General features: G+C 43.1%; 5 protein-coding genes across 8 annotated transcripts in view; 1 reads left to right on the forward strand and 4 right to left on the reverse strand.

The window, feature by feature from the left end:
• The window catches only part of LOC105704495, a 54,552-nt gene extending 42,329 nt beyond the window's left edge, over window positions 1-12,223 (reverse strand). Inside the window, exon 1 of one of the 3 annotated variants that reach the window (XM_012433767.1) lies at window positions 12,031-12,223. The gene's annotated coding sequence lies outside the window, so the exon portion shown is untranslated. The other 2 variants (XM_012433768.1, XM_012433769.2) reach the window with 2 other exon arrangements.
• A 10,022-nt stretch (window positions 12,224-22,245) lies between these two features.
• Window positions 22,246-24,784, forward strand: LOC105694231 (Golgi phosphoprotein 3 homolog sauron). Its single transcript, XM_012414703.2, has 4 exons — window positions 22,246-22,745; window positions 23,098-23,344; window positions 23,437-23,612; window positions 23,928-24,784. The coding sequence occupies exons 1-4, from the start codon at window positions 22,494-22,496 to the stop codon at window positions 24,174-24,176; spliced, it is 924 nt and encodes a 307-aa protein (XP_012270126.1). The 5' UTR covers window positions 22,246-22,493; the 3' UTR covers window positions 24,177-24,784.
• A 2,387-nt stretch (window positions 24,785-27,171) lies between these two features.
• LOC105703303 (putative protein-glutamate O-methyltransferase) lies at window positions 27,172-34,990 on the reverse strand. Of its 2 annotated transcripts, none has more exons than XM_023434883.1 (6): window positions 34,765-34,990; window positions 34,413-34,518; window positions 29,048-29,295; window positions 28,743-28,928; window positions 28,270-28,672; window positions 27,172-28,103 (listed from the first exon to the last, which is right to left on the reverse strand). In XM_023434883.1, exons 1-6 carry the CDS (start codon window positions 34,854-34,856, stop codon window positions 27,753-27,755), a joined length of 1,386 nt encoding a protein of 461 aa, XP_023290651.1. In that variant the 5' UTR covers window positions 34,857-34,990; the 3' UTR covers window positions 27,172-27,752. The 2 variants fall into 2 exon arrangements, with proteins under 2 accessions (XP_023290651.1, XP_023290650.1); XM_023434882.1 differs by lacking the exons at window positions 34,413-34,518; window positions 34,765-34,990 and adding exons at window positions 29,564-29,669; window positions 29,916-30,273.
• A 4,761-nt stretch (window positions 34,991-39,751) lies between these two features.
• Window positions 39,752-41,113, reverse strand: LOC105694230 (protein-glutamate O-methyltransferase). The gene is made up of 3 exons (XM_012414702.2): window positions 40,646-41,113; window positions 40,293-40,398; window positions 39,752-40,022 (listed from the first exon to the last, which is right to left on the reverse strand). The coding sequence occupies exons 1-3, from the start codon at window positions 40,735-40,737 to the stop codon at window positions 39,771-39,773; spliced, it is 450 nt and encodes a 149-aa protein (XP_012270125.2). The 5' UTR covers window positions 40,738-41,113; the 3' UTR covers window positions 39,752-39,770.
• Window positions 41,114-69,446: 28,333 nt separating this feature from the next.
• LOC105704426 (lachesin) lies at window positions 69,447-195,237 on the reverse strand. Its single transcript, XM_023434939.1, has 11 exons — window positions 195,146-195,237; window positions 194,880-195,055; window positions 190,286-190,516; window positions 173,782-173,940; window positions 172,642-172,770; window positions 130,987-131,204; window positions 128,057-128,132; window positions 97,506-97,562; window positions 94,817-94,903; window positions 75,346-75,447; window positions 69,447-69,527 (listed from the first exon to the last, which is right to left on the reverse strand). The coding sequence occupies exons 1-11, from the start codon at window positions 195,235-195,237 to the stop codon at window positions 69,454-69,456; spliced, it is 1,401 nt and encodes a 466-aa protein (XP_023290707.1). The 3' UTR covers window positions 69,447-69,453.
• Between the last annotated feature and the right edge of the window lie 93,121 nt (window positions 195,238-288,358).

Consider the following 288,358-nt stretch of genomic DNA (forward strand, 5'->3'; position numbering starts at 1 on the left):
GGCTCCGCGAGACGGGTGCACTTACGGATGCACGTCGCGAGAAAACGGAACGAAGTCTCCCAGGAGTCGCCGACAATGCACCGAGCCGATGCGCAAGGAGAGGGAGCACCTCTTACGTTTACGTAACCCGATGATTCAATGGCGAAGCGAGTGTGCGAACTAGGGAAAATCTCTCACCGACCGATTCGTTCCGTACCGGTTTCGGCTCATTTGAGAGCGTGGACACTTCTGCGCGACATTTCGCAAATTGCAGCTTTCCATTCCATCGCGCAGTCGCTGCATCGGGCGCCAGTAAATGCATATGTACGCAGACTAAGAAAAAAATGGTATTAAACATTACCTCCACGAGACGTGAAATAGACGTCAGTTCCTAAAAGGGGTATGACACGCAACTGCAGTTTGTACATTTACGATTTGAAAAGTTATCCATTCTATTTGTAGGTGTACATCATATTCCTGTTAGCGACTGACGTCCATTGCGCAACGACTTATTTTCAGTACATATGAAAACATTAAAGGAACGCTTATATGCATTCGAGTACATGTGAATTGATTTGGAAAATTGTTCATTATCGACGTAGAAATTGACGGTGATCCAAAAAATTGGGCGACATCTAATCGGACCCTTTTTTATCGATATAAATTATCTCCCGAGGTTGATGGTATAGACATTTCCTTTTTGGCCTAAATTTTCGTGTAAGTACTGATTCCGGTTAAACGATAATGTAACATCCGGAGCCGCAAAGTAAAGTGAGACGTCCATATCACCAATATCGATCCAGGGTACATGATTTCATGAAAATTTAGACCAGAAAAGAAATACCTATACCATCAACCTCGGAAGATAATAGGGCTTATATGAATTGCTTCGGAAAATTCGTCGTTATCGATGTGACAATTGACAGCGATCAAAAAAATCTGTCGACCGCCTATCAAACCCTTTTTATCAATTGATGGTACAGATATGTCCTTTTTGGCGTAAATTTGAGTATAAGTACTGATTATGGTTAAGTGACAATGTATGTTCGGGGCCTCAAAATAAATTCACAGACCCGTATCGTCAATATCGATCTAGGTCGTATTTTACGGGGCCATGAAAGTTGCGGGCTATCAGCTGGTTCGTTTTTACCTGTCCAAACTGTCGGAGCCAAACACCTGCGTAAAGAGATAAAGAGGATATTGCCGAAGGTATTGCGGGAAAATGTGGCGATAGAGCTCGATCGCGGTTCGGAAAGACGATTGCGATAGGGTTTGTGATAAATAGACGGTGGAATGAACGCATTTATCAGGTCACGCTGAACATGGGATTACGCGGCATTTGTCCTGTTGTAATTGCATGGCTGCAGTAGCGGTTTTTGCGACTCCTTCGACGCGAGGGTAGGAAAAGAGAGCAAAGGCGCGATATAAATGTACTTCTTTCGTATCCTGGAAATGATTCATCAGGAAAGACCGTCACGTTATGTGGCAAGTATGAAACTATCAATCAAGCTATTCATGTCAAAGGCCGAATAGCGAATGCACTTCTTCGACCCCTGCCTCTGACTTATGGGCCTTGTCGAGCGGGCTCGTGTGCGCGAAATGTACCGCTTCTATGGTTCATGGTCTAATTAGAAACGAAACACGAGACAAGGCGAATCCTTCGAGGACAAGGACGGAATGCGAAACTCTGGTTCGAAAAGGTTCTGGACGACGGGATCCCGATTCTCCCATACATACGGATTCTCTCTGCATACGAATAGATTCGCCTGAAAAGTTTTGCATTGTTGCGAAACCGCGTGGTCAACATTTGAAAGTCGTATACAAAACTATCGATTTCGCATGCGAAAGTTGTCGTATGAACTCGAGAATCGGGCCCCGGAAATCATGTTTGAAGTTTATTCCCTTGTTTTTACGTCACGTGCTTCGGATAAACTTGCAACGAAATACGAGCAATGAATGACAAACTCGATTTTAACCCTTTCGTTACCTTGGACGAGATGTCTCGCGACCCAATACTGGCCGATTAACGCTTTTGACGAGATATCTCGCGACCCGATACTGACCGATCAACGCTTTTGACGAGATATCTCGCGACCCGGTAGTTGCCGATCAACGCTTTTGACGAGATATCTCGCGATCCGGTAGTAGCTGTATTTATTTCTTCCTTTTAGCTATACGAATAGAATTAGTTATAAAATATATTCATCTAGAATGTCAAAATATTGGTGCTAGAAAGCTAGATTATCGTCAAAAGCGTTAATCGGCTACTACCGGATCGCGAGATATCTCGTCAAAAGCGTTAATCGGCCAGTATCGGGTCGCGAGATATCTCGTCAAAAGCGTTAATCGGCCAGTATTGGGTCGCGAGATATCTCGTCCAAGGTAACGAAAGGGTTAAATGCCTGTCATTAAGGATTTATTTATTTTTTAAAAAGACATAACCGTCACCAGTCGAATTTTTCTAACTCGATGGGGTCACGTAAAAGCTCACCGATGATCCTGATTCTGCCCGCATGATTACTCGCGCATGCAAATGTAATTGTCCCCCGACTTTCGCGTAATTTTGCGTAATCGGGCTTATCACACCTTGGCGTTGCAGGTACGAAATTCATGAATAAATATGTGACCGTGGTGAACGTAGACGGCCTTTCAGATTATCGACTCGAGGCTGGTGCCGTGTAAGAGCTCTTTCGCGTCGTTATCTCGATATTATATGCGTATACGATATATTTTTGCATTTTCCATCTCGTGCTGTCTGATATTTATATATATATATTTTTTTCCATATCAATTGACATTCTCGCGTGGATGTAATTGCGCTGAACAAACGAGGAGCATACTACTTATGAATGCCCTTATTAATTTACTTTCCACGAGTCAGAGCTCGGTGAAACGTCTCCGACTTGATATCAGCTGATCGGCACGTGAGACGTTATAAAAATCGGAGAACGAAAGCGATCCAGTGGAGCTGAAACGGATCACGGAACGAGATCGTGATTCTCGATACATACGAGCTCAAGATCATCCAGAGTCAATTTAAAAAGTAGTCTCACGACGATTCACAGTATTTAGACGTCCTAATTGAGCCGCTCAGTGCACACATTGATTAACTCCATAAAACAAAAAGTTGAGAAATGCGATGAAGTAATGTAGATTCTTTTTTAAAATTCCTATTGTAATATAACTTCAAATATATATTGTAGAATACAAAAATACAGTTATAGTTTTCATCTAACGGTATATAAAATTAATAAGAAAGAATAGCCAAAAAATAATCGTCTGCATTTTATATCGACAAATGTTTTTGCAGGTATTAAATTTCCTCCCCTATTCCTGTATGCCAAACCTTTTGTTCCGTTATGCTTTTGTAAATTTCGTGCCCATTTATCAGGATTACGATTTCTTTTCCTCCCAATCGATGTGTTTGTTGGGGAATTTGTACCGTTGCAATCAGATGAATCCGAGAAACACGATAAACGTCTTCTTGCACCAGACTTTCTGCTGATAAATCGTATTGAAGAATCATCACTGCTTTTCACATCCACATCGTTATTAGTTTCACTCATCTTGATTATAACGGTATAATATTTAGTTCTTTAAAAACAATCAGGGAGTAATGTTGAAAAGACCAAAAAATATGTATTCCGTGTAATATTGGTGAATTATACAGTAACATTCAGCGTGAGAGATCACCGTTATACTAACTACTGTCTGCATTGCGCTTCTGTCTATCTGTTTGCTGATGCGATTTTATTACTCATATTGTTGAAAGGGGGAAAGCATCTTCGGCTGATTAAAAAAAAAAGCGTCGATGTACGGCCGCAACAGATAATCCAATAATACTATACTGCCAGGCATTCGTCTACGATTTACATTAGAGTATGGAGTTAATCAAAATGGCTTCTGAAATAAATTACTTATTATTCAATGCCCAAAAAAATGTTGCCGTTTAATGGTGTTAATCTCTATTAATCAGGAAAGATATTATAAATATAAAAAGTTATGACTATACCAAGTGCTTTGACACCTAAATTTAAGATTTTTCAAAAAGTGGAGTTAGTCGATGTGTGCACTGAGCGGCTCAATTGACATATTTTTCTTTCCTAGCGGTGAACTCGCTAGTTTTAGGTCACGCTTAAATGGACCTCGTTGAACGATCCACTCTACTATTGTAGCCCGTTGGAAAAATCATACGTCGCAATGATCTCACTTTCACATGCCGGCAGTAATTATTATTCCAGACAAGGTTGATGTCGGTAGTGGTCCGCGTCACTTAAAAGGGAACTTTCACTAAGCCGCGACGGTTAAATGGTGTCATTTTCATGATGTGCAAACACCATGACCGTCCGTGCTCATACTGACAATTTGCTATTCATAAATAGCCGCTTCTACGGCCGAGTGCGTAATTGAGTCTTAGTTAAGCCCGAGTTAAGCAATCGACCCGGTGACTTTTTACCATTAGGTTTTCAAATTCCATAGACAGCCTTTCGGTGAGCCTCCGATGAACTCACGTGGATGGATCCGCAGAAATCGGAATTTGACCGTGGGGTTTTTCGATCGAGCGCGTGTGCACCCGAGGTATGCACTTTCACTCCGAATTCCTTACCGATCGATGTCGCGATTCATTTAATTCCGATCGAACGGCCCGCGGGATTGCAGGGAGAATCGATCGTCGCCGCTTAAAACGAGCAAATGACCTAATTTTAATTTATAAAAATATCATCGGTGCACTTTTCAATACTCTACCAATGTCTACATACAATTCCATCGAGCACCCTTCGATTTCCCAATTCTCGCATTCCTGTATCCTAAATTTAACATACTTTATAATTAATAAACAATTACCGTAGACCACCACGTCATCCGCAAATCCGGCATCTGCCATTGATTTCATTATTTCTTCTTCCTTCATTGTCAAATTACCCTGAACAAAGGCAGTTGTACCCTTACCAATGGACGCAATTATTACATTTTTGCTCCCACCCAGTAATAACTGTACTAGCAGCATCTAGAAAGGTACTCTTGCTGCTCCTCGATCAAACGAGCGACATACGGTTTTTTATCGCTGAATAGAGTTTGAGTTGCCCCGGTGGAGTAATGGTTTTTGTTCTCCACCCAGCAAAGACGTTTCCAAAAAAAAAGTTTTGCAGGCCCATCCTCCAGTTATTCTCACAACCAAAAATGAATTTTCACGACCGAATTATTTCTCTGCTTATCCTAATAATATGCGTATCCTAGTGATAATCGGAGAGCGATAAACTGTCTTTCGAAAGGTCCCTGTGACATCGGAGCTACCGGAATCCAAAGTGACAGATCCCTCGGCGAAGCTCTCGCAGCCCGTGGCCGATCTCCGAGGTCGGCCCGTTTGGAGCAGCCTTGAAGAAGGTCGTCTAGGGCCGGCTCGAATCGGAGAGTGCCATATCACAGCCGGCAGCGAAGCGGCTATCGACCGTAGGCCGCTCCACGAGGAAGGGAGGAAGGGAGTCCCGGGGAGAAAAGGAGGAGGAGGCGAGCCTGGACAAACCTGAATCATCGTAGGAATGTAACACCGCGTTTGCTGGTTCTGGATCTCACAATGGCCGGTATAGACGAGGGTCGAGTCGCTCCGAGGAAGAGAGAGAGTCCCTCCGACCAGGGGACGATCGATCGCACTTGCCGGTAGCCATTGCGGCGAGCTTCGAATAATTTCACCTGGACGAATCAATTTATGGCGTCGTCGGCCGCTCGTACTTTACCGCAAAGAGTCGCCATCGTAAAGCTCCACCTCGCGGCGCTTATCTTCAACGCTGATAGGAGATGGGATGTTTGCGAAGATCCTTGCCGAGCTTTATTCAAGTTTCCTCGCGATTATCAACCCTGGGAGATGAGGGGCGTCTTCGCTTGGACATCGGTGAGAACGATTTCGTTCTTTGAGATCCGATTGTCTTTGATTTCATATGATTAAAAACAATTCGGTAACGAGGGATGTTAGGCTTTAACATGTTGACAGTATTTCGATGATTTCCAACGATTTCGTTCTTTGAAATCCGATTGTCTTTGATTTCATGTGATTAAAAACAATTCGGTAACGAGGGACGTTAGGCTTTAACATGTTGACAGCATTTCGATGATTTCCAACGATTTCGTTCTTTGAAATCCGATTGTCTTTGATTTCATGTGATTAAAAACAATTCGGTAACGAGGGACGTTAGGCTTTAACATGTTGACAGTATTTCGATGATTTCCAACGATTTCCACGTGATTTCGAGCATTCAAATCCACGATTTCCTGAGTGAATATCTTCTCGCTGGGAGATAGCGATCGGAGTTCTCGAAGGCTGCTGCCAAGTCTGACCGAGATGAGACTTTGTCACGAGTCCTTGTGAGGTCATACTTTGCGACAAGTTTGACAAGTGACACCTGGGAGTCATTTTGCGAAGACCGTCAAGGTCTGACGTTACGTTAACTTTTTATTATCGAATTTTCCTTCGGGTATAATAGTTTCGCCCTTGGTAGATACGTGATAGTACCTCGAAGAAATGGAAAGACTCCAATGAGTGAAAAATTGTTTTTTTTTTCTTTTTTTTTCTTTACGATGTAGGGGAGATCAGGTACAATTGTAACGTTGGTTACAAGTATGTCGGATATATGTGTAAAAAGCTGGCAATACTATTTACAAGTGTGCATGTGTACATGGTTACAGTACCGTGGCTGCGAACGGTTGGCGCATGAAACGTGTACCCATAAATTAGGGAATTTATATTTTTACTGCATAAATTACGAAGACTCGTAATAGATAAGTTATGGTTAGCGTTTCCTTTCCTATAAATTTCTTCGTATTGGTTTGCTTGCGAGCTATTATTGGAATAAAAATTCATGTAATATTTTGTATTAAAGAAATTTTCATTCTTTTGATCTATATTACAAACGTCTCCCTTTATCCGTTATAATTCTAACTTTATTAATTTTATCAATATACCTGTAAGAAAGATGATCGTAGGTAACATCTTGTTGCTAAAGTTACAATCACAGCACAATATTATCTTTCTTCAAATATTTTTGAGCAGGGTAAAAAAAGAAATCTATTGAAAAAGTTACAATTGTACCCGATCCTCCCTGTACATAGGGTCGTTTGAAAAGGAATTGTGAGATTATTTATAGTTAGTTTTTTAAACGTTTCGCGGTAAAAATTATGAGCGGCCAGTGATGTTATACCAAGCAATCGTGTAGGTATTTCTGGGCAGATGTTTAATCGATGTAAAATTATTCGTGGAACAAAAATATGCCCATTCTTAATCGTGCTCGAGTGCGCCGAGTCGTGCTCCAGGGAACTTCGTGCAGAAAAGAGGCTCGTGGGAAACGGAATTAAGTTACGTAAAAAAAAAAAAAAAAAAGACCCGAGGATGAAAGTATCGACGGAGGCAAGAGAAAGTGGATAAAATCAACCGATGTTTATACGCTCTCGAATTCACGATTCGAAGATTCAAATTTCCACGAGTAATTTAAGCCCATCAATTTTTCGTTCGTACGCGCGTTCCTTCTCAGGTTTCCGAAGATTCGAATAATCGCTCCTAATCATTAATTTTACCGACCGTTTAATTTGAAAATGACCGATGATAAATCGCCTTCGGCCTCTTAATGATCGTTAGTTTTAACGATTTGGATACGGATTAGGACTAGAAGGAATGTCGATGAAACAGGTTTTTAATTACCGGCCCAAAGAGTAAAGCAAGCTCCGATGACAAGGTATTTTGGTAATGGTATTTGAACGCTCGTTACCAAATTCTCCGCCAGGAAGATAAGTTTCAAAGTACCCCCGCAGCTTATGACATATCGTAATAAATAACCCCGGAACCCTCCCGCCGTGATAATCTCGTCGACAATTCCCTAGTCAATTAGCTCCTAATTACCTCCCTGTTCCACGAAAAAAAAAAAACCCAGAAAAAATCCGACTTTACATCAGCCTCTAATCATCACCTATATCTCCAGATCTTAGCCCACGATCGAGAGCTTCTCAAAGTGAAGTCTCAATTACAGCTGCACATTTCTCCCTCTTTCTTTATCTCCAAACGCACATTTTTTTTTCCCTACAATATTCCTCGCGGTGCGCTTACGTCACACGGGACGAACGTCGCGCATTGGCCTCGAATTTTCCTGCCACCGCTTCTCGCGGCGGGGCCCATAAAATCCCATGGCGTGTACAATTTTGCATCAACATCCAGCCCGCTCTCATTTTATTACTTTCTCCCCAGCTTTCCCCTTTACAACATTTCCGCGAAACAGGTGCGAGGTGTTCCCCTCGGCCGCGAGTCGGCGCAGGTCCCGAGCCGTACCGAGCGGTCGTAACACCGAGTCCCACCTTTTCGGAGCGGGAGCGGCGATAGCGATAAAATCCCATCCGGGAACCCTGGAAGGGAATTCCTCGGAAGTCCGTATCTCCAGGCGAGAGCGGAGTCTACCGGAGGGTGGTTGGAGCGATCTCCCCGAGATGGATCGGGCGTAATTTCACCCGGTAGCCGGGCACTACCTCGCGTTTCGCTTAGATTTCCCCAACTTAGTCACGCGGAGATGAGATCACGGGATAAATAATTCATCGGCGAGATCCGCGCCGGTGCGGAAACCTTCGCCGAATATGTACGCCCGAGGCGTGCATCGCGCTCTCCCCGTTTATACGCACTTTTTCTTATACCCCGTCTCGTTACGCCGCTCTCTTGTCCCCGGCGTTTACCGCCGGCCGAAACGGAACGCGCCCAACTCGGGGCCTTATCAAACGAGCGTTTTACGAGACGTCGTTAAAATCGGTGGGACCCTGCCGGTCGCGAGCCGATGTCCGGTAACGACCTCAGGGAGCGATCGCGGATTCGACTTCTTTTTCGCGATCCTCGTTGCGACCGTCAAATCGCTGATGCAAAGGCGACAAGGTACGCCACCGCGTGGCCTTTTTGACAGATCAAGGTACGCTCCCAAAATCATGTAGCTATGTTTGCTGACCAACCAATGAAGATACAGAGCCCGGTACAAAGTAAGTTTCAAAGAGACGAAATAAAACTATGGAAAAATAGTCATATTTTTCATATTTCCAAGTGAGTTGCAACATCGTTTTACCGAGCGATAAGAAATTCTTCGATTTCGGATACACAATTAATTCGTTCCGATACTTGTAAACCCCAGCCATATTGCAGTACGGTGGCGATTCGGAAGGTGTAGATCGGGCCAAGAATAAGTCTTCCGTGGGAGTATATCTTGTTTTCTTTGAATCATACCGAGACGGCCGTGATAAGGGATTCGTTTCAACGAGAGAGGTTGTCATTTATTGCTGGATACTCGTGGTCTCCTTTTGTAACTGGACACCGGGTTTAATCGATCACGAAGTGTTATAATTTGTGCGTATATTTCTTTTTGCAGGGAAAACTGACCCTCTCATTTTATCGTACTCAGCATCGATAAGCAGCCGTTCCCTAAATGTATATGATATGCAACTATAGTTTGTACAGTTACGATTGGTTAAGTTATTCCTTCTTTTTGTAATTGTATATCGTATCCCTTTAGGGACTGGTGCCTATTTCCCGGCTACTTTTTCTCCGAGTAGCAAGAGCTTTTCTTAGGATGTAGGAAATAGACGCGAAGGTTGTGTTCCCTTCACAAAATAAGATACCATATTTTGTCTCACAGACTCGTCCCAGCTGTTAAAACGAGTTCAACGACCTATGGCACAAGGCCGTTCAAGGTCTTCTTCAAAGTCGAATCGCTTAACACTGAAGTTCTAAATTGATAAGTACAATCATCCAGTTTACGATATTTATATTTTTACTGCTTCAAATCTGATTTTTCTTTTAAATTGAAGATTAGTTCAGTAATCAGTGACTTGGGAGTGGCTCAGAAAATGGTACATTCTGACTAAATCGATTCGATTTATCGTCTCGACTTTCATCGCGCGATAGGCAAAAAAAGAGTGGGAAAAGGAAGAGAGTTCGGTGGAAAATTGGAAATATTGGAAATTGATCCGTAAAATAAAACTTTCACGTCACATTAGACAGGGTAAATTCAGATCCAATCGTGCGTTTCGGAGCGGAGAAAGCATGAATCGTCGCATTTGATCGGCAGATTATTCGAATCAAAGACACTTTTCCTTCGAGGTGCCGTATCTCTAACCATGTACCACTACGTATTAGTTCCCTTCCACAATGGGGGGTCTAATTAGTCGTCCCTAGGCGCCATTGAGGGAGTGTAATTATGATTGCGCCTCCTGTTCCCAGAGTTTCCCTTTTGTGAATCCACGATGACGTGGAGCAGAATTTGTCCGTCTCACAGACGTTTAACAGGTACACGAGAGTACAATGCAACGAATGGTCGGGTTTTTCTTTAGATCCATTTTAACCTTTGACGAATGTCCTGCGTGTAATTTTAGCGTACTTTTTCGTCATAGCCCCTAAATTAATTTTTAATCTTGCGCAGTGAATTGAAGCGATCAGATTCCCTGGTAAATATTGGACACACAATTAGAAAATTGGAATGGAGAACCGAGTATAAAATTCCCAGTAAATTAAAAAACACCGTCAAACAGGAATAGCCTATTATTCTCTTTTTCATTTACAAAGTTGTACCTTTTAATAGCACAAGGAGACGCGAATCGTTTAAGGCTCGGGTACATATCGAAAGTGCAAGGTAGAGAAAATTATGCACATAATGATAAGTGAAGTTATACCCATTCGTTAGCGTTATTTGCCGCCCTGTTAATTCCTCCTCTCGATGATTAGAAATGAATTCTAGAGTAATTTCTCCATTTGCTTCGGTTGTACGTTTCCACGATAAGATAATAAGTCAGCAAGCACTGCGCCAGTAGACGGAAAAATTACAGATAACAATCTTGTCTGAATAAATTTAGTCTCGTTTGTTCGATCGGTCATGACGATTTCACGCGAAGGTAATCGCATCTGTAATTTGTTAAAGATCGAGCAATGTCTTATTTTGTCCTTATGACTAATATTACAATGTCCGCTGCTAAAAGTAGCACTCGATCACGATTAAAAGATCACGTGACCACGAGTAATTATAAAATCTTTCGGAGCCTTTAAAAATCCTCGCAATTTCGTAAAATCTCTGGAATCCGTCCAAATCTTATGTAATCTTAAAATCTAGGGGGAACGCTGAAATTAATGGCTGTCAGCTCCTCCAACACGCGTCAAGAAAACAAGTTCCGAGGAAGAAAGAAACACAGGTTCAAACAGTGACATCATACTTCTTCGGCAATACATCTCCAGCAATTTAATTAAACCAGCTGTATACAAGCATTTAGAGAGGAACCCCATAAACGCTGCAAGAGCGACCATTTCGAACGCTAAAATAAATATTACAAATGATTTTATCCCCTTCGAATACATTAACATATTCTCTCCCCGTTACTCCCATACGACACGTCTTGCCCATTTCTTTATTACATCCGCTTAGCAGCTCATCCTTTCCATCCTCAATTTCAGTCTTATACGGAGGCTACCATATCCTAATATTATGACCGAGCGTCAACGAAAAATCTCATCTTACGACCTTTACGAAAGGACCTCCGGGAGAAACCCGGAAATCCAAGTTATCCCGTTCCATCCTTTTACAGTGCATATATAAATCACCGTTCATCACCGAAAGGAACATCGAAGGTCACGTAAACAAGGAGCCAAAAGAATTCACGCGATTTAAACGAAATTTGAGCAATCACTCGTTTTATTTCATTTCCCGGGAAATTCTTAGGTTCAACTAAATCTAATAGTTACCTCTGATATGCCGTATTCCGGACAGATCGCAAGAGCTAACCCCTCCACCATTTTTGCAAAGATATACCCTACTCACGTGGCTCGAACATCGGCCTCGAGAGTCGCAACGGGCTAGCGCGAGAACCTCCTCGTCCGTCTACGGCCGATCTAAGGTCGCGGCGGAATACCGACCTCGGTCAACGTTGCCGGTGTTGTCCCTTGACGCGAAAAATCCGATTCGATGACGCGGCCGAAACGCGGCGGAGCGGACGGCCGCGGACGCATCGTCGGGCCATCGTCGACGCGCGCTTAGCACTACGCGTACTCACCTGACGGACGTCCTTCGTCTGGCCTAGGAGGAGCGCCGCATCTCCGCGGGCTCTCAGGCGATGCGCGCGCAGCGACCTCGCGGCGCTCGGCGGGCGGCGATCGGCGATTGGTCGGCGATCGGAGAGATCGAGGGGTCGCCACAGTCGCGCGGACGGGCTCGGCGCGAGGACGTCGCGTGCTGCGGGCGCGAGCGGGCCTCGACGACTGAATGTCTCCTTCGGGGTTTGCGGCGTGGCGCGGCCGCCGCGAGCCCTCTCTCGCTCCCACTACGCCGCGGTACACGCGCCGCTAAATATCTCGGGGTACTAACTCACCGCGCGACCGAACGCCTGCCGATACCCGATAGCCGATATATCACTCCCTTTCTCCCGAGCCGTTGCAGCTTCCTTCGCTTTTCCCCGCTTTTTTTACATTTTCTTTCATTTTCTTTCTGCCCTCGACGTTTACTGTGCTCGACGTGCGATCCTAGGGAGGAAGACTTTTTTCGCGAAGGAAAGAAGGAACACCGTGACGGCCGAAAAATAACTCTTTCTTTGAGAATTCTTTATGCCTCCCGTAAACCAGGCAGATGAATAATTGTTTTCGGCGTGGAATTAGTCACTTTTTGAATTGTTGAAAATTCATTTTTTTTCCTTCGATTACATACGTTGGTATCTTGGTATAAAATTTGTTCCTGCAAGCTCCGCAAGGCCCACCGGTCATCGGAAATGAAAGAGCCCAAATGTTTCTTCAAGTATACGAATGAGATATCAGAGCGTACGCATATTTTTATGATTGAAATCTCGCCCAAAAGTACCAAGAAGAAGATATCATTTGGCGGCAATTGTTGAACTTTCCTGAAAATCGAGCGTCAGTTTGTGAATAATAAAAATATTAGAGTTTCCGTAACTGAAGTTGCATTTGTATATTTTAAAAAAAGCTTGGGCTTTCTTATTTCACATGACTTTTGAGGACTTCGGATGCTGGAGCTTCGGCAGCTCGCAAAGCCTAATGTACACATTTTATATCAAAATGAAAAAATCCTTTTCAACCATTCAAAACACGACCTAATTCCATGCAGACACAGTTATCTATTTGTTTTACAGGTGTCACCAAAAATGGTAAAGAAGGAGCTACTTTTTCGTCCATCCCAGGGTTTATCCCCTTAAACTGATTCCGAATGAGGGGTGCATGCCATTACCGATCGGACAACATCGGTAGGCCAATTAAACCTGAAATGAAGAAACGTAAACGAAATTGATTCTTTGCAAACATTCCTTATTGACGATAGATACCGTTTATGATGGAGAAATTGTAATTGGGTAATTGGAATTTAGTAATGACTGGAAGGTGAGGATTTAACGATCACGGAACGCTAAGTTTTTCAATTTTATCACCGGATCTGGAGCTGACAAGTTTGAAAACCGTCGCACATGTATCCGTTTTCAGGTCTGCGGCTTTCAAATTCGGTCTACTTTCAAACGAGGAGCTCCACCGTGTTCCATGGTGCAAATAATTCCAGTCACTGATCCCTTGGCTGTGCGACCTAAAGTCAGCGACCGCTGCATGCATCGCGCTCGAACGAGCTTTCGGCACACCATTAAAGCCTCTCTAGTATAGAATCGTCGACGGGGAGCCGAGAACTCCCGATCGCTCTGACATTTCGAGACTGCCACACAATTATTTCCCTTTGACTGAATAGGATGATAGATAGATCATACGGCGCGATCGTGCGTACGGAAGCGAGAAGATACGGCGAGATACAACGTCCGATATGCGCAGATGAGATGAAAAAAATTAAATCGAGCGGTTTCTCGTCCTCCCTTTCTTTTTATTTTGGACGTCTTGCGAGGTTGAGATGTCTTTGACGTCGAAAAAATTCGGACAGATTCGTAGCAGCTTCGTCTGTGTGCCTGTGTACTGATCGTGATTCCGTGTAATTATATCGGCGTTTGGACTAATGAAGTCGTAGAATTCCATGACGCGTAGTGAATAAATCGACGATGTTTCTCATTCACTTCGCAAGAAATTGTTGGAGTATCCTACGTGTACAAATAAATCATTTGCTGGGGTTATAGTCACTCTTTTAGGGTATTATTTTTCAGAATGTGCACTGCCTACTTGGTGTTTGCAATAGGTTTCGTATATTGCGAGCACGTGCCGTTCTTCATCTTCTAGCTACGGATGTAGCTCGATATTCATCTAATCTAGTTTATCCATACAGTAATACTACCGCAACCGTTATTGAAAATAGTTCCTACACGATTACCCTACTTACGGTAGGCTATGCGAAGGAGCGTTGCTGCTTTTAGAAGAGTTGCAATATCAATCCGAGTGCATGAATCATTGCTTTCTTAGGCATGTCCCGTGAATAAATCAAAAAGGGCGCAACCCACGTCCCTACGTGACACTTGCGTCTCTTTTACTCCACACCCACGGTATGTCGTTTTATCGAAATATAATGGAACTTGCATCCTGCTTAGAGATGACGATCTACATGTATGATTCTTCGTGCCACGTGTGTATAGTAACACATAAACTGTTTCTAATAAACAGGACTTCAAGTAGCAATAAGTAGGAAAAGGATACATTTTTTTAATTAGAATAATTTGAAATTGAATAGCTTTTTTTCCTAAAGCGAAGCATTCCGTTCATTGATTAAAAATTGATAAGCATCTTCAACTCTCATATTATGACGGAGATATTAATTTCGCTCTGAATTAAGGTGAAGTGAAACACGTCGAGGAACTTGATCGACGTCGATAAAGGAGATTTTTCTAAATGCCTACATTGCCGACGTTCGTTTTTATATCGACAGCTGTGTCGAATTATATTGGGTATTGTACCAAATGGCATACTCCACTTGTCGTTTTCGTACAGTAATTATAAAGAAATCGAAGTAAAACTCCAGAAATCCTCTAGATTCGTGCTTTCTGGGGCCCTAATTGACTGCAGAGGGACCCCCTGCGCCATCTGTGATTTCCAGGTCAATTAAATTTTCACTCCGACATCTTGTATTATCATCGTTTTGGCATAGAAGCGCATACAACACTTTTTTTGCCTTTATCCCGTTCAAATGCGAATTTATCGATTACCAGAGTGTTCTAAATTGTCGTAAAATTGTCCTGACCTTTTCGATTTTCAAATCAGAGCCTTCGATAATAGTATATCAATCGAAATATGAGAGCTCGACGCCATTTTGGTTCTGGTCTGGACTGAGTTAACAAATTTTTTTGAGAAATCCAAATTTTGAATGTGTTAGGACAATTCTTAGATGATCAGGAGTGATGTGTCAAAGTTTCGGACAGTTTGGTCTAATACCCTTAAAAAAAAGTGTTGCATTCGAATCGACTGATTTGAAGGGGGTTTCACTTCACCTTAATAGGACTACCTGGTCATTTAACGTAATATTACGGAGTGAGGCAAACACCGTGACACAAGTTGGATCTCCAAACTATTCGAATCATTGACAAATCGTTTGAAGGACCTAGGGTAGGCGTTGTGTGGGTGACGGAACTTCTTAAATGGACGCATCTCAAAGGCCACCCTGCTTTCGCTTTCTTTTTTTACTAGAACCGCAATATTTTGTTTTTACATCGATTTAAGCGTTCTAAGTATTCTAAGAAAAATGTACTTTCCCGTTTCCTTCTTTGCTCTTTTTTCGAAATGTGTAAGTCGGACAATCTATCGGGAATGTCGTGTCCTAAGTAGGCTAAGTTTATTCGAAACACGAATAAACTCCGCTCGTGACGGTGATATGAAAAATGTCGAGAAATTTAGTCGACACCGGTAAAAAAGATTGTTCTAACGGATATACTATCTGAAACAGTTACCGACGTTTATGTTTATATTTCCAGTTGTGTCGTACTACACTGAGTATCATACGAATTTGTAAACTGCATATATCGTTTCAGTAGAATATATTCAGTAGAATAGATAAAGAGATCGAAGTAAAACTCAATTAATCCCCATGATTCTTGATACTTTAATCGGTCAACGGCGCCATCTGTTGTATTTTTAGACAATTATATATAATTGCCTAAAAATAAAAATAAATAAAAAAAAAACAAATATAATAATAAAGTTGGATCTAAGAGTACGCGTTGCTGAGAAGACATCCGACAGTCTCACTACACTCATTTACAACCCTTCTTGACATTTCCCACGTGAATGTGTAATATCTGATTCCTACAATATCCTAAATTGTTATATCAAGTTCCTGAAAGTCTTTTTCAATCATAAATTCTCCCAGAAAGCATAAAAATTAAAAATATCTATTGACGACGCCATTTTTGTTCTAGTACGGGATAAATAAATACATTTCTTGTTCATCAAATTCCTTATTTACCTTTCTTATTCCTCCATATTCCTGTGGTAGTTTCAAACAATTAAGTACGTCCAATTTGAAGAAAAATGGATAAATAATTAGGTACTTTCATAACGCCTTAAGGTGATATGAGAGAGTCAGCCTATACCCACCATGTTGGTTCCACGCCATGTTGGTTCTAGTCCACGATAAGTAAATAAACCACGCCATGTTGGTTCTAGTCCATGATAACTAAATAAATTTCGGATGAAAAATGAAATTTCGTGAGCTTCAACCACCGAAAAGGGTACAGATGAATTTTACTTTATCGAAGTCAATTAAATTTCTTAGCGCCTTTCATATCCTCTTAAGGTGAAGTGAAACCCCTCTCAAATCAGTCGATTCGAATACAACACTTTTTTTAAAAGGTATTTGACCAAATTGTCCGAAACTTTGACACATGACTCGTGATCATCTAAGAATTGTCCTGACACATACAAAATTTGGATTTTTCAAAAAAATGTTTTAACTTAGTCCAGACCAGAACCAAAATGGCGTCGGGCTCTCACATTTCGATCAATATACAATAATTGAAGACTCCAATATGAGAAACGAAAAGATCAGGACAATTTTACTACAATTTAGAATACTCTGGTAATCGATAAACTCGCGTTTAAACGGGATAAAGGCAAAAAAAAAGTGTCTTATGCGCTTCTATGCTAAAACGATGAGAATCCGAGGTCTCGGAGTGAAAATTTAATTGACCTGGAAATCACAGATGGCGCAGGGGGTCCGTCTGCAGTCAATTAGGGCCCCAGAAAGCATGAATCCAGAGAATGTCTGGAGTTTTACTTCGATTTCTTTATAATTATTGTGCGAGAACGACAGGTGGAGTATGCATTTGGTACAATACCCAATATAATTCGCCACAGCTGTCAATATAAAAACGAACGTAGGTACTTCGTAAAATTTTCTTTATCGACGTCTATCAAGTTCCTCGACGTGTTTCGCTTCACCTTAAGAGTGACAGTCGATTAGGAAGAGCGATCTTTGACGGGGCCCAGAAATTCTCCGTATTACGTAAAGCGTGCAAGTACGAGTACCGCATCATTGGCATTGGACACGTGGCGGATAACTGTAACTATGGTGGCCAGAATGTACTGTACAGCCTGCTCGGCTTTCTCCGGTACCGCCTCGCGCTTCTAGGTGAGAATAACTTATCGTAAGAATGTCGCCGGATAATTTAGCCCCGACCGCGGACTCGGAAATCGCAATGAATGAAGACCGCTCGCGAGCTCGTTTCGTGCGATCGCATATGCAACGTGCATCGATAGAGGTATGCGACCTTGGTAAGGGAGACAACCTAGGCTAGATAGGCTTAAATAAGGCGCACGGAGGAATGACTTCCTCGATTCGAGGTACAGCCGTGTAAGTTACTTGCAGCTGAGTGTATTCAATTTTAACGAAAATCATATATGATATACGCTGAGCAAAAATGTCATTTAACTAGAAAAAAATTAATTCGCTCGTCGAATAGATCGTCCATCGACAAAATAAATGGAATGAAATTAAGGCAAAATTACAAATAATACTTAATTTTCTTAAGGTGAAGTGAAACTTAGAAGATATAAAAACGAACGTCGGCAACGTAGGCATTTAGAAAGATCTTCTTTATCGACGTTGATCAAGTTCCTCGACGTGTTTCACTTCACCTTAACGGCGTTTACTACCAAAGTGGGGACGATGACTTCCACTGCTAGATGGCATTAGAATCGAATTCGGTGGGAGGTAACCAAAACGTACTTTCTCGCTCGGATGAGGGAGACGCGACGCATAATGGGCAGTGTTTACCAACGGGCGAAAAATGTGTGCGTATTTTGCACGTATAGGACTCACACAACGGTTAGACGCCTCTGAACTAGGTGCCGAAACGTGGGTGACACCCGGCCGCCCGCACACGCCAGTTGGACGCTTCGCCTAGAGTCGGCAACGGTTGCCAAGAAATGCCCAAATTCCTCGCGGGAAACTCGAAAATCCTGAAAAAGGTGCTCCACGGGGACAACGATTTTGAGCGTATTTCTCAACCGATCGAGCTCAACGAGTGCTCGCTTTAAAGATAAAATGTTGACGTGTGTTTATATGGAAGCGATTTTCGATCAAGCACCTCCTTCCTAGGTAAAAGGGCATTGAAATTACGTCGTTGTATTTTTTTATATGAAAATGACCACTTATCGAAAATCGCTCCCATATAAACACAGGTCAACATTTCATCTTCGATATGAGCACTCGTCCAGCTCGATCGGTTTAGAAATACGTTCGGAATCGTTGTCCTCGTGAGGCCCTGCAAAATCGCTGGAGTGGTGAGCGCCCTTAAGCTCAGCTGCACCGAGTCTGTTTGATTCGTTATCGTGACATGTTCTGTGCATAAACGTTTTAGAGTGAAATGTAGATTCATATCAAGGGGTGAAAGACTGAAAGAAATAATTTTTTTCTATCAGGAATTTAATAGAATCATCAATATGTCTGGTGCTGTTTCTCAAACTTTTGGCGGTGACCGTTGAAATCGTTCTTGTACCAACGGCAATCAATGTTTATTTGCTATTAATAATTTTTTGTGTGAAGTATCAAGTCGTTTGAACGCAATATTACATTGTATCCAAAATATTATATAATTTACATTCATATTTTCAATGCCTAAGGCCACTTTTGTACGAGAAATTCCTTTTCTCAAATTGTTTCCACTTGGTATTAATTTGGACTGTAACGCATGATTCTTACAAAATGAATTTTACTGCGTTTGAGAAATTATTGTAGAAAGAAACCCTTATATTGCGATAAGTAATTAATTTCACTGAGACAATAAATTTTTCACTTAGTGTGACCTCTTGCAAGCGTGTTTGTCTGTGCTCTACAATTCGTTGTCCGAATAGTGCATTTGGATTTTTGTACCCTAGTAGTTAACATTCAAGTTATTTAAGCAACGAATTGGAATTCCAAAGAACAATAGGCAAAATCCCCATTCCAATGACAACTAAAGTTACTTCTCTTCTGCAGTAAGTTTTCCGATCCTCATAGGGATCGAGCTAGCATTGAAGTCACCAACTTTCGGGTCATCATCCAAAATTGGGAGCAATTTCATCCAAAAGTCCCTTTGACGTTTGTAAACACCATGTCGCGTTTCCAAAAAACCGTGATACATCCTGGATACATTTAATGTAGGTAACAAAGAGACGGAGTAGTTTTTAGATTTTAAAAATTAAATCGTCTCGATATTATCGTTGCAGCTGGGAACAAGGGCAGGTTAAGGTGAAGTGAAACCCCTCTCAAATCAGTCGACTGGAGATCATACACTTTTTTTAAAGGTTTGGATCGAACTGTCCGAAACTTTGACACATGACTCGTGAACAGCTAGGAATTATCTTGACACGGTAAAAATTTGGATTTTTTAAAACAATTTTTTAACCTAGCCCAGACCAAAACCAAAATGACGTTAGCTCCCATATTTCGATCAATATCCAATTATCGAAGGCTTTAATATGAGAAACGAAAGGGTCAGGACAATTGTACAACAATTTGGGACATTCTGATAATCAAGAAACTCGCATTTAAACGGGATAAAGGCAACAAAGTGTCTTATGCGCTTCTATGTTAAAACGATGGGAATACGAGATCTCGGAGTAAAGATTTAATTGACCTGAAAATCACAGATGGCGCAGGGGGTCCGTCTGCAGTCAATTAGGGCCCCAGAAAGCATGAATCCGGGGATTTCTGGAGTTTTACTTCGATTTCTTTATAATTATTGTACAAAACCGACAGGTAGAGTTTGCCATTTAGTACGATACCCGATGTAATTCGACACAGCTGTCAATATAAAAGCAAACGTCGGCAACGTAGGTATTTAGAAAAACCTGTTTTACCGACGTCGATCAAGTTCCTCGACGTGTTTCATTTCACCTTAAGGAGACACTGGAGCAACACGTGGTGATAATATTTATGCAATAAGGCGATATCGTGGCTGGCTGATATAAATAATAGAAGTACCTAGTCGAGACGCTTTATTGTAGCCACCTGTACGTACGTATGCACGCTATGCACTCATCGAGGTGTTTCCTACCCGGTAAGGAAGTCAGTGGTATCGCGCAAGTATGTAAATTCAAGGGTAAGATAATGACACTTTTTTAACTGCGAGTTGCGGCATGCACATCTCATAACGCGGAAGCGGTCTCGAGATTCTATGCACAAGGGTCGTTGATTCTATTATTTCCGCCGATATGAGTAGGGCCGCTTGGAAAAATACTCGCGATATTATTAGGATCGCGCGGAAATTCTCGATCCGCGAGCAGCATCCGTGGTTTAGAGGAGGCTTAAATCGACTTCGTAAGAGATGGTCTGGATGCCCGTTATTGTAGGCAGTGACGCGGGACCGGACAGTTAACTTGTGGATAGCATGCCTGCATGAACTATTATATGTACAATGTGAAGTGGCAGGGAAAAAGTTCTTTCTTCAAAGATTTATTCGCACCTGGTGCATCAGGTTGAGGCATAAGTTCGTGCAGATTTTTCTTTTAATTACCTATTTGTACGAAAAATCTCACGACTTATATCGCATCCCAACCTGAGAAAAAAAATGTCAGAACCAATGAAATATCTCTTAGAATAGTACCAAAGAAATATTTTGTTAATTCAAAGAATAATTATTTTACTTAAATAGACTGGAATATATTGGATGCAACATTTCTTCGGAATTATGACGATTTATTTGAGGTTATTTGAGGCAAATTATTATTTTTTCAATTAACAAAATATTTCATTGGTGCTATTCAAAGAAATATTTCTTCGGTGCAATGATTTTTTTTTATTTCATTGCAATGGAACCCTGTAGATTTTAGGAACGTTATAAGCTTTTGAATAGATGTACTCGTAATGGGATTAGGAATAAGTACGTGAGGTTTTTTTTTAACGATTTAAACCAAGTTTTGACTTATGCCTTAACCCAATAGTTTCGAAGCACATAGCTTCAATTTCTCCGCAACGCATGATTTGAATGGCAATTTTTATCTGAAAACATTTTGCATTACGCTTATCCGATTATTACGCAACACTTGTGTTCGTACACGATAATCGAGTTGATTTATTATCTCGAATTCCTTCTCCTTGATTGTCCGCGAACCTAACATTCCATTTATTTAATTTATTTCCTGGGTCCTGCAGTCTCTACGCCCCTTTTGTCCTCGCATAGTCCTTTTTGCTTTCGAAGTTCATTTATTGGACCGTAAATGGATATAGCATATACCGCGGAATTTCAAGCGTGCTAGCGTTTAAAGTGCGGAATCCGCACCAGGTGTGCTCACAACGGACTAACTCGACTGTTACTTGCGTCGGCCATAGTGTTAGTTTAATGCACACGGGCTCGGATAAAATACACGGCCACTGATTGTTTGCCTCTGGTATTTGCTTCCTCCTATTACGTTAATGCAAGAGTTTAATTCTTCCTTTCTTTAAAATTTGCATGGAATGGAGAACCGTAACTAAGCGAAATCTTTCCCTCGAGGCAAGTGGGCGCGGGAATTATCGAAGATAACGCGAGAGATCGTCAAGACGCTACCAAACGTGGAAACGATAATGGATTGCCACGTATTGAGTTCTCGTAACAAGCGGAAGGCTGGGAACCTTAGCAATTCTTAAACGTGTGAGCGGATTGTAAAATTCTGTAAGTAGTTGTGCAATGTAAATAATTTATGATAATCTTCTATTCCTTAAACTTGCATTAGATTTTTTCGTAGAGGTGTCTAGTTCCATTGGTTAAATATGTTTGGTAGAAACACGCTAGGTGGAGCGTCAGTCTGAAGCGCCGAGGGCGCCATCTCTCGGTAAACCGAGGAAGCTTGTCGCGGTGCGTCATACCAGAAACCAGTCGGACTAGGAGAGACAGTCGCATGTGGATCGAGGTAGGTAGTCGCGGATCTCGTAGGAGCAAAAAACCAATCGCTGGGAGGGTTCTGGCCATCTTGGAAAGATATGTCGTGTCTGGGAAAACGTCAACAGAGTCGTGTTTATCGCCCGATACATGCCGCGGTGCGAGCCCGCTAATTTTTGGACGGCGCGCATAATCCAGGTGTGACACGGTGGCGTTCCTTTGCGCGTAGGACTCCGATCCGGCTGCAGGCAGACCTAACTATGAATCGGGGTGACGGTTTGGTACAGCGGCGTAGAGTGGTTAACAGCAGCAGTGCCAGTGGATTGGGACAGGATGGCTCGAACGAGCAGGCCGGCGCCAACTCCGACAAGTTATCTGGCCACGAGTTTGATTCCGATATTTCCTCCCAAAAAGACTATAATTCGAACCCTACAATCGACGAAGACTCTGATAAAGAGACACGATTGACACTTATGGAAGAAGTTCTGCTACTCGGGCTCAAAGATAAAGAGGTTTGTAGAATCTGTATTAGCCGATGGACTGGCCGATAAAAAATATATAGTTGTCACTAGGTATTTTGAAAGCGACGAGCATTTAAAAATCCAACAACCAGCGGTCACTATATTAGACAGATCACAGAGCGTGATACATGGTTCTATTTGTATCATACCGCATCATGCAGCTTTTTAGTTGTAACTCTTAGCTCGCAAGGGAGTTTTGTTATTCGGTGTATTGTATTAAATAGGAAAAATGTTACCACAAGAATGTCTATGTTTGTGGCAATAATTGTACCAGATTAGGGAAATATAGAATACTTGAAAAATATACTTTTTATTATGTAAGCCTTGTACTTCTTATTCGCAGGGATACACGTCGTTCTGGAACGACTGCATAAGTTCTGGGTTACGAGGGTGTATCTTAGCCGAGTTAGGACTTCGAGGGCGAGTAGAGTTGGAGAAGGCAGGAATGCGCAAAAGGGGTCTTCTGGCGAGAAAACTGCTTCTTAAGAATAATGCACCTACAGGAGATGTGCTTTTAGACGAAGCGCTAAAACATCTTAAAGAGACGGATCCTCCAGAGACTGTTCAAAGTTGGATCGAATATCTTAGTGGTTGGTTATCGTATGAGTACATCAAAATAGATATTACATGTAAAGTTTAATTTAATAGAGTATACATTGAAAAATGTGTTTTCTTGTTATAGGAGAAACATGGAATCCATTGAAATTACGATATCAACTAAAGAATGTTAGAGAAAGATTAGCAAAAAATCTAGTTGAAAAGGGAGTTTTGACCACGGAAAAGCAGAACTTTCTTTTGTTTGACATGACTACCCATCCGCTTACCGACAACCTTGCTAAAACTCGCCTTGTGAAAAAGGTTTGACTTTTATATTTATACAATTAAATATAAGTATTAATTGTTCTCTCAAAATTCCCTTGAAAATTGCAGTATTTTTCTTTACAAGGAGTAGTATTTGATTTAATGGCCCCAAGCTGTGCTTTCGTAGAGGAGGAAATGATGTTAGGATGTGCGTGGGTGTACCCATATTGATTAGATACAATAGTAATTTGATTTCGTATGATTGTTTAGGAAGAGACACTTATATGTCGCTTTCACTTAGTATGGCATAATTATCTTAATATTTAAAGAATTAATTAAACTCGGTGTAATTTAATAGAACATTTTTTTTAGATTCAGGAGGCTGTGTTAGGTCGTTGGGTTAACGATGCCGGTCGCATGGACAGGAGGACTTTGGCCTTAGTTATTCTAGCTCATGCTGCCGATGTGCTGGAAAATGCTTTTGCACCTTTATCCGATGATGATTACGAAGTAGCAATGCGAAGAGTACGGACACTTTTGGACCTTGATTTTGAAGCAGAAGCAGCAAAACCGAATGCAAATCCTGTTCTTTGGGCGGTATTTGCAGCGTTTACGAAGTAACGCATTTTCCCCTCATTTAGGCGTGTAAAGGATAAGCATTCAATATTAGCGCAAAAGTGGGATTACGGTTTATGCATGTCCTTTAGTTGCAAGCGTCGGTATATTTACGCACTCAGACCAAATAACTTGTACACTGCAACGTATTAAGAAACTTTGGTATAACGAGTGTTTTCACTATTTGTTATTTAACAACGATGAATAACGTGTCAGATATGTTCGTATGTAGTGTGGATGCGAGATGAAAAAATTAGAGAGCGAATGAAAACTTAGTATGCTTGTACATCAGTGTAGAGAAAGAACAGTGAGAATAAGTGAGATTGATCTTCTTCCATAGTTTCTTAATATACGTCGCCTAGATTGGTTTTATAGTCATAGAGGAAGAGCTTTTTTGTTATTAAATCAATAGCAGAATATATTGGGTTCATAAGAATCATTTTTATTCATTTTATTGAAAAATACAATTCACTAGTTGGCAGTAGAGTATAGTTCATTTTTCTGTAACATCTTCGTTCATTGGGTATAATACTAGGAAATATAATAGTTACGATAAAGGCATTACTATTTTAAACAAAGTTCTATTGCTTGAAATAAATGCAAACCTACTACTAGTTTGGTGTTTTCGTTCATTTAAATATTTACAATGTACTTCATATATGTTGGCCTACATGAATTCATTTAATTCAGGAAAATGAAACAATACTTTTAAATGTTACTTCATAGGCAAGTTGAAGTGGATTTATTCAGAAGGACTACTATTCACTATTTTCATTTAGTATGGAAAGAAATTATTCCACTTTTATTTGTAATTACTAAGAACAAATTAATATATTTTTCTAGAATTTCTATTTAGGATGTGGCTTTAAATTTGCTAATGATTTAATATTCATGTTCACGCTCATGAAGTCTTTTAATAAGTTGATATGTACTCTATTGCCGCTAGCAACTTTATTTTTGTCGATTATTCTTTTAATAAAACGTTCACCAGTTACGTGAATTGATGATTTCAATGACTAATGTTTTTATTTGCGATTGTGCATTAGTCGAAGTAGTATGAAAATCTGAGTTTGTTATATTGGTCCATAAAAGTAAAGTATAATATGTAAAATATACGGAAAAATACGAGAGTGAAAGAGATCAGTCGATGGCATCCATGCCCATAGATAGCGGTGGAGAACCTGGTATCAAACTCATGTTAAATGAGATTTTTTTTAACTGTAGTCAGAAGTTTTACTTTAAAGAAGATTTAAAACAGTTACTACGACAACACAGTCCGTGCATTAGGTTTTACACGCGTGCAATTTCTTGGGTGCATAACTACTTGCGTATAGTAGCATCGGAGAAATCTTTATAATTTAATATCTGACCTACGAAGCGTGATGCAAAATTGAAACACACCAGCGAGTGAATTCAATTTATTTACACGTCTTTAACACGTTGTATACCAAAATGGTTGTCGTTTACCGGTGACCACCCACGACATTCAACGTGTTAAAGATCAGGCAATATCATTATATAATATTAATCCCATGATTTATAATTTTTCCTATGAATTAACGTACTCGGCGTGGCGTTTGGTACGAATGTAACTGAATGCTAGAAAACAAGTGGTTAAATCCTGTTCGTTACCGATAAAAAAAATCGTGGCCTCCAATGATTAGCCAAAACAGTTTCGAAAGATTAAAATCTTCAAACAATATTTAAAATGTGGTACATCAGAGTACGTCATTCCGACTTTAACTTCGTCTATATACCTGTTGCGTGTTTAAGGGTATTGTAGACTGAAGATTCGATTTAAATTCAATCAAATCTGTTTGAAATTTGATTGTAATGCGTTAATACGGCAAAACATTCTGGGTCTTTTTCATTAAACATAGATTATCGTGAAGTGTTGTACCTTCTTCACTTATTTTGAGCGCCACATTCTAAGAAGTATTATAATTTATATTATCCTAATTTTTTAGGAATAAGTTAGTTAAGAGGGATTTCGTCAGTAGGGAGTACTTTAACGCTGACGATGATACCGGAAATATATCATCTGATGGTTATATTTGAAGATTGGACTTTTAGTGTACAATACCCTCAAATCCATAATTGATGTCACCCTACGGTCAGATAGAGATAATTATATATTTTGTTAAATTCACACGTACTTTCTCTCTCTCCCTCTCTCTTTCTGTCTCTAACGACGATATTCAAAGTCAGAACGTAAACGTTAAGGGCGTTATGCGGTCTCAAGACTTTCAAACGGGCTAGAAATATCATCCTACGTATAGTTAACGGATTCTTTGGAAACGATAGTAGCGAGAAAGATACTTAATTCTGAGACCATACTTCAATGATATATTGGTCATAAACCCATTGTACAGTACGTAAAAGATTAGACATTTAGCCATTGCTTTCCTCAAATATAAACGTTCTCGTTAATCAATCTTACTGACGGTTTGGTACGACACAAACGCAAGAAGTATCGCATAGATACCATCAGTCACGAGATTTGATAATAGTTTTTCTGAACAGTCATTTTTTTCTAGATCCATTAATAGAAATTATCACAAGTAGCTCAAACACATTAATTAACGATGTACAAAGGCATGTGAAACGGCAAAAGTAAATATCAATTGTAAACTACATGTATTAGCGTAATCACTGTAAGGATTTAATCAGCGGTAAGTAGGTATCTCGAAGAAAGTGACATAGGGGAGAAACGGGGAGAAGTGAAATTCAGATTTTCGATTGGAATATCACTTTGCATTATTTGATATAAGTTATAGCGAATAAGTGTACAAAAGTTTATAGAACAGAGAACATCATATATTTACGAATAATAGTTACTTACTATCATTACCACATTAGTTAATGTAATTAAATAACTTGTATTATGGCTAAGTGTAATAATAAAATAAATATTATTCCANAGGATGTAATCAGCGATAACTAGGTATCTCGAAGAAAGTGACATAGGGGAGAAACGGGGAAAAATAAAATTCAGTTTTTCAATTGGAATATCACTTTGCATTATTTGATATAAGGTATAGCGAATAAGTGTACAAAAATTTATAGAACAGGGAACATCGTACATTTACGAATAATAGTTACTTACTATCATTACCACATTAGTTAATGTAATTAAATAACTTGTATTATGGCTAAGTGTAATAATAAAATAAATATTATTCCAGATAGCATTATGCTACGGCTGTTGAAGCATTCTATGCCACTGCCGTCAAGGCACATGTAATAGTTCAGCAAATAAATTCCAATCAAACCATTTTTAAATATCTCTTGTTGAGTATTTGTACATTAATTACAAACAATATGAAAAGTCATGGAAGTGAAACGAAAGCATTGTTGTGCATATTTTATTTAAATGAATCCATAAAAAATTATGGTGGACAGACACGTTAATAGTTTGTCATGACATTTATATTTGCGTTACATATGAGTAGAGAGCTTGTAGATGTTAAGTGAAGGTAAAGGTGATATCGAAATGTTATAAAATTGAATCCGTAGAAGGTGGTTTTATAAGAACCATTTCGTATATGACTCTTATAAAGTTCCCAAGTTATCAATTTTCGTTTATTTTGCACACGGACACCCTGTATCGACAGTGGCTTGAATAAGACCGTACCTACCAGTTATCATCCAGTTTTCATCCATTTCTGTTAGTGATTCTGCTTTACCAGGTTGTAATCCAACGCAACCGTTTGATTTAATAGTTCTCAAGCTCAAAATGTTAGTAGGAGAAAAACCTTGCAAAGCTTGTACAAAGTTTGTAGTGTATGCAAAATTAATATCGGCTAAGAGTTTTCGGTAATTCAGATCACCTTTAAATATCACTAGAGTTGCTTCTGAGAGTTTTGCATATAATACAGGATCGTGAATTTTCATTTGTGGATAGTCGTAAGGTTGAGTCCAAAATGACTCTTCCTGTAAAAAAGAATTTAAGAAATGTACATCTTTATTCGCATCAAAATCATTAAGGCTCTCTTGTTCAACCTGATTGCATTGTACTGGTTACTTAGGTTTTCAGCTGAGTATGTAAGGTGGCATTATAGTTAAAATTTTACATTAGTTATAATGTTTATAAACTTACTTCAATGGTCCATACATGACTTTTTAAATGACTCGAAGCAATTTCCCCTAACGTTTTGAGTTCGTTATTGGAAGACGCCTTCATTTTCTCAATAATCCAATGGAAATCATTAATAGTGGTATCGCTCACATACCATGGAATACGTTTAACATACAACCGTATTTTTTGAGCGAGGTTTTGAGCTATTAAAAAGATCGCCAAGCAGAAATCCACGAAAAGTTCATATCCTGCATTGTCTAGAACTATATCAACAATTACAATGTCTGCTGTCTTATTTTTATTTAGAAGATCCCACACAAACATCGAATCATTTACAAGGATATCACTTTCAAAAGATTCTAACAATTCAATTGGATTTCCACCTTGGTTGGAAGGAGTCCCAACATTTAAACATAAATCACATCTGCAAATTGAAATTAAGGTCATGTAACACTGAACTGTATAATGGATTTACGAGAAAAATAGACACTTACCGATTTGCCCACAAACTCAATTTAAGTAACTTAATAAATTCATGTTTTCGTTCTGCTGTTGAAATGTTTTCATTTCTATTGAAAAGGTCCACAAGGTATACACTTACAAAATGAATGTTATTCTTCGCATGCCAAAACTCATTTTGTTTTAGTTTTGCAAAATAATCATGACATTGTAATGTTCTCCTAGAATGTATTACTTCGGTTTTACATCTACTATGTACATGTCGACTTTTTGATCATAATATATATTTATATTTTAGGCATTTCAATTAATGACTATACAACATTAATAAGCATCTTACGTGAGGGCGATATCCTGAGCAAGCCTGCGATACATGTAACCCTCGCTATAGAGCCAGATCACTTGAAACCAAGTAGGAAGCTGCCCCTCTCTTTTGGTAGTTTCTTCAAGATAGTCATTCCATATTTTAGAATCATCTTGGGCATCATCGGGAACAGGAGATAACGGCTTCAGTGGTTTATTTGTGACGATTTCATTTTTCAATTTACTAATACATCCTATAACATCTTTCAATTCCTCTAGCGATTCCTGTTAAAATTTCATAATATGCCCATTATGATATGGTACATTGTGTAAAAATGAGACAGATTCTTAGAAAAACCATTAATATCAGGAAAAAATGCATTTAAAAAGCTATTATAGCATATTCTTTTTACCATTTTTTCAGGATTTGGTACCTTATTAATGCAAAATGGAATTCAGGAATTATTTTGTAAATTTACTGATACGAGTAGTTTTCTCAATTATGCTCTAGTAATAATATCTTACGCACGTACTTTTAATTTGTAAAAATTACCTTCCCGTATTTGGTGCCTATTTCTTCTTTATCTCGACTTAAAATGTCAATCACTTTAGTTAAGATTACAGGCAATCGATCTTTCAACGTAATGAAAGCAAAACTCCTGTAAGGTTGAAACAAAACGATTTATTTTCAATCGAATTACTAATAGTGATAGATACCTATTTTCAATAGTTCCACCTTAATTATCGTCAGTAAGCAAACTATCTTTTAAATGACTACAGTTGAAGAACAGACCGAAAGTAAGTAATTAACGCAATGTCACGATATTAACATTTCCATCACAATAAAACTAAGATTTTTAGCAACGTTCTGATTTGAGGTTAGGAACTAAGAATTAACAACTTACCGCATATAAATCCCCTTGAAGGCAGTATTTAGGGGTGTCGTGATATCGAGCAAACCAAAAATATTATCGTGTGAACTTAACTTTTCTGACATTTTCGTCGAAATTGTTTGCAAAGAGACCAAATACGAACAGCAGGTACACAACCGACAGAAAACAAGTGAAACACCAACGAAAGATTATGGCTGTTAACCGTTTGGTCTAACATTTGGTTCGCACGTATGCAGTCGTGTGGACATTGTCTATTTTTACGTAATGATAACGATTCAGTACTGTTTGCGACTTTTCTCCAAACGTAGAAAATAATTTTTATCCTTTCTGAAAGTCCCGTCTTATCTCCGAGTCAGCAGACACGTGTTGCGCACATGCACGTGTGCACGATGTGCGTCCAGAGATGAGCTCTCTGGTACGTCCTATCATTCGAAATAATGTTCCAACATCGAGCAATCGCCGAAAGATGCAATATTCAGCAGCTTTACGGGGACGATAGATATCCCTAAATGGATAAAATTGGAATAAAAATTAGCATTTAATAAAAATTACAGAGAGATATCAACGATCAACTCCTACGCAAATTCCATTCATGATTATGAATCGGTTAATTGGACGAATAAAAGTGAAATGAAACCCCCCTGAAATCAATCGAATCGAGTAAGACACTTTTTTTTAAAGAGTATTGGACCGAATTGTCTGAAACGTTGACACATGTCTCGTGAGCTGCTAGGAATTATCCTGACACAGTAAAAATTTGGACTTTCTAAAAAAAAGTTTGGATTTAGCCTGGACCGGAATCAAAATAGCGTCGAGCTTTCTTATTTCGATGAATGTACAATTATTGAAGGTTCTAATGTGAGAAACCGAAGGGTAATGGCAATTGTGCAACAATTTAAAACACGTATTTACAATGTACTTAATATACGTTGTACTAAATGAATTCAATTAATTCAGGGAAATGAAACAATACTTTTAAATGTTACTTCATAGGCAAGTTTAAGTGAATTTATTCAGAAGGACTACTATTCACTATTTCCATTTAATATGGAAAGAAATTATTCTTCATCCATTTCTGTTAGTGATTCTGCTTTACCAGGTTGTAATCCAACGCAACCGTTTGATTTAATAGTTCTCAAGCTCAAAATGTTAGTAGGAGAAAAACCTTGCAAAGCTTGTACAAAGTTTGTAGTGTATGCAAAATTAATATCGGCTAAGAGTTTTCGGTAATTCAGATCCCCTTTAAATATCACTAGAGTTGCTTCTGAGAGTTTTGCATATAATACAGGATCGTGAATTTTCATTTGTGGATAGTCGTAAGGTTGAGTCCAAAATGACTCTTCCTGTAAAAAAGAATTTAAGAAATGTACATCTTTATTCGCATCAAAATCATTAAGGCTCTCTTGTTCAACCTGATTGCATTGTACTGGTTACTTAGGTTTTCAGCTGAGTATGTAAGGTTGCATTATAGTAGTTGATATGTACTCTATTGCCGCTAGCAACTTTACTTTTGTCGATTATTCTTTTAATAAAACGTTCACCAGTTACGTGAATTGATGATTTCAATGACTAATGTTTATATTTGCGATTGTGCATTAGTCGAAGTAGTATGAAAATCTGAGTTTGTTATATTGGTCCATAAAAGTAAAGTATAATATGTACAATATACGGAAAAATACGAGAGTGAAAGAGATCAGTCGATGGCATCCATGCCCATAGATAGCGGTGGAGAACCTGGTATCAAACTCATGTTAAATGAGATTTTTTTTAACTGTAGTCAGAAGTTTTACTTTAAAGAAGATTTAAAACAGTTACTACGACAACACAGTCCGTGCATTAGGTTTTACACGTGTGCAATTTCTTGGGTGCATAACTACTTGCGTATAGTAGCATCGGAGAAATCTTTATAATTTAATATCTGACCTACGAAGCGTGATGCAAAATTGAAACACACCAGCGAGTGAATTCAATTTATTTACACGTCTTTAACACGTTGTATACCAAAATGTGACGGTCAAACTATTGTAATGCGGTTGTCGTTTACCGGTGACCACCCACGACATTCAACGTGTTAAAGATCAGGCAATATCACTATATAATATTAATCCCATGATTTATAATTTTTCCTATGAATTAACGTACTCGGCGTGGCGTTTGGTACGAATGTAACTGAATGCTAGAAAACAAGTGGTTAAATCCTGTTCGTTACTCGATAAAAAAAATTGTGGACTTCAATGATTAGCCAAAACAGTTTCTAAAGATCAAGATCTTTAATCAATATTTAAAAGGTGGTACATCAGAGTATGTGATTTCGACTTTAACTTCGTCTATATATCTGTTGCGTGTTTAAGGGTATTGTAGACCGAAGATTCGGTTTAAATTCAATCAAATCTATTTGAAACTTTATTGTAATGCGTTGATAGGGTATACCGTTCTGGGCCCTTTTTATTAAACATAGATTATCGAGAAGTGTTGTACTTTCTTCACTTATTTCGGGAGCCACATTCTAAGAAGTATTATGAATTATATTATACTTTTATTTAGGAATAAGTTATTTAAGAGGAATTTCGTCAGTAGGGAGTACTTTAACGCTGACGATGATACAGGAATGTCATCTGATAGTTGTTAGATATCACATATATTATTTCATGATTATATTTTAATATTGGACATTTAGTACACAATATTCTCAAATCCATAATTCATGTCACTCTACGGTCAGGTAGAGTAATTATATATTTTGTTAAATTCACACGTACAATTTCTCTCCCTCTCTCTTTCTGCCTCTAAGGACGATATTCAAAGTCACAACGTAAATGTTAAGGGCGCTATGCCCTTTTACGTTCTCAAGACTTTCAAACGGACTAGAAATATCATCCTACGTATAGTTAACGGATCCTTTGCAAACGAAAGTAGGGAGAAAGGTACTTAATTCGGAGGCCATACTTCAATGATATATTGGTCATAATCCCACTTTACAGTACGTAAAAGATAAGACATTTTAGTCATTGCTTTTCTCAAATATAAACGTTCTCGTTAATCACTCTTATTGCCGGTTTCGTACAACACAAACGGAAAAAGTATCACATAGATTCCATTAGTCACGAGATTTGATAATAGTTTCTCTAAACAGTCAGTTTTTTCTAAGTCCATTAACAGAAATTATCACAAGTAGCTCAAACACATTAATTAACGATGCACAACGGCATGTGAAACGGTGAAAAGTAAATGTCGATTGTAAACTACAAGTATTAGCGTAATCACTGTAAGGATGTAATCAGCGATAACTAGGTATCTCGAAGAAAGTGACATAGGGGAGAAGCGGGCAAAAGTGAAATTCAGTTTTTCGTTTGGAATATCACTTTGCATTATTTGATATAAGGTATACCGAATAAGTGTACAAAAATGTATAGAACTAAAATGAAATTTATGGAAGTGAAACGAAGGCATAAGTGTGCATATTTTATTTAAATAAATCCATACAAAATAGTGGTCTACAGACACATCAATAGTTTGTCATGGTATAATTATTTATGCGTTAAATATGAGAAGAGAACTTGTAGATGTTACGTGAAGGCGAACGTGATGTCGAAATGTTATAAAATTGAATCAGTAGAAGGTAGTTATATAAGAACTATTTCTTCCTATATGATTTTTATAAAGTTTCCAAGTTATCAATTCAAGTTCATGTTGTGCACGGACACCCTGTATCAATAGTGGCTTGGATAAGTCCGTACCTACCTGATATCATCCAGTCTTCATCCTCTTCTGCTAGTAATTCTCCTTTACCAGGTTGTAATCCAACGCAACCGTTTGATTTAATAGTTCTCAAGCTCAAAATATTAGTCGGTAAAAAACCTTGCAAGGCTTGTATAAAGCTTGTAGTATATGCAAAATTAATATCGGCTAAGAGTTTCCGGTAATTCAGATCCCCTTTAAATATCNAAGCATTTCAATTAATGACTATACAATATTAACAAGCATCTTACGTGAGGGCGAAATCCTGTGCAAGCCTACGATACATGTAACCCTCGCTATACAGCCAGATCACTTGAAGCCAAATAGGAACCTGCCCCTCTCTTTTGGCGGTTTCTTCAAGATAGTTATTCCATATTTTAGAATCATCTTTGGCATCATCGGGAACAGGAGTTAATGGCTTCAGTGGTTTATTTGTGACGATTTCATTTTTCAATTTATTAATACGTTCTATAACATCTTTCAATTCCTCCAGCGATTCCTGTTAAAATTTCATAATTTGCTCATTGTGATATGGTTCATTGTGTAAAAAAACAAACAGATTATTAGAAAAACCATTAATATTAGGAAAAATTGCAATTAATAAGCTAATGTAGTATACTCTTTTTATCAATTTTTCAGGGTCATGGTACCTTATTCATGCAAAATTGAATTCAGGAATTATTTTGTGAATTTGCTGATACGAGTAGTTTTCTCAATTATGCTCTAGTAATAAAATGTCTTACACATGTTCTTCTAATTCGTAAAAATTACCTTCCCGTATTTGCTGCCTATTTCCTCTTTATCTCGACTTAAAATATCGATCACTTTAGTTAAGATTCCAGGCAGTCGATCTTTCAACGTAACGAAAGCATAACTCCTGTAAGGTTGTGACAAAACGATTTATTTTCAATCCAATTACTTATAATTACAGATAACTATTTTCAATAGTTCCACTTTAATTGACGTCCGTAAGCAAGCTATTTTGTAAATGACTACAATTGAAGAACAGAACGAAAGTAAGTAATTAACGCAATATCACGATATTAACATTTCCATCACTATAAAACTCAGATTTTTTGCAACATTCTCATTTCGGGTTAGGAACTAAGAATTAGCAACTTACCGCATATAAATCCCCTTGAAGGCACTATTTAGGGGAGTCGTGATATCGAGCAAACCAGAAATAGTATCCTGTGAACCTAACGTTGCTGACATTTTCGTTGAAATTGTTTGCACGGAGAACAAATACGAAGAGTAGGTATACAACCGAGAGAAAACAGGTGAAGCAGCAACGAATGATTACTGCTGTCTAACCCATTTGGTTTGCACGAGTGCAATCGTGTGGACATTATCAATTTTTACGTAATGATAACGATTCAATATTGTTTGCGACTTTTCTCCAGACGTGGAAAATAACTTTTATCCTCTCTTAAAGTCCCGTCTTATCTCGGAGTCAGCAGCCACATGTTGCACGCATGCACGTGCGCATGTATATACATATGTACCTATCATTCGAAATAATGTTCCAACATGAGAACAATCGTCGAAAGATGCAATATTCAACAGCTTTACGGGGACGATAGATATCCCTAAGTGGACAAAATTGGAATAAAAATTAGAGTTTAGAGTTTTAGAGATTTAGAGTTAATAAAAATTACAGAGATATCAACGATCAATTCCTACGCAAATTCCATTCATGATTATGAATCAGATAATCGGACGAATAAAAGTGAAATGAACCCCCCCNTTACACATGTTCTTCTAATTCGTAAAAATTACCTTCCCGTATTTGCTGCCTATTTCCTCTTTATCTCGACTTAAAATATCGGTCACTTTAGTTAAGATTCCAGGCAGTCGATCTTTCATCGTAACGAAAGCATAACTCCTGTAAGGTTGTGACAAAAGTTAACGGATCCTTTGCAAACGAAAGTAGCGAGAAAGGTACTTAATTCGGAGGCAATACTTCAATGATCTATTGGAATCAGATAATCGGACGAATAAAAGTGAAATGAACCCCCCCTGAAATCAGTCGATTCGAATGAGACACTATTTTTTAAGAGTATTGGACCGAACTGTCTGAAACGTTGACACATGACTCGTGAGCAGTTAGAAATTATCCTGACACAGTAGAAATTTGGTCTTTCGAAGAAATGTTTGGTTTTAGCCTGGACCAGAATCACAATAGCGTCGAGCTTTCTCATTTTTATCAATGTACAATTATTGAAGGTTCTAATGTGAGAAACCGAAGGGTAATGGTAATTGTGCAACAATTTAAAACACGTATTTACAATGTACTTAATATATGTTGTACTAAATGAATTCAATTAATTCAGGGAAATGAAACAATACTTTTAAATGTTACTTCATAGGCAAGTTGAAGTGAATTTATTCAGAAGGACTACTATTTACTATTTTCATTTAATATGGAAAGAAATTATTCCACTTTTATTTGTAATTACTAACAACATATTAATATATTTTTCTAGAATTTCTATTTAGGATGTGGCTTTAAATTTGCTAATGATTTAATATTCATGTTCACGCTCATGAAGTCTTTTAATAAGTTGATATGAACTCTATTGCCGCTAGTAACTTTCCTTTTGTCGATTATTCTTTTAATAAAACGTTCACAAGTTATGTGAAATGATGATTTCAATGACTAGTGTTTTTATTTGCAACTATTCATTAGTCGAAGTAGTATGAAAATATGAGTTTATAATATTGGAACAAAAGTAAAGTATAATATGTAAAATATACGGAAAAATACGAGGGTGAAAGGGATCAGTCGATGGCATCCATGCCTATAGATAGCGGTGGAGAACCTGGTATCAAGCTCATGTTAAATGAGATTTTTTTTAACTGTAGTCAGAAGTTTTACTTTAAAGAAGATTTAAAACAGTTACTACGACGACACACAGTCCGTGCATTAGATTTTACACGTGTGCAATTTCTTGGGTGCATACCTACTTGCGTATAGTAGCATCGGAAAAATCTTTATAATTTAATATCTGACCTACGATGCGTGCTGCAAAATTGAAACACACCAGCGAATGAATTCAATTTATTTACACGTCTTTAACACGTTGTATACCAAAATGTGACGGTCAAACTATTGTAATGCGGTTGTCGTTTACCGGTGACCACCTACGACATTCGACGTGTTAAAGATCAGATAATATCATTATATAATATTAATCCCATGATTTATAATTTTTCCTATGAATTAACGTACTTGGCGTGGCGTTTGGTACGAGTGTAACTGATTGCTTATAAAACAAGGAGTTAAATCCTGTTCGTTCTCGATAAAAAAAATTGTGGACTTCAATGATTAGCCAAAACAGTTTCTAAAGATCAAGATCTTTAATCAATATTTAAAAGGTGGTACATCAGAGTACGTGATTTCGACTTTAACTTTGTCTGTATACCTGTTGCGTGTTTAAGGGTATTATAGACCGAAGATTCGGTTTAAATTCGATCAAATCTGAATCTTTATTGTAATGCGTTAATAGGGTAAACCGTTCTGGGTGCTTTTCATCATACATAGAATATCAAGAAGTGTTGTACCTTCTTCACTTATTTCGGGAGCCACATTCTAAGAAGTATTATGAATTATATTATCTTTTTTTTTAGGAATGAGTTAATTAAGAGAGAATTCGTCAGTAAGGAGTACTTTAACGCTGAGGATGATACCGGAATATCATCTGATAGTTGTTGGATATCACGGATATCATCTGATGGGAATATTTTAAGATTGGACATTTAATGCACAATATCCTCAAATCCGTAATTAATGTCACCGTACGGTCAGATAGAGTAATTATATATTTTGTTAAATTCACACGTACTCTCTCTCTCCCCCTCTCTTTCTGTCTCTAAGGACGATATTCAAAGTCAGAACGTAAATGTTAAGGACGTTATGCGATGTGACGTATTTCCGACCGTCCCAGGACCACCATCACAGAGACGATTAGGGATCTCCGGGGAGCTCTAACAATAAGAATTGTCCTGACCCATTCAAAAATTGGATTTTTTAAAAAAAATTTGTTAACTGAGCCCAGACCTGAACCAAAATGGCGTCGAGCTCTCATATTTCGATCAATATGCAATTATCGAAGGCTCTGATATGAGAATCGAAAGGGTCAGGACAATTTTACGACAATTTAGAACACTCTGGTAATCGATAAACTCGCATTTGAACGAGATAAAGGCAAAAAAAATGTTGTATGCGCTTCTACGCTAAAACGATGGTAATACGAGGTCTCGGAGTGAAAATTTAATTGACCTGAAAATCACAGATGGCGCACGGGGGTCCCTCTGCAGTCAATTAGAGCCCCAGAAAGCATGAATCCAGAGGATTTCTGGAGTTTTACTTCGATTTCTTTATAATTATTGTACGAGAAGGGCAGGTGGAGTATGCCATTTGGTACAATGTCCAATATAATTCGACACAGCTGTCAATATAAAAACGAACGTCGGCAACGTAGGCATTTAGAAAAATCTTCTTTATCGACGTCAATCAAGTTCCTCGACGTGTTTCACTTCACCTTAACTGATAAGTTTTGCGAGTTACGATTTCGATCAGACCGGGTTGCTGGTTCCGAGGATCCAAAAATCAGCTGGCGCCCAGCAGATAGTTGGAGAACGGGGAGGGAGGCGAGAGCGCGGACCGACGAAAGTGCACGAGGTTTTCGCATGGGAAAAATCGCGTCACAGCGATCTCAAGACTTTCAAACGGACTAGAAATATCATCCTACGTATAGTTGACGGACCCTTTGCAAACGAAAGTAGCGAGAAAGGTACTTAATTCGGAGGCAATACTTCAATGATCTATTGGTTATAATCTTATTGTATAGTACGTAAAAGATAAGACATTTTAGTTATTGCTTCCCTCAAATATAAACGTTCCCGTTAATCACTCTTATTGCCGGTTTCGTACGACACAAACGGAAAAAGTATCGCATAGATTCCATTAGTCACGAGATTTGATAACAGTTTCTCTAAATAGTCATTTTTTTCTAGGTTCATTAATAGAAATTATCACAAGTAGCTTAAACACATTAATTAACGATGCACAACGGCATGTGAAAGGATAAATGTAAATATCGATTGTAAACTACATGTATTAGCGTAATCATTGCAAGGATGTAATCAGCGATAACTAGGTATCTCGAAGAAAGTGACATAGGGGAGAAACGGGGAAAAATAAAATTCAGTTTTTCAATTGGAATATCACTTTGCATTATTTGATATAAGGTATAGCGAATAAGTGTACAAAAATTTATAGAACAGGGAACATCGTACATTTACGAATAATAGTTACTTACTATCATTACCACATTAGTTAATGTAATTAAATATCTTGTGTTATGACTAAGTGTAATAATAAAATCAATATTATTCCAGATAGCATTATGCTACGGCTGTTGAAGCATTCTATGTCACTGTTGTCAAGGCACATGTAGTAGTTCAGCAAATACATTCAAATGAAACCATTTTTCAAATACCTCTTGTCAAGTATTTGTACATTTTTTACAAACAATATGAAAAGTCATGGAAGTGAAACGAAAGCATAATTGTACAAATTTTATTTAAATGAATCCATAAATAATTATGGCGGACAGATATGTTAATAGTTTGTCATGACATTTATATTTGCGTTAGATATGAAAAGAGAGCTTGTAGATGTTAAGTGAAGGCGATGGTGATGTCGAAATGTTATAAAATTGAATCAGTCGAAGGTAGTTTTATAAGAACTATTTCTTCTTATATGACTCTTATAAAATTTCCAAGTTATCAATTCAAGTTCATTTTGTGCACGGACATCCTGTATCAACAGTGGCTTGGATAAGACCGTACCTACCAGTTATCATCCAGTTTTCATCCATTTCTGTTAGTGATTCTGCTTTACCAGGTTGTAATCCAACGCAACCGTTTGATTTAATAGTTCTCAAGCTCAAAATGTTAGTCGGTAAAAAACCTTGCAAGGCTTGTATAAAGCTTGTAGTATATGCAAAATTAATATCGGCTAAGAGTTTTCGGTANTAGTATATACATGTCGACTTTTTGATCACAAAATATATTTCCTTTTGAAGCATTTCAATTAATGACTATACAATATTAACAAGTATCTTACGTGAGGGCGAACTCCTGTGCAAGCCTGCGATACATGTAACCCTCGCTATACAGCCAGGTTGCTTGAAACCAATTAGGAACCTGCCCCTCTCTTTTGGTAGTTTCTTCAAGATAGTTATTCCATATTTTAGAATCATCATTGCCATCATCGGGAACAGGAGTTAACGGCTTCAGTGGTTTATTTGTGACGATTTCATTTTTCAATTCATTAATACGTTCTATAACATCTTTCAATTCCTCCAGCGATTCCTGTTAAAATTTCATAATTTGCTCATTGTGATATGGTTCATTGTGTAAAAAAACAAACAGATTATTAGAAAAACCATTAATATTAGGAAAAATTGCAATTAATAAGCTAATGTAGTATACTCTTTTTATCAATTTTTCAGGGTCATGGTACCTTATTCATGCAAAATTGAATTCAGGAATTATTTTGTGAATTTGCTGATACGAGTAGTTTTCTCAATTATGCTCTAGTAATAAAATGTTACACATGTTCTTCTAATTCGTAAAAATTACCTTCCCGTATTTGCTGCCTATTTCCTCTTTATCTCGACTTAAAATATCGGTCACTTTAGTTAAGATTCCAGGCAGTCGATCTTTCATCGTAACGAAAGCATAACTCCTGTAAGGTTGAGACAAAACGATTTATTTTCAATCCAATTACTTATAATTACAGATAACTATTTTTAATAGTTCCACTTTAATTGACGTCCGTAAGCAAGCTATTTTGTAAATGACTACAATTGAAGAACAGAACGAAAGTAAGTAATTAACGCAATATCACGATATTAACATTTCCATCACAATGAAACTCAGATTTTTTATCAACATTCTGATTTCGGGTTAGGAACTAAGAATTAGCAACTTACCGCATATAAATCCCCTTGAAGGCACTATTTAGGGGAGTCGTGATATCCAGCAAACCAGAAATAGTATCCTGTGAACTTAACGTTGCTGACATTTTCGTTGAAATTGTTTGCACAGAGAACAAATAGGAAGAGCAGGTATACAACTGACAGAAAACAGATGAAGCAGCAACGAATGATTATTGCTCTAACACATTTGATTTGCACGAGGGGAATCGTGTGGGCATTGTCTATTTTTACGTAATGATAACGATTCAATATTGTTTGCGACTTTTCTCCAGACGTGGAAAATAACTTTTATACTATCTCAACGTCCCGACTTATCTCCGAGTCAGCAACACATGTGAATGCATGGACGTGCGCATTTATGTATGCACTGTGACGTGCAATTATCCACGGGGTCGCCTACCCCTGTAAAGAATACAGATGTCCCCATAGGGGCCCAGAAGGATACGGGCCTCTGATACCCGAAAAAGTTGGCTAACATTTTAGTTATGTTAGCCAACTGCATGGTGGCGCCGCGGTCGCTTCCACCCCTCTACCTCTGTCATTTTCTATCTCATGTTCTCTCATTATGTCGGAAATACATTCTCTCTTCGTCTTACTCACACTGTCTACCGGGCCTCTCCCACTCTTCTCGGAGACACTCCGCCTCCTTCTGTACATCTCTCTTTCTCCCGTGGTGTCGAACACAGTTGGCTAACACATTCGTTCTCTTTCTCGGCATCCCCCCTTTCTTGCCGCCGCAGATCAGCTGTTTCTATACAATTTGGTAGTTTATATTATTATGAGAAAAGTGCTAAATTTCAAAGGCTTTTTTTCACAAATTCCTGACAGATGAGACCTATTGTTTCAACAAATAGTTTTGTCTATTGAAGAATACAAAATAATGAAGTATTCCTCCGCGCCTAGGAACATCCTAGGTCAGTATAAAAAGGCCCGCTCCGAAGGGCTCGCTCTCTGATCTATCGAAGTCTGAACTGTCTCCATTCTGTAACCTGCGTGCGAGGCACCTGTAACTCTCGGCAAACGCTAGTCCCCTTGAGTTGACCGAATCTACGAGTCGTTCCTGTAAAACCAAGAGGCATCGAAAATAAAGTATCTTCGTTACTTTACTCGACGAGGTCTTTGGCTGGTTTCAACCATCTGGAAGCGAGTCCCCAAAAACAAACCCACGAGGCACGGTCCGATCGACATCCTCGGGTAATCGCCATCACCGCTCCCGAGTAAACGATCCCCGACCTAACAGCGGGCGGGGTAAGGACTATTAACGAACGAATTTTCCAAAACTCTACGGCGTACTCAACACTATTATTTTATCTTGGCCCTGAGACGGAAAGTGAAAGGGAGAAGGGAAAATGGTCGGACCGTGAATGAATTAACAACACTGGATTACTAAGAAAATAATGGTTTTCGCAAAAGAAGAGAATTAAGTGGAGGGGGTTTTCAAAGTAGTCTGTCCTATTTACAAAGGCGGTATAGGACCGACTCGGTCGAAAATGGAGAGAGAACCTCTCTCAGAAAATTACGATGCGTTAGATAACATCAAAAAAGGTTTAAGGGAACAGCGCGAGGAAAATTGCGCCAAAATTGGGACTTGTGCCCCGCGCTCCCGGAACGCGACGCGGGTGACCACGCGGTCGCTGCGTGGCTTCTTCGCCTCCGACCGCGGGGAACCCAGAAAAAGAAGAGAAACGGAAAAATCTCACGACCCAACGACCCAAAAGTTACTCAACCGTATTATATTACACTATTTGCGAGGGACGATGTTTAAGTCTTTTACAGTCTACGTTAAGAATTATACAAATTGAAGGGTTTTATATGTCATTTCGGTAAAGTAATGATAAAAAGGTCGATGTAAAACTGCCGAAATCCCATGAATTCACGACTGTTTAAATGTTGACGAAGCAACGTCGCCATCTGTGTTGTTGTGTTCTGTGTTTAGTTGTAACTAAATTTTGGTCTAAAAACATACGTTAGCCGCAAGACAAGCCAGCATTTTCTTGCAATTGTTGGTGAAAATATTAACCACACTGTCCCATCTGACTCTGTAATATTCCATTTTTACGGTATTCTAAATTGTTCGAATTAGGTTCTGAAACTCTTCATTTTCGATTCTAAGCCTCCAAGAAGCGTAAAACATCGAAAACGTGCCCGGACTACGCCATGTTAGTTCTAGTCAATGATAAATACATAAACTTTTTATGAAAAAAAAAAATTTCATGAGTTTGAGGACCTACTTTAAGGCCTCCATATCCACGTGGTAAAATGTGAATCGAATCGGTACACCCAATTCGGAGAATACTTTCCCCAACGATTTGACTTATCAGGTATATACAGGTGAACTCTTTCATATCCTTCATATCCTCCTAAAGGTTCATTTACACACCTCCGATCCGGCTTCGGTTTGTATAGGTATGGACATGAATTCCTCTAATGGAGATATAGCACTGCCAATATAAAAGGCAAATGTATGCATGTCCGACAATGTACAAACCGAAGACGGATGAATATAAGAAGATAAACAGAATTAAATCTGATATATCGTAGCAGTGTTAGAAGGTGAGCAAACTATAACTGGTTCAGTCAAAAAGTATTATTTTGTTAACGAGAAAATATGAAAAAAACAATTTTTGTGGGTCAATTTTGGGAGTGGTTTTCAATCGTTCAACACCGAAATTAGCACGTATAAGCAATACGTGCCTCTCATTTTTCAGTGGACTACAACCAATGTCACGATCAACAAAAGTAGGAAGGTACTCCTGGGATACTTTCCTTGTAATTCAATCGATGACTTTTGTAATTCTGGAGCACTAAGAGTCCCTCGACAAGAAATTAAATTCCGTAGACAAGTATAGTATATCGGAATATGAGAACGAGAATCTGAGCGTTTTGTGCCTTTGAACTTTGCCCCGATTACTAGAAAAGAAATGATATATTCTTATAATCCGTCGTACGTCAATACGACCGCCTGACGATCTGTCGTCCTGTCTGTCAATATGGCCGCCGCGTCGACTGCTCGAAAGCGCGACGACGTGGCGAGCTCGTATCACGAGAAAGTAACTAAATGAAACGTTTCGCGTGAGATGAAAAAGGAAGCACGATCGCAAGTCAGAAGATTCGATCCCGGGGAACGAAGTCACGGACAAAGGGAAGCTTCCGGCGATGATATTAATTACACACAGGGTTTGCGCCGCGGCCCCTAAGGACATTTTCTCTCCGCGGAGGTCAGGGAAGCTCGTTGCTTTATTCGCGCGCGAGCTCGGCACTGCGGCAAATTAGTTTTTGCGCCGACCATAATGGCCAACTTCAGTGATTATTCAGCTACAGATGCCAGGGACTTTAATAAACTTCGAGCCGGGGCGGACAAAGTTTAAGGGTCTTGCGGAGGAGTCGTCCGCGTTTTACCGCCGGTTGTTGCGAATCGCGTCGCCTCCTCGGCCTGAGAAATACTTGCAATAATTAACAAAACAATACGGCCCGATTCCTTCGGATGAAGTCCGCCCGATACGATTCCGAGCCGGGGGGTTGGGCGAGGGTTGGCAGCAATGTTGCTAATTACTACATACCACCGAGTGTGGCATAACTCGCGACCCACGGATTCCACCGGCCAACCTGTACAGTGGCAAGCGTTAATTCATTGAAAACCCTGCAGGACTTTGCGACCGCGGAAACCACTTAGACCAGAGTGCAACACTTATTTACAACACTCGGCGCACAATTACACCAAACTAAGTTATTTTCTCCCGTTTTATCAAGACAATTGTAGCGAGCAAATGGTGGTTGGGCAATGTTCGGCTGGTTTCGGTCTATCGAAAACGTTTAGATCCCTATAATCGTTGATTCAACGTCCGTCGTTTCGATTTTGCTAAACGACACTTTCCTAAATGATATATCTTATTTTGCTAAATATACTTTCGAGGCCAATTTAATTAATATTGGTCCATCGAAGAGGGATGGGCTCAGCTATTTAATTTTTCTAAAGTTATTTTCATTAAGGGGATTGGTGGGTTGTAAAATGCGTTTTAATCCCTTGCCGTACTTTGATGAGTCAGACTCGTAATCTCAATGTCGGGTAAAAAAATTGTCCCGTGCTGCAATCATCTTTCCCTCGTCATTTCGGCCGACTTTGACAATTTTCATGGATCACGGGCTTGGATTTTACCGAGTTAATTAGTACGACAAGGGGTTAATCGAAGCGAGTTTAAAACAGAATGAAAAGGTATAGGAAATATTTGCTTACGGGGTTGTTTCATTTTATGTTTTCCTGCGGATTTAAGGTAACAAAATTTCACAATGTTTCGAAATAGCGGACTTGCGGAGGTTAGACATTTGGGATTTTCTTTTTCACGGTGTACATGATTCTAGGAGAACGACGAGTCTGAGACAAAAAATTAAGGCAGTTTTATAAACTATAAATGATTATTTAAGAACTTATGGTTTGGAATCTCGACGAAAGGTTTTGTTCAAAAGATAACGATTAAAGTGCATAAACCAATGAAAAAGAGTTTTACATTGGCTTGTTTTACTATAAACCAAATTTCTTTTTTCATTGAAAATCCTTAAATAATCTTTTGTAGTTCCTGAAACGACTATAACGTTTTATTTGAGACTTCCCGTTTTCTTCGAATCATGTACGTCGGGAAAAACAGTCAGAAATCTCCAACTTCCATATCCCGTCATTTTTAACATTTAAAATTTGTATTCATATTAAATTCTTTATAAAACCTGAAATAAAACAGAAAATAAATATTTCCTATACTATTTTATTCTCTTTTAAGCTTACTTTAATTAAACCGCAATTCACAACCTACCAACCCCCTTAAGTACATATTTTCGAATGGTCATTTCTTTCTCGACTGCAAACCTGATCAGTCTAATTAGTTTAGTAAGAAAGCCTGTATGCTTAAGGTGATGTGAAACACGTCAAGGAACTTGATAGACGTCGATAAAGAAGATTTTTCTAAATACCTACGTTGCTGACGTTTGTTTTTATATCGACAGATGTGTTGAATTATATTTAGGTATTGTACCAAATTGCATACTCCACCTGTCCTTTTCGTACAATAATTATAAAGAAATCGAAGTAAATCTCCAGAAATCCTCTGGATTATGCCTTCTGGGGCCCTAATTGACTGCAGAGGGACCCCCTGCGCCATCTGTGATTTCCAGGTCAATTAAATCTTTACTCTGAGACCTCGTATTCCCATCGTTTTAGCATAGAAGCGCATAAGACACTTTTTTGCCTTTATCCCGTTCAAATGAGAGTTTCTCGATTACCAGAGAGTTCTAAATTGTCGTAAAATTGTCCCGACCCTTTCGTTTCTGATATCAGAGCCTTCAATAATTGTATATTGATCGAAATATGAGAGCTCGACGCCATTTTGGATCTGGTCTGGGCTAAGTTAAAAAATTTGTTTGAAAAATCCAAATTTTGAATGTATCAGGACAATTCTTAGACGATCATGAGTCATGCGTCAAAATTTCGGATAGTTTGGTCCAATACCCTTAAAAAAAATGGTTGTATTCGAATCAATTGATTTGAGGGAGGTTTCACTACACCTTAATGGTTACGGAAATAGCAGGGATTGTGAAAATTTGGAAATTTCTCAAGAGCGCGAATAACGCTGCTCGGAGTGTTCGGCTTTATCGACGAGACCAATAATGCCCCGGTTTGGCTTGGCAATCAAATTTAATTATCATTCTGGACATACCATCTCCCGCCCGTTTCCGCGGCTTGTTGTCGAATGTAACGGCATCTTTAGAGAATGGCTGGCATTTTTATTGGACTCGTCGAAGCTTTCCTGGCCAATAAGAACTTTAATGTATCTTACAAAATCGCGATGGTCCCGAGAACTACGCCTCTTCGATGATTCCGTACTGACGAAAATGCAACATTTTCAGGCGCACAAAAAAGCTTTACACACGAAAGGAAACTCGAGTCGATAACTCCATCGTTCCCTAAGCCTGGCGTGTATTTTATTTTCATTCCGAAATTGTGAAAATGCGAAAACGTTCTCATCGATTAACGTAAGTGCTCAATGAAACGCGTCTCTGCCCTGTTAAAAAAGATATTATAATTTTATAATATTCTTGTTGGAAGTTTCATGGTATACTGATTGTATAACCTATGTGCAAGGAATTGATGAAATGTGACATAAATTTAGTATCTAAGTGTATTGATTTTCTCACGAAATTTCACAAGGTCTTACCCCAATATCACTGAATCGTAAGTTCATTTCGGCATTTTTAATAAATATATACTAATTCATTTTTAGGACATTAAATGTATAATTCTATTATAACCTTATGTACTCAAAGTGCGTGAAATTTTATGAATATTTTTAACAGAGGGTAACCGTGTTTAATTTATAGGTTTCGCAGATTTTGTTCAACGTGCATCACGCGACAGTCACCCGCAGGTGGACGCCATTTTGCGAAATCCATCGAGGTATTACCGAGCGGGGATTTTTGACGTCGCTTTTGCACGTCGTTGCAGTTTTACGAGACTTCGCATTAAATTGATTCGCCGGAGAGACGAAGCGCGGGGGTGGACATTAGGACGCCGTTATACGTCGTAAAGGCGCGAGTACCAGATGGCCAGGGACAATTTTCGCGATGAAGAATGGTTGAGATGAGCCGAAGAACTTTCAGGATGAAGGATAAGAGGGTGTCCTAAAGTTGGAGATCGGAAATTTCATAAGTCAACGTTCCACGTGTCGAGCCTACTTTTTACCATCTCGAGGTGATACTTTAAATATGAGCTTCTTTAGACCGCGAATTTGGAAGATAAGGATGAGTCCTTGATGCCGCCATTTTCGAGACCTCGTAAATTCCTCTAGGATCGCGATCGTCTCTCGAGTCCGTTCTACGCGACAGATTCTGAAAATGTAAATGATAGGAGCTCCGAGTTAATTGCCGGAGGACCGCAAGTAACTTCCCTGGAACTTCATGAATAGCGGCTAATTATAATTAATTTCACATTGTTCGCCGTGCTCGCGCTAAATTCGTCACTTCGCCGACGACCCTGCGGAACACCTGTAGCGTTTTGCCACCTTAAGGTGAAGTGAAACCTCCCTCAAATCAGTCGACTCGAATACAACACTTTTTTTTAAGGGTATTAGATAGAACTGTCCGAAACTTTTACACGTGACTTGTGAGCACCTAGGAATTATCCTGACACTTTAAAAAATTGGATTTTTTTAAAACAAATTTTTAGCTTAGCCCAGACCAGAACTAAAATAGCGTCGAGCTCCCATATTTCGATCGATATCCAATTATCGAGGCTCTAATGAAGCTCTAAGGAGAGCTTAAATTCCTCGCAAGGAACCTGAAAATCACGAAAAAGGTGCTCCACGGGGACAACGATTTCGAGCGTATTTCTTAATCGATCGAGCTCAACGAGTGCTCGTTTTAAAGGCTCGTTTAAGATAAAACGTTGACGTATGTTCATATGGGAACGATTTTCGATAACGCAACTCCTTCCTACTTAAAAAAGCATTTAAATAATGTCGTAGCACTTTTTTTATATGAAAATGACCACTTATCGAAAATCGCTCCTATATAAATACAGGTCAACATTTCATCTTTAATATGAGCACTCGTTGAGCTCGATCGGTTTAGAAATATTCTCAAAATCATTGTCCCTTGCAAAGGCCCTGCAAAATCGTTGGAGTGGTGAGCATCCTTAAAGAGACGTGGCAAATGGGGAGGAAGAATAAGAAGACAGAGTTTGTGCACCTCGATGCTTCACAGTTGAAATCTACAGATCGTAATTAATTGTTTAGATTTCACGTTGAAAAACCCAGGACATTTGAACGGTATGGACAACTGACGGTGCTCTTAGAGCTATTGAAATAGCAAGCGCTATTGCGCCGATTGGCTCTTTTCGCCCTGAATTAAGACAGCGCTATTGCATTGTTTGGCATTTTTCGACACTGCTTTTTCAATAACCCCTGGGACTCAAACGGTTAAAAAGATTCCTCCATCCATGGAATAAAGATTTCCTAATTCCGACCAGTCCTTCACAGATTAAGAAGTCCGCGTACCTCTCCTGCGAAGCACTCTAAAATAAACTCCAAACTCCGCAATTTTAGATCGATTTCCCTATTTTAATAGTTCATTTTAAAGAGGACAAAACTGCCGAGGGGTCAATTTTTTTCAGAAATTTCGATTTCAGTTTCGGTCCCATGCTACAGTTGCGCAAAGTTGTTCCATTTTCCCGAAGCAGGACAACATCGAACCAAAACCGAAACCGAAAGTTCTGAATAGATCCGGACCTCGACGATCTCGTCCTCTCTAAAATGAGCTATTAAAAAGGCAAAGTGGTTTAAAATTGCGAAGCTGAGAGTATATTCCGCGAACCTCTACACGACTGCTTTGCAGGCAGGGTGCGCAGCCCCCTTAATAACTCCACGTTCAATCAATCCCCTGGAGCAACCACAACGTGGGTGGAAGTCGTTTCAAAGGAATCGCGGTCCCGAAACACGCGTTTCTTTTTCTCTGCAAGCAGAAATCGAGGAATGCCGAGTTTTATTCATCATCCTTTCCCCAAGGGAGAAGTTGCTGGCGATCCGATGAAGTACGTCCGGCAACCGTTCCCCACTTGGGAAGCAACTTCGCCGAACAAAGAGGCACTCTTTAAAGTGGCCGGCAGCGGCAGGATCGTCGGTATTTCCAAGTGGAGGAATTTTCGTGGAGGTTCCTGGGACTATTCCCGCGAGTGCGTCCCGGTTGATCCAGGAATTCCCGAAGGGACGCGAAAGGCAGAGCCTCGCCGATTCCCAGGGTGGCTCGATCGACTGCTCGAGTATCCGGCCGATCCCTCGAAACTTCTCCTTACTTGGCATCCTTTTCCTTTCTTTTCTCCCGGCACCGTGCACCGTGGACGGACTTTTAAGACTCCCGAGTTTCCGCGGCTTCTTCCCCCGGGTGTCCCGAAGGTACACGTTCGACGGCTAATTCCGCCGAATTAAAGTCGCGTTCCCGGCCAACTTCGAACCGCATCGCGGACCTCGGGTCGACCCTTTATCGTCCTTCTTGCGGTAATCGCCAGGAATTACCTCGCCTCCTCTAAGTAAAGACCCAGCAGGGAATTTATGCTGCTCCAATTGCTCCGAAATGTTGATGATAATGGTTTACTTGCACGCAGAAAAATATTCGGGTTTATTGCAACCGTAGAATATGGTTATACGTAAATTCTTCGACTAAGAGCTTTTTTTGTCACATAAAAAATATGGTAATTTGATTTATTTCACGAAAATATTTTATAAAATTAACGAAACGATTTGAACAAAACGCGTTAATCTATCGAAACAAACGAGGTTAGTCAAGTGAATTGAAATTCGGCTTACTCAACCAAATTTACTGAAATGAGCAAAAAGCAGTCGATCAAACGATTTCGTTGAATTAACTAAATTCTTTTTCTGCGGGTGCTACTCTTTTTTCTCCTATTCTAGGTTTGCTCAGCTTGGTTCCAGGAGGGACGATGCATGGAACGCTGTAACGAAAATGTATATTTCTTCATCGTTTTTCATACTTAAAGTGTGCGATATCACGTACGTGTACAATGTAATCGTATTGTAATTTTGCGGAAGCAAATATGGTCGCGAGTTTCAGACTGCATCTCGGGGTAATCTTGACAATTTGTGTCACATTTCAGAAGCTAACAGAACCAGGTCGTACGACGTTAGGACGAAATTTGAATTTCCGGGATGTTAATATCTCGTAAATACAGTAACTAGTATTTATTCGAATGTAGGTCCGCTAAAGCATAATTGCTAATTAAAGATATGAAGCCGAATTGATGTCGTAAGGGATTGATACTTGATTTTAATTAAAAAAAAAATACAACGACGTATGCTTTGAAATGGAACATGCCAGAAAAGTAAGTAATGTTGCATTTGAAGGGCTCGTCGCGATTTGGTCCTTTTAGACAAAATGATGAATTCGAATAAATGATGACTCGAGGCATTATGCACATATTGCTCGAAAATATAAGAACCACGCAACCCACTGTCATATTAACTCTGTTGTAGTGATAAACGATGACCATATTAGAAGCAACATTAAATCAATGTCTTCCGCGGGATGCCGAGCTTCAATTTCCACGCAGGAATGCACAGTATGTGGAATCGATGCAATATGGCCAGTGGCCAACTCATGATATAAAGGCGCATTTACTAGTCATGATATTCCGATAAATTCAAAACGTAAAAGCGTGATTCAAAATTTGTACATACAAGGCCAATTTGGTGAGAGTACGCATCTGGGACATACACTACACTCTATACGCAATAAAGATAGAATTCGATTGATTTTAATCAAACCCGTATGTACGCATGACCTCAAAGTGCCAATTAACGACACTAATAAAAGCGTAAAAATCACAAAATTGAAGAGGAAATTCAACACATCGCAATTCTGAAAAAAATGTATATTTGTCCACTTGTTGGACATCATGTACCTATATTTAATCCCATAATCTGGGACAACCCATACATGAAGTTATATCCCTCTTATTGAATGTAAATACAAGGAGGAATCACTCCAATAATCGGAGAAATTTCTCTCAGTTACAATAAACAAACCTTATCAGCAATCACGTTAGAACGTTGAATAACTTTAGCTAAATTATTTGCGTCGCTAATCATAACATCTTTTAATTTTTTCTGTGTCCCCATGTGATGTCGTTAATTTTCGTTAAATTATTTTCATGAGTATCGCGGAGAGTCTATTACTTTACCGACAAGGAAAGTATCCCAGGTCGATCTCTCCGATTTGATTTCTTTTATAATATGTAATAGTAGATTAAAAACTAAGCGACCCGTATTTTTTTTTATCTACCATTATGTAGTGTCAGAACCCTGCGCGGTCCAATAAAGTTAATAGAATAAAAAAAAAGATGAAAGTGTTTAGCTATACGAATAGTTGTGTCGCCAATAAGGCAATAAAGATTAAGAATAAGACTAAATAGAAGTTAGAGTGAAATGTAATGTTTGTATGATTGTGGGGTGAAATGAGAAGTATTTAGATTAAATGACAGCTCGATAGGTGATACTGTTTATGCGTGGTTGAGAGTTCGTGAAGTGTGAGCGGCCGTATGACTCAGTGAGTGAGAATTTTGACGCACAAAGAAATGTATTGATGAGTGTGGGAATGAGAGAGGGAGAAATATGAATTTAGAGAGAAAGAAATTAGAGTGAGGCTGGATCAGAACGATCGAATGGGAGTTAGTTCTGATTGAGGAAAGCGCGAGCGAAGTCGGAGGGAAAATCAAGTCCCTTTTTTTGAGATCTTTAAGACCTACTCTTCAATGTATTCAATTTCTTTATATTAATTTTTTATTAATAAATCAACCGTTCATGTTAATCCTGACACTTGAAATTTGATCCTACAATTATACACTTTAAGGGGGTGAAACCACCAACCAAAGTAAGGTCTGTGAGGGGAAGCTCACTCCTTAATTTTTTTTTTCATTGAGAAAATTATATTTTTCATTTCTCGTTATGAGAAAGCCTTTCCAGGTGGATTGGTTAAGAAATATTATGTTCTTGTGGGTGAAACTGCCAAATCGCCCCTTGACATGCCTTACTTTGGATGGTAGTTTCACCCCCTTAAAGTGTTTAATGGCAGATAAAAAAAATACGTGTCGCTTAGTTTTTAGTCTACTATAACATATTATAAAAGAAATCAAATCGGAGAGATGGGATACCTTCCTTGTGAGTCCAATCCATCTATATGCATCAGACTTCGTTTGGTATCCCAGTAGATAGTCCTATAGAAATCGTGATCGAAGTTAAGACGTTTAGATTTTTAACCCTTTGCGGACGAATGTCGCCAAATAGTCGCCCAAAAGCCTTTATAATGGAAAAGTCTCGTCCGCAAAGGGTTAATCCTCTTCCTTTCCTTCCTAGGCGAGCAGTCGTTGAAGTTGCCGGAATTTCCGCACGATTTTGGTGCGTACTCGCGAGCGGGATTTGTAATTTGGTGTTTCGCTCGCAGCCGGAAACGTTTCCAGAGGATGTAACGAACAGCCCAGTGGGAATAATGTCGAAGTGCGGCGATATCGCAGACCAAAATGGCGGGTATAGGCTCGGAGAAGCGCCACCGAGGGTAATAGGGTAATTATTATGCCACGGCACGGTAGGCAGGGATCAAAACCGCGTCTCTCCGATAAGACACGGTCGTGGACCATACTTAACAGACTTAACTTAGGTCCTGCTGCTGGGATACTTTCCGAAACTACGATGCTTCGGGGGTTGAAGATCTCCGATGAGTAATGCGAGAGTGTTCGACATATTCGGATATTGGGACTTTGCTACTTTTAAATACTACCGGACATTTTCTATGTCCCTCTTATACCAGGAGATGAAATCAGGAGACGCGTGCACGTACTTTGATTTTTCTAATAAATTTCCTAATGCATGGGGAATGAGACCGAAGTTTATTTTTTGGACCTCGAGAGGCACATCGCAATTTCGGCGAGGTAGTAAAAAGACGTAAGAGGAAGCTGACGTCGAGTAATATTTCCTGTATATTTTTCAGGGCTTCTTTTTGGCATCTTTTACGAGGGCGTTTCGCCGTGGCCATTGATGCACCGTCGACCCGGGGTGTAGTGTCGTGCACTGCGTGGAATAAATGCGTTATGCCAGATTTGCAGATACGGGTAAGTGGGGTACTTCCGGCCGTAGTTAAGGCCGCCGCGCCGCTAAAGAACCACTTTCACGGATTACTGGCAGCATCCGCTTGACGGGAAGGGCAAACTTCGGCCAAGTGCAAACGTATGCACTTAACCGACAAGTCTCTCTGTAAGGTGCCGCACTTCTGCCTGGAAACTTCTTGAACGCTATAAATTTCTTAACGAGTATTTTCGAGCATCCGCGAGCACTTGCACTGCCTTTCCGCAAACTTACCCGGTGTAGTTAGATCCTGTATGCATCACTTGAGCAACGACCTAAGTTCGTGCCGAGTTTGGACTCGCGTAAAAAGGATAGTTGTATTATGGTACTATTTTCAGGTTAGGGTGAAACTCTGCCCTGGCAGATTTACTATTGCTACTTTTTTCCAGACTTGCAATGAGAGTCCTGGAGCAAAGGCAGCTTAGACATTTTTACGATCAAAAGAAATTGACCTCTCTCGTCAAGTAATAACGCATCACGGTACAGCTTTGCTGTGCCAGGTGACGTTGAATTTATTGGATTTAAAAACATTTAGCGAAGGTCTAGATATCAATTTGGAAATTCATATTCTTATATATTTAGTCGAGGCATAACTTTGCGCGATTTTTTCCGGTCGTTTCATTCAAGGAAAGCATTACGAAGCCTAAACCCAATACAAGTACCTACATCTATTAAAAAATGTACAACTTCTCTCAAATTTGCAGTGTTTTACCGAGTCGTCGTTGGAGTTCGTGCGGTATTCAAAATGTTAAAAACATCTCCTGAACTTACGGCTGAACTTAATATGAAACCTGCCAGGATTTCTACGGAGGTCTGGAAGTCGTTGAGATTCGGCATCCAGATTTCTCGCGAATGTAAATGGTTCTTCGGCTTTCCTTCCGGTCTGCGAATTCTTCTCTTCTCGGAGAGCGTCATTGCGCAAACGGTGTCGGTTTAAGGTTATCCTAGAAAGAGGGGAAAATTGTAAACCAAACCAGGAAGAGGTAGTGCAGGGGGCACGCGTCCCGAAGGAAGAGGAGGAACAGGCTCGGTGTACACAGGAAGAGGCGGTCCCGCTGTCCGGCGAGATGTTTCAAGGGATATTCGAGGACCTTGGAAATTGCGCTTTAAGTACCCTTGGGCTGTGGACGGTGTGCAATTACTCGCGAGGCTAAGTAAACCGGCCAGGGAAATGGATTTATATTCTTTATTCATAACCCGCAACGACTATGACGCCGTCACCAACGATCGCTCTCGCGGTACTTCACAGCCGAACTCGGCAATCTCGGTCTTCCTCCTCCTCCCGTACCCCCTAGAACATCTCCATTAATCTCCTCCCGAGGTTCCTCGGGAACGCAAAATGCACCGGGAAAATATTAGGTGTAAAGCCGTTCCCGAGTGCCTGGTGAAATTATGTGCTTTCACGAGGCGCGAGGCACCGCGAAGGGTGGGATAATCAGGGACCACGGGTCTAATCTGTTCCCTGCATTCAAAAGGTAGCAATATGTGCCAAATGTTCACAGAAGAACCTTGCCGAACAAACCATAAACGTGAACAATTGATGTTTGACTTTCCTGAAATTTCACAATTTTTTTTTTTTTTTAAAGAAGCCAATCCAGGAATCGCGGTCGACTTTGACGTTTTTTGAGGTCCATAATCCAAGTCGAACATGCGTAATCTAAGTAAATTCTCGTTTGGTTTTATTTCATTCTTTAGGTTCCACGAAGTTCTACTTTAGGCGTACAAGTAGAGGGATTGGAAATATCTGCCACTTCTAAAGTAGGACCTCGAACATACGACGGTGACTTTTCTTTATATAGTATCAAAACCCATTTAAGATGATAGGAAAGGAGCTGAGAAATTTATTCGACGTCGATAAATTAAAATTCATCTATCTCCTTTTTGGTGGTAACGTCATTTTGAATACTGAAGTGGTAATTAATTGTCGCGTAACGTTACCGACATTTATATTTATGTGAAGTCTTTTACCCTCTACGTTGGAAATTATACGAAATGAAGTGTTCCATATGTCATTTCGGTAAAGTAGTGACGAAGAGATCGATATAAAACTGTCGAAATCCCGCGATTTCATTGTTCTAAGGACTGTTTAGAACTAACATCGCAATCTGTGATTTAGCTGCAACTAAATTTTTGCTCTAAAAACTCGCGTTAGCCCCGACACAAGTCAGCATTCTCTTGCAATCGTTGGTGAATGTATTTTTTATGTTTACCCATATGATTCTGTAACATTCCATTTCTACGGTATTCTAAGTTGTTCGCGTTAGGTCCGGAAACTCTTTATTTTCGATTTTAAGTCTTCAAGAAGCGTAAAACATCGAAACGGTGTCCGGACCACGCCATGTTGGTTCTAGTCCATGATAAATAAATAAATTTTGGTGAAAAATAAAATTGCATGAGTTTCAGGACCTACCTTAAGGCCTCTAAATTCCCGTCGTAAAATTTGAAACGAGTCGGTACACCCAATTCGGGGAATACTGTTACCAATGATTTGACTTGTCAGATATATGTAAGCTGATTCCTTCATATCACCGTAAGGTGAAGTGAAACCTCCTTCAAATCAGTCGATTCGAATACATTTTTTTTTAAGCGTATTAAATCAAATCGTCCGAAACTTTGACACATCACTCTTGATCATCTAAGAATTGTCCTGATATATTCAAAATTTGGATTTTTGAAAACAATTTTTTAACTTAGCCCGGACTAGAACCAAAATGGCGTCGAGCTCTCATACTTCGATCAATATACAATTATCGTATGCTCTGATATGAGAATCGAAAGGGTCAGGACAATTTTACGACAATTTAGAACATTCTGGTAATCGATAAACTCGCATTTGAACGGGATAAAGGCATAAAAAGTGTCTTATGCGCTTCTATGCTAAAACGATGGGAATACGAGGTCTCGGAGTGAAATTTTAATTGATCTGGAAATCACAGATGGCGCAGGGGGTCCCTCTGCAGTCAATTAGGGCCCCAGAAGGCACGAATCCAGAGGATTTCTCTAGTTTTACTTCGATTTCTTTATAATTATTGTACGAAAACGACAGGTGGAGTATGCCATTTGGTACAATACCCAATATAATTCGACACAGCTGTCAATATAAAAACGAACTTCGGCAACGTAGGCATTTAGAAAAATCTTTTTTATCGACATCGATCAAGTTCCTCGACGTGTTTTACTTCGGCAACGTAGGCATTTAGAAAAATCTTTTTTATCGACATCGATCAAGTTCCTCGACGTGTTTTACTTCACCTTAAGACCTATAATTAGAGGCTCCGAGTAGGATGAAAATTTCGACTCGAAGTATTTAATAAAAAGTACGTGCTACTGTAGATCAATGAGGAGAAGAAACGGAAATATCTGCCACTTTCAAGGCTTAAAATGCGATCTCATTTGTACAAAAGTTACCCTTCCTTTGTTATCTCAAAACCCATTTGAAGCTTACAACTAGAGATTCGAAAGAGGTTGAAATTTTCAGCTCGAGAACATACGGAACGAAATTCAAATTCAAGGAGAAAAGCATTATTTTCTCGTTACATCCCGGGAGGAAAAATCGCAATTCGAATTCCTAACTATCGCGGGAACTCCCCTCCGGTATTCCGCGCAGCATTTTGGAGCGGCGACCGCGGCTCGCCGGGACGAGCCATTCCGATCGCACGCAACTAACGAAACCCGGGGGTCGAAGTTGGGCATTCCGTTTTAATTAATTCTCCCGATTCCGGCGAGCTTCCCGGCCGGCGGGCCCGGAAAGGCGGGTCCCCCGGGAGCGGGGCGAGATCCTGCGGGAACGGACCGGCGCGCCTCTAATAACGCGGATAACCTCCCGCGGTTACGTAGATGCACTCTTAATGGCACTCGTAAAGGGCCAAGTTCCAAAGAGAGGCCGGCCGAGACGTTTGAAGGAACCCCTCCCTGCGGAGGGGGTGGCGGGGGTGGAGGGGCGGCAGCCGGCCCAGGGCTATGGACCGTATTATAAAGTAAAGTAAGGGGAGCCGAGTACCGCGGCTGCCGGGCCCCGAGTGGATGGTAAATTTAATTCATAATGTGCCACAATGCCTACCGCCTCGCAACTTCGGGCTCATCAAGGATTTACGGGGTCTTTCGCGATTCTTGAAACTCCGCGAGGCCGCGGCTCGAGGAAACTCGGCCGCGCGACCGAACAACGAATCCCTCGGGACAATAAGTCCTAATCCTTGCGACCACCCGGAAAAGGGTCCGCGAAAATCCAGGACCCCTCTTGAATTTTTTCTCAAAGCGAGAATGACCCCGACGACTGCCTCCGAGGAGGAGAAAACGCGCAAAACACGGGCCGAAGTGCCTCCGAAGTGCACCTCGAAACTACCGCAAAGGGATTTGCTTTTGCTCCCTGTACTTGCCTCGCAATCCGGCTAATTATGCCACAATTCCCGCCGATTTTCCGGAGCTACTGGATGTCACCTAGGGTTTCTTGACCGACTTTACGTACTTCTCCAAAGATACGTTTCGTTTACAGGCTTTTCATACGTGTTTCAAAGGTGTTCCGCTGGGTTCCGGGCGCCGGAAGCGATTTGAAAATTTAAAAATACCGCAGACCCGGCCGCGATTTTGAGTCTTGGGGTAAGTATATCTTTTAAAACGTCGAGTTAACCGTTGGAAAACTAGCACATCGCGGTCCTTGAATAGACGGGTTTTAATAAATGTATTAAAACGCGCTCGCAGGAAGGGGCGGTCGCTACTCGGACGAGCTAAAAAGCGCTTTCGGCATTTCGTTCTTCGTGCCCTTTACATTTCACGTTTGCACGCGTTTTCAGGGTCTGCTCGCGAAGTACGCGAAGGGTTCGTCGACTGACCTTCTGCCTTCGTCTTCCTCCTCGAAACGCGGAGCGAAAACCGAGAAAATTTCAGCTCGTTACGCCCGTTCCAGGGAGTTTTCCTCCCTTGCTCCGGATCGGACGAGTTATACCTCGAGCAGTCGAGATTTTCCTTTTCGACCCTCGACAGAGGGTGTTTGACATTCCGCGAAAATTGGCAAAGGGCCGAGGTTTCCTGGCTTGTCTCCTTTTTTTTTCTCCCCTTTCCCGAGGCCGGCGGGTGACCGGGGAACGAGGAAACCGTGACGGCGACTCGGCGTTGTCACGAAATAATTGAATTCACTTGTCGCTTCCGTTACTGGGAATAATCGTCGAAATAACAGGGGTAATCAAGAGCGGGGTGGCCGGGCCTATGCCCCGTCGACTTTTCATTAGCCGCCCGTCGAGGGTTCGGCGATTTCGCACAATGCGGAAGGTGGATAATCAGCCGGCTTCCCTGTACCGGCCGAGATCATCTTTCCGTATCGATTGTCTTCCTCGGAAAATATAAAAAAAAGGGGGAATCGACGGTCGCCCGGGAGGAATCGAACAATGGACCTTTCCGCGCGCGCTTTCTTGCCGTTCCTTCTTGAGATGCTCCGAGGGAGACCGGCCGGAAATGGCATACACGGATCAAATGGCATATCTTCGATAGCAGAGGAAAAGAGAGTAATGGAAGGAGATGAGAACTCGAGTTTGATCGACTTTATTCGTTCCGGACGAAAATCGCGGAAAGTTGCGGAGATGCGCAAGTTCCTCGATCCCGGTTGCGCGAGCAACCAATGGGTACCTAACTTTTATGATTCGAGGAAGTACAGCATATAAGGAGTACCGTTGGTCATTTGGAATACGGGAGTATCTAAAGAACTACTAGTACTAGTTCGTAATCCCACAAATAGTAAAAATGAATGACCAGCCAACCATTTGTAGCCGAATCACAATTTTAACATTTTGGACTTGGCTACAGGAGAATATAGTGTTGACTTGTAAACGAATTTTCATTGTGTATTTAATTTGTTGCAATCATGGTTAAAATATGTCAAAATTTTAGAGTGGATCATTTAAATTATTCAATTGCATTTCAATTTTATGGTTTGATTTGGCGAATATTATCGGAATATAAAACGGGATATGAAATTATAGATCGTAATGCCATGTTGCTAATTCGGAACAGTGAAGATGGATGTGACTTTGAATGTACATTTTTGAATACTGCAAGTAAATTTTAAGACTTAAAATTGATGTTTATCTGATTATTCCTGTACTGTGAGTTATTATAGAATTATAAGAAAAAATAATTGTATCACCCAGAAAAAGCGTAACAGAGATACGAATTTAGATAGCTAATTATCTGTTATTAATGTCTATGAGGGTAAAAAGCGTTTTATCGAAACCATCGAATAAGAGATTAACGAAAGAAAAGACTAACAGTTTTATAAGGATGATTATTTAGATAATATAGGGGTAAATTAGAATATCTCCGTTTCAAATGACCTGCTCCTTAATGAAATCGCTATCTTAGATTATTTTTCAATCAAAATAAAGTTTGAGGCAGTTTTTGGTTTTAATTTTTCCCGACAGTTTGAAATACATAAGTCTGTTAGTTTTTATGTCTTCATTGAGTTTTTTACTCGTTCTCATCCTTTTTCATAATGTTTTATTTATTTTAAACAAACTGGTATTCCGAATATGCTGCACTTTTTATAAGAAGGATAACAACAAGACATCTGAATAATCCAAGTAGACGTTACAAATATTTCTTGACACATTTCTCTTGAACAATGTGAACTAAGCACTTCGGCTCTATATTTTCCATATATATGAAAATACTTTACATACCTTTCTTATTTGAAATCACCCCTTTCTTGTCTACAAGAACACGTCGAATCAGCTTCTTGAATTCCAATTGGAGTGTGCTGAAATTAATGCAAAAATGATACGAGATTTAAGGTGAAGTGAAACACATCGAGGAACTTGATCGACGTCGGTAAAACAGGTTTTTCTAAATATCTACGTTGTCGACGTTCCTTTTTATATCGACAACCGTGTCGAATTATATTGAGTATTGTACTAAATGGCATACTCCACTTGTCCTTTTCGTACAATAATTACAAAGAAATCGAAGTAAAACTCCAGAAATCTCCCGGATTCATGGTTTGTGAGGCCCTAATTGACTGCAGAGGGACCCCCTGCGCCATCTGTGATGTCCAGGTCAACTAAATTTTCACTCCAAGACCTCGTATTACCATCGTCTTACCATAAAAGTGCATAAGACACTTTTTTCGCCTTTATCCTGTTCAAATGTACATTTCTCGATTACCAGAGTATTCTAAATTGTTGTACAATTGTTCTGGCCCATTCGTTTCTCATATTAGAGCCTTCAATAATTGGATATCGATCGAACGCGATTGGAGCTCGACGGTATTTTAGTTTTGGTCTAATGTGTCAAAGTTTCAGACAGTTCTATCCAATACCCTTAAAAAAAGTGTCGTATTCAAGTCGACTGATTTGAGGGGGGTTTCACTTCACCTTAACACAAATATAAAGGGCCTTAGGATTGTATTGGAAAGCCTTTGTTACCATCTCCCGATAACTGGTGTTCCTTCTTCTTGCAAGTACATGGCATAAATCGATGGCATTATACTAAAATCTCCAGAATTCCAGGAAGAGCATGCAGCTCATGCACCCCAAGGACAGGTGATCGAGATCCGACTATGTGAACCCATCGCAATAGCCGGTCAACTAATAATGCACGGGTCAAGAGGGATGAAGTTAATCCTTGGTTAGTATGCCAACGGTGGCTCTTGTATTGCAACATCAGTCATGCCGCCGAGGAAATATCGTGTAACCACTGATAATAGTAACTGTAGTGGTGGGCAATAACTAAACCGCACAAGCCGTGTTATGCGGAGATCGGCCATTGAACCGTTCGTATACGAAGTTCGATACCGACTGCAGCCCTACCGTTATTGTCCTACAGGGCCAGATAGTGATTAGCAACGATAGGCACTTGCTATCAGGGATTGAAACCGAGGGGTTGAATTTACCATTTAAACCAATCTTTGCTCGGCTTGAAGAACGGCGCGATAAAAATTAATATATTTTATTTACTGTATAAGAATCGGTCATTTAAACGTTCGCACTTAAAATTAGATATCGATTTTATTTGTATCGTTCTTACGGTGCCAGTAATTAATAATGTACTTGCTTCTTGGGAGTGAATTTGTTATTTAAACCAATCCCTGCTCGGCTTGAAGAACGGTGCGATAAAAATTAATAGTTTGTATTTATTGTATAAGAATCGGCCATTTAAACGTTCGCACTTAAAATATGATACCGATTTTATTTGCATTGTTCTTACGGTGCCAGTAATTAATAATGTACTTGCTTCTTGGGAGTGAATTTACCATTTAAACCAATCCCTGCTCGGCGTGAAGAACGGTGCGATAAAATTTAATATTTTTTATTTACTGTATAAGAATCGGTCATTTAAACGTTCGCACTAAAAATTTGATACCGATTTTATTTGTATCGTTCTTACGGTGCCCGTAATTAACAACGTACTTGCTTCTTGGGATTGAATTTGCTATTTAAACCAATCCCTGCTTGGCTTGAAGAACGGTGCAGTGATAATTAATACTTTTTATTCACAGCATAAGAATCGGCCATTGAACCGTTCTCATCTAAAGTTTGATTCCGATTCTATCGTCATTTTACGGTGCTCAATAGTAATGAACAAGTACTTCCTTTTGGTCTTGAATCTACTGTTTAAACTTCCCTGTATAGCTTACGATAATTACTGACATTCTTTATTTTCTATTTAACAGTCGGCCACTGAACCGTTTGTATCCAATGCACGATTCCGACCTCGTCGTTATCATTTTACAGTGCCAGATTAAAACTTGGATACTGCCCTTGCTTGCAAAGATCCAACCGAATTGACCATTTTAACCAATCCCTGCTAAGCTTGAACAGCGTGATTAGTAATGATTAAAATTCTTTATTTTTTATTATTAGCTAAAAATCTCATGCAGCATCAAGAAACTCACATACTAATAAACACGCATATAAGAAATCCTCTATCGGGAAAAATGCCTCATGCAGTTCCTCACCCGTGGAAAACCAGGACAAAGGTAAGTTAGTACGAGTAAATCTCGAATTAGCTACGAGGAAGGAATTCGCAGTTTGGATCGGTATTTCAAAAACGGGGGTAACTTGCGAAACAGACACCGAAAATTGGGATTCACCGCTTTCGCGCATCTCGTTTTATTACGCACGTGCGAGTCTATAATCGTATAAGAATCTCTCCTGTGCCGCCTATACTCAATCCTGTCCACTTTCGATAGGTAACAACACACAACTTAACGTCGCAAGCGTAAATAATGACTGTGTAACATACAATATAGTGATATATCGTTATCCAATGATCCTCCTTATATTAACGCGTGCTGTGTACATCATGCATACCCTCGTAATAACGAACCGCCCCTTAAACGTAACAGGCGTTAGACGGCCAACTTAGGTCCACTTAGTCTAAAGTCAAAATATCATCCCTAAGATTTACCCCGTGTCCTCGCAAGCTCCCTCGCGGACGACGTTTTCGCGCGCAAGCATCGCCTCCTCGCTCGGGCTTTAAAGCTAGACTTAATCTACCCTAGAAATATATCCTTATTTACTCCGTATGTACAGGATCCGCCGTTCGCGAGGCGGGGCGCTTCGGTAATCGAAAGAACCGAAAGAAGCCTCCTTTAACACTAACTTCTCCCCTGGATTCGTCTCACCCTTCCGTAAATCCAGACTCCCCTCCGCTCGGCAAACAAATCGAAAGCTTCCGCTCGAGAGCTTCGCTATTTCCAGTCTTCGTGCCGGCCAAGAAATACTCTCGCTTAGCTACCGGACTTGTGAATTTTCTCAGACAATTCTGAATTTCCGCGTGTCGGGGCAAAGTATTAATACGAGTCACTTGGAGCGATCGTTCCATTCTCGAGATAGGTATCTGTTTTATTTAAATTTCTTTCCTGCAATTATCGGGGACCATTGAACGAGAGATTTTTCTTAAGTTTCGAAGATCGATAATTGTGACTCTCCGAGTCAACGTTGAAGTTGAGATTCCATAATTAGAGTGGCCGATTTCAAAGAGACAAACTCATATAATCATGGGATCATATTCGTATAATCAGATAAATCTAAGGTGCATACCGATTGCCGAAATGAGATGGCCGGAAAGTATTTCTAATTAAAAAGGGGGCATCCATCTTGGATTTCCACGCAAACGAGTAGTCAAGCTATTATACTCGACCGGCCACGGTGGCTCGACGATGCCCCTGACTTACTCGAAAGTAAAGGATTCTTTTGTAAAATTAAGCTGTGAAGATCACGAGTTGATTTCCACTTAGCTCCTACCAGAAACTGACAAAATTGAAATGGAACCGGTAATTGGCCCGCGGTCCCAAGTACATTTCCCGGCAAGCAGCCGCTCGGAAAGGAGAATGGTTTCCTCAGCGGAAGCACCGAGCGGAAGAGAATCGCCTCGGAGCTTCGGAAGCTCGCCTTAATCCATCGCGGACCTTAACCCTTACACTACCCTGAGAGCTTCTTCGTACCTGTTGCTTTAAACAAGTTGTACGTTGAATAATGGATATCCCTAAGTACCGGGGTGAAGCGAGTCAAAGTCTACTCCGGAAGCCGATCGTCCTGCCAATGATGCGGCGAATCATCCGGGAGATACCACAATCGCATCCTGTAGCTACCTTGGCACAATTTGACGGCGCCCTTCCTCGCCCATCTTTCCCCTTGAGTCGCCACTTTCGGCCCGGCTTAGTTCCTGATTTTCCGGGAGGGAAGAATCCGGTCGGAATCACCAGCTCCTAAACTCCTGGAAACAGCGTTTACGGAAGCTGGGTGGCTCGGTCCCGGAACGATCCCACGTCCGCCCACCTTGGTAGCCTGCAGCTACGAGCTGTGCGGATCCTTTGTTAAGATACACCTAAGACTATTCGTATAAAGCTGTTTGTACGCGAATCGATTTTCCGCAAGTTCCAGTGCGCGCGTTAATCGTACCTACCGAGTAATTACCCTATTGGGGAGGACGCCTTGCCCTGGTCGGCTTTGGGCATTTGCTTTGATAAGGCAAGGTCTAATTTATCCACAGCAAACGACTGTGCGCATTGAACATCGGGATCCACGGAGTGGGGAACGAATGGGATGTTTTTCGCATCTTAAGATCAGCGATTGCACGTATCACGGGTTGACGTTTGGAGGGATGAAAGGTTGAAGACCCAAATTCTTGGGGACCATTTTGAATGGGCACGTTAACGACGTATTTTGGAGTCCACGTACTTTCCCCGGGTTGGTGATGAGCAAAATCGGTCTTGTGGTTGTTCTTGTAAAAAGTGTAAAACCAAGAGCAAGACGAAGATCAAGACTACCATAGTTTTGGCCTTGGTCTCGCATTTGCTGGTCGCTACTTCGAACTCGGGATTTTTAAGATGGCAGTCGGTCATGTTTAGGTACTTAACGTTACGGTCAAGAAAGATGAAACACAACTACCGGCAAACATCCAACAAGATTCAAGCTCATCGAGGTAGGATCCTCGGTGATCCACTTGCTCGCTCTGATCGATCTTTAAAACCCAAAGAAACTCCATCCGCGACTTGAAAAACCGTCAAGTTACGACTTCCGGCGCGAGCCGGCCTCAATTTCCGAAATCGTATGAAAATCGAGTAAACCCTGAATGGGCACGAAAGTTCACTGTCGGTTGTTAAGGGCGCTCACCACCCCAGCGATTTGGCAGGGCCTCACGGGGACAACGATTTTGAGCGTATTTCTAAACCGATCGAGCTCAACGAGTGCTCATATTAAAGATGAAATGTTGACCCGTGTTTACATGGGAGCGATTTCCGATAAGTGGTCATTTTCAAATAAGAAAGTCTTACGACATAATTCGAATGTTCCTTTAACTAGGAAGGAGTTGCGCTATCGAAAATCTCTCCCATATGAACACACTTTAAAGTGAGCTTGATCGGTTGAGAAATACGTCCAAAATCGTTGTCCCCGTGGAGCACCTTTTTCGTGATTTTCGGGTTCCTCGCGAGGAATTTGAGCTCTCCTTGACAACCGCTGCCAAATCTAGGCGGCGCGTCCAACTGGCGGGAGCGTGCGTCGGGTGACACGCACGCTTCGACGCCAAGTCAGAGTCGTCTAGCCGTTGCGTGAGTCCTATAGGTGTAAGGCACGCACATATTTTTCGACCGTCGCTAAACACCGCCCATTACGCGTCGTATCTCCCTTATCCGAGCGAGAAAGAAAGTTTTGATTACCCCCCACCGAATTCGATGCCATTGCCATCTAGCGGTGGAAGTCGTCGTTCCCACTTTGGTGGTGAACGTCGTTAAAAGCCATCGAATTCAGATAAGTTCCGGAAAAGTGGCCGAGGAAAGTCGAGGATTCGCCCTGCTCTGGTTTCAAGCTCGACCGATTCCGGCGGAAAGTCGATACTAAGAGCGCAATTAGGATTAATTCTTGCAGCCGCCCTCTCTTCTACCCTGTAATTTCACCCCGATCCGCCTTGGACAAGTCCGCCCCCGCGATTGTTACACGAGCGAGGGCTCGACGATCCTCGCGAACGGCACTTAACGGCGGGGGGCGAGAAGGGCCGTACTTTAAGCTTTAACAGCGAGTCGTTATTCGTGCTCGCTTACAGGAGGCGCGAAATGCCTCGCATTACCGATCGTCGATCGTTCCTTCCGCAAGCGTGCGAACCCGGCTCGCCACCCGCCGGCCTTAATGAATATTCGAGTGCTTAAGGTGATATGAAAGGCGACGAGAAATTTAATCGACGTCGGTAAAAAGGAATCCCTATATACCATCCAACTGATAGACTATCTAAAACTGAGCGCCGCGTTACCTACGTTTAAATTTATATTGTTTTCTGTCGCACGATGCAAATTATACGAGATGGGATACTTCGTATGTCATTTCAGTAGAGTGATTATGAACGGATCTAAATAAAATTCAAGAAATCCGATGGATTCGTTATTTTTGATAGTATGACCATGACCTCACCTGCTGTATTCAGCGGCAACTAATTTTTTGCTTCCAGAGAAGGTACATTGAACGGATTACCTATGTCGTACACCTCAAATTCGGGGATACACTTTTTTCTCTTTTTCGTCGGGTTCAAATGTATAACTTCTGATGGACATGTTTCAAATGAGTGAGCATACTTCCTGATATTCTAACAAGGGAGGTATCCCAGGCCGATCTCTCCGATTTGATTTCTTTTATGATATGTTATAGTAGACTAAAATCTAAGCGACACGTATTTTTTTTTATCTGCCATTAAACACTTTAAGGGGGTGAAATCACCATCCAAAGTAAGGCATGTCAAGGGGCGATTTGGCAGTTTCACCCACAAGAACATAATACTTTTTAACCAATCCACCTGGAAAAGCTTTCTCACAACGAGAAATAAAAAATATAATTTTCTGAATTAAAAAAAAATTAAGGGGTGAGCCACCCCTCACAGGCCTCATTTGGGGTGGTGGTTTCATCCTCTTAAATTGTTTAATGGCAAATAAAAAAAATACGAGTAGCTTAGTTTTTAGTCTACTATAACATATTATAAAAGAAATCAAATCGGACAGATCGACCTGGGATACCTTCCTTGTGAGTTGTTACTTTAGATCCTTCGAGAAGTGAATAACCGCAAACACATGACATTGTGGTTTTGGTCTCTGTTACATAAAAAAGGTTAAAAAAAAACGTATTTTTTGAGTGGCAGGAACGGTCTCGGCACTTTCACAGTTGCATGTTAAAATTTCAGATAGCTCTGTTCATCCTCTTTCAAAAAATGTGTATCCGCGCAATTGACCATTCAAAGCCACCTTTCACATCATTTTAATGTCACGATACTTCACCGAGGAGTGTAAAAAATGAGGAACGAAAAATTACGCAGGTAAAGCATGAAAAATCGGAAATATGGTTTCTAAATATTCGTGTAGGTACGCACGCGCGAATTTTACAGAGTCTCATTTGTTTTGGCAGTGGGGTAAATGTTATGCTTATTCAAAAATTATGCTAAAATGTGCCTCATTAGTACGGGATAAATTTTGTGACAAAGCACTGTGCGGGGCAGTGAATGTTTTAACGACGCAATTGCATTGTTTGCCATAAAGTAATTAAAATTAATAGCTTTTGCTAAATTTTTGCTTTACTCCCGGTTTGAAAATTCGAGGGTATACATTTTTTGTTAGTTAGTTGGACTGAGCGGTTTAAGATATATTTTTGGGGTTGTTTTTCAGAAATTTTGTGGTACCGAGCGGTAGAATTAAAATGGCTGCAACAGAGAGGACGGGTTTACTTACCTTCGATTTTACTGCGAAAAAGAGCTTTTATCGTGTGTTTTGTTAATGTATTTCTACAATACCTTAAAGTTTTCCTTCTTTAATTTCAGTCACTATTACACGTTCTTAATGATAGCACTGTATCGTGTACATTACTATATTACACTATAACGTAACTTCTGTGCAGTTTCTCAGGGTGTCGTGGAGAATGATTAAAATCACAACAAAAATACTATGGCATAACTTCCTGATAATATAAGAAAATAAAAACAGCGTAACATCAACTATGCTATGTATGGATTGTGCTTTGTCACAAAAAATCCTCGTCGTGCGCTTTAAGGTTCTTATCGTAAATGTCTAATGTCTTATTTAGGAAAACTTCATTCAATTAGAATTGTCAATTCCTCTCCTTTGGTGTGTTCATGATAACCAAAGTTATAATAGCCATGTTAGGGCACGATCTACAGAAATTACAAATCGATTTTAGTAAGGGTCACTTCGTATCAAGTTGAACGAAGTTTGAAGCTACTTTGCCATTCGAATATGTCGCGGTATCGCGGACACCGTAATATCACAAAATTAAATTTAATTCCTTATGCACAATTTCGGATATTTATAAATGGACACGTCTGGCGGAAGGCGCAGGAAAGGATTGCGTGCATGGAAATGAAATCCGAGCACCTGGGAATGGGTTTATTGAACTTTCGCGTCACAGAATTCGGCTTGCATGCAACTATTTTCGCTGATCGGAAAGGGACATTTGAGGGAATATTGTCATCTCTTTCGAATTCAAGCCCTTTCCCATGGTCGGAAACTCAAGTTGCTTGACGCTCATATTGCTTTCCGGAACTCGTGCAGCCGAGCGGATGTAGGTGTTATACGTCGTTGTCGCGCGTGGGTTTTCCACGTCAACTGTATTCAATTTTCACCTCGCAAGACTTGGACCCGAATGGCATTTCTTCCGTTACCAAAAATCAGCGTAAATAAGCGTACACCCTCAAATGTTTAATTTCCAATCATTTCCATAATTTCCATAAATTACGTTTAATTTCATTATACCCAATCTCTTTGACTCCCTCTTTTCAGAATTTTTCTCCGACGTAAAAATGCCTACTTTCCGGCAGGTATCCATTTTTCCCGACTAACCCTATAATCGGATGTGCATTAGGAAACGTCTAAAGGACACTTTACATCCTTTCCGTAATACCGCGACATGCCGATAAGCACGGTACCTCCAAACATCCTTCGAGTCAGCGCGAGCGACCCTGACTCGCGGAGAACGAGTAAAAAATTGACGGCAACGGTTCAGAAAAAAAATCTGCCTTCGTTTAATGGCGAACATACAAATTTAAATTAGACGTGTCATTACGGCGCAATGAAGGAAACTCTTCATAGCCATTAGAAACGCCCTACATACAGTACCGGAAGAAATGGCGCGACGAAGAGGCACGTCTGTCTCATAGGGTGCGTCAACGTCCACTCGGACCACTTCGGATCGGTATCGACTTATCCCCCGTATCGATTCGCTTACAAACAGCTCCATACTTACAGGACACCGTGTGTGTTTTCTGCGTTTAGAGTACGAGATTACACATTATACAATATGTTACACTGAAAGCGATAGTCGTTGCACTTCGTGACTTGGGTCCTCCGTGCGCTTCCATGACGGGATTTCTCGCCGACATCTCGCAAGTACCGAGCTGGCGTCGGTACTTGCACCGGTAAAGCGGTCGTTTGTCGGCGAGGTTTACCGACTTCCGGTAGGGTGCTTCCGGTCTCCTTGCTCCCGTCGACGGCGACGAGCGTTAAACGACACTTGCTCGCTCCACTGCCAAAACGGCCCGTCCCGTTGCCAATGCGCCGCTCCTTCTTGCCCTCCTTCGCCTATCAATTGTCCGTGAGATAATTGCACAGATTTTGCGGGGCTTCGCGTGCTTCGCGACGCCGGAACTTCCGGTTTATCGGATCACTCCGACCGCCATCAGGCCGATCAGCAGGAACGTCCATCTTGTCGTGGTTCTCGTGGCGAGGTCTGTAACGAGAGGGTGCGGTTAGTCCCATATGAATGGAATAAACGGGACGAATGAAATTTAGTTAACAACATTGGAGGGTTCGAAAGTAAACTTCGTAATCCGTGAATCGTCCTTCCGTTTCTACTTTAGGTTTCGATAAGTTTGCCCGAAGAAACTCGATTTCCAACGTTTCGCGTCTCGGTGTTCTTATAAGGAAGTTAATGGGGTACATCGAGTAATCTCTAATTTTCATTTCGTACGGTATACTCCTCTGTACACAAAGGTGAATTGCTCGAGGAGGGTACATTTCATATTTTATTAATATATATTTCTTTTTAATTGCTCGACTTCGTTCCATTTCTCCCCTGTTCTATACGCAATACTTGGCGCAATGATTTGCGGAGGAAAGGTAATGAAGAATAATTCACGACTCCGTGGAACCTGGTGAAAAGGGATCTCCCGGAGCCGCCCAGGGTGTAACGTTAGAAGAGCTCTCAGGATGGAAGGGACCGAAGTAATTTCGAAGTACGAGTCGAGGAGGTCTTCCGAATCACTATGGCCTATGTACCCCATTCCCCTGGAGCTTGGCGCCATATACCAGGTGAAGTCCGGTTTCGAGACCATCTACCAATTATCACACGTTCCAATTACCGTGGAGATTCCACTCGCTTTAAGTGCCGGCTTCCGGAGAATGAAATCGATCCGAACGAGTAAGCTCGATTAATTCCCCGATTGTCCAAGAACTCTGTTCCTCGGACTAGGGACGATTCGCGGACCTTGAGTTTTCACGTCCTCGAGGAGATCGAGCGAAGCCATGAATTTCGAGATGCACTTGCATCGATTACAACTCTTGGAAGTCTAGTTGTAAGAGGATATGAAAGGCGCTGAGAAATTTAATCGGCGTCTATATAGTAAAATTCATCTATACTCTTTTTGGGGGTAATGCCGTTTTGAATACTCAAGTGGGAACATAAGCTGGCGCGTCCCATTACCGACATTTATATTTATGTTGAAGTCTTCTACAGTCTATGTTGAAAATTATACGAACCGAAGGGTTCTGTATGTCATTTTGATGAAGTAATGATAAAAAGATCGATGTAAAACTACCAAAATCCCATGAATTCATGACTACATTGACGAACCAACGTCGCCATCTGTGACGTTTAGTTGCAACTAAATTTTTCCTTCAAAAACACGTGTTAACCGCAAGACAAGCCAGCATGCAATTGTTGGTGAAAGTATTTACCACACTGTCCCATCTGACTCTGTAATATTCCATTTTTACGGTATTTTAAATTATTCGAACTAGGTCCTGAAACTCTTAATTTTCAATTCTAAGCCTCCAAGAAGCGTAAAGAATCGAAAACGTGCACGGACCACGCCATGCTGGTTCTAGTCCATGACAAGTAAATAAATTTTGGATGAAAAATGACATTTTATAAGTTTCAGGACCTACTTTAGGGCCTCCATATCCACGTGGTAAAATATGAAACGAATTGGTACACCCAATTCGGAGAATATTGGCCCCAACGATTCTTTATAGGCCGATTCTTTCATGTCACCTTAAGGAAGCAAAAATACCTCCCCGAACTCGGTCAAAATTAATCCGAACATTTTCAGACGATACAGAAGTGATCAAGAAGTTCTCCGTGATAAGTAAAGATTGGATGACTGTAATTCATGTTATTTACGGTATATTTCTGGTTCCACGAAGAAGCGATGGTGGGTCGAATTTCTGGGGAAAACTTTTGTAATACTTTATTATAAATATGAGAAACAAAATCGAATTTATTCTATCGTTCACGGCTGATCGGGTAATTCGAATTGACGATAATCAATGACACGGAATATGATGTACAAGAGCATCACGGTAAAAGAAACGAGCTGTTTATAATTGGGACAAATAACAACTCGTTATTGGTCACAACTTTTTCACCGGCATGAACGTATAAAATTCCAGAGTTTGGAAATTAATCACCGTCAAGTGAATACTTGAATTTCAACCTCGGGTTGATACTCCAGGTCTGCGTCGAGAATGAAAATAACTTTTTAGTTCGTTGGATGTCTCAGTCCTTCAATGGAGTACCATTTTTTGTCAAGTTCGAGACTGACTTCCGTTCTGCCTTCAATTTGCGCTCGATACTTTGTCGTGGGGGTATATAAACTCTGCTTCAGAAGGTAACGTGGGTTTCAATTATCTCAGGTTAGCTGTTTGCCATCTGATGATACGCGAATAACATTCCTAATTAAAATTCAGGAGTTGCAGAATAAACCGTGACTTTTTTCTAGGCATCCCTGTCCTTGTATTCAGATTTCATGCGCGCTCGTGACACTCAATTTTCCCCAACAAATTTTGCCCTGAACGGGATCAAGGATTCAAGGATGGCCGTAACCTGTAATAATAACTGAACGGTTCACCAATCACACGAACATAATTCAACAATAATTAACTCAACACGCCGAATGGCAGTGAAGCCTCTTCGGGAGAGACCCCGAGGCTGTTTAACGCATAATGGGCTGCTACTACTAGGGAACAAATTACACACGTAGTTGCCATTCACATTAGCTGCCGTCTGTTATAGTTATAATTGCAGGGAATTGAGCAAAATTATCGCCGTGGTTGAAAACGACGTACTGCCGGTGAAGTATTAACGAATGAATTTTGCGCCAATTCTAAATCGGACTGACCTGAAGTTTGGCAAAAATATAAAAAGAAGTATTGCGGTATACAGATTTGGAGAATGAATTTAAAGGAATAAAGTCTTATCCCAAACAAAAACAAAAATTGGAATCACGAGTAGAAGGCATCAGTTTCAAGGAACCTCTCTAGAGTTAAGGGTAAAAAGTAGGACGATCTTTGGGATAAAAAAAGAAACTACACATCTTATTAATATTATAGATATGTTTATCTATATTCTAAGGCCCCCAGTATTTTTTTCAAGCACAAATATTGCATTTTTTGGAGCTATACGTAATTTGTTGGAACGTTTCAAAACAACAAGACTTTTACTCTGCATGGGCTATAGTTGGAACTAGGATTATCTAAAACTATCTAAAAATACTGAAATGACGGCATCTGGAGAGAAACGTTTTACTTTGATGCAAGAGTTCATTTTTTGAGTCGTAAATTTTGAAGTTTGCATCAATTGAAAAGCTTCTAGTTCCGGCAACAGTTATAGATACACATTGAACATAACTGCAAGATTTCAAATATTCCCGATCATCCATTTTCGGGATATTTTTAGGCTATTCCAGGGTCATACGGGCAACTCTTTTCTCTTCCCGACAAGGCTCTTTTTTCGATAAAAAAAAAATCAATTTTCGCAACTTTTAGCACTAGAGAGACCTCTAAAACATTGCGCAAAACTCCCAGCAATGACCGCACAAGGGTTTACTTGATGAAAAGTTCCTTTTTCTCAATCAATTTACGACATCCTCTAAAACATACTTCTGCAAAAAAAATGTACCGCATATTTTTTTTGCAGTTTACCCATTAAGGGACAGTGCCGACGTCCCTCCGATATCGCGGAAGGACCTGCCTTTATTTCGTAATTTCTCCAGCACAACAGGAGCGTCCTCAATACCGGGACTTCACGCTCCCTGACTTCCCGAAATCCCCGATCTCCCACAAGAAGGGAGGAACCTCGAAGACGCAAGCAGGGCTTAAGGTCGACACAACGCGGAAGTTTTCCGCAATGAAAATCCGCGCCGACTTCTCGGAATCGCGGCCTGGGCGTGGGGAGGCCAAGAGGAGAGAGAGAGAGAGCCCGGTTTTTCTTACGGTCGGCCTCCTCTCCCTTTGGCTATTACTCGCTTCAAGAGAAATGTATTCTTCGCCGCTCTTTCTGGCCTCACTCATCTCTAATTACGAATGAGAAGCACAAGTCGGCCTCCAGCCGAAGCTGCGCCGCCGGACCACCCTTCGCGGCCCTCGCCGGGACGGAGAATACCACCCCTAACAGTTCCGCCGAGAGTTCCTCGCTTTGCTGCTTTTGTCTGCTTTCCTATCGGCCTCCCTCTCCCCCTCCATCCCTCCCGCCGGTTCTTCCCGTCTTTCCAGACCTGCCGAAAATTATTCTCTCTTTTCCCGTTCCGCAAACTCGCGCGCCACCCCCGCCATTAGGTGGCCGCGCCGAACGCACGATTCACGGAAGGCGCCCTCGTCGTGATCGGGCCGGGAATTGCGGGCGACCGGCGCTTCTCGCGCGTACAAACAATTTTAATTGAGAAAGAAAACGAGGGGCCAGGCTCGTTCTCGTATCGCAACCCCGCCGTAACTCTGCGTGAACTAACGAGAGGAAAATTAAAGGCCAACCACCGACCGCCGCGAGCCAGGGCCGATTGTCAGGGGAAAATGCTCGATAGCGACCGCCCTGCCAACTTCCGGGCAAATCGCAGCTGCTATTTTCCGCGGGTCCCGATCTTCCTTTTGCCTGTCCCTCCCTCTTCCATATTTTTTCCTTTTCCGGAAATTATCCGGACACCCGGCACGCCTTCGGGGCGTAACGAGGCGGCGGTGCTCTTTTGTATATTTCATTTCGCCGGCCGGACGAATACCGATTTGCGCTACTTGCCCGCTGGTGCCGATTCTTCCCGAGAGAAATTGCGAAACTGCGCGAAGTTGCAGCGGGAGGGATGTGGACAGCGAGAGAAATATCCAATATCGCTCAGGGTCGTCTTCGAGGAGTTGCGAGAAAAAAGTGTTTGGGGAAGCTGGCTGGAAGACTACTTTCGCTGAAAACGTTTTACCCTCGTTGTTACAGCGGAATTAATAATTTAAAACCCTTGGATGAGAAGTGGCGTACTCCCATTTTTACGTATTAATTCATTGTCATATTTTTACCGATAACTCTTCTGCACAGGGTGTTACAAGAACGATGTACACGGTATATCAAACGCTGTCTTTGCTGCAAATGGAGTCGAAAAAGTCTTGTATTAGTTTTTTTTTCTGCCATGCACTGTTTACCTACAATATAATTAAGTGAAAAGCAGCCAATCAGGTACGTCGATTAGGGGAACGCGAATCGAAGGACGAGGACAATTTAAAAATCGTCTTAAGCTGTCCTTCCCTTACATTCGGATAGCAGAGCGTGGCTGATCCGCGTCCGGTTTATCGACGTGCTCGGTTGGTTACATTTCAATTAATTATTACAGGTACACGGTACACCGTAGAAAAAAAACTACAGAACCTGTCCACTCCATTTTCAACAAGAATAGCGTTGTGTAAGTCGTATTCGGGATTTTGATAACACCGTGCATACTTTTCTCCCCTAAGATGTCATGACAAATTTTCGACGGAATGTGCATCCCTCCCGAAACCCCTCATTTTTGATATCCTAACACAATGTACAATAACGGAATTATTCGAGGTCGCGAAAGTTATTGTTCCACCCCGGATCCCCGTCTGGGCACGAAGTCATTCGATTTCCTTCGTACGTATCGGACTCGGCTCTCCCAAAGTACCCTGGGGCTCCTCGAAGAGCTCGGCGTAAAGAGATTAAAGAAGTTACGTCGAATCAAACTCAGGTTCGCGCTTCTTCGCTGCAAAGTCGCCCTTTGATGCCGTTTAACGAACGTAAATGAGACAGTTGCTACTCGGACGAGTTTGTTTTATTAATGGCCGAGTCTCGAGGCGAGGCGAACCGGAGGACGCCTTTTGGGCTTCTTTCGGGGGTGTCGGAAGTCGGGAGAATCGAATTAACGCCGACGTGGCAGTCGCTTTGGTAGCTCCGGGAAGTCGTTTCCAAAGCCGAGTCGAAGTTCGCCCCGGGGATGAAATTCGCCCCCCGGGATGCCACCCGTTCCGGTAAGGTCTGTCGGGCGACATTAATTATTTACCGGTGGTTAGTGGTGGCCAGTTGTAGTTCCTCTTCCTGTCCGAGTCGCTCGACTTCTGCTCCGACTTGCCGATCTCGTTTAGGTTCGACTGGAACTGGCTCCCTGGAATGCACAAAACGGGGTCGTTGAATTGTCGGGATCCGCTTCGAGGGGATCGACTGCGAGGGAGCGTCGATCCGAGCACAAGTATAAATACCGATCGAGGTTGGGACTTTTTGTACGAGAATTGGGAAGTACCTCCATAGGTGGGGCCAGGGCGGTTTCCGAATGTCTGAGGGAGTCCGGATGAGGGGATGGCCATTGGGAGATAAGGGTCGTGATTGGCCCGATTGGGGAAGAAAAGATTTTTGGGGCTTGGTGGAAATAGAAGAGAGTAGGCGTGAAAGGTCTAAGACCTCCCAATAATACCTAAACCATAAGAATACTTTTGGTTGAGGCCTAAGATCGTACCGTTTCCTTTTTTCAACGATTTGCACAAAAAAAAAACGGCACAACTTATGTCTTACACTATAATAGAACACTGTAGAATTCAGAGAAGTTATAAAGTCTCTGAATAGATGTATTTGTAATGGGTGGAGGCGTAAGTTCTTGCGAGTCTTCTTGAAAGATCTGCACGAAATAATCGCAGGAATTTATACTTCAATCTGGTATATTAAAAGTCTGGAATGGTAATGATAATTGCATGAAAAAATACTAAGTGCACAATTGTTTAAAAATGGCACCATTACACGGTACGTCACGGCACACGGGGTTGTCGATAATGGTCGTTCATCGTTCGCTAACTACACCCTGGGTTATGATTCACTCCAATTGTCAACTCGTTCACTCGTTACCGTTCGCGCGATCAAGTTCAGTTCACTTGACTTGACTAAATGAGCTTAACTTGACGTCGCAACATTCTCGTTGACAGACCGTAATGGTGAATGATTCCGTGCTTCGGCACAAAGGGAGCCTGAAAGAGGGCGAAAGAATTAAGATCGGGGGTTGGTTGGAAAATAGAAGCTTTCCGGAGTTTGGAGGGAGTATGTAGAATGGAGAAGGCGTCAAACATCGAAGACCATCTAATAACCTATACCATGGGAATATGAATCAAAAGCCTTGTATTCCAATACTACTCGAGTGGAAATTTTGATTTTACCGAGAATCTCTAATTGTTGCTCATGAATGGGTTTTTTTAGGTAATATAATCCTCTGGAGTTTCCCGGCGATAGCAGTGGCAGCAGAATGTCCGCCATTGTAATTGTCAGGAGTCTCGTGTATAAACTGCATTGAATAAGCTGACTTCTGTTTAAACGAAACACTTAACATAATAAAACAGTGGAGTACAGGGAACTACACCCAAGCCCAAAAAACAAATATGGAAAACGAATGACGAAAAACACAATAAGATCTATACAGATACAAAGCCCGCGGGGAAAGTTCTGATAACGCCACGAGGAAATAACCTGCATGGAGAGTTGCAAGCTCCTCATGCTCATATAATCTACAAATTAGACGAACTCGATAAACGAAACAAAGGAGTGCTACATGGAACAGTTAAAGAACTACAAGAAACACGGTTCGAGTTGGTTAAGGTGTCCATTCGATACTGCAGGTCAAAAAAGCACCGCGAAGCGCCATTGCAACTAACCAACCACATAACCCTCTGTAACCCAATTTCTTTTTCAAGCCAAGAAAAACGTTTACAACTTGATATTCGTAAATATTAACCACCCGATATTAACGATTTGTTTATAAGTTTATAAAATTTGTTTATAAATCTATACAGATACAAAGCCCGCGGGGAAAGTTCTGATAACGCCTCGCCAACACACGGGGAAATAATGTGCATGGAGAGTTGTAAGCTCCTCATGCTCATATAATCTACAAATTAGACGAACTCGATAAACGAAACAAAGGAGTGCTACATGGAACAGTTGAAGAACTACAAGAAACACGGTTCGAGTTGGTTAAGGTGTCCATTGGATACTGCAGGCCAAAAAAAGCGCCGCGAAACGCCATTGCAACTAACCAACCACATAACCCTCTGTAGCCCAATTTCTTTTTCAAGCCAAGAAAAACGTATACAACTTGATATTTGTAAACATTAACCACCTGATATCAACGATTTGTTTATAAATTTACGATTTACATACATTTTTATCAATTCAAATGTTGATACATTTACAGTTTATGAATTAATTCCTTGGTTACAAAGGACTGGTACAAGAATGAGGCGGTGCATTAAGTTTTTCCGGAAAACTCAAATAAGACTTAAAAAATATGGATGTACGGGTATGTGACTTCAAAGTCACGCGGCGTTATACAGGGATAAAGCAGGGATTTTGCACATTCGAGGCCTCCTCTAAACTTTAAAAGTGATAGATATTTCCACTCTTTTACATTTAGACCTAAAGTAAAACTTAATTCCGATTAAGTAGTACGTACAAGATCGAAAGTCTATCTTGAAGAGTGGAACACTGCCAAAAGAAGTCTTATTTAGGTCACCCAGGTTCAAAGTAGGACTAAACTATCGATTAGGGTAACAACAAAAAAATAAAAATTGCCACGGTTTAAAAATAACACTATGACGTGCATGTACGGTACGTCACAGCACACGGGTCGTTGCCGTTAATCGTCGTAAATCGAGCCTTGACCATACCCTGGGTCACTTGATCCACCCCTACCGTCAACTCGTTTACTCGTCAAAGTTGGCGCGGTCAAGTTTAGTCCACTCGACTTGACTAAACCGGACTAAACTTGACGTCGCAACATCCATGCTGATAGCCCTTAACGGTGAATGAACTCCTCGCGTAAAGTTCCTCCCCCGGAACGATGGCCAGGTCGAGCCAAGGGGTGGAACGACGAGGACGCGAGAGAACAGGAGAGCGAGAGCCCTCGGAACTATCGGAGAGAAGGGAGGGAAGAGAGGGAGGGTGTTTCGTGTGCAAGGTTCGCACATGGTGGGAAAATTCCGAAATTGGCTCCGGACAAAGGGGTGCGTGGATGGCGACGGGCCTCTCGGCCGGTCTTCTCGCTGAAGATGTTTACGCCTCCGTTACGCGTAAACTGGGCGGCGGTGTGGTAACTAGTATGCAAACTCCGGGTAAACACGATTCTCTTACCCCCCCTAAGGCTCGTTGTCGCATCCCGTCCGTCAGGCCGCATCGTGTCCTCCGGCGTGACTCCGATGCCACTAGACGGCTATGCGTCACCCTGCATCACTAATTACGGTATAATGTACCTATAATGACACGGTTTACCGAATAAGGATGCCGTACTCCACATACCCTTTATTTTCTATTCGTATTTATTAGCTTGGTAAGAAAGTTACGCAGTTCTTCTGTTGATCCAATTGAAATGTTCATTATTCCGTTGTTCTTTGTGCGATTTAGAGAATTTTGGTATTAATCGAAAGCTAGTATTTCCACGTTTTGATTTTTGATATAACAGGTGTTTTATAATCATTAAATTTTGGGAAATAGAGGTATATGATGGATCAAGAAAAACTTCAATTTAGGCACTCTATGCTTTATGAGTTCCGATTTGGTCATAATGCGACGGAAGGTCATACAAATTTGTGTTTCGTCTTTGGAACATCTAAAGTTAAAGTGCGTAAGGTCCAAAGATGGTTTGAAAAATTCAGGTCAGGTGACATGAAGATTCAAGATGAACCTCGCACTGGAAGACCAAAGGAGGAGATGACGACGTTCTGAGGGCTTCGGTGGGTAATGAACCACTATTGACTACAAGGGAGATCGGGGATAAGTTAAGCACATAACAATTGAAAACCACTTGAACAAGCTTGGCTCTGTCTAGAAATGGTGTCGTTAGATTCCCCGTGAATTAAGCGAAAAAAATATGTCAGATCGAATTTCTATTGTTTCTTCTTTGCTTGCTCGACAATAATATGAGCCATTCTTGGATCACGTGGTTACTGGTGACGAAAAATGGATTGTGTATGACAACGTAGTGAGGAAAAGATCTAAGGTAATGCCAGGCAGTTCGCCTTCTATCCTTACAAAGGCCAATTTGCACCAAAAAAAGGTAATGCTTTGTGTTTGGTGGGATTGTCCAGGTCCTATCGACTGGGAAGTGTTGCAACCAGATAGAACTATCACAGCAGACCTATATTGTGATCAGCTAATCCGACTGCGTATAAAAATATGTGAATTTCGTCCAGCACTGTATAACCGAAAAGGTGTTGTCTTCCAACATGACAATGCCAGGCCTCACGTGGCTTTAAGGACGAAGGAGAAGCTCCAGGCTCATGGTTATGAAGTTTTATCATATCCACCACATTCACCTGACCTGGCACCATCTGACTACCACTTGTTCCTCTCGATGCAAAATTTTCTTAAAGGAAAAGAATTTAGAAATTTTCAGGATATTCAGAGGGCAGTGGTAGATTTCCTGGCATCAAAGGATAGGATCTTTTATACATCTGGCATAAATGACCTTCTTGACCGATGGAGGAAGGTCGTAGAATTCAATGGTCAATATTTAATTAATTAATCTCACTTATGAGCTTAAATATAAGAAATTGAAATATCCTCAAAGAAAACGACATAACTTTCTTACAAATCTAATAGCATACTTTGGTACCGAAACGAAGCACCAAAGAAGACGTCGCGCCACTTCCTTGCGAAGAGGTTCGAAGGGGTTAATATCGCTTCTGTCTCATCTCCGGTATTTTTATGTTATTAGGGATTTTTCTTATGGCGAGGTCACGTCCTCTCTGCCTTTCGTCCTCTTCGTGACCATATTCTCGCTAGACCGTAAGTAACCATATGCTATGGTCGACCGAGTTCGTGACTCGAGCCTTGGCGCGTTTAAATATTTGATGACGGTATTGTCAAATTGCTCTTTACTAAGTGTAAATATTTGGACTTGACGGCAGTCGTTGTTATCGGTTTGTCACAATGGTGGTCTAATGTCTAGATCGATGGATTTCTGATTTTTGATTTCTAAGAACAGGGTGTTAACGTTCCTGTCCAATCCTTCGGTTCGAAGGTGTTTGCGTCTCTCATATTTATGCAATTGGTGTGGAGATCCGAGTAAGCACGATGTTCGCGTAGATCATCTCCACGGGTCTTCGTTCACTGGCCAACTCGACGTATTTTGGCATCTCTGATGCCTCTTGGTGGCACCGGATGACGTATATTCCTGACCTGAGAGTGGTCCCGGGTAAACTCGCGCAAGGGCTTTGCATGGATCCGTTCTCTGAGCAAATACGCACTGAATGTTTCACGGAGCTTCTAAGAGCAGGCAGGACGTCGCCAGTTTCTCCAGATGCAAAATTTCTGCTGGAAACACATTGCCCAACCAACTATGGTCCGTAATGAGAGAATTTCGGTAAAACGATGTCCTCTTAAAGCTCTCATATTAACCTCCACCTACAATATCGTGTGAGAGACGTGGTATATCAATCGGGCCAAACGTGAACAAAACGCGTGAGAGACGTGGTATGTCAATCGGGTCAAATGTAAATAAAACGTGTGAGAGACGTAGTATGTCAATCGGGCCAAACGTGAACAAAACGTGTGAGAGACGTGATATGTCAATCGGGTGAAATGTAAATAAAACGTATGAGACGTGTGAGACTGAACGTTCAGCCAAACCGTGAAATGGCTCGATGTATGACAGACATTTTTGTTGTTTATGGCACGCGCTATTGGAATTTAACTCGTAAGGAAAGGGGTTAAGAGGATATGAAAGAGTCAGCCTATATATAAAATATCTGAGAAGTCAAATCATCGGTGAAAGTATTCTCCGAATTGGGTGTACCGATCCGTTTCAAATTTTACCACGTGAATATGGAGACCCCAAAGTGGGTCCTGAAACTCATGAAATTTCATTTTTCATCCAAAATTTATTTTCTTGTCATGGACTAGAACCAACATGGCGTGGTCTGGGCACGTTTTTGATGTTTGACGCTTCGTGGAGACTTAGAATCGAAAATGAAGAGTTTCAGGACCTAGCTCGAATAATTTAAAATACCGTAAAAATGGAATATTACAGAGTCAGATGGGACAGTGTGGTAAATACTTTCACCAACAATTGCATGCTGGCTTGTCTTGCGGCTAACGCATGTTTTTAGACCAAAATTTAGTTGCAACTAAGCGTCACAGATGGCGACGTTGGTTCGTCAAAACAGTCATGAATTCATGGGATTGTGACAGTTTTACATCGATCATTTTATCATTACTTTACCGAAATGACATATAGAACCCTTCAGTTCGTATAATTCTCAACATAGACTATAAAAGACCAACATAAATATAAATGTTGGTAATGGGACGCGCCAGTTTATGTTTCCACTTGAGTATTCAATACGGCATTACCACCAAAAGGAGTATAGATGAATTTTACTTTATCGACGTTGATTTATTTCTTCGCGGCTTTCATATCCTCTTAAGGCCACCGGTTTCGCGTATCTCATCTAATTCTCAGGATGCCGAAGATTATGGAAAAATTCTTGTTCCCGACGTTTATACCCCGAAGATACCCGCGGCCATTTTGAGAGATTACACAGTCGATAAGAAATTATTGGTAAGGGGTGGATTTATCCGCTACCAATATCAAGCGCAAGGGGCGGGGAAGATTATTTTGATTTGTAGCCCCCAAAGGTACGGATTCGAATGAAGATAGGAAAGAGCGGGAGGACGAGAGGAGAATTGGCCGAACTTCAGGTTTGCTTAACGGCGACTTTCGGGGGCGTTTTTTTCCCGCCATTTAGCCGTAAGATCGCCGCTCTACGAAAGTACACGTTCCGGACTGTTTGCGTGCCCTGGGGTAGAAGTTTGGCTAACGATTCGCGTCAATTGAAAGGTTGACGTATGCTCCCCATTCTGACTCTTCGTGGCGCGACCTACCGGAACACGCGTTCTTCCGTACACGCCGGTAAATCCCCCTTCATACAAATAAATCAATCTTCTTGCCAGAGGACCTCGCCACGATTTGTTACGCCGGAATTAAATGGACACGGACGTCCATGGGGACGTTATTGCTCGGAGTGGAACCGAATGCATGTTTATCCAATTACGAAAACCGTATTACAGTCTTCAAAGAGGTCGATTAATTCTGACAAAAATGATTATCTTCCCGGAGTGGCGTAGATGTAATAGGAAATACTTGCACCTGGATATTCTCTTTTTTCCTCATTTTGCTCGCGGCGCCAATTTACACATTTATCGCTCATGTTATGTTAGACTTTTTCCGCTTTCGTTGAAGCGATTATATCATTATACTTTATTGTAGCATTATTGTCCGTTCGTTCGTTTATTTGTGTGGGTGTAAGGAAATGTTCATTGTGATAGTTGAAGCACTGAATGGGCAGATATCAGAAAATGATAAAGGATATAATATTTACACAATTCGCGACTGTGGACTTCAGAAATGTTATTCGTTCTTCGATAGGATTCTCTTGAGACCCTGTAAAGACCCACTAATTTCAAATTTTCCAAAACTCCGTAACAATTGGAAGTCGGGGGTTTTCAATAACGCTGATTTCGAATTTGTAATCGGTTTAAGAAGACTTTAGAATACGGGACCGTAAACGACAGACTGGGGTCACTAATGTCCTCCTACTAAACATTTATTGGCATAGTTTCTACTGTGCATTTAAGATATTTTAATAGTATAGAGTTGCAGTATATTATTTAATTAAATTCATAACATTTATTTCTACGTGTTCAAAATAAACCGTTTTCATTTCAACATTACCTCCGAGTTATGGTACCTTAGCAAAATATTTCCTTTTTCCATTTGATTATACGGACTCAAGAAAAACAGGAAAATATTTCACTTTGACTTCGTTTAAACAACCGGCTGTAGAGAAGCAATTCGTGTAATCGATCCCGTTCTTCTACAAACGTAAACTACGAAGTGGGATATCTTGAGTTCCTCAAACGAAAAACGTCCTTTTTCCTTATAAAATAATTAACTAAAACATACGATGAATAGGTCCTTTTCTTAAATTAGCAATTGAAATCGATTATCGGAAGCCAGAATATTAGGAAAAAATGACTTATCAAGTTATTAGAAAGAACCAAATTGTGGAGAATACAAAGTCCCCCGCTCTGTATATTAAGGCTTAATCCGTTTCTCAATCTTATCCGAATAAAATTTGTCTGCCCCAAATTTTCTCTCTCCCAAAAACTGACCCCCCTTTCTCGTTAGCAACAGCGCCCTTCCTATCTCGCTATTATTCTAATACAACGATCTGAAAAATACGTGTACCTAAATCCGGATCCACAGAGAACGGCGCGAAATTCCAAATCGGTCTCTATTTCTGGGAGCAGTTCTCTGATTATATTCGCAAGGTGGGCGTGACGCGCCCGAGGGCCGCTGCTTCGGCGGTGTCGGGCGATTTTGGCAAGTTAATTGGCGATCGCGCCGCCAGGGGCGCTGCCGGTCGCCGCGCCGGTGGTTTGAACGCGCGACGCAGCAGTCGCAGCACACAGGGAGGCGACATCGGCTGACACGCGAGGACGGCACACAGGGAAGCGGGCCGCCGGAACCGTCGCAAGGTACGCCTACGTGTACGGAGGAACGGATAGGGCGGACAGACGTATGCAAATTTTGGACAAACATTACGCGGCGACGGTGTGTATACACGCGCCGCGGAATCCGCCATGACGGTATCGCTAACGGCCCTATGCGCCGCCGGCTGGTGTAGAGGGCGCTCGCGTAGACGCGCGCGCCTCCGCGTCGGCACGCACTCGCGTCAGCACGCATCCGCGTCCGCCGGCGTCGGAAGCGCGCGTGCAGCGCAATTCTGGGCTACCTACGTGCACGCCCGACCCCTCCGGCCAAGCTTAGCCGTCTCAGTCTCGGCTTCGATGGGCAGCGCTCGGCTTCGCTCGGGCATAAAGCACGTGTGTACGTAGGCGCAATAGATAGCGGCCTTGTTAACCGGCGGCGCGCCCGCCGCGGGCGCGGACCGGCCAATCGGGTGCTGCGATTTCGGCCGACCGATCGCGAGGGAACCCTCTTACGGAGATTGCCGAGTCCGGCGTTCGCCGCTGCGTGGATTTAGGGGGGGTCCCTGCGGAGATTTCATTAAGGAGGCTGGTAGGTTGCGAAACACGTGTTAATCGATGTGAGTTTAATGGAGAATTGAAAGGTTTAGGACTTGTTGGGAATACTACGGTTTTCGTGGCGCCAAGGTTTGACCGTTGATTCTGATTGTGTATGATATGAACAAACATTATCTCAAAGGAAAAGTTAATATCTCAATTCGTTTGGGAGATATTCATTATTTTCTTTGATTCTAAATATTTTAATTTTTTTTAAATATCTCGAATACTGTGCCAGATACAATAAAATTCCATATAACCTATTCGATTGAAAATGTGATTCCCTATAAGAAAGATGATGTGTATTTTTATCACATCGAGTATATTTTGTTAGATATAATGGATTTTGTTGAAAATGTCTATTGATACAACGATCATGTCAATTCTTTCGATGAAATATGTAAGATACGGGTGAACAATATAGAACCATTTTTATAGGGAATTAAATTTTCTACAAAACTGCTTGTATGTATTTTTCTTGTATTTGTTGTAGTTTTGTGAATTGCTGTGTAGTTTTGCTAAATTTTTGCTTACGGGGATGGTTTATTCGCTGTTTTACGGGGAATTTATTGTAACAAGAGTTTTAAAATGCTTCATAATGCGGCGAATTTGGGGAAGCTGGAATTGCCTGGTTTCTTTTTTCACGGTGTTCGTGTATTCAAATAACGTAAGAACTGATGGCACTGATTTTTGACGGGAATTTTTGTTTAGAACATATCAGTAATTAAAGTACAAATAGCAATGAAAAAAGTAATTTCCGTTCAATTGTTTTTTTTGAGAATCCGAACTTCTTTTCCATGGAAAATTTTTGCTATCGGTTTTTAAGCAATCATTTCTTGTTTCTAAATCCACATTAACGTTCTGTTTCAGATTTGTCGCTTTTCTGGAGCTATGTGCATCATGAAAATAAAATCAGGAATTTTCAGTTCCCATAAATCCGTAATTTTTAAACATTGCAAAACTTCTTTCACCATACATTCTTTATAAAAAATTAAATAAAACAGCTCTATGAATGAAACATTTTCTATATATTTTCATTTTATTTTAAACTCTCTTTGGTTAAAACACATTTCACTACCTTTTAATTCTTAAGAGAGAAAGAAAGATAGAGGAATTGCCTCTAATTCTATTCCATTTTAAATGCATGGTAAATTAATATCATAAATAAAATAATAGATTATTTTGTTGCAGATTTGACATTTAGAGATTGCAGGCTGACAAAATTTGGAGTTGGCTGTGATAATGGAGACAGAGTTTTACGGAGGGGGGATTTTTTACGTTTCGTATAATTTATGAAAAAAAGAAAAGCAGACTTGAAATTCGTTTTACTACATATTCGTTGAATTTATGACACGTTTGAGGGAGTGGTGAAAGATTTTAATAAGAGTCTCATTAAGATTCCTTTGAAAAATTCATCGAGGAGCAAAAATGAGCGTGAAAAAATATCCATTAAAAATTTCACGAAGTTAAGCAGGAACTTTGCGGAAAGACTTTTCATCTTTCTGAAGATATAAAGAGAACGCAGGAGAAAAATGATTTCAAGCGGTTAATTTTAACGAAATAAGGAGCAGAAACGGAATTCTTCCATTGAGCGGTTTAAATTATAAAAATTATAGATCATACGAGACAAATGATACGCATTCTGTTTGCGTGTATGCAATGCAGAGGTTATACAAAAGTTCTGATTGATGGAGGAAACGCGGCGGCCATAACTAATGACCCACGACACCGTCTGTGAAAAATTATCAGAATTGTTCAAACCGAGTGGTATAACCCTCCACTTACCGATTAATATTTAAGGCAGCATGTTGGATTCCTAATTATTCTCAGGGTATTTCGGTAATTACATATTATATTTCAAAATAAATCATCAGGTATAATTGTATTGAAGTACAGGCGATTGATTTACTAATTGTTCGGAACAGGATGCAATCGTCATTACGCGTAATTTTTATATTTGTACATCAAACGACGTCGTAATTTGACGTATAATTTATGTTGTTACGTAGGCACCCTTAGTACCCTCGAATCTAGGGAAAAACATATTCCGATCACCGGAAGCTAGCCATGGAAATCTGAGTACGGGCACGCGATTAGGAAACTTGCGAAAGGATCCGGAACCAGGCTGCCTGACACGACAAATTCAACGGCTAAGACGACTCCAAAAGTTATCGATCGACCCGAAGCAATCAATCTGATGACTATACAGCGCATCGGCACGCCCCAGAAACGCCACCCTCACCTGGGCCCTAGGACCTCCAACCAATTGGAACACCCTGCCTATAAAACCGACAACCGCCAAACTAGGGGGGCCTTCAGCCTTTCAGCTTTTAGTCGTTTTGCCACAAGCTAGTCAACGTCGACGATTTTGAGTGGAGCTTCTGGTCTTTGGTACTCCGTTCCTAGCGAAGTAGAGACCGAGATCGCCGGACTCCCTGTCGAAGATCATCTATCCTACGAGCCGTAGTAGTGCCATCCGGTATTCCGGCGATCCAAGTGCACCAAGTCAGAAACAGACTGCGGCACTGCGACTTTCGTTGGACGGGAGTCTTCTAGGAGACTTTCAACCATAGGGCACGCCACGGAACGAAGGTTTTCACGCGCAGTCATCCGGCTAGGTCGATCAAAGGAGAGTGTCACCGAATTCAGCCGCTGAGGATCCTTCGCAAACTCGACTCATCTTCATTTCATTCTAATCTTACTTCGTAACCCCTATCTCCGATCAAATCGAATACTAACCATTATCGCGATTTCCATGACTAGCTCCGGTTAACTGGATAGAATAAGATTACGTTAACTTCTTAACAGCTGAGCTTGAAATCTCAGTCCCGCGAGATAGATTAGACTCACGCGTAGCCCGCCATTCTAACAGCGAAGAATTCCCGTGTCATCACTCCGTGTGTTCAGCAACCTACTGTCGCTAAAGCGCGTTATCGCGACACCCGAACCGCCGCGACGAGGAAGTAGGATAAGCCCAGAGAAAATCAGGTCAAGGCACCTCGACTGCCCTTCAGAGCTGATTATAACGAAACATTACTGACGAACAAATACAACAATCATAGCACATTTGCCCACATTGCCATTGAGACTCTCCTCCAGTCCTCATTTCCGCGGATCCCACCAGAGGAGTTGATCTAGCCGCTCGGTTCATCTTCTCACAAGATTGATACATTCGTTACGCGAGAATTCCAGGTAATCCCCACCCGAATTTCCCCCGCCTTGCATCCGCTCGGCCGCCACGCAACAATGTGTAATTTGATGCTCGACTCCTAAGCCCCTTAACGAATTTTCGGCTCGATAAAATAATAGTATGCGAGCGGATTTGCAAACAACTCGTTTTGGGTTTGGCAAAAGTGGACGCGGCGGAAGCTAGTTCCCCTAATTGCATTCTGATTCGCGGAATATTCGATCAACTAATTACGCGATCCGATTGCCCGCGGGTATGTGTTAATTAATGCAACGGTACATAATTTCGTATTTACCGTGGAGTCGATACCTTATAGATATCGATACGTGGACAGCGAGTTGCGTGAAAATGCCACCAGCGTTCCAAATGGAAATTGCGTGATCTGATGTTATCTATCTCCCAACGCATCATTCGCTTGTATCGCTCTGCTCAGTAAAATCCGTATAATGCGAATTATGCCTCAAAGGTGTTACACGGATGTAACGATAATGCTCTAATTTTTCTATTGCACGATAAATCGTTCGTATGGCATCAGGAATTCCTTTCCTACCGTACAGAATCCGTAGGATTAATTAGGCGTGTCGAATTATTACTCCGGATTATTAATCGCAAACATTTTGCATACGTGAAGCACGTAAGAAACTCCACAAGTTCCCTAAGTTGAAACTGCGAACTCCCGGAAAGCTCCCTTAGAAAAGCGAAATAATTTCAAACTTTCGTGCCTTCCGCAACTCCACGTTCTAATATTCTTTCCATCAACAGTTTCTTAATACTCCCTTTTTGAGGAGTTACTCATTAAGTCTTCTTTGCATGTTATAGAGATTTATGAAAATGGTCTCAAATTGGGAAAGGACGAATAATTGGCTTGAAAAGTCATAAATATATTTTGTGCTAATAATCGTGCCAACCGTTGCCAAAGTACAGTTTAAACGTCACGAAGATCTTCACGTTGAATCGGTCGTCTCGTCCCATTTGATCCTCGAGAATTGAATGCCGTACGATCCTTTGAGACGACGCCAATGCATCTCATTAGGAGATAGATATTTCATTTTATCTCACAAATTTCCTCTCGTCCTCGCTTTTCTGATTTCAATCCGCGGCGTCCGCTGGCAGACTGTGACTCCATTTCCGGTGCCTTGGGGGTTCCATTCAAGCTCCTTTTTGTTGATATCCTTTTTATCTTTTCTTAAAGTATGGCCAATCCGCCTCCACTTGCGGAATTTAACCGCCTTACGGATTTTCTTTTCCTTTTCGTTCCCGAGCTCGTGTTCGGACTTGGCTGCATTTTATGCAGAAACGAGTGGGAGCACATTTCGTGGGTAATGAGCTGATATGTCCGCCCTCGCTCTATTTTGAACAGTACGGAGCAGCAAACAGCAACCGCGCAGATATGTGCCTATAATTATGAAAGTGGTCTAAGTCATGTATTTTTTGTTTCGAAATTACATTGAATTAATTTCGTTTGAAATAATATGGCGTGAAATAACTGATAAACTCATTTTTTTTTTAATTTTGACTTAGACCACTTTCATAATTATGGGCACATATGATCCCTTGCAAATAATTGGGTCGATTGTCCCTTCTTCCCCTTGCGGGGCTACAAAGAAATTACAAGGGGGAGCAAAGACACCGCGTCTATTTAATTTTAAAAGCACGTTGAGACGAACTTTTACTCCCGACTTAACGCGTTTAAGGTGATATAACGCGCTGCAGCCCCTGTTATGAGGTATAGCCGGTAAAAAAGTAAAAAAAAAAAGCGAGGGTCTTACTTTCAGCGGGGACTACGAGTTAAAGTTGCAGAACGGTGTTTTTACTTTACGAGCAAATTTATTTACACTTTCTGAATTGTGCGTATTAGGTCGTCTGGACCGTACGAAGCAAATATACTTATTCTCGATCTCGTTGTAGAGGTAATCGATTACTTAATTGTTTAAAACTCGGAAATAAAATTATACAAACCAGGTACCACTTTACCGAAGCATACCCGCTGTAGATGTTTAATTGTAAATACCCTTTTTATCAACACAGCCTACTTACGAGCTTCGGCTATTAATATCGAAGTTACAAGTTTGCAAGGTAAAGGGGTGAAAATGGCTCGAGGGCGTCGTTGATGTACATCTTGGTAATCCTCTTTCCGTGAAATATTAAAATAATGGCATTATAGATGTGCTTAGAGGAGCGCCTCGGCTTAGTTTCAGCATAATCGAAGTCGCCCTTAAGTTATGAAACGAAGCAGGGGTAAAAGAGCAATCCGATCTTTCATTAATTCAGTGCCACAAGATAGCCTGTACGGGAGGAACGTTCGACACCTTTCCAGCGACGTTTAATAATCAATTGTAATGTACAACAACCCGTTCATTCCCACCTAAATACGCGTCCGATTTCACCACATCCAGTGTCCCCACGTCACCTGAATCGTATCAATCTTTGATTAAACCTACGCGTTAAATTTGCCACGGTCGCCGGAACGAACGAAGACAGCCGGAAAGGGAACAGGTTAACGAGTGAACTCTGGGATGATCCATTCTCGGTGGCGTAACCGAGTTTCGGCCATTGGATATTTCGGTGGTTCCCGACCTAGTCACGGATTTCCGACCTGCGTGCCCCCGCGGAGGAGCACCCCACGGGGTTGCGCACACGGGTGCACAGGTGCGTGGGGTCGGTCGTCGGGCGAGGGCGGAGGCGCGGCCGCCCCCTCGCGTCCACGTAGTTGGTTCTGGCGGGAAACTCGGTCGGATAAGCCGGGCGGAGGAGGTACGAGGGAGCAAACATTAATGCCACCCCACAGACCGCAGATGTTGCGCCAATTACAAACCTCACCCTCCGGGGCCGCGATGCCACGGGAGGCACAAGGCATTCCGGCACCCCCGCCGCCCTCGGCAGTTCCGAAAACCTCCCCGCCCCCGAGTGCCTCCTCTCGGACGCGAGACATTTTCGAAAACACTTGCACTTTGGATTGAATTTAATATAAGACATAAGCGGTTCCGGTTCCTCTCGCCTCCCCGGGGCCGCCCTCGCTCCCTCTCTCTCCCTCCCGACGGCTGCAGTTCGAGGGGCTAGGGGGTGCGGAGTGGAGGCTTATATTATTCTTGGGTCTTCCTCGCCGGAGCATTATTAGTTCTGGCGTGTTAGCATACATGAAATATTGATGTTACATCCCTCTCCCTTGCGCCACCACACCCCGGCGGAGTCCCCGGGCCCGAGCCCTCTCCTTCGCTCTCGCCGCCCCTCCACCCTCCGTGGCTCTTCTCGCCCTACCCCTCGACTGTTCTCCCGACCTAAAGCAGCCTGATTGCCTTAAAGCCACTCTTAAAGCCGTAACACCCCTCGACGGCTCCCAGGGAACCTTCGCGCCCCGGTCGCGGTTAACCCCGGGCCCCGGAACTCCCTCGTTTCGGGGGTGGAGTCGCCGGTCGGTCCCTAAGAGGGGCGGCGGGTGGAACCTGCGAGTCCTTCGAGTCGACGAAGGGAGCGGACCAAGGTTACGAGTTTGGCGAAACGAAAAAACGAAACCGAGTTAGCATTGGTCTCGTTCGGTCGGCTGGCTTTCGAAAACTGCTCTTCCCCGAGTCGTTGATCCTGTGTTTTGTTCGACCTCTAATTAAATGGGGTTTGGAGTAATATCGAGAACTGTAACGTTTGTACCACCGAGGTCCTACTTTAAACCTTAAAAGTGACAGATATTTCCATTACTTTTATTTGTAGTCCTCAAGTAGGATTTAATTCGCATTAACTCTTTTGATCCTGCGGGTGACTATGGTGATTCATAACGTTGGTACATTTATTTACTTCATTTTTTCGAGTTTTTCACCTTTTGTCTATCGTGAACTCTAATTGTAACTGGTCCGTGCTGTAGCGCTGTGTTCGCGATTCGAGTATTCGTCCAGCGGAAGTATACTGGTGAAGGGCATATCCGCATCGAAAGGGTTAACACATTCGCGACCGGCAAACTTTTTTCCGTTTCAAATACTGAGTACCGGCGAAAATAATGGAATTCTGAAACTGGTTGCCGCAAACTTGTATCGTGTATCGTTATGGACGTGAATCACGTCAACGGCAATCAGGAATAGAATTTAAAATGACGTGAATTCACGTCAGTGGTCGCGAATGTGTTAAGTTGAGGGTGTAAGGTCGAAAGTGGGACCTGTGGAGTTAAACGTGACGAAAAAGAGGATTAGGTACGGCGAGTTCAAAGTAGGGCTAAAATTTTGACTTTTTCATCATGATCGCGGTTTTTCTTGTCTGCGTCAGGTTAGATTCAACCTTTAACCAGTTAGCTGCTCTTGACGAATATCCTCGTCGTGAAAACACACTTTTCAAAGAGGTCGCAACATCTAACTGGTTAAGAGGTGGAGGGCATTCATCCCTTCCAGACCACCTCCAAGGGTGCACGCTACACGTGTAAACACCAACAGCGAAAGGGTGCCTGGTCCAATTCTGAATTTGGGTTTTAGTAGCTCTCCAAACTTTACCTCTAACGGAACTTCGTTGGTCTCATGGTTTCCATAAATGCCCATCCACTGCGACCCCCGAGCTCGATTCCCAAAATCGCCAAAATTCGGAATTAAAATATTCCCTCGTAGAAATTAATGTCTAATCCGCCAAACCGAATTTAGTTGATATATTGTTCCACGTGGATGTATGAAAATTGCCAAGGTCTCTGAATTTCACTTTTTCAGCCCTACCTGGAGCACGCTGGAAGAGCTTCGTAGGGATTTGTTCATTTTAACGGGTCTCTACAGGAGATACAAGGGCCCGCCGCTCCTCCTCCCTTGGGTCGACGTCTGCGACGTCAGATGTTAGGGTACCAAGGCCTCCAGGGATGAAAACGTCGGAAGCAATTTGTCAAAACTTGGATTTCTTTTCTTTTATAATTCATGCTTTCTATAGAAAATGCCCTCGTGGAAGGGGACATGGACACGTGACGATATACTTTTGCAATTGGACGCACGAAGCTTTCGAATTTTTGATTTCTCGTCCTTTGAAGGATATTCTGGAAGAGCTTTGCCGAGTTTTGTTCACTTTTACAGGCTCCTCCGAGGGATATAAACCCTCTGTTTTTCTTCCCCTCGGTTAATGTCCGCGACATCAGATTTCGGGGTGGAAATCCCCAGGGGTTGGAAAGCATCAGCGGCAATTCGTCAAAAGACGAATTCCTTGTATTTGATAATTCAAGCATTATATTGAAAATATTTGGAGGCAGATTCGGCTCGTGGCAATACATTTTAGTGCCTGATATTATATTCGTATCCGCATGGTGCTCGGACGAGGGAAAATACTTCAAAGGGTTCATCAAATCCCAATCGAATCAAAATTAATCGGCGTCTATAGGCGCACGATAAATATATACGTTCGGTGGGATGGGTGTAGGTATATCCAATTTTTATGCAATTACTGATTTATGAAATGTACACATATTCGCCCTGCAAAATAATTCCTTTTGTCGAGGACGTCGGCCCGGAATTGGTTTAACGGTAATTGGTTCACCAAAGTCGGATTTCCCAAAATTTAGAATCAGCCAAATTGCCGCCGGGAGTGCGTCTTTGAAGATTCACTTCTTTCCAATTACCGGGAAAAGTAGTTCCGAGCTTGTCGACACTCATCCCAAGGCTCTTTATGTTTTCCCATGACGGAAACTAGCACTTTTCCTCCTGAATCTTCTTAACGTTTGCCCTGATTGCCTTACGTCTGCGGCAGACCGTCTTGACTCTAGATTTATTTTCCAAAGTAAGCAAAAACGTTGTTGCCTCGCATAACAATGAAATGATCACGATTACGAGTTCTAAAGTTATAATGGAAAGCACTAAAAAGGTAAGAAATTATCACGGCCTTTAAATTAATATTATTTTGCGACGCCTTCAAGAGCACAATAGAAGCGTACCGAAAAACTATTTGCAGTTTTGTTAAAAAAAAAAGGTAGATTATTTTGAAAAATGCATGTAAAAAATTTAGGGCAATTTAATATTCCACCGAAACCATTAATCCCGCCGCTGGCGTCGATCTATTCGATTCGTTTGCACCGTAATTCCCGGAATCCAATTGTTCATTACGGATTTGTAAGCTCATAACGTTTTCACGCCAAGCTCACAAATTCACAGGCAAACTGTACACTATTTCCAGGCAGCGTTAATAACAGCGACGGCAACGAAGTATTATTCACGGACGTAACGTCGAAGCGTAAGTCAGTGCAAATATTTTGCATCTAATTTGCGCACAGGCGCTCAACGATTCAGGCTAACCCGGCAAGAAATTAAGTCCGGATCAGTCAGCACTTTTGGCCAAGCCCACGACGCAGTCGTTCCTCCTGACATGGCTGTTTCAATTTTCTCTTAAATATCCGACACGCCTTTCTCCAGGATTTTCTGGTTTTTCGAAACGTTCGTAACCGCCACGAGGGTACCTTTTCTCCTATATCGTGCTTCGTCAGGTCCAGGAGCATCGAACGAAAGTTAGGACAAATCGGCAATAATAGCTAACAAATTAATTTGCACTCGTGAGAAGGAGTCACCGAGTGGGACTCTCGGGAACGAGAAGAAGCTAGGAAAAGAGGACGTGTCCAGGATACCCTTCCTCCGGAAAAATGCGTTTCTCCAGGATTTTCCAGTATCTCCAAACCCTCTTAATCGCCACGAGGGTACCTTTTCTCCTATATCGTGCTTCGTCAGGTCCAGGACCACCGAACAAAACTTAAGACAAATCGGCAATAATAGCTAACAAATTAATTTGTACTCGTTAGAAGGAGGAGTTACCGAGCGGAGCCCTCGGGAACGAGACGCCAGGAAAGAGGATGTATCCAGGATGCCTTTCATCCGAAAAAAATGCGTTTCTCCAGGATTTTCCGGTTTTTCGAAACCCTCGTAATCGTCACGAGGGTACCTTTTCTCCTATATCGTGCTTCATCAGGTCCAGGACCACCGAACAAAAGTTAGGACAAATCGGCAATAATAGCTAACAAATTAATTCGCACTCGCGAGAGGGAGGAGTCACCGAGCGGAGCCCTCGGGAACGAGAAGAAGCCAGGAAAAAGGACGTGTCCAGGATGCCCTTCCTCCGAAAAAATGCGTGCTCCTTCGAGAGGGACCTCCCCGGGCAGGCGATACGAATCGCGGGGCGCTTTACATTTAGCCATTATGAAGAGCCGCATTTATCCTCCAGGACCTTCTTCTCGTTATCCCTGGGCGTTCCGCGTGCTCCTTTCCCCGTTCTTATGGAACCTGAAACTCACCCGTCTTCATGCTCTTTTCGTTGTGGATCGTCAGAGAGCTGGGGTTCCCGTAAACGGAATTGTTCATCTCGGCTAGCGTCTCCCACTCTGAAATATCACGAGGATTACCTTAATGGCTTCGGCGGACGCAGCAGCTTCTACGGGGAGGGAAGCGTCGACGAGGGTTTAGGCGAGCGGAGACATTTAACGGAAGAAAAGGCGGAAACGCATTTCGAATGACGACGTGCCTCTAAAGCCGAGACGGCCTTCTCTTCGGGATCGACGAGGTAGATCCGAAAGATCCATCGCGATCCAGACCGTCCCGTCCTCGCTCTCGGGGACTCGTCTTTCGGTATGCACTTTTACGCCAGATAGATGTGCACTTAACAACAAAGTCCCGCGAGGTAGCTCGTAATGCTTCCTCTCGTACTCTATTTTGCAAAATTGTATGATTACGCCCGACATTACGATTCACTGTCTTTAGGGGAGGCTGAAATTATCCGCAACTCTGAATTATCCACTGCCTTTCTTTGCTATTCCCTTTTTGGGCTCTACCCTAAATTCTAATCTTTAGTTTATTTGACCTACATGCACAACGAGTGAAAAGAATCACTTTCTATGGGAAACGGAATCATTGGGAAGAAAATATGTTTACTTGTTATCGTTAAGAAAATTAATTGTGAGGTCGATTGAACGAAGCTAATACAAATTTGAAACGATCGTCAATTTTCTTTAACTTGGTTTCACTAAGCCTTTATTATTCGTTATCATTAGAGTTTCTAAATATAAATGTCTCGGAATGAAACGCTGATTCGCGTTAGAAATGAAAGACGTTGGAGGAATTAACAACGTCATTGTACTAAAATAGATTTTGATTGACAAAGTAAATCTGATGTTTTCTCTCAAAGCTCTGTCATTTTTCGATGAACTCGGCCTCGCATTAACTTAGATTCGCCATTAATACTTTCTTATATCAAGTATTATGTTGTTTAAATTAAATAGAACGTTTTATCAAAAAATTATATAATTTCTATTACTATTTTCATACTTGGTCAATTTTGTACATGAAATTGTTTTCACAGTCATTTGCTCTTGATACAAAATTGTCGTCATTCGACTTGTAACGCCGATGATTCCTACAAAATTAATGCTGCTGGAGCCAAGACATTTCTTTAGCAAGAAGCATGTAAATTGACAGAAGCAATTGATTTGGCCTGGAAAGTAAATTTTTTGCTCAAAGTATTGGAGAGCGTAAACGTTGCACATTTTTGTCACGAGAATCGTTGCCTATAAATTAGTTCGATGCTATTTGTCAAATATGTAAAATAGGGTTTCAGAGTTCAAAATACCCCGTTAAAAATGTTTGTAAGTTTAGAACATTTTGAGTATACAAAGTTGTACTAAAATTATAAATTCGGTGCGATGATTGAAATGAATTTTCAATATTTGTAAAATGAAGTTTCGAACTTTACGGCACTTTGAATAAATCTTTTAAATCAGTCTCTCAAATTACACAACCTGTGCACTGAATACTCCTACGAGTGCATTATCAATTTAGTATACCATGCCTAAATAAAACTTCTATACAGGTTTCATGAATTTATTACAGTCTTTTAAGAGCGCATAATGGAATTATTATGTACCTTAGAAACTAATTGCACTTTGAAACATTTCTCCCTTGGTACGAAAGATTCCTCGTTTGGTTAAATTTACCGCCACCAGTGTTTATACATTAATAACCACAAACGTCAATATTTGGAGATTGTGAATAATTTTCCGGCCGATTTATGGTATAGAACAGAAAATTCACATTGGCTAAAGCTCGGTAATATTATATGCGTCATGCAATTACCTTATTTTCTTCAACAAGTTGCAGTGCATTGAATGTAACAACGGCTTTACTCGAATTGTTGTTGCAATGCATATTTAGATATAAGGCCATTAACAACTCGACACGAGTAACAATAATAGTTCCATTCCCCCTCTCTTGCAAATTCATGGCCGATTATGTAAATGGTGGCTTTAGAATTAAAATGCACGGTGGTTGAGCGTCGAGGACACGAAGTGCAGAGGTCCATGACGACGAATACCCGTTCCAAAATCATGAATTATTTTTTCCGTCCTTCCAAAGATGTAGCTTGCGACAATGAAAGACCGAAAGGTCCAGGGAACATTCTTAAAAATTCCGGCTTTCCCGAGCTAAGTGCGGCGTTTCATTACTAACGACGCAAAGTAACTTGAGGAGACCCTGGCAGGAAGAGCCAATTAGACGAAATGCACCACGAGAATTTTTCTTTTTGCATTGCGTTATGGAGGAGAAATTTTCTTACAGAAACAAAGTAGTCAACGATCACGGAAACCCATATATTTAAGACAAAATAGATCCACGCACGAGGTAAACGTCCTACACATCCCGCGATGTCTCCTCAACCGAAATCTCTCAAAATATTGATAATTTTCACCATAAAATCTGCAAAACTCTCACCTTTTAAATTGCAAATCAGCATATCACAATCTCTACCCTCTCCATCTTGCCTGGGTCTCCCATCATCCCCGTCAGAACACGGGTATTGTCGCGTTAACCATAAAGGATTTTCTGTTTTAACTCGGATCATCTCTAGAGACAAACCCGAGAAGCCAATCGGTCCGGAAGGGAAGTTCAAGGGATTTACCCTCTTTAAAGGAAATAGACAGAGCGTCGTCTCCTTACCTTTCCTCGAGAGTTCGGTGGTGGCCGGACTGGGGGTCGTGCTCGGAGGACTGGACTCTGCAACAGAAGAAGTAACTTTTTATTTTTAATTAAAGTTTCCTCCGTCCCCTCCCCTGGCGCCAGGCACGTATGCGCAAAAGTACAACGACGGGGTCAGGGTTGTTATGGATCGCGCCACCTGTTACTAACTTCACCCTCGAACGTATTAGCCGACGGGCCGGCCGACCTCGGGATCATATTTTACCCGGTAGCTGTACCGCAGCCTCGGCCTCGCCGTCCGCGATGAAATATACTTGAATAATTATTGCCAATCGCGCCGTTCGTCCTCGGGACCCCCCAGGACTCCCCGGGACGCCCGGCTCGCCGATGCGGCTCGTCGACGCGAGTCCCGCGGGACCCGGCGTCCCGGAAGACCGACGCCAACGCGCCGCTCCGGAGACCTCTGCCCCGATAATATGGCTATTTACTGCCAAATTAGTACCAGGACATCGAAACTCTGCCGATTAAGATTCGCACTTTGATGCCGAACTGCCCTCTATCAACCTACACTGAGATAAAAATTAACCTGAACCAAAGAATATATTTTATTAATTCAAAGGATAATTATTTTACTCAAATAAATTCTAATAAACTCGATGCAACAATTCTTCGATACGATGATAATTTATTTGAGTTAAATAATTATTCTTTGATTTAACAAAATATTTCGTCGGCACTGTTCAAGGAAATATTTTTTTGGTTCAATGAATTTTTTTTTCTCGGGGTAAAAAATCAGCAAGAGCATAGTCTTACCGCTACGTTACATGCCGAGGGGGAATTCCCTTAGGAAATCATGGATTTTAACGCTTGAAGTCATGTGGAAATCAACTGAAAATCGTAAGCTGAAATCTCTAGATATCGTGGGAAATCACCGAAACACTGTCACAATTTTAAGGCCGAACGTCACTTGTTATCGAATCGCATTGTTGTTTATTGTATGAAATCAAAGGCAATCGGCTCTCAAAGAAGGAAATCGTTTTCGCTGATTTTCTAGTGAATAGCCCCTCGTTGCAGACAATATTTACCTAAACCAACATTTGGGTGAAATGATGCGAGAAATACATATGACGTATTTACAGTTGCACATATTAGTGACATTCGAAAAGTACCTGGCACGCGAAGGTGCGCGTTTTTGTGACATTTGTATTTTTTGTGACATTGGCACTTTTTCGTGACATTCAATTCCCCAAAGTGCTCCTCGTATCTACTTATAAACGATTGGGGAAAATGTAATTCGATGACAAAAAAAAAGAATCGGTGCGTTGAAAATTCTAATTGAGAAGTATTAATTATTGTTAATTATTCTTTCACGAAATGTCCTTACCCGTTCGGTACTGGCTGTTTCGGGCATAATTAATTCTATTTTGTTTTACATTTTGTTTACTTCGCTTTAAATGTTAGCAATTCATTAAGACAGCAGAGATGATTAAAAAACACCTATTTGTACAAAATATGTTAACGAGGATTATTCTTAATTATTGTTAATTATTTCTTCACGAAATATTCCTACACGTTCGGTATTGGTTGTTTTGGGAATAACGATACTAATACTCACGAATGAATGTAAATAGTAGTTAACTAGAAAATTAACTGAGATAGCAATGCACTAACGATAACGAAAACGTTTCCGCAAATTGTTTCAACATTAAGATATAAAAATAATGACAATTAGTAATTAGCTGTCAGAAAGGGATTGGGATGGGATACCAATAATAGGCGGCAATTTCAATGTCAACTTTATCATGCCAGAAGCAAAGCCGCTGATTGACTTCTTAGATAATGAATTAAAATTAAGTAAAGCTAATGAAAACGTTCGATCAAATTAGGTTAATACTAAAACATAAAGATGAATGTAAATAGGGAATAACAGTAAAAAAAAGCGTTCCAATTTCCGAAAAGGACCTCTTTTGCGACATGCAAACATGCACGTGCAATTGTGTCATAAAATGTTTCACGTTAATAAATTCTAAATTAGCGTAGGTAGTAATTGAATTTCTAAGATTCTAATTAGGATTGATAAGCGCGATACTCATGTTGAAATAAAATTGTTCCGGTAATTCGGAGCTCGCGATATAATCAAGACCCCTAGTAGCACAAAATATTTGTCCTATATTTCCTATATGTTTAACGAATATCGTACATTGTATAAATATTCAGCAGACATTTGAAATATTTCCAAAACGTTTACTTCAGAATATTATCCCTATAATATTTATATAATATTNAATTTTCAATAAATATTTCACATATCTTCGAATGAAATCTTCAAGAAATCTTGAAAAATCTATCGCTTGAGATATTTAGCAAAGATTACAAAGAAATATTTTGAAATTATTCTATGCTACTAGGGACACGTGGTTGGAAAAGTTTCGAGAGAACACGAGGTGTTTCGAATTTTATTACCAAGTGTACGTAAGTTTGAATAATCGGATAAGGGGTGACTGTTCGAAGAAGGTGCATGTATAATATCGAGAGGGGTAACCTTGCGATTTGTTATGCGAGAGTCGAGGGTAGTCAAAAGTTGCCTCACGTATTATTTAAATGTGCCCAATCAGTCTGTGCAAACGGACCGTGGCCTAGCCCAATCGAGTCCACGGAGCAACTGAACCGAATTACGAAATCTTGTCCAAATGCCTCGTCCTAACGAGAATGTTCATTTTATGCAAGGAAAAAAAAATTGTTAACTCTTTTCCGGTAATTACTAGCTGTCAAGCAGGAAACGGCACAAGTAGCTTTCACTCTATGGGTTCTTCTGGAAAATTCTGACCCCACGTTTCCTTGTCACGTTAGTAAGGAGTAATACAAAGGATTCTTCTGGGAAAATTGTATCTCGATCGTGCAATATGGCAGTGTTTAAAATATGACTCAGATATGGGACGTGTGGAGTACATGTAATCACAGCCGACTTGTGTTACCATTTTTGTCGATTTGATTTATTACTATTTGTAAGATGTGAAATAATAACAGTCTGGATGGTTCATAAATCTTCTATGATTATCGTGTATTTCTTAGCGACTTTGCGACGGCCATTTATGGAAATTTCTCTAGTGTTCTCATTGGCTAACATGGCAACGAAATACAAGGTTACTTTTACATGGAAGTGCGAGCTCATTATGCCATTTCGTGCCGTCGAGGAAATTGTGTTATCTAAAAGAGAATCCCCGATTTAAGGTGAAATTAAACACGTCGAGGAACTCGATAGACGTCGGTAAAACAGGTTTTTCTAAATACCTACGTCGCCGACGTTCGTTTTTATATTGACAGCTGTGTCGAATTATATTGAGAATTGTACTAAATGGCATACTCCATCTACTGTTTTCGTACAATAATTGTAAAGAAATCTAAGTAAAACTCCAATAATCCCCTGCATGCATGGTTTCTGAGGCCCTAATTGACTTCAGAGGGACCCCTTGCACCATCTGTAATTTCCGTGTCAACTAAGTTTTCATTCCGAGACTCATATTACCATCGTTTTAGCATAGCAGCACATAAGACATTATTTTTGTCTTTATCCCGTTCAAATGAGAGTTTCTCGATTACCAGAGAGGTCTAAATTGTCGTACAATTGTCCTGACACGTTCGTCTCTCATATTAGAACCTTCAATAATTGAAGATCGATCGAAATACAAGAGCTCGACGCCGTTTTGGTTCTGGTCTGGGCTAAGTTCCAAAATTTTTTCCAGAATTACAAATTTTGAAAAGTGTCAGGATAATTCCTAGGTGCTCACGAGTCATGTGTCAATGTTTCGGACAGTTCTATCTCATACCCTTAAAAAAAAAAGTGTATATGAGTCGACTGATTTGAGGGAGTTATCACTTCACCTTAAGGCAGGATTACTCGCGAAAGCAATCCTTCGTATCGTTTGCGAACACTCTTTTGCAGTCAGGGCAGTCTTAATAAATCGTACATTTAATACTTTTCCGTCTCCCCCCTAGCCATGTAATTTTGAACAACGCAGAAATCCCCGCGGTTCTCGCCATAACTCAGGGTGCCGGACGTTTCCCCATCTATTCTTCATACGTGTTCCCGTAGCTTAGAGAATTCAGGGCCGGCACGATGATTTCCCAGAGAAGGGAAGTCCGAGCTCGCGCGCTCCCCTAACCGGAGGATTAATCGCGGGCGAAACTGCAGCCGGAAAATATTCCTCGACATTTTTCCGGAGGTCCAGAAATCGCGAAACCCCACGGTCCATTACCGCCGATTTCAGGCGGACTTTCTTCTCAAAGAGTCTCGACGGATCGCGAGGGGGGCGAAAGAGGGGTTCCTCTCGGGTCGGCAACTGAAATCATCGCGCCCCGATTACCCGGGGAAAAGGAAACGCGCAAATTGGCCACGTCTGCGAGAGGGAGGCCGCCCCGTCCGGAAGGGGGTGGAGGTCTCGCGGTAATCGGGGCGCTTCCGACATTTCCACGGTGGCGATTACTCGAAATTATTCGATCGGAGGGGATGGAGAGCCGCGGCCGCGCCAAGTAGGCCGCACTGAAATTCATTTATCACTTTTGCAAGTCGCCGATGGGAGGAAGGTATTAGAGTCGAGTGCAGAAGAGTTGCCATTTTGTTCGGCGGCTGAGTGGCAGCCCGGCCAGGGGATGAAAGCGCGACGAAGAGGGAGAAAGAGAGAGAGGAAGGTCGCTTCCTAAGGGGGCGAAAGCAGGAGACAGAGGGACCCCATGGAAGAGTGGGGGAGTCAGACGGAGACTTTTCACTTTTGATTTATCGCGCCAACTTTTATTTCTCCCGGAGATATTAAAACCCGTTGTCCCTCCCATTTAACTTCGGCCTGATTGATGATTGGCTCCGCTACAGGACCTTCCGACAGGTCCAGTCGTTCGCCCCGCAATTCTATTAATAAACCCAAAACCCGCTAATGTCCTGTCTGCCGTCCTGCTCTTGAACGAGTCCTTCTAAAACCGACCGCGATCGAAACCTTCGCCGCATTCCTCCGGGACTTTATTATGTCTCCTGAAGGATGTGCATTGTGATGCACGTTCAGCTCCGCGAATCTATTTTCGAGGAGAATGGCCCTCGCTTATCTCGTCCATGCTCCTACTGAATATTGACTACTCTTTTAATCTGAGCAGAGATATGACAATCCCTTGTCATTTGAATCAATGGAGGGGTATTGGCTAGGGTGTTCAAAATATTATTGCGGTTTCTGCTGTTCAAAATTGGATGCTTCGTTTGCAAATACAGTGGATCTCCTTTATATTTATGTTATATACCATATACAGTCTCTGTGTTACATTTTTATAACAATAATTGTCTTTCAAATATCAATTTATATTTTATTTTTATTATTTACTTAAAATTAGAAAAGAGGCAAATTCGGGTGAGTTTTGTATACGAGTTCAAAATGAGCTGTAAAATAGTTGTAAACGGTTCGCAATATTAACGACACATTTACGACTTAGGAACCGTTGACGAACGTACAATGCAATAATTTTTCAAAGGTGGTTTACAAAATTGCGTAGTAGAAACTAGAGCCTTGAAAGACATCTTCTCAAAGGACCCGCGGCCATTGACGTAATGAGAAAAGAAATCAATATTTCAAACACAATTATTGTTATCAAAATATGAAGCAATGTTTGAACTCAATCGTAACGCAGACGTAAAGAATTTGAAATCAAAGCGTCAAATCTTTAACAGCAAAAACCACAATAACTTTCTAGACGACCTAATATCTTCTGTTTGCATAAAGTGAGATATTTGTATAACAATTGTATGTAGCTAAGATCTATTTTTCTGGAATACCGTACAGGACTTACAACGCATCACTTTGATCAAACTGTAAATACGGTTTTCTAAACTTCGCAAAGTGGAAGACGCATTGTTGTGGACCTAAAGAATTTGAAATCAAGGCGTCAAATCTTTAACAGCAAAAACCACAATAGCTTTCTTGACGACCTAATATCTTCTGTTTGCATAAAGTGAGATATTTGTATAACAATTGTATGTAGCTAAGATCTATTTTTCTGGAATACCGTACAGGACTTACAACGCATCACTTTGATCAAACTGTACTTACGGTTTTGTAAACCTAGTAAAGTAGGAGACGCATTGTTAACCTGGGAGGGATTCACATGTTTGTATAAACGTGACTCGAATTCCTTCGATCTTTTCCCTGCGGCTCCACTCTCGTCGTCCTACCCTTCAGGTATATTTGTAATTAATTATTTTGTGAGAATGCGATTAAGTAGGACAATATACTAATAGCTCTTCCCCGTAGCTCCAGTCGCGTTGCCCGATCTTTTAGGATTTTCTCAGGCATGACTGAAATGGACTATCAGGATTCACTAATGAACGGAATCGGATCGCCAACTGTCCAATTCCAGAACGGATGGATCGGAAATCGAAGGACGATCTCGAATTAACCGACATTAAAGAGAGAACGAAGGATTGGTGTGACCTTAATCCCGGAGAGCCAGCCAATTTAATCATACGACATTAACGGATAAAAGAGATAAGTCTACAGACATATCGATTGGGCGTAATGTAAATTATTCGTAACTTTGACTAGATATGTGACAACGTGACAGTGCCGACTAACTGATCGGAATGTTGTACTCTTGTTATTAAGAAATATTATTATAGGGCTATATAGACTAGTAGATCCTTCAGTTGTCTAAATTCATACTTTCGGCGTTGATTATCCGTATCGTGTTTAATTACAAAGCAAAATTAGACGATGACATTTAGTATCATATTTTTCAGACGCACCTCGACGCATTCGGTCTATTATAGTAATACATGAACTTGCTGTCTGGGTAACACAATGATTCGAGCACTCATCTGAATAATGAGGAGAGCGGGTTCAATTTCCCTGCAGGCTTTTTCTCCCGGCCGGGGCTAAACCGATATTGTCAGTAAAACGAATTAATACTCGCCGAGCATTACTTTGTAGACGAAATCCGTGAAATGGAGGGAAAAGCGATTTAACAGTTTTCTAAAGCACCCTCTGTTTATTTATCACTCTACCGTATACCCGCTCTGCTGGAACGACTTTTCCGCTTTCCGCTTCTTCGGAATCAGACGAGCCCATCGGCGAGAAATCGAACGACGCGACTTTAATCTTGGCGAGTGAATACGATCTTATCCGAGGACTAATAACGAAAAATTAAAGATAGAGGTAAAATCGCAGTTAGGGATGGAACTTCCGACATTTGGATGCTCGGATCACCGAAGGACTGTCGGGGAGGAAAAGTTTTTGAGTCCTCTCGTAAAAGCTCCTGAAATCGCAAGGTGGACCGAGATATGGCATGGTAAACCAGGAAGCGGACCTGTTAAAATCCTAAAGATGATAATTTTAAGATGACTTAATTAGCGTAATAGCGGTATTCTGATAAGGAAGACGGCATCCGGGCGCGCTTCCTTCGTCGCCCATCTCTTTGGGTCCTCTTTCAGGTGCATTCCTTCCTTTCCATCCAATTTCTTTAATCGCCTTTGAAATCGCTACAGAGCCCGACGACTACTCGAATGCCGAGGATATACTAATTAAGGGTATTGGCATGGTAAACCATGCTCGGCTTGCCACGACGCTTTGGGTAACCACTCGTGAATTTCGTAAGATGCACGCCATTCCGGCGGTTTACCTCTGAAATGTCGATAGCGTATATAGTGCACGCGTGTGCGTGTGATTAGGAGTGGAGAGACTGTCGTTCACGGTAGTCAATTTTGGCGTACAATATCTGTATACAGGGTTGGTTAAATTAGTTAGCTAACAAACAGTCCAGCGGTGCATTACAATTTTCATTCCTAAAATTTGACCAAATCCTGCAAACAGGCATCGAGAAGCTCCTCGATAGTTGGCACTGATCACAAATAGAAATGGAGAACAAATCAATGATCAAAGTTGCAATTCAATAAATACAAATAAATTTCAAAATTACATTCCCAGGGTCGCATGACTCTTTAGTCAATTCGATAAAAATTACGCAGTTGAACAAGTTATAAATATTAATCCGGATATTTTCTAGGAGATTTATGCAGAAATAGGTAATGTATAACGGTGAACACAATCGGAGGTACACAGAAGAGACGAAAATGAGATCAGAAGATAATATGGAGGTAATGAGTCGGAGGAATTTGGGGATTATGATTTTTCTTTGATGTTCAGGTTACTATACAATCCCATGAGTTTTGCAACATAAAACATTAATATCGTGCTCCATAAACCTCCTCATGTACTTAAAGGGGTACGCCATGTATCAAAATATATATCCTACTCGATTCTTTCGATCTCCTTTATTCTGCACAAATTTATCATGCAGAGTTTTACCCTGGAACATTAACGAATTCGACATGCAGATTGCGCAATAATAAAGAGCTGCATATGTATGGCGTTCATAAGCATAAGCATCGGGATGTCTAAGTCTTGCAAGACGAGGGTAGGTACTCGGTTCGGATGCTCTACATGTTCACATCGATGATCTCTCTCGTAACGCGGATGCTGCAACGGGCTGCATACGTTTACGCGAGATGACTAATTTTAATTATTTTACCCAGGAACGTTGACGAATTCGACATGCAGATTGCGCAATAATAAAGAGCTGCATATTTATGGCGTTCATAAGCATAAGCATCGCGATGTCTAAGTCATGCAAGACGAGGGTAGGTACTCGGTTCGGATGCTCTACATGTTAACATCGATGATCTCTCTCGTAACGCGGATGCTGCAACCGGCTGCATACGCTTACGCGAGATGACTAATTTTAATTATTTTACCCTGGAACGTTGAGGAATTCGACATGCAGATTGCGCAATAATAAAGAGCCGCATATTTATGGCGTTCATAAGCATAAGCATCGCAATGTCTAAATTTTGCAAGACGAGGGTAGGTACTCGGTTCGGATGCTCTACATGTTCACATCGATGATCTCTCTCGTAACGCGGATGCTGGAACGGGCTGCATACGTTTACGCGAGATGACTAATTTTAAATCCCCGCGAGCATACATTAGCGAAGTTTCCGGCACCCTTTCGGTTCGCCGGATGTCGGAGTGACGGATTATACACTTGAACTCGACGTTAAATCATAAAGCAGCGACAAATGGAGTCGCGTCCAGGAAAAAAAAGGACGGGGCGTCAGACCGGGGAGGCATCACAGGGTGGACGAGAATTTCCCTTCCCGATTGGGCGTTTCAAAGGGCTTTTTTTTTTTCCCCAAGATCTCATTAACTCCGGCCGCGAGGAGGAGAGGCGCCCCCCCTGCCCCCGCGACACCCCATAGTTTTGATTGGACACGCGACAACTTCCGAACGAGTGTCGTCACATCCCGGGAAAATTGAATTACCCACCGCGAGGATCCACGAGGGGTAACAATTCCGCGCAGAATGGAGAATTGAAGCTTCCCCGCGCCACGCGTCCGGTCGTGTCGTTAATTGAGGCTACCACAGGGGTACCGCCGATTCGGTTTTATCAGACCGACCGATACCTCCATGCGCTCTCATTAAAATGTCCTATATTTCGAAGTGCCGTTCGCCATTCTGCCTTTCTCGTGGGCCGATTACGGCAGTTTCGAAATGTACTCGTTTACGTCATCCGACACCGATTCATCGTCGTTTAACGTCCCCCATTGTAGTTTCTTGTCTCGCAGAAGAGGCTTCAAGGTACTTCTCTGGCACGCGGTTTAGACGATAGTTTATGGTAGTCTCCTACGTAGTAATACATAATTATTGTACATTTTTTCAAACATTATGTACAAACTAAAATGCTAAATCGTTCTATACATGAAGAAGATGCATTAATAATCACTTCTATTTATATTACGTTGAGATGTTAGCATAAATTTTGTATTTTCCTGTTTGTTGCTCTTTTCAATTTTGAAATTTGCCGCAAAATTCCCGGGCTACCCTTCTTGCGCTCGCTCGGGATCGAGGGTAGAAAGTGTAAAGAAAGTGCACATTTGGTGTAAATGCACTTGCAAAACGAACAGCGACGTCTGCGTCACTTCCGTCAAAACGAACGCCAAAGTGTGCACTTTTCGTAAAAGTGTAGAAAGTGTAGGCAAAACGAACAAACCTATAGAGTCCAAATTAGGTTGCATTGGGCTGTCGACGGCTCAAACCCGAAAATCGCTGGTCCAGTTACGGATTTAGTTTTTTGAGAGACCGGGTTAACCCCTTGCCTTACGATTTAAATTCCAATAGCGCGTGCCATAAACAACAAAAATGCCGGTCATACATCGGGCCATTTCACGGTTTGGCTGAATGTTCAACGTCTCACGCGTCTCTCATACGTTTTGTTCACGTTTGACCCGATTGACACACCACGTCTCTCACACGTTTTGTTCACGTTTAGCTCGATTGATATACCACGTTTCTCACACGTTTTGTTCACGTTTGGCCCGATTGACATACCACGTCTCGCACACGTTGTGTTCACGTTTGGCCCGATTGACATACCACGTCTCTCACACGTTGTGTTCACATTTGGCTCGATTGACATACTACGTTTCTCACATGTTTTGTTCACGTTTAGCTTGATTGATATACCACGTCTCTCACACGTTTTGTTCACGTTTAGCCCGATTGACATACCACGTCTCTCACACGTTGTGTTCACATTTGGCTCGATTGACATACCACGTTTCTCACACGTTTTGTTCACGTTTGGTCCGATTGACATACCACGTCTCTCACACGGTCTGTTCACGTTTGGTCCGATTGACATACCACGTCTCTCACACGGTCTGTTCACGTTTGGCTCGATTGACATACCACGTTTCTCACACGTTTTGTACACGTTTGGCCCAATTGACATACCACGTCTCGCACACGTTGTGTTCACGTTTGGCTCGCCGTGGTGTGGTGAACGCCGTTAAACGAAGTCCGTAGGTTCGGACCAAGACGTAGGTCCGAACACGTCGGGTGGTGATTTTGGCAGAAAAGCGACAGGAGGTGGTCGAAGGTGGCAGCTCGCCTCGGGACGCCAGGGTGGTTGCTCGGGTCGCCAAGGGTGGCCGACCCCTCGGGAGGGACGCGGAGGGAATTAGTATGCGGCGTCTGTCACACTTCTCCACCTCACCCCTTCGGTTTTCGTCCTCCGTGAACCCAGCCGAGCTAGACCGTTAATTTTCCATCCCGTGACTCCAATCAATCTTACACCCCGTCAGCGGCTCTCCCTTATAGAGGCCGACGGCGCGCCTCCGTATTTCCCAGGAACGATCTACCCCCGATGAGCATTTCGTGGTCAAATACATGGACCGTGTCGGCCACAACCCTTCTTTCCCATCATTAGTTAACATCGAAGACGTGAATTTTAGAACATCTGACAGGCAAATCGTATAAACTAAAAAAAGGTTATGAATTATACCACGAATGTGGTTTTGTTTTTGCAATGAGGCTTTTGGGGGTTTGGACAGAAATGTCGCGGAACTACCTTATTCGATATGTAATCGTCTTCACGGATGAAACGATTCAATATCGTCTTTTTTAGTAACGTTTGCACGGAGTAGAACCGACTAAGTGATTCTTTTTCGCGAGTAAAAGCACCGATAAGTGGGTAAACTTGCGAACCGACTGCCGGCGAAATGAGCCGAGGGGTGGAGGCAGGGGAACCTCTGCGGGGGGCCTCGGGTGGAAATCTTCAGTGGAACTTGCGAGCTGTAGGGAGCATTCTTGTAATTAATTGTAATTTCTTTACTTGTATCGCAAGTTATTCCGACCTTAAATGAATATTCCAATTATGGTAGGAAAGACGCCTTTAAGAAATTGTTATTACCCATTGCGTATCAAGATTTCATTTTTGGAAAATGACATCACGGGTCTCCACGAAAATCGACTAGACATTAAAGACCCGAATCTTGAATACATCGTGATGAATGGCCTGGCTTGATGAATACCATTAGGGGTGAACATCGTTATCCAATGCAGTTAATACATACCGAATGGCTCAATCAATGTTATTAATTTCAAATCAAGTTACGTCGTGTGCGCGTAGTAGTACTTGGCTGTATTGAACAGTTTCCGCGGGACTTGAAATGAACGTTACTGTGATCGAGTTGCAATTCCCACGTGTCTAATGCATCGCAGGACGTATAATTTCAAAGTCGTTTGGTACATAATTTACATTACAGATAAATTATTCGATTTAGAACTAGTCATCTCGCGTAAATAGTTCCTACGCGAATATTACGTGCACAGGGCGTTAATAACATATTCGATGCTCGTTTAAGTTGCATTTGTTACGGTTTGTACGTTTTTGGTGCACGATATCTTAAGACTTCCCTACAGGGAGGTTGACAACCACTGGGGGGTCTAATGAAAAATCGAAAGTTAATATATGTCGGGGCAAATGAACGATCGAATAGCGGCGAGCGGCTAATCTGAATTCTGTGGATATTGCGGCCACGTCAATCCGTCCTTTAATAACACCGTCATTGCTGGACGACGATTAGAAGTCGCCCCGCCAATCGGTCTCATCCGTTAATTCCTCTTTTTATCCCACGTGTTTGCGAAAACATTCCTGCCAGCGATCTCGATTTCTGCATCTCTTTCGTACACCGCGTAATCGTCGTATATTTTTCTAAGGGCAATTATTTTTATCTTTACTTTTTCTTCCACGTGTTTGCAAAAACATTCGTCGCGCAGATTTCAATTTCTGCATCGCTTTTGCATCGGGACATATTTTTCTAAGGACAACAAGTTTTGCAGGAAAAATACCGGGATTTGCAACCTGGATACTTGAAATACCGGAGAATGACTCTCCTCTCGTGACGCGAAAAATTTATTCTATTCAAACAATGGAGTATTCGACTGAAAAATTGAACAGTGAAACGTACGAAGTGGGAACTTCGGCTGTGTTTCGCAATTTCGATCCGTCCATACTTTAGGAAACTTCTCCGCCGACTTTCTGCCATGTCCAATACTTCATCCATACTTCCCCCACGCAAACATATTTACGAAGGAAGTCAAATGAAAATCGTACAGAATCTTACGTAGAACAATATCGTGCAACGTTACATTCGTCATATACCTATTCCCCCGAGTTGAATAAAATTGATCGGTTCGATGTCTCGTTCAACATTACGATCAGCCATTTGGGGATGAGATCTATCCCTGAATGTCGAAAATTCCCTGAACTCGGCGAACTCCTCTTACGGAAATTTGGAAGATCTCGATGTGCCGACTTTTCTCGTTAAGATTCTCGTCTTTCCCATGATCAGTCCCAGGTCGCCACTTTCAAAGGAGGAAGCGATTGGCACGCTTTCGGCGATTTCCCGCGATATGCAAAACCCCTTAGAATTATCTCTCTCCTTTTCCGACCAACAAGGTGTGACCCGAGGGACGTCTTCCCTTTGCCCTCTCAAACCTCGCCCTCGATTTCGGTTAGACCTCGAAACTCGGAACATCGGAGAGATACCTTCCCATCCACCAAGGTGTACATAAAGCAAGAACATTCACCGGAAAAGATATCGATTCCCTCGGAGCCCGAAAGTGGAGCGCCTTCCGGATTTCTTCGGCGTTACTTCGACAGGAATCCCCGGTTCCTCGGGCGGATTGATGTTTTATTCAGTCTGACTTTCCGGCTGCTTCGAGACCCTCGTCCATACTTCGCGGGGGGTCGTTCCTCCGCCGATGATAATTTCCGTTCTCGACGATTAGACCCAAGAGCGGCTCGTAAAACGGGCAAATTCGCCGATTTGTTCCGTCGGGCCTGGATTCCTTCGGGGGGCGTCCACGTCGTCCGAATTCCTCGAGGAAGCTCCGGTGATCGTCGGGGACCTCCTCAAACTTCCGACATCTCGTCTGGTCGAAACCGAAAGTCTGTCGGGCTGAGGTCGGCTCGAGAGCAGAAGGAGCCGATTGGATCAGTTTGGCAACCAGGAGGCCCCGGTTCGAGAGATTGCCGGTTAATTAGAACCCGCCGAGGCGACCTCCTCTCCTCGAATAGTTTACCTTAGCGACCTCTCAATCGCCCGGCCTCTCGGCAATAACTTTGATACCCGGACTGCTCCGCTTTGCGGTGCCGCGTCGCGTCGTCGGACGGCGCCCAATTTCCCCCACGGGGGAAGGACCCATCCTGAGATTTTGCTTCCGAGCTTCTTCCTTCGGCGCAAACAAACTCGAGGAGCCCGGTAAACTTCTGTTCAGGGTTTCAGGGCGGAATGATTACCCTTCTTCGAGCAATTCGTCCGAAACGTTGGGGGTCCTGGATGGGAACCCCATCGGACTAGGGGCCGGTTGCGCCAACCATGATTAATGTACCGTCTGTTAATTGTGGTGGACTAATCACGAATTAAGAAATTTTCGGTTGTACCAATCCTGATTGGAGCTGACAGATGATTTAGAAATCGTTGTTTCTAGACACCCAAGTTCCTGAGATTAACGGGGACGTCCTAAAGAAGATCCTGACAATAGTCAAATTTCAATCTTTACACAAAATTTCAGAAATGTTTAGGAAGTAATTTAGAAAAGTGAATTTTCGTGTGTACGGACAGTTCTTAGGGCCTCCATATTTACGAGGTAAGATTTTTAACGACTTGGTACATCCAGTTCGGAGAAAATTGTCATAAGCGAGAACTCTCGGATACCCTTTTCATATCACCTTAATGCTCTGATCGAAAGGAAAATAGTATCAGTATTGATGTATGATATTGTTGGAAAGATTGTAAGGCACGAGGGAATTGACTTCGTGAGGCATGAATTATTTAATTAAAGGGAATTAAAAGATTGGGTCGATTTTAAACAAATTTAAAGTAAATAACGGGTCGCTCTTCGTTTGTTATAACTAAATGTTAGTTGTAATAATTAATGTGCATATATATTATAAATACATTGCACGTAAAACGCGGGAACAAAGCAAAGCTGGATAAAAATGTTGGTATCGAATAAAACCATAAATATTAAGACATCAAGCAGAAAAATGTTGACGCTTCTCACGTTTGTCCCTCGTTTAGATATCGTTTTGTTTTCTAATTTATTTTAATGCCATTAGCTTCATTCAATCCATACATAATGTACTTAATTTATAATAGATTAATGAAGTTAGGTTGACAAACAGTATGCTGTTCACGAAAACATTAATCGTTTTCTACTAATCAGAAAACAGCTGATAATCTAGAGGTACGACATTCATCCGTTATTTGATATTAGTCAATCTTTGTTAAATATTTATCAGTGTAATAGAGAATGAATTAACCTATCCCTAGTAGCACAGAATAATTTCTAAATATTTCTTTGTAATCTTTGCTAAATATCTCAAGCGACAGATTTTTAAGATTACTTGTAGATTTCATTCGAAGATATTTGAAATATATCTTGAAAATCTCAATGACATATTCAGCCTCAATAATTTATAAACATATAAAGAAATATTATTTAACTTATTAACATAATAAAAATACATTTCTTACTTCACGTCTATTATCGAATACTTCATTTGGTATAAAAAAACACGAGAAATTTTTCTAATATTTTCGTTCCGCTATTTCATTATGGGAGCAAAACGTGTGAATTTGATTTTAAATATTTTTAAAACGTTTATAATGTATTCGACAGAAAATATTTAAAAAATACTTGTATTAAAATGAAACGAAATGTTTTGTATATCTGGTAGAAAAATATTATGAAAACGCATGGAGGTAATATATAAATTTTATAGGGATAATATTCTAAAGTAAACGTTTTGCAAATATTTCAAATGTCTGCTAAATATTTACAAAATGTACGATATTCGTTAAATATATAGAAAATATAGGACAAATATTTTGTGCTACTAGGGATGATTCAGTTTCAATCACGGATGAATTAATTTCAATTAGCGTTACTAATTTAGGTTGTTGATGCAACTGGCCCTAGGTGTGTCAAGTTAAGAATTTCAATTCTTGGCTTCTTGAACCTATGTTGAGGTATTCATATATTACCGATACGGACCTTTTACAGAAATGTATGAATAAAAAAATTTGTTGTTTTTATCAATGTACGGACGTGCACTGCACGGATACGTTACAGATATGGTACGAATATGCTTGAAACGGCCTTTACCGTCTCCAGAAGTATTGTATCAAAGAGACGGACTCCCCGCATACTATGTATTGCCCAAGGGCACGTACAAAAAAATACAAATAAGCATCTCGGTGCCATTTCCCCGACTTTTGTTTCAGCGGGAAACATGCAAGGGGAGAGCAGAAACGCAGCCGGAGTGTGCTCGCGGAAAACAAATGCAGCGTTTTGCCCGGTGACTCTTCTCTATTGAAAATATGAGTCGATGGTGGAAAAGCGTACTCGATCGATAGGACGTGAATGGGAATTGGAGCGATCGAAGGTGACCAATTTGAGGGCGATTCTTCGCGGCTGATAGGCTCATCCCAGCAATTGACGCGATCCAGAAGCGCCCCTCGTGATCCGCTAATTATATTCTCCAGCACGAACGGGTAGGTTTCCGAAAGAGATACGCACGCAAGCCCTAAAGGGCCCTGATTTATGAACGGTAATCCATAATCTATCGAACCGAGTCGAGATTTATGATGGCTGATAAATTCCTATAAATTTCGACTAATTCGCTAAATCGTTTTCAGCCCGATTGTCTCTGAGAGAAGATAGTCCGTTAATTCATGGCTCGATCGATTGAAATAATCGAGTGACCGGCTCCGAGCCAATTATTTGGTTAAAAGTCATCGGGTAATTGTTTCCTGACCGATTACTCGATTGACACCAACCCATTGATTCGCTAACTAGCCGACCGAAACGATTGGCTGGCCGATTTCAGGAAAGGCAGCGACACTAGGCGTATAAATAATCCCACGTGGACCAATGATGAATCGATCGGTACAAACATTCTCATTGCTGTTTTGGTGTCCTGTAGGTACGCGGACAAATTTTTAAAGCTTAAAGAATTAGTTTCTGACAAGAAACAAACCACGTATTAATTAATAATGTATTCTTTCGCATTATTGATTATTCTTTGCCGCCTTCTTCGTAGTTTTATTTAAGCATGCAATTATCTTCAAAGAAAGTACGGCGCATTTTTGGCGAATTCATGAAATAACCCAATACATTTCAATATCTTATTGAAATTTAGTCTAATGCAAGTACATGTTCGACCAGTCTCTCGATTTCGTGTAATTGTCCCATGAAACGAGGGTCGAGCAGAATGAGAAATCCAATTTATGATATTCTCATATGCAGTTTCCCATATTTTAGTATCAGGGAATCGATCAGGGGTAGAGTGGAAGCAAAGGAAACGGCCTTTCACCCTCTGTTCCAAGAAAAAATCGAATATGCAATCACCCTACCTTCGGAGTACTTCAAATCATTCGTGCATATATTTCCTCGATTCCAGGAAATTTCGGAAACAGTTTCAATAACGCGAGTCTAATAATTTGCTTTACGCATATAGGAAAAGCACCAGGATATTGATGTTATCCAATTTCCTCGATTTTTTTATTAACACCCTGTCGGGAAATCATTGATCTGCGAGAATGATCTCAACTCGTTTCCTTTGGAGCATTTATTAATTATTAATTTTCAGAATATATTTATAGGAAACATGAACTAAGGAACGCTCGTATCCCTTCAGGGTGGACGTCGTTTGCTCGAATTAGGTTACGCGAGATCCACGGAAACATTCGGCTCCACATGCTACATAATACTCAAATTATAGCTGTCAGACAAAGCCTTTGTGGAGAGCCGATACATGGGGGGCGATTCGACATCCCAGAGGGCTTCGAAGTGGTTCGACAGGCCGCAGGAGAGCGAAATAGTGAATTGCTAGTCCATGGAGAAAAGGAGTTCTCTGAGCCGCGAATATCATTTGACCTATCGTGTTCGACCGAACTGTATGAAATTCCTTCGAGTACATAGTTAGAAACTGGATTCAATCGCGGCAATAATAGTTCCTCATTTGAAACCTATTGACGATTTGCCTAAAAATTGATAATTTGGAAATATCTATGTATACATTTTTAACGTATATTACATGTACATATAATATACGGGCGATTATCGGTCTGTTATTATTTATGTATACAGCCTATACATTAGTAGTCAGAGACTGGATCGCAAACTGGGTTCAATCGCGGCAATAATAGTTCCTCATTCGAAACCTATTGACGATTTGCCTAAAAATTGATAATTTGGAAATATCTATGTATACATTTTTAACGTATATTACATGTACATATAATATACGTGCGATTATCGGTCTGTTATTATTTATGTATACAACCTATACATAAGTAGTCAGAAATTTGATTGCAAACTGGGTTCAATCACGGCAATAATAGTTCCTCATTTGAAACCTATTGACGATTTGCCTAAAAATTGATAATTTGGGAATATCTATGTATACATTTTTAACGTATATTACGTGTACATATATTATACGGGAGATGATCGGTCTGTTGTTATTTATGTATACAACATACACATAAGTAGTCAGAAACTTGATTGCAAACTGGATCGGTTCAATCGTGGCAATAATAGCTCCTCATTGACGGTTCGTCTAAATAATGATAATTTGGAAATATCTATTTATACATTTTTAATGTATATTACGTGTACATATAATATACGGGCGATTAGCGGTTCTTTGGAATTTTTTTCTTTTTTTTATTTATCTTTATGGCGCAGTTAGAAATACCATCATTTAATTGCGGTAACAACGACTTCTCCCTTGAAACGTATCAATGGTTTACGTAATAATTGACATTTTCGGCATGTTTATATGTACAGTTTGAATGTATTATGGATGTAGATATGATCTAAACGTATTCATCTGTCTGTTATTATTACGGATCCACGGAGTACTGACAAATACCAACGTTTCTGCACAAGACCACTTCCTGTATTCGGAAAAGTAACACGACGAGCGTTTAATTACAATAGTTGCAATTGTTTGAAACCACTATTTGGCGCCTCGAGTCAGGGAGCTGCGGTTAACTCGCCTTCCTGAGAATAGCGCGGAATAGTGACGATCGGTTACTGCGGGCGAAACAATTTCAACTATTTCACACTTTTAACGAAAAAAAAAAAAAAGGATGGGAGAAGGGTGCGGCACGGAACGCGAATGATTCTTCGATAAATGTTTTTTAGAGTCGCGCGTTAGAGTTATTAATCTTAGGAAAATGTGATGTCACGTGGGATTTGTCCATAAAGTGATGGATTATGTCCCGGGCTATCTTTATATAGGATTATCTTGATATCGCATTTTCTGGACATCCAATTTCCCGCAAATACGGGATTACGGAAGATCATGGAAACACCGGACGGAAGAGTAATTCGGAAGTACGTACTTTTCAGTCCACGCCGTGAAATGGTATGGATTCCCATTATAATTTCTGATACTGAATTTCATTTTAAGTTGCACCGTTGAAACTCGCGTGCATGGCTACAGGATATCCATATTAGAAACTTTCATACATGCAAATCGTAGCGGTTCGTTTGATATTCAGAGGGGATTTTCATATTTTCCACCGCGCGTTCCGTAACGAGTAATTTTACCGGCAACAATTTTTATAAATCAACATTCCACGTAAGTCGGGATATCGAGGCACCCTTAAACCGCAATAACCCGACTTGCTAAGGATACTCATTTTTAAGCGCCGATTTCGCTCCTCATCTTTATTCGTTGACGCGACCAACGCATCGATCGTTAAATAAATTTCATTAAAACGAAGTACCCCGGCATTCATTATGTCGCATTTCCCGTCGACTCTGCATGCACGCTTCATGCATATTGATACACGGCCAAAAATGACTCGTCCAAACAATAAATCCAAAGTAAGGAAAAACGTCTGTTTAACAAACCCCTCGAGGTTTATCGTACCGTGCATCCGATAAACACGTGACGTTCGTTAAACAAATTTCATTTAAATGAGCTGATCAACGTGTCGACGCGTTTACTGTCACCGAACTGCCTCATCAGGGAGTGTTTGGTTTGGGAAGAAATTAAATTTCCTAATAATAAATACCCGTGAAATTGGTGAGAATGCTTAAATGAAGTAAACGACATGATTCTGTAATACGGGAGAGAAAATAGTACATTCACGTACCAGACAATTATTTGAAAAATCAATGCCCGGTCGTCAGACACGTTGGAAGAGAAATTTATAAGTTAACGAGAATGAACGGAAATTCTTAATTATTTTTAATTATTCTTCCACGAAATGCCTTTACATGTTTGGTACCGGTTATTTGGGTAATAACTATAATTTTTTATTTTTATTATTTTTATTTCACTTTAAACGTCAATAATTAACTGAAAGTGTGAGGGTAAGGCACTAATGTTAACGAAAACGTTTACGCAAATTGTCTCGATATTAACGAACAAAATCGAGGATAAATAGTGATGAATTGTAAAAATATATAATTTACGTAAATCGTGTCAATGCTGAAACACAAAAATGAATGTAAGTGATAATTCTTTTTGTTTCCTTTAATAAGAAGCATGGACCTTGTCGATCATTACCCTACATATCTTAGGAGCGCTTCATTTATTTTTGCGGGTACTTTCTCTCTTTTACACCCCATACATTAGTTTAGTTTCGATATAGTATTTGATCATCTTTCTAATACCGTGAATAGTATAATAATTACCTCGGATAAAAAGAAAAAGACCACTTTCCGAATCGGGCCCCTTTCGTAACATGTGAACTTAGACCACACACTAAGAACGCATAAAGCAAGCACATTGCATTTACTTCCCCGCACAACTTATTTAACGAAATAACTGCCTTCTCAATGTGCGACAATTATAGGTGCATTGCGTTCTTATTTTATACATCCTTGATATACCGCCTGACTTACGCGTACTAAAGTGGCATAAGAATTTTCGATTAAAAATTCTTCGATAGAATCGCGATATTATCCTCAAAAATCTTCATCTTGGAATCATCTTTGGAGAGTTTGGATCTATCGCGAGTACAAGCACATCGAGTACCGCTCGTCCGCGTCTTCTCTCTCGCTCGTCCCACGTAGGTCGCCCATGGATTCCTCCTCCTCTACGAGAGCCGGCTTGTATAATTCATGGGGTTGGTCGGGGTTCGCGGTCGGTGGGCCGACCATCGGCCATCCTCTTGTCGGCCGTCCGGTAACCCCGCAGCATCTCAATGCCGACCGACCGCCAGATTAGCCCCAGGAAATTGCCAAACTTCTTCGCTCGACCAGGAAAGTCGATTCGAAAAGTCGTCCCTCAAACGCGCCCCCGGACCCACCCCGGATGGACGACCGGACCCGACCGGGGCTCGGGGACTGCCCTCTTGAATTAATGCGCCGCAAAGCGATATTCCCTTTCATCCCCAATTTTTCCGTCCGCTTCGCCGGCCCTCGTTTATATACGCGATATATATATATATATATATATATATATATATATATACACCATATTTTCCCGTGAATGCGCCGAAGAGATATCTCGCCGGCGCGAGGGGATATTCTTTGTTTGTTGAGCACAGTTCAGACGAGGATTCTGGTTTATGCGCCTCGTAAAAGAATTATATTCCCGGGGACAATTAAACCCCGTTTCTTCCCGCAGAGGGGAAAATCCGTATTAAATTGTTATCAGATATCCCCTGGCCCGAATTCGGATGGAATGGCTTTCCGGAAATATCGAAACCCTCCGGACCCGTTCCGATAAGACGAAATGGGGTCCGATGTGTCGAACGTGAAATGCCTGGAACGCGTTATGAATTAATGTCCACTCTTCGGGGCGACCCGGAAGGGCGATTCCATCGGTAGGGTCGAACGTGGTACAGAGAGCGTTGTTCTGTTGTTTTTTTACGAGGCCACGTCCCTCTTTTTTTTTTCCCGAAACTTAACACGGAATACGATATAAAACCCGTGTCAAACGAAGTGCGCCCAATGAGCGTGTATCGTGCCAACGGAGAAATAATGTCGCGATGCGGCTACAGGGCGTAAGCCCTGGGAACGAGTCGCGCAAATGTGCCGGCAGAGATGTATAGTGTAATGAATGACATTCGTTTATTACTGCGGCCTTACCGCCGTTTCCACGGCTACGCGAACGGGCCTCTACGTACTCGCCGTACTCGCGATGCGTAATAAACGCTGCCATTCATTAATATTATGGGGGAGTGCGCCAAGTCGCGGCGAGAAGTGCCGCATGAGACGGGCGCAATTGAAAAGATTTTAGCTAAATTAAAAAGCCATTTGTACCGCATCGCCATCGTCTGCCGACTTAACGAGTTGTCGTAGTAGTCCTATTTGCCCGCGTTTCCTCCCTTTTTCGCGATTCGCCGTACCGTGGCCATTGCAGGGTCCCTCGTCAAGATGGCATCCTCGTTGCAATTAGACTACGGTTGCCAAAAAGAGAAAAAAGCACGCGAATTGTCCCGAGGCGCTTTGACTTTTCATTTTTTTTCTTGTCACACGAAGACGCTAAAGTGTAATCGGGCGATTGGTCGGTTGGAATACATGGCCAGGGAAAAGTATGATTTTTCCAGCACATAGGCTGAAAGTAAGGTGAAAAGAACGCCTAGTACTTCGAAGCTATCCTTTTTTTTTCGGCGTACCCCTTAGACAAAAGAAGCTGCGGAGGCTTCTTTCGTTACAGAACCGACTTTTGTAACGAGGCCGTACGTAAATGTCAAAGCGTTCGGAAATTCAGTCGGGCACAAATCCGTCCTTAACGAGTTACTTTGCCGTTTTCTTAACAGATGCTAAGTACCCTCGGTGCCTTCTTTGACGGCGACACAAAGGTAAGCCGAGATGGGAACGCGTCAAGGACTTGTAACCTCGTGTAATCTTCCCCTCTCCGTTTTTTTCGCGACTTCTTGCATTTCGTCTCTCCCCGATGCTTGAATCGCAGGGTCCATTCGTGCAGTTTTGCGACGCGGTGATTCATCAAGCTCCTAAACGTTCTCTAACAAGGTACGTACGCAGCATTTACAAGTTGCAAATTAACCTGCGATGTAAAAATAATTTAACACGATTCGCGAAGTCTCACATCTAAATCTACCCTCTTGGTAAAATGGATCGTCCAGAAGTTCCCAAAGAATGAGGCATTTTCCCAGCCTTGGAACGGTGACACTTTGAGGCCAGCTCGGATACGTTTCGCAAGCAATTTTTATCCCAGTGATGAGTCTCCAGTTCAGGATGAATTCCTGTTAAAAATTTAAATCCTGGACAAAGGGTCCTTGGGTGGCCGAGACGTCTGGACCAGACCAGAGGTCGATAGGTCCCGAATGAAAGGCCGAGACGTCCTCGAGATGGTCGGCCCGATAGTCGTCCGAACGGAAGGCTTCCCTCCTGGTCCCTTGTCAGCGGCGAAACTTTTGCGATCGACGAAAATCCGAAAGTTTGGCCAACGTCCCTCGGTCGAGGTTGCGGCAAAACGTAGCAGTTTCGAGTCCAGCCTTGCAGAGGTTGCGGCCGCGAGATGGGTCACGACCCCCCGCTGGGCACGTCTCCACGTCGAAGAATTCATTATGTTCACCAAGTTGTGGAACCACGATCAATTGATAATCGAGCCGGTCCCCTGCGCTTTCCGGCGACCCTGGGAAGCTAAAAGATTTAACGGAGACCCAATTTCTCGGGGCCGAGGTAAGGTCCTGACGCGGGTCCTCGGCTCTTTCGGGAGGCATCAATTTCTCAGGAGCTTGATCGACCGATTCCGAAACAAAGGCACGTGGATTCGTGCCTCGGGAGGTCGCATTTTCCATTCTGGATTGACATGTGCCGAAGAGGCGGAACACGAGCCGACAATCTTGGAAAGGGAGAAGCCTGACGGTGTTGGTTTAAAGTTTCTATATCCCGAGAGGACAAATTTCGTGGCAGGCGGATCTATACGGAGACTACCTTGAGAAAAAGTACTTATTCCAACAACAGGAACTATCAAACAGGCGGCAGTTCCTGAAAAGATTATACGACCACGGTTCCTAAAAATAACATACAACAATTTGTAAAGCTACGATTTATAACGATATTCTTTCTTTTTGTGGCTGGGCATCGTGCCCGATTTGGAGACTTGCGCCTATTTCGTAACAACTTCTTCTCAGTGTATTGAGATACGTTCAAGACCGCCTAATTTAGACGGTTCTGAATGAGACTCTGTTAGACTCGCCAAGTGTTTTTTGAAATATTCATCGATGGACCGATGAGAACTTGAATAGTCTCCTGACTGTTCCAGTCGCAAACAAGCGGTGCTGACCAGAACCAAATTGGTCCATTCAGTCTAAACTTAAGGTGAAGTGAAACCCCCCTCAAATCAGTCGATTCGAATAAGACATTTTTTTAAGGGTATTGGATAGAACCGTCTGAAACTTTGACATATGACTCGTGAGCACCTAAGAATTATCCTGACACTTTCAAAATGTATAATTCTGGAACAAATTTTAAAACTTAGCCCAGACCAGAACCAAAATGGTGTCGAGCTCTTGTATTTCGATCGATCTTCAATTATTGAAGGTTCTAATATGAGAGACGAACGTGTCAGGACAATTGTACGACAATTTAGACCACTCTGATAATCGAGAAACCGAGAAACTCTCATTTGAACGGGATAAAGACAAAAAAAGCGTCGTATGTGCTGCTATGCTAAAACAATGATACGAGTCTCGGAGTGAAAATTTAGTTGACACGGAAATCACCGATGGTGCAGGGTGTCCCTCTGCAGTCAATTAGGGCCTCAGAAACCATGCATGCAGGGGATTAATGGAGTTTTACTTAGATTTCTTTAAAATTATTGTACGAAAACGGCAGATGGAGTATGCCATTTAGTACAATTCTCAATATTATTCGACACAGCTGTCAATATAAAAACGAACGTCGGCAATGTAGGTATTTAGATAAAAGTTTTTTACCCATGTCGATCGAGTTCCTCGACGTGTTTCACTTCACCTTAAGCCATCGGAAGCATTACATCTATGATCGGCGCCTGATTAGATCGTCCATTCGGAGCTCGACTTGGGCTTAGACGATTTTGGCCAGTTCCCCAAAATTCGTTTACAAGGCATCTAAAGAATACGGGCAGTTAAACGTATCACTCGTCGAAACGAAACTCATCGATTAGTGCACGACGGGCAAAAATTTAAATTGGTAGTCGATCTTTAGAGTGGGACGATTGGGCATATTTACAAGGATTACATGAAAATAAGTCAGCGAGCCTGCGTCATCCGATCTCTTTTCCGGTTAATGCGAACGCGCGAGTTAAAGCGGCCACTGACACCATAGAATGTGGCGGTCTCATCCATCCCAGAGCAGGATCCTACCTACGGGGCTAGCTGGTGAAAAATGAATTTTCCCTGGGAAAAAAAAAAGGCGGCGTAGCGTCGCCCCGGAGGAAGTTAAAGGGACCAGGAGAGCGGCAGAACCGATTTCCGGAAAAAATTGTGTAAGCCGATCAAATTACGGGATGGAGAGGAATTTACGGTCGCCCGTGGTGGTATCGAACGGGAAAAAAAGGAGGGAAGAAGGACAAGCGAAGTCGGGCGGACTTGGAGGGCTGCAAAGTATGAAGGGAGAGATCAAAGAAGGAGGTACCCGACGAAGCTCCGGTTTTCCGTAAAGCGATCGAAGGGCAAATTAAAAGCGTCGCGGGACATCGCCGATAATTAAATTGTCCAACCTCGAAGAACGTAGCTTCGGAAGGGAGGGAGACAGAGGAAGAGGGAGGGTTTTTCGTGCTCGCTCGGCAGACGAATGCAATATTGTTGTTCCGTCGGAGTTTTCCGTCCAAATAGCAGCTTGACTCGAACATACGGAATAAATTAGCCGAGGCCGAAGCTCGAGGCTGCAGGGGTTCGCAGGGGGTCGCAGGGGGCCGCAGGGGGGTGCAGGGGGTTGCAGGGGCTGCAGGCAGGCGAGACGGTCGAGTCAGGAGGACGGGACGGTCCTGGGGAAGCCGGGGGATGGATATCAAGAAACAGGGGTACTTTGGCCCTTAGGCGGTCCTTAATAATAAATTCATATCTCTACGACCCCCTTCCATCTTCCGCCCCGGCTCGGGCTCCCTCAGTCAGACTACAAATCTCTTTTTTATGCCGCTTAATAAAACTCCTCTGACACATCTCTGACTGCTACCACTTAATTTCGGGGGCCTCTTTCTCTCTTCCTCCCTCGCACTTCCTGGCCGTAGCTCCCTCTCCCTCGCGCTCCACTTTTACTCCCGCCTCTGTAGTCGCCGACTCTCTCTCTCTCGTTCCCTTCGCATCCCCCCCGGATCTTTGTTTTCTCAGAGACGGTATGCTTATTCTCTCGCGAAATATTCCCTGTCGTGCCTCTAGACGCTCGCGATCATTTTTGAGTACTCACCGGGGACATCTTATTTCGAGTGCACGATAAACCGTATTATGCGCCTTTTATATCCTAGGCCACCCCCAAGTTTGCCAGATAAGCGACCCTTTTTTTCTTCTTTTTGTTTTTCTTCCCTCGCCTTTGCGGTAAGGGTGTGTTACCTCGTTCGTACTTATCCGAGATCGTCGCGTGAAATTGTCTGCGATTTTTCTGTCACTCGGAGGGAAAAAGTCGCGTGACTCCTTCTTACCCATGACATGTAAAACGACATGTAAAACGAGCCAGTATGATTAAAATATTTTTTATCTATGACTTATCAACTTTGGTATCATTAATTCATAAAGTTACCGTCGAAATGCGAAACTTAGCCACCCTTAGAGGAACAAATATGCAGATGTAAAACGTCAGGTCACCGATGCCCTCTCGGCAAACTTTTCTCCGTCCATCTTTCATCCTTTTTCATTCAGTGTTCCAAGTTTTCACGAATCCCATCAGAAAAATTGAGAAATCTCAAGAATTTCTCTGTCCACGTCAAGAGAGGCGGATCGAAAAAGCACCCTTTGACAAGCCTCGAAAGAAATTTCCGGCAGGTCCGAACGATTGAAATTCCGTTGAACTTGCAGTTGTGATTTAAATCCGCAGGCGGAACGCGCGCGGTGGATATTTTCAGGTTGCCAAATGTTGGGGAGAGCAAAGGTTGAAGTACACTTACGCGGATCGTTCCGCACCGGTCTGGACATCGGTTCGAAAAATGCAGAAGCGAATCGAATATAAGTGCACTTGCCGGGACGGAATCGGCGTGGATCGAAAATTCCCAAAAATGCGCATAAAATATGGCCGGCATCGTTTTCACGAGGAAAAGTTTTTCCCCTTCCTAGTCATAATTTCACCATCGATACAGGGTATCGGCATTAAAAATTCAAACATGTCACTAACAATAAGAAAAACGGAAGAAGTAATGAAGAAAAAATATGTACAATCCGAATCCAAGATGTAAACGCCTGCGTGTAACATGCATGGAATTCGGCTAGATAACGAAACGTATTATAATCGCAAATTGCGAAAACATCTTAACCCTTTAAGGTGAAGTGAAACCCCCTTCCAATCAGTCGATTCGAATGCAACACTTTTTTTTTAAGAGTATTAGACCAAACTGTCCGAAACTTTGATATATCACTCGTGATCATCTAAAAATAGTCCTGACACATTTAAAATTTGGATTTTTTTTTTAAATTTGTTAACTGAGCCCAGACCTGAACCAAGATGGTGTCGAGCTCTCATACTTCGATCAATATGCAATTGTCGAAGGCTCTGATATGAAAATCGAAAGGGTCAGAACAATTTTACGACAATTTAGAACACTCTGGTAATCGAGAAACTCGCATTTGAACGAAATAAAGGCAAAAAAAATGTTGTATGCGCTTCTACGCTAAAACGATGGGAATACGAGGTGTCGGACTGAAAATTTAATTGACCTAAAAATCACAGATGGCGCAGGGGGTCCCTCTGCAGTCAATTAGGGCCCCAGAAAGCATGAATACAGAGGATTTCTGGAGTTTTACTTCGATTTCTTGATATTTATTGCACGAAAACGACAGGTGGAGTATGCCATTTGGTACGATATCCAATATAATTCGACACAGCTGTCAATATAAAAACGAACGTCGGCAACGTAGGCATTTAGAAAAATCTTCTTTATCGACGTCAATCAAGTTCCTCCACCTGTACGGATATCTCGGTCGCGGAGGGCTGATATTTTATTTGATTACGATATTTAATTGTCGTTTCGGATATATGGGAATGAAGAGGGCCACTATAGTAGCACTTCGTAAAAAAACTTCGATCAGGCGGAAGCCACTATAGTCTGTGTTTCGTAAATAAAGGGTTAATATCGGGGATTTCTTGAAATTGCCAGCATCCAGTTATCGAGTTCAGAGTGGATTTCTGTCGATATGAATGTTCATGGAATCCGGTCTGCAGGCCGGGCAAGGGTGCTTCAGCCTTAACGGACCAGGACCGTTCTCCACCACGCGGAACAAAATCATCCTCGTCGAGGTTCCTTTCTCCTTTTCCCCCCGCCAGATCCTTCCGTCGAGTCCTCTCTCTCCCTCTCGCGGGCTCTCGGTTCCCCTCTCCGTGGCACGTATGCACGGTAGCTCGCCCTTTTTGCGAGTGCCTTTTATGCTAAACGTTCGCTTCATTTGAATGTCGCTAATGCGAAAAACCAATGCATGCTAATGGAGAGAGCCCCGCGACCACGAGAGCTAGCCTCTCGCGTGTACGTGTGTACACGCGAGCCCTGGCCATCTCTCGCAACCCTTTATGTCATATGCATACGTTATGACCGTGGAATCATCTCTCGTTACATACGGGACGCATTGTACCAAGTGTCCGCCGTGGGCTCGGTTTCGTTTACGGAATTATTTCGGAATTATTCCGGAATTACCCAGAAGCCGCGCGAACCTCGTTTTCTTGGACGTGGTAGAGAAAAATTTGGAGGCACTCGATGAAGATGTCGACGTGGGTTGTGAGATGATTATTGAAGTCCTTTGGAACAAAATACCCTAATGATAAATTTCACGGGGATGCGATGACCGTGGATAAGCTTTATCACGCTATCAAGTAGGGTGTAGAATTTCGAAATCATTTGAGACGGGTCTTGGGCCAGCCCAACAGGCGATGATAGGGGATTTCATAGCATTTGTCCCCAGAGAAGGGCTCTGCGCAAGAGACGCTTCCCACACACGTGCACAGGCAGTAGAAGCATCGTTTCGCTCTCGTACAGCAATATGAAAAACAAAGCCAAAGGGGAGGGCCGAAAAGAGCAATTATTGAGCTCGACCTCACGGCAGGAAGGGCGATTTCACTTGGCTGGGGTTAATTGGGCAGGATGCCGGGGTTCGTTGGGTTCCAGATTGAGCGTCGCTAATTCATTAAGCAATCGCGAGGAAACCTGTCCAGCGTTTATCCGGTTTGCCAATCTGGGCAGAAGCTGTTTCCAGCATTTCGTGCCCTAGGCAGTTCCCTGTCCGGCAGTTAGGCAGAAGAGGGATGAGCCAAGCATTGCCTGGATCTATCAGGCCCATGGTTCCTACCCAGACATTCGAGCAAAACCTAATTCCTAACCTTCAGAAAAGAACTGCATGATTTTGGCTATTGTAACCCCGACACCTTTACGGGTATTCTCATTGATCCCGATTCATCACCGATGAAAAATACACCTCTAGAGAGGGGTATCTAAGTTCCGAGAGAACAGGTGATTCTGCAAGGTTCGTTAGTGTCGAGACGGATGAGCTTCCGAAACTGTGACGGCGTAATTACTCATAACAGCGATTAGCGAGTCAATTCAGGACTATCTATTTAAACCGCATTGATGGCAGGATGGGAATCTCGTCCATCGTGCCTTCCCACCATGCACCGATGCACCAAGGGTCCTCCTGATGCATCCGATGTATGGGTTTGGGTCGGTCCGCTGGCGGTGCAGTGTCCCGTAGTTGCATCAGGACCTGCCCCAAAGGTCCCCTGCTGGAACCCAAATTGCACCCTCGACAGGAATCGACTGATATGCTCCCAGTGTATCGACCCCGGATCGGCAGAATGCGGTTCTGTCGCTGCTGACCTTGTTGCATTGTCTTATATCGATCGTAGAAGACGCCAGAGGGTCTCCATGTCGGTATATCGGTATTCTATTAGTTATTAGGACACGGCGATTCTTTTATTTAATCCGTTTTCTGCTTTTGGGACGCACAAAACGTGACGACGTTAAACGCAACGGAACGATCGATTTCTATATTTTCAATCCAGCTTCTTCATTTGCCGATTTCCGGGATTAACTTGTACCTCGAGATGAAATCAGGAGTTTTAAATGGGCTCTTCGCTCAGTTAATTAAGACTTTTTGGTAATTATCAGGAGAAGACAAAAGCGCGTCGCGATCACGGGACTCTGTCAAGCGTTATTTCTGAAGCTTCCGAAGTATCAAGGGTCGAGAAGTCCACATTTACTTCGGATACTTTTAATAATTAAGCTCAATTCTGCTCAAATAAAAGGAGTTTAGAGTCCTACCCAAGTTGAATCGGTTCGAGCCAATATTATTAAATTATTATTTATCTGCGATTTATCAACTTAGGTCGATTAAATGGTGTCGTTAATTCGTAATTCCGTCGTAATAGCGAATCTTAATCATCAATTAAAGAAATTAATGTTTAAATTCCCGGCAGAATTTACACGTTAACCCCGGCAAGTAGTGGAGATAAATCCTGCATGCATGCTTATCCATGCTGTAATGTTACTGGTAATCTTAATTCGATTAATCGATCGACACTCACCGTACAGACGAATCGAACCGTCGGTATCTCCTCGAGGGTTCTTCGCGACGCACTTATAGATGCCATAATCTTCCATCTGCGAAAGTAGAAAACAAGACGATAAATAGAAATGAAAGCAGAACGGGGAAAAGTACGAAGGCAAGACGGAGGAACCCGAGGGCCGGAAGGGAAGGGAACGAAGGAGACGCTCGACAAGTTTCCTCGAACAATCTTTCGCAAAAGGTACGCGTGGCACGTACTCTGCGATCCAATAGGTTTCTACTTTATTGCGGGTCGTTAAGCTTTCGAAATCCGCTAGCTACCATACTATATCTTTCGCGGGAAGAAAACGAGAAGGTATAAACAGACTTCCAACTTTTTTTCCCCCTCATCTCTCTTATTCCGATGCCCCGATCGGTAATGGTCGCTCGCCTAGATGACTGGATGGAACTTGCCAAGTAATTACGCGAACACAATTTTCTATATTCATGTTCAAAGCAATTTCCGTTGGAAATGTGGACACCTGATTTGCGGGAATGTAGGTTACCTCGTCATAAGAAATCCTCGAATACGTAGATCATTTATTCTGCCATTGAAAAACTGAAAGTCGACAGGGTGGATCGGGGGCGATTGTAATAATTTTGAGTGGAGCATTTTTTTTATACTTTTCCCAAAAATATCCGAGAAAGAAAATACATGTCGCGATATAGTTTAGCAATAAGATTTAGTCATATTAGTAGTTATCTTTGTTTCAAGTATATAGAAAAAATAATTTAAGTTATAGTTGATATGTGTAACAACTGCACCCGTTGCGGGTACGGTTGTAATGGATAAGAAGGTACGTTTGCAACGAGAACCAAAATTTCATATAAAACAATAAATACTTTTATTTCACTAATAATTCGTAAACTAACCAATATAAAGAAATTCATAGAAAAGAGGATGCTAAATTATAATTTTTGCATTCCAAGTCTTCGCAATGTATGTGCAGTCACAATGGAAATCTCTTAATTTATGAGTACACGTTTCATAAGCCCATCGTTTCCAGCCGTGTCACTATATCTACGTACACACGTGTGAATGGCGTGTCAATTTTTTGCACAAATCACTGGCATACTTATAACCAATGTTACAATTGTACCGTGTCACTATTGTACCCGATCTCCCTATGCATCCTCCAAAAAGAACACAACCAGCACGTGATTTTTTTATCGTTGGAAATGGTAGGGTCGGTACGATATAAAGATCGTTTTCAAATTTAATACGAGTATACATACATATACAAAGTGTACACATTTCGAAAGGTACACGCAGAAAAATATTTGATCGAATCAATAAAATTTTTTTTGTTTCACTTACAGAATATAGTTACTACGTGGCCAGTAAAATATTCAGTTGGCGCGATAAAATTCTTGGTTAACTCTTAACTTACATTGTGAAGCTTAATGAATCCAACGATACGTGTAATCCTTGTGGCTTACAGTTCGACGAGTTTCGACATTAGTTGAGCGAAAGTTAATAACTTTCGATCGATTACATCCTATATCGTTGTACATCGCACGAAATATTAAAGTAATTTGGTGCTCTTAACCAATGTATTACCCTAGTAGCACAAAATATTTGTCCTATATTTTCTACATATTTAACGAATATCGTTCATTTTGTAAATATTTACCAGACATTTGAAATACGTGCAAAACGTTTACTTTAGAATATTATCTCTATAATATTTATATAATATTACCTCCACGTGTTTTCATAATATTTTTCTACCAGATATACAAAACATTTCGTTTCATTTTAATACAAGTATTTTTTAAATATCTGCCGAATACGTTATAAACGTTTTAAAAATATTTAAATCAAATTCACACGTTTTGTTCCCATAATGAAATAGCGGAACGAAAATATTAGAAAAATTTTTCGTGNAAATTATTGAAACTAAATATGTCATTGAGATTTTCAAGAAATATTTCAAATATCTTCGAATGAAATCTACAAGAAATCTTAAAAAATCTGTCGCTGGAGATATTTAGCAGAGATTACAAAGAAATATTTAGAAATTATTCTATGCTACTAGGGTAGGTTAAGGAATAAATTCCAGCCGTTTTCAACGTAACGTAATTAAAACGGCGGGAACTTATTCCTCAACCTGATATTAGATTTATTGTCAGTAACGCTTTCTAAAATTAATCAAACGATTCAACAAAAACACATTAAAGGTCGAAACGGGAGTAGAAAAGTGAACTAAAATTCGATTGAGTCAACCAAACCGTATTCTGAAATGAACTGACTGGAGTCAAACGATTTCGTTCGATGAACGAAACTTTTTTTCGCATGTCCGACTTTATCCAACGTGAAGCAACATAATTGCAAATGAAATAAGAACGAAGGCACCGCACCGTCCAATGAATCCAGCACGAGATAGTCAGCTGCGACGATAAAAGGGGAAATAATAGCACGGAGGAAAGAAAGTGATACCGTCCACGGAATAAACCGGAGAGCGCTTTCAAAAATTAATCAAACGATTCAACAAAAACACATTAAAGGTCGAAACGGGAGTAGAAAAGTGAACTAAAATTCGATTGAGTCAACCAAACCGTATTCTGAAATGAACCGACTGGAGTCAAACGATTTCGTTCGATGAACGAAACTTTTTTTCGCATGTCCGACTGCACCCAACGCGAAGCAACATAATTGCAAATGAAATAAGAACGAAGGCACCGCACCGTCCAATGAATCCAGCACGAGATAGTCAGCTGCGACGATAAAAGGGGAAATAATGGCACGGAGGAAGGAAAGTGATACCGTCCACGGAATAAACCGGAGAGCGGAATTCCTGGGTAGATCGGCGAAACGCTCAGCGATCGGGAGGGCGGGAAGTGAATAAAAGAGGAAGCCACGGCGCGACGAAACGGGCGTCCTGGGGGAGGAAGGAATCCCTTGCTCACCTTAATCCAGTTTACCGTGAGCTTCATGTGCGTCTTGTAGGAAGGCGAGCCCTGGGTGTTGTTGGTTTGGTACTTGCTACTTTCGTGGATCATGACCCCGTCGTCCCTGGTCCAGTAATTCAGAGACGTAGGATGCGCCTCCGTGTGGCACTCGAGGGTTACGGAGGATCCCAAAGGGGCGCCCACCAATTGGTGCGGTATCCACAGCATCGGCGGGACTGTAACAGTGGTGATTGATTGGCTCATAAATGTTCCAATTACTAGCGATACACGCTTGCCGTAGGGCCGATACACCTTCGCCGCTCTATAAATTTTCGTCTACGACTAAGCCGCAATGGCCGATCGTCGTAGCCAGCGCTCGTCCCTGCGGAGATTCCGCGTCGACGTTTGCGCGACGATTTCGCAACCCTTCCCGGAAGGGAGCTTCCGCGATGGTTCTCCATTGATTTCCCAGTAACGGCCCCGATGAGCGTCTCCACTCGGCATTTCCGTTCTGCCTTACATTTATTAAATTATTTAAAATAAGGAGAACCGGGTTGACACCCGCGATTCGCTGTAATCTGGCTCCTGCTACCGATTTTTACCCTTCGGAAATTTTATCCGCAGTTCGACAGGTTTTTCCTGATTTCACTCACTTCTGGGAACTATATTTGAAAAGATCAGCCGACTAATGGAAATGTCTTATGCATCCGCCTCCGCTAAAACCGTGCCGCGTTAAAATCAATGCGGTTCTGAAATTCGGAACGATTCGTGCTCGACGTGGGAGATATCTCGCGAATCATGAAATCCTCGTAAAAAGGCGGATTCGAGAGACCCTAACGCCGTTCTAAAATAGACGTTATTTTTCAAAGTTTCCAGGATTTCGTGGGAAAATAGAGGAAGTAACTTTCTCCTTGATTCTCGCCAACGACTCTTGGATTCGTTTCATCAGCTGTCAAAGAAGGGTCAACTCTCGGTTCCGTCAAATTTCACTTTTCCCCACGAAGGGTGCCCGAGTCTCCTTCGAAGTTTCTCAATAAGAAGTTCTGGACGGACCAACTTTCTCCCCGACAAAGAGAAACAGGATCAACTTTGAGGGTGATCATCGTCGTCGATAAAGAGTCCTTTATCCTCTTCCATTTAATCCAAATGTTTACCGTCGTGAGATAATTCGAGGATAAATCCCGTTTGAAGGATCGGTGTTCGGCGCCCTCGATTTCGAAGCGTTCCGATCCAGGAGAATTCCCGTAAAAATGTCCCGGTGGCTCCGGAATCGAGGATTTCGAGCTTAAAGGACCTCGTACTCGGGCAGGAAGCTTCGCGTCGCGTCGCTCGCAGCGAGCTGATCCAAAAGCACGTAGATGTAAATGACTTTAAATAAACTCCCGCCCGGCGACGAAGCTACGGCTCCCATCCCGGGAGCCTTCCTCCCGGTCCTCCCTCAGGAATTCCTGTTTAGTGCAGCCGCCGGAATAGAGCGCACGCCGTTTCGTGCCTCTCCGCAGCGTGCCGGTTACAACCCCGGAACCCCTTAACGTCGATTTCGAGTTCTCCAACTCGCGGAATTAAACGATAATGTCCTGAACCCCGTACGACCGAGCTGTAAATTCGTTATCGAGCACTTTAATTGTCCGCGCCGGACTTACGTGCGATTTTGCATTAACAAACGTGCCGTCGAGAGAACTCTTGGGGCGATAATGGAGATTAGAAAGGAAATTTAAATTATTACCATTTTTAGACCACGACGGGTATCGGTAAGTCCTGGTGGCCTCTGACGCGGATTTTTCTCCTGCAGAATATGGTTTACAAAGAGTTGCTCATGTAGGCAGAAAGTATGCTTTCAGAGATAGAGGCAGATTATAGGATGACGCGCAGCTTGTTTATCGGTTCCAAGGAAAGCATTTTTGCGCTGAAAGCTTTGTATAGTGATATGTGCACCCGGTAATTCGGTATGGTCGGGAAAAATTGAAGTGACCGGTTAGACATCTAGATCCTCGTATTTGGGTTTGGCGGAACGAGTCGTCGACATTCACGTATCTATATTTTCTAGATTGCATGAAAAAAAGTCTCCGGTAGGCGCCTGGGTGTTCATTTGGACGGACTAACTTCGAGAATCATTGGATAGATTTTGTTACGGTTTTCGCTATTGTACAGGGCATCTCTCGAGGAAGGTTCAGATCTATGAAGTATTATTCCAGAAATGGTTTATACTGTCTAAACCGTTGAATATGTATCGAAACGATACATGGAAGAGTTAAGGAGCATAAAAAATACTGTAGAATGCTCGCGACAGCATACACCTATCTTCAAGAGATATAGCTCACGGTAAACATTTTTATGTTACTGTTTGGAGTAAAAAATTAAAGTTATATTTACGAACCGTTTATGTAGCACCTACTTAATCCTTGTCAAAAGTATTTACTTAACTAAAGTTTCTTATGTAAATAAAATACGCCTTTATCAACACGTAATTTGCATTTAAAGTTGAGGAGACACCGTCGTCTTATTGACTGTAAACGTATTACGTATCTGTGCGAGAGTATATGAAGCGGTGCTCACCTGTTGCGAAAATTGTTTTCTATGAAACATTAATGTATGATAAGGAGAACCGAGCAGTCATGATTTTGGTGAAGCAAGTCGGCGAAGAAATGACCATACGAGTGCTTACTAGGCTTCCGGACGAAACCGGAGCGAAAAGCTTGTTTTATATAAACGTTTTGCGAAGAGAAGTATTCTATACGAGTTCTCATATTTTGAATCATTTTTAAGGACACATACGGCATGTAGTCATTAATGTAACACGCATATAATTAATATGAATGACGTAGGTGACTGCAGAATTATTGTTCGCCTGAAGTTTTGAGACGCAGTATTTCCGTGGTCGATTCCGCACTTCTCAGGGACCCCGGCGGAAGTTGAACCACCCTTGAATGGTGCGAGAAGGTTCTCACACCTTCTTAAAATGCAAAACACTCCTACTTGCGAGAAGGAAGGAGGAATAGCACGGAGCATGAAAATCGGAGGCGGGAAACAGTAAGGGTACTTATTGCGGCACCGAGCTACGATACTGCCCGAGCTCAACAAGGTGCTCATAACGTGATATTCTCCCCTTTATCCACAAAGCTGACATAAAATCGAAAAAAAAAAAAAAAGGATTCGAGTTCATGACACTTGGCTAATCAGTCTCCAAACAAGACACCATAGAGGAAGCAGTCAAGAATGCTCGTTGCCTCGAGAACTTATTTTATGCAATTCTCTGAAGAAAGTGGAGGAACAAAAGTCGAGGAATCACGCGTTATCGATGCAGATAAAATGTCGGATGAAATCAGTGCACGGAATTCGGGGTATGATCTTATACGTCGCGAAAGCCCGTTTCAGGATCGTCAACAAATCTCCTTGTCTGACCAGAAGATTCAATCAGCTTGAAATTCAGGAAAACGACTCTGCACTTTAAGGCCAGTTTACAGCTGCCATAAAACTCATAAGTGGGAATAAAAGCGCGCAAACTAAGAAACGTCAAACACTGGTAAAGCATTTCGCATGTCAGCAGCTTTCTAAGTCAATGTCTCGAATTTGAGGTCTGCGGTCGGACATTTTTGACATTTCACAGACGCTGCTCGAGTCGACATTTTTATCCTTAGGACCTATAATTGTAGGTTTCGAAATGGGTTTGACACGATATACTCTCACATCTTTGAGATCCTACTTTAGACCTTAAAGTGGCATATACTTCCATGTTTTTTACTTATCGGTCTAAAATAGGACTTCATTTGAATTAAGCAGGACGTAATAAGGAATTAAAAAACAAAAAGCGTTCGTTCTTACGTTATGCAGGCTGAAAGGAGGTCTAAAATTTCGACTCGGGTGGACATTATTAATTTAGAGGCAGCTTCGATGAAGGTGAAATTTTGATTCATATCTTTTGTCCTCCTTTACTTGAGAAAATTGAACGGATCATACGGTTTGGGAATTAGTACTCTGCCGCGGTGCGACCATTTCGAAGGGCTGAAGCTCTTCTAAAAGAGACATCGTTCCTACGGAAACATTCTCGTGCGTTGCCCAAACCAACGAAATAATTAAACGAGCATACGTGCGGATGCGCCTTGAGTTTCTGCGTTACGAAAAACTTCATTATAACTGTTAGTTTTGCGTAAAAGCTGGGCCTACGGCGCCGCTCCTCGGAATATTACGACTAAATATTACGAGATGAAACCGTATTCAAGTTGAGGTAATATCATGATGAGGTTTCTGTTTAATTACGTGGAATTTAAAAGCCTACAGAGGTGCCAGGATTTTTTAACCGTAATAATTTTAATTTCATACTTTCAAATATGTGAAAGAACCGAAGTGCCACTGCAATTACTGACCTCCGGTGCAGTAATTCGCAATATCACCGAAATTAAAAAATGGAGACTAAAATACTCTAGAAAATACTTGCCCGATTAAACGGTCATGGTTGATCATATAACTAAAAATCATTTATATCAGACAAAATACGTATGCAAGTGTGTATATTTATCGCGAAACTGTGCCGAGTTTCCTGATAAACGCTGCGATAAGGGTTCTGATTTTCAAGTTCAAGGTGCTTAGATTATTTCTGAAGAGACGCCAGTTGTACAGAGAGGTTGGTTCCTAAGCCTCTTCGAGGGACCAATAGGTTCGATTAAAAATGCAGGACGGTGGTACCACCCCCGGCTTGCCAACAAAGTGTTACAAGGGGTGGAGGAGCCAAGGAAGGTGCGGCGATTCCTTTTGAAAAAGCCCAGGGCGGGCCGGGTGCAGCGAAAGGGTTTAAATATTAGCACGAGCCACCGCGAAATGTAAACGACGTAGGTGGATTGTGGAGAACAATGTGCAGCCGATGTGGATGAGAGCTAATTCAGGTGGAAGTTAAACAGCGCTAAAGGTACCCGGCTGGCTTGGCCCGGTTGGACGAGTGACTGGAGGCAGAGGGTTGGGTCAGAGAGGAGGAGAGGCCGAATCTTCTCTTAAATTCATCTCAGGCCCAGCAGCTCGCGGGATTGCCTCGACGAGCCTTTGAAAAACCTTCGGAAAGTCGAGCCAGGGCCACCGAAACCGACTTCGCCCCTTCATCCCCCGATGGCCACCCCCGATCTTTCTCATTTCCTCCCGGCTAGTTTTCCCAAACTTTTAGGATTCGCCGCTGAACTGGATTCCCACGGAATTTTAATGTCATTCGGGGCCGGATGGAAAGGTTCATTAAGTGGTGCCACCTTCTGCAAGACCGTCGATGTGGTTCTTGGGGAAGTCCGTGTCAATTTGGTCTTGATAACATAATTCCAACGTTAATGGTCCGTTTCCATTCGTGCAGTTGGTATCGAGAGCTGACGGTACATCTAATAAGTGACATTCTCTTATTGTCTACGATGGGGGGTGAAAAGATCTGCATATTAAGGGGCGTTGCCGGTGGCAGCGGCATTACATATTAAATCAATGCGGGACACGGGTTCGTGTAGTAGTAAAGGTGTTTCAAAGAGGACCCACCATTCTCAAGGAGCTATAAGCTTCGTCTCGCGCTGCTCGACGAAGTCCACAAAAAGCGCCGCCACTTCCTCGCAAGTCGCTTCCGCGAACGACGGCGGGCCGGAGATTAGAGTCGTTCTTGTACAATAAGGAAGTGGATCGGCTCCGAAAGATGGACGTTCAGGGCGCCGGCAGGATATGAGGCACTCGGCCTGATCGGGGTTTGACGGGTGGACGATTGAAAAATCTTAGAGACTCCAGCGAAAATGAAAAAAACCTTGTAATGCAACAAAGGCCAAGCCAAGAGACTTAATATTGTCCTCCTCATACTTTGAAAATTGTATCGCATATCCAAGGATCGAGTCAAACCACGACCTCATCAGCTCCATCGCAGGACTGGAGAGGACCGAGTCCTGGAACCCAAGGGCCGCAGGGCCCTTCTCTGCATTTTCTGTCGACGAAGGATCTTGATGGTCCTTGAATCTCGAAGACCACCGATGCACAAGGGTCAAGAAATCTATAACCCAAGACGAGAGATGCCTTCATTCCGAAGACCACACGGAGTTCAAGAGGACCTTATGTCTACTTTTCGTGTACATACGATATCTTGAGTTGCGGGTAATATTTTTGTTGTCCTCCTCCGAAAGGATTCCATGTAGCGCGATGGACCTATGGAAGAGCCCGTTTACCTATTGTTTGAGATGATATAAATTGCTAGCTTAATATATTCGTAAAATTGAAAAGAATCTCGGAGCAATTATTGGTGTGTGTAATTAGGTTACACGGATTGGTCGGAAGCTAATTACGCGTCGCATTCCTGGACACGGCATATTGGGTGGACAGACGTTCGGAGGAGCCGTCCCCAACCCCTCTGTAGCATTATGGGAGTCAAGGGCCTTCCTTGCGGCCGTCGCGGGAACCGCAATCAGCATCCGGATTAGGGATGCTGGACCACAGGGGCGACTACATTGACCTTAACCTCTCGTGATTAACGCATTCAACTTTCCGGCTTGACTGGGTCACTTTGCTCCTTGTTCGTGCCCGATTAATCTGCCCGAAAATGGTCCAAGTAACGTTACTACGTATGTACAACATCGTGCCGACTATTCTTCTTCCTTCCGCGTTCCTTATTATAATTTGATATGAATAATTCATCGGATACATCAGGCACTTGAAATATCGAAGCTAGACCTGACCCATACGTTTTATGGATTTTTATGTAGGGGTGAAGAGGTACAATCGTAACAATTTTGATTACAGATTTTTTTTATACTTTGCCCAAAAATATTCCAGCATAGAAAATATCGATATAATATATATGGGTACATGTTTGTGGTCATGAGCCGCGGATGTATACATGCAAACATGTGTACGGTGTTCCCAGCTTTTTATATAAATATTTGACTTACTTATAACAGATATTACAATTCTACCCTGATCCCCATATTTCATATTTTATTATTACTTTCAAAAACGTCATGTTCTAACCTCAAAACTCTTCTTCATAATTAAAGACTAATTTTCAATCTTTACATCACGTGCGAGATGCTTTACACAATTCTAAGCACGTGGATGTAAATAAAAATACCAGTAAAAAATAATTATTTTCCTAACATGCCAACATAAAAATGATCACTCTCGAATTAATTGTGGAGAGTAAATAAAGAAGCCTACTGTTCGTCACATTTTGGGTAATTGTTTGGGGTAGCTTCGGACACACATAAGCATTGCCAGCTTTCTACATAAATATCTGACGTACTTATAACCAATGTTACAATTGTACCGCGTTACAATTGTACCCGATTTCCCGTACAATGATCGTTAGGGCTATTTACAATCTTCTTTGGAATTTAATCAAACTCATCCCGAGTCTCGGCGAGATTAGCATTGGTTTGGAATTTTGCGGGAAGATTGCGATTACGATTACCGAGTCCAGGAATGTCGGGGGATCCATTAGACGTTCTCGAAATGGTGGCCCGTAGTCGTCTCAGGTGTCAAAAGCTCGAGAGTTCGGCGCGCTTCTCCGACTGGCCTGCGAGTGACATCGCTTTAATGCGGACAAGCCGCAGGAAGCTTCGCATTCCGCGCCCGGCCACGACAATGTACTCGAGGACGGCAATAACGCTATTAATTAGATACCGTAAGAGGATTGCTTTGAGCTGTTCCTGGTTGTTCAGGTGTCGCTTACGAGTAACCGTGCCGATAACTATGAGGCTGTTCCCTCCTGAGGAACAATTAATTTAATTTACCGATTCGTTTACCGTTTTTTAAGGTGAAGTGAAACATGTCGAGGAACTTGATCGACGTCGATAAAGAAGATTTTTCTAAATGCCTACGTTGCCGACGTTCGTTTTTATATTGATAGCTGTATCGAATTATATTGGATATTGTACCAAATGGCATACTCCACCTGTCGTTTTCGTACAATAAATATCAAGAAATCGAAGTAAAACTCCAGAAATCCTCTGAATTCATGCTTTCTGGGACCCTAATTGACTGCAGAGGGACCCCCTGCGCCATCTGTGATTTCCAGGTCAATTAAATTTTCACTCCGAGACCTCGTATTCCCATCGTTTTGGCATAGAACCGCGTACAACACTTTTTTTGCCTTTATCCTGTTCAAATGCGAGTTTATCGATTACCACAGTGTTTTAAATTGTTGTAAGATTGTCCTGACCGTTTCGTTTCTCATATCGGAGCCTTCGATAATTGTATATTGATCGAAATATGAGAGTTCGACGCCATTTTGGTTCTGGTCTGGGCTGAGTTAAACAATTTTTTCAAAAAATCCAAATTTTAAATGTGTCAGGACAATTCTTAAATGATCAGGAGTGATGTGTCAAAGTTTCGGACAATTTGGTCTAATACCCTTAAAAAAAAGTGTTGTATTCAAATCGACTGATTTGAAGGGGGTTTCACTTCACCTTAAGACATCTGACTAGGACTTCGAGTCGCATTTGGTGACCACCTGAGAACCGTAAAGAAGAGACAAGAATGTTCATCGGCACGTCGGGCAAATTCGACCATAAAGACCCTCAAATTGTCGGACGTGAAGTTTTAAAACCATCCCTAAACCGTAACGGGAAAGAACCGTCCTAGGTACAAGTGTATTACCCTTTATGTTTCTCAGGTTACCCAAGGTACGTGTCCACTTGGACTTTCCATGTCCTCGTGTCCACCCTGGTGCCGAACCACCCGGTGACGGACTTCGCCCACTATCGTACAATTTCAAACCGTTTTGCTCCAATGGGATTTTCCGAACGAACCGAACCAAAACAGTCGCTGTCGAACCTCCACCCAGAATGCATCTTAACCTCCATGTTATCCGTTATTACTTATTGTTAATAAAGTTTACATTTTTTACAAACACCCTAGCACCGAACATGAGTGCTCAACAGACGCCATTGGACCTTTCCTCGTTGGTGTTAGGGTAAACTAAAGATACGACACCTCTACACTCGGAAAATGTCACTATTGCAACGTTACCGTAATTTTAGAGTAATATTAATAACGACGTAACATTTGTTTAAACGTTACAATGAAATTTAATTGACAATACTGAAATATATAGTTTGACCACTTCATGATTTGGGTTTCGGTATTGTCACCCTAACCCGATATTGCTGGTTTGCGATAATCATATTTATTCCCAGAAATATATGGAGTATCTCGGATGCAAATACTTTTCTCGGTATTTAAATAAACAGCGAATATTTTAGAATCGGTTACGATATTTCGTTAATTCTATACCCGACTCCCGTTACTATGAAACGTTGATATCCTAACCAATAGTGTTGTAACCGAGATAAAAATTATATTAAGTGTAACCAAAAACTGCCAACAATGGAAATAATTGTAGAAAAAAAATTTATGCGTGGCCGCGATACGCGTTAGAAGTGAAACTTCTTCATTGAATAGGACTATTAGATATTATTAATTATTTTTAGTTAATTTTTTTTAGTTAATTTTTCACGAAACACCTATACGCAATTGGTACTGGTTGCTTTGGGAACCATTATTTCTATTTTTATGTGTAATTTTTATTTAATTTTAAATTTCAATAATTAACTAAGAGGAGAATGCACAACGCTAACGAAAACGTTTACGCAAATTGTCTCAATGCCAATATACAAAGATGAGTATAAATAGTTATGAAAAATTAAAATTTACGAAAACCGTGTCAGTACTAAAACTCAAAGATGAATGTCAATAATATTTAATTGTAAAAAACGTTTCACTTTTCGCATCAGGTCTCTTTCATAACATACGAACTTTCACGTGCCGTAAGAAGTTTCACGTAAAAAATGGAGGTTTGGCAGAACGGATAGGAGAATTCCAACGACGACAGGAAAGATGGAAATCGGCGGAGGTTTATTAAGAGTTGACGAAGATTCCGTGGTCCGGAGTTCGGTTTCATGATGGTTTAGCTCCCCACTCGCCGCATCGATCATGATGACCGTGACAAGTGACATCAGCGGAATTGATGGAGTACGCCTGCAGAAGTGACACCGAACGCGAGGAGTCGGAGGAGAAACCAAAGCAGCGAGGAAGGGAGTGGTATGTCACAGGAACGAGAAGACTCCCTCGAGGATGCTCTAAACTCTTGGCATCCATTTCCTCGAAGGATTCGAGACACGACCCCCGACCCGGATACAAAGAGGACGGGGCCGAACGACGGCAGGGCGACATCCATCAAACGCGAGCGCCGCTTCTTGAAAAGTATTAATTCAATTAGGAAAGACGAGGGAAATCGGCGACCCCGACGAAGAAGTTCGGGACGCCAAAGGCAACACTTGCGAGAAAACGCGAGGGTCTCGAGAGACCGGGTGGAGCCACTTCATTGGACTACCCGAGGAGGTCCTAGAAATCTCCTAAACGAGCAAGAACTGGGGCACCAATTACCAACCAGGACCGTGCACAGATGGTCCAAGGACGAGGACAGACGAGTTCCTTAAACCCGTCACCTACGATCGAGCCTGATCACTTCTCCTGGCATCACTCATTCCATGAGTTCGCGAACACCTTTATGAAGGATCAGAACCGTACCCTTTGCAATGAAACGAGCCACGAATCGATCGATAATCTCCGGCACCGCTGGTCACCTGTTACCATATTCCCGGTAGGTATGTTCGAGTAGGCAATGATCTCCAAAGATGATTCCCCGCCTTAAGAATTTGTCCGCATGAACTCGTGCAACGACCCGATACAAAACGTTTCCCTAGATCCAACCAGATTGTCCGTCGAGTCCATCTTCTTCGCTCTCACCCTGACGGACTTTCCCCAATAGCGAGCAGCCCAAATCAACCACTGCCGCTTCATATAGAACGGAAGTCCTTGTTCGAGGAGCACACGAGCGGCATTCGCTTCCAGGGTGGAGAGTTTCATTAGCGGCCCTCGGAAGAGGCGAGTGTGGGCTCGAATGGCTTAGGAGCCTCGGGTGGTGTCACGGGATCCCGTGGATCCGGTCGGGGCTCTTCCTTTTCCGTGCCCTAGACCCCGAGTGGGGCGGGGGATCGATTGACCCTGGAGAGGATCCCGGTCGATCCTCTTTGGCGGGCTCGGCGGGGCCGCAACACGCGGAAGAACTTAACGAAAAGGCGCCGCAACCTTTGGGGGAAACCTCGGGGGGTTTCCACGGGTGTAAAGCTCGTAGTGCTCATTCCGGGCGTAGGTGGCGTCGGAGGTGGCGAGGCTGCGCCTCGAGGTGAGTCAGAACAGAGGCATTGTCGCATTAACATTCCTTTCGTGTGAAGAGGGTGCGGAGACCGGGAGCGGAGCGGTTAGGGTGGGATTTGATTATGGAGGGTTGGCAGAGGTGGAAGGGGGATGCCCGAGGGACGAGGGGGAAGGTCCGCATTGGGGGTTGCTACACGGGAGACAAGGAGGAACGGGGGTGCAAACCGAGGCCCCATCTATGCGCGACGTCTGGGAATTACGACCCCCTGCGAGCCTCTGGATAAAGAACCTGACCAAGGTTCCTGACGAAACCAACGAATACGCAAAATCCCACAACCTTCCCCAAAACTTTCCCCCACTTATCAATTGCCCTTCTTTTGCTCCCGTGACTACTTTCCTATCCGCGCCCCTTAGTTCCCTGCAATTTCACCCTAACTGCCGAAGAGAGATCCCTGAGTGCCCCTCTATTTTTTGACCACTCCGAAGATTACGCGAGCGCGACCTGACCTAGGTCAACGCGCGGGATCCTAAAAAAGGCTCGGATTATTAAAAGAATCTTATTTATTTCTTGAATCTTCACGAATGTTGTCAAAATGAGACAGGGAAAGTGTCGTGTATATAATACCCTCGCACATCGATAGGGATTCTGTTCCATAGTTGTCCTCGGTTTGTTGGTATCAAAAGTAATAGCTTTACGCGATTATCCGCCATACCAAGGAATGGTTGATTTAATATCACAATCGACCGATCATCGCGGTACGTACGTCGCGGCCATTCCGGGGCGGGCTATTCGTGCACAATGACCGTGAGGGAATTTCGAAAATTCACGGTTGAGTAAAAACGTTCGTCGCCGATTTGGCTCCTGCATGCGCGGAGCCAATTTATGTACGAAAATGTCCCATGTGACACTATACCTTAAAAATTCGCCGAAACCCTATTGACCATCGAGGCTGGATCAGCACTCCAGTCGCTAATCAGTGAAAATTGGAGAGCTCTGGGAGGCTTTTCAGAATTCTAAAGAAGACATATCTGGTCGGGCATCATTGGACGGCCCAATGGTCGTTGGCTATAAGAATCGTACACGCATGATACGCGAACGTACGCGAAAGCCTTTTCTTTGGGCTCATCCGCAAAAGCGCGTTGAATTTTCAATGCATATCCCGCGTGCTGTACACGGCGGCTCGATGTGAGAGGGAGATAGAGAGAGGATAGAGGAAGGGAGAGGGGGAGCAGTAAATTGGAGTGATCGCTCGGCGAACAGACCTCCGGCGTAATACATTTCGGAAATTGGAGTATAGTGATGGGCCCGTTTTAACGCGCTCGATAAATTCGTGTACAATTCCAGTTGACAAATTGTCAATGCTTTTAGCATCGTGAGTATCCTCGGTGACGCGGGATCTATCGTTGCCAAAAATCAATTTTTCTCTCGGCGCAAGACCGATCCTTCCGCGAGGTACTTCAAAATGCTTCATACGAACATAAAGCAAAAGGGCCTATTGCACCGCGAAATGTCCTGGCAGCGATTTTTTGATCTTGAATTCATGACATTCGTGTGGTATTGACATAAATTGGGCTAACCAAAGTCAAAAATCCGATCTTAGGTAACCACGATTTAAGTAATCCTAGAATACAGATTTTAACTCGGGCGTTGACGCAACTCTTGCCAATAATTACCATCGATCATCTTAAGGTGATATGAAAGTGGCATCTGGGTTGGCGCAACTCTTGCCAATAATTACCATCAATTATCTTAAATGAAATCGTGATATGAAAGTGGCATCTGAAGGGGCAATTGTTCGTGAAACTTTTCTCCTAACTGGGTGTACCGAATAGTTTCAAGCATTACCATGTGAATATAGAGACTCCACGAAAAGTCCTGACAACCGTGACATTTGATTTTTTACAGAAAATATTAAAAATGTCCGTAAACAAATTGAAAAGAAATTTAAATTTCATAGGTGTCAGGACCTTTCTTACATTCTCAATATTCATATTGTAAAGTTTGAAAAAATTCGGTATACTCAGATCGGAGAAAGGTTTCACGAACAAGAATCTTTGACGCCACTTAAAATGACAATATCGTTGATTTTCCTTGTGGTACGATCTGAACTCTAACTTGATTAAGAGTCCATGAGCTTATTATACACGTGAGGTAACTAATGATTATACCAAAAGTGACGAGAAAAGCCTTCTTCGTATTTAAAAATCATCGAGGGTCATCAAGACTCGTCGCCCAGGGAATAAACTTTGCCTAGAAAAATGCCCCCCTAACATCCTGACGGATCGCTAGAGAACACGTAGTCCTGATCGTTCTCCAGGCTCAATCGCGACACGTCCCGGGATCGCCAGGTGACGCCTCCTGGTGGCTCCTGTTTATTCGAATACCCTCCACCCTACATAATATGCTTACATAACCGAGGCGGGAGCGAAGTCGGTGACGGGACCGAGAGACGGGTGTGTACATAAACAGTTACATCGGAGTCTCTGCACCCACGTGTCATTACACCGAAAACCGCCTTTGAATACGAAATTCTTCCTTTCCGGAGGATCCTTGTCGTCGGGGGCAACCCTCTCGCTCCATTTCGAGAGGCGTCGACGTCGACGGGCCCGCCGTCACGCGTCCAGGATCAATCTTCGAACGCGCAACGTCGTCGTCCTTGGCGTCGTCGGCGACGTCGACGACGGCCCCGACGAACGACTAGGAGCAACGCCGGCCTTATACCGGATCACGAGAGGACTCCTCCTGGAACTCTTATATATATTCGGGGATGGTGACGAATGACGTCGCGACGGCTACCGCCTACCAATTTCACGGCTTATCGACGCGTCCCGTCACGCGTGTCGACGTCGAGATCGGGAAATGTCGAGTCCTCGGCACGCGACGTACGGAGGGGCAAGAGTCCTGGAAAGATCCTTGCTTGAACCTTCGTCGGCAGGAGAGAGTGAAGTACGGTAAAACATGACTTATTCCGGACTGTTTGAATGTTTAAAAATTCTTACTACTTTGTGAAGAGCGCACGAGATGATAGTCACCTTTCCTGCCTAAAATCGGCAACTTCGGTTGCAACATTGACGACGCAAAGTAGCATAAGGAGACATTTCACCTATGGTTGGGGGTTCGTAGAAAGTGGCCCCAGGGATTTTTGATTTTCACTAATCTAACGATGCGAGCGCTATTTGCGGAAAATGTAGGGATTCCGATATTTCGTGATCGAAACGTTTCCTATTGATGTAAATAGCCTGAAAGACTTTTAATTTTGCAATTTGGGTATGCAACGTGCAAGGATAATCCATGCATATTATTCAGAATGTGATGTTGTTAATGCAATAATTAGCAGATACGCTGGCAGACAAATTTTAATTGCAAAGTTTCTCGGGACAGACGCTCTCGCGGAACTAGATCAGTGGAAATTCGAAAACCTTCCACCCCTAATGGTGGGGCCGATTTCGATACCAAATGTCGTATCGTCCTATACTATTTCGTAATTGAGGAGTATCAAATATGTTTTTAAACGTCAAAATAAGCCATGTAGGTTATAATGAAATTTTATGCCGTGGGGCAGAATGGAACGCTGTTTTTCGGTGACTCATACGTTCTCCAGTTGTTGCCTAATTTAAAATACTATTTACGGACTTTGGCAGTTTTAGAGAAGAAAGCATGCTTGGAGCTGTGCAAACAGTAAAACACGTACTAAGTGGATTTATGGCCCTTGCGACGATGGGAATACTGATGCATATTATGAATGCGCCTTTTGTCATTTAAAGTAATGACTTTGACACCAACGCAATACCAAGAATGTCAATTTTTACCGGACTAAAATCTTTTTACAAGGCAAAGCTAATTGAGCTAAAATTTCGTTCATTTGATAAGTGTACCAATATATAAAGAGTACAAGCTACGTTAATCATTTTATAAACCTATATATATATATATATTAAACGTCTTGTTAAGTAATATTAAAAGTGAAGTTTTTGCGTTTGTTACATTGTATCCCCCGCCTCGTTCCACCCCACCCCATGTGTGGGACACAGCGAAATATTTGCATTGGTTATAAATATTGGAAATTATAAATAGATTCGACGTTACTGACAAAGTAAATAGTGCTTTATTGCATAGTTAAAAGTCTAATTAACATCATGCTCTGGGTTTCATTTGTTTAAAGATTATACTCTGAAATTTATCGCGTATTAATACTTTTTTACGTCACTGTGTCTCACTCCCTTCTACTCTAGAGATTCTTGATGAGAATCTTCAAAATATGTTAATCCTGACCGCGCCTTATAATTACGCGCGCTAGTAACGATTTTGCTATCATGAGAGGTCCTTGTTCATATGAACATTCATATACATGTATAACCAGATCCTGCGTTCTCATATAGGTGTATCCAATTTTGAGTACCTCTCTCAATTGCGCTGGCTCAATTGCGAATGAGAAAAAAATTCAGTACGCTAACGTTGCTGACGGTATCGGATATTTGGCTCCGTTTCCAGCTGCTGCAATTGCAAATGTGCGGGAAAAAGGGGTAAGTATCTTCTGTATCATTGAATGGTTATTTCGCTGCCGTTATCGTCCATTGACGAGGTATAACTTTTCATGCATAATCAAGATAAAAAATATATTTTAGGTAAAATAGACGTGACGTAACGCACTTGGCTCTAGTTTTCAAATAAATGTATATATGACAGTAACGCTTAAAAAAAAATTATATTGGAGGATTTTGATTAAACAAAGATCATGGGAGAATTTGGGTTCTCGGCGATTTGTTGGAGAGGTAAATCTCTTAAGGTGAAGTGAAACACGTCGAGGAACTTGATCAACGTCGATAAAGACGATTTTTCTAAATGCCTACGTTGCCGACGTTGGTATTTATATTGACAGCTGCGTCGAATTATATTGTGTATTGTACCAAATGGCATATTCCACCTGTCGTTTTCGTACAATAATTATGAAGAAATCGAAGTAAAACTCCAGAAATCCTCTAGATTCATGCCTTTTGGGCCCTAATTGAATGCGGAGGGACCCCCTGCGCCATCTGTGATTTCCAGGCCAATTCAATTTTCACTCCGAGACCTCGTATTACCATCGTTTTAGCAAAGAAGCGCATACAACACTTTTTTTACCTTTATCCCGTTCAAATGCGAGTTTATCGATTACCAGAGTGTTCTAAATTGTCGTAAAATTGTCCTGACCCTTTCGATTCTCATATCAGAGCATTCGATAATTGTATAATGATCAAAATATGAGAGCTCGACGTCATTTTGGTTCTGGTGTGGGCTGAGTTAAAGAATTTTTTTGAAAAATCCAAATTTGGAATGTGTCAGGACAATTCTTAGATGATCACGAGTCATGTGTCAAAATTTCGGACAGTTGGTCTAATACCCTTAAAAGAAAGTGTTGTATTCGAATCGACTGATTTGAAGGAAGTTTCACTTCACCTTAAGAGGTTATACCACTTTGACCCACCAAAAAATTACGATTTTTCAAGAATTTTTTTTTTAAGAATTAAAACGTTTTTATCCAAATTAAAATACAGTAAGGTATTATACTACTATTAAATCAATGAACGAAAAAGGATTAGTTTCTGTAGCCCAAAAGCTAGCGAAATACGTAGCCATTTTCAAAAATATGCATTTTTCACAAAATGGCATCGATTTGAAAGGAAAGATACGTATTTTGCCCTAAATTTCGTTAATTAATGTTGCATAAAAAACGCGAATATCGATACATTGAAAAAACCATACGTATTTCGCTAGATAAACATATCACGATTAAAATAAAAAAAAGAATCAAGACGATTGATTGAAAATTGGCGGAGCTAGAGTGCCCCCCGATTTTTAAAATGCAGTTTTAAGAAAAACGCGTTTAAAGTATAAACGCGTAAAATAAACGCGTAAACATTTTTTTGATTTTATTAATATTTCAAATCGTCCCGATTGCGGGGGTGAGATTTCCTGTCCGTTTAAATCAATTTAGGTGGTTTCACCGACATAAGATGTAGAACATTTTCCACGCGATACCAGGTATGATGATATCCTGCAATCTCGTACATCGTCGGTTCAGGTGGCAGGTTAGATAAGAGACGAAGCATCTAATATAGCGCGGTTTAACTTGTACTTACTGGGGAGGTAAGGACGTCACCTCCCGAGGTATTGCAACAGTGGAACATGCCGAAACATGTCGCCCAAAACCAATGGATGAAGTCGATCATGTCGTGGCAAATTAAGTTTTCCATTCGAACAGTTTGAATCGACGGTAATGAAATTAACGATTTCATTTGCTCTCACTTGTCCCGACACCGTGTACAAATAAGAATAGTAAAATCTAATTACATGTTTCCGAATGCATTAAAAATATAGAATACAAAGTGACCCGGAAATGGTACAAAAAAGAATAACAAAAGACAAATTTCAGATATTCAGTTTTCCTGCGATCGTTTCGACGAAACGTTTCATTTCACGGAGGATTTTAATTTTGAAGCGTGATCTATGAATAAGGACAAGAAACAACGTGGCGTTCTTTCTCGTACTACTTTGAGAGGCAAGTAAATCAAACATTCATTCCATAAGGTTCCTCCTTTCCTGCCCGAAGTATATCCAGATACGCGAAGCACCTAAAAATGGCCCTTTGGGTATTCAAAGTACCCCTCGCTCTTTTGCATTTCATAACTCACTTAGACAATGCAAAACAGAAGTTTAAAATATCCTCCAAGAAGCGTCCCCTCTTGGGAGCATCGGAGCGGTTCAGATTTCCAAGTCACGCTCAATTCTTCCAACCCCTAGACCGCTGGCAACCCCCGACGGATCTTCGAGAAATCGGAAAGGGTGAACGAAACAATTTTTTACTTCACGGTGCACCATAGATTGGGTTCGACGCGTGATTACGTAAAAAATTCCTGCAGCGGGTTCCGTGGTCGGATGCCCTCTTCGCGAGGACGGAATTCAGCATCCCCCATGGAGAGCTGGCCCTTAAGTCAAGGATGCCTCGCGGGGTGCCTCCACCCCCGGGGGCGGATGACTCGGGGCAAATGAATAAAACAGTCGCTCCTCGCGCAGAGGTCGCGATGATTATTTCACCGGTTAGTAATTACTTCCCTTTCGTTTCGTCGGCACCCTTCGTGCCGCGTTAAGGTCTGGCCGGGGTTACGAAGTGGGGGCGGAGAGGGTAACATCTTGCTCGGATTATGGAAGCCGCGCTCCGAGGCCGAGGGGAGGACGAGGCCGGCTGTTTCGAGATTGGGGCTGAAAATGAGAGTCGGGGGCGAGGTGGCGAGGAGCGCGGAGGACAAGAAGAGGCGCAGGAGGGGAGACTGGGAGGAGAAATAAGGGTTGCAGGGGGAGAGCGCCGGGTGGGCGAGGGCACGCAGCGGCCTGACAAGGGTGATTGCGAGGACGCAGTCGAAATCATAAAGGGGAATCGCGGCGAGAGAGTTGGAATGAAAAATCACCGATAATAACGGGGAAGAGGGGAAGGGGCGCAGGGTGAAACGGAGGAAACCGCGCTAAACGATCGTAAGATCCATTGTGGTGGCCGGTGGCCGGGTGGCCATTGTTGTTCGCGCTCCTCAAGGGGGTGGAAAAGCACCACCCCTGAAAGGAGACCGTTGCGCTCTCTCTGCCTCCTCCGTTCCCCTTTCGCGTTCCGTTAGCCCCCTCCGCCGGAATGGGAAATCAGAGCGCGATGCGGATCGAACCTCGCCCTCCAAGAGGACGTCGCCGGGAAATCCCATTGGGATATTAATGACGGAAGATACAGCGACGGATACGCAAAGAACGCGGAGAAAGACGGGCGCGGTGCTCGAAAGGAGAAGGAAGGGGGTGGCGGCGCGATCGGCGGGGTCGACGTCGAGGCGCCCCTTTCGCACCCCCACTCCCTCCCTCTCTCGCTCGTGCCCCCCGAAGTCGAAGGCGAACTCGGCGGAAGTCGTCGAAGAGGATTGTCGGCGTCGCACGCAATACGGCGGACGCACGGGGGTGGGAGCACCCCTCACCTGCTCTCCCGCGAAAAAGAGGTCTCCACGGCAACTGGCGCGGAGAAATTGGATGCCGGGGTAGTACCCAGGTGAAAAGGAGATGCGACTTTGCGCGAATTCTCGCCCCCGTCCCCATCCCCGCGCGGAACTTCCGCGCGCCGCGCCCTCTCGGGGGAATCGCGAAATTCCCACCCCCCGCGGAATTCTTTCCTGGGTGCCGCGCCCTTCCCGGACACTGCCGTGGAATTATTCTCCGTTCGTCGCAGATTATTCTGTCAGTCAGCGGGAAATTAACAAAAAAGTCCGCAGAGTTAGGGGTATACGCGAGAGCGGCGGTGTTCCGGCGGGGGTGGCCAAGGCCACCCGGCCGCACCCCGTCGGGTAAAAAGACGATTGCCGCGGCGAGGGGAATTCGAGGGGCGGCGGGTGGAGGGGCCCGCTTTTCCGGACGACGTACCGGGTGATTCATTCCTGACGGTACCCCAGGGGTCCACCGTGGCCCTACGTGGTTACGTGCTCGGACTACTACCCTCCGGCCGCGGAGCTTCCGCCGCGAGCAGCGACGAGACACCCCTAACTATCCGATGCTGCAACCCCTCCGGTGGCCGCCCCCGGTCAAAGGCGGCCAGGTTTTACCGCCGTCTTCTTGCTTAATGCCTTTCGACGCACACTCCGGGCTCGCGATGCGAAGAGTGATCTTAAAGGAATTTCGAATGTCACTTTCGGTTCTTGCGGGGCGCAGGTCGAGGAGGAAGGCGTGATCGATAAGGGAGGGATTCGAGGGGCAGAAGGGACGCGGGATGTGCCTTGTGTAGGGTTTGGAATATCGGCGAATGTGGAAAAAGAAGGTGCAGAATGCGCAAGAGCGGAGGAGAACACGGAAACGTCTGAAAAGTTGACGTCGAATGAAAATGGAAATAGCGAGAATTTGATATCTTAAAGATGCGATCGGAAGAGAAATAGAGAGGGGACGTGGAGCGAAGAATCCCGCAAAGGAAAGACGCATCTTGTGAGATGCGTAAACCGATGTAAATAAGAACACTTGAAGGATCTCGTGAGGGGGTTCATTCCAAGGGCAACTTTAAAATGACAAATCACTGATGAATCTACAAAATTAATTGCCTAAGGTCGGGGTCTCATGATCCTACGGATCACGAAACCGATAATTTTTATGCACGAACGAAGGGTATGTAGAATTCGTATCGAGTTGGCTGAGAAGTCTTGAGACACGTTACGTTTTCATTTCTAAAACTTGACAAAAACTCGTGCAAAGGTATCGGAAAGTTGCCCGATAGATGGGCACCGATCCTAGAAATGAAGAATATATTTACCAAAGGTGCAATTCGATAAATAAAAATGAATTTTAAAACCGTGTCGTCAGGGACGCAAGACATTAAGCAACCTAATATATTCCCGAGCATATCGCGGGGCGACAAATTGGATCACGAAACCGATAATTTTTATGTACGAACGAAGGGTATATAGAATTCGTATCGAGTTGGCTGAGAAGTCTTGAGACACGTTACGTTTTCATTTCTAAAACTTGGCAAAAACTCGTGCAAAGGTATCGGAAAGTTGCCCGATACATGGACACCGATCCTAGAAATGAAGAATATGTCGACCAAAGGTGCAATTCGATAAATAAAAATGAATTTTAAAATCCTGTCGTCAGGGACGCAAGACATTAAGCAACCTAATATCTTCCCGAGCATATCGCGGGGCGACAAATTGTCGAAAGGATGTCAACTCGATTCAGCGAGCACATTTTTAACGCAAATAAGCTCGAACCGCGATCAAGTCTCCTGGCGCGTACAGGTAGACAACGACGAGGCTCGCAATTGCAATTCCGTTGGCGGGGTAATACCCGTTTACGTAATGAAACTGTCGGAATCATTACGTCATTGGGGGAAAGAGATGAATTTCGGCGCGGTATGTAACGACTTCGTAACTGCGTTTGGGGCGAATAGCCCGCGCGCGTCACGCGGCCGGGGATGATATCCTTGTGCGAATAATTTCCCTAATCGAGGTGAATTTCGGTACAACGAGGGACAGGCCGCGTAAAACTACCCGTCATTGCCGAAACGGCGGGTAAAACGTCCCAGGACGGCCGCGAGTCCACCCCGACCTACCCCGATCCTTCCTAGGTTAGCCCATTTGCAATCAGAGCGGCTCGCCCAAACGAGTGGCCAATTTATCGTATAAACGGCGTACCGCGAAAAGTATTTGCATCTCATTTCAGCATTCAACCAGCCAAGCTTAATACGGAGGAACGGTCGGAGGAGAAGAGGCAAAAGAAAAGGGAAGAGAGGAAGGACGAGCACACAATGTACACCGGGCATCGCGGCACGGCACGAAATGCCGTAACGAACTTGCGATTCCGTCGGCGTAGGTGGCCTCTTAACGATTACTCCGTCCGCGGACGCGAGGGCGAGAAGAAATTCCGGAAAACAGAGGGGAATCGCGGAAACGGAAATTCTCCTCGGTTAAGGAACGGTGCCTGGCTCTTGGGCCCCGCGCTCGGTATCGAGCAAGCTCGGGGAGGCGCCGCGACGCCCTTTCGGGGCCACGAGACGCCGCGGGACGCCGAAAGTCAAGAGATTTCAAGGAATCTCGGCTTTCCATTTGCCTCCCCGTCTCGGGAGCGACGGAATCGTGGGAATTTCGCGGACGTTCCGTTTAATATTAATAATTGCGCGGCTGCATCCTCGTATTATACGAGAGCTTGTGTCTCGTTCGGTCGCATTAAATCGCCCCGGAAATGAGTTTCGTGGAACTGGAAAAAGTACCTGCATTTTCAAACGGGACGACTGGGCGAAACATTCGTTCAGATTTATTTAAGGTGAAGTGAAACACGTCGAGGAACTTGATCGACGTCGATAAAGAAGATTTTTCTAAATACCTACGTTGTCAACGTTCGTTTTTATATCGACAGCTGGGTCGAATTATATTGGGTATTGTACTAAATGGCATACTCCACCTGTCGTTTTCGTACAATAATTATTAAGAAATCCAAGTAAAAATCCAGAAATCCTCTGGATTCATGCTTTCTAGGGTACCAGTTGACTGCAGAGGGACCCCCTGCACCATCTGTGATTTTCAGGTCAACTAAATTTTCACTCCGAGACCTCGTATTCCCATCGTCTTAGCATAGAAGCGCATAAGACACTTTTTTTGCCTTTATCCCATTCAAATGCGAGTTTATCGATTATCAGAGTGTTCTAAATTGTCGTAAAATTGTCCAGATCCTTTCGATTCTCATATCAGAGCCTTTGATAATTGCATATTGCTCGAAATATGCTCGACGCCATTTTGGTTCTGGTGTGGGCTGAGTTAAAGAATTTTTTTGAAAAATCCAAATTTGGAATGTGTCAGGACAATTCTTAGATGATCACGAGTCATGTGTCAAAATTTCGGACAGTTTGGTCTAATACCCTTAAAAAAAGTATTGTATTCGAATCGACTGATTTGAAGGAAGTTTCACTTCACCTTAAGGTGTTTGGACTGTCGTTTAAGAGTTGTGGGCCGCGCGCGGTGTGAATATAAAAAAATGTATCTTGCAATTGTTTACGGCAATGAGTCACAAAATAAGTAATATTAAAGTGACAAGGTTGTAAATTGTAAGAAATGTAATTCAATGCTAGGAAAACATTTTCGAAACATCATAAGGCTATATATTTTAAATCTGTAAAGATGACGGATAAATAACTAGATACTATCGGTGACAGTTCGGAGTATCGTCGGTCAAAAACGTTTTCCAGCAATCACCTTCGAACAGAAACTGAATGGTTGATCTCCACGTTCTTCTTTCTCTTTTTAATTGCGATACGCGTTTCCCCCATTGGATTAGTAATCCATGTCGAAATGTCTATGCGATAATCTTCTTTCTCTTTCTAATTGCGATATACGTTTCCCCCATTGGATTAGCAATCCATGTTAAAATGTCTATGCGATAATCTTCTTTCTCTTTCTAATTGCGATGTGCGTTTCTCCCATTGGATTAGCAATCCATGTTAAAATGTCTATGCAATAATCTTCTTTCTCTTTCTGATTACGATACGCGTTTCCCACATTGGATTAGCAATCCATGTTAAAATGTCTATGCGATAATCTTCTTTCTCTTTCTAATTGCGATACGTGTTTCCCCCATTGGATTAGCAATCCATATCAAAATATCTATGCGATAATCTTTCGCTTTCTAATTGCGATACGCGTTTCCCACATTGGGTTAGCAATCCATATCAAAATGTTTATGCGATAATCTATCTCCTTGTAATTGCGATACGCGTTTCCCCCATTGGATTAGCAATCCATATCAAAATATCTATGCGATTATTTTTCTCTTTCTAATTGCGATACGCATTTCCTCCGTTGGGTTAGCAATCCATATCAAAATATCTATGCGATCATTTTTCTCTTTCTAATTGCGATACGCATTTCCCCCGTTGGGTTAGCAATCTATATCAAAATGTCTATGCAATAATTGCATCCGCAAAAATTGGCCGTATTGAATCGAGTCGATGGCGAGTAAAACGACTCAAATAAACGAATAACGCGCGTTTGATACATTTCGGTACGAAAACATATCTCGCACGCAGAAAACATTTGGTTCATTGAATAAAATCGTTTGATTAACCGCATTTGGTACATATCAGGAAACGTTTTAATTGTGTGCAACAGATTCTGGTCCACTTGATCAGATTCGTTTGCTTCGATTAACTAAAGTGCTTGGGTTAAATCGCTTTTTTAATTTGAAAAATATTGCAGTCAATAAACTAAATATTTGATATTTAGCTATCTTAATATTTAACGTAGATGACCAAAAACTATCACCAAAGAACTTTGACACGTTGACCAAGTATTTGGGTATCCATATAATAATCATACTCTATGGTTACACCAGAAAAAAAAAGTATACAAAGTTGGAAGAAAACAAAACTTTAATGCGTTATACTTAAATTTAATTGTTACATCGACGGATAAATTTATTAAAATTAACTTATTTTCTGAACTACAAAATATAGTAAGTTACTATATTTTTTTTTACTTTTTGGAAGTAGTCAAATGAACAATTTTTTGGTTTTCTAGGAACGATAACAAAATTTTAGGATAATGGACGTTACCGGTAGAGTGATCTTCTTCACATGAAGCTGAAGTGTCGGCATTTACCATAATGAAGCAAAAGGGTATTACGATTTAAATATAAAAAACGGTAACAGGTCTTATAGAAACGAACTATCGGCATCCCCTGCGAGAAAGCCTCGCCATCTATCGGTCCTGTCGAAACTAACGCGAATAAAGACTTCGATAACGGTCCGTACAAACTGGCAGTTGATATGACCAACCTGCAATGGTAAGGTTCTATTAAATAAAAAGTTTACTTCATAACACTGGTATAAAAAAGTTTTCGAAACATTACCTTTATAGTAAAACAACCATGGTACTTGATACCATAATTCATAAGGTACGTATCTTATGGTTTCTATTACTAAGTTATTTTCCTACCGTGATATCGCAAATAGTTCTGGAGCCATAAACAATTGTTTCATCAACTACTATCGATCGACATAAGTGTTTTCGGTAACTACAGTTAGATGTTTTCTCCAGTGCCCCCAAATTTCGGTAATTAACTCTAATCCGGCGTTAAAATCCTTAATTAAGGATTTTAACTCGAACGTTGGTGCGGACTTTCCTCCGGGACGCCGGTGCCCCGCGCTGGCCACCCGGTACACCCTCCCGGGTGGCGGCAACCCCTTGGCGGGGGCGTGTCGGCGTTTCGGGAGCATCGCCGCGATTTTGGCGTACCGTACGAGCCGCGATATAATTACGGTGCGGCGGGGTAGGCCCTGCGGAAAGCGTGGATTGTGTTATGACATGATTATTACGGGTAGACCAGGGTACCCCCGGGTGTCCGGGCGGCGTGCCGCCCCCGTGTAACGCCACGGTTACAATACACTCCCCTGGCGATACGTCACGCGACACGTCTACCCCATGTGCCGTCGCGTACTGCCGACGCGCGTATAAACATGGCCGAGTGAGCCTCTCCAGCCTGCTCTTCTCACCCCTTTCGGGGGTGCGCACCGGCGCACGCGGAATAATCCACGAACGGGGCGCGCGCCCCTGGAAACCCGGCTTGGGCCCGTCAACCTGGAACGTCCCAAGGGTCTCGTCAACGGCCCGTCGTCATTTGTGGGACACGCGTCAATTTTTTATTTATCCCCCTCGCGGTCTCCCGCTTCCTTTCCTTCCCTGCTCTTCGGGCACCGTTCCTCCGACTCTCTCAGTTTGCTCGACTTTACCGGCATCACCTGGGTGGAGTCGTTTTAGGATACTGGTCCGATGCCGATGAGACCGTCTATTCTCGAATCGGGCTCTAAATAGATGATCCGATGATCCGATCAAATGTATCGCTTCACGTGGTCTAGGTCTAGACTGCGCTGACTAACCTGGTTTCGTCCAGTGCTCCTTGTTTTCGGCTAGAACAGTCAGGGCGTAATAAACGATTTCCTCGATTTGGGGGATATGAATAAATATACGTTGAATTAATCCTTTAGGTATGGAGTTGGTCTTGGAGCTATATCGTCTGAATAGATAGCTGGGCCGCGGAGGACTAATATTTTATATGAGGACGATATTGATTTGTCGCTTTGAAAACATCGGAATGAAGGGACCCGTTATGATACCGCTTCGGGAAAAAAAAATGTCAATGGTCAAGCGGAAGCCACTACATAATGGTGCCTCGTAATTATAGGGTTAAAAGCATTACAGTCGAAAGGACTGGTCAAAGGATTGGTCGAACGAGTATCCTTTTATTTTACCGGAAGATGGACCTTTGTACATTTCTCCATAATCCCCGACCTGATTGATATAACCTTTCCCTGATAACCATGCGAAACTTTATGGTTGACAAAAATTTATTCAGGTAAGGATACAAGAACTGAAAATGATAGACGTGCCCTTTCACGGTCCAATAAAGTTATTTAATAGTAGCTACACTTTAACTCATGCTCGTGACAGCAACTAACTCTTGTCATCCCCATAGCAAAGCAAAATCCTAAAAAATTGTAAAGTGGACTTTTATTCCTTTTTATGAGGTGCCAGGTCCCTTTTCAACTTAATTTCGAGATTATTAGGATGAGGAATAAGTTCCTGCCGTTTTCAATGCAAAGTAATGTAATTAAAACGGCGGGAACTTATTCCTCAACCTAACAGATCCATAATCGCCACGCGATTTTTCCACCCGAACACCAATGGTCCTCGGTATAAGGAATACTAATTTAGAAGAAAGAGTTGCACCAATTCACGAAAAATCTTTAGATTTCACCCTAACACATTCCTCCGACGGAGATACTCCGGAAAGGGGACGTTCCTGCAGAGCCGCTCTCAGGATTTCCCAGCTGAAATTCCCCAGGATCCCTGCTGACGAGTCGTCATAATTTATGAGAAACGTGTCCCGCTCGTTCCGCAGTTCCCGCTTTCCTTTTTCCGCTCCCTCTTCGGATTCTCGTTCCCTTTAATTTCCACCCCCCTCACCGTCCGCGCCGCATTGTCGATTCTGTGACCGGTTCGATGGGCTTTTCGCATTTTCCCGATTCCCTATTTTGGCTTACAGGGGGCCAGGGCGTATTCGTTGCCTTTCCGTGGTCCAATTTCCCGGCATTTTCCGAAACGTCCGCTTCAATCCGGATAGTCGTTCCCGGCACTCTTCCCGCTCGGGGACGGTCAGGTGGGACGAGAAGAAGACGCGAGAAACCCTGGGAGGAGGTGACGAGGTCGGCGGTTTTTATGGGACTGTTGGTTACCGGCCCGTAAGATATCGCCGGCTCGTCGGCTTAGGGGTTGGCGCCGATGACCACCGCAACGGGGGTAGTAGCCACCCCGCGGACTATTAAAATTGATTTTCTCGCTCGGTCTCCGCCCGCTTCTTTTGTCTCCGACTTCCTTGGGCCGCTCTTTTCTGCCGACCGACCCTTCCGCTATTATGCCGTGGAAAGCCAAGGGTGGAACAAGGGTCGTTAACGCGATCTGTCGCCCTGGACGCCGAGCGAACCTCGGAATACCCAACGACGATCTACCCCTCGGATGTGTCACGGGGCTGCCCGGACGAAAAGATTTACGCTCTTAATCTACCCGACTAAATCCAAATGCTTTCACCGAGAAAATGATAAAACGACTACTCGGGGTCGTTCTTCTATCAGTGGCGATATAATAATCCTTTTCCAAAATTTATGGAACAACACGGAAGAGAGAACCTAAACGTTTAGGAGACATCGACCGTCTTCCCCAGGCAGACACGTAAAGGACCCCGCACAAAACATATTAAAAAAAGGCCTGGATGAAATATTTTGTAGCTTGTCATATTCGAATCAGAAAATCAGAAGAGTAAAAAGTCGGAAAATGAACAGTTTATGTCTGTATCATGTCAGATGACGCTTTTCGAGGAGCTCAATCGACATTGGAGAACTGTTCGATGCCACGCTTGGGATTGCGCGTTTCACGTTGAATGATTGGAAAATACATAGTTTTCCGCCAAGATTACGTTCTACAAGGTCGTCAATGATACCCTCAAATCAGAATGTCACAGCCTGTAATGTATGAAAACACCAGACATTCAGGTGCTGAACGGAGTACCTATCCGTAGAAAAGAGGAGATGATTCTTCTTGCATTTTGAAGTGACATCGTTTTTACGAAAGTATTTCGAAACCGACTAATACTCGGGAACCGTGCCAAAAAGTCGGGTACCAATAAATCTTCGCACGGATCCATTGTGTCATAACTGTTCAGGCCTTGCAGAATGATAATTTTCGACGTAAACCTGGGAGAAAACTTGGTACTTTGCAACCCTTCATCTTGAAACGTGCAACGTTTAGCGGCAAACAGTCTTCGAGCTTTGACACGATACAGACGAAAAACTACTCATTTTTAGAATATTCGCCATTGGAATTATTTCCGATCCGGAGATCGCAATCTACAAAATATTTCGAAACGAAAAAAAATCCATCGAGACGTTTCTTCGATGTATTTTGTGCGAGGTTCTTTCATAATGGCGAATGTTCCAATATTATAACATTCAAATTAGTCGCGAGCGCGTAGACCTAGCTCGGTAAACTAATAATCTCTCCCACCAATGATCTCAATATTAATAAAGCTATTCACGTGCCTACTCGAGAGATCCGAGCGTTTCGCCCCATTTTAGCGAATCCCCTTCCGGTCTCCCCGGACCGAGCTTCTTTTTGCGGAGTAGAAAATGTCGGACATTATGTAAAGGTGATACCAAAGATCCCAATGGTACGCCCGCGGAATTAGGGGGAGGCTCGGCGGGGGTGGTTTTCTCGCGGCGAGGTCGGCTAATTCGCGGTGTACGCGAGCTCATAAAAATGCAACGCCCCTCGGAATTCATACGCGTCGTCGGGCGGCCGCATTTAAAAGGGAAAAACAAAGCTTCCGCCACGGCCGCGCCGGCGCGGAACTTTCCGCTCACGAGGGGATGCTCGGCCCGCGTAATTGGCGCGCGTACCTACGTACGTACTTACACACGCAGGGGGCGAGGAGGTACTCACGAGGGTGCAAATCGCGAGCCCTGCCCGAAAGGGTCGAACGATTCTTGGCGGGCTGGCAATCGTGTGTTCCGCGATCGCAACGGGTTGCAACCCCTACGGAAAGGGTGCGTTTCCGAGCGCAAGGGAGCGGGTCTTACCGTCGAAGAAAGGAGCGGGAGCGAGAACATAAGTAGCTTTCAGTGCCATTAATTCAACCCCCGGGGATTCTACACTACGGGGGTATCTCTCGAACTCCGCGTTTCGTTCCCGCCCCCTACCCCGTCTGTCCCTTCCATCCCCATTCTTTAAATTCGCATTAAATGCGATTGTCCTTCCGCGTATGCAAACTCATCCGTCGTCCGCGAGCCCCTCTTTGTCGTGGATCCAGCTTTTTGACTCTCGTTTCTGGATTCGTCTTCCGTCTATATGCTCGTTTCCTCCCTCAACCGAGGGCTAGGAAAAAATATTTCCTCCGGGGGAATGAAGTCCTCGAACGACAGTGTTCCGCGGTTCAACTGCGCCTCCAAAAATGGGGGATGCAATTTACCTCGATGGAATTTAATGATCTCTTAAGTCGTCGCCCTCCGTTTCCCAACTTATAATAGTCACTTTATCTAGTAACCCCATCTTTTTGAACACCTTCACCAGTAACGAGCGTAATATGTATATATATTTAACCCTTTGCGGTCGCATTTTCCCAAGATCGAGAGAATTTTGGCGGCTGAGAGTAGACATACGACCGCAAAGGGTTAAATTCCGCAAACTACAGAAATAATGTCGAACTTGATTGAAGTGGCCGTAGGTACACCTCGTTGAATAAAAGAAAAAAAAAAAGCAGAATCAGGGAATAACCTCTAGAAAGCAATTCTTATACGCAGCAACTCCATCAGTTTCAGTGGTAATTCAAAGTGACTCGATGCACATTACCCTGCCGGATGAATCAGGGGTCCATTTGGTCATCAAACGATTGGCGAATCGACCGACACGGTTATTCGGCATCAGTTTTCCGATTACCGGGGCTCATTTGTCAGTCCGTGTGGTCGGGATCGGACGGCCAACGTTAGCGAATTTCATCACCATTTAATCCAGGTCAAAGTATAGAGAAAACACCGCTTCAGGTCGACAAAGAGGCTAGCTATTGGTTCGGTCCATCCTACCGGCAGACCGCAAGGGTTTCCGCGCTGCGGACGAAAATAATCTCGCCGCGCGGTAAATTCGTCGTGTGCGTTTGGTACCGTCGAAAAGCGCGTTTCACCCGCACTTACACACGGAGCCGGGTTTGCCAGGGGAGGCTCCGTCGGGGAGGTAAATGCGAACCAATATTTTCCCATAAAGCGTCGACACTCGTTTATGAAAGTTTCATAACCGCGGTGACGGCCCCTACCCCCGGGGAAAGCGCGCAAGGTATTAACGCTCTTTTCGGCCGGGAAAGAAAATTTAGAGTCGCCAAAGACGCCTTTCCATTCGCACTTCCCACCCCGACTGGGGTGTATAATATGCCGAGTGGTACAACCTCGGGGGGATGCCAACGGCGTTTCCCTCGTTTCCCTTATTTCAGAAAATGTAAGCGGAAACGCCGTGCAGTTGAACGATTATCGACCCCAGGAAATTTTGTCGATGGATTCGGATTAATCAAATTTATAGATTTTCGGTTTTCGTTAACACCTAACAACCCCTACCTCCATTCCGCTGCAATCATTTATGTTAGAGCATATCTATTAAACATAGTTCTGTAATATAAATTTCTTTGTAATATTTAAGGTGACACGAAAGTGACGTTTGGGAGGTCAATCGTTTATGAAACTTTCCTTCGAACTGGTTGTACCCAATTGTTTGAGATTTTTCCACGTGAATATAGAAGCCCTAAGGCCGTTTGCATACGTACCAGAAAAACCGGCGCCGACTTTTCTGTTAAAAACAATCACTTCTGACAATCTGTCAAAAACAAAAACTTTCTTTTATTTACATTACTACTATCGAAAAAAAAACGGTGCCGGTCCCGGTTTTGCCTGTCGTGTGCAAACGGCATAAGGAAGATACCGACCTCCTTGAAATTTCATCTGTCATACAAAAATAAAGAATGTTTAGAAATAAATTTAACAAATTTAAATTTCATGAATGTCAGGACCTATCGACGTGGTAGAATTTCCAACAATTGGATACAACTAGTTCGAGAAAAGCTTCACAAATGAGACTCCTCGGTCGCCATTTTCATATCCCCTTATTATAACATACATGTTACATGTACGTAACATTTATATTACTATTTCCTCCGCCGTTACGAAACATCATTACAAATCGAATAATGTAACATGCACATAACATACCGGCACCAAAGAACGTGTTACGCTAATAACATACAACCGAACTGCTAAAAGATTTATAACGACGTTACGAAACGGGAATAATTCGATATCCCATACGTCACAAAATTTATTTCAGTTACCTAACTATGACATAACGTGCTCTGGGGAGGAAATACTACTTAAATTCCACATCAACGCGTTCAACGTGAAAGGGATCGCAACAATGGCTTCACCGAATTCGACCAATCGATCGGAATCATTTGCAATGATTTCTGAAAATACTCCCGAAGATCCCTAAAGGTATGCCGAAGAATTTTCATCGGGGCCGCTGATTAAGCAAGTTTAATTAAATATATTTATCCCGTCGATGCGCGAGGAGGGTTGATTGCTCGGGCTCGCACGAAGTGGCACCCCTTGGGGTAGGTCGAGGCGGTTCGAATTCACGACACGAGGCTCCCGACACGACTGACTGCTGACACCGCCTAATTGTGAATTTCCTCGAAACGAATAATTCGATATCCCATACGTCACAAAATTTATTTCAGGTACGTAACTATGACATAACGTGCTCTAGGGAGGAAATACCACTTAAATTCCACATCAACGCGTTCAGCGTGAATGAGATCGCAACAATGGCTTCACCGAACTCGACCGATCGATCGGAATCATTTGCAATGATTTCTCAAAATACTCCCGAAGATCCCTAAAGGTACGCCGAAGGATTTTCATCGGGGCCGCTGATTAAGCAAGTTTAATTAAATATATTTATCCCGTCGATGCGCGAGGAGGGTTGATTGCTCGGGCTCGCATGAAGTGGCACCCCTTGGGGTAGGTCGAGGCGGTTCGAATTCACGACACGAGGCTCCCGACACGACCGACTGGTGACACCGCCTAATTGTGAGTTTCCTCGGCAAAGTTAGCCTTTGCCAAAGTCGGGACCCGGTATCGCCGAGGTTAATTGTGAGGTCGCGAACTTTCCGCGAGTATGCGCGAGGAATACGCGCGAGGAGATACGTTTGCACGGAATACACCGTAGGATGGCACTTGCGAGACAGCTTCGCCCTTGCCGTTCTCCCTGGTCTCCGTTCCCTCCCCCCATCCTAACCCCTCGCGACGATCCCACGAGAATATTTCTCCTGGATCCTGGAAAAGTGTCCTGGCTCGGGATTGCGTTCTCGAAGGACGAGCGGGATCGCGTTAATGAGTTTTTCGGGGAACGTGCCGAGAGGAGACGATCGCCCCAAGCTCTGAATTAGAGGACGAGGGAACCCCGAAGAGATCGATCCGCTGCCTTAAATTTAAATAAACGCCCGCCCCTGAAGGCGGATAATGCCCGGCCTGCTCCCCTTTCCGGATACGTGACTCCGATACCGATATACCGGCCGATCCTTGGCGCACCGGTGCTTTACTTACTACCGATACGTGGGGGTCAGACAGGCTGCGCGTGAAAATGCCTAATGGGGATGGATATTATAAAGCTGGTTCGCCGAAACGAGGGTTGACGACGCGGGATTTCTGGATATCAGGGATGAGTGACTTTGACGTTCGCGCCTTCCTCCAATTTCATATCGTTCATCGCCTACGGGATTATCCGGGTCCATGGTAATACAACGCGTAGACGGCACTATCGCCGAAAATATTTGTATGTAATTAATATTGATGTGAATTAAAATACAGCAAAGAAATACGAGGGAAAGAAGTATAAAAGGAGAAGGGAAATGGGTTTGTTTGATGAAATCAATGTATTTGAAGACAGACGGAGAATAAGTACCTAAGCGAAGGAACTCCTAACACACGGTGGTTTTCATTTGTATGTATCGTCGTCAAATAGAGGGGTATCAACTACAAAGGAATAGTCGAACCTTGCATTTCTGTACTTATATTCATATTTCTTTAATCCAATCCGTTGGCCATCAAGTTCCACGACGTGAATGCGTCGCTGCCGAGTCGGAGTCCTTTTCCGCCCTCCCCGTTCCTCCAAGAGGTTTTCGCGGGAGGGGTCGCAGAGGTAAGACGCAAACGCACTTTCGTTCCGCTCAAAGGGTTAATCCGCCCCCGGTGGGGTCAGCTTGGGCCGGAAAACCGAATCGCATCGATTGCGGCGAGTGGTTTCGGGAAGGGGTGCCACGGCTTCGCGCAAAGCGGCGCGGCGACACGTGCCGGGGCTGCGGCGGGGGTGCGTTTCGCCCGTTGTCACCCGAGCCCGGGGTCGGCGATATTGCTCGCGAGACTCGGCGAGGAAAGAAGAACGAGGCACCCCGGCAAAGGTGGGAATCGTTTTAATTTATTCGAACGCCTCGTCGTATCGGGCCGGGGCGAAACGGAAGACGGGGAATGCAGTGCCAGAATGCGGGGCTGGGACCTCAGGGTTGGGCCGAAGTGCCCGAAGTGCCCGAAGTGCCCGAAGCGTCCTGGAACCTGGGGAGTCACGTATAGGCAGTGACTCAACCCCGCGGAGGAGGTCGCGCGTTTCCTCCCTTTTCCGCCCCTCTTCTTCGGCTGCGAGCGAGCCGGGCTCACCGGCAATCTGTTATTAAAATCAGCAACGAGAAAAATCCGTGCCGTATCTCCTCGGGGCCGGGCTCGCGCCAGCCCTAGCGTCGACAGGCGTGTTACGGCAAAAATTAAGCCACTTGCAAACTCGGGGGCGAAATTGCCGAGTCTAGCTCGGAGTCGGCGCGACCCCCCGCGAAGCGTCCGACTGGCCGGCGGGGGTGAGGGGCCATCGGAGGGCCGAGAGGCCTCGAGACCCGGTCTTTTTGTTAATCTTCCCGAAGGAACGTTTGTCGGTAGCTTGTAGCTTCTCCAGTTTCTTTCTTTCTTAGTTTTTCCCTTTTCGCCCCCGCGGGACCCCCGCGACGTGCCCCAAAGAAAATATTCCCGGCTGCCACCGACCACGTGACTTCCGCTGCTGGGAATTCGCGGGAAGAATTCAGAGGAGCTCTTCCCCGGGTATTCTGCAGGCTCCGAGGTGGCGGGAGGGCCGGCGCCAGGGAATATGGCGGAGTTGCGGCAGGAATTTTCAGAAGAAACAAAGACGGAAACGGAGACGGCCTTGCGATATTCGCGGGGGTAATGAAAATCAAGGGTGGCGAAGTGCCGCGCGGGGAAAGGGGCCACGGCGGAAAATTCTATACTGCATTGCGCAACTCGAATCATCTACTCCGAAATGTAAAATAAAAAAGCCATCGCCTTACGTAAAGCTTTTATCGTCCAACTTTCTTCGATTTTCTCTGCAAAATTGCGGTTCAGTCAGAATTTCTTAGGACATGAAGAGAAACTTGTCTAATTCTTATTCTTTCGGAATAAAATTATCCTCCCTGTATCATTGTTTTGCGTGACACGTATATCCGCGCACGGGCCAACTTTGGTCCAAACATTGCCATTATGTCTTTAGTAAAATTTAATATAACCGGTTAGTATTAGATAACAGGGAATGTACTAAAATGATTTTAAATGGAAACCTTGTAATAAGCGCATTTTAATTAATGATTACGCTCTTTTTTTAAGGTCGTTTGAAAAATCAACTTGTTCCTATGCTCTTCGGAATCGTAAAAAAAATATTTCTTTTTCGAATGTTAATAAAAATTATCTCTGAAATGTGCCTTAATAAGTTAAACTTTAAACATGTGCATTGTGCAAAAATATAGAAAACAAAATATCCCAAAACAATGACACCTTTGCACCCATCGGTCTCATATATGGGACGATTGATGTCCCGAAGTTCAATGTGTGCCCTCTGCACAACATGGATCTCATAATTGTTTAAACTTCGATCCGGCTACCGAACAACTTAAGCTGCTACTGAGCGAAAAATTTACTATCTAGGCAAAATGAAATACTTACACCCATTTAAATGTTTTTTGCTGAATAAATTTCTTGATTCCGATAAAATTGATTTTACAAGAATCATTAGTAATCCGAACAGCAGAATGTTGTATCGATCTCAAATAACCTAGTACGTGATGTAAAACAGTATTAATGGCAAATAAATATTGGTTGAAATTTATGCAATAACAACTTTACCGATACCTGACAGAGATTTAACGAAAACATCGGATATACTCGTTATCCTACTAAATTTAAATTTATTACCCAAATCTTATTAATTTTTTCAGTATTTCATTCCGTAAAGTGAATTAACATTTCTTTCGAACACGTTTATGCTCAGGAAATATTACAGTAACGAGTTAAATGGACTTGGTGAAACTGAGCTTAAGAAACTTGAGTATTGCTCGTAATTTGCCATAAATTCGTTTTACCTTATTTTATTGATAGTAACCAGTAAAGATCTGTTCGACATAAGAATTTCTTTTTCTCTGCAGAATGACTTTTTCATTCAGTGTAGCGCGATTAGTGTCAGAGAAAAAAAGGATATTTATGCGACTTCGATTTGACAGATCAATGCGCGAGTACAGGAAGGTTAATTGAGCCCTTACTATTCCAGAAATGCGATAAAGCGTCATACTTCGTCGAGTGTCCCGCAATTGATGACCAAAATTTTTGCATGGATACGAGATACGTGAAATATATAAAAAAAATTGCTTCGAACCAAAAAGAGCATGCGATTCCTGGATGACACTTGAGCACGAAGTTCAACCAATCAAATAACTCGGTTAACCGATCTCACTTTTGTTTGACACACGAGCACCGATTCATGAAATTTGGAACGACTCGTGCGCACGGAACCGTGTAACACGCCGCGCTTATTCGGTTAACCATTTCATTGGAGGAAGGGGATGAGTTGTTTTGTAAATACCCAGTTTAAGGGCAATTTTCGTTTAAAATTATCCGCATACAAAACGGCAGCTCAGCCACCCGATCGACCGAGCAATTTGCGATTGTGCAATCCAGCAACGACGCATACGCCATTAGTCCGCGAAGACCATAAGAGGTTTGTATCGATCACCCAAGTACCTTCACTTTTTTTCAAATTTCATTACCAGAACAAATGTCCACTTTCCCCGAATTACTCTCCAAAAGAATGCATTTCATTTCCGACGTCACTCGCCGGATCAAATCCCCTTCGACTAATCCATCTCGAATCGATCAAATGCGCAATCAAGATACACAAAACACTTCTACCCGATTCCACCGATCCATCTAATTTCGCCAAAATTATATTTCACGTTGAAAGGTATCAACCTAATCAATTAGAAAGATAGAAGGATGTAAGTGCACATAAATTACTCAATCCCTGGAAAAATTTCCGTTTACCCTGCGAGCGAATTTCCCGAATCAGCCGAAAAAAAAAAAAATCATTTGACGGGGCGTTAAAACGCGGCCCACTGACGGCAGCATTTTTTCGATATGATTCAACATTTATCCGATATTAAGCATTCCCCTCTCCGGGCGAGCGGAATGGAAACGTTCAATTTTTCGACCGGCCTCGAAACAAGTTCCGTTTCGAACGGCGGCTTTCGGGTTTTGTGATACGCGAGACTAAAAAATTCCATTATAAAAGTGCGTGGCGGCCGAAGCGACTTCCGTTTGATTAGAGGGCGGTTTGGCGCGCGCGTGCGGAAATTCGTTAGAGGAAATGAAAATGTTTTACGAGGGTGCTAGCGAGCGGAGGGAAGTATTTGACGAGGGCTCTATAATAATTGCCGTGCCACCACGTACGCCGACCGAGGCAGTTTTTCAGGTCGTAAAGTTGTAATGTCATCGGGCGAGGGTTGCGGGGGGGGCGGGGGCGGCGNGGGGTCGGGGGTAATCTGTCCGCGCGTTTAATTAATCTTCGCGACACATAAAAACATGAAAATATAGGGCCCGCCGAAATGATCCGCTTTAATTCGACGATTCGCGCCCTTTATCGCCCGCCCGGGAGGCCCCACCCTCGAATAGTTGCGGGCTCTTCTCGCCTCCTTCAGGGGACGATAAAGTCACCCCCGAGATCCGGGAGATTTGCCTCGGGAGCCGGGCTCAATGGGCATCAACTCGAATCCTGATAAATCGGAGCCCTTTTCGGTCGAGGATGCGGGGAAACCGTCCGGTGCCGGGATAGGGATGTCGCGAGCGCGTGGGAAATTTCGGGGAAATTTGCTTTTTTTTCATTTCCCTGATCCGCGGCAAGCTGGAAAATCGTACGGGGCCGCGAGTTTCGAATTTCCTTCGTTGTGGATAGGTTGGACGTACCGCGTTAACTCTTAAGAAAACTTACCCCCGGTGATTCGGTTTGCGTCTTCTCGTGGAATCTACTTTAACCCGGAGTTTCGAGACGTTCGCTCGCTCATGAATCAAATTATCCGGGAGTTAGGGAATCTTTAATTCGGACGTGTCCGCATACATTTGGGGTGGTAAGTTTTCAACTCGAGGAACTGTTCGCCATTCCGTGAGGGCTGGTTAACGCCGTTAGGGGGTAAGAGTAATACCTTCGTCGAGTACTACAGGGCTAACGCCTCCCGGTTATTCGGCAAAAGATCATCGATGTCTTTATGTATTTATTAATTTATTATCTATATTTCTATATAGATCACGTTTCATGTCTTACACGTCTGGGCGCTGCAAAGCATGATGCTATATTTAGCGATCTTAATTTTTTAAATACCGACTAAAGATACTCGGTAAAACAAGTTTGATAGGCCAAGGTCGATTATTTTACATATATAAATCAATGTAATTGTATCCCGTTTTTCACCCTGGAGGGGAGGGGGGAACCCCCAGAAGGCTCCTATTTAATTAAATATTTATCCATGATATCCATTTTTGGAAAGTAGTTAGCGATTCGTTCCTACGCAAGCTCACTCATGAAGTCCATTCTTTGGATTGTTTATGCCCTGCGCAGCTAGAAAAGATTCAAAAGCCCATGCTTAACTCGAATCGAGAACAACTCACCTGCATCGGGCGCAAAAAGCCGAATTCAGCAGAGATTAAACCCACCCCTGAGGCACCGGGGTCGTCCATTAAGAAAGTTAACTCCTTAATTGATTTCGCAAGGAGCGAGTGGCGCAATCCGGACGTGCGACTGACAACGTCGTTCGCGACGCATTCCCGCCCTAAGGGAGCGAGAGAGAGGGTCGACACCCACCCCTGCGGGGGCGAAGAAGCCGCTCCACCCCCGTTATCCGCGCCGGCAACGGGACGGGAGCTCGCAAGGAGAAATTAAAAGCGCACCCCGGCGGCCGCTTCGGGGGTCGAATCGCGGCACGTAGGGGGCATTCGCGTTAATTAATTCATTACTCGGCCGCTTAGCGCGACCGCGTTAATCGGGCGAGCCCTCCCCCGGGAGGCAAGCGGGGTGGAGGTTCCGTTGTAACGTCGGGGCCGGAAGCGGAGGCCGTCGAGGCGCTTCCGCGGCGCCGGGGAATCGGCCCTTTTGAGGGCGGCTCGGCCATTGAGGGAGGACCCAGGCCTCTGGGAAAGGAAGGCGTCAGCACCGCCGGACAAATTGACGGCAGACAAAGGCGGCGTTAAGCCACCGAGACGAAATTACCGGCCGCCCTCCGCGGGAAGGGCGGAGGACTGGAAGAGGGAAGGAGCTGTCCTTCCAGAGGCAGGAAGGACCTCCGCCTGGGACAGAGTACTCTGATATCCTAGGACCGGGATGCTGGGACCATGGACCGATATCCTCGTATCTGGGCCTTCTGACTTGCGATCTCAAACTCGAGACCCTAGATTTGAGACTTCGAAATTGGGATATCCGATCCGGAACCTTGGAACGTCGAATCAGGAACCTCGGACCTATGACCTCCAGCTCGAGACTTCGGATCTGATATCTCGGACTTGCGACCTCGAACTTGGGACATGGTATCTCGGCCCTCCGATTTATAGCCTCAAACTTGAGACATCAGATCCGGGACCTCGGACTTGGGATTTGGGATTTCGCATTTAGGACCTCGGACCTGCGACCTCGAATTTGAGATATTGGATTTGGGACCAGAGACCATCAAAGTGTTACAACGCGATAAGAACATGACATTCTCCATCTTTAGCAAACGACTCTCGCGGAGTCTTTTTACCGAAATCTCATTTGCGAGGGAAGCGGATAAGGATAGGGACAAAAGAGAAAAGGGTAGTGGGTACATTGACTCCGAGACTTTGGAGCTGGGACTCTAAACCCAGGGCTCCAGATTTGCAATTTAGAACTCGGGACATCGGACCTGGTAGTGATGATGAGCAAAATCGGACTTGGTCTTGGCCTTTTACTCTTAATACATTTTATCCTACATACAAGACCAAGCCCAACACCTGATCATTAATATAAATCTAAGATTATGATTAGCATAGTCCTGGTTCCGATCTTACGTTTGCTCGTCACCTTCGACCTCAAATTTAAGATCTTCAGCTCTCGTGCTCTTCCACGGTCTGCTATCCCAATATTACAAAAAAACCATGATAACCATGCGTTGTCTTTGTTTCGCGGTCACACCTTGTGAGAGGTGTTACGCGCTTTCTGTGCTTTCTATCAGCCACCTTTGCCGACCGACTCTCGCGATGTCTCTTCTTTGCCGAGATCGCATCCGCTAGGAAAGTGGATAAAGGCAGGTGCGAGAGTGAAAGGGGGGAGAGAAATCCTGCTTTGTCGGCGGGCATCTTTCTCCATTATTAAATTGTGTGTACCTCGACCCCTTACCTCCGTCCCTCGTGCAGTCACCACCCCTGAGCACCATTCATACCTCGAATTTCATTTGTCATGCGAGACGCCTCCACTGTTGCGCGAAATTAATGCGAAAATCCGATTTCTACTCGCCCCCGTGGATCGGGATGAGCATCGACCGCGGATCGGCGGGTTATCATCGTCGCGAGAACGCACCCTCGTTAAGGTGGAGTAAGAATCGATAAACTCGACTTCGAGTCGGCCGTTTAACGTGATTTAAATTATTATTCAGATTAGTCCCAGTCTTCAAATCGAGTCCTTTAACGAGTCAGCTGTTGCGACCTATTTGAAACGTGCACTGATAAAAATGTCCATGTAAATTTACATACAAGGAAGGTATCCCAGGTCGACCTCTCCGGTTTGATTTCCTATATAATATGTTATAGTAGATTAAAAACTAAGCGACACGTATTTTTTTTTATCTGCCAATAAACACTTTAAGGGGGTGAAACCACCATCCAAAGTAAGGCATGTCAAGGGGCGATTTGACAGTTTCACTCACAAGAACATAATATTTTTTAACCAATCCACCTGGAAAAGCTTTCTCGTAACAAGAAATGAAAAATATAATTTTCTCAATGAAAAAAACAAAATTAAGGGGTGAGCCACCCCTCACAGGCCTTACTTTGGATGGTGGTTTCACCCCCTTAAGGTGTTTAAGCAGATAAAAAAAAATACGTGACGCTTAGTTTTTAATCTACTATAACATATAAAATAAATCCAATCGGAGAGATCGACCTGGGATACCTTCCTTGTCAGTCATTGATTATTTTGATACCACGATAAATCTCAGTAAAATTACATTGTCTCTATAATATCACATTCAGCATCTGAGTTAATTTATAGATAATTATAATGTAACATTACATTAAATTCAAGAGATAATGCACCAATAAGGTAAACATACAATGTTAGGTGTATTTATACATCTTATAATTTGTAATCCTTCCATTTTACGATTTTCTATGTGAAACCTAAGTTATGAAGTATGCAAAATTGTATGTAAATTTCCATCGATTTTCGTCAGTGCGGGTCTTCACGACGAGTATACTCGTCAAAAATAGCTAACTGGTTAAACTTTTCTGTAAAACGTTCCAAATACATCATTTCAAACTCGGAACGAATTTATTTAATGTCACCTATTGTTCTCCACTCCAGCGCACCATATCCTTGTTACGTTCGCAGGAAGTTTGAATCTAGAAGGGACGTCCCGGGCGTTTCCACGATATTCGCAAGTCGGTTTCCCGGCACATTCGCGTTATTAAGGGTATATCCATTTATACAGTTACCGTACTTTAATCCAAATGGGTAACGAATATGCATTTATGGCGGAGTTCGTGGAACTAAAGTCACGGAACGTCCGTTTTCCAGTTTCTCCACGCGGATTGTTTCACTTAACAATAGAGATATCCAGATGAGTCGTAAATGATAAATGCCGGTTAATAGGCACGCATAGCAGCGGGTTTCTTTTATATTCGCGAGTGGACTTTATGTGCACCCCATTATGCATCCGAATGAGTAATTAATCCGTCTGCTCAGCACCCTCGATGAGGTCGATGCCAGCATCTCTACACGTACTTATTTCTCGGTGTAAGTGAGACTAACAATAAGTGACATCCCGGTGAGTTGCGAACGGGAAATCGAGTTACATCGGTCACTTGCGCTAATTAGACGGCGGATAGATCGTAACAGGCCAAATTAATAATAGAACCTTCAACGGCGTCCTACCGTATTTAGGAAATATTTTGTATATCGACGTGAATACGGATATTTAATACGAGATTATTTATTAACGCGATAAAACCGGCCAATTTATTCCCACAAAAACGTACTGTCTTAGAAGTGACTTTTGAAATTGGAGAATTATTATTAGTTTTAAACAAGACCGTTTCATATTTTTTTCTGTGTTACTTTACATGTACTCCAGTAAATTAATTGGACATGTACCGACGGTATGCTTATAATTAACATGTAACTTGTAATCACCATCATGTGCGATGGCATCGATGCCTCGTGCACTTGCAAATTTCAGCACGCTCGAATGTGACCGATGTAAATCGTTTTTGGGAAGGCTTATTAATATTTATACAATTGTTGAGTACTCACAGTCGACCGACACTTTGATTTGCTTGCTGACACCAGGAGGAATGCCATTACTGGCAAGGCAGAGGTACGTTCCCATGTCGAGTCTGGAGATTCGCGACATTTCCAGCGTCTCGCCGTGCCACTCGTCGACTGAAAAAGAACAATCATTTTAATAAATAGAATTTCCGAAACGAAATTTAAAAAGGTCAGCTAAAAATATTTAACATTCACCGATACGACCGTGATCCTCGGCTCGGCCATCCTCCCGATAAACGAACGACAATAGTAATTGTAATCAACCGAATTTGTTTGCAACTTCGTTTTTCGCGCGTTCTGTTTCGAGTCATCAATGCATTATTGTCACTGGCAATTCGATAAACTCGAGTTGGTCGAGTTCTGATTTGAAGTATTCGGATGGCGAAGGTAGTCTGAATGGAGCACATGACAGCGACATTTAACTTTATCAGGTCGACAATGCCGGTAATCAAAAGACTCGTCTTTGTCGAAAGATCCATATCCCGAATCGTCAGTGACAGCATGTTCTTCTTCTTATACCGATATAGATTTTTCTACGATGTATTAGAAAATTAAATTCAAGCCCAAATTGATTTACAATTAATCCCGTGCAAACGGTTCCACCCTGTCTCGCTAATGGACGGAGTGTTTTTTCAACTCTGATACGCAACGGGGGAAAACATAACGTCGGCATAGCCCATCAACCATGTGAAACCTTTTCGAGGTGCGGTTTTATTAAGCGTTAGCGGATTTGATCAGCAGTGCGTAAAACTGTTAACAGTATCGTGCCCTAGCCGTAAACGCTGACACCGAAAATTACTCCACAACGGGCTTATCCGTCTCCCTAAAACCGTCAAAATGACTCCATTATTAAGCAGTAAAAATTGTATTCTGACATTTACCGTTTTAGTACCGAATGCATAATGAGCTTATGACATCGACTTTACTTGCTTCGTCTAAAATTTGAATATATTCCAAAGTTTCGAAATTTTTAACTCGTATCTACTTTTACTTTACCCTTTTTCATTTCCCAAAAAATAAAGGGACCCGATGGCCCGTTATTTTTTTCCTCACGTCAGGAAATCTTCGTCATGACTTTTGAGCAAAATCACAGGAACCTCCCGGATTGATAAGTCAATTACTCACCTAGTAGGGTCTTATTGATTGAGATCTTCGAGTGATCATCTCTTTTCCAGGAGATGCTGGGCGCCGGACTTCCGGTGGCCTTGCACGTTAAAGACACGTTTGTCCCCTCCCTTACTATTGCATCCGACGAGGTGCGCGTGTCGTCGATATTGGGCGGCACTGCAATCATAAATTATTCACCTCGTTTTATATATTTGAAACAACATATTAGCGCGAGAATCGTGATTCACAAGATATTAATTATGAATAGAAAACAGATGAGGGTTGGCTCATTAAATATCCTGTTAAAAAAATTCATAAAATTCATACACTTTTAGCACATAAGGTTGCAGTATAAATATGAATTTCAGGTCTTAACAGTGAATTAGTATACAATTATTATAAAATTCTAAGTAAAGTTACAATTTTATAACACCGTGTCGTAATTTTGTAAAATTGCGGAGAAAAATTATAGATTTGATATTCGAAAGTTATTTAGTACGCATTGTTGGCACATTTTTTGGACGAGTTTTTAATTTTATGATCGTTTACATAAGTTCATTTTTGAACAAATTGAATTGAAAGATGACAAGTATCGGAGGTACTGGCGGAGAAGCATTGTAGCGACATTCTTGAATCCGAGAAATATTTAAATAATATTTTTACAAAATTCTTATAATCAATAGAAAACTCCATTAGCAACATGCCACGATAATTTTAAAAAGTTTTTTTTCGATGTTTAAAGTATAGCAGTCTAAAATCGTCCTCAAACGTGTCCGGAACATATGTTAAATTTATTACACATATGTACTAAATTTACATGTATATTAATTCACTATTAAGACATCAAATTTATAATTTTACTGCAACCTTGAGTACTAAAAGTGTATGCATTTTTTTTAACAGTGTAGTTATCGACATAAAATGTGCAAATTCCATGTACCATTTATGTTCTCGCTCAAGCCTTTACCTTGATTCAAGCTAATCAGTGTTAGATTATTCAATGCACCAGACTACGCGCATAACGTAATCGTACGTACTTTGGTTATCGATCGATTATTGGGAATAATTAACAATACCGACATCCTAAGGGACCCCTACCTACTTGACATGTTCAAATTACCCATTCTTCAAAAGGTACAGAAAAGAAATGAAATGCAATATTTAAATACAGTTTAAACCAGTTCATTTTCGATAGCATTAAATAAAAATTTTAAATAGTTATTTTATCAAAGCATGGAGAAATTGGCAAACAAATATTAATTGATAAGAAAAGGAGTAATATTGCTTCTACATAGTTGTCGGCCACATATGCTATCAATACGTGCGTAGAATATGAAGTATGCTACTTTTCGAGATATCTTCCGACAAAGCTTGACAAATGGCATTGTTTAAAGAATGGTTCATAACAATTTTTTTTACGTGAAATGATATGTACCCAAAAATATGTCTAATAACACGTTTAAACTGTATTTACGTGCCGCATATAATTTTTCCTGGTATCTGTCAGAAAAGTGGGTATTTCACCTCAATAGGTACCCCATAAGATTAACGCGACATTTATCAAAATATCGGGGATCGAGGATCGAGGATCGATCTTTACCTCGAACCACCCCCACCGCGCGTCATAAAGGAAACGTTTACCATGACAAAGCCTCCCCTAAAGCGAGGAAGCGAAGTGAAACCCCGATCCGAAAGGAACGCCGGGCGTTCGATCATGAAGTTACAAATTGGCTCTTCCGGAATTGGCCGATTGCGAAATAACCCGGTGCCCCGGCACCCCCGGAGTGCCGACTCGGAATGCGGACGAGGGGGGCCCTGCGCCCTTTAGGTGAGACAGACGGGCGGCCGTTAGGGGCGTCGCGCGGAAGACGAAGGGGCACCGAGGAGTGTGGGGGTGGGGCGAGAAAAAATAGCATCGATAACCGATAGGCGCCGATGGCATTCTTTCACATGCAAATCGATTTCCCGCGCGCGCGCGCTCGCGAACGAACGGCAAAGGGGGTGCGAGAGGAATCCAGTTACAGCCGTGAAAATGTCGAAGGTGGGCTTAAGGGAGGGGCGCGAAGGGGCGCGCAGATAAGGCGCAGGAAATCCCCGTTAAAAACTCGTAATCACTGCCGATAAGAACCAGTCGGGTCGCGAAAGAATCGTCCCACTCTTCGGGCGCGAGTAAGGGGAGGTTCCTGGACAATTTCTGCGGGGCTGGCCGCCGGGGAGAAATTGACCGGGCGGGGCGTCTCTTCGGGGGGTGGTCGGGCGACGATACTTTCACCGGGACGCCCGCCACCCTCGATTCCCTTATTGTCGCGGTCCAACTGTCCCCCCGTCGACCCACCCTCCGCGGGCCGACACCTCGCACCGCCGGGACAATTGCTAACCGGCTTAGCGCGAAATTACCGAGAACCGCGAGTCACGGTAATACTGTTTAAAAATTTCTCAAGTTTAACCGCAATCACATCCCCGCCTGTCGGCCCCGCCGCCAGGCGGAGAATGGAACGCGGTCTATGAAGTACGAGGGCTGAACTTCGAGGGGGTGTAAGCGCATAAGCGGGAGGCTAATCATATCGCACGCCGGGGATAGAGTGGAACTGTATTACGCGCGTAAACTAACCAGGTAAAAGTTTAATCCGTTTACGGGCTGAAAACAAGCGTGGATCGTAGTCCTTCGGAACGGTCCTACGTTCACCCTTGCCAAAAGCTTATCGACGAATTTCCATTCGTTTAATCTGTCGGGCCAATGTTTCATCCTATTTTTTTTTCTCATCACGGAGATACGAATAAAGTACCAACAGCCCATTGCGTTATTCGAGAATCGTCAAATATTAGGGTCATGAATTTCCTTAATTTCTATTGTCATAAAAAATGTACCAGTTATCGTCAGCTCGTAACGCTGGAAAATAATTGGTAATTAATTGAAAGGCCACACACGGAGAAATAAAATATGTTAAACTTACAGAATGATCTGTAAGATGTGCAGATTTTATCCGTTGAAATAAGGACAGCAGATTATTTCTGTTAGCGTTACGATAAAGCTTTTGTTGCTCAAATCCGTTAAAAATTGGAGATAAATATCTATAACAATTACATATAAGTATTTGAAAGGGTTACGGATAAATATCTGTTACCCATAACCTGTTGAATCTATTAAATTTGCAGATTTCTTCAGTAACGCTGGCAAATATTTTCAATCTATCTGAAAAGAAAATGAACTGAACGGATCGAATCTGTAATGTCTACAGATATTTTTCATTGCACCTACAATTTTATAACACTTCAAACGTCCCAGTTTCATCATATTAATATTAACAGACATTTTCAGCTATAGTTACAGCTGACTTTTACAGAAATGTTTCTGCTAACTGTACGCGTAAGGAAGTAAAATTACATAGATTAATTCGTTAATGGGACGGTTTTTAACCGTATCGCGAACAATAATTTCCAACAGATGTAACTTTATGGCTCTTATTTTTCTCCGTGCACGTCGTTGCAATTAATTTTATCACGAAATGAGGAATCTGCAATCATTAGCCCATGACACTTTACATCGATCGGCAAGAAATGAAAGGGCCACACTTGTTCTGCATTTAGCCCCTAAAAATCAACAATTTCCAGCAGATGTAACTTTCAGGCTCTTATTTTTCTCCGTGCACATCGTTGCAATTAATTTTATCAGGAAATGAGGAATCAGCAACCATTAGCCCATGACACTTCACACCGATCGGAAAGAAATAAAAGGGCCACGCATTGTTCTGCATTTAGCCCGTAAAAATCAACAATTTCCAACAGATGTAACTTTAAGGCTCTTATTTTTCTCCGTGCACGTCGTTGCAATTAACTTTATCACGAAATGAGGAATCAGCAACCATTAGCCCATGACACTTTACATCGATCGGCAAGAAATGAAAGGGCCACGCATTGTTCTGCATTTAGCCCCTAAAAATCCAAAATCAGTGCATGTCCGATGATTCACATTGCGATGTACGGGTGCCTCGCTCGCATGGATGTTCGCATTTGTTCAGACAAAATGACGTCACGACAACAATACGAGATCGTACAATGGTACCTGAAAACGTGGAAGGTGCCAATTACCGACTCCCCAGGGGCGTGCGCCGAACCACGCCGCAAGTCCGAGGAAAGTCAACTCGCCGTGGTGATTGAGATTTCCCTCTTTCTCTCTTTGTCGCTTTCCCCGTTTCTCCACATCCCCGACACCGGCTCGGCTTTCTTCCTTTCTTTCTTCCCTTTTTCACCTGCACCGAGTGTCATTCCCGCCTCTGGGAAATCCGGCGCAGTTAGCGATTAAACGTGCTAAACGTTGCGTCCTTCCCGCGGCAGATGGAGAAGGGCGTTATCCCTCATTATCCACAGTCCCACCTTTGGGAACTGGACATTCGAAATACGACCAAAAGGACGAAGGAGAGACAGAGGGAGGAACCTCGGCGTTGTCAAAAAGAAATCCCCGGCTAAACTTCCCACGTTACACCCATCGGTACTCTCTTTACCCTCCGACCGAGAGGGTGGACTGTGAACCGAGGGTTGACGTTTCCTTTTTTTTCCCCCGACAACCCCGCTGAAAAATAATTACTCCTCGTGGTCGTAGTCTTCCCTCGGCTTGGCCACGTTAGGACTTGAAAAAAATGGCCGCGAGTAATGCACTCGCTAGCGTGTCACTTATTACAACTGCGTATAAATGTTCGACGCTTAAGAGGGTTACTCCGTTGTGAAACCCGTTTTAATCAAAGTGAGTTTGAAAGAAGATTAAAAGGTACAGGAAATATTGCGGTGCTGTTCTACTTCACGTTTTAAAGAAAACTGAGGATAAAAGGAGAGTTATAATATTTTATAATGGCGGAGGCGAGGAACATGAAAACCACTCAACTTTTTTTTCTTATTTCACGGTGTACCCGATTTTTGGAAATCGGTCGTTCGAAATGGTGAGTCTGAAAAAGTTAAGGTGGATTTCAATCGACACGAAGGATATGATCCTCTCTCGGGCTGTTTAAAAAGTTTTGTCAAAAATCCAAATTTTGAATATGTCAGGACAATTCTTAGACGATCAAGAGTGATGTGTCAAAGATTCGGACAATTTGATTTAATACCCTTAAAAAAAAGTGTTGTATTCGAATCGACTGATTTGAAGGGGGTTTCACTTCACCTTAAGATGAAGTGAAACACGTCGAGGAACTTGATCGACGTCGATAAAGAAGATTTTTCTAAATGCCTACGTTGCCGACGTTCGTTTTTATATTGACAGCTATATCGAATTATATTGGGTATTGTACCAAATGGCATACTCCACCTATCGTTTTCGTACAATAATTATAAAGAAATCGAAGTAAAACTCCAGAAGTCCTCTGGATTCATGCCTTCTGGGGCCCTAATTGACTGCGGAGGGACCCCCTGCGCCATCTGTAATTTCCAGATCAATTAAAATTTCACTTCGAGACCTCGTATTCCCATCGTTTTAGCATAGAAGCGCATACAACACATTTTATGCCTTTATCCCTTTCAAATGCGAGTTTATCGATTACCAGAATGTTCTAAATTGTCGTAAAATTGTCCTGATCCTTTCGATTCTCATATCAGAGCCTACGATAATTGTATATTGATCGAAATATGAGAGCTCGACGCCATTTTACTTCTGGTCCGGGCTAAGTTAAAAAACTTTTTTCAAAAATCCAAAGTTTGAATATGTCAGGACAATTCTTAGATGATCAAGAGTGATGTGTCAAAGTTTCGGACAATTTGATTTAATACCCTTAAAAAAAAGTGTTGCATTCGAATCGACTGATTTGAAGGGGGTTTCACTTCACCTTAAGTCGGGTGGACGTGCGTCGATGCAGTTTCGATTGGGAGGCCGCAGGGCTCTTAAGCCGCGTTCTAAGAAGGGCGGCAATTGCAGTTGCAACGTCGCCGCTCCCATATCTGCCAGGTTAAGGAGGAAAACGGTGATGGGTTCGGGGAAACGCACGGCCGCGTGTCGGTAAACGTGGCCGAGGAGCGTAAACCCTCCGCGATATTGCGTGTACGCCGTAATGGTCGGCGGAAAGAGAAGACGGTTAAGGGAAGTACCGCGAAAATGCACGGGGCCGAGGATCGGCCGAGAGGAAACGTTGCAGCGGGACTTATGCACCGCCGTGTGGTTTCGGCCCGGGAAAAATGCAGCTTTGAGGGGGGACTGCGTGCGCGTACCACTAATTAGAATCTCTGCCGAATAATGAGAAAACGGTGGGCGGGTTCATTAAGGACGACGCGGCATCAAGGAAGAGGATACGCCACTATCGGCGGATTGGATCGTTCATTATGCTTCGTTACTTTTTACGATATGAATGCGCGCGTTTCCGGCGTCAAAGGACGCCCACGTGAGGTCCAAGTATGAAAGAGAAGTGGAAACCGGAGATGTGGTTGCGTCTACGCGAGGAAACGATGCGTGGCCGTTCTGTCCGGGAGTTTTTCATGAATGTTGATACCGGCGAAACGTAATATTCCTTTACGTACGTTCGACGAATGCGAAATAAAGTGTCCGAAAAATGTTGGCGGGTCCGACAATGGAGATAAACGCGTTATCGGGGCACCTCTCGCTCGATCCACCGTGATCTTCGGCGGGAATTGAAATCGATGGTCGAACGACGTTCTTTAGTTTCCTGAATGGAACCGACGTGGAGGAATTAGGAAAACTGGGGTGCCGTATTTGTACCAAATTACGGCTTGAAAACTGCACGTCGGTATTGCGGCGGACAATGGTCGACGAATTGAAATAGGCACGCCGAGGGACTTTTCGCTCTGTCCGTGGAGGCGATCGGTGCCACGCGACTCGAGAAAACGCCGGAAAATGACGCCTGGACGAAATGCCTCTTGGAAGCGAACGATCGGCATAATTGCCGCGCGAAAGTGGTCCGCACTTCTCTAACTTGCAAATCCCGCCGAGGTATCGGCTCGGTGCCTCCTGCATCGACTCGTTCGACGTAGAACCGCCGTTTCCGCGGAAGAGCCGGGGCGGAAATCTCGGTACGTCACGGAAACGGTAGCTGCCTAAGAGATCGGCGGTGCCGTTTACCTCTTTAGCGGGAACTCGAGTTCAGCGTTATTACGGGAAAGCACTCGTCGGCGCGCCCCGTTTCTCAGTTGGCGAGCATACCTTGACGGCAAGTGGTCCGCTCGTCCACTGAATCCTTTGCCCCGCTACGAGCTCAATAAAGCTCAATAAAGCGAGCGTCATAAAGATGAAAAGTAATTAATAAAATCTACGAAGGTAACCTCATGATTTACCGCGTCTCACTCCCCGTTAACCTCTTAACTACTTTAGGACTTTCCACTCTACTGTACCTTTTTACTGCACAGTTCGACGCGGATTGCGCGTAAATAATGTATTACTACACGGGAAAATAAAAATGGTCAGGAAAACCACAATTGCGGTAATCGTACCCCTATTGCAAGGCGACATACGGGACATGGGAGGATGTTGCCATTAACCAGATTTTCGATACGTAGTCATTTTCGTATATAAAAAGTGCTACGACATTATTTGAATGCTCTTTTAACTAGGAAGGAGTTGCGTTATCGAAAATCGCTCCCGTATGAACACACGTCAACGTTTTATTTATAAAACGAGCACTCGTTGAGCTCGCTCGGTTGAGAAATACGCTCAAAATCGTTGTCCCCCTGAAGAGCCTTTTTCGTGATTTTCGAGTTCCTCGCGAGCAATTTAAGTTCTTCTTGACATCCGTTGCCAAATCTTGGCAGAGCGTCCAACTGGCGGGTGCGTGCGTCGGGTGACACGCACGCTTCGACGCCAAGTTAGAGTCGTCAAGCCGTTGCGTGAGTCCTATACGTGTAAGGCACGCACATATTTTTCGACCGTCGTTAAACACCACCCATTACGCGTCGCGTTTCCCTCATCCAAGCGAGAAAGTACGTTTTGGTTACTTCTCACCGAATTCGATGCTAATGTCACCTAGCCATTAAGGGCGCTCACCACTCCAGCGATTTTGCAGGGCCTCACGGGGACAACGATTCCGAACGTATTTCTAAACCGATCGAGCTTAACGAGTACTCATATCGAAGATGAAATGTTGACCTGTGTTTATATGGGAGCGATTTTCGATAAGTGGTCATTATCATATATAAAAGTGCAACGACATAATTTCAATGCCCTTTTACCTAGGAAGGAGGTGCTTGATCGAAAATCGCTCCCATATAAACACACGTCAACATTTTATCTTTAAAACGAGCACTCGTTGAGCTCGATCGGTTGAGAAATACGCTCAAAATCGTTGTCCCCGTGGAGCACCTTTTTCAGGATTTTCAAGTTTCTCGCGAGGAATTTGGGCATTCCTTGGCAACCGTTGCCGACTCTAGGCGGAGCGTCCAACTTGCGTGTGCGTGCGGCCGAGTGTCACACACGTTTCGGCGCCTAGTCCAGAGGCGTCTAGCCGTTGTGTGAGTTGTATACGTGCAAAATACGCACCCATTTTTCCCCCGTTGCTAAACACCGCTTATTATGCGTCGCGTCTCCCTCACCCGAGCGAGAAAGTACGTTTTGGTAACCTCCCACCGAATTCGATGCTAATGCCATCTAGCGGTGGAAGTCATCGTCCCCACTTTGGTGGTGATCGCCGTTAACCAATTGCGAGGAACGATTTAACCTGGAGCAGGTACAAGACAGTTAAAACGTACAGGCCGATCCGTGCACGCACCTCGATATCGCGGACTGTGACTTGGTTTATGCAGTTTCCAGGGCGTAGGAGACAAATGTCGCGCGAACGCGTTGAATCTATTTGCCCGGGATATTACCTCGAAGTGCTCTCGCCAGGACTGCCGGAACGAGCGGTATCATCGTTCGCCCTCGAAGGGATAGACAAGTAGAGCTAGGGGATCCAGTGACCGGAGCGAGCGTCCGTCACGCGTCCGCCTCCGTCTCCGCATTCGTAAGTGCATTCGACGAGGGGATCCCACACGTCCGAGCAATCCTATGAATTACCGCAGGTGCAGCCCGATATCCTGCATTAATGCTAATGCCGGAGTGTTACCGAATTGTTCGGCAAGCGCAGATTGAACGGGGCCCCCTGTTATACTGCAGCCGCGGACCGTCGTGGATGCATTATTCAAGCGGCGGGGCGTGTGTTGCGGTGGGTGTTGCGCCGCGTTAACTTGTCCTAAACTCGACGCCATACACGGGGGACGTAAGGGACGTCGCGAATGGGGAGGAAGAGATTCACGGGGATGCGCCCGAGGAAGGAACGACCGGCCGAACGACGAGGGTGGCCCGGAGAACAATGAGGGAAAGAAACCGCACTTGTTCCCCCAATTCCCGCGATTGCTTGATTAAAATTCTACGATTGTGCTCCCGCTGCCTTTCGGCCGACTTCGACGGTGAATGAACGTCCCGGAGACCCTGCAAATGTTAAAGCCGCGGTATAACGGATGCGACCTAATCACGACTCTGGAATTTAATCAGCGCACAACTGGGATCTTGTTCCTCGGGGTTTATCGCGCACGGGACTATTTCCGATTCTAGGGAAATTGCTTGAAAAAATGTTAAAATAAAAACGAATGGAAATTAACATTTTCCCCTTATAGGTGAGACGGCGACGTTGTCCAGAGACCGAGCTCGATGTAAGGTGTAAATTTCGTAATGGTGAATGCCGATGTCAAATATTTTCTTTTAGGGATAAGCTGGATCGGGGGAAGGGGTTATTACGCGACACCAAAAGGAGGAGTCATCTTCTCGGGGCTTGAAACTTCGGCTTCGACTCATGAGGAAGTCTCTTGGTAATTGGCCACTCCGACTCAAAAGCGCATTTTGCATGTACCTGTGTACCTACGTAAGGAAGATCGACACCAAGAAACCGTGAGTTTCTGCCAGGGAATTGTTCCCACTGTAGTAGTTATTCTTAATATGTAATAAGTATAATCTGTACTGGATTTTAATCGGCGGACCATTCAAAAGCCTACTCATTTTATTGCCGCACCGACGCGACGCTCCTTCACGCACACCTCCGTGAAAAGTTAAGCCCCCCTCTCTCTCTAATCGTTGTGATTGATCATTTGCGTCTTGTCCTCGTACTATTTTATTTCTTAATTCATGTTTCTGTTTATTTATCTTTTTATTCCGGCGTAGCGTTTTATTTTTATACTTATTTATTCTTTTAAGCTTGTTTCTGCATGTGTCTCCGTTTCTCTTTTTTTTATTCTATTTATAATTTGCGCATCTTTTAATTTCACTTATTTATTTACTCTTGTTTGTTTTATATGTAGACCTTTTAGCCTTCTTCGTTTCTTCTCATTTATTTGTGTACTCGTTTCTAAAGTTCATCTCTCTGGATAACATTCAACCGTTACACCACCTTCTTGAAAAGCAATAACTACGTGCCCCTAAGCCGCCGTTTCTCCTAATCTCAATGCAAAAGTCATAGACATTTCCCACAAATGTCGACATTTCCGAGAGTCTTAATTTTTTTTTCTCCCCTTTTCTTACTAAAGTGGCCAAAGAATTGTCGAAAAAGAGTGAAAATAAATTGTTATACTGGTATGGGACGCAAGCTCGTGTAGTAGCAGAATTGCCGATTGAGTGGATCGATGACGGTCATCGAAGGCTGATCGGATTTACCGAGAGAGCGACTCGCAGGGTTTCGTGGCGGAAGAGGGAGCAGACGTAAGAGACAAACTCCAGAAAAAGACTCGGAAAAGGAGAAAAAGGTGGATTCTGGATGTACGTACGTAACCGCGACTCAGGAAATAGAAATGAACGCTCGAGCGAACCGAGGCCGATTTTTACGAGTCGCCCATGGCTGAAGGGGATGCAAAATAATGCGCATCGATGACTCGGAAAGGGGACGTTTTGATGGAAAGCAAGTTACCTGCTCCCAATAAACACAAAGTAGTGTAATATAGGTTGAGAAATGGTGTAAAACCGTTGACTATGATCTTATAAAGTGCGTTAAAAAAACGTGTGTTACCCGATCCAATATCCGCTCTTTTCGTGACAAATTCAACCTTTATTTAACTTCTGTTCTATGTTCATTAAACTATCGTTTTGGTCGTGTAACATTAACGATGTTTACACGTATTCCGTACGTCTAATTATCGTTCAAGATTATTTACGTTTAAATAACGTCAAAACATCACGTTAAAGTGGACGTTTCTTCTCGATTAGGGATAAACGCATCGAAAACTTAACGCGTAAAATCAACGTTTCTAATAAATGTATATTTAATGTACAGGAAAAACCTTATGCGGATAATTGTTTAATTTGTACACCTGCCACCCTATTTCCACTACATTTACGTATATGTATGTATAAAACGTGAATTCCACTACTGTGTTTATTGAGCCCGACATTTTCCTCTGTACTGCGTGCAGTGGTGAGCAAAATCAGGCTTGGCGTTGCAGTTTTGGTTTTGGTCATGGTCTTGGGCTCGCAAAAAATAGAAGATGTACCATAATTCCAAGGCCAAAACCAAGATTTGATCGTACAGGACCACGGCTTGGCTGAACAAGACTAAGCAAGACTCGAGTGATGGTAGGTCTTGTATTTTTTTTGTCACTACAAGTGTCACGTGGGCCCGACATTTTCCTCTGGACTGCGTTCAGTGGTGAGCAAAATCAGGCTTGGCGTTGCAGTTTTGGTTTTGGTCATGGTCTTGGACTCGCAAAAAGTAGATGTACCATAATTCCAAGGCCAAAACCAAGATTTGATCGTACAGGACCACGGCTTGACTGAACAAGACCAAGAAAGACTCGAGTGATGGTAGGTCTTGCATTTTTGTTCGTCACTACAAGTGTCACGTGGGGGATCCCGTGGACTCGGGGACATCACGGCTCGACTTGCGAGCAAGGGGAATTATACAGTTCCGGAAATAAGCTCCGTGTCGCTGACAGCCTCGCCAGGTCTTAGAAACATTATTTACCGCGGAGCCTTGCGACTGACAGTTCATTGAATACTTCGGGACGCATTGTGCGCGCTCGGGCCAAGTTCGTTGGCGCGACTCTTCTTTCGCCGCGAGGGAATTCCGCTCCGCGATTTTAGAATTTTGCAGAAACTGATCGGGATCGAGCGATGAAAGCGAGTTAACCCTTTCATTACGGCAGTCCGCTCCGTCAGACAACCACCACAGAACGCGACATCGCGTCGAAAATGCACACATTGCGTTTCAGTCTTCGGTGTTCGAACTTATGTCTTCCACCCGAACAACGCCTCCATGACTACCATTTGTGTGCACTTTTCTAAGTGTTAAATACCAACTGTTTCGTCGTATTATTCCATTAGTAAAATCGAAATAAACGTCTAACCATAAACTTTTAAGAAATTAAAAGCTATACCAATAGTTGGTCTTCTCGTCTCGTCTCGATGACAAAATTGTGTTACGTATGTTCAAAATAGAGGCATAAATCTCGGATACTTCTGTACGCTGATTTTCCTTCACGGACACGTAAGCAATTGTACGTATTCAGAAAGGCATGTAGTGGTACGTTTATGAACATTTGTCCGGATTTCTTTTCCATCTTACCACTTTGTTCCAAATTTTCAATACTTCCGTTTGATTTCTTAGATAGAAAACGTGTCTCCTGAAATGTAGAGTACGTCCGTTTTCCATTTTGAGTGCCTCGATTTCTGGTTTCAGTATACACTTGTATTCGAAAGTGATCGACATATCGAAACACGTTTAACAGCGCACATCTCGCCACGCGTCGTCGCATTCAGCTAAGTCATTTAATTTATACGCTAAGTCTAGTATAAAACCTATACACGGTGATTGCAAGCTGCAGGGTGATATTTGGTGCAATAAGTAAAAACGACCCCGAAAGATCTCGCGAGACGGGGGTTCCCTGGAAATGCATCATCGATGCACCCCCCACGATGTCGGGGATTTCGGCTGGCTGTTCTGAATTTCAAAGTTCCCGAGGGTCGGCGTCTTTCCTCTTGTTTCGGTCTTTCTCTTTTTTAACGAAGGCTGCATTTGTTAATTCCTTTACGGCACCGAAGGCCTTTGCCCTCCACCAGGGGAGAAAGTTTCGCTTCGATTATTGCCTTTCCGTGTTTCACGCCGCGTCCCTGTGCGGAGCGTCGTAAAATCTATACGTATGAGTAATTGCAGCCGGGGGTAGGAGGAATTACGTTCGACGGGGTGCGGCTTGCATCCCCGTGATCGACGGAGAAAAAAGAACCGATGATTCCGCGGACTAACGGTCGTTCCCGAAATCGCTTTCGTTCATTCGGGATTCCCACTTTTCGACCGATCTCGAATTCCGCTCTTGCTTTCCGTTTGTTGTCCGCGGTGCTATCGCTGACTGATTAATCCGTTTCGGCCTACACGTCGAGAAAAAAAAATGGAAGATGAAAACACGAGGGGAAAAATGAAAAAGGAATCGACATTTTGCCGGACCCTATCGTTCCCATCGATCCTCGCACTCTCCGCGCGACAATGCTTTTACCGAGACGAATCGTGGAATCGCGGTGATTTCAAGGAATAATTGAATATTGATCGCTAATGGGACTTAATTACATTCCAAATGCTCCAAAGGAAATATTTATAAAAATTAAACTCGAGGACCCTGTTCTTCTGATCCACTTCCAGATCTATGAAAATGTACGTAGATGCAGGTACATATGTACATATAACAAATTGAGACAGGCCTTTCTTAATGTTTTCAAGCACTCAAATTTACTTTATGAACCAAATGTAATTGTCGAATTCAATGAATGGAATTGAAATTTTCGAGAGCATATAAACGACAGAAAAGATTTAGCAGAATATATACGTTTATTTACGGTGAAACGACGATCATAAAATTGATTTACAATAAAGTCCCTCGGAAACCAACTCTCTTATTTCGTGGTTAGTATGACTAATATTAAAAATGGTAAGCCACGGTTCAATATAATCAAAGACATAATTATAAAAAGAGATCGAACGAGTCGAAGGATCGATCGAAAGCGTCTTACCCTGGAAGTGATCCCACTCGATACGCGGTCAAAAGGAAATCGGTCATTTCGGGGACTAGACCATTCGTCTATACCTGAATCTTAATCCGACAATCGGCATCGAATTTAAAATTGACAATCAACGAAATCTCGGCATTATTTCTGCAGCTTAACCCTTTTATTACAGCAGTCCGTTCCGCCAGACAACCGCCACTGAACGCGACACGCGCGAAAAGAGTGCACATTGCGCATCGGTGTTCAAATTTGCGTCTTCCACCTGAACAACGCCTCCATGACTACCATTTATATGCACACTTGTCTAAGTGTTAAATAACAACTGTTTTGTTGTATTATCCCATTATTAAATTTCCAAATAAACGTCTAACCTTAAGAAATTAAAAGTTGTCCCAATAGTTGGTCTTCTCACCTCGTCTCGATGGCCAAACTGTTACGTACGTTCAAAATGTACTTTTAGGATGATTAATCCAATACGGGTCAATACAATCAAAAGATACTTTGCAAATATGGCAGAATTTGTTACCGACTACAGTCGGCGCTCTTACCCAAAGGTCGTTGCATGTGTGCCGACTATAGTCGGCACTCGTAACGAAAAACTTAAAATGAATACACCATGGATATCGGAGAAATTTTTCGCGAGACGAAGTGGGAAAAAATTCCATTTACAGAATCAACAAAAAACGATACGGTGTCGAAACGCTTTCGTACATTTTTGACTTAAATCGCGCCATCCACGTTGACGAAGTGCATCATCACCAAATTCCCGCGACGACCGTGCTCCGGGGCGAACCCGGAAAAGGAGGAAAGAGCTCTCGCCGGATCAGCTGGTCGGGTCGTCGCGACGAGTGCGGGGATTCGCGGGACGCGAAAGTCACGGGAGCGCTCCTTATGGCAAAGGAAAGCGTTAGCTCGAATCATCCGAAGCAAAGGCGCATCCCGGGTCCCGCCGCGAGCGCATCTCGAGCGCGTTCGGTCGCGAGAGAGCACCGATAGTCAGGGGCTCCGGACTCCGTTAGGAGGCAATCTCATCTCGTCCACTCGGGGTCGGAGCTTTCGGCCGGCAAGTTCGCCGGCGTCTCAAAATCGAATAAAGACCGAGACCCGGCGCGGTTTTGCTTTATTTACCGCGGCCGAGGTAACCAGCGGCAGAGGGAGAGGGAGAGAGAGAAAGAGAGGCGCGGCCCCCGGAATCGAGTCGGGGGCGCATCGCGGCAAGAAGGGGTGGGAGGGAGGATCTAATAGATTTTCACGGAGCAGTGATGCAATATACTTCCAAGGCCTAGCCACCGTGAGTTATGGCGGCTCGGTATTATGTTGGCTGTTGGTATTATCGCGAGGTGCCGAGTGCCGAGGAGCGTCGCAGCCTCCCCCGCCGCGCGTCCCCGGGTGCGCGGGGCCAAGAGTCCCGTGGAAACAATTAATCTAGCCCTCTGATTACTCCTCCGCCTCGCGTTCCCGTTGAGACGTCAAAACTCGAGATATTAATATGTTCTCCTGGCTGGCAGGGCCGCAGCTTCTTCCGATGGAATTATTACCCCGGAGCCGCGGACCGGAACTGGGACCGGGACCCGATCCCGATCCCGGTCCCGGACCCCGAGAGTCGCCGCGTCCCGCGGGACCTTCCGGCTTCTCCTGGTAATCTCCTCCCGGAGCTGTAATAATATCCCACGGAAAGGGATTTCTTCCCCGGAAGAGGGGGCGCGGATGTAACGGATACGTCGAACCTGTCGACTCGGCGAGGAGAGGAGAGACGCTCCTCCTCCGGCCGTGATTCGGGGTCGACGGGGCCGGAGGAAAATCGAGTTTGTACCTTATCCTTCGAGAGGTCTCCCGATCCTCCAGGACGATCGCCCCGAGACGAGCTGACGAAGGAAAGGTGGCTGATCCGACGAAGGTCCCGTGTCAGATGTCGCGCTCTCTCCGACCCTCTTGTCCCTTGACTTCCGGTCTCTCTCCATCCCACCTACGTCGCTTATCAACCCCCGCGAGTTCTTTTGCCTCTGACGTGTTTTCCCTCACGAACCGACGAGTAGACCTCTACTCGTGTACGCGGCCAGTGCTCGTTCCTCGAAATATCGAAAGAAGCGTCCACCTTTTATCCGCGAACGAGGAGCCATTTAAAAATCTTATTAATGGAATTCCCCGAGAAGAACGACTATCGGAGTATACCAATTTGAAAATACTCCGCTCGGGAAGAAATACCGCAAACAGAGACCATCTTCTCGAAAGCTTTCTCCTGCACCATTCCGATATGGCCTGAGGTAATTTAAGATAAATTATGTGGATATCGGCAACGCGAGGGAGAACCGACCCACGATATTCCTCGTTAATAACGCTACACGCTGAATTTATTTGACAGGATTAGTAATTTACTTCTAGGGAACCTCGTCGCGCTTTCACCCCTCTTTTTCTATACTCTACGTAAAATGTTTAATATTCGCAATAAGTTACGCCGATCTCTGAAACGGTCCGGAGCACGGGGGCAAATTTGTACCTAATTGCAATTCCTTAAGTATTTATTATATGAATCGTGGATATCACTTTTTTCTTGCGTTTCAAACAACGCGTTCCTGGACTTACCTACGACGTGGAGAAAGCCGTACTGCGTTTTGGCGATGATCGTATTAATCTGGCACATGTACTTTCCCTTGTCTTCCTCGTGCACGTTGCTGATATGTAGGTACCAGGTCCTCTGCTTATCGTGGGACACCGATATCCGCGGGTTCCTCGTGATGACGTGATTGTGCACCGTCAGTATCGCGCTCTTGTCGAAGAGCATCCAGGCTACCTGAAACAGGGACACCGATGTTTCTGCATTACCGTACACCCATTATTTCCCTATCTCTCGTTAAAGTGTCGTATCGCTCGTGTTTATCGGGCATTATCGCGGGCGTTATGTACAGGTTCGTTCGACCGATTTTTAATTACGAACATATGTACCTATACCTATATTGTAGTATTAATTGTTTCGTAATTTGTAGGGAGCAGGTTGGATCCGAATGAGAGAACACCAATTCGCTGGCCGTGATATCAATTTCGTTTACTTCGGGAGTGGTTATTCCAGTGTTCTGAACGACTACGATAAGACAAAATATAGAAGACAAAATTCGCTGGCCGTGATATCAATTTTGTTTACTTCGGTCGATGATCGACTGCCTCGAAACGACGATTCGACTTCGATCCAACGATATGCCTAACCAGAACCCGTGTTTAAAAGTCCTTCCGATGTAGGGAAAACTTGTGCCTAAGTTAGTCCGCTTCCTAAACTGGACAACTACGATAAAACAAAATATAGAAGACAAAATTCGCTGGCCATGATATCAATTTTGTTTACTTCGGCAGTGGTTATTCCAGTGATCGATGATCGACTGCCTCGAAACGACGATTCAACTTCGATCCAACGATATGCCTAACCAGAACCCGTGTTTAAATGTCCTTTCGATGTAGGGAAAACTTATGCCTAAGTTAGTCCGCTTCCTAAACTGAACTACGATAAAACAAAATATAGAAGATATAGAATCTAACCAAGTATAAAAGTATTGGTACGTATGTTCTTTTGTCTCACTAACGCGCATGGGGGGGATACCTTTTCCAATCATTGGTCGTTGTCAATTATACCTGAAGTCGTAAAATTCGGGCTCATAGTCCTTCCTATTTGACCACATATAGATTGGAAAAGGGATCCGGAATTCCGGAACATATCGTCTTGTGGATGCTAATTAATTCAACTCGCCCTTTTATGCGCACAGTTTGTAATGGACTTTTGAGTCAGAAACAGATGAATGGAACAGAATATCCACATTTCAGTGTTTCCTGCCAACCACCTGTTAAAATATCTCAGGAGAAGCAGGTAACTTGACGTGTGTGTTGCTCTACAGTGTGGTAACACAGTGTGCCACGCATTTTGTTCAAAAATATTGCCTAAACAACGAACTTCTACAAACTAATTCACGAATTGCCAATCACGGCTCAATAAATTCAATATTCATAATAATAGAGCAACAACTTTTTATATTTTCTTCACCGTATAATCCCGATCAAGAATTATTCTCACATTCGTATAGTCCCGGTATAACGACCTAATATGGTCATAATTTGATCCGTCGACAGTTGATTTGTTTTGCGAAGTTGATTTTACTCGGTGTATTTTTTTTTTATAATTTTGATTACCGCGGTGTGACTACGTGGAAAATATGTTGTATCTCCGGTTGAGAACAGACGTTTCGAACGCGTGTCTTTCACCGTACCGAGAAAATCGAAGCTTCGTCGTGGTCCGATGAGAAATCGAAATTCGAGATCGGGATCTCTCGAGGGGCCGGCCCCGCGAATCCTAACTCGATCTGGAAGGATTTCAAGATGTGCAGAAAACGACGGAGAAAGCGCAAATCTTCGGGGCGTTGTGCCGATCGCCAAGTCGTTGCCTCGTTTTTTTTTTTTTTCAAGATCCCAGAGGTACGAAACGGCCATGAAAAGAGGGCGGAAAACCGCGAGATGTATGAAATAGATCTGACCGATTCGCCAGGACCATCGACATTGATCTACCAAACTGCAAGAACATTTGCAGTGCATCTTGCCCTTTTAAAATGAAGAACGCGATGTTTTGCGAAATCTGTGTATTTATATTCGTATTTATATTTGGAGGTCTACGTCGGTGTAATGAACGCGAAAAGAAAAGAAACTGTTTAAGAAAATTTGGCTAATATAAATGCTTGATTTGAATTACTTGATAATCTTATTCCACTTATTCATTGATACACTTTCGAGGATTTTTTGTTTTATTAAAATATAATTTCCGAGGGGCTATTTTACTTGGAAATCAGTGGAAATTATTTTCTTCTTTAAGAACCGATTATCTATAATTTTGTATGATAAATGGCCACGTGATTGGGTAATAACTGACGATCGGCTCTAAAATTGTGACAACGTTTCGACGATTTCCAGTGATTTCTACTTGCGATTTTCAACTGATTTCTATATGATTTTCAGCATTAAAACCCATGATTTCCTGGGTGAACAACTTCTCGATAATTTCTCAAGGATTTTTTAAACATTGTCTGACGATTACTCATCCAATCGTATCAACAATGAAAAACGGATTAAAAGAGATTCCAGAGTAAAATGAATTAAAATAAAATTGCAGCGAAGTCTGGAAGGGAAAAGGAAAGAAGGTACCCGAAGATGTCGTTTCCGGGACCATTTGCAGCATCCCCGCGAGATGCTCGGTTGACCAGTTGCACTTCGCAACTACGAGCGATCCACGATTCGAGTTGAAGATAAATCCGGCCGTATTTTCGCGTTACACGTGTAATTCGGGGTGCAAGCGCGACGCGTTTACTGCGAAAGTTTCGGCAAGGACGAGCCAGGACGGGACAGAGACAGGATTCGGAGGGATGCAAGAAGAGAAAGAAAAACCTCGCCCCGGAGAGGAAGAGAGAGGATCGCCGGAGCAAGGGAGGACCCGAGAAGAGGGCGAATGAGCGCCTCCACGTCCATCGATCGGCGAAAAGTATTTTCGCCAACTTTCAAAAATTCACCGCTGGATCCCGTACGCCCGGGCTATGAAATATTTATGTTTTCCTGTTTCAGAAGAGAGTTCCCCCGATCCTGTCCGACCCGCTTTTCCTTCGGGAAAGTCCCCGGAGAAATAAGAAAGGCAGAGAACGCATACCCATTCCCAATGGCGGCCCCAGTCGATGCACCGGACCACCCCCGGGACGCGGAGTTGGAAGTCGCGATTCCACGGCTGCGGGGTGCTCACAATGGTCACCGATGTCGGAAGGCGAATTATTAGGATGAGCCCCGCGATAAGGAGGCAACCCCTCACCTCGGGGATCATCCCCCGGTCGCCATTTACATACCGGCGCTAAACCGCCCGGACGGGATGAGACGACCACCGTCCCCCGGAATCCGCTTAAGAGAAGCCGTCTTTGCGACTACCCATTCGGGGATATAAACGAATATTCAAGGGGGACTATCGCATGTATAAATGATCGAAGAACGGGTCCGCCTACGTGCGCGGAATCGGTGCCCCGTTTAGCCAAACGACGATTCGTCCGAATTACGCGACATCCTCCCCTACATGACGGCTGTCCATTTATCAGGCCTTGGGGTCTGGGACGTTCTCGAAGAGCTTCCTCTCCGCTTCGGTTATGAAAATAACGTTTTCCGTTCAACTGAACGTGCCTACTCAGGCACCGCGGAACGTGGAATATCCGTAAATTAATCGTATATAAATTTTTTGTATAAATAAAGTCTATTGATAGATGAGTAGATGTCCGGACATGGTATGTAATATATATATACTGTAGATATCTACAATGGATAGTCTATAGATATTCATATGTATTTGTAAACAAAATTAAATTCATAACACTTTTTGAGCAGAGTCTGCTTGAGAACTTGTTCAGTACAGCTATACAGACAAATCCTGCTGTTTTTGACACAGAAAAATTGTTGTGCAATTGTCGGGATTTGAAACCCGGGATTCAAGGGTAGGAAGCAGGAACGATAACCATGATGCTACCAAAGCCTATGAAGGAGTAAATAAATATTTTTTGGACTTATGAAGAGCACTTCGGTACTTCTCGATCGGTGCTAAAGATACCTTATCAAGTTGGACTTTAGATATAAACATTATGTATGAAAAATATTAGGTTACATGAGGTGTCTTTTTATTTTTCTGAACGTATTTTTAACGATGTTGATTAACCTTTGGTAGATGTCTACGAAAGCTATTATATATTTTGAATGCGTCAAGAAATAAATAGATATTTGTAGATCAATAGTGAATTTATAATTTTCGTATACAATAGACATAGATATTTATATATATCCTTTAGATATTTTTTTAGGTGGATGATAGACGATATACATTTGTTATACCTATAGACCTAATTTAGACGATTAATTTACGTATATTCCACTTCATGGGTTGCCTGGGTACTGGCGATCAGGATAGGACAGGACATCAACCAGATTGGAAAAATACGTCATTATCGATACATGCAGAGAAATGATTCACATGTATAGTGAAAGAAATTAACTTGCTTCGGTAAACACTTTAAAATGGATCGGAACAATCTTTTTGCAGAAACGATTCGCTGTACGAACGATGAAGAGGCTGTTATTTGACCGGGGCAACACAAATATTATTCCTTGTTGCAATATTATTTACCAACGACAGCAAGCTGGATATCGCTTATTCGATCGTGGAGGAAGGATAACATTTTTCTGACCGTTGACACAATTCTATTTGCTAATCTGGCAAGCTTTTTTTCTAAAGGAAGCCCTCCTATCGTTACACCGACGTTTGATGCCGTTGCAAACATTTTTGCTCTGATGCAGTTGTAGCTGCGATAAGAGCAAAACCATATTATCAATCTTGTCCTTTGGTAAGAGCGTAAATATCTTTTTTTCCCGTAATATATTCCCCCTAGGTACATTTCGGATAACGTTGATTCCGAAAGGCGTCCCGACTTCAAATGATGCCTGAATGTCAACTCCATATTTTGTGAATTGAGTTTATAGTCCATTGTACTCGCAGAAGCGACTGACATACGCACTCTGTATGTATTTTGTAATTATTTCGTCACGAGGCGTCCTCGAAAATTGCACGGCCGTATCTATCGCCATTATATCCCCCACCCGTAGGAATAATTTAAGCGGATTACGGACGATTTTGCGAACGTGAGAATGAATTTTGATGCCATCTATTTCGCACTCGTCGTCATTGCCGCGCCGATATCGCTTATACGTGTCATACATAATAACGCTCGCTCGTGTTAACAGCGATTTCTCGATATAATCCCCAGGTGAGCATTGGCACAATTGTCGCGCCCCCATATACCGCGTCAAGTACTACGTAAAGCAAAAAACAACTACTCCCAAAAGGGCAAAAATACCGAGCAACAATTTTGCCAATATTTCCCGAGGAAATATCTCGATCGCTCGCGGTGTTCCTCCCCGATGACCATTTTCCGCGGAATAAAAGCGAGGGCAGATACGCGGGAGAAATCCGCTCTTTATGGCCGAATATAACATGTAAAAATGTTACGTTCCACGCCCACGGAAGGCAAAACTTTTTGACGTATGACACGCGCTTTAAAGCGATGCCGCGCAATTCGGTGACGCGCGCGGACGCGATATATTAAACGCAATCGCGAAAGCGAGACCACCCGGGAACGCTCGCTCGACGGGCGTCATATTTTCGGGATTAATTCCCAGGGGCCGGTTTTAATTACGATCATTAAGACCGCGCCGTGTTTACCGAACGGCCGACAATGCTTTCGCCTTCGCCTTTCCATAATCGGAGCAATCCCAGCGTTCCAGGGGAGGCGAAGTTTCGAGCGGGTCTGATGGATCAGACGGGATGTCCCCGAGGTTCTCGGAGTTCCCGTAAGTCCCGGCGCGGGACTCTCGTTACGCCGGCCCTAGAAGCGACTGTTTTCGGACGGTTACGTAGCCGGGGTATCGACATGCACGCCACCAGAAAGTAAGATGGATGCCGTGCCGGAGTTTGTTTCCAGGCAGGACCGGCGAGCATTGATTCTTTGGTGCGAGGAGAGTTACAGCTTTGTTTACCACGAGAACGCGACGAGCTCAGCGCCGTCCAGTCTAGCTCGGCTTGTCTGCGCTCCCACCCTCCACCGGCTACCACCCTCCCACCACCCACCGCCCACCGTGTTTCCGCTTTGGACCGGAGCGCGTAGTTCGGCCCCAAGATCTGGGCCCTACCCCAAGAGATCCTCTCGACCCTCTTCGTAGAACGCATTGCCCCATCCGGATCCTTTTTTCCCAGACGGATCATCTGCCTTAGGTAGTTCCCGAAGAAAGCCCACTTTCCGTGAAACGGAGCAGACCTCGGCAAGCTGGAACGACAGAAGCTGCACCTTCCCCGGTTCCATCCTAAGTCCCACGGTCCGTGTTTCACCCTTTGACGTCCGGTTCCCCTTTTCCATCCAGATCTTCTTCGCTCGGATGTCGGAGAAAACCGAGAAACGGAGCGGCAGACCCAGGCGGGATCCCGTAGTGGCAACAGCTCCGCCATCGTCGCCACAATACCATTCCCTCCGACCCCTCCTCGCATATGGGAAGTTGGAGCGCATTCCGGCTAAACGTATTACCACCACTTAGCCCGCAAGCTGTCGAGTTCCCCTAACCCAGACGTCCTCCTAATTGGCACACGACGCTTTAGTCTCCTAAGCGTTTCCATTGGTAGGACACCGCGGCGGGGCTCGACGCGTTGAAAGCTCTCCCCTGCCTCTTGGATCATCTACGTCGGCGGCTACGTCGATACAACGTCGAGTCGCGGGCCAAATTCACCGGAACCCGGAGACCGCAGTTCCACCTAGAGGTCGGTCCACGGATGGGGATGCCGCTGACGTAAGGCCCCGCACTTGGGGGAACGGCTTAAGATCGAGCCTGGTTAACTTGGTAATCTGACACTTGCAATTGGACGGCCCGAATGAAATTAACTGTCCCGGCATGAACTGCCGAGCGCGACCAGTTCGGAATACCGTCTGGGATAAATGAGGCGAACTTCCCAAAATGCACCCCAATTCGCATCCCCTGCACGCCTTTAAACGAGGGTAAATAACTCGATAAATACTTTTCCAAGCGAAACTTTTTATGCCACGACAATGTACCTAAATTCCCACGTTAAGAAAGGAAAGTGTATGGAAAAGTGAAATACTCGTTTTCTTTTTTTACAGTTAATTCCCGATAACGTTCATTGTTACGTATAAGTGTAGTCTCAGTGCCCTGTGCGGTCCAATAAAGTTAATAGAATAAAAAAAAGATGAAAGCGTTTAGCTATAGGAATAGTTGTGTCGCCAATAAGGCAATAAAGATTAAGAATAAGACTAAATAGAAGGTAGAGTGAAATGTAATGGTTGAATGATTGTGGGGTGAAATGAGAAGTATTTAGATTAAATGACAGCTCGATAGGTGATACTGTTTATGCGTGATTGAGAGTTCGTGAAGTGCGAGCGACCGTATGACTCAGTGAGTGAGAATTTTGGCGCACAAAGAAATGTATTTATGAGTGTGGGAATGAGAGAGGGAGGAATATGAATTGAGTGAGAGAGAAATTAGAGTGAGGCTGGATGAGAACGATCGAATGAGAGTTAATTCTGATGAGGAGAGCTCGAGCGAAGTGGGAGGGAAAATCAAGTCCCTTTTTCTGAGATCTTTAAGACGTACTCTTCAATGTATTCAATTTCTTTATATTAATTTTTTTATTAATAAATCAACCGTTCATGTTAATCCTGACACTTGAAATNAATACATTCTCACGAGCAGGGATTCGAATCTATCGGCGCCATTTATCTTCGCGTCGTAGTGTTCGCATTGCTCCCTATTAATCTCATATTTCATAGTTTCCTTTCGAGCGAAAAACTCTGAGGGACGATATCGAAAGTACGGAGGTTAAAGAAAAAGAAATCAATGAAGAATAATAAGAATAATTGGCAGAACAATTAAACGCTGAACGTTCGTCGAAAAATGATGCACGAGTCGTGCTATAGACAAATATTATTAAAAATAAATGAATTCAACTCTTAGGAGGGAACGTGACGTGAGCGAAATAAATGATGAATATTCTTCGTGGCAAGTTTGCAATATTCTTTATATTTGTACCGTACACGATACCGTACAAGGTGCAGTGCCTCTTGCAGGGTTGTACTACTTATACTATGTATGTACTACTATGTACTACTAATATTTCATAGTTTCCTTTCGAGCGAAAAACTCTGAGGGACGACATCGAAAGTACGGAGGTTAAAGAAAAAGAAATCAATGAAGAATAATAAGAATAATTGGCTGAACGATTAAACGCTGAACGTTCGTCGAAAAATGATGCACGATTCGTGCTATAGGCGAGTATTATTAAAAATAAATGAATTCAACCCTTAGAAGGGAACGTGACGTGAGCGAAATAAATGAGGAATATTCTTCGTGGCAAGTTTGCAATATTCTTTATATTTGTACCGTACACGATACCGTACAAGGTGCAGTGCCCCTTGCAGGGTTGTACTACTTCCTTTTTGGTGTAAGAGAAAAGTCTTCCCTTTGTACTTTGCCGTGGATATATACTGGCTTCCACGAGGGCCAAGGATCTTCCGGATTACGTTCCCCTTAATCTTTGCTCTTTCGGTGACCGGAACAAAGTAAATTCGACCTGTAACGTTTAATTGCGTCCTCCTGACTTCTCATTGTCCTCGCGGGGGTGAGAGCGGGAGAAAGGAGCATTGACATCGAGGAGGGCGCGCGAAGACGGCGAGAAAGAGCTTACCGTTTTGTCTCCTCCAGTTTGTCGTTTTTCTGTGTATGTACCTCCCTTCTCGAGCTTGAAATTTCTTCGGGTGATATAAAATTTGGAAAGGAGAGTCCTCGATACGAGTCGTGATTTCCCATGTGATAAATTACATATATAATATTCTGTCAAGGGCGCGTTGTCATTAAAGTTCATAAATACGTGTCAAAATTTAGACTCATTCAACGGTACGGTCTAATTATCGAAGTTCATAAAAACGGGTCAAACTTAAAACTCATTCGCCGAACCGCGAAGTGAAAATTGTAATTAACATTCACTGACCACCGCTGTCCCAAAATAATTCCCCATTTTACCCCATATTTTTTTAACCAAACGTCGTCCAAAAAATACATAAAATTGGAAAAAATTGCGCTTGAGCAAACAAATCCAGGATGTTTTCGACAGAGAGCACCGGCTGTTAAATTTGTTCAGTCGAATTTTTATTTTTGAAACTAAACCCCTCGAGGGTGTAACCTTCCATGGAATAGCCCCGAGGATTGCGTAATGTTTAAAAAATACCCGAGTTAAAATTTTAATCCTACTTAGAGCCTACAATGGTAGGTTTCAAATAGGTTTTGACACGATGTACTTTCACTTGTTGAAGATCCTACTTTAAACCTTAAAACTGGGAGATATTTCCATTTCATCTACTCATAGACCTAAAGTACTATAGGACTTAATTCAAATAAAGCAGGACGTAAAAGATCAAAAGGAGGACTTAAAAGAGTGAAACGGGACAAAAAGAGATCTTATATGGGTTACGCGGGCTTAAAGAAGACATAAATTTTCGACTCGGGCGAGTACTTTCTCAATCCGTAATGAAAAAATGCCCTCCCCTCGGTACTTGTTGGAACATCCCGGAGTAACCCGCTCCCCTCAAGGTGGAACTTGGTCGCGACTTCATCGGCGAGCGTGATTTCCCGAATTTACAAGAAACAAACAGGGTCTTCCCTAGCCCGTTTCGCCGCCATACCGACGCCGGAAGAGGGATTTTTCGGGTCTTTATCGGGGACACAATCCACGAGGTGTCGGGGCCGGAAGTAGCGCCTCGCGACGCCGCGAGTAACTCCGTTAGGAGTTGCAGTTTCTTTCGGCTTCGTCGGCTCCTCGTCTCACGGCGTCTTGCGTCCCGGTAGGTCGGTTCTTTCCGTTGTCTTTCGTCGTCTTTCGTCGTCTTCCGCCGTCTTCCCGTGGCTCCGGTCGCCTCGAGTCGCCCCGGCGAGTCCGGGCCGAGCGTCCCCGAGTTGTCAACACGTTCTTGTTGGCGCGGCCCTCGCGAAGAGACTGATTCAATTTAAAAATCATCCCCTAAGTGCACCGCTCCCCGACAAAGGCTTTTTTCCTGCCCAGGAAACTCCGGCCCCCGGCTCCCTGCCCACGGCCATTTAGCTCGAGGTCCTAATCCTTAAATGTCCTGGCAAGCCCCGACATTAATCCCCTTTCGGCGTATCGGCGCATCAGCCCAGAAACCCCGGGACGCCAAATTCCCTCCCGATTTCCCCGCTTCGTTACGCGCTTTCCTCTCGTCTTCCCCGTTATCGTCCCGTCGCTTCCACCCTAATACGTGCGAGCCGGAAATTTTAATTCGGCTTCTGGATTTTTTATTAAGGGCTGGAAATGTCGGACCACTCCGAGTTCGGTCTTACGTTCTCCTTAATCTCGCTCTCCTGCCTTCCCTGATTTTTTTATGTAGAAAGGGATTTCGATGTAATGCCTTAATACCGTTATTAATTTACAACCGGGAACTCGTTCATCTACGGAAAGCCGGCAAGAAGTTCCCGATTTCGAGGTGACGCGAGGCGAGGCGTGGAACTCTCGTGCGTCGGGGTAGCTACACCCTCGAGGGTACTCTCCAGAATAAGCGGCGCAAAAAGTACTCTCAGGTGGACACACTCCTGGAAGTTATTTTCGAGAGTAATTCACGGGGGTTACTTTCGCGCGGACGCGTCGCGTAAGCGGGGGAAACGAAAATTACCGCGTTTTTGCGACGATAAGAGTTACCTTACTTCGTCCACCTGCTGCACGAAGACAGCTCGATCGACGAGAGTTCTCGTCTTCGCGTTTAAACCGTTGTTTAATATGGGTATAAATTGTTAATTAAAGAATATCGTCCGAAAAGGACGAAACATTGGAAATAAATTTCTGTACCATTAAGGTGATATGAAAGTGACTTCTGGGGGGTCAACGGTTTACGAAGCTTTCCTCTGACCTGGATGTATCGAGTCGTTTGACAATTTTAACACGTGAATATGAAAGCTCCACAATAATCTTCACTCCCATGAAATTTAATTTCCATAAAAACATCAGAAAAGTTTATGAACAAATGTTTGAAAATGAACTTTCATGGGAGTCAAGACCTTTTTTGGGGTCTCTATATTCATTAAAATTTCAAAAGCTTCTATTTGCAGCTCACCTCATTGCAAAAATCCTCACGGATCGTTTTCATAGATTTTACATGAACTATCGCATATTATAGACGTGGTGCAGAAGAGCAACGAATCCCCTGTTAAGCGGATTTTTATGCGGGATTCCCTGCGACCGTTTCCTCCCCATCCAGAGAGAATATTCGAGTTCATACAAAATCTATGAAAATTATTCGAACGGATTTTTGGTAATGCAAAGCGTTGCGGCCTGGCACGTTCGTAATATGCGCTCTCAAATTTTTGTAATGGGATGCCTTGCGATCCACTCCGACATAATGTGCACGAGTCTTTAGACTCCATAATTTATTCTTTTTCGTTCTCTTTTTTCCTGTAGTAAAGTGGACATACATTAACGTTTACTTCATGCGTGACGCTGTTTTCGTACAAAAGTTCTAACTTCGTGTTTATTCCTTATCGATCCGTGAATCGTTCTCCTTTCATTCGCGAGAAAATGCGGGAAATTCAAATTCTTATCGTTCTGTTCGACATTTGTTTTAATATGTCTTAATTTATTAATGGCAAGCGATCCAATAGTAAAACGGACATATTCTAGATAGAAAATGTATACAAGAACAGAATTAATATTAACCCTTTAGTCACGAAGCGCCATTATAGTGCCCTCCCTTCATTCCCTTGTATTTAAAACGATAAATGAATATTATATCAACATAAAATATCAGCACTCCGCAGCCGAGTTATCCGTACATACGGTACATGCCCACGTCCATCGGAATTAAAGGGTTAACCATTTCGATACTGGCACTACGTTTAAATAATAATTTCTCATAAAATAAAATGTATAAAAATGTGCGCGAAACACTTAACGCAATGGAGAACTTGTTCTCGTTAACGATAATTCATTTCTCGCGATATCGATCAAAAAAGACCAACGACATCTTGAAAACCTTATATTAAATTAAATATACATAATTTCTAGCAATAAACTACGCGCGATTGGTCTCGGTCATAAAAACGTACCCGGATACTATAGCGCGACATTTTTACACGTTACGCGATTGCATAAAATAAAACAACCAAAATACCTCAATATTTGCACAGTTTAACCAGTTAACTGTGTCGACCTATTTGAAACGTGTGTTTTCATGACGAGTATACTCGTCAAACACAGCTAACTGGTTAAAATCATCAATATTCCCTAGCGGTAATAAATAACAATGTACTCTTTCAGAGAAAAGCAATAAAAAGGAATCGCTGAAGATACGCATCACTGGGATGACGTTTCTCGTGACGTGAAATACTCCCTAAGTAACTTGCATCGATTATTCATCGCGGTGGCGGTCGCACGGTGAGGTCTTTCGACGCCGTGATTTTGCGCGCCATGTTCGAAGCTTCTGGTCGGATTTAATGGCGAATTAAACAACATAAACCCCGGGATTAGGTGTTACGTGTTGCCGCAGGATCGATTAGCGGCGACGTCTATCTTCGCTTAATAAATTGATAGCTCCGACTCGGCCCGGAGAGAGCCCCCCGCGGTATCGGCGATTTGAATTTTTAATTCGATAGACAAAGTCTGGCCGGTCGACAATGTACCCGCCATACCGCATCGAGAGCGATTCACGTCGATGAGTTCCCTCGTGGCCCAATATGCATTCCATTGGAGAACGTCCTAAAGACATTTGCAGACGATCCCGACCGTTTTGATTCGTACGAGGACTCGTGGCATGAATTTAGATCGATCCGGGCTTGATAGCTTAAAGGGATGTTCCCGATACTCCAAGGGCTGTATTGTCACCCGTAGAGACGACATACCTAACGAGGAGACGATATGGTTTCGCACAGTGGAACCGTCAACGTATCGGGCACGAGATACGTACCACTTTGTTAGCTGCACTGTTAAAAATAATATTACAATTTTATAACATTTTTGTCGGAAGTTTGGGTCAGACATGGTATACTAATTTTATAACATATTTCCAAATAAAATGTATAACGTATATTGTAAATTTAGTACATATGTGTAATAGATTTATAATATATGTTATAAATTTGGGCTGATTAGTACTTGATATTAATAGTTTTTTCTGCAAAAAAACAAATTTTACATATGTTCCGGGCATACTCGAGGACGATTTCAGGGACTTCCCTACCTCAAACACCGAAAAAAGTCTTTTTGCAATTATCGTGGTATCGAGCCCGGAACTCACGGAAAAGTAGTAGGTTCGTATTCATGACGCTACCGGGGTTTTATATTGATTGTAAGACTTTTTTTGAATGTTATTTAAATATTTCTCGGTCCTAAAAATGTAGCTACAATGCTTCTCCGCCTGTACCACCGATACTTGTCATCTCTCGACTAAATTTGTTTAAAAATAAACTTATGTAAACGATCGTAAAATTAAAAATTCACCTAAAAAATTTGCAAACAATGCATACTAAATGAATGTTGAATATCAAATTTATAATTTTTCTTCGCTATTTCACAAAATTACAACACGTTGTTATAAAATTGTAAATTTGCTTACAAGGGAAGTTCCCTAACCCGGAAATTAAAAAAATGTTGAAACTCGGGGAATATTTAAAGTGTGCCTAGATGAGTTACAAACAAATTTCTTTTCGGCGGAAAAACATTTTAAAGGGGTGATATCATCCCTTGAAAATTATTCGATTTTCAGTTTCCATTTTATTTCTCGCAAACGATGAGAGATACGACAAAATGTTTCCAATAAAAGATAATTTTCTTAATAAGAGTTATCACATGGCGAAATAAAAAATAAAAAATGTAAACAATTGCAGAAAGTTAATGCAAAAGTGTAAATAACAATTTTTATCAACTCTACATTTCGGTGAACCATACTTCGAGGGCGACACGTCCATTCTGCAATTATTAGGCTAATTTCCGTGTATGTCTATGAATTTTATGAATTCTTTTAACTGTTGACGCATTTTTATGGCGACATAAAACAAAATAGTAATTCATAATCACTCTATCGATACGGTACGTTTCGGTGAACCATACTTCGAGGGCGACACGTCCATTCTGCAATTATTAGGCTAATTTCCGTGTATGTCTATGAATTTTATGCATTTTTTTAACTGTTGACGCATTCTTATGGCGACATAAAACAAAATTGTAATTCGTAATCACTCTGCCGATATGGTACATTTTGGTGAACCATACTTCGAGGGCGACACGTCCATTCTGCAATTATTAGGCTAATTTCCATGTTGGTGCAATACTTAGGGCGAGGTAAAATGTGAAGTCAGTGACACGTTCGACAGACCACAGAGGGATCGGCAATGAAACCTGCAATTTGTCGGGTAAACAAGCGCGGCCGTTCGGTCGATCGAACCCGGGCACGTTGACCGACGACATATACGTAACATATCGAGCACTCTGACATTGGTTTGCCGAGTGGTCCTCGTGACGTGCCGGTCACCGGAGACCGGACACTTCAAAGGGCAGAGGAACCTTCCGGCCGTGCCCGGCAAAGGCGACTCGCGGCATCGAACACGACCCCTCCAACTCAAATCCCAACTAATCCCCTTCGAGATGAGCCGATGCCTCGTTGTCTCCCGCCCTCTTGCTGTTCGACGATCAAACCAATACGCGACAAAATCTGATCACTCTGCCCAAGGAAAAAGAATTCGGTCGTGACAAGAAATTCAACTTGTCGCGATAAACGTGAACACTTGAAAATGGACCGACAACATTTTTATGGATAAGAGAAAAACATTTCTTCCCTGGGACAACACAGATTGCATTCATAGTTGTAATATTCTTTTCTAGCAACGACAAATTGTATATCTCGCTGATTCGCTTGAGTGGGGACAACAATTTGTTTTGGGACGTTGATACAAATCATTTACTAATTTATCAAGCATTCTTCCTAGGGAGCTCTCCAATGGTTATATGTACGATTTGATACAATTGCAATGATTTTTGTTGCTGGGGAGGTTATTCGTGCAGAAAGAGCAAGATTTTATCAGCAATGCTGTCCTTGGCCAAAAGTGCAAATGTATTTTTTTTTCACGTAACGACGTCCGACAGATCAGATAGAAATAGAATTTTATATAAATTATTAATACAAATTGTAATATTAAATTTGACAAAGTTCTTTATGAATGCAATAATATAACTAAAAAACTCACATGTCTGATTTTAAGATACATAACAGAAAAATTAAGAATGTGGGTTTCCCATTTTAATTTTCTGAGTCATTCTCCAATGGCTAGCAGTTTCATGATTTTCATATCTAACATGTATAAAATGGAGTAATCGGTTTGGTCGGAAACTTTCAAAGCTTCGAGTCAATCCAAACATTCCGAAAACTTCGAGGTTCCGACGAGAAAAATAAATTCTGAGGTTCGAACTAAATCAGCCCAAGATTTCTGCCGTCAAATTAAATACTCAGATGAATAAAGAATTTAAAGATTAAACCAAGGTGGATAATTTCGACCCGGGAAGTTTATTCCAATAAAATATTTTGAAATTTAAATTATCCAATGCTACTCGCAGCAAAATATTTGATTCAATCACTAAATTCGTTCTTTTGTTAATTGTTTAACCATAGAATATAGTTATTTTATGAACAATCGAATGCTTAGTTGATATAACTAAATCCTTTGGTTAATAATCTTCATTTGATCGCATAAAATATGGTAAATCATGCCAAACATGAAAGCAATTAGGTACATTTAACCAAAATATTCAGTTCATCTAATAAAATATTTTCTAAAATCATCACAACATTAAACTAAAACACGCAAGTCCGGTCAAGTGAACTAAAACTCGGTTCACTCCACCAAAACGTTTTCCGAAATGAACACCAAATGCATTCGATCGAGCGATTTTATTAAAGGATTCGAATTTCGTTTATCCGTGCGTAGAAATCTTTGTACCGATGATTTTGACTTCCAATACCAGCGATTCGTTATTAGAAAAAATTGCCGATACATCGGGAGAGGGATTTCTCACGGTAGGTGAGCTTTTTCCTGGCCCCCTCTTTCTCGGCAATCAGCCATAAAAAGTGTCCAGAGTGGCGTCAGAGCGGCCCCGGAATTGGTCGCCCCTTATCGCGCGAACGCCCCTCGTCTAATTCGCGAGGCTCGCCGATTCGCGAGTCATCGTAAAAAGCGAATCCCGGCGGCACGAAAGAAGCGATGCAAATGCCCGGGGAGCACCCGTGGCTGACAAATCCCGAGAGTGAAAACTCGCGATTATCCCGGCCGCGAGCCGGGATTCCGAGCACTTGCGCAGACTTTACGAAGGCGCGCGAGCCGCGATAACCTCTCGCGCCGGGGGGCGGCTGCGGCGGGCGGGAAGGGTGGCGGAGGGTTATGCCAGAGAGCTTCCTTGTTTAGTTTAGTTCCGCAGCATCTGGCATGACGAAGAACGTGGGTCCCGACGAGCTCGGGGCGGAGGAACGAGGCACGAGACAGGGTCGGGAGGATGGAAAGGGGGTGGCCCGTCGACGAGGGGCGAAGGGCGGCGTCGGGGGTGGGAAGGTCGAGAATGAGGACGGTGAGAGCGACCGGGAGGAGAGAGAGAGTTGTGGTGTACGTTTCTCTAGTCAGGGCACGCGCTACGTAATTGTGAGGGTGGGGTGGCCGCCGGGGGGTGGGCCAGGGGTGCAGGGCCGAAGCCATTCGAGGGTGGCTCGTAGGTAGAAGGTAGCAGGGTGGCGGCGCAGGAAACTCCGCGCCGAGGAAGAAGGGAGAGGGGGGCTCATTAAACCGCCCCGACTACCCACACGGCATACGGAATCGGCAATAAAATCATCCCCTGATCATCGGCCCGATAAGAGTAACGTCGCGCCCGGAGAAGCCGAGCTACGCCCACCTCGTGCCGCCCGAAATATCGATGTCACCGCCGCTCGGGAATTAGAGGGCGGAAGAATTTCATCCCCCGATCGAGGGTGGATTTCTTTCTTCTCGCCCGAAGGTTCGATTGAATCACGCGCGATGGCGTGTCCGAGGACCGGCTCGTCCATCGCGATATAGTTACTCGAGCGATGAGCCGACTATCTCGGGGGCGAGGCTCGATACTTTTGGGACGCTTCCAATATCGGCACCCAGGCCGATCGATCGGTGCTAACGACCTCCTCGAAATTCAATTATCCAAGGTGACATAAATCATGGATTGGCCAGCTGAACGCGTGAATCGAGTCACGACCGAAGTATGTTAGCGTGGTAATTTTGTCGCTAAAAATGGGACAATTTTGACGTTTCATTGATGACTCGAGGGTTCCTTGGGGCACCAAGAGCGTCCATATGTCTCGCGCAGGAAGAAGTCGCCCCCCTAAAACCGAGGGGGCGAAATGCATCGGTTAAGTTTACGTATCAAATACATGTTGCATCTAGTTAGATTCAACCGCTCTCGCCCGCGGAATATGAATTCAAGAGCCTCGGATAACCGCTTACCCCCTCAAGAGAATAACATCTCGAGTTCCGCATAGAAATCGCACTCTTACGTACCGCGGGGGACAACGGCAAGCCCGATGCACCGGAAGAGCCCTGAAAATAATTAACCCCCCTTGAATTTTCCCAACTACCTGCGTATAACCTTTCGCATACGGGAGGTCCTCGCAAACTTCCCGAAGTCAATTTACCTCGCGAACTTGCGGGCTCGGCTATCCTTCGTCGCGTGTCTATGCCAGCGATCACTCTTTACAGCTTTTCTCCAATTTCCAGCCCTTTGCGAAAATGCTGGGACGAGCCAAGTCGCGTCACAGGAGCAAGAGACGCGTTTCTCCCTTGGTCTTCGAAATAAACGTTCGTTCAAAGTCTAGCAGACTCCAACTTGCCATATACATTATTAAAACATCCCACCGTGACGTTACGTCCTAAATCCCGACCCGAACTCACCGCAAAGTACGTCAATTTTTAATAACATTCGCGCATCTACTCAACGGATATTTTTCTTCGGGTACAACTTCGCCGGCGAGGCATTTCATGAATGGGAAGTATTGACCTTCTCTTTTTCTTTTTTAATCAAGGTTGATTAGCTACAGAAAAAGTCGACCGGTCGACAGCCGCGGCGTAATCTCATCAGCCGGTTTGTTAAACAGTTCGTCAGACTTTTCGCAAGTTTTCAGCGCAAATGGGAAAGTTGCATAGGCGATGGCGAAAGGTCGCGTTCTAGAGGTAAAGAGGGTCCTCCGGGGAATGACTCGATTCCGCATCGCGGCCGCTTTCTCACGTACAAAAACAAATGTAATGGACGGATAGACGGGGAAGTTACAGAGAGTATGCAATACGCGGCACGGTAAGCGGGCAGAGGGCGTCGTCGGTATTTATATTGGCTTCTACTGCCCCGACAGTGATCTACCGGGTATTTCGCCCTCTGTCCCCCGTCGCCGATCTTTTTTTCGTCCTCTTCCTGGCGTCACCGTTGCAGTAACCACCGCCACCGAACCCTCCACCCTCGACCTAATAAGAGCCGAGAAGACTGTACAAACGCGAGCCACGTACCGGGTTCACCAGTGTACCGTAAAATTTATATTAAGGTGAAAAAAGGAAAGAAATTAAAAAAAATAATGCGTGGCCGCGCGTTGGAGGTAATACTTCTAAGTTGAAGAAAATGATGAAATATTATTAACCCTTCAACCGTGAAAACCACATATATACGTCCGATGTGTGATTCACTGTTGCCTTTACGATTTCACGAATTCCGCCCATACGTCGAAAAGAAGTAATTATATTATTATTTATTATTTTAGGAAATGTCATTACGCGTTTGATACCGATTGTTTTGGATATAATTATTTTTATTTTATTATTTCACTTTGAATGTCAAGAATTCACCGTGAATAAAGATGAGTATAAATAATAATTAACTGTAAAAAAAGAGAATGGGGATGAGATGCCGGTAATAACGAGCGACGATTTTAATGTCAACTTCGTCAAATCAGAAGCAGCTGATTCACTTCCCAGAGAACAAATTGAAATTAAATAACAGTATCGAAACTATTTATCCAAATTGTATCGATACTCAAACACAAATGTGACTGCAAGTAGTAATTGCCTATAAAAAAAAAAGTGAAAAACGGAACGAAGAAAATCGTTTCACTTTCCGCAACGGGTCCTTGTCGTAACATGGGAACTTACGCCTACTACCGTGTCATAAGAAGTTCCACTTCAATAATGTCTATAGTAAAAAAGCAGCAAAACGATCGGAACCAGGAAGTCCACGATGTTTGCACTTGTTACAGCTCGCGGAAATCATAAAACGAGAGAAAACACGTACCACTGTTTTTCAAACATCGAGACCCCCACCGAGGGATGTTATCGATTCGTCAATTTATGCGCGAGCGATACGTACGCTTATCTTTAGCAACTTGATGTTAGAAAAATATAGAAGCCCTCGGATTTGCTCACCGCGAAAACCAATTTCGCGAGATCGCTCCGAGGGAAATGTCCACATACCAGAAGTCCACATTTCCAAGCTTTGCATGGGTACTTCGGTAATATCGCGGAATTATTTTTCTCCGCGCTTACGAGGCTAAGTAATTACGAGCGGAGGATGGTCGAGTTACCTCTTTGTCAGAGATACCGATTTCTGGGTCCGGCTCTTTCGCCGGAACCCGGAATATGATTTCGTGCCGGGTTCTTCGCTCAAAGGTAAAGATTGACAAAGGTATATGGGGGTGGACGAGGGGAGGGCGCATTCACAGGGGAGCCGGATGAACAGTCGAAGAAAAACATCCCTTGGAGCGCCGGTACATTCGCCGATAGTTCCCTTTCCGTTTGACGACCTGCGGATTCATTAAATTTCGACGTGGGGGACGTCGGCCGCTGAAAAGCGGACATTCGATAGCCGCGGGCGAATAGTTCGCCACTAGCAAAATATCCGATGGAAATGCAATTAAAAGATTGCTCGCACGCGAGATATAATATATAAAAGATTGCTCGCGCATTTCGGGGGTGGCTTGACTCCTCGTTTACATCTGCATTGGGAAGGGCCTATCGATGGTGTCGAATATCATCTTACTTTCGCATCAACGTCGATTTGACCACGTCTGGTACATTTGAGGAAACGTTTTGGTTGAATGAACCGAATTCTAGTTCACTTGACCAAATTAGTTTGCCTGAATCGACTAAACCGCTTAATGAAATCATCCCGTTGATTTTAGAAAATATTCCAGCCAATATAGTAAGTAATTCGATGACATGTACCAAAATAACTTTAATACTTCGTATTATCTGCCACAATAGTTGATCGAATCCATAAGAAGTTATTTACAAAAGAATTTTGCCATAACCAAATATTTGGTTGTCCGTATTCTATATTTGAACCAAGAAAAATGTTACCGACACAACTACATATTTTTCTCCGTGTGGTAAATACGAACGAATGAAAAATGGACCGTGTGGATGATTAATCTCAATTATGTTTGCAAAAGCCGAAACAAATTTCTTACTTACGGAGCAAAAATGTATTTGGAAAAATTCGACTTTCTCGCGATCGATGGTCCCGATATTAAAAATGACGTCGTAAAGGGAATCGACAGTTGGAAGTAACGAATGAAGAAAGCCCCATTTATCGCTCGTGGCGAATGAAACTTTCCCTTCGGCTCTCGGGTATCCGAAAATACCAAGCCACCTGATATTACCCGAAAGCCCGATAATATCCAACATACCTGGTATTGTTGAGGACGTCTAGTAATATCGGATATCTCGAATCTTAACGGTTACCCGAGACTTACCGGAGCACCTGATATTACGAAGTCATTAGATCCAAAGCCGATTGAATCTGATAAAGGAAATTTCGACCAGAGTCTATCTAAACAACGACTTTCTGGCGAATGAAGAAAGAGGGATTTGGCATTTACTTAAGAGAAATTTATTCCGCGCGAATTACGAATGTCTTCCAGCTTCTGGGATATTTGATCCTTCAAATATTCAAATTGAAAATTATTTCAATCGTACATTTCACAATTTCTGACCGTGTCATTTGGCTGTCTTATCGTGGTTGTTTTAAGTATTACATTTGATGATGTATGTACGCTAAGGTAAATATTTGCAGTTATTTCATTTAAATATTTAATAGAAAGGGAAATGATGTCGCGGTAAAGGTACAAACGTCACGGTCCGCGAAACGGTAAAGCCTCCGTGCGAAATTCTCCAATATTTACCCATGGTCCTCCCATAACGCACCACCGCACCACACATAAACGATGTGTAACCGTATCCCGCATACCACCAAGGCGTGGAAAACGCATGTACTCGGTTCGGTGAAAATTATAACCATAGGTATATAAAGAGCGGTGGTTAGACCGCATACACAACCATGTTCGGTAGGACCACGGGCTTGCGAATCTCAGATATTTAATTTAATAATAATGTCAATTCTAATGATTAAACCGGAAAAATTATACTTAGCTGAATAAGAATGCACCAAAAAACGAAATATACGGAATGAAATTTAATTAACTATGACACAAAAAGATACAAAGCTACGGCATATTTAATATTGGACCCTCGTCAAATAATTAAATCATTTTTTTTTATAAAAATTGTTAGCAAAAATCCGTGCTTAATCCGATTCTTAAATAATCTTTTGGAATTTCTGAAACCGCTTTCATCCTTCGTCTCGAACTTGCTATTTTCTCGTGGAATCGTGTAACCATGAAAATAAATGTTCAACCTCCCCAAGTCCTGTATTTTGATAGATTTTAGCACTAGGTTTATAGGACGCGTCATTTTGACGCATTTCGAATTTCATGAGGAAAATTATAAAAACCGTTCGCATTTTTCTTTTACCATGTGTACTGCTATCCATTTAACGAGGGAAATATGTATCGAAGTTTATTTTCTTCAAAAGTTTTGTAATACTGAAATTTTAAGTTGTTTAATTAAGAAAATGTATGTTTTCGTTCATGCGTCAAATTGACGCGTATCCGTAGAGGTAGATATATAAGAAATGTCCGTAAACCTAGTGTTAATATTTTATATATCTTAAGTTCTTCCTAAAATCTCAAATAATTGCAGCTCCATGTGCAGATATATCCTATGTCGTACCAATTTCTTTTAAACTCGGTTTAGTTAACCTTTGCTACAACTTATGATCCACTTAAACCCGAACAAATACTTTCCTTTTTATACGTGTTTGCTACGTGGTTAAATACCAAATTATTATTTGTATAAGAAAAATTGTGGCGGTACTATTATCTTCACATTTAATTACCATAACTGGACTTAAACGCGTGTTAGAAACCATGTGAAAATTGTGGAAGGTATGGAGTATAACATGTATTTTACGACCTACGAACCCGTTCATAAAAATAAGAAATCGGGATGAAATTATGAGTTTGACGTTGGACATTAGTTTATCGTCATCCCGCGACCTTCCCAATGCATCCTTTACGTTATCATCCCCGTGGCCGGATTTCGGAGTCCTTCACCTCGCCATCATCGAACCTCCCCGTTTCAATTCCCATGTCATCATCACCGTGGTCGGATCTCCTCCACTTCATAACCATCCGACCGTTTCATTCCCCACGTCATCACCACCATGGCTGGATCTTGAAATCCTCCACCTCATTATCATCCGACCTCTCCGTTTCATCTTCCTCGTCATTATCCCTGTGACCGGAACTTGAATCCTTCACCTTATCGTCATCCGACCTCCCCAGTTGATATTCCACATCACCATCCCCGTGGCCGGATCTCGAAATCCTTCACCTCTTCATCACCCGACCTCCAGCGTCATCATCAGCATGGTCGAATCTCGAAGTCCTGTCCTCTTGGACTCCCCGTGTCCCTTCCGGGCTCGCGATGTTCCTTTTTCTCGGTCCCCTATTTTGCTCGGGGACTTCGGCAAGGTTCTTTGGAAAAGTTGAGGGACCGCATCGAGGTAACGGGGCGGCATCTGGGGTGAGAGGACTCCTAGGAGGGTGAGGCTCGCACCGCAGGATGTCGCAACCAACTTTACCAATATCCAACACGAAGGCGACCAATGTACGGTCCGGGCCGACAAGGGCGTACACGCGCCTTCGTGTCCTGCACAACTAGTAGTCCCCACCGGTCGTCCTGGGTACATCGACGATGCACCCTTCCGCCTTTGGGCCACCGAGGACGAAATCTTCCCAATACGGGACCTTCGGATCTATCCAACGATCCCTTATCACCGAGAGTAGCAGCGCGCAGTAGGAACAGAAGACACGAGGTGGAGTGCAACATCCTAAAGGGAACGAGCCATAGGTGCCCGAGTCCAAATTTTGATCCTGGGCAAAAACTAATTGTTGGCCTTAAATGGCTTTTGAGATAACACAAAGAAACCGCGTTGAAATTTTGTTCTTACTTACAACCTCTAATTACAGGCTTTAAATGAGTTTTATGAGTGACTACGATAAAATTAAGGTTCAACTTTTTAAACCTCAAGGTGAAGGGAAACACGTCGAGGAACTTGGTCAACGTCAGTAATGAAGATTTTTCCAAATGCCTACATTGCCGACGTTGGTTTTTATATTGACAGCTGTGTCGAATTATATTGGGTATTGTACTAATGAAATCGAAGTATAACTCCAGAAATGGATTCATAGTTTCTGAGGCCCTAATTGACTGCAGAGGGACATCTGTGAGTTTTCGTGTCAACTAAATTTTCATTCCGAGACCTCGTATTATCATCATTTTAGGATAGCAGCGCATAAGACACTTTTTTTTGCTTTTATCCCGTTAAAATGTAAATTTCTCGATTACCAGAGTGTTCCAAATTGTCGCATAATTGTCCTCACACTTTCGTTTCTCATATTAAAGCCTTCAATAATTGTATATCGATCGAAATATGAGAGTTCGACGTCATTTTGGTTCTGATCTGGGCTGAGTTAAAAATTTTGTTTCAAAAATCCAGATTATTAAAGTGTCTGGATAATTCCTAGGTGCTCGCGAGTCATATGTCCAAATTTTAGACGGTTCGGTTCAATACTCTTCAAAAAAAGTGTTTCATTCGAACCGATTGATTTAAGGGGAGTTTCACTTCACCTTAAAAGTGCCACAAATTTCCATTTGTTTCTTTTTTATAGGCCTCAAGTAGGATTTAAATAGCGAAAAAGAACTAATAGGCTTATTTACATTACGCGCGTTCAAAGTAGAAATAACATTTCGACTCGGGTACCGTACCTCTTTTGTTATCTATACGTTTTCCCTGAATTGTAGCAAAATAACGGACTAATAATCCACTGGTTTGCATTGTCGCGATGCACCCTTCCGGAGTTGCAGCGGAAAGAACGTGTCGCCTCCTTACCGTTAACGGAGAAAAGGCGACGAAAAGGGACGCCCCGGAGTGAAAGAGAATAAGCTCCCGTACCTCCCCTCTTTTATAGCCTTTACGTATTCTATACATGCCGGTAAAATCGTTATCTGTCATAATGCTTTATACTACCTCGTATTCCGCAATATGCGACCAAGTCGACGACCCACGGAAGTGGGACTCAAGTGCGATGAAAATCTGTTTACCAGATTAAGTGCGGTAGGAAATTGGCCTACGATCCATGTAGATGATATTTGGGAATTAAATAGGTAAACAGCGGAATGGAAAGCGGAGGGAACGTCGAGTGCGATAACTTGGTCAGCAGAATTTTCAAGCCCACGAGTTAGGAAGAAATATTCTTGACCGTGCGAATAGACATTTGCGTAATTATACATTAAGAGTTGATCTCAAACAGAATGAATATGTGAATGAATTACAGGTCACGGCTATTATTAAAATCTGATTTGAAAAACGTCACAGAATGTACAGGATTTAACGCGGAATTAAGGTGTATCCGGGATGAAAAAGAGGGGAATGTTCGTAATGGAAACACGGAGCCTCTCCCCGAGTACTTCGGTACTTCTCTATGTAACACTGAAGACTATTTCGAAAGATCGCCCGATTTTAAAAGCAAGAGTTTATCGAGCGATCTCGTGCATTCAATAAGCGCGCGATCAAGTGCAAGGCTTACGCGTATGCATCTGGTTGCACTACGTACCCAATATCGCTTATCACATTTCTAAACACATTTTCACCGTCGCCATTAAATATAATAAAAACATTTCGAACGTTCAAGAATCATGATCGTTCACGATGTAACTGTTTCCCACTATTCTTCAGGGCGATATGAAGTCGGGATCACCAAAATATCTTTATATTAAATAATTCCTTAAGGAGTTGGCAGATTGCGAAATGCGTTTTGTACAAAGTAAGTTTGAAAGAGAATGAAAAGGTATAAGAACTATTTACTTACGGACCTGTTTATTTGAAGTTTTGAAGAGAATTCACGGTAATAAAAGTTTTTAAACGTTTCAAAATGACGGACTCGCGGACGCTGAAAATTTCTGATTTTCTTTTTCACAGTGTACATGATTCCCCGTGAACGACAAGTCTAAAAGAAAAAGTCAAAGTGGTTTTAGAAACTAGAAAATATTATTTAAGAACCAATGGCGCGATTGTCTTATAATAAAGAAATTTAGATTCTAGTAAAATGAGCCACTAGAAACCATCTTTTCATTGCCGTTTCCACTTTAACTCTTTACATCTTTCAAATAAAGATTTTCGCACAAAATCCATGCCATCGGTCCCTAAATACTCGTTTCTAATTTCTGAAAGCACTGTAACCGTGTCATCGAGAATGGAATATTATCAAAAATCGCCAAAAATGTTTAAGAAATGGTTTATATTTTTTATGTCACAGATTTTCTGTTTTAATACTTTAATTTAAACAAGTTAATACAGAAACAAAGAAGAAATACATTTTGTTTTTGGTACATGATCATTAAATTCACTTGCTTTGTAACCGAAATTATTTGCAACGGTTATGATATATATGTTAACATTTTAATATAATAGATAACCTTAGTTGTTTCGTGATCGAAAAGGATTCTGATATCATATGTATGTATTTGGTCAGACTTTTTACACCCGATGAAAGTGTTTTTGATTGCCACTTTTTCGGGCATCTATTTCATATCAGAATTTAAACTATTTTCTAACACGTTTATACTGAACTTTTCGACCTAATTTATTTATTTTTCTTATCTATCAGGACCTTATTTAGCTGATATAAAACTGAGAACTTTATCGACATCCATCCTTTTTAACCTCCACAAGTCCGTCGTTTTGAAAAATTTAGCTACTATTTTTTATCTTACCTTCGTTTTCTCTTAAACTCAGGTAGATCATTCCCGTACGTTTTAATAAATGCAATTGATAATTTACTAACCGCTTTAAGATGTATCTATCCTTCCCGACGGGCCCAAACGATACAACCTTCGATCTCGATCTCTCGCGTCCCCTCCAGACCGGTCAATGGCAACAAAGCGTAAAGAAGGAAAATTACGAGAACCTCGCCGAAGAGAATGGAACGGTTCGGGGTATCGAGGAATACATTTGAAAGGGGTAGTCCATCTCGGGGGTGCATCGGTGGAGGCCGCGGGTCGGAGACCGAGGGGGGTGCTATCGGCGCGAAAACCTTTCAGCGAAAACGATCTGACGGCTCGCCCCGCTCGGTCGGCAAGAAAGAAAGGGAATCATTACCGAGTCTGGAAACGCAAGCTTAGCGCGCCTCGCCTCGCTCCCGCTTTTTCCCGATTTCCCGATTTTCCCGATTTTTTTCTTCACCGCGACCGCACGGATCATAACTGCGAGAGCGGATCGCGCCTAGCCTAGGGAATATCCCTATACGTATATCGGGCATCGACGACGGGCCGGGGGGACGCGAAATGAATCGCCACTGCCCAAATGCGGCTAGCGCGTTACATAAAAGATCCATTAGAAGAGCAGCGAGCCCGTAATACCGGTCTACGGTTTAATCGTTCCTCCGGATCGCGATCGCCCAATTGAGACCGGCGGACCTTCACCGAGGCGGACGCGGGGGTGGACGATGGCCAGAGGGTAACAAAGCGCAGGAAAACGAGCGAGGGAACTGATTTTGAAATAACTATTCGCTCCGGCGGCGAGCCCCTGGAAAAGGGGGCAAAAATGCTCGCCGGGGATTTATTTCGGGCGTCTGCGACCGAATTATTCGCTCGATCGAGCGCATCGGCTCGTCACTTCGCCGATTATAAATAAATTGTATACCGACGATTTCGTTCACCCCCGGCTCTTTCCGTTCTCGTTTCCCCGAATAATCATCCCCCACGCCGGATCGCTCTGTGGGCAGAACCTCCGGTCGATTCGTCGCGCTCGCCCTGGTACCTACGTGCGAGTAGATTCTTTCCTCGTATTCGTTGTCCCTAAACCATGCCCATCCTCCAGACGAAATCGGTTTTCCAGGAAACCGGAATTCCCCATTACACCCTGGAAACATTTTGCATGCATTTTGGAGTCGCCTTTCGATACCTTGAAAGCCTTGCGTTAACTTTTGCTAGCTTGGAACGAGAAACGGACTCGATTGTTAAGAGTCCTCGGGGTGCCCGGGGCAGTTCCCAAAAAGTAACGCGTCGTAAAGTTACATACCTGTCCCTGGAGCGCAGAGCTCGGGGCCATTGGTCCACGGAGATCCCAAGTTACCCAGCCTCTTGCGCGTTTGACGAAGTGCCCCGATAAGTTTCCCCGGTTAGATACTACACCTGACGACTTCTCCCAAGGGGGGAATCGCCGGGTCGGCCGAGCCAAAAGGCCATCGGTATACAACGTAGAGGTTAGCTCGCGATGCTTTATCCGTCGCCGTAGATCGTGGCCGTGAAATCAGCGAATAAATTTCCGGGCGCTCCTCCCTCGTAACGCTCACTCGGGACTGGAGGTGGCGCAAGGCGCGTCCACCACTGGAAGAAAAACCACGTAAGAATGAAGTGAAAACCGAGAGCATAGGTATTTAGGATCGATAGCGGCTCGGTCGCGGTAATTTATCGCGTCCCCTTTCCTCCGAAGATTTCGATTACTCTGGAGTGCCTCGTCTCGTCGGGTCGTTCGTGTACCAAAGCTAAATCGGGACTTCTCCCTGGATCCCCGTCCCCTTTACTTTCTTTCCTCTCTGTGTATGTTTGTCCATCTATCTGTGTACAGTCGACCATCCATCTGCTCGTACACGATACCTAACCGTCCGACGGCGCAAAACACACACTCCAGACTAGCGATTCTTCCCTCTATCTCCGCTTCTCTGTCGGCATCTTCCGGCTCGTCGTTCCTGCTCCTACGTAGCTTCCGTACCTTCTGCGACGCGAGGAAAAGTGCTCCCAATTTTCAAAAGGACGACTCCGATTATCATTTAACGCATTTCCTTCCCACCGGAAACGTATTACCCCACGTTGAAAAGGCGAGTACTAGTCCCCAAAACTCGCGCCATTATCGCTCTCCGACGAGTTTGGTTCATTCCCAATGGGGAATTATTAAAATAAATAGAAGAACGGATTAGTTTTTCAATTGCATCCAGCCACATTAATAGAAACCGTAATAGATCCCGGGAGCCGGAAAATAGACCGAATTCGCAAGTGCTTCACTCGAATGGGAAGAGGAAAATCAAGCTTTACCGAATCTCACCGAAGTTGCGTCATCTTCAAGAGACGAAATCTCGCGGCGTCACTCGGCCCAGCTTTGCTTCTTCCACTCCAGCTTGCACGCATTTCCGCAGGTTTTGCGCCGTCTCGCCACCGGTTCTCCCCGCTGCTGGAACGTTCTTCCCTTCGACTCGTCTCGTATCAACACGAACGGCGACAATCGAGAGCGTTGATTGATTCCGATCGTCCGGCACTGGCGTCTGGGAAACAATGGCACCCGACGGGACTCGCAATCCGAGTCGCGCAGCGCCACCGCTCGGAAGGTCGGAGCGGCCGAAACTGGAACTAGGAATCGGTGGGCGGCGCTCGACAGGAGGAGTTCTAGGTAAACTCCGGCGGCACGGAGGGAAGAAAAACGAACGCCTCGGTGTCCGGCGACGCGGATCGACCAATCAACAAAATCAGGTAGTGCGAGACGACGAATACGACAGAGAAAGACGCGTGGAGCGATCTTTGTTGGAAGAGACGAGCCCGGCTGACGACGCTCCCGTGACGCATCGGTACGTACACTGGAGCAGGGTTGGGTAATTCTCCATTTTTCAAGGTTTTGACATATATTACGTAACGGAGTAGTTCACTGTAGAAAATCGTAGAAAACCAGTAAAGTACGTTTTCAATATGAAGAGTGCCGCATATGAATGATATACGGCTTCTGCTAGGTTATGAACGTCTTTTAGCGCACGTATAAACACGTATAGATTGTTAAGAAATAATTAATTTGGTGTTTGGTTTCCGACGTATATTACGTAACAAAGTAGTTTACTGTAGAATATCGTAGAAAACCAGTAAAGTACGTTTTCAATATGAAGAGTGCCGCATATGAATGATATACCGCTTCTGCTAGGTTATGAACGTCTTTTAGCGCACGTATAAACACGTAAAAATTGTTAAGAAATAATTAATTTGGCGTTTGGTTTTCGACGTATATTTCGTAACAAAGTAGTTTACTGTAGAAATTCGGAGAAAACCAGTAAAGTACGTTTTCAATATGAAGAATGCCGCAGATGGACGATATACGACTTTTGCTTGGTTATAAACGTCTTTTAACGCACATATAAACACGTAAAAATTATCAAGAAATAATTAATTTGGCGTTTGTGCTTCAATTGTTTCGACTTAACCCTGTTTAATATCAAATCTCCAGTTGGGTTTGTTATTTTCTATTTAATAAGAGAAGGGCATAATATACATTGCACTCGCGTAGAAAACTAGAGACGTATTATACGTTGTAATATACACGTAGAAAACTACGTATATTACATGACGTATTATACGTTGGAATATACACGTAGAAAACTACGTATATTACATGACGTATTATACGTTGTAATATACACGTAGAAAACTACGTATATTACATGACGTATTATACTTACCCAAACCTGGTCTGGAGGTATTTGGGTGGAAAAGACAAAATAGTAGATTCCGTATAACGCGGTCCATACGTTAAGCGCTATATGAATTCGCGTTATAGGAAATCGTGCTGGACGGGAATTTTTCTCGTATAACGCGCATAATATGTTTTGTTATTTGGCGCGCTGTACGAAGAATCACGTTATGTGTAAACAGCAGTCGCAATATCTTTGGCGTGTTATAGGAATTCACGTTCTAAGAACTCGCGGAAGTCTACTGTATGGTGTTGACGATGTTAACGGCGTGGATTATAGATTCAGGAAGATTTTAGACGAGGAAACTGAAATTCGTACGCAGACATAAGAGGAGCGGTCATCTTATGTTGCTGCAAACGCGCGCGTGCACGGACGCACACACACATGCGCACGTACGCGCGCACACATGTTCGAATTCGTGAAGAACAGTAATCAAAGTGTACGACACGTTTTCTGAAATATAATAAAGCGCGTGTTAGTAGGTATAAAGATGAGGCAATTTCGTTGGACATTATTAAATTCAAAATTTACCTCATAATTATGAAGACCCTGAAAGAGCTGCTGGCAAAATTTAATTTCTCATAAAATATACAAAATTGTATACAAATAAATATATAAAAAATGACACTTCATGGGGGTCCGGAGCTTCCTTAGGTCCTCCATATTCTTGTGGTAAGACTTCAAACGATTCGATATTGCTTTCATATCCACTTGAAACGCGCGAGAACGCCAGCAACTAAAGATGGCCGCCATTCGTTCTTTCTAGTCTTGAGCGTCAACTTCGCAGCGTACCTAACATTCCTTTCTTCATAGACCCATGTTCTTAGTAAACTCCAGCAGCGCAAAAGAAAGAAAAACAAACGCCTCATTGTCTGGATTGACAAATCAACAAAATCAGGTAGAGCGAAACGATGAATGCGGACAAAGGAAGACGCGTCGAGTGATCTTCGTCGGCCGAAACGAGTCGAACGCGACATTGGGGTAGTGGGGGACAACAAAGATACCGCGAAGTGTCGGTGCGTAGTCCCGAAATCTTCGTGTGGTCGATATAGTCGGTTATCGATAGGGATGTTCGATTCTCTTAGAAGAATCGATTCTTGAATCAATTCTGAATCGGATCATGAAGAATCGATTAAAAAAATCGGACATTTTTTATATGTAATTAACACAAATTTAATTATTACATTTTTACGTATCGAAAGCTATTCATGAAAATGAAATGATTGTTGTATAAAAAAAACTAAACAATTGTTAGCCGTTTATATAGCAATTATACGTCTTCTCTAGCTTTCCCTCTGGACGATATTTCCGGCCGAGATGGTCGACGGAGTAAACGAGAGGTTCTGATTGACTGTTGAAAGTCAGGTAGTTAGTTACGACGGAAGTACGTCACGACACTGTTTCAGTAGCCAATCTTGTCGTGGCGACAAACAGCAACCAATGAGCGAAGCGAATTTCTCCCCTCTACCGTTTCAGTCAAAAAGAATCGGTTTCTCGATTCTGAGGGCGAAGAACCGATTCTCAAGAAAATCGAATAGTAAATAGAAAAAAGAATCGATTCTAAAAATCGATTCTTTCACCAAAAGAATCGATTTTTTAAAGAGTCGAATCAGAATCGAACATCCCTAGTTGTCGACGATGTCGACGCGCAGTTGCCGTGAACACGAGTGGCGTTCCTACTACTACATCGACCAAGAGAGTAAAAAACCCTTACGCGGCCCGCGCAGCATTGCAAATATCGCTTTTCCGCGCAATAATTTTTCAAATACGGGCGTGGTGTTACCTGCCGGATTTTCCTGCTCTACAAAAAGATAAACTGTTTACAGAAACGGATGTGCGGTGGATGTGATTTGCTGCCAGGAGAACGGGGCCTCAGAGAAAGAGCGATTTTAGGTGCTGCCGTGAATGCAAGTAAGCAGACCCGGTGTCTAGATCTTATGTTCGGAAAAACAAGATTTAAATGTATGTACCCTCGACTCTCTTACAACACGGTCAGTTTAACAGGGACTAATTCTATTGAAACCGTGTCCTCAACCTGAGAGAAAAATCTAGGTAAATTAACTATTTTTTAACTAGTTCTCGTTATTCAAGGACTCAAATACTCTTTACAGTATAATTCACTTTTTTTTTTTTGAACTGGTAAATCTAGTAAGTAGTAAAATGGACTATTTTATGTTTATTATACCTAGGGAGAAGTACGAAGATTTTTACTATTTTTGTGTAGTCAAATTTCACATCATTATTGTTAGGCAACCGATGGTCGTTGTAAATTTCACATGCCCACCTATTAAAAAAATATATATACATAATAGTTGCAGCTACTAATATATAGTAAATTAAACATTAAACTGCGTTCCTTTGACGAAAATAGAGAATAGTTTCAAGATCCTCAAAGATCACTTTCACGACACTGTAAGTCATCCTATATGAAAACGATGTTATAAGGATATCGCGTTGTTATAAGATTGTCACAATTGTTGTACCATATGATATCGAAACCGTGTCATCAATGTACCGTTTTGTAAAAGAGTTGAGTATATGTGTTATGCCTTTTCGCCCTGGTGTTATCTTCTTCAAGTATTCTAATGTAATTATTGGAGTAACTCCAATTTCGAAATACGTAACTTTCCTTAAGCTCATAAGTTGCAGAAATTGGATTTGGAGAATGCCTCATTTAAAGATAAACGGTTTTTACGTTTTGCTATTAAAACCAATATAATAAAAAGAAATACTTCGAACGAATTCTCTTTTATGCACAAATGGACATTTTCGCGTGGAAACGGGAGCAGATGGGAAATCATTGAAACGTTTTAAACGGAAGAGATACCGATATCCAATCTTTTTTTAAATTTAGACGTCCACTCGAGCCCACTGAAATAAACCGGGAAATCCTGTACGGTATATGCGCGGCGATTCTTACCGCACGAGAGGAGTAAAAAGGCAGAAAGGCAGAAGAAACGTAGAGAGTTGCGGGAGCGTCACAGCGGGTGAAAAAGGGAAATCGATTAGCGTCTGTCCGTCCATTTGCCCAGCCAGTAATTGACGAGTGCAACTGCAGGGAAGAGAGAGAGAAGGAGAGGGAAGGATAGAGCTAGAGAGGCGAAGAGATTTTCCGGAAATAATAGCCAGGGTGTATTACTCCACGGGATAGTTAGCCAAGTGGGCTCGGGGTGTACAGGAGTCCCTTTTGAATGCCGACATTGATTGACCGGTCTCTTGATAGAAACATACAGGCGTGAACGAACCAACGAGGATTCTTTTTCCAACCAATTCGACTAGTTATACGGCTTTTGTAACCCCAACGACGCGTACATCCACGTGCACCTGCCCAACTACGCATCGATCGATCATCGGTGATCGGCTAATCGCGGATCAGGACATCGTACGAAATTGGGAATCCCTTGTGTGGCTCTTTTACCCCGTATTTATATAGGCACCCCGACATCGTAATGCCATAAATATGTACATGCTTCTTCCTCGTTTGGTGCGTCTCAAGAAATCCTAAAATCGATACCGTCTAATAGAATAGTTTGTTCGACGAATCGTCCGCTGTTAGGTCGGGGATCGTTTGCTCAGGAGTGGCGATATCGGTTGCCAGAGGACATCGATCGGACCGGGCCTCGTGGTTTACAGGACTCGTTTCCTGATGGTTGAAACCAACCAAAGACCTCGTCGAGTACAGTAACAAAGATACTTTATTTCAGGTGCCTCGTGGTTTACAGGAATAACCGTAGACTCCTCGACTTAGGGCTATTCGCCCAGGGTTACAGGTGCCTCGCACGCAGGTTGAGAGCAGAGAGCTCGACTGGGTTACAGAGCTTACAGAGTTGAGACAGTTTAGGCCGAGAGCCTTTCGGAGCGGGCTTTTTATATTACACCGAAGTGTTCCTGGAGAAGGATGCTTCCTGGTGGATTCTTAAGGTCGAGATGGATAATGTCTCATGCGATTGGTCAGGGGATGGGTTGAAGGGGAAACAGGTGGAAAAGTCGTCTTTTCCAGAGAATCTGAATGTTAGCTTTTCCCAGGGGTTGATATCTGGTTTGGGGTGCAGGTGTACCCAGGGAAAGCATCGGGGAGTCTTAGGGTCTTAGTATTTGTCTATGATAAGGAGTGAAGGAAAGCGGGTCCCCTAGGAGCGTTTCGGAGCACGGTACGCGCTCGGAGTTACTTTTTCTAATATTACTTAAAATAAAACTTTACGTAGGGACCTAACAGGCGCCCTTAACGGTCGAATTCGGATTCCCTGGGAATTGAGTCGGCCATGAGATAAAATCGCTGGTATCGTGTATAATGAAATACGAGCGATTCGGCCCAGCCGCAGAGTTTGACTTTATGTCGATCGATCCCGACGTGCGACGAATTACTTCGGTCAAATATCGCTTCATTTGACTGCTTCGAGAGTCCATCAAGCTGTAAATTTCATTGACGAGCTGACTTTACCGCCGCGAGCTGAATCTGCCGGCTGTGTCGCCCTCGGTGTATCTATAAATAGGCGCGTGCATTATCCGGTAATATCTCCGCCGATCGATCGAAGCGAGCCGAATTCCTCCCGTAACGAGCTTTTCCCGGACCTCTGAACTTTTGTGCCGCCCATTTTAGCTCCATAAATGCCGTATTAGGCACTGCGTTTAAATCAAATAAATCCTTTCCCCTTTGCGGAACTTTGTACTCTTTGATGATATATCGCATATGTATATGCACCTCGTGATGTGTACATATGTACGCACGCGACCCATTTTCTGCCCGTCGAGCTTTCAAGCCCCGTTTTTTTCCAGTCGTGTTCTAATTCCGTAAATATCGGTTTATCGTAACAATATCTAATAAGCGTATTTCATTCTCGCGGCCTTTCCGACCTCTTCGTAAAAATATCGTCGAACGTACAAGAACGGAAGCGATACGAGGGTTTTAAGGTGTTATGAAAGGGTCACTCTATGTATATCAAAGTGTCTAAATATTAATAGATCTTTTCTCCAAATTGGGTGCACCGAATCATTTGCACATTTGTACACAACACTATCTAATAAGCATATTTCATTCTCGCAGCCTTTCCGACCTCTTCGTAAAAATATCGTCGAACGTACAAGAACGGAAGCGATACGAGGGTTTTAAGGTGTTATGAAAAGGTCACTCTATGTATATCAAAGTGTCTAAATATTAATAGATCTTTTCTCCAAACTGGGTGCACCGAATCATTTGACACTTCGGCACGTGATCATGGAGGTCGTAAGGAAGAACGTGACGCTCATGAAATTTCATTTAAAAATAAACACATATGTATATTTGGTTCTGGTCTAGGATAAACAAATGAAAAAAAAAATGAAATTTTATGAGCACAGCGTTCTCTTTTAGGGCCTCCATATTCTCGTACTAAAATTTCAAACGATTCGGCACCCAGTTTGGAAAAAAGTTTTATAAATATTTTGACGGTTTATACATATTGAATGACCCTTTCATATAACCTTAAGGGGCTCCCCTTAAAATCGTCAAAACAATGATCAATATGCTCTCTGCGAATTTTAGTTGCCAATGCGCAAAGCCAACGAGAACATCTCTTACGGGCATCCCCCATCGCGAGGATTTGAAACTTTTTCCAGTACCTCCACCGCCAGGGGCACTCGTTCCGGAAAACAAGCCCGAAACAAGGAATCCCCGGGAACAACGGTTCGTTCGCGGCGCGGTAACCGTCGCCACGAGGACTCCTATCGTCGTATCAGTCGGAAAAATTTTACGCGGCCGCGTAACAGTCCTCCATCATCATTTCGATCGGCCGGAATCCGGAGAACGGAGGCTAACCGCGGCGGGTACGGTGGAAACGGTCAGCCGAGTTTTTATAGCCGTAAGCTGCCGGGGTCGGTAAAACATTTTTACGTACCGACTAGCCGCGCCGACGTATGGACGTGTGCGGTTTGCGGCTTGAAAGCTTTTTAATGACCGCGAGCAAACCGATGGATGTTCCGAACCGGGCGGCGGAGGCGGAGGTGGCGGAGGTGGAGGCGGCGGAGGCGGCCTAGGGTGGCGGGGGCGACGGGGGCGAGGGTTGCATTGGCGTAAACCGCATTCGCGGCGACGCGTCGTGAAAAAGATTTAATTGAAAAGTTCGCCCCTAATTAAGAGGAAGGTGCCCGGGGGCAATATCGAGCGTCGGGGGTGGCCGCGAAGACGGAGGGCGAGAAGGGGCGGCCTCGGAAGGATCCATCGGGCTTCGATCACGCGATCGGAGGGAGGGGAGCCTACGGAAACGCCGGCCGTTTAGCGGCTAAAGGCCGCTGGGGGTGCGGGAGAGGCTGCACCTCGGGCTAATGCAATCTGCATTCCCGGTTTAATGAGCCCCGTATCTTCCCTCCCTCCTTATCGCCCGACCGCCGCGCGCGCCTCCTCCCTTTCTAACCGCGCGCGCCACCCTCGGCTTTCACCGCCGCCGCCTCGTGGTCGCGTCTCTCTCGCTCCCGCGCCCGGCGCGGGGCGTCCGTCTCTCTCCCCCTCGCGGGAAGTGTCTCGAGTTATGACGCCGACTCCGTCTCTATCGCGCCCGCGGCGAGGCAATACCCTCTCGCTCCCTCGCGGGGACGGCCGCTTGCCACCGCGGACGGGGTAATTGTTACCCCTTTCAAGACGGACACCCTTGCCGACGCCGCGACAATCCCGCGCCCGTGGATACGGCCCGAGAGGTGCCCAGGGAAAATACCGCCCCCGAGGGGCGGCCAAAGGCTCCCGGAGGGGCGCCGACGAGGCGGGAAGTCAGGAGCGCGTCAATGGAAAGCGGCTTGGTGCTCTTCTTTTATTTTCCTTTTTTCAACCCCCGTGAAAGGGAAAACCGACCTCTGACTCCGGCGAATGGGCACACCGGGTGAACGGAAGCGGTGGAGAGCTTTGCCGCGCGGTATTGTTTCTCAAAGCGGGAAGGCATGTCCCGTAAGGAGGGATATGCAATTACTTGACGCTTGTGCCGCATTGTCGAGTGCGCGGAGTAATTACGCGAGGCTCGGTTTACGCGCTATTTTGCATCGGGGGAATAAATTGGAGGGGGCCTCGTTATTCCTGCGATATGGCTGTTTGCCTTTTCGGGAATTGACAAATTGCGCCCTGAAAAAATCACCTCGATGGAGAGAACCCGTCGACTGCGCTCTCCTTATGGACATTCCAGTCTTTTCGGATTCGCAAAATTCATATTCTCGCAAACTGGGACGGATAGTATCGTTGCAACCAGAGCTCTTTAATCCTTTTGCGACTAGCCCCGGTTATATCCGGCATCCATTAAATGCTTCAACTCTGACTAGCGCCGACTGTAGATATCCGGCCTTCACTAAATGCGTTACATAGGCCATTGGGGGCGTACCGATAGTTCCGCCGTTGCGAATGGGTTAAAAATATGTCGTAAGTCGATGTCTTAAGCGAGGGCCCAGCGTTTTCTCTTCGTTCGTTTCGCGTTTCCCCGAGTACGTTTTGATAGGTAATGACAGAGTAAATATTTTGCGGTACATAATTCAGTTGGAAATAAAAGTTATTACATTTTTTTGTGCGATTGCCCTCATTTTCCATACAGTTCTCGTGCCCTTGCCCTAACGTCTTTGTTCTACCGGAAAAAAATATTTGTGGTGCCTTTTTATTGATGCCGTACGATCTGAAATATATGTCATTCTCCCAAGAGAGTCGAGAGTTACGGTATCAGGTGATAAGGTCAAAAGTGACGAAGTCAAAGAAGCCGCGCAATCTTGACTAAAGACATGACCAAAAATATTTTTTTTTCCGGTGAAATGCATAAATTGCAACGCACGGAAAAGAAAGAACGGTCAGGAAAACCACAATTGGGATAACCTTCCCAGGAGGTTATGGCTACCGGAGTAACTCAGTAAAAGACACAAAGTATACAAAGATGTTACGATAAGCAAGGTAAAACAATTAGTTCCTTGTTGTTACCTTGACTAAATGGTGAAGTAACCTTTACTATGATACGCTGGCAACCGCCTCTCCACGTTGTCCCAAAATGTTTACGATTACCACAATTGCAATTTTCCTGACCGTCTTTTTTTTCCCGTACGGTGTGGGAAACAGAGTAGAAACGCATGTCCGTAGAAAAATTCGCACGATTACCTGTAATCGACTGATATATCTGAAAATATTATCCATTCCTTGTTGTTACCTTGACTAAATGGTGAAGTAACCTTTACTATGATACGCTGGCAACCGCCTCCCCAAGTTGTCCCAAAATGTTTGCGATTACCATAATTGCAATTTTCCTGACCGTCCTCTTTTTCCCGTACAGTGTGGGAAATAGAGTAGAAACGAATGTCCGTAGAAACATCGCACAATTACCTGTAATCGACTGATATATCTGACAATATTATATATTACGTTATGAAATATCCTCGTAACACCCAAACAACGTTGACAAGTTCCACCGAACGACAGATTTCTGTAAATCCCCCGTCGAGTTTCGCGTCTGGGCGACCCCTCGTTCTCGGATTACACGTCTTATCGAGTTTTAACGACGTTCTCGCGCCTCTCCCGGTTCTCTCGGTGCGTCTCTCTCGCTCCCGCTTCGGGGGCGTTGGCGCCGTCTTTTTTCCCGGGCCCGCGGCGCGCGACGGCATGTTGCAGCAGACGCGAGACGCCGCGTGAATGGCGCGAACTGGGCTCGCCGGGAATGAAAGCGCCGGGAAACGTGTCATTTGTTCGATGGCAAATGGAATTCGTTGTTCGTTGGAATAAGACTTCGACGCCAGATCCCGACTCGTTAGGTCGGGCTGCATAAAGAGAGTACACACGTATCCGCCCGGCGAGGCGCACTGAAACGATTGCCGGAAATCTCCCCGACGCATTCGGGGAAACTCTCCCGGGGTATTTCGACTTGTCGCGAGTCCTCGTCGAGATTTCATCGACCGCGTTACTCCTGCGAAATTGCCCGTCCATGGGTGTCGCTATTTGTATCGAAGTGACCCAATCGTCGTTAGAATTTGTGCGACGTATTTTCGAAACGATTCTATATTTGGAAAGGGTACTTTTCGCGGACAGTAATTATTTTCATTTTAAGTAAAATTTCTTGTTGCAGGGTTGTAGGTGTAGGTTTGCGGATTCGGAATGTGAAACATTTTGTTCTATTCCTTTTTTATAGTTAATTACTATTTACATTCATCTCAGTGTTTCGGTATTAACACGAAGTGACCCAATCATCGTTCGAATTTGTGCGACGTATTTCCGAAAGGATTCTGTATTTGGAAAGGGTACCCTTCGCGGACAGTAATTATTTTCATTTTAAGTAAAATTTCTTTTTTGCAGGGTTGTAGATGTAAGTTTGCGGGTTATGAAAGGAACCCGTTTCGGAATGTGAAACATTTTCTTCTATTCCTTTTTTATAGTTAATTACTATTTACCTTCACCTCTGTGCTTCGGTATTAACACGATTTGGGGAAACGTTTTCGTTAGCGTTATTTAACTTCAATTTGTTGTATATGAAACCAATCAGAGGCCATGCTTCTAATTTGGCCAAGTTGACATTAAAACCGCCACTTATTATTATTCGTATCTCATCTCAATTATGTTTTTACAGTTAATTACATTTTATTTTAGATTTATCTTTGTTTTAGTATCGACATGGTTTGCGTAAATTTTATTTTTACGGATCATTACTGTTTATATGCATTTTTTGGCGTCAATATTGGGGCAATTTGCATAAGAAAACGTTTTCGTTAGCGCGTTATTCTTTGAGTTATACTTTCAATTAATTACTGTTTACATTTATCATTGTTCTCTACAGTTAATTATTGACATTTACAGTGATGAAATAAACATAGAAAATATAATCAAAATAATTATGTACATAATAACCAGTACCGAACACGTACGGAAATTCGCGAGTAAATGATTGAGAACGATTAACCGTTCGACTGTTAAGCCTTTTCGACGTTTGGGTGAAATTCATCAATGTAGGGGCAATAATGGATCATAGGCAGATCCTTTATCGTCAAAGGATTAAGGGTATGGAAGTGGCTTCCAAGGGGTTGGTTGTTCATAAAAGTTATCTCCGAACTGAGTGTACCGAATCGTTTCAAACTTTACAACGTGGTTACGCAGGCTATAAGGAAGGTTCTGACACCCGCGAAATTTTATTTTTAATAAAAAATTAAAAAAATACCTATACACAACTTTTTAAACAATTCAAATGTCACGGGTGTTCGGACCTTCCTTATAGCCTCAATATTTACGCTGTAAACTTTGAAACAATTCGACACACCCGGTTCAGAGAAAAGTTTCATAAACGAGACCTCTGTGCAGCCACTTTCATATCATCTTAACACCATGCGATTCTTTTTACCTAAGAAATTTCACATTCTACGTGGGTGGCGACCAACAGTGGCGATTTATACCAATACCTGGTATAGATCGTAAGTTTCGATTTAACATAAAAAGGTGCGGTAATAACATAGCGGGTACATAAAAGAATAAGCAGATTTTGTGGCACGTTTGAACCGTTTAAATAAACGACGCCGTGTTTGTTAAGAAAACGATCCCGTAATGAAACTGATAATTAAAGTGAAACAAGTGGTGAATACCTTTGGACGAACTTTCTTGCAAATGAAATTGACCCGTGAAGTTACTTACAAAAGACGATGGTACTTGAAATTTGAAAAACAAATTACAGACACTCCGCGGCATTTCTTCACCTACGTTCCGGGAAAAAGCGTCATTGGTGTACTCGCGCGGCTGATTTCTCGCAATTTCCTGGATTTTCATTCTTCCCTCGGGACTTTTCTCCTCAAGTATAGGTGGTCATTTATCGGTCTCTTACTCCACATCCTATCCATCCTCCCACCCCGCTCTCCTTCGCGTTCGGTCGCGCACAATCGCGGCGGCATTAACACACCCGTAACTACCGCGCCGCGGAAATTCCTTCGGCATTGTGGAGAGAAAATTGAAAAGTAGGAGAACGGGCGAAATTGTCAGGAGCACCGGGAAGAAAGCTGCGGAAACGCACGCATGTTTCGGAGGGGACGAGGAAAAGAGTCGCCGAATGGCTCCTTCCTATGGTTGCCACTTGTAGTTTCCTTCGCCAGTCCGGACTCATGACTGCTTTATCAACCCTTTTCCGAAACGCGAAGAAAGGCAACGAAAATTCCTCACTCGTCGAGGGTCTTATATTTATAATATATTTCTCCCATTTTTGCCATTTCGCTGCCATTTTTTTTTTTTGGTTGTATAATAAATCGAGTAAGAAAGTCGGCACGTACATTTTTCGTATATTTAGACAGCGAAAAACCGCCGTGGAATTTTTTGCGATTTTGGGGAAAGCGTCTCTCCGGATGTATGGAGCCGCCTTCGGCACGGGGGTTTAAATTCATATGGGGGCGTTTCGAAAACTCGGCGGACCAGCAGCGACGCGTGATGGCTCGGTCGAATCCGCCGAGGAAATCGCAAAAGAAATAAATAAAACCGGCCGATGTGCACGCGCACAAACAGGAGGGCGCAAAGTGCCGAAGAGTGTTTCGCCATGGTCGAACTAATCGACGCGTTAATCTCCGCGAACCTTTCACCTCTCCGATCTCTCTGGGCTATCCCTCTTAGCGCTGGGATCGCTCTTTATTTCCGCATGGCGAATTCTACATATGAACTCCCCTCGCAAAATATCCATCTTATGTGCCCGGGCATTAGGGTCTAATTTGAAAAATAAACCAGCCCGATTCCCTAAAACAATTGACAAATTTCTAGTTTCGTTCCATCCATGAAGGTAGTACAAAGAGACATAACGCGTATAGATTGTTCCACAGAAAGTGACCTCAGAATCCAGGATCTCAGATTTTCGCTGATCTAACGATGCGAGCGCTACTTGCGGAAAATCAGGGAACTCCAATCCTACGTGACCAAAACATTTCCTAACGATGTAAATGACATAAAATGAAGTGAAACCATGATCCACGGGTGATATACAGATTGTGATGTTTTTAACGTAATAAAGGCTAGCAGACGAGAACTTTTAATTGCAAAATCGACGAGGCGCTCTCGTCACTAGATCAACAAAAAATTGAAGATCTTGAACCCTGAAATGTGGACGGTTTCAATACATGGCGTTGAATATCCTTATACTACTTCATGGTTTCATCTCTCGACAACGTTTCACGCCATTCGTATTTTCAATTACCAACGCGTATCACTTTCACGTCGACCTACTCTCATAATTGCTCGGAATTAAAATGGAGTCTTGCTCGAGAGCATCGAAACGTTTACGACGAGCTCTAGTTAAATGACACATATATTCATGATTTTTCTTTTTAATTTTGAGTCGCCCAGTTTTTGCCTAATTTCGCATCGCGATGGGTCCTTCCTTCCTCTGAGAAGAAATTCGCATATCCCGCGACATTCGGAAGTACAAAAAATGGAGGGCGCAAGAATCACAGGGAATCGCTCCGGGAATCTTTCTTACCGATGTTCATGCGGGGAATAATTTCGCCGGGGAGATTTCGCGAGGGATGATACTCATTTTCCTGATCGTTGAGCCCGGATAGGTCGAACCTTCGGCGACCCTCCGAGGTCTCCGAGAAAGGAGCGCGAGGACGCCTCGGCGTCGCGAAGCGCCGCTTCCGCCCCGCTCGCTTCGCGACCCCCGCACCCCCCGACCCACCCCCGGTACCATCAGCCGAAATGGCTGGTGCTCGTGAAATTTTAGTGCCGGGGGAATCCCGAATGTGAATACTCCAGATATGTAACGTCGTCCACGCGCGACGATGACCCCGCCGCACCGGACGGGATCCAACTTTACTTTTAGATGAGGGGACTCCTTTGCATAAAATTTATTGCATTAATTTAATACCGGGATCTCCCGTCACCCTCCGCGCAGCGTTTACCCGGTGATACTTGTCGGAGCTTTGGGTAACTAATGGTAATTAATTCTCATTGATCCGCACTGATTCGGTAAGAAAAGTTGGTTTCATACAAATTCTGGTAACGTTTGAGAGGCTTTCAGGTTAATATTGTAAGTACAGACGTACCTCAATTTACGCTGAGGATCCGTTCCACGTGAATTCGTTTTACGCGAATGAAAATCGCGTATGTAAAGTGTCAGTACATAAGAAAAAATATTGGGAATGAAAGCTAGTACATGTAAGTTTTAGGTGTACATGTTTAATTCAAATGGCTCAACAAAAAGAAATAATGACGCTTCAGAACCGCGTAAATTGTCTTATAATTTGCCGCGTAAAAGAGAAACTCCCGTGAAAAAAGTGCCGCGTTAATTGAGGAAGGGGTGTATAGGAGTTTCCAATAAGAGCAAAATAACTTTGAATTGTCATGGCCCCAGAGTTTGTTAATCAGTTATCAAGGTGACGTGATGTTTCTGTTCGATTGTGCTTTGCCAGTTATTGTGATTTGATACACACAGTCCCTCGGTGCGTGGAAATTAATACTTATTATCAAATTTGTTGTTTAATTCGAACGACGTTTCGTGCCCTTTGTTTGATTTATGGCCAAGATAATCGACGACTAGAATTCATAATTTGTTGTTTGGGGGCAAAATTCTAAACCACGGGTACAGTTGTTGATCAACGCGTTTCAATGCGTCATCGTAGTGAAAGAAATGAAGAATATTGTTGTAAAAGAAAGTCTTGGAATGAATCCAAATTTACTAAATAAGTTGGGTCTATTGTATTCATTCCACTAAGAACAATCGTGCTGGTCACTTAAGGTAATATGAAAGAGTCAACCTATATATACTTGAGAAGTCAAATTGTTGGTGAAAGTATTCTCCGAATTGGGTGTACCGATTCTTTTCGAATTTCACCACGGGAATGTGGAGGCCCTAAAGTAGGTCCTGAACTCATGAAATTTCATTTTTCATCAAACATTTATTTACTTATCATGGACTACAACCAACATGGCGTGGCCCGTGCGCGGGTTCGATGTTTTACGCTTCTTGGAGGCTTAGAATCGAAAATGTACAGTTTCAGGACCTAGCTCGAACAATTTGGAATACCGTAGAAATGGAATACTACAGAGCCAGATGAGAAAATTTGGTAAATACTTTCATCAACGAATGAAAAAAAATGTTGGCTTGTCCTGCGGCTAACACGTGTTTTTAGAGCAAAAATTGAGTTGCAGCTAAACGTCAGAGAAGGCGACGTTGGTTCATCAAAATATAAACAATCATGAATTCATGGGATTTCGACAGTTTTACATCGATCTTTTTATCATTACCGAAATGACATATAGGACCCTTCAGTTCGTATAATTCTCACGTAGACTGTAAAAGACTTTAACATATATATAAATGTCGGTAATGGGACGCGCCAGCTTATGTTACCACTTGAGTATTCCAAACGGCATTACTACCAAAAGGGGTACATATGAATTCTAATTTGTCGACCTGAATTAAATTTCTCAACACCTTTCATATCCATGCTATTGTATTTCGTATACCTATAATGCCGTTCAATGTGCTTCAGAATGAAGTAATGAACATCAGATTAACTTCTGTGGTTTTTATTTTATTTCAATTCAAAGTTCTATCGCTCTCATTGAACAGCCATAAATATATATAATGAAATGCAGGTTCGATACAAATGATTTTCAAAATTAGTAAAGGATATGGCGTTCTTCTTTTTTAGAAATATGTCGGTTTGCTGGTGGACAAACCAACGCGTAATTTCAAAGATGACGGAGTGGCAGGGTTTGTAATTGGAAAAGAGTTAAATAAAGTTTCGCTCGCGAAATGTATTAACTTGTGCTCTGTTACGGCCGTTCACGTTTCCGTACCCTGAGCAATTCGGTTGTAATCCCATTCTGATAGGCGTGTACGTACACATACCGATCATAATAGTGGTACAATGGAACTGCGGTGGATACGGAAGCACGAACGACCATTGTCAGCCACCCTTTACAATAAGGGTGTGTTGCTCCTTGTGGCTTCTGTAAGCACTGGCTTTGGAATGATTGATGGTATCAATACCGGTGGAAAGTTTCTTAAAGGCCAACTTCGGAAACATTATTATATATCGTTTAACACCGAGGATCTCGTAAAATATGAGATTTCTTCGCAACATTAATTTTGCCGTTATTGTATTCACGTAAGTGCAAAAAAACATTTGATCGAATCAATAAAGTTCTTGTTGGCTCGTTCATAAAATATCGTTATTACACGGACGACCAAATGACAAGATTCTGTGGCTAATAACTTTTTGCTGATTACATCAAATATTGAAGTAATTCTGTACAAGTAACCAAAATATTTGGTATACTGACTAATATATTTTCTAACATTAACAAAACAATTTGGAGCAAAGGAGTTCGATAAAGTTCTATAATACTCGCTTTACTCAACCAAATTGTTTTCTGCAAAGAACCAAATGCAGTCAATTAAACGATTTTCTTCCATGAACAAAATTTTTCCTCCGCGCGTATATGGATAATTTATAAGTAGAGGAATATTCAATCGCGTTAATTTTAAGTTTCTCATGACTTTTGGCACAACGTGTGATAGCACATTCGTCCATGGCACGAACGCGACAGTCACCCTGAATGGGCGCTGGGAGGAATTACGCCAGAAATGATTAAACGAAAATTCCGAACCTTCGGGTTAAGTCGCTTCAGGAAGTCAGGAGAGAAGGGTCCCTATTGAAGAAGATGTTGTAAAGTTTTACGATCAAGGAGTCTTTCGTAACAACCATTGGCCAATTTTCAAAGTCCCGGAGCCCCATCGCCCGATCCCGAGGGACGTATCGATCCGCGGAAATCAGCAGCGTGCTGCAGATAATCGTCGGATGAGATATTAAACGCGGCTCTATAGGGAAAGGAAATTTCATTAAAAATTTCCGACCTGAAGAATGATGGATATCTCGGTCGAGGGACAGGATCGGAAGAGGGCCGAAGGAGGCGAGCGGAAGACGCGCCGAGAGGCCGGAAAGGGCGAACGGGAGACGAGAGGGAACCCAGTGAATTAAAGCGGCTCGTCCTCCCCTAACGAAGTCAACACACCCCAAGGAGAGGACAGAGGGTGGGTATTGCCGAACGAGTCGTTGTAACGAGCGTAATCTTGTACAAAGGAGGTGAGGGTCAATTCCGGAAGGCCGCCTTAAACCACCGGACTCTAATGCGCTCTTCCGCCTTATGTTCCCGACCTCGGAATTATAAAATAATGTTTACAATCTTAAGTGCTGCTAAAACCCACCCCTCGCCAACCCTCGGCAAGAAGACTCTTCCGGAAGGACTCCCCTGTGTGGATCTTTTTAAGAGAGCAAGGATTAACGGCTCGGAGAACTCTGTCAAAGCTAGGAATCGCCTTTCAACTCTGGCGGTATGAATTGTTTGTGAAACTGGAATTACTCGTTTTACTGAACTACGTTATTTCTATCACTTTATCTTTGGAAGATGCAGCTATGACTAGAAATTTGCGATTGACGATGTTAAACGGTTTTTGGTTATACTATGCGACAGCGTTTAAAAAGTATTTTGATAATTATTTGTAAAATAGGAATTACTCGATTGTCTTTATACGCACCCAGACAAGTATTCGGTTGAATGAATAAAATTTGTGTTGGTTCAACCATAGAATATGGTTATTGTAAGTACAACTAAATATTCGGTTGACGTGACAAAGTTCTTTAATTAATAACATTTGGTTGAATACATTAAATATTGCAATAGATCATCCCAAGTATTAAAGTAACTTGATAGATTTAACTGCAATAGTTGGTTTGTTGCCTTACATATTTTCTAAAATTAATAAAACGTTTGAATCGACACACTAACTGATTAAAGTCAACCAGCTAATCAAGTGGAGTAAGATTCTGTCTAATGTTTCCTGAAATTAACCAAATGCAGTTAAATAAACGATTTTGTTCAAAAAACTAAATTTTTTCCGAGGGTCTGAGTACAGGTATGTCACGTTATCTTGAAATTCAGTCTCTGAGAAATGCAGCTATTAAACGCGACATTTGCGTTTAATGATTTCAAACGGTCTCTCGTTAAGCCAAGAGGTCGCATTTGAAAGGTATAACGTTACGATAACGTGAACCAACGTAAAAAGAGCCGTACAGATCATTTATCGTTTTTAGGTCGCTCCTCCATTGCAGGAAACATATCTATATAGTAGCTCCAATTTACCGAATGATTCCGCTACTTGATAGCGGTTTTTATTAGCGGAATTATACTTTTAAAATGTTCTAACGAAGTCCACAGAGTTAAACGTTGATGTCGACTTGCTTCATACATGTAGAAGGTACGGACCAATTGTAGGAGATAGGTTTAAACCAGCGATCTAATGCGCCGTGGCACATTCTACCTTCGGGACGTCTTTCCGACGAAATCGTGGAATAATGTTTGCAATGTTAAGTGCCACTAAAATCGATCCCTTGGTCGTCCTAGAACCCCCTGGAACGACTATTCCACCTCGCTATTTGCTTGGGGGTAAACAGCGTCGTGAGCATTACATAGAAAATGTCAGTTCTCTCCATTTTGGATTCGTCCTAGGAAAAGGTCTCAATGGGAAATGAAAATACAGCGTCAGTAATTTTATGCTTCATCGCGAATCAAGATAATTGACTTTTATCGTACTGGACTTTTGAAGGGTGCTTGGACAGTTCTTTTTATTTTGGATTCGTCCTAGAAAAGTGTTTCAATGGGAAATGAAAATTAGCGTCAGTAATTTTATGCTTCATCGCGAATCAAGATAATTGACTTTTATCGTCCTGGACTTTTGAAGGGTGCTTGTGGTATTACAACGCAATGACAACAATAATGACAATTCCCTTTATTTTGGGTTCGTCCTAGGAAAGGGTTTCAATGGGAAATGAAAATAGAGCGTCAGTAATTTTATGCTTCATCGCGAATCAAGATAATTGACTTTTATTGCTCTGAGCCTTTGAAGGGCGCTTGCGGTATTACAACGCGGTGTAAACTAATTTGCAAGTCTTTACCCTGCTCCTTCTTTGCCATAACTGCCGTACGTTTCATGTATTAAAATAGTTCGAAATTCTCCATCTCTGACAATGAATGAAACTGTGAAATGAACCCGTAGACAAAAGTTTGATTCATTGAAAAAAATCGTTTGGATGCATTTGATTCATTTCGAAAAACTTGATCTAATGAACCGAATTTTAATTTACTTCATCAAACTCGTTTGATTCAACGAACTTAAACATTTTGTTAAATAATTTTCATAACTTTGTGAAAATACTTTTATCAATATATCACATATTTTGTTAAATGTCCTACATTACTTTAATATTTGGTTAATCGACCGCAATATTTCAAATAATTACCGAAAAGTTTTTAACCAAAGAATTTCTTTACGCCAATCAAATAATTGTTCACCCATATAATAATCATACGTTTTAATTGAGCCCACAAAAATAGTATCGAACGAATATGTCTCTGCGTGTAACGATTAAAAGAAAGTCATTCCCATGTGTACTTTTCAACCGATATAGTAAGTAAAAGTACACGGAACGTGTAATTACCATGCATGTAAGCCGCGCCAACTTCGAGGAACGTTAAATGAGAGAATTTCAATCTGCAAAAATATTTCCCTTCCCTCCACGTACACCAGCTTAATGATATGGATTATTCCAGGGTGAAGTTTAATTCGAGCGAGTTAACGTTGCTCAAAATAACTAACTCCCGAGGTGCCGATAGAAAGCCCGAATTGATCTCCGGAAATTGAAACATTTTCCTACGGCGATTCAATTATCGACCGCAGTCGATGGTGCTTAACCTCGGGATCGCGTGGACTTATGGGACCGACATAGCCGAGCTTAAGGAAGCTCCTTATTTGCAATGTTAAGTGCCCCTCGATTCCTCTTCTTATCATAGACCTCCTTGTTTTTTAGACTCAGCAACCGCCTTGAACTTCTTCGGGGTCTCTCCTTCTCTCTCTCTCTCTCTCTCGGCGGAAAAACCGTGATCGGCACTTCCGGAAGACGCTTCGTACGTCTGACAGGCGAGAGCCCATAACTTCCTCAGGGGCTCCGTCATTTCCGGCACTGGCCGGAGCTTGCAAGGCAACTGGACGTGTGATAAGCCCTGGACGGTCCAGGAAAATGTCGCGTGAAATTGAATCGCGATCGGGCGCGATCTCCACCGATCCGAGGAATGTTCGACTTCCGCAAAGTGGCGCCGATAAAAAAGATGGACCCGTCCCTATCCAAGATGAGGGTGCCCGACAGATTATCACTCGATCACTCTATTAGCTAGCTCTTCAGTGAGCGCATTCAACATACTGGAAGGAAAAACGGTAAGATGAGAAATATTTTCAAAAATCGACAGAAGCATCGCGTCCCTGTTATGCCGCATACTCGCAGAAAAGTATTTCATTTAACCAATACAATTTTTGTTGGTTCAACCTTAAAATACGATCATAATGTGGACAACCAAGTATTTGGTTAACGTGACTAAATTGATTACCTCAAATATTAAGTAATTTGGTACGTTTAACTAGTACACTTGGCTTATTGAGAAGCTTATAGAATATCTTCTAAAATTAAAAAAACGATTTAACCAAACACCATATGTTGATCGAAGCGAACAAATTTGGTCAAGTGAACTAAAATTCGGTTCACTTACCCGAAACATTTTCTAAAATAATCCAAATGCAGTTGATCGAGCGATTCCGTCCAATGAACTGCACTCTTTTCTACGTGTTTGTAAATATATGCAGCATGGCCGGAAAACTATGCTTCAGTCGATTTTTTATATCATTTAAATCTTCACACTTTCGTGACATTTAATTTTGTACTTTTTCGTAACATATTGCACTTTTTCTTGATATTTTACACGTTACCGTAATATTTAATCTACCAACCTGTAGTCCACAAATAGCAACGGGAGCGGTTGGACTTTTTTGTGAAATTTAACCTTTTTTTCTTAACAACTGCTCTTTTTCGCTACAATCAATTCCTCAATATGTATCCTATACCTATAAACAACGAGGGGCGATGCAAATTTATGTAAAAAACCTGTTAACTGAAAAGTGGTGTTTAAATAGTCCTTTAATAGCGCGGATTAAGTAGGCTTTTTAGTTACATAAAGCGACGTACACATCGCCGAATAATTTGTAACTCTTATGTCCAATGTTGCCAACTTCAGTTCTGTTTACTGTAGTACAATCGGATTAAGATAATGGTACAGTCCACTGTAATCAAGAAAATAATAGTACAAAGGAATAAGTTTAAATAGTCAAATATTTAAATTGAAATTCGGCTCATATCTTAAAAAGAAAGCGCTCGCAATTTGATATATTAAACAATTGACAGTATTGAATAATTTTATTTATAACGATCATTTATAATATTTCACAAGTCAAATGTAAACTGAACAGGTCCTAAATCCTAATACCGAAAATGACCTGAAAATGAAAACAGGACGGTTTAATTTCATTCCCTATTTTAACAGAGCATAAACGTATAAATAAACAAAGAATATAAACAAAAATATCTATGAATAATAACAAAGTCGTCCACACTCACAGTTTCATTTTCCATTGATACAGTAGTACGCGAAGTGTACTGTTATATATTGTTCTAAAAGTGCATAGTACAACGGACTAAAATAATAGTACAAGTGGTATAATAATGGTACAGTTGGCAGCACTGCTTGTGTCCGTTTCTTCACGAGGAAACCATTACGCAGATAATTGAATACCGTCCATCCTTACGGGAGGAAATTCGACATCCGTCGCAAGAGCGAGGAGAGGGTGAAAGATCAGCGCTCGAAAAGATGAGATCTTCGCGGGCGCCTCCCTTCGCATAAAAGGGAGAAGCTGACAGGTGGCTAATTGCGAGAAACAGCCCGCAAGGCGCCACCCAGCGGCCGCTCGGCGGTACTTGGACTCGAGACAAAGGGAGGACACTCCGAGCTCGCGGGACAAGGGTGGAAAGAGCGAAGAGGGGCGCGGGGTAACGTCGTCGGAAAAATTGAAAGAGAGCCCTGGAATCAGTTCTCAAAAGGAACGGAAATACTTAAGGTCCTCCTTTAAGCGGTCTGTCTTCCCGTTCTCTCTTTGCGCTCCCCGTCTCTCATTGAAGTGTATAAGGTCTACTTACCCCCTTTCGACCCCCGCGGAGCCATAGTGTTGGCTTTGGTTTGGGGTTTGGCCGCGCCAAGCCGCGTGTTTGCGGTTTTGCTGTCGGTGGTGCTCCCGAGTGGAGTCCGTACAATGTATGTACTCGTGCCACTAGCGAGAGCCTCGAAACGCGCTCGAACGTGAACCAGGAGCGCGTCGACTATCTCGCTGCAACCTTTTCTTTGCTTAAAGCAATTCATCGGTTCTCAGATTTTAAGGTATGACTCGGGAGGGTCAAGGCACTGGATGGAACTTTCGCGAGTAACGACATCAACGCGATCGTGGGTCGGGGATAGTTACATATTTTCAGTATATAAGGTGAGGTTATCGGGAATAATCGACAATGTCCTCTCGATGTAGTAGATACGTCACGCAGAATAATAATTTAGTTCCTTGAATAAAATCGTTTGATTGACTGCGTATGGTTCGTTTTGAAAAACGGTTTGGTTGAGGAAACCGAGTTTTCGCTCATTTGATCGAACCCCTTTGTCTCGATCAACTGGAGTCTTTTGGTTAAATCGTTTTGTTAATTTTAGAATCAGAAAATAATTTAGTCGGCTTGGTTTGGTTGGAAGTATTAAATTACTTAAACGTCTAGTATGATTTATCATAATATTTGATATAATAAATCAAGTTATTATTGACCAAAGAATTATTTCATGTCGACCAAATGCTTAGTTATCTATATAATAACCATATTATATAGTTCAACCAACGAAAATTTTATTAATTCCACCAAGTGTCTCTCTGTGTGGGGTAACTGCACAAAAATTCAGAATGCGAAGGAAATTAATAAGAAAGTGGCATCGACGCGACGTGGATTACGGGTGATTTCATGATTTCGATAACTGAGATGAAACCAGCGGAAGTAATTGAGATTGGCAATGTTCTCTCCCTAATAATAGTTCAAGGTAACTAATTAATACAGTACAAAAATTCGGGATGTAAAGGAAGTCGATGTGTTCATCACTCTGAGATCGGGATGTGAAATTACGTGTAAAAATGCGAGATAATAAATAGAGAAAATACCCACTCATATAGACGAAACGTTTCCATTTAAAATCGACATACGGCACGATTAAAGCAATTACACGCCGAAAGGAACATTGCAAACGATCCTCCTTCCGGTCTATGATTTATACCAAAGAGAGTACCACTACCATTTGTAGCTAAAACTTGGATTAACATGACTAAATTGAGTTCTGCTAATCGCGTCACGTGGTTTGATAAGGCTAATAAACATAAGTATGGTCTGGAGATAATCGGTTTCGTTCCAGCCAAGACTAGACCCTAGTAGCACAAAATATTTGTCCTATATTTTCTATACATTTAATGAATATCGTACATTTTGTAAATATTTAGCAGACATTTGAAATATTTGCCAAACGTTTACTTCAGAATATTATCTCTACAATATTTATATAATATTAAATCCATGTGTTTTCATAATATTTTTACACCAGATATAAAAAACATTGCGTTTCATTAAAATCAAAATCACTCGTTTTGCTCCCATAATGAAATAGCGAAACGAATATCTTACAAAAATTTCTTGTGTTTTTTGATACCAAATAAAGTGTCCGATAATAGCCGTGAAGTAAATGAAATGTACTTTTATTATATGTTTATAAAGTATTGAAACTAAATATGTCATTGAGATTTTCAACAAATATTTCAAATATCTTCGAATGAAATCTACAAGAAATCTTAAAAAATCTGTCGCTCGAGATATTTAGCAAAGATTACAAACAAATATTAAGAAATTATTCTATGCTACTAGGGGAAACCACGTTTGAGGACAAATCTAGGTCTTTACGGTATAATTATGATCTGGGATTCACTTTGCTGCCATTAAAAAAGAAAAAATACAGGAAGGCTGCAATGGGCAATAAGTCGAGCATTGCGTTTAAGCGAGAATACATTTCACGAATATAGACGTCTTTCCTGTATTATTGCAAGATAGTTTGTCTATTCTTAGAGTTACGTAAGAAAGAATACTTTTCTCTGTATCGTTTATTCACAAGTTCGGCCGGTCGATGCGAAAGCCCAATTAAAATTACACTATATTGAGTATTTATTAAGCCGCTGCCTCGATTTCTTTGCTATAACTTTCGCGACGCCCGACCGAGACTTCGCTAAGTACGGATTCTGGCGAGAACTTTTAATGATCGTTTGTTTATGTCAACTGGCCACGACGGGGCATCATAATGCTATTAATGAGGTGTACGCCAATTACAAGAGCAGCACCGCTATGTTTGACCAACAATTGATTCGCGAATGATTTAGGACTTATTACTACGTTGATAGAATTTTTATCCGGAACGAAAATGTACTGCCAGGATTACTCCTCAAGTACACGGAAAAAAAAAAGAATGGTCAGGAAAACCACAATTGTGACAATCGTAACCATGTTGTAAGGCAACATATGGGATAAACTTCCCAGGAGGTTGTGACAATCGAAGTAACATAGTAAACGAACGAAGTAACGGTTACTTCCACGTTTAGTCGAGTTAACTATAAGGTACTAATTGTAACATTATGATTATCGTAACTTCACTTCGGTGTTAATATTACCATTCCAAATGGTAATCAATGCTGCAACTTTTATCACAGCATCATGGGTACCGCAATTATTGGCAAGGTTAGAATTACCATTCGATGTGATGGATCTCATCATTTGTGTGGTTAATATTACAATGATATTTTAGCTACGTTCCTATGATAATTCTAACCAAATTATTTTATTTTTTTCCGCGTATCAAGGCGGCGCCACACAATCAGCCAATATCGAGAGAAAATTTACCGAATGTCGAGTAGGGTCGACGGATCGCTCGAAACGAATATGCGATGTTCGTCCTCTCCCAATTCGTGTCGATCTTTCGTTTCGAATTATTGGCGAACACTTCTCGATCGGTACTCGGCGAATGGCAAATATTCGGCACTCGCAAAACGTATGGCGTCGCCTTTAGAAGAAAAAAAAAACATAACGAACGGAGGGCCTTCGGTGTTTATAAAAATGTCACCGTCAATTTTTGTAAATTCATACATCTAAAATTAGCACGACAAGGAAGGTAATTGTGCATCCGTGTGCCGGCTCGTATCCATCGCTACTTGGGGTATACCGATCCAACCCTACAAGGGGCAACATCTTAATAATACAACCTGCTACCAAGTCTCTCAAGTTCATTACCAATTCCCGTCTACGAGAAAGCAAATCGGGGATGACGAAGCTCGGAGGTGGGCCGGGGCCACAGAAGGGGACCAATTGAAAAATCACTTCCTGCGGCCAGTTAAGGGCGTTCACCAGTAATGTGGGGACGAGGACTTCAACCGCTAGATGGCATTAACATCGAATTCGATGGGACGTGACCAAAACGTACTTTCTTGTCAGATGAGGGAAACACGATACGTAATGGGCGGTGTTTAGCGACGGTCGAAAAATATGTGCGTGCCTTACACGTATAGGACTCACGCAACGGCTAGACGACTTTGACTTGGCGTCGAAGCGTGCGTGTCACCCGACGCACGCATCCGCCAGTTCGACACTCCACCTAGATTTGGCAGCGGTTGTCAAGAAGAGCTCAAATTCCTCGCGAGGAACCCAAAAATAAAAAAAAAGGTGCTCCACGGGAACAACGATTTTGAGCGTATTTCTCAACCGATCGAGCTCAACTAGTGCTGGTTTTAACCCTTTCGTTACGAGCGCCGACTATAGCCGGCATCCACGCGACGTCCTGTGTGTATGAGCGTCGACTATAGTTGGCACAGATGCGACGACCTTTGTGTACGAGCGCCGACTATAGTTGGCACACATGCGACCGACTATAGTTGGCACACATGCGACGAACTTTGTGTACGAGCGTCGACTATAATTGGCACACATGCGACGTCCTGTGTGTACGAGCGTCGACTATAGTTGGCACAGATGCGACGACCTTTGTGTACGAGCGCCGACTATAGTTGGCACACATGCGATGACCTTTGTGTACGAGCGCCGACTATAGTTGGCACACATGCGACGACCTTTGTGTACGAGCGCCGACTATAGCTGGCACACATTCTGCCATATTTGCAAAGTGTCTTTTGATTGTATTGACCCGTATTGGATTAATCATACTAAAAGTACATTTTGAACATACGTAACATCACAATAAAAATTCAACTCGAATTTAACTTAATTTGACTCGATGGCCAAACTGTGTTTGGGCGTCGACATATGAAGACCCCAATTGGGGTAATTTTTAATATCTTAAAAGTTTAAGGTTACACTTTTATTTGGAAATTCAGTAACGGAATAGTACGACAAAACAATTGTTATTTGACAGTTAGAAACGTGTACTACAAAAGGCAGCCAAGGAGGCGTTCTTCAGGTGGAAGACGTAAGTTCGAACACCGAAAAGTACCGAAGCGCAACATGCACTCTTTTAGCGCAATGTTGCAATCAGTGGCCGTTGTCTGGCAAAACGAACTGCCATAATGAAAGGGTTAAAGATAAAACGTTGACGTGTGTTCATATGGGAGAGATCGTCGATAACGCAACTCCTTCTTAATTAAATGAGCATTCAAATAATATCGTAGCACTTTTTTTATATGAAAATGACCACTTATCGAAAATCGCTCCTATATAAACACAGGTCAACATCTCATCTTTAATATGAGCACTCGTTGAGCGCGATCGGTTTAGAAATACGCTCGAAATTGTTGTTCCCATGAGGCCCTGGAAAATTGCTGGAGTGGTGAGCGCCCTTAACACATTCGCGACCGGCAAATTTCTTCCGTTTCAAATACTGAGTACCGGCGGAAATAATGAAATTCTGAAACTGGTTGCCGCAAACTTGTATCGTGTATCGTTATGGACGTCATTCACGTCAGCGGCGATCAGGAATAGGATTTAAAATTACGTGAATTCACGTCAGCGGCAACCAGGAATAGAACTTGAAAAGACGTGAATTCACGTCAGCGGTCCCGAATGTGTTAATTGCGAAGTACCGTCGAGAGGTCGGATGGAAATAGGGTTGGAAAGTGGCCGAAGTCCCGTCCATGGCCGTGGCCGTCTTTGAACGGGCCGACCTAACTTGAAAATCCGAATGCGAACCGGAATGCCAAGGGGCCAAGGGAGCATCCGGGGAAGGTGGAAACGTCAGATATAATCCTATTCTCCGGGATACTTGTAAATATATTTCCCCTTATCCGGCATCGCGCGCCGGATCTCGTCCCGTCGAGGAAACCAATCTCTCGAACTCGGCTGCTACGCCGAAGAAAATAACACCGGAAAGAGCCGGGTGCCGCCCTCGGAGAGGCGGCCTTCCCGGCTGATGGGGGCGCCGAACAAAGGCTAAGTCAAAATTTACATCTCCTCCTGGAGCCCTGGAAGGAGCCTGGAGTGGTATCCCGGGATCGGGAGCCTGTTACCGAAGAGAGCCAATTATTAGACGATGCGAGGAGGACGACTTCGAGAAGCGACCGGGACGTCGGAGAGGACGACCCAAGAAAGAGGACGTAGGATATCGAGGAAACTAGTCGTCGTAGGTGTAAAAAATAATTACCACTCATGGGCGAACGGGCGAAACGATGGCACGAATCTTCTCCAATTTGGGAAACCGAATCCGTACAATTTATAAAGAAATCGGCAAACCCTCGAACGACGAGGCCTTCCTTTGGGTAGAATCATGGACATAGGAACAGAGGGTACTGGGCATGAAATGGTAACTTAGACACGGGGGGTGAATCCATGAAACGGGGGGGCAGGGTGGCGCGATATTTGAATAGGTCATTCTACTTTTTACATTAAGAGTAAAATGAAAAAAAAAAGAACGATATTTGAACCCAAAGCTGTAACTACTGTAGCCTGGGTTAGATTTTTAATCGTTTTCTCTACAATTAATAGTAATAAATATTTACTCATAGATATTCTACCATATGTCATCGTTCTTTTATCGTTACTTATTCAGAATGAAAAATAACGTTACTAAATTTAAAAAGAACCAATTTTTCAAGTCACACATGAAACCAAAGGACGGACGGCCTCATCTTGTTTCCTTTTCTTCGCCTTTTCCGGTTTTTGCTTGTAACTAGGAACCACCCGGAACATTAATCGTTTTTAGGGAATAATGAAATTGAACATTTTCAACTCATCACGTTTAAATTGGTACTTCTATTGACCCTGTTATATTCGGCACTTGAACATGCCAATATGGCTAATTACTGCCCCCTTGGCTTCAATCCCGCGGGCAAATGTCCAGTCCCTTTATTCCTACGTCCATGATTAGGGTGCGTCCTCGGATTTCGTCCGCCGTTAAAAATTTGGAAACAGCCAATTTGGAGGAGCCCCCGACACCCACGGCTCCTGGTCGACGTCTTCAGGAGGAGACGGGGTCCGACAGCGAATTTGTAGCACTTATCGGGCCGACTCCTGGACGAGGAGCCCCTCGGGCTCGGGGAGGTTACGGTCCTAGGGTAATATAAAGGTTGATCTTTTATAGGTGCGAGAGGGACCTAAGTGCGTGTTTAGCGGGTAGCGATCCCCTGTGGGCTTTCGACGGGCCGCTAAGGGGTAGTAAGGAGTTAGGGGTAGTGCGAGGTAAGCCGTAACACGAGCGGTAGGCCACCGTATAAAATCACTCGGCTCGGCCCGGGGAGAGAAACTATTGTCGCGCCACCCTTTACGGTTCCCTCGTTCCTTCATTCGCTCCTCCGAGTTCGCTCGAGAGCTCTCGGGGATCCAAACAACGAGCGGTCGAAGAGTCGACGGAGCGAGGGAGAGAGAGGGAGAGAGACGAGCCGGGACTTTCGGAAACGAGCGGAGCCCGAGAAACGTGCTTCCGGAAGACGATTCGAGGACTCGTTTCCGCCGCGGGGTCGCCCGGCTCCTCCGGGAGCTGAGAGCCTCGAATCGGGACCGGGAATACGAGGCACGCGACTTATCGCGAATCCTCGCGACCTCGGTTGGCCGGGTTCCAGGAACCTGCCGGTCCGTGAGGATATCGGCTCTCTGCCGATCGCCTTCGGGATCGACGAGCAGGGGATAATTAAGGCGATATGAAAGAGGCACTCCAGGGGTCGATCGTTTATGGAACTTTTCTCCGAAGTGGATGTACCGAATCGTTTGAAATTTTACCACGTGGACGTGGAGGCTCCGAGGAAGGTCCCGACGCCTATGAAATTCCATTCCTTTATTTTAGCCGAATTATTTACAAATTTCCTAGACGATGTGTTCGGTTTCCTGAACTGGGGAAGATTCGAGCCATCGTTGATCAAATTTACGTTCGTCCTAAAATTCGTGACATGTCATTTCTTTTATATTAATTTAGACAATTTTCTTCATATTTATAAGATGTGAAAGGTCAGGCGAATCAGGACTTTCTTTAAGGGTTCCATATTCGCGTGGGAAAATTTGGTACAATTCGGTACACTTAGAAGGAATACTTTACAAATGGTTGACCCCTTAAATGCCACTTTCATATCATGTTAACTTCCCAGGAGCCGAATCTTTCCTTGATTACGAGACGAGAAGGAAGATCAAGTGAAAAAGTTGACGATGACGATGACGTGAAAGTCGATAACGAAAGTTACCTTGCACATTGAGTTTGATAACTTATTCACTTTATCGCAAAGTAGAGACATTAACAAAAGGACTAGAAGGGCACAGTCATTGTCGAAACGAGGTGTTGCATGGGGTTAATGTCCAGGAGAAGAAGAATTTGTGGGCATACTAAAACAAAGATAAAACTGACTGTGAATTCGAAATCAACGCAATAAAAAACGCCAAATTTCTTATTTTCGCGCCGTTTTGACGAAATTTTGCAGTCGGACCTCCCAGCAATGATAAATTATTTGGCGGACAATTACAGGTTCCCAAGAGGATCCGATTATAAAGGTATTGACGTTTCGGAAACCCATGACCTCGAATTAGAGGAAACATCTTCTATCGTTTTGTGACACCCGCCCATTCAGTGCTTCAAATATCATGAACATTTTATTACATGCGCACAAATGAACGGACAACAGTGCTCCAGTAAAAGGTGATAGTGAAGAATTGAAGGGTATAAATAGGCACATCCGAAAGTGTTCTGTTGAATCTAATATTCTCATTTTTCGTCCTTCCCACGAGCATATTTGACAACTCCTCGTGTGGTTGCGGGGAATCTTGATATGGTAAATTTATGCGGTACAAATCATCTTAATTTTCATAATTGACGCGGTCGATCCCTTTTCGCGTCGTTTCTAGGACAATTTCCATGTTATACTCGCTCGACTCTTCCTCGCGAGAGACGCAAAACGCGTTACACTGTCCGGGTGGGCGAATGAATTATTCCGGGGGCCACCCCGAAGTTTTCGGAGCGGACGTAGACACGCACAGACGGCCCCGCAGCGGAACGTGCTCCGGGATAGAGATTCGGAAGCACGTTTTCGCCATGACCACTCTAAGAGTCCCCCTCGGAGTCCCCGAAAGGCTCGGATCGGGACCCAGGACCAGAAGGCACGGGCACTTATCGCACGGCTTCGCGACTTACGGATTCGATTGGCCGTCTTCCAGGGAGCTGCCGATCTCCGATTCCCATTGCTGCGGATATAAGATCCTCGACCGCCGCTCCTTCGGGCATTCTGCCGATTGGCAAAGCCCTCCGCTTTCCCAGGATCGGCCGCTAACTTTTAAGCCCCAAAACTAGGCAAATATTTTTTCCCGAGGATATTAATTTCCCTTTGAGTTCCTTTTTCTGGAACGAGGATTCTCTCCCAGAGGAAGATGTCTCCTCGAGACCCGAAAATGGTTTCAACATTTCCTCATCTACGGATGTCTCTAAATCCGACGTCGATACGGGAAACCAAATCGGAAGAAATCTCATTTTTTTTTTTAGTTATTATACGAGAGATCGGATTTAATTGTTACAATTTTTGGTAAAGAATTTTTATTGAGTCCGTGCCCAGAAATATTCCAGCAAGAAATATCGGGCTATAGCTGTGACTTTGGTAAGAAGATTTTGTCACTTTACTCTAGTCAACTTTGTTACAAGTCATAGAGAAAGAAAATCATTCAAGTCGGACTTGGCATTTGTTATTATTGTACCTATTGCGGATGCAAGTGTAACAGGTTAGGCAAAAAAAACAAATAATGATAATAATCCGAATTCTTTAATTCGAAACAACCAAAAGACTTTTGTTCCACCAATATCTCACAAACAAATCGATATGAAGAAACTTATAGAAAATGAAACGCCAATCATAACTCATTTATTCTGAAACTTTGCAAATGCAGGTCTCAGAAATAGAAAAACAATGGCTCATGGAAATGCCTTCGAATTTACTGGTCACCTTTTGACGAATCGATGGGGATAACTTCGTACACATGCAATCCGTGTTGTTAGCTTTTCACAATAAATACTTTACTTATTTCTAACGAATGTTACAATTGTACCGCGTTACAGTTGTACCAGATCTTTCGTCCACAGGTAATTTTATTTCTTCGTAGTTGCATATCGTATAGGAAATCATTGGTACCACTTGTACGCGGATGTTTTCCGGAAGCAGGAAATTGATATTGAAATTCGCATGCGAATGTCCGGATGCAAATATTGGCGGGTAAATATGAATACGTTTGGCGAGGCAATTTTGGAGTTAATCAATGTAACTCTCGTGTAAATGTAGCTGCTGCAATATAATGCGGCGGGGGTATTTCTTCGCCCATTGTAAAACAAACCCGGCACGGTGGAGGGCAGCATCACGCTTTAAATATACGTGAGAAGAGTCAAGCCGGTATTCATACTTCATTTTTATGACCACTATTACATCCCTACCGGGTCTGTTTATACGGTTGTTAAGATTTACGATACACCGGGATATATGGCTCGCGCCGACCGATTGATCAATCCGATCCTCCGGAAGTGAATAAGAAATCAAAAATGCACCGAATTAATTCGGCGCCTTGACAGCAAAGTAGTTCATTCCACAATCGTGGGAAAAGTACGGAACGAAAAAGGTCCGCCGTGTTCGCGACGTAAATAAATAATTGATCACTAGCATGTTATCAATAATGCCTTTACTACATTTCAATTTTTGTATGGATTTCTTGCCTTAGTTCCTAATATGGGCTTCAAAACGTTACCGTATTATCGAAGTTCGATGCAATTCTCACGCGTTTTATAAATCAAAAAGTACTTTCTACCCGTTCGGACGGACGTGCGTTGATACGAGAGATTTATTGAAATCGTGACGAAAAATTCCGTAATGAAAGGGCCGAAATCAAGGGTCTCACTCGTCAAAGGGAGCCTTTGTGTACGAACAAGCGAGGAAACCATTTTCTATTTTGAATTACAGAGTACACGCGCGTCCGTCATTACACACGAATTCTACACCCCGTATTCCCTCGTTCTCTTTCGGTTCTTTTCTTGCATTACGATTTTAATGAGGCCCTTCTGCACAACGTGTACGCGAAATCTCTCCGCGGGATTAAGGGCGAAGTGCATTTCCTCACGCAAGATCCATAAGTGTCTGGCTCAATATGACGCGCCGTGGAATCGGGCGCGTGAAAAAGCAAATTCAAAGGGAGGAAGACGATTTCGCCCGCCGGAAAAATACAACGGGGCTCCCGTAGGACAGAATACAAAGATCGTATCGGCTGACGTTTGAGAAGAGAGGGTGCGAGAACCCTCTCGAGGGTGAATCAGGACTTAGAGGAGCCTCGAGCGAGTACAATTTCTGTGGCTTTCTTACCCCCTGAAGAAGATGCGCAGGAATTATAGATCAAAATCTGCCTCCCAAAACTCGAAACCGAGTTCGTGTTTGACAAATGTATCGCACGTGTCGCGGGGAAATAATGCCCGGGAAAAACTACCCTCGGATAAGCGTGTCTCCGAGTGAGGTGTCTTATCGCTGAAGGGTGGTTTTACGTGTCGGAGAAGAAAAGAAAGTTTAGTACAGTGACGGATATCAAAGTAAATAATATTACCACCTGAAATTGTATAGTCGAGTTTGTCCCCAAAAATGGTAACTGGAAATATTTCATTTCGTGATCATTCCTGTGTTTCGATTAATCGGTATTAAGATGATATGAAAGGCGCTGAGAAATTTAATCGACGTTGATAAATTAAACTTCATCTATTCCCTTATTGGTGGTAACGTCATTTTGAATACAGAAGTAGTAATAGCTGGCGAGTCACGTTACCGACATTTATGTTTACACTGAAATATTTTACTGTCTACGTTGAGAATTATACGAAATGAAGTGTTTCATATGCCATTTTAGTAAAGTAATGACAAAGAGATCAATGTAAAACTGTCGAAATCCTGTGAATTCATTATTTTCACGACTGTTTAGGGCCAACGTCGCCATCTGCGACGTTTAGCTGCAACTAAATTTTTGCTCTAAAAACACGCGTTAGCCACGAGACAAGCCCAGCATTCTCTTGCAATCATTGGTGAAAGTATTTTCCATATTTTCTCATCTGACTCTGTAATGTTCCATTTTCTTCATTTTCGATTCTAAGCCTCCAAGAATCGCGTAAAACATTGAAAACGTACCCGGACCACGCCATGTTGGTTCTAGTCCATGATAAGTAAATAAATTTGTAATAAAAATTGAAATTTCATTAGTTTCAGGGCCTAATTTAGGGTCTACATATTCTCGTGGTAAAATTTGAAACGAATCGGTACATACAATTCGGAGAACACTTTCACCAACGATTTGACTCCTCGGAGATATATATAGGCTGACTCTTTCATATTACCTTAATTATTTCAATTTTGTTGGTTATAGGAAGATGTAATTTTACATTCAATCAATGCGACGAATCCTACCTTGAATGATCCCAAATCCTTGACACTGCAAGCCAGCTTTATATCCCTTCCGGCTGATACCGTGACGTTGCCTATCTCATCGATGAACTCCGGTTCCGGGACCGTAATAACTGCAAGAAAAATGCAAATTTAGTTCGCGTGCATAGGAAAATATAATTTCTTTTTTATTATTTCTTATAACAGAAATTATACATTTTCAAAGTGTCCATCGTGCGTCAACGGTTTGAGTGCCAGTTCGAAAGTGAGCGAATATTCCGATATGGTGTCACAACCGGCACAAGTGACAAGACGTGCACAGGAGAATATAATTTCTCTTTTATTATTTTTTATAACACAAATTATACATTTTCAAAGTGTCCGTTGTGCGTCAACGGTTTGAGTCCCAGGTCGAAAGTGAGCAAATATTTGATATGGTGTCACAACGGGCACAAGTGACAAGGCGTGCACAGGAGAATATAATTTCTTTTTTATTATTTCTTATAACACAAATTATACATTTTCAATGTGTCCGTCGTGCGTCAACGGTTTGAGTGCCAGGTCGAAAGTGAGCGAATATTCCGATATGGTGTCACAACGGGCACAAGTGACAAGGCGCGCACAGGAGAATATAATTTCTTTTTTATTATTTCTTATGACACAAATTATACATTTTCAATGTATCCGTTGTGCGTCAAAAGTTTGAGTGCCAGGTCGAAAGTGAGCGAATATTCCGATATGGTGTCACAACGGGCACAAGTGACAACGCGTACACAGGAGAATATAATTTCTTTTTTATTATTTCTTATAACACAAATTATACATTTTCAATGTATCCATTGTGCGTCAATGGTTTGAGTGCCAGGTCGAAAGTGAGCGAATATACCGATATGGTGTCACAACGGGCACAAGTGACAAGGCGCGCACAGGAGAATATAATTTCTTTTTTATTATTTCTTATGACACAAATTATACATTTTCAATGTATCCGTTGTGCGTCAAAAGTTTGAGTGCCAGGTCGAAAGTGAGCGAATATTCCGATATGGTGTCACAACGCGCACAAGTGACAAGGGATCGCAAAGTCGTGTTAACTGCACGAGTATGATCGTCATCGCTCATCCATCTTGTACCGATGTCACTTCTGGCTGTATATAAATTGCGAACAGTACTTGACTCATTAAACGCGATGACGTTTCGGCACTCGCGGGTCCGAAACGATTAAATTAAAGCACTATATTTCGCGCGACATCGATTCTTGTTACAGTTTATGCAAATGACCGACATATCCTGCAAAACCAAAAAATTCACGATTGACGACGCGCTTTATATATTTGTTGGATTAAATTTGAAGATCAATAAATATCGCTGAAGTTTGTAGATAGGTACTTATAATATTCCTGCCACATTCGCCAAGAATTTGCCGTACACAGAGAAAAGAATCTGTTAAACTTACAGAAAAGACTGTTAAATGTATAGGTTTAGTATATTGAAATAAGGACAGCAGATTATTTCCGTTAGCGTTATGACAAAGCTTTCATTACTTCAATCCGTAAAAGTTACTGAAAAATATTTGTAACAATTACATATAAGTATTTGGAAGGGTTACGGTTCAATATGTGTTACCCTCAACCTGTTGAATCTATTAAATCTGCAGATTTATTCTGCAACACTTTCAAATATTTTTAATATTTCTGAACAAAAAATGTGAACCGAACAGATCGAATCTGTAATGTCTGCAGATATTTTCTGTTGCATTTACAATTTTATAATCCCTTAAATATACCAGTTGTATCACTATTAATATTAAGACGTTGTCTGACAAATTGAACTGATTTTTACAGAAATGTTTCTGGTACCTGTACATATGAGAAAGTAAAATTAACTGGATTAATTAATGGGACAGTCTTTAACCGTATCGTGAACAATCATTTCCAAAAGATAGGCTTCTGTAACTTTAAGGCTTTTATTTTTTTCCGTGTAATGATATTCTCATCATTATCTATTCGATCGTATAAGTACTCTAATAAACCCCGGCCACAAAGGTTCTTTTTCAAAAATAATCTCCAATCCTTAAAATTATAAGTGGCAACTAGCGATAACGCAAAAAGTATAGCGTGTCCATGTTTCACACGACCCGAGTGAAAATTTTGATCCCATTTAGAGCCTCTCATTGTAGGCCTTAAATAACTTATCCAAGTAAAACAAGTAATAACTAATCCAAGTACTGAGAGCGCCCAGCGTTACTCTTAACTTCGGTGATCGAGCAAGTATCGGTGCTTTAAACGTAGTTTAAGCGATGACTAAAAATACCAATATTCCCGTTTCTATTACTTTTAAACCTAAAGCAGGGCTTAATTCGTATTACGTATGACATACGAGGTCCGAAGTAGAACAAAGTGGCTCGGGTCCACGCGCAAGTAAAACTTGCGAGAGGTGCTTTCAGACAGTTCTTGCCATAGTGTACACGGTTTTGGAAGGGAACTTTCGTAAATTAATTGGCAGTGCACGCGCAAATTCAAGTTGCTCTAGCGAGAAATGTCGCAAGTTACTTGCACGTGGACACGAGCCTTAAGGGGATGCGAAAGTGGAGTCAAAGAGGTCTCGTTTATGAAACTTTTCTCCGAACTGGGTGTACCGAATCGTTTCAAACTTCTCAATGTGAATACGAAGGCTATAAGGAAGGTCCTGACACCCATGAAATTGCAATACTTAAATAATTTCTTTACAGATGTTCCCAAAATTTTGTATAAAAAATCAAATTTTACAGGCCTCAAGACCTACCTCATAGCCTCCACATTCACGTTGTAACGTTTGAAACGATTCAGTACACTCGGTTCATAGAAAAGTTTCATGAACGATTGACTCTTCGGATGTCACTTCCACATCCCCTTAAAAAGCGAAACGTAGCCAAAAGAGTTCTTACAAGGATTACGCAGCTCTAACCCTTTGCGGACGAGGGTCGGCAAATAGCCGCCCAAAAGTCTTTACAAAGTAAAAGTCTCTTCCGCAAAGGGTTAAAGAATGTTTAAAAAATGTCGACTCGAGAACTCCACGAAGTGCCCCGAAGTCTTGGCCAGGAGTCCACCAAAGAATCGTTCGAAATCCGCAAGCGGAGCGTGGACGACGGGGGGGATGTGCGTTCCGGGGGTGCTCTCGAGGGAGCCGGATGTGCCGGGAGCCTCCGTAGCATTTCAGGTTATCGAATAGAAAATCCAATCTTTCGGGTATTCCGTCAGGTCCCCGTGCCAAGGACGTGCTCGCAGGAGCAATCGGCGATCCTTGACGCGAAGGGGCAAGGGGGGTCGAGGGCAGCGAGTAGCAAGTACGTAAGGACCCGTCCAGCCGTGTTTCCTCGATAAAAGTCACGATCTCCTCGTTCGAAGGCAGGTGGCATCCTGCACAGGCCGGAGTGCATCGCGGTCGCCAAGAAAGGATATAACGGGGGAGCGAGAGGGCGATACGGGGAGCGCGCGGGAGCGAGAGAGAGGCCGAGACGCGCCGAGGCCGAGTGAGTGAGTTCCCGTGTAATTTGGTCCGCTCGTGAGCGGATCAGCAGCGAGGACTCCCTCGGCGTGGATCGAGTCAAATGGCATTACGAGCCGGATAAAATCCCGGAGCACCCGTCCACCCCCGGCGGCCCGACTCGCCTCTCGACGACGACGGCAAAAGTAAGAAGGACCTGCCCCGTCGAGCCTCGCGGACCCGGACCCGAGTCCTTTGGCCCGCGCACTTTCGACCTTTTCGACCCTTTCCGACCCCTTTCGACCCTTTTCGGCCTTCCGGCTGCGAATCCAATTTCGCTAACGATCCCTCCTCTCCCCTCGGCCCTCGGCGCGGACGCGAGCTCTCGCTCTTGCGCGCACGTAGCATCCTCGCGGACGGGGAGCGTCCTCCCAGGAACGAACTTACGGATCGACGGGTATTAAATAAACCATGAGGAAGTTCGCGCTCGAATCCGAAATAACGAGGGACTCTCCTTGATTTTTGCCTTCTCCCCCGATCTACGGGGTACGACCAATTTAAAAACAATTCAGGGTACCTTCGCGGCGATTAAGGGCGCTCAACACTCCAGCGATTTTGCAGGGTCTCACGGGGACAACGATTTTGAGCGCATTTCTAAACCGAGCAAGCTCAACGAGCGCTCGTTTTAAAGATAGAACGTTAACGTGTGTTCATTTGGAAGCGATTATCGATAACGCAACTCCTTCCTAGTTAAAAGAGCATTTAAATAATGTCATAGCACTTTTTTATATGAAAATGACCGCTTATCGGAAATCGCTCTCTAATAAACACGGGTCAACATTTCATCTTTAATATGAGCACTCGTTGAGCTCGATCGGTTGAGCAATACGCTCGAAATCGTTGTCCTTGTGAGGCTCTGCAAAATCGCTGGAATGGTGAGCACTCTTAAAGTTACCTAGTTAAAAGAGCATTTAAATAATGTCGTAGCACTTTTTTATATGAAAATGACCGCTTGTCGAAAATCGCTCCCTAATAAACACAGGTCAACATTTCATATTTAATATGAGCACTCGTTGAGCTCGATCGGTTGAGCAATACGCTCGAAATCGTTGTCCTTGTGAGGCCCTGCAAAATCGCTGGAGTGGTGAGTGCTCTTAAAGGAAATCCCCCGACCCGTTTGCAGCTTTGGAGATCTGGCACGATTTCAGAGGTTGATCAACACGTATTTACCTCGGAAGGATGGTACATCATCGGAGTAACGCTTATTTTGGATCTTAGGAAATGAAACGCTCGATGAGGTTCGCAAATAGTTTCGTTTTTTTTCATATTTTCCGTGCACTCGGTATTATATGGGGTCGAGGACTCGGGATTTGGATACGCGTTCGATACGGTTTCCGGTACACGCCACTCGTGTGTACAACCCTCGAATGCTCGTGCGGGAAAAGCGTATTGAATGCGTATTCAAATCGTCGAACGAACGACCTGGTACCGTGTCGGCCAGAAGTAAAATACATTTCCACCTAGCCGTTCTCTTCTCGACTATTTTTACTAACGTTCCCTGTTCCTCCGATCTCCTTCGTTCCTCTCTATTTGTCTCGGCGTTTCCTGCGCATCCTGCCCTGGACCCGCGTTTCCACGTTCTCGGCCAAAGAAACGTCGACATTGAGAGTCTGTGATAAAAGGACAAGGAGGACGTTCTCATTTACTTATTTGCAGTTGTGTGTTTAGTTATTTGAAATGAAACTTTCTATCACATTCATTTCAGAGTTTTAATATTAACGTAATTTGTGTAAATGTCTTCGTTAGAGTTATTTAATTTTAATTTATCGAAGAAACGTCGATATTGAGAGTCTGTGACAAAAGGACAAGGAGGACGTTCTCATTTATTTATTTGCAGTTGTGTGTTTAGTTATTTGAAATGAAACTTTCTATGACGTTCATTTCAGCGTTTTAGTATTAACGTAATTTGTGTAAATGTCTTCGTTAGGGTTATTTAATTTTAACTTGTCGAAGAAACGTCGACATTGCGAGTGTGTGATAAAAGGACAAGGAAGTCGTTCTCATTTATTTATTTACAGTTGTGTGTTTAGTTATTTGAAATGAAACTTTCAATAACATTCATTTTACTGTTTTAGTATTAACGGAATTTGTGTAAATGTCTGCGTTAGGGTTATTTAATTTTAATTTGTCGAAGAAACGTCGACAGTGAGAGTCTGTGACAAAAGGATAAGGAGGACGTTCTCATTTATTTATTTACAGTTGTGTGTTTAGTTATTTGAAATGAAACTTTCTATCACATTCATTTCAGAGTTTTAATATTAACGTAATTTGTGTAAATGTCTTCGTTAGGGTTATTTAATTTCAACTTGTTGTCTGTGAAGTCAATCAGCGACCGAGCTTCTGGCTTGGCGAAGTTGACCCTGAAATCGCTGCTCATTATTCTTGGGGTCTCATCCCAGTACTTTTGAAGTGAAACTTCTTTAGCCACCGTAGAGCAAGTTTCCTTGGGGGATTTAAATGAAACGAAAAAGTGAAACGCCAGACCCTGACAATAGTCAGGGCGGGAAGGGAAGGAGGGCCGCTTCCTATGACTGACAAACGACAAAGTATAAGGAAAAGCTGACGTGTTTCCCCTTTTGGTTTCCTTCTTCGTCTCTACTCCTAGAGCAAAGCGTATTAGGATCATCCCAATTCATTTAACAACGTGTTGTATACGTTCGTGGCATTTTGCAGATGAAATTATACAAACATGTCGAAAATGATACATCCATTCGATCATAACACTATTTCTCTTCCTATCCCTTACCGGCAGAAATTTCCCCAAATTTCAGTTCCAACGCGCGTGGCGACCACGCACCAACATCTTCTAGTTCATTACCATTTACATTCGTCTCTGTATTCTAGTATTCACACAATTTGCGTAAATTTTATTCTTCCCGTTCATTATAACACTATTTCCCCACACATTTGTGTGTTAATATTGAGATCATTTGCTTAAACGTTTCCGTTAGTGCGTTATCCTCAACCCTTTTTTACACTTAATTACCGATCACATTAATCTTCGTTCTTAGAGTTAATTATTGACACTTAGAGTGAAGTAAACCACATAAAAAATAAAATAAAGTAATCCAGCTCAAAAAATGATTAAGTATCGGACGCGTAAAAAATCATTAAGAACCATGAATGATAGTTTTCTTTATCTTAAAAGTTTCACTTTCAAGGCGATAGGGACCACGCACCCATTTTTATGGCATCATGTCACCATTAAAAAGACCATTTGGCACGTGCAGAGGCGAGCCGATCTTAGCACCTGGCTTGCCGGGGTGTATTTTACGTGCCCCTCGTCGCGTAATTTTCTGCAGTGCCTTCACAGAGCTTGCGTACGTATTTGTAAGGGTATCTACACGCGGAGTGTGCGGAAACTCGCGCTTAGCCGGAGGAGCTTCGACGTGAAAGGGCGCAACTAGTGTGCCATCTTAGCGAGTCACTTTAAAGCCCCTTTTCTTAGTCAGTCACGAAGCGGCTGTACCGAGTGACTTTTAAGTGGGCGAAGAGCCGAGTAGCGAGCCGGGGAGTAGAAATCGAAGTGACTTCGCTTGGCAAGCTTTAGCAGGCATGCGTAAGCCACTAGAAAATTCCCTTTGGGCTACTGCCATGCCTGCCCAGGATCTCCGGGTCTGCATCCGCGCATGTAGGGGCGACTCTTAAGAAGGGGTTGCCAGGAGCGCGTCACTTCGCATTTCGGAGGGCGTCGAGCAGCCTTTTCCGCGCTTTGCCGAAGACGAAGAGGATAAGGCAGGGCCGAAAAGCCAGAGGAATGGTTAACGGTTGATTCCGTTTGATCAATTATTACCCTCCGAGTGTCGATAAATTATTACCCTCGCGCGCTGGAGGCGACGGAGATGAAAGAATGCCACTAGCCAGGCGAAGAGTCCTCGCTAGTCGGGGATGCTGGACTAACCATTGCATTATTTCCTACTTACAAAGAGGAAAAGAAAGTAAAACAAAAATGCGATTTTCCTGGCAGCACTTCAGCGTTGCTCCGATTTTCCGACGACCCTCGTTTCCATCAAGACGAAGTAAATTATTTCTGCGAGCTCAAGATCCGAGTAGTTGATCGATTCACCCTAAGAGCGAAATAATTCGATCCGGAGTAATTATTCAAGGTTCCCTGGTGATTCCCCATTTTTCCATGTCAAAGGATCGCCCCGCAAAGTTTGCTCGTGTGCAAAGGAGCGCCCCTAAGTGCCGAACTCCGGCCCGGACACTTCACCCCTTTCCAGGTATTTCACGTCGCATAAAGAACGGGCGAAAACTCGGGCCGCGCGAAAAAGGAGGAGCCCGGGGGAAGAAGGCGACCAAAGGAGCCGATCTAGGTGCAGGGTCACGTTTAAAGTTCGGCTATCAGAGGGCGACTTCGGCGGGCCGCGGCGCTCGCGAGGGGTGCAGTAATTGCGATCGGGGGGTGGCCACCCCTCGCCACCCTGCGGCACCCCGGAGCACCTCGCGTATGCGACGTGTGTACACGAGGACATGCTCCGGGAACTCCGTCGAGGACGTATCGCGTCGAGACGCGGAGCTAACGAGGCAGGGGCGAGCTCGCACCTATCGTCGAGGAAGCGCGGAGAGGGCTTGTCCCGGTCGAGGTGCCAGGGCGAGAAAGACGGAGAGATTGGCACCGCTTTGGAGAGACAGAGAAGAAGGAAAGAGAGGAGGAGAGGGATGCAACCAGGGGATCCGGAGAGTCGCGCGAATCGGTATTAGGTGCGTATTGTCGAACGCTCGAGATTCGTATAATTGGCGCTGGGCTCTTCTCGGGGGGCACGGAGATCCCAGAACCGGGAAACCCGGACTCGAGGAGACCATCCTTTCGCGGGTTTGCCGAATAATTAGGTCCGCGGCGGAATTCACGCGGGGACCGATTACGTGGGGGAGGACCCGCGATTATCAATGCCGCGGCGCAGGAAGCGATACCGAGCACGAATCGCGCTACTCCGGGGAAGGATGTCATTATAAGGAGATTTGTGCTCTCGAGCGATGCACAGGGCATTAAAGCATCGAAGGCCTCTTATCGGAAGTGGAGCTAATTATCGACCTCGGGAACGTTGGACGTTGAGTTTATTGGCTTCCTTCGAAACCCTTTTTTCCTTAACCCATACACGGTAATGCGGAGTCATTTGAGTCCGAGAGCAACTTCAAATTCGGATATGTCGGAAAAAAATTAATTTTTAATCTTAGGGCCTCGGTGTATTTTTACACTGATACATTGTGGTATGAAATCATGATGTATGGTCCCCAGCCAAAGAAGAAGTAAATAAAAAAAATCAGAGTATGGACGAAATTAACAGTATTATCATGAGGTGTCTTTTTATTTTTCTATACGTATTTTCAACGATGTTGATTAACCTTTGGTAGATGTCTACTAGAGCTATTATGTATTTTGTACGCGTCAAGAAATAAGTAGATATTTTTAGATCAATAGTGGATATAGAATTTTCATCTCCAATAGACAGATATTTATATATATATCGTTTAGATATTTTTTTAAATGGATGATAGACGATATACTTTTGCTATTCCTATAGACCTAATTTAGACGATTCATTTACGTATATTCTACTTCATGGGCTGCCTGGGACCCTTCATTGAAAACAAAAGAGCGGTATACGTGACTACTTCGACGGTAACGTAGATGATGCCAGTTCCTACAAGTGATATGATATATCAACTACAGAGAGAAAGAATAACTTCGCAACCTGTATCGTTTCTTCCTAGAGAAGCATTCTCTTCTTCTACAATTGTATACCATATCCCTTGCAGAGACTGACGCCTATTTTACCACAGTAGGAGTAATGTATACCACTCTCCTTTCTCGGTATAGGAATTTTGCTTAAGTTACGGTATATTAGAATTTTGGTATATTGGAATTTACGGTATATTAGAATTATATTAGAATTTTTCCAAATGGAGTCCACTAAACACCTCACTTGGGGGAGAACATTAGTTAATGGAACAGCGATATTGTGGGACGCGCATGCGTATTTTCAGTAATGTCGAAAAGTCGGAAGCGCCGCAAAGCCGCAACGATTTTGACAACAAGTAGTTATATTTATATAAAAAATATCTGAAGATAGGTTTAACTAGTTTGGTGGACGAGAGGTATATTTTTAATATCGGTACAAGTTTCAACGGATCTCCCTACGATTAATGCCATTTAATGATGATAATTTTCGGTGGAGTTGCTGGAAATTTCGCGCGGCCACTTATTGCTGATTATACTGCACTAGATTAACGAACTTTGAATTCTAGGTGGATAGAGGACGATCTCGTAATCGAGGTATCTCTTAAATTCGATGCCCTGTACAAAGGTTCACGGCCAAGAGTAAGAATATTACATTTCTTTTCCTTGATATATAAAGGGAGTTAGAAAATACTAGGAGTGGCTTAAAAGCCACGAGCGTTGGTTCCGTCTTGGAAGCGTTCTCTATCCCCAGGGAACCAATACCCTTTACAGGGCCGGGATGGAAATCGGTCCCCTCGGTTTAGGCATCGCGCTCGAACGTCGGTTCTTTCGACAGACGGAAGTGAACCCGTGAAACGTCAGCATCGAGATGCCAGTCGAACGTCGAATCGTTTAACCTTGGCCTTGGCGATGGCGAACCGCGAAACTCCGTCAGTCGGAAGGAAGAGGAGCCCGAAGAAGCGGCAGTCGGCCGAGGGAGAAGCTTTTTGCGAGCCAGTCTGCACGAGAAATCGCTGACTGGCTCGCCGTACCACTCGAGCGACGTGATTTATTATTTATGAAGGGATATAACGTTAGTCGTCCGAAATTATAACGTTGTAACACCCGCCCGTTCCTCCTCCTTAGCCCTCCAGGGGCTGCTGAATCATCTGCGAATTATCGGCCAGGGCTACCAAGTGGGATGATCGCTCGCCACGCGCGCATGATTTATGCATGAGAGTACCGAGCAAAAAGGACGGTAATTATCATAGATTTTATACGGATACTGCCCCGTCTCTGGGAGACCAACGAAGCGCCGTCGCTACCTTCGCCGCAATTATTGCCTCGGCTTAAGATGATATCAAAGGCGCTAAGAAATTTAATCGACGTCGATAAATTAAAATTCATCTCTACCCTTATTGGTAATATTTATTTTCAAGTTTTTTACCCCCTACATTGAAAATTATATGAAATGAAGCGTTCCATGTGTCATTTTGGTAAAATGATGATGAAGAGATCGACGTAAAACTGTCAAAATCTCGCGAATTCATTATTTTAATGACTGTTTAGGAACAACGTCGCAATCTATGACGTTTAGCTGCAACTAAATTTTTGCTCTATAAACACGCGTTAGCCCCGAGACAATCCAGCATTCTCTTGCAATCGTTGGTGGAAGTATTTTTCATATTTTCCCATCTGACTCGGTACTATTCCATTTCTACAGTATTCTATATGGTGCGAGGTAGGTACTGAAACTCTTCATTTTCGATTTTAAGCCTCCAAGAAGCGTAAAACATCGAAAACGTGGACGGACCACGCCATGTTGGTACTAGTTCATGTCCATAAATAAATAAATTTTTTATGACAAATAAAATTTCATGAGTTTCAGAACCTACCTCAGGGCCTCCATATTCACGTGGTAAAATTTGAAACGAATCGGTACACCCAATTTCGAAAATACATTCCCCAACGATTTGACTTGTCAGATACATATAGGCTCTTTCATATTACCTTAATTAGTCGTATTCATGCATATGATTAAATTCTGAATAAGAAATGCATTCTGAGACCGAATGCCATCTAAGAAGAGAGCCATCCAGACAACAGGGACCCAGAAAATTAAAATGTATTCGATTAAACTTAATAATTTAAGTTTGCTGAACTCGAACTCGGTCTGAGCGTTCCGATGTGAAGAATGCGGAGAGAAGAGCAGGAGAAGCAGATTCGCAGCGAATACACGATTTTTTTTCACGCGAATTTTTGTCATTTTTTAATTAACGCAAAACGAGTTATCTTTTGAATTAAGTATTAATTTATTTCAAACCTACATACCGAATGTTAAGCGCCATAGTTTCAAATGGTATGTATATATTGTATGATGATCAATTATATTTTTTGATCGTTTTTCAATGAATCTACCCGCTTTGAGCATGCTTTCCCTGAATTCAAATTCAAACAGAGCATTTGTTTTTCGATTCGTTCCGGCACGTGCGGCCGCATTTAATAATCGGCGGACACGAAAGTACACACTCGAAATGGTACCTGTTGAAATATGGAAATGAAAAGTTCGAGTCGAGATCGCGGGGATCCGAAAGTGCTGCACTTTCCGAGCGTGCTGTACTCTCGAGTACGCTCTATCCCATTCCAAAACTGCGAAGTATGTAGCGGAAAGCTGCGGTTCCGCCGCGTTCCAAACCTGCGTACGCAATTACTCCCCGGGGTATCCTATCTTTAGGTGGTAGCCGATTTCGTCGTTATATTTTTACTGCTGTTAATTAAAATTACTACTTGAGAAACTGCACCAACGCATTGGTGGCGTGTCGCCCTCGCGCAATATGTCGAGAAGGAAGTAATCTCGTTGCTTTGTCAAAAATTTCTCTTCGAGATAAAAACCCCGATCTTTTGGGATTTTCGTCTGAGGAGACTCGATGGTAATTACTCTGTTAAGAATGTGTCCGAAATATAGTATACAGGTAGTCCAAGTTTTTTCAAGATTTTGCATACAATTATCTCCTTCGCTGGAAAAAAAATGTTTTCTTTCAATGAAATTATTTCTTTGAATGGAGTTAACTGAACTGTAGTATAAAATCAACGAAATATAGTTTTCGCTTAAAAATGCCAAATGCTCTGATGAATAATTTTGATGCATTGCAGGACTTCATATGTTGAAATAATGAAGTAAGAAATCGAAACTATACGTTTAATTTCTTTAACTCAAGCAAAGAACTCTATAACTTCTTCTTCTATAACTCATTCAAAGAAATAATTTCCTTGAAAGAAAAGTAATTGTGTTTTCAGATACTCTTTGTCGGGGTTCAATGAAATGAAAAATGTCTTCATACCTAAGGAACCATTTCTTTCGATAGATCAAATGAAATATTCCACCGTATTTGTTGCAATTAAAGACGATGCAGTCTTAAAGAAATTCGCAAAATATTGTCATTTCTTTAAATGAAAAAAAAAATATTTCTTTTAGGTAATTACACGTACTTTATTCCAAAACACTGTTACTTGATCGAAAGGAGCATTATTCAAAGAAATTTGGTTCAAAGAAATGGTTTCCTTCGAAATTCAACATATATCTATGTGTCCGGTTATGATTTCGAGGGCCTGTATACATTTTTATTCAAAAGTGTTTGAAATATTGAAACATTTTCAACCGCGTATAAAAGAAATTCGTAAAAATAAAGGCCGAAGAAAATACAAAATTTTCCCCATTACTCTGCATCTTAAAAACAGCCCCCGGTAAACCCAGATTTAACCTGCAAATTTTAATAGCGAAGATTGAAAAATGATAAACCCAGATTTAACCTGCAAATTCTAATAGCGAAGATTGAAAAATGATAAACCCAGATTTAACCTGCAAATTCTAATAGCGAAGATTAAAAAATAATTCGAGAAAAAACAACCAGAAGTGGAACGTAAGCCTTGACACCAAACAAAACTCTTGGCACAAAGGAGACCACGTCTATAAGAGGTAGCGAATATTAGTATTAACAAATCCTAACCGAATCGCGCGGCCATTTCGATACAAGATAAAACTCGAAAATGGCCCCGAACGAGGCCATAAAGCAGCTCGGGCGAAATCGACGTTTCGGGTTGTGGATGTCCTCTTACAAGCAGTCCGAGCTGCGCCCGAAGAACGACCAATGATTTCAGGGGCTAGCAATCCTTCGGGTCGTAAATCCCGGGCGTCCCGGCACGTGGATCGGCTAAGAGTCGAATTTTTCCTAGGTCCTCTTAGCTTAAAATAGGGACTCCTAGATGGAAAAGGGTGGCGGGAGCGAGCAGGAGTCGGGGAGAGCGAGTATCCCATTTACAGTGCGCGAAACGCTGCCAAAGTCGGGGGGAGTCGAGAGAATCGGGAGAATCGGGAGAATCGGGAAAGCCGGGGACCGGTGGCAGCGGGCAGAATGCCCGAATTGTTTCGGTCCGCGTTTTCATTAAATCGAGATCCTATCGTGACCGCGGCCCCGACATTCCGAGGAGAAGGAAAGGGGAAAAGGAGGAGCCCCTTCTAGGGGGTGGAAGCGCGTGCGAGCGCGAACGAGAGGCGAGGATCGGCCGTTCGAGGCCGGAGGGAACGTTCATCGGAAATGCATGGGGTTCGCGGAACGATTTGGAAAACCGGGAAAGGGAGTCCCGGCGCACCCCTTGCGACGTGGCTGTAAAGTCCGAACGAAATCCCGGATAAGGCGCCGGGAATATACCTTATCGGGGCGGCGGGGTGTATTTCTCCCCGACGAGGGGGTCGCGGTGCGTTCGCGCGCAGGGCGGGCCTTCTTTTATTTTACTTCACCCTCTGCCTCCCCGCGAGCCGGAAATGCACTCGGGCCGTGCGAATGCACACGTGATGCGTCGACCCGTTTTCCCTTCCCGATGTCCTCGGGTGTCGATCGAGTACACGCGTACGCCCCGTGGTCAGGTTTCGCTTCTCTACGTGTTTCTCCACCGGTCGAAGGGATTTCAGGCCTGGAGTTGACGGGCTGAATAAAAATGCCGAGCAAATGACAGAGAAACCTGAACCAGTTGCGAGTCGTCGCCGGGTATTTCTTCGCGGTACCTTTGATCGCGCGATCGAAGGATAAAACGGTCGAATAGAAATTTCGAAGGGAAGAGGATCCGCCTTAAAAGTGTGAATTATAGACTTAGATTAGAAAAACTGGGCGCAAGTTTGGCGAAAGTCGTTCTTCCAGCTGGAAGGGTGCCGGCTGACAAATGACGGCAGTCCGTCCATATCCGAGGCCAATGAGTCGTCCTTATCAGCTCTCCTGGTCCGAAACCTCGCGCTTTCTTCCCCGGGGAAAGAAAGGAGCGAAGACGTAAAAAGGTGGCCGGTTCTATCTATCGATATCACTTCACCCCATGGTGGTAGACTGATGGCGGAGAAACAAGGCCGAGGGGAAGATAAACCGGGGCTTTTTGCCCGGCGCTCATCGACCTAAGATTAAGTGGACTCGATGCAGCCGCACTTAATGGAAAACGGATTTTTACCGAAGCCCCTGCGTGGAATCTCGACAAGGATCGCGTCCAAGAATTTCTACGTAAACTCCTCGTCCTGAACGATAAATAATGCTCGATACTCTAAACGTTTTTATCATTTTTTTTGTCACCCAATATCCTTTCGTCCTCGAATCCAAAATACTTCCCAAAACAGTCCGAGAGGGGAACTCGAAATTTGCCGTATCAAATTTGTAATTATTGTAATTGCGGTATTATTCATAATAAACCCGAGTCTAGCCCGTAAACGGAAATCGTATCATTTTGACTCGATATCATCGCGTCATAAATCTGCACTTTGCATTTGCCCTCTGGTACTTTACTTTATTCTCTAGTAGATAATTGCGATTAATAACAGTCGTAAAGAGAAAAAAATGTAAGTTTGTTTTTGGAAGAAAGATATTAGTTATGTTGCATACATCCGATAAAACAACACCGGGTCAAAATGATCCAATGTTCGTCGAAGGATTGAATTTCAATTAAATTAATTACGATGTAATAGCGCTTCCGCTAAGATCAGTTTTCACTGAAAATACCAGCAGTGTTTGCGTCCGAGGAGAATGCGGTTTATTGGATGGTCCATCCACGAGATGATTCGGAACCCCGACAAGCAGCTTCCTTCCGTTTCCGAGTTAATCCGTGAGTAATGAGGGTCTTAGCACTTATCCGTGCAACTGGTCCTATGGAGGCGCGTCTATTCATTTCGGGGGTTCGGGTCTTCTTCCCAGATCCCGATCGACAAGGAGCGAAATTGGGTGGCCATGGAGGACGCTATCTCCGTCAAAATCAGGAGTCCTTAACAGTTTCTATACGTCACGTGCCCCGTTACTCGAACCGCGACTTTCTCCCTTTTCCCTCTTTTTTCCTTCTTCTCCTCCCGCTCCGCGGAGCTTCCCTCTTCCAGCGGACTTGCTCTTATTTCCTGCCTTATCGGCTCGGATCTCATAAATTTCGCGGAAAACGCGATTAAGCCGCCCCCGAGCCGTCCAATCTAAGTATTCAAATGAGCGAACCGACTTACACCCCATAGCCTATACCTTTTTACAATCACCGCCCCGCGTCCACCACCCCCTCGAGCCGTTGTTACACGTTGGGGAAAACTCGCGAGTCCGGGAAAATGGCATTGCGTGTAAGGCGTCTTATTCGACTTTGACTTCCCTTATACTCTCCATTCGCTTTCGTCAAATGACGTGCCAAAACGTGGAAGCGAACCCGGAACGTAAAATCTGCCACAAAGGTGTACGGAAAAGAAAGTCACATAAACGTAGAAATTATTCTCAAAAGTGCTCGGACTTTTCTATTATCTTCTTTTAGTGGATAAAGCTCCCTGATATATTTTAAAGATACGCTATGAGGATATCTCGTGCGTCCGTTTTTATTGGTTCGCAGTAACGGGGAAATTTCAATTCTTTCGGCAATTTATAACGATCGGCTTAAATACTCATTAGAGCCGAACGGGACGATGATATCAATACTCATTTTCAAAGTTGGCCGGACGCCCGCGAAAAACACTCCGTTTTCTGACCCAGAATGAAATACCTCGAAAAGTGCATCGCGTCGGGAAAGGATGCGTCGCGATAATTCACGCCGGAACCCGCTGATTTATACTCATGCTCATGCCACAATGGTAAAAGATTTTCGGGAAAAATATAGATATTTTCCCGGGATCGCGCGGAATTCTTCCCCGAGAAAGTGTCCGGGAAAAAATGACGCCGGCGAAGTGTTTACCAGGCGCGCATTACGTACATTTAACATACTGTCCCGAGAAAAGCCAACCATTGTGGCTCTCTTTTGCATCTCTCTAAATAACTCTATAAATAATTTCTTTACATTTCTAACGATACATGGTGGCATTCTATAAATTCATGTTTATATAGATATATCGAATGATTCAATGGATCGTAATCCAAAGAACATAGCTAGACGAGGTACGTATAGAGATAAAGTACCCAAGTCATCGTTAGCAAGAAGGGTGCCAACAAAAACTTAAAATATAAAAAGGCGAAGTACGGTCACCGGAATCAAGTTGGTCGAGCGTGAACTTGGCGCCTCGTTCCTCGGCTTAAAAAGAACAGCGCTCCCATCTCGTGGATCAGGACAGAAGAGATCCTTAAGGACACTCGTAAGTCAGTCAATATTATCTCCGCTCGAAATTATACGATTAACGGGTCCTTCCTTTGCCCGTTTCCCCTGCGAGGTCGTCCCTTGGTCTATACGAGCGGATCTTCTCCCTTAGAATTGGCCGGAGCACTATTCGCGCTGGTAGATAAAACTTCTCGGCTCCCATGTAGAATTCCTCGGGCCGGCAATTCGGAGCGAAGAGATGAGGGAACCCATAAAATTGCCGGACGAAGAAATACGAGACTTTGTTTCGCGTCGATAGGAATCTCCCAAGTGCGCCCCTAAAAGCCCGCTAGTCATCAATTGAACGGCCAGGATCTTATCTAAATGAACTCGCGAGCTCTTATGGACGTCGTATGTTGCGGCTTTTGCGAAAACAACAACCCAAGTGACGCGAAAAGTTCATTCAGGGGGGCACTTGGGCTATATGACCGCCATTTGGACTAAATTACCTAACTTTCGTTATACATTGAAATTTGATTTCATAAATTATATATATACATTCTATTTTAAGCTCACTTCCTACCACGAGGAAACATTCTATGCAGCCACATTTTTTATGAAACGCCTAACCGCCGCCATTGTCACGTGCGCCCCTAAAAGCCCGCTAGTCATCAATTGAACGGCTAGAATCTTATCTAAATGAACTCGCGAGCTCTTATGAACGTCGTATGTTGCGGCTTTTGCGAAAACAACAACCCAAGTGACGCGAAAAGTTCATTCAGGGGGGAACTTGGGCTATAAGACTGCCGTTTGGACTAAATTACCTAACTTTCGTTATACATTAAAACTTGATTTCATAAATGATATATATATTTTTTTTTTATTTCACGTCCACTTCCCACCGCGAGGAAACATTCTGTACAGCCACGTTTTTTATGAAACGCCTAATCGCCGCAATTGTCAATTTCATTAAATTATCGCCTGTTTTATATTCCGGTTAAACTATTTCAGAAATTTTATAAATATCAGTTTAATGAACAAATTTTAATATAAAATGGTGAAGTGTTTAGAATATCATTTTTTATTTTATTCACTTAATGTACGGAACACACGTGAATAGAACAAATAGATAGAAGAAAAATTAGATTAAGTCATAGAAGAATACGCTTTTTATAGAATAACTGAAATGATTTAGCCCAAACGTAAAACTGGCGGTAATTTAATAAGTTTGACTAAACGGCGGAATCTTGGTCATTTTATAAAATGCGTAGTCGCTTTGTAAAATGACTAGCCGATTGTAAAATAAAATCAAGTGACCAAAGATTTAATCTTTTCATCGCCTTTTATAAAACGATTAGGCGTTTAACAAAATTTTACAATCTGGCTACGCTATATATATGTAAAGTTCCCGAATTTTCTAATGTAAATAAGCAAGTTGTAAAAGCAAATTTGATACGTCTCGTTGGTCTTGACGCGTTCATTACACATTTTGTAGAATTCACAAGAGGGAATTTAGATCGATGAAAAGTACATGCAGCGCAAATGCACGTTCATATGTACGTAATCTCGTATTTCGGGCAGAGGGACGATGAAACGTTAGGTAGCTACACCAGCGGTTCTGCGACTGGATCGTGAGACACGGGACGCATGCCATCGAACTGCGGCTATATTGGGGACAAAGTGGCGACATTTACACATCCGCGGTCCGGTTAGTGGATTTTAGTCGATAGTCGCGTCCTCGGGGCCGATCGTTCAACTTCTCCGGATATTGCCGTTGAATGGACGACAGTAACGAGGATTCACCGGGCAGGGTAGTCGTCCACGTTGGCGGTCTTCAAGAACCGCGATTCGAAGCGACGTGCTATGCGATTTCCCCCGAAATTGGAGCACGTGTCCCGAGCCAACAAAAAGGGGGACGTTAATTCAAGTAATCGACATCGGCAAACTCTGCGAGTTCTTGGCGCGTACTCCGCCCTCGAATATTCGAAATTCCGAGCGCGAGTCATCAGGAATCATCGTCGACTCGGACCGCACGGGGAAAAAAAGAATGGTTAGGAAAACCACAATTGTGGTAAGGTAAGTGTACCAGTGGTCGAACACATCCCAGTTGCCGAACACCATCTTAACCTTTTCGCTACGGATCGGCTTGTAGAAGCGCTGCCTCGGTACGGAGCAATTCCAACGAAGACGCCCTTAAATTTCACTGCCGAGAGAACGTATCTTTTAACGTATAGAGACGTGAGGTAAATTATTAACGCTTTATTTAAATTGCAAAAAACTAATGCAACTAGAAAATATAATTTAATAATGTAATTTCGAATGAAAAGTTTCAAAGCGTGGGTATACCCAAAGTCCTACGTCACATATCTTACATTGGGAATGCGTGTGTCGTTGCACCCCATTTTTAATTCAAACAATACCCTTTGTCAATCCACTTTTTCGTTTTGTTTTCGCACTAGGGTAAATCGCCGGGAAGGGTCTACCAGTAAACTTAAAAGGATGTTTATCCGCAGATCTAGGAGTGCTTTGTCTACAATCGTTTTGATGGTATTTCCGTAATATTTGTCTTATTAATTCAAGATGAAAAGCAGCTATAGGAATATCTTTGGGTGTTTTGTACTTATATAAACGATAAGAATTCCAAACGGCAATATCTAGCAAATGAAAAAAATACTTTTTAGCGAGCGTCAGGCGTTGGGTGACTATAGGCGGCAGACTTAGTAGTGAAATGGTTAAATATATCCTTTTATTAAGCATTACATGAATAATGGCTGTTCAAACACTGGTTGATTCGACTTTTCCATGTAACCAAGTAAATTTTTTCCGTGCAACGGATCTTATATGCACCCGAACAGTGCACCGCCTGCAAGAAGTTTTTCCACGTGGCGATGCTGTCGACAAGAATGGGGCTAAACCATTGTTTCTACAATCACACGTGCAAGTTTAGAATAACCTTGCAACATGTATAACCTTAGTATAAATGTGGTTACAGCTCCCAGATAAATCTTCCATTTTACTGTGCGTCTTGTAACCTCTTCATGAAGTTAATATTACCATTCTAAATGGTGATCACTCCTGTCCCTTTTAAGCACAGCGCCATGGATACAGTACCTATTCGCACGGTTACATTTACCATTCCATATGGTCAATTTCACCATTTGTGTGGTTTTACTTCCCACAATATTTCAACCATGTTACTACAGTAATTGTAACCAAGTTAATTTTTTCCGTGTAACTGATCTTATATGCACACGAACAGTCTGTACCGCCTGCGAGAAGTTTTGCCACGTGGCGGTGCTGTCGAAACGACTGGAGACAAACCATTGTTTCTACAATCACACGTGCAAGTTTAGAATAACCTTGCAACGTGTATAACCTTAGTATAAATGTGGTTACAACTCCCAGATAAACGTTCCACTTTCCTGTGAGTATCGTAACCTCTTCATGTAGCTAATATTATCATTCTAAATGGAGATGACTCCTGTACCTTTTAAGCACAGCGCCATGGATACAGTACCTATTCGCAAGGTTACATTTGTCATTCCATACGGTCAATTTCACCATTTGTGTGGTTTTACTTCCCACAATATTTCAACCATGTTACTATAGTAATTGTAACCAAATTATTTCTTTTCCGTGCGGAAGCGGAGCTTTTCGGAGCTCCGAGGAGCGAGATCGAACCCGACCCGGGAAGCGCCGTCCGAAGTCGCCCCAAGTCTAAGGAAGTAAAGAATAGCGAGTTAGTGGAACTTGCTGAGTCAGAAAGAGGGATAGAGGGACCGGCAAAAACAAAGGACCGGGGAAAGAGAGAGAGAGCGCCGGAATAGTAAATTTACGTGGTACTCGTCGCAGCTACGTAGTGGCCATATCTCAAGCCGGCTCGGTGTTTTCGCACCTGCATAACGCGCCGGCAGTCTACTCTCTGCTTCATCCACCTCACCTATTTCTCTTCCCGATGTGTCCCACCCTGTTTGTCCTCCCAGACTGCAGTCCTTTGTACCGACACCGAGGATTACTTTATTTTTCGACCCCGCACGTGACCCGCCGCCTTACGATGCTTTCATCTTGCGTAAGAACGAGTGGCTCCTCTTTCCTCTTACACGTAGGACGCATTCTCCACTCTCCCGGACTCCTTCCGGTTCACTCGAGAAAGACTCCGAGGGTTCACCGGGGAAATTGGTTCACTGTTCAGGAGCAACGTCGACCCAATATTTGGAAGCAAGGCGAATAAAACTTAAAATAAAATGTCACGACCAATTTATGCGTGATATTCATCGCACGAGGTACGGGGCGGCGGGAAAAATGGGATGTCTAAGGAGAAGATAATCATATAAATTAAATTATAATGTTTCATCTTGCGTACGAACGAGTGATTCCTATTTCCTTTTACACGTAGGACGCATTCTCCATTCTCCCGGACTCCTTCCGGTTCACTCGAGAAAGACTCTGAGGGTTCACCGGGGAAATTGGTTTACTGTTCAGGAGCAACGTCGGCCCAATATTTGGAAGCAAGGCGAATAAAACTTCAAATAAAATGTCACTACCAATTTATGCGTGATATTCATCGCACGAGGTACGGGGCGGCGGGAAAAAATGGGATGTCTAAGGAGAAAATAATCATATAAATTAAATTATAATGTTTATTCTCAATATTTATGTGGGAAATTATATTATGAATTTGATAAGCCGATCCTGACCCTTTTTTAAAGTCCGCTTTCTTCGTAAAAATGATATTCAAAATGTTTTTCTTTCGCCAAACCCTAGTCCCTGTCACAATGTTGTTTTTGGAACATAAGTATCGGACCCCTGCTGGAAACCCAAAGGATAGACCTACAGGATATAGAATCCTATCCTATTTATCAGCAAAATGGGGTGTGTTCCATTTTGCTCCGACTATTTTGTCCCGCACAGGATAATTGTAACAACATCGCAATTCTAACATATTATTCCGAATGAAATATTGAAAACACTAAATAAAGGAGACAGGTAAACGAAAATTTTGTTCGTAATATTTAGTTTGCACGCAGGAACACGTTAAATCGTTATGACTGTCGTTCGGCTAATGATCACCAAACAATGGCAGATTGTTCATTTGCATTAAATGGTTTATTCATTTTATCTTATACTTTATTTTGCCTCACAGTCTCCTACCTTTGGCGTTTCACTAATTAACCAGATAATCGATTTTCTATTCTTTCAGTAATGAATGTTAGAAATTCGCAAATTTAACCAAACGGACCGTTGGACGTGTCGCGATGGGGCGTATGAACGGGTGAAAATGTGAATTTTTTAACATTAGGATAGGAGGGTATAATCACGGGAAAAATTTAATAAATTTGAAAACGGAGTTGAGCCGAGGCCTGTGTGTGCCGTAGGTAAATTCCAAAACTCTTCGTGCTTTAATTCCTCCGACAGGAAGTATGCATTTTTTGCCTTGTTTAAATTCAAATGCACTCCGAGCTGACTATATCAGAAAATATTTCCAATTTCATGCGGAACGCGTTAGCGCAAGTTTTACGATGTTGTTAGCTGGCCGCATTTGGATTAAAAGCAATTTAATTCCTGGAATAATACGAGCTTCAATTACATTTTGCGTTTTTATGTATTTTGTTGCGTGGAATGTGGGTCTCAAAATAAATCCTCTGGTGGGGAAATTTCGCGGCTTCGAGGAATAATAAATATTTGTATATTTGACTTTTAACGATATTCGCTGTAAAGCTGATTCGATGACGAGAGAAATGCCTAAATTGAACCCAACCCACCTCGATCGCCCCGTTTAACCGACTCCGTACATGCACATAATGGAACTGCAACTTTGCACGGGGGAACTTCATAAGGAGACTTTAACGACCATTTGTATACTCATCATGCCTACCGTACAGATACACGCCCGTTTGATTACAGTTTCTAAAGCGTTGGCAGCGTCTTTGGAATATTCCTAAGCGAAGTTACACCCTATTCGCCTTGCTGGAAATGCAAACGAGAGCGGAGAATTTTGCCGTTCGTTCGCGTTAAGAGGCACCGGTTCGGAGGGCGAAGCGAATCCGAACTTCCGCCAAACGTATGCACTTCCACCCGCCTACCAAAGAGTTTCTACGGAGCCAACCGTATTAAGTAATTTGCGCATCATTTGGCGAACAATGTCACCAAAGTAGCTGTCGTCGCTTCCAAGACTAGTCGTAACGTCTCGGTTCCATCTACCCAATCCTTTACGCGTTGAGGCGTCGTGCAACGAAAAAGCTAAAAATGTCCTGAAAAATCTGTTCTGCCCGGCTAGTTGTCGGGCAGTTGTTGTATGAATGCCGATTGTTTTTGCAAGTAGATTTGCAACATGGGATATTCGTACAACTGCTCACGTGAAGAAAGAACGTACCCGAGTAAAGTGACTTGTCGCGAACAAAACAAACTTGAATTTATTATAACATTAAATTGACGAATGACTTGTTGAATTTTGTCAGCTCTTCACGCGTGAATACCGATAACAGTTGCAGAGATGATGGCGAAGGCTGACGAGAGACGTTGAATTCCTCCTGCGGTCGCATTACATTTTTTGAGGAGATGGTAGCATATTTCTTACATAGCGATTGGCTGACTGATTTTAAGAAGGGCGGTTAAAATCGAATAATCAGCCTCACGATTGGTCCATAGCTGTCCACTACAGTTGGGTGAAAACGGAAAATCTCTAGTTGCCATGCAGATGGAAAAACATGCTGTATGCCCGTGTGCATGTTGCGCGCACATGTTAGCGGTAAAGTTAAAGAAGGTATGACGGTAAAGAATAGAGACGATCAACCCGAGAAAATTCTAAAGAACCCTAAACATTCGCGATGAGACGGACGAGGCAATATAACCGTATCGTAGAAAACTAGAATTTACGAAAGAATTTCGGAGTCAGGAAATTGCTAAATTGGTAAATGACCCGATGGGCCCAAGCAGGCAGTAAGTCCCTTTCTGGAAATTAGTCTGACATCTCAAAGGCCGCGATGAATTTAAATACATGAGTGTCATATACGGAAAAAAATCATTCCGTCAAAGTACATCGCGATTTACTCAACCGTACGCCCGCGACGCATCGACGTCAACGCAGTCGGTGATAATGGGACGTAATCGAACGAGTTTACGTAGTAGCGGTCTCTACGGCCGGGGGCCTATAAACATTTATGTGTCCCTTTTAACGGCTCGCTGCGGAAGAAGCCTAAGGAGAACAGTGGCCTATCGTCCAGGCCCTCGTATAAACATTTCAGTGTCACTTTGCTGGTCCACCTCGCGTTACTCTCGCGGAACGCGTTCCGCGGTGCATCCCGCAATCCGCATGTACGATCATCGTCAGTGGCGACTGGGCGAACTTCGGCGGCATTAATCGATTTTAATTTCCTGTTCGCCTTTATAGTCGAAACCGTTATTATTCCTCGGCCCTCTGCTGGTCTGTAACTTCCGACGTGCCTCGCAGACGTCGAACACGTTGGTGGCGTTAACGTCGGCGAAGTTAGTGCCAATAACCCGTGCCCGGCGGTTTTTGAGAACGACATCGGCCAAAGGTTATCGACGATTGGCTGCGGGCCTTTTTCATTTTCCGCAACATCTCTGCGTGGCAATTTCGGTGAGTAATAATTTTAACCCAATGCCTTATGATTTAATTTCCAATTACGCGTGCCATAAACAAGAAAAATGTCGGTCATACATCGGGCCATTTCACGGTGTGGCTGAACGTTCAACGTCTCACACGTGTCTCATACGTTTTGTTTACATTTGGCCCCATTGACATACCACGTCTCTCACAGGTATTGTTCACGTTTGGCCCGATTGATTCACCACGTATTTCACACGATATTGTAAGTTAAGGTGAAGTGAAACATGTCGAGGAACTTGATCGACGTCGATAAAGATTTTTCTAAATGCCTACGTTGCCGACGTTGGTTTTTATATTGACAGCTATATGGAATTATATTGGGTATTGTACCAAATGGCGTACTCCACCTGTCGTACAATAATTATAAAGAAATCAAAGTAAAACTCCAGAAATCCTCTGGATTCGTGCTTTCTGGGGCCCTAATTGACTGCAGAGGGACCCCCTGCGCCATCTGTGATTTCCAGGTCAATTAAATTTTCACTCCGAGACCTCGTATTCCCATCGTTTTAGCATAGAAGCGCATACAACACTTTTTTTGCCTTTATTCCGTTCAAATACGAGTTTATCGATGACCACAGTGTTCTAAATTGTCGTAAAATTATCCCGACCCTTTCGATTCTCATATCAGAGCCTTCGATAATTGTATATCGATCGAAATATGAGAGCTCGACGCCATTTTGGTTCTGGTCTGGACTGAGTTAAAAAATTCTTTTGAAAAATCCAAATTTTGAATGTGTCAGGACAATTCTTAGATGATCAGGAGTGACGTGTCAAAGTTTCGGACAGTTTGGTCTAATACCCTTAAAAGAAAGTGTTGTATTCGAATAGACTGATTTGAAGGGTGTTTCATTTCACCTTAAGAGGTTAAAGAGGAGGCAATAGTTATATCCTGTGTAAGAAACACTGACAGAGTTTATTACCGAGGTTTATTTCGTTATCAACTGCCATGTAGCCAACATACCGCAAGCGGTTCCCCGAGAACTCGGGGGTGGCTTTAACCGTGGAACTGGCCGCGGTTTATTTAAATGCAGGGCGGTAGGGGTTATAAGTCATGTCTGAAATTCCCGGCAGAATGATGCCTCCCCATTGTGGCGACCCGGTCAGTTTCCCCGCGGATGAACTTACTTCGCCCCTAAGAGGGCCGGCCCTTTCGGGGGTCGCACGAGGAACTTAGGGAGCGCCGATCAGTCACGGAGTTCACCGGGCGGCGCCAAATCCCCGGCCATTTCGCGACCGGACAGTCCCCTATAAATTCCCGAGAAAAAATGGGGGAAAATTTGATTCCGGGGAGATCCGTCATCGCCGGCTCTCCCTCGGGAGCGCGCGAGGTGCCCTCGGTGCGAGTGCCGGCCCGCGAGCGTGAGTTAAGTCGCGAACGATAGAAAATGAGAGAAGGGTGCACGGGGGCGGACCAGCCGGAATGCACAGGGGACCGGGAACGTTGGCGAGGGGAAACGTGTACAGGGTGTAACGCACATCACGATCCTTGCTGCAAACGGTGTCAAAAAGTCCCGCACAATTTCTTTTTCATCGATGCATAGTCTGCCCATACTAATTAACCCTTTCATTACGTAAGTCCGCTCCGCCAGACCACCGCGATTATTGCTCAATCTTTGGATCCTTGGATCGTGAAGTCCTCCTTCGCGATGCACCCTGGACGAAGGTTGCCGGTCGAGAGAATAAGCGCTAGCTCTCCGGTCTTACCGAAATTATTGCACCCGAGAGACCTCACAGATCGATTACAGGCGATTGCGCGAACATTCAAAATGAAAATGCCGCCGAACTTGTACGCGGGACAAAGACGGTCTTGACGGGGCTAGACGAGAGCAACGGAGGGCGGAAGAAGAAGAGTACGGGGCGAAGAACGAGCGGAAGAGACCGAAGGGGCGCGCGGGCGTGGTCGAATTCTCGGTTTGTTTTCTGGTCACATATTTGTAAAGTACCCCGAGCCCGGCGAGCCACTCGCTCTATTCATTTCTGTCCGTCCAACGGACACGCCGCGGTCCTATTGGACCACCCCTGTCCCATACTCTCCCCCTGACCCCGTCGGATCCCCGCATAAATTCTGCCCACGGACCTTATGAAAAAAGAATTCCGAGTCGCCCGACGCGAGACAACGTCGCCGCAGGCCCGAATCGAAAGGGGGCTAGTCTCCCCCAGGAATTGGTGCTGCCCCCTTTGCCACCCGCCGCCACCCCCGACTGGCTGGACCAATGTCGCTGGGATGCGAACTAGGGTGCGAGGAGTCGCGCCACAGGGGGTGGCAGTTGGCAACGGGTTTTAACATCCTATCGTAACGTCGTTACAAGGGAGTCATACCGTTCGGGCCGATTCAGCTAATTCTCGCTTAGAGAGTTAGATTTTACATCGATTGCGAATCCACTCAATTGTTCGCTGACGGGTCTCGCGTATCTCGAAACGACATTTTCCTTAATTCGCGCTCACTCGCCTGTTCGAGTTAATTTATTGTTCGACCGGCTCTTGTTATCGCTAAATATGTTATCCGTTACATTTGAGTCGCTCTTCGCAATTCACTCACTGACATTCGATGTTTTCTCACTGTTCCAAGTCTTGCTAGGATTCCCTTTCCCTGGATAATGACGAGTAGGATGATATAAAAATCGGCGTTGAGGGATGACTGAAATTAATGGGAAAGAAAACCGCTGCTGATGGTTACGAAAATAATTTAAAAAATTAATAACATAAAATAAAATAAATTTTGAGACGTTAATATTGGGATTCTGAATAAATCCGACGGATCCGGCGTATCTCGAAACGGCATTTTCCTTAATTCGCGTTCACTTGCCTATGCGAGGTAATTTATTGTCCAACCGGCTCTTGATCGGACAATTCGTTGGAGGATCTCTCAAAAAAATGATCTTATTCGAATTGGCTGGTTTGACACGGGATTCATTTACCCTCAATCGGTATGAAATGACCGAAGATAATAATAGAGATCTCTAACCATTGATAGGAATTCGGATTTCTTTCCCGAAACGTATTTTAACCCTTTCGTTACCTTGAACGAGATATCTCGCGACCCAATACTGGCTGATTAACGCTTTTGACGAGATATCTCGCGACCCGATACTGGCCGATCAACGCTTTTGACGAGATATCTCGCGACCCGATACTGGCCGATCAACGCTTTTGATGAGATATCTCGCAATCCGGTAGTAGCGGATTAACGCTTTTGACGATAATCTAGCTTCCTAGCACTAATATTTTGACATTCCAGACAAATTATTTTGTGTTCTGCCTTTGAGTTTTTATGTCGCTTATGGTATGTCTTGAGCATTCATCTAGAATGTCAAAATATTGGTGCTAGAAAGCTAGATTATCGTCAAAAGCGTTAATCCGCTACTACCGGATCGCGAGATATCTCGTCAAAAGCGTTGATCGGCCAGTATCGGGTCGCGAGATATCTCGTCAAAAGCGTTAATCGGCCAGTATTGGGTCGCGAGATATCTCGTCCAAGGTAACGAAAGGGTTAATGCCGATGGACATTTCGTCGATCTGGGTCCGATCGCGTTTTGGAATCACGGGGGTGAAAGAAACCCTCGAAATTCGAAACGTAAACACTTTATCAAGAGCAACGTCACGCTCGGTGCTCGTTCCTCGCTTGTGCAGCTTTATTACTTTATAGGCGTTTAATATTCGGCGTTTCGTAGGCGTGTCGACGTCGACATGAAAATACCCCCAGCTGCCGGGGGCGCAGCTACCCTTCGCGTCTAAATTGCAAGGTATCGCGTTCAACTCGTAACCGCGTAAGGGAAGGACACATCGGATCCAAAACCGCGATCGAACGTTTCATCCGGCAATAATTAGAAAACGTTAGAGTACGCGGCAACCCGAGTGGTACAAAAGTGCCATATCGGTTCCTCCGTGATTGGTCGGTTCCGTACAACCTGTAGTTCGCGAACGAGGGAAACAATTCGTAGTAGAAACCGGGGCTCGGGTGGAGGCGCAAAGGTAGCCATTGGATTAGTTTTGTTGGGGGCAATTTGAATTTAGATTAGTTGCCGCAAATCGAGGCGGGTGATCGCGGGCACGCGCGATTATTACGTACGGGGCGGAACATTGGCCGAAATACCGCGAAGCACTGACAACTGCACCTACGGCGACGCGTCGGCAGAGCTTTGACGGTTGGCCGTCGACGGGGCGTTTTGCGGTTCGCATTAAAATGTACGTCGCTTTGGACGGACGACACTTAATTGGACATTGCACGCGGAGGGTGTCCCGGAACTGTCGCTCGTCCGGATATCAAATGCGAGCAGAAATAATGAGACGAAGCGAGTCGCGGATGGAAAGTGGGCGATGAAAAGTGAAAAGTTTAAAATGGAAACTGCTCTCGCGTCCTCCCCCTTCTGGCCGGGATTTCGGCAATCGGCGGTGGCGCTCCAAAAGTACCCATTAAAATAGTAATTGAATGTCCCTGCTGATAAACAAATGAATCGAGTTTCGTCGCGGCAGGGGAGGGCCGGGGCGTCGCGCGGGAGGATTACTCCAATTTTGCCGGCCACCCTCGAAGATAGCCGGCCTGGTGACTTTTTCCCCACGAGGCGCGGAGTGGACGCATCAACAGAAAATTACTCACATAATTGCGGGGTCCCGCGGTCCTTTAGTCGTTTCAGGGAAACTTTCGCTCGGGCGACTAATTCGGTATAGAGCGCGCGAGCTCCTCGCGCGTCGGGGGTGCACGGGGGTAAAACGGGAGGAGAAAAACGGGGAAACGAGAGGGCCCGGGAACCGTATACTCTTTATTAGTGGGTACTTGGCCCCGTGCATCCCTTAGGTACAGTTTAGAGCGATTGTTGTGGGAGCAAGTAGAGTATCTCACGAGGGGTCGAGAGAGGAGGGACCCCGGCGAAACGTAACGTGGCTGGAGAGAGCCAGAAGTAGGATAAGAGCCGCGAGAGGCGGAGGGCCGGGGCAACCGAGGAAAATAACCGGGATTTATTTGTCCCAGGGAACCGCGACCCCCGGATGAACGCAGGCGGGAGGAGAATATGGCCGCAATTTATTAGAAAATTATCATCATTACTGCGCCGTTCGATGATACGTCGCGCGCCCTCGAGTGCCGCGATGGAAGCCGAAGATAGCTCCGCAGATGGAAGCGGAAAGGGCGGGGACAGAGGATGCGATTTTCCCCGAGTCGGTTGCCTTTTTTGCAATTAATAATGGCCACTCCTCGACTTTCAGAAACGAGCATATCCGGGACAGAAGTCGACTCGTTTAATGCTCGAGACCGCGTAGGAGCGCCGCCCTGAATGCGCCATTACAGGGGTTGGACGATATCTCGTTCTCCCTTGTGCACCTGTATAAAGAGCGGGTGCTCGCGCCTCTACGTGTATTAAGAAAATGTTTCATAAACGTGGAGAATATATTTTTCCGGGATTTACCTTAATGCCGATATGGATACACTAATTCGAGCCTGGGGTAGCAGACAACGATGACGTTTCCATTAATACGTAAATGAATAAATTTCTGCAGGGACGTTACATCGTTATACTTTACGTGCAATGCTAAAGAAAATCCTTTTTTCAGAGCGGATTTTCTCAGACCTCTTTGCGATTTTAACTGCACGTTGCTTCGTAATTGGCATCCCTTTTTCACTCGGCGAAAAGGGGACCGGGATGAAAGTATGGCATTCGGGCCATCTCGAAACCACCCCGTTCCTTTAAGTCCATTCAGAAGTCATCCTTCCCCCAATTTAATCCGGAGCGGTCAGCCCCGCGTCTCGATGCTAAAGCTCCCTCGAAAAAGGAACTTGTAAACCCGAAGAAGCAATATTGAACCGACGGGGGTTGTCGTCGCTGAGGCGCGATTCATTAGGAGAATCGATTCGTCGGCGATAGGGGTGCTGATTGGAGCTGGTCATCGGGTTTCCACCCGGCTCTCGTCTCGCCGGCTTCTGCATTATCGGACCACGGTCCATTCTGACTCCACGCGAATTCCCCTCCAATTCTCGGCAATTCCTTCCGGAGGGAATTCACATCCGGGGATTCCCCCCGGCCTTGGTAAAGAAAGAAACCGCTTGTGCTATTTAAAAAAGAGAACAAGACGCCCTGAAAAGTCGAGATCAAGGTGGTCCATCCTCCACTTTCGTGCACCCTTCGGGCAATCTTTTAAAAATAAACGTTGATCAAATTCTCTCATCTTTGGAGTTAATAAATTTGACGATGTATCCGCACTTCTTAACGCGAATACCTTTTATTAGAGCGTGCCAGAGTCGTTAGTTCCGTCGTGTCGACTTTTTAATTTTGATCGATGTCGATCCGATCCTTCAATTGATCGCGTCCATCAGAGGCGAATTTTTGTCCGAGTCTTGCAGCTAATCGAGAAGATCCCATTGAGAAGTCAACAGTACAGAAATGAATTGATTCGCTCAAACAAAAGTGCCCTGGATTGATACGAGTGGAACGGCCATTGGATTGTCCGTTCGCTTAATTGAAAGGACGAAATCGTCCGTAAAGAGGAGAGTCCTCGATTCCGTTTAAGTAACCTGCAGCAAGGAGCCTCGAAGGACCGAGTACGTCTCTCCGGCAACGTTACTCTCTGTTCTTCCTCTATCTTTCATTTATTGTTTCTCTTCCCGATTGACTTTACCCTTCGAGCCCTCCTCCTGTTCTCCAATCAACGACCTATCGATTGCCGGCGAATTCTTTGTAACGTTGCGAAAATCGCAGACCCTTGGCTGTATAATTGTCAGGAATTCCAATCGACGCATTATACCATCGGTACCTTCAAAATATCGGCAGAATTGAATCTTTGACCGAACCAAAATCTGCATAGATTACGTTAAGGGAACGGTAGCTCTTCTAGCAACGTTGAATACACACGGCTAGGAATTGCAATTGACGCATGGTAACATCGATACCTTCAAAAAATCGGCTTGAAGCTTGAACAAAACAGGATTGAATCTTCGACCGAATTGCAAAATTGATATAGATTATGTCAGAGTACGGCAGCTCTTATGGCGATATTAAATACATCGGCTACGAAACCTCAACGTCAATCATGGACAGCTCAAATGCCTCGTAATCAACTTTTCGGCCATGAGCTTTATCACCTTCTTTCGGAATTCGTTTTTTGGTTCCCTTAAATTCTCTTATAATCGTTTCTTGCGTGTTCGAGAATTTCTTTACCTTTCTACAACACTTAACGTTGACATTCTGAACAATTAAGAACGTCGATTTCGATCTTTGTCATGAAAAAAGTTTTTTATTTTTTTTTATCCTTTCTATTCCTGTAATTGATCCTCATTTTTAATTTTTTGATAGTACCTTTCAGGAATACTTACAAAAGTGACGACGTGGAAAATCGTGCAAAATTCAAAGAGGCCTCGTTTTGTCAGTTTTCAACCTTATCCAAAATTTACTATTTTAGCGTGAATTCACAGTTTTGCTCTATTCCAGTTCGTCCACCGTTTACTTTTTCGCTGTAATTGAACAATTAACGATCGGTGGCACATTTTCGAACCTGCATCGGCCGCAATCGTGGAAAATGTAAAAGAAAAAATGATTAATAGGAATCACTTCCAGTCATCCGAAAACAAACGTTCGCGGATAGTTCGCAAGGATCTCAAGAAACGCAAGTAACTTTTGGATGGCGCAATTGCGAGAATCATTGGCACCCCCTCTCCGCCACTAAAGCGCAAGTACGATTCTCTCAGATGGTCTCCGAAGCCAGGTTCGACCGCGAACGTGGAAAATGTAAAAGAAAAAATGATTAATAGGAACCACTTTCAGTCATCCGAAAACAAACGTTCGCGGATAGCTCGCAAGGATCTCAAGAAACGCAATTAACTTTTGGATGGCGCAATTGCGCGAATCATTGGCACCGCTTCCCCGCCACTAAAACGCAAGTACGATTCTCTCAGATGGTCTCCGAAGCCAGGTTCGGCCGCGAACATGAAAAATGTAAAAGAAAAAATGATTAATAGGAATCACTTTCAGTCATCCGAAAACAAACGTTCGCGGATAGCTCGCAAGGATCTCAAGAAACGCAATTAACTTTTGGATGGCGCAATTGCGAGAATCATTGGCACCCCCTCTCCTCCACTAAAGCGCAAGTACGATTCTCCCCGATGGTCTCCGAAGCCAGGTTCGGCCACGATCGTGGAAAATGTAAAAGATAAAATGATTAATAGGAATCACTTCCAGTCATCCGAAAACAAACGTTCACGGATAGTTCGCAAGGATCTCAAGAAACGCAATTAACTTTTGGATGGCGCAATTGCGAGAATCATTGGCACCGCCTCCCCGCCATTAAAACGTAAGTGCGATTCTCACCGGGGGTCCCGAAGGCCGGTTCGGCCGCGGGCCGCGAGTGTTTCCCCGCGGCCGCGGCGATCCTTTACGATTCGTGTAAGGGTGGTGTAAAAGTCGGCGGAGTCGAGGGGCCGTAAAAGCGAACGATCAGGGGACGGCCGCGGCGGTGCGTGGGGTGGCGGAGCTCCAAGTGCGGCCATCGGGCCGACCGCGTCCTCGGTGATGGAGGGCGGCCGCCCACGGGGGGCGGGTGGTCCTCCGCGCGGAGGTATTTGTGATATTAAACAGTTTAATCACCGAACTATAGAAAAAGTACGGGGGCCATAGAGGGTGGCGCGACCCCGCATAGCTCGTAAATCTCGCCCGTCCTACCGTCAGGGTTGCAGCCGTGGACAGGGCCGTTTATACACCGATACAACCCCCGAGCGGCCGGTCGTCGTGACGTCGGGGGCGCCGCCACCCCCAGCCGTCGAAGAGGCGGCCGACTAGGTGGAGAGGACGCGGAACTCCGTACAATTGGCGTCGAGCAGAAGCAACGTGGCCGTAACGCGGGATCGACGATGCGATCGTTCCGCGGAATCGTATCGCGGCTTTAAGCCCACCCCCGCGGCCCCCCGCCACCCCACTCTTTCTCGACCCCTCGACGATCATCATTAGACCGGAGTCTAATTAATTGTTTTACGAGCGCCTCCGCGCGGACGACCCGCGCCCTCTCGGCCCCCTGGAAGGAGACCTCGTTTTGCGGAATGGTGGCGATAACCCTGCGCGATGTCGCGCGACATCGATAGTAATAACCGCGATAACGACCCCGACGCCGATGTATACGGCTTTTTATACAGCTTCCTCGCGTTCTTTCCCACGATCTCTTGCCTCCGGGAAACGCTCGCCTTTACCGCCGGTTTCGAGGGCTTTCGTTTGTTCGTCGAGGGTGCTTCGAGAGAGACGTTAAGTAGTGAGGATCGTTTTGGGCCGCCCTGCAGGGGGGGAAACTCGAAATCTTATCTCCAATTTCATTTGAGGTTGAGTGGGTTTCGATATGGTCGATGGCGCGGGGGTGGAAAAGAACGCCGACCTTTGGAAGGTTTTTTTGTGGTCGCTTTGATAGAGAACGGATGAATAAATCCGTGGATTACGCTTTCGTCCGGTCGCTGTTTCAAAGTGTATATATAACATGACGCTAATAGATATGCAATTTCTTCATCGTTTAAAATTCCCTTTTATCGTCCCACGAATTTCCGCCTTATCTTTCCCTTCGAAACCGAAAGTTGGGCATAACCCTTAGATTATTTTATTCCCAACGTCAGAAAATGCGCTTCTGCATCGAAAACTGGAACGTCGTTTCCTTCTTCCTCTACGTCCCGAACATTTTAAATCGGTTCCATGCGAGGTACGCGTAACTATCGATCGGTTCCAGAGAACATGGCCCGAAACTCATTTCTCAGGACGTAAATCACGGACAAATCGGGCATGATTATGCGTAGAGATGCACGTACAAAGTGTATATATAACATGACACTAATAGATATACAATTTCTTCATCATTTAAAATTCCCTTTTATCGTCCCACGAATTTCCGCCATATCTTTCCCTTCGAAACCGAAAGTTGGGCATAATGCTAAGATTATTTCATTCCCAAGGTCAGAAAATGCGCTTCTGCATCGAAAACTGGAACGTCGTTCCCTTCTTCCTCTACGTCCCGAACATTTTAAATCGGTTCCATGCGAGGTACGCGTAACTATCGATCGGTTCCAGAGAACATGGCCCGAAACTCATTTCTCAGGACGTAAATCACGGATAACTCGGGCATGGCTATGCGTAGAGGTGCACGCACGTTGAGGGGTTTTCGCGGAAATCCGTGATTTCCAGAGGGGAAGGTGTTACGATTTTCCAAGCGGATATCAGGCCAAAGAGGATCGAACGAGGCATTCGCCGGGAACGCGAAGATGACGAGGACCGCGGGTTTTGTCGGAATATCGAATATGCGTGCACCCGATAACTCGGATTACTTTCGCAGTTCGTAACCCCCGGATGGTCACCGCGCGTATGATGCATATGCTTGTTGCGCGGGTACTCCGCGAGCAATAACCCGTCCGTACGTGGAGAACGGGTGCCCCCAACAAGCTCCACGGGAAAAATGACAATCGTAACAGGCTATCGAATTCTACGTCCGAACGAACCACGTAACACCCGGAGACCGATGAAAAAAAATACGGTTTATTTCGCTCGCAACTCCACCACGCGTGGCGTCGCGTGTCTCATTACCGCTAATGAAAAGTTGTGAAACGCCCGGGAAAATCGTCGAAAGAAAATATTTCCCAATGCTTTCGGATATTTATAAGGCTGCCGGCGAAATATCGGGAACATGGAGTTTTACGGTACTCGTGTAATTCAACATGTCGGGTCGATAAGTAATGTATGAACGAATAGGGGGAAGAAATTCAATACAAGCTTTTGAGCTTTTTATGATGGAAGTTTACGTGGGGAGATTTTCTCCCACTGTGTATAAAAGGTATGAGCCGTTTATTTTGAAAGTGGCCTAAGTCCATTTGTTAATTATTTTTTGTTGACTGTAGTAACGCGTACAACTTGAAGTTAGCTGTCATAAACAACATTTTGCGGTTAGGTATATTCAGAGTAT

The sequence above is a fragment of the Orussus abietinus genome, unplaced genomic scaffold, assembly GCF_000612105.2.
Source record: "Orussus abietinus isolate OABI.00-Male unplaced genomic scaffold, Oabi_2.0 scaffold52, whole genome shotgun sequence".
NCBI lineage: Eukaryota > Metazoa > Arthropoda > Insecta > Hymenoptera > Orussidae > Orussus > Orussus abietinus.

What these genes read in the sequence shown, in the direction of transcription:
- LOC105694231 (XM_012414703.2), top strand. Translation starts at nt 22,494, where the DNA reads ATGAATCGGGGTGACGGTTTGGTACAGCGGCGTAGAGTGGTTAACAGC. An exon ending in TCGGGCTCAAAGATAAAGAG is followed by an intron (nt 22,746 to 23,097) that starts GTTTGTAGAATC and finishes TCTTATTCGCAG; the next exon opens with GGATACACGTCGTTCTGGAA. An exon ending in TTGGATCGAATATCTTAGTG is followed by an intron (nt 23,345 to 23,436) that starts GTTGGTTATCGT and finishes TTCTTGTTATAG; the next exon opens with GAGAAACATGGAATCCATTG.
- LOC105703303 (XM_023434883.1), bottom strand. Translation starts at nt 34,856, where the DNA reads ATGTCAGCAACGTTAGGTTCACAGGATACTATTTCTGGTTTGCTCGAT. An exon ending in TAGGCAGCAAATACGGGAAG is followed by an intron (nt 29,296 to 34,412) that starts GTAATTTTTACG and finishes AAATTTTAACAG; the next exon opens with GAATCGCTAGAGGAATTGAA. An exon ending in GCTCAGGATATCGCCCTCAC is followed by an intron (nt 28,929 to 29,047) that starts GTAAGATGCTTA and finishes AATACATTCTAG; the next exon opens with GAGAACATTACAATGTCATG.
- LOC105694230 (XM_012414702.2), bottom strand. Translation starts at nt 40,737, where the DNA reads ATGTCAGCAACGTTAAGTTCACAGGATACTATTTCTGGTTTGCTGGAT. An exon ending in TTCAAGGGGATTTATATGCG is followed by an intron (nt 40,399 to 40,645) that starts GTAAGTTGCTAA and finishes TCAACCTTACAG; the next exon opens with GAGTTATGCTTTCGTTACGA. An exon ending in TAGGCAGCAAATACGGGAAG is followed by an intron (nt 40,023 to 40,292) that starts GTAATTTTTACG and finishes AAATTTTAACAG; the next exon opens with GAATCGCTGGAGGAATTGAA.
- LOC105704426 (XM_023434939.1), bottom strand. Translation starts at nt 195,237, where the DNA reads ATGGACTATAAACTCAATTCACAAAATATGGAGTTGACATTCAGGCAT. An exon ending in CGGCTTTCTCCACGTCGTAG is followed by an intron (nt 173,941 to 190,285) that starts GTAAGTCCAGGA and finishes TTATGATTGCAG; the next exon opens with TGCCGCCCAATATCGACGAC. An exon ending in CACCGAACTCTCGAGGAAAG is followed by an intron (nt 94,904 to 97,505) that starts GTAAGGAGACGA and finishes GTGATATTTCAG; the next exon opens with AGTGGGAGACGCTAGCCGAG.